General features: G+C 42.3%; 3 protein-coding genes and 1 pseudogene across 3 annotated transcripts; 1 reads left to right on the top strand and 3 right to left on the bottom strand.

The window, feature by feature from the left end:
• Positions 1-714: 714 nt before the first annotated feature.
• LOC133424144 (synapsin-3-like) lies at positions 715-195,338 on the bottom strand. The gene is made up of 13 exons (XM_061714594.1): positions 195,218-195,338; positions 173,060-173,515; positions 153,253-153,310; positions 132,466-132,557; positions 108,330-108,486; positions 106,416-106,505; positions 46,261-46,323; positions 34,394-34,536; positions 30,793-30,867; positions 27,023-27,125; positions 9,051-9,182; positions 2,893-3,101; positions 715-2,042 (listed from the first exon to the last, which is right to left on the bottom strand). Exons 2-13 carry the CDS (start codon positions 173,455-173,457, stop codon positions 1,919-1,921), a joined length of 1,644 nt encoding a protein of 547 aa, XP_061570578.1. The 5' UTR covers positions 173,458-173,515; positions 195,218-195,338; the 3' UTR covers positions 715-1,918.
• On the top strand, positions 91,044-104,773 carry LOC133423883 (metalloproteinase inhibitor 3). The gene is made up of 5 exons (XM_061714212.1): positions 91,044-91,332; positions 98,218-98,300; positions 99,729-99,840; positions 101,587-101,708; positions 104,014-104,773. The coding sequence occupies exons 1-5, from the start codon at positions 91,206-91,208 to the stop codon at positions 104,209-104,211; spliced, it is 642 nt and encodes a 213-aa protein (XP_061570196.1). The 5' UTR covers positions 91,044-91,205; the 3' UTR covers positions 104,212-104,773.
• A 14,324-nt stretch (positions 195,339-209,662) lies between the features above and the next one.
• Positions 209,663-226,645, bottom strand: LOC133424279 (protein mono-ADP-ribosyltransferase PARP12-like). The gene is made up of 11 exons (XM_061714780.1): positions 226,284-226,645; positions 224,415-224,550; positions 222,904-223,588; positions 222,691-222,817; positions 219,666-219,831; positions 217,113-217,233; positions 216,935-217,031; positions 216,226-216,298; positions 212,487-212,617; positions 210,808-210,959; positions 209,663-210,608 (listed from the first exon to the last, which is right to left on the bottom strand). Exons 1-11 carry the CDS (start codon positions 226,556-226,558, stop codon positions 209,815-209,817), a joined length of 2,757 nt encoding a protein of 918 aa, XP_061570764.1. The 5' UTR covers positions 226,559-226,645; the 3' UTR covers positions 209,663-209,814.
• Positions 226,646-231,885: 5,240 nt separating this feature from the next.
• LOC133424055 (protein mono-ADP-ribosyltransferase PARP12-like) lies at positions 231,886-247,939 on the bottom strand (annotated as a pseudogene).
• Positions 247,940-260,652: the final 12,713 nt, after the last annotated feature.

Raw genomic sequence — 260,652 nt, forward strand, 5'->3', positions numbered from 1 at the left:
TCTCTGGAACAGAACAACGTACCGAACCAATCCCAACGAGATCGGGCCGGTTTCACGTGATGATTCATTCAGAAGGGTCACTATTCGGAAGAAAAAAAAACCCACTCTGCCGACGTCACGCGTCTATCCAGTGGCGTCCAGAGGCCGTTTCCTCTGCGTCCCCCAATAGGAACCAGAACAACTACACGCATCGAACGCCAGGAAAATGTGGAGCCACGGTGCAAATTACAAGTTACAGGGAAATGGAAAAGATGGATTATTCTTACATGAACCGCTTTATTTCAGGCAGGTATGTCTGGTGCCTGTTCAGGACCGGTCACCCCCAACACCTTCACCTCTAGCAGACGTAATCGGTATTTGTGTCATCTTGTGATCTGAAATATCCTGCACTGCAAAAACTCAAAATCTTACCAGGAATATTTTCTTATTTCTAGTTAAAATGTCTCATTACACTTAAAACAAGAGTCATCACCAGATAAATAACTTGTTATTTGACAATTTTCACCTGTTTCAAGTACATTTTCACTTGAAATAAGTAGAAAAATCTGCCAGTGAGACAAGATTTATCTTCTCATTACAAGCAAAATCTACGTGAAACAGGTGAAAATTGTAGTTTTTTCCAGTGATGAGTCTTGTTTTAAGTGTAATGAAATTTTTTTTTACTAAAAATGAGACATTTTAACTAGAAATAAGAAAATAAGATTTAGAGTTTTTGCAGTGTGGATAACCTAAGAGCTATATCTGGGAAACTAAATAAAGAAAAGCCTCCGTAAAAGTGTGATAATGTGGAACAGTTATGATCATAAACTTCACGTTCAGCATTCCTAGAAAGTGTGACTACCGATAGAAGACGTCTGCTACCACTGCAGTGTTAAGAAACGAACAAAACAATAATGCGATTGACGATAAACTGCTGACATCACTCATAAAGGATGACGATGACAAATCCAGTGTTTTACGAGGAAACCTCTCCTGTCTCTGTCGATTTTTTCAAATGTTCACATCCTCACTAGGATTAGCTACGATACGAATCCCCCCCCACACGACAAATGCTTGATTTTACTGCTCTAAAAAAAGCACGACAAAGAAAAACAAGGTGAGTTTCAGGGAGAGATCTGAGCTGTGGTGGAAGACGACGGCTGTCAGCCGGTTTACCATTTGCACCTTGTAAAAATCACGAGCTCGAAGGTTTTGGAGAACTGTTGGACTCTTTTCCTGACCCAGATAGCTTGCTTTTTGTTACATGTTCTATTAAAAAGCACTTTGGTAATGTTAGGCCAAGCCAGAGGAGTCTCTACGTTGTAAACCAATAAGTGTCTACGGCGCACGGATGTCTGAGCAACGCGGCGGCTGGATGTGACGCTGGAAAAGTCGCTGGTGAACCGTGAGGAAACGTTTGAATGAAACCGTGTGGGATGGGGATATTGCTGTAGACGTCTGCAAACCATTTTGGAAGCTGCACCTCAATTAAAAACAAGAAAATAGGTGGAAATAAATGCAGAAATATTAACATGCAATTAGTTTCACCAATGAAGGGAATGCAGGGCGATTACATACGAAGCAGTACAAGCAAGAACATGAGGTTTTACTCTCATTATTTACCACTAAAAAGGCCAAACTGCCATCAGCTGATCTGAAATCAAAGATGGAGACAGGTGTACCACCCAGTAGAGGCTGCAAATATGTCAACTTGTAACATTTACTAAGTTAAATAGGCCTTTTTAGTGGTAAATTGATGGCTGATCTGAGGACAGCGGGTTGCACCAGGTGGTAAACCTCACAAACATGGAGAAGGAGAGAAAAGGAAACCAAAGAGCTGAGGTTTGGAGGGTAAAGGGGAGTCCACAACAGACTTTTTTCTTCGTTTGATATCATTGACCTGACGACAGACAGGGAGAGGAGGCTTCTGAGGAGGTTTCTAGTCGGAGAAGAGGCTGGCGAAGGACTGCCGGAGGCTGCGGATGGTCTCGGCTTTGGCCTCGTCGTCCGTCAGACTTCCTCGTAACGTCTCGGTGAAGGTGTTGGTCAGGGACTGGGATTTGCTGTGTGGGGCAGAGAACGGTAGTTGTCACCAGAGGTGGGTAGTAACGAGTTACATTTACTTGAGTAAGTTTTGGGAAATGTTGTACTTTTAGAAGTAGTTTTGAATCATTATTCTTTTTACTTTTACTTGAGTAGATTTGTGAAGAAGAAACTGTTACTCTTACTCCGCTACATTAGGCTACATTGAGCTGTTACTTTTCTTTTATCCCTTTTATCCACGTACGCGTCAATCTCATGACATCACTGGGTGATTCTTTGGCTTTGTGTTTGTTTTTGCATGTTTTGTCACATTTACACAGACTCAAACACACATGAGTTCATGGGCTTGTTCTAGTTCTGCCTGGTTAAAAAAGAAAAGTACAAGGCTTGACATTTTGTGCTACTTGTGCTTAATTTATTTTTTTATTCTGTTATTAATTTATTTATTTTATTATTTATTAAAGTACTTGAATTTACTTTAAGATTGTTTTAGTTTAAGCTATTTTTTATTTTTTATTCATTTTAATTTATTTTATTATTTTATTGATTTAATTTGCCTGAAGATGATTATTTTGTACTTTTGTCTGTTTGAATGGTTGTGTTAAAAACATTAATCAGACGTTACTCAACAGTTACTCAGTACTTGAGTAGTTTTTTTTTCACCAAGTACTTTTTTACTTTTACTCAAGTAATTATTTGGATGACTACTTTTTACTTCTACTTGAGTCATATTATTCTGAAGTAACAGCACTTTTACTTGAGTACAATTTTTGGCTCCTCTACCCAACTCTGGTTGTCACAGACAGAGAGGAAACCCTCATCAGTAGTTTACAGAGGAGAGACGATAGCCGGCCTCCCGTCTGGACTTACTTCAGCTGGGGCGACTGTTTCTGAGCTCCGGGCCCGGAGGCCGCGGGGATGGGCCCGGGCTGGAAGGCCTGGCTGGGAGAGGTGGTGGCGGACCGGGCTCTCTGGGGCGACCCCTGGGCCGACTGGGATGGCGAGGCGGAGCCGGAGCGGTGTCCTCCTGCGGGGAGATCAGGACACCCGTGTGAACTGTTGCACTGTGCTAACCTGTACTTTAAATGTCACGTTAAACGTAATGATGTGGAGTTATCTTACCTCGTCTGGGCTGAGAGGTCTGCATTTGGAGAGATACAGAGATAACGCATTACTTTACAGGAAAAATAACCAGCTTTAGTTCCTATGTTTACACTCCGACCAGAGAACTTAGTGCATCATTTATTACAGCTCAGCTGGTCAAATGTAGTGACATCTAGTGGCACAAACTGCAAACTGCAGCCAGCTGAATATTTCAGGCAAACCTTCACACGGCCCCATAAACCTCCTCTCATACGACATGAAGACACTTTTAGATTGAAACTGCTCAGGATTTAAGGAAATTAAACAACTATTTACAATCATTTCTAAAATACTTCAAACTTAGTAATGAATATAACATAATACAGCGCCAAATCTTGATCACTTATCCAGGTTTTGGTCGAGGGGGCAGCAGCCTAACGGAGAGACCCAGATGTCCCTCTAACCAGCCGACTCCTCCAGCTCCTCCAGGAGGACGCTGCGGCGTTCCCAACCACACCAGGATATGTAATCTCTCCTGCATGTGCTGGGTCGGCCTCAGGGCCTTCTCCCAGCCGCTCGAAACACCGTCCCAGGGATGATAAATTACTAATCCACCTATGGCAACGTCAACACCTGCCCTCCTCTTTCTGTCATATATATCCAGCCAATCACACGCAGAAAAGGGCAGGTCTTGGTGTGACCATAGTAGGATCTGTACCGTATTTTGCGGACCATTAGGCACACCAGATTATAAGGCGCAATATCAATGAATGGGTCTATTTTTACACATTTTTCATTTTCATTTTTCATTTTATTCTTTATTTCATTCAAAAAACAAAACAATTTAATACAAACACAAATACAAATGTTCCTAACTTATGAATGAAAAGGGAGCAGAAAGAAGAAGAATCTTCTGATCTGCCCCTTTAACAAATAACATAAATTAATAATAATTAAAAAACTAAAAACTAAAAAAAAAAATGTTATTTTAAAAATTAAAATAACATTAAATAAAATTGGGGTATGTCAATCAAACTCAACATTTTTCGTTATATTTCCTTAACATACAGGTTTTAATTGTTCTTTTAAATGTAATGTTTGATTTGGATTCTTTGTTTTCTTTGTTCAGATTGTTCCATAAATTGATTCCTTTCACAGAAACACAACGTTCCATCAATTTTGTCCTGCATCTTGGTTTTTTAAAAATCTCTGTTCCTTTTAAGTTATACTTGCTTTTTCTTTTTTCAAATCTTTTCTGAATGTTGATTGGTAAAGTTTTTTTATGAGCTTTAAACATAATTTGCAGAATACTATGGTCTACTAGTTCATGAAATTTCAACAAATTTAACTGAAGGAATAATGGATTTGTTGGATCTCTATATCGTTTTCTACTAATTATCCTTATGGCTCTTTTTTGCAGAATGAAAATTGATTTCACCGGTGTGACATTAGCCACACCGAGTTACAAGGCGCATGAAAAAACATATATAAAGCGAAACAAAACAGTCTGGTTAATCAAACTCATTCACAATAACTTAGAATATTGTTCAGCTCTAACTAAAACAGAAAAATAAACTCATTTTAAATCATTGGTCTTCACGAATCCACAAATAAAAAGTGGCGGAGGTGAGTGTACTACGTCCTATTCTCTCATTGGTTCGTAAAGTTAGCTTGGCTTCTAATTACAGTACGGTAACATGGACTAGATGTTGGATGATGGTTGCTGGCCAGCATGACAAAATTAGTTATCTAACGTTGTCTGACCAAGGGCAGACTTTAAAGGTATTGTGACATGAAAAACACATTTTTCTTGATTTTTTGTGTTTTGTTGGGTGTCTTGACATCAATTACACCCAAAAAACAACGAACTTTTAACATTCAGTGTATTGTGTGCTTTCTGGGATTTTCCGCATAACTATGCAAAAACGGCGCATCAGGTTTGGTGGCGGGCCGTGACGTCAGGGCCCGCTAAATCACCGCCCCCTCCACCCAGCTGCCTGCCTCCTCTCCTCTCCAGCGCGCCATAAAGGCTGATTTATGGTTCCGCGTTACACCGGCGACGCGCACCGTACGGCGTAGGCTCTGCGTCGATTTAACGCGGAACCATAAATGAGGCTTAACACGGAGCTGTTTAGAGCCCCCTCTGTTCTAATCACCGGAGGAAAACTGCTAAGAAGACCCGCGGCCACTGACTGGACTTAAGATAAGGCGACACTGCTGCTTGCATGCCTTTATTTTTATGATTGTTTGCTGTGGTTCTCCCTGCTGCTTTTCCGTGCATGCTTCGCCTGTCGCTCCCGGCTTAACTCTCCGACGCCGCTGTGAGCGTATGGCTGGAGGAGGAGGAGGAGGTTTGGAGGAGGAGCGGCGCAATGATTGACAGGAAAGGGGGAAAAGGAAGCATTTTTCAAGGCGCAAAAAAACACTGTCATAAAAAGCCAGGAATGGAGTACTGGAGTGAAGTTTTTCTTGTTACACCCTTTTAGACACATTTGAGGGATGTTGGCCAAGACTTTTAATAGTGTTAAAAGCATGTTAAAAATGATGTCACAATACCTTTAACGTGTCAGCTGAACGGTCCGACCATCAATCAAGTGGAGCGTTTCCGGCGCTTCCAAAGTCATAACCAGGACATTTTGACTGATTTTTGATGCAGTGTATCAACATAAAACTGGTTTGAGCAAGCACAACCAAATTATTACATAAAGGGCACCATATTATAGATTTATAAGAGAGTTCATAGGATTATATCGCACTGCCGATATTTGAGAAAAATCAAGGATTTCAAGTGCCTTATAGATGCTAACTAGATGCCCAAATCACCTCTGTTGGCTCCTCCTGAAGTGGAAGAGCAGCCGCTCTACTCCAAGTTCCTCTTAGAGGAGTCTAGCCCCCACGTGGAGGAAACTTCTTTCAGCTGCTCGTATCCTCCGTCTTATTCACTACACACACTTCATGACCACAGGTGAAGGTTGGATCATACGGGGTTGAAATATCAATTAACTATTTTCAATCAGTGTTCCTCAAAGGAAGGTTTTGAAGATTTCTGCGTGTTTCTCCATCTACAGGGCAGAACATCACTGAGGTGCAGGTCTGACCTGGACACCCACGACTTCTGATCTCTAAACCTGCGCTACATCAAGATCTGTTGTTCCTAAGTAGTTGATACGACGACATGAGCTGAAGATTACTGTGGAGAGCTTTTGTAAAGTGCTACACTGTATGTAAATCTCCCTTCGAGCTTATTTAGGCTTAAATGACGCCTTCTGTAAACCTCGTCAACATCGCTGGGCTCAGAGGCATCTGGCCTTGTAGGATTTTGGTCAGGACAATCACTGTTTCAGATCCGTTTGGGAGAAATGGGGGCTCTGGTCCAAAAACAAAGCAAACAGTCCAGAAGGCCCAGTTCTGTGATGGTACGGGAGTGTATCTAAGTTATTTACACATTTTTGTGATGGTGGCAGATTTTACAGCAACCTACTTCAAGACGTCTTATCCAGGGACAACCTATTTTTAAAGGAGCCGTCTGTAAGAAATGTCCAAAACTGGTACTGCAGTCACTTTCAAAATATTGTTGAGCGGCGTGTACCCTCCCCCTCCTCCCCCCGACCAGAGGTTGCCAGGTAGGCTGCAGAATGCAGCAGGAACGTAGGCTGCCATGGCTGCGATAATTAGAGCCGAGCTGGCAACCCGGATGCCGAAACAATACTGACTTGGTGATTGGGAGATAGGTGGAGGGTGGAGCTTCAGAAACAATACTGACTTGGTGATTGGGAGATAGGTGGAGGGTGGAGCTTCAGAAACAATACTGACTTGGTGATTGGGAGATGGGTGGAGGGTGGAGCTTCAGAAACAATACTGACTTGGTGATTGGGAGATAGGTGGAGGGTGGAGCTTCAGAAACAATACTGACTTGGTGATTGGGAGATGGGTGGAGGGTGGAGCTTCAGAAACAATACTGACTTGGTGATTGGGAGATAGGTGGAGGGTGGAGCTTCAGAAACAATACTGACTTGGTGATTGGGAGATAGGTGGAGGGTGGAGTTTCAGAAACAATACTGACTTGGTGATTGGGAGATAGGTGGAGGGTGGAGCTTCAGAAACAATACTGACTTGGTGATTGGGAGATAGGTGGAGGGTGGAGCTTCAGGCCAAAACAAAAAATGACAACATAAACATCAGTTGAGGGCTGCAACTCCTCTTTTTAAACTGGAATATCCTGGCTTGAGTGCTGTTGTCAGTGACATAAGTATTTGAAATTAACATGATTTTTAAATGTCTGTTGACATATCGGGGTCATTTTATGATTCGTTTTATTATTGCTCTTACATACAGCTCCTTTAAACAAGACACAACCAAACCACCTTCCGTGCACGTTACAAAGACATGACTGAGGAAGAAGAGGGAACTGGACCGATCACCTGCAGACCCGTCCAGGGTTTATCAGGCACTGTGAGGAAGTAAAAACTGACAACTCTGTATTTGTGCAATAAAAGTGAGAATAAATGTTGTTTGAGGGGTAGGATGAGGTGTTGTTGAACGTTAAAATGACTATCATAAGGGCCCATGGAGAATGCTCCGCCCCCTCTGTATTGAGACCCACGCTCCGCCACTGGAGGAGCTGATCATAGACTTCAGACAGAAAAAGACAGTCATTCAGCCTCTGTTCATCAATGGGGTCTGTGTGGAGACGGTTTCCAGCTTCCAGTTTCTGGGCGTGGAAATAGAGGACAACCTGACCTGGAGTGTCAACACCATCATCAAAAAGGCACAGCAGAGACTGTACTTTCAGAGAATTCTCAGAACCCATCATCTAAATCAACAACTGCTAGTGTCCTTTTATCGCTGCTCCATAGAGAGCATCCTCACTTATTGCATATGTGTGTGGTTCTCCGGCTGCACAGTGGCAAATTAGAAGGCACTCCAGAGGGTTGTCGGCTGCATATATATATATATATATATATATATATATATATATATATATATATATATATATATATATACAATTTTAACTAAAAACCAAGGACCAAAAGGTGTAGACTGAAGCCTAAGCTTATGACGCCTACCCTTTTCACAAAACAAAAGTTAGCTTTTATAGACTAGTGCACAGAGTTATTATCGTTCACGAAAACGAACGAAATAACGAAAACTAAAATTGAAAAAACAATTTTGTTAACTGAACTAAATAAAAACGAAAATTAGAAGACAAAAACGATAACTAACTGAAACTATATTGCGTGTTTAGAAAACAAACTAAAACGAACTGAAATTATAGATATAATTTCCTCCGTTTTCGTCCCTGTCAATATGAGAATATGATCAATTTATTCCGCTCTAGCCGTTTATCTCCAACTGGCAGCTACGGCACCTTAACGCCTCACGGTCCGTGACGTCAAAACTAAAACTAAAACTAAAACTAAAACTAATAAAAACTAAACTAAAACTAAGCATTTTTGAAAATATAAAAACTAATAAAAACTAGCAAACCCACACTAAAAACGAATTAAAACTAACTGAATTGAAGGAGAAAAAGTCAAAACGAAATAAAACTAAACTAAAATGAAAAATTCAAAACTATTATAACCCTGCTAGTGCATTTAGGATTAGAGAATTAAACAAAATACATAAATAAATCCATATGAGAAGTTGCCCGAGTATAAACAAAATAACTGTACACAAACATACAGCATATTCCACATGTCATTACTAAATATAATTCCATACAGTATATATATCAGCACATACCTACATATACATACATACACACACACACGCACACTGTATAGACATATATATATACATAAGCATATATACATACATACACATACACACATACATACACATGTCCATAGGTACATGCATATGTGTATTATAGCTTTGTTTTATATGTATTATCATTTTGTATTTATAGGTGTTTTTTCAACTGTAATAACGTGCTTATGTACCTTGACGGAGGAAGGCAGTGGCGTGGAAACTCCCAGCAGGACTTGTCCCATCTTGTTGATGACCAGTTCAGTGATCAGCTGCTTGTCCTCCTCCACGTGTTCCCCGATCAGAGGCATGGAGCTGTCCATCACCTGCAGACGGAGGAAAACAGTCAGCAGTTCAGCCGGAAACACTGCGGTACCCGTGTCCCGCCACCAGATGGCGGTCTAGTCCCCGCTACGAGCCTGAACCCGACCAGGGACTTCACACATAATGGACTCACTGGAGAGCAGCCAGAAGTGATGAGTCACTGTTTCTAGATCACATGTATGACTGTACTGTTTGTTGAGGCCGCGGGGGAAAAACTTTTACAACCCTCCGCTGGCCTTCGATCCAATTAACAGCCGGATGAGCCGGCCTGCTCCACATGTTCCCATCAGAAAGCCCCTCATCACACGTCTGTCTTAATAAAACCTCCAAACTCTAACATCCACTGCAGGAAACTTTATTTGGAGGCTGAAAATCTGAGAGTTTCTTTCCAATGATGGATGGCTTCTTTAAGGAAGTATTTAGCCTCTCGGTCTGATAATGAATCCCACGAACTGAAGAAGACAACCTGACCCTTTCCCTGTTTAGGTTTTTAGATCAACTGCAGGATAATATTTTAACACACGAATGTAATTACTCAACTGCTGTTTCTCAGTGCCATCCCCCCAGCGAGATTAAATAAATCCCTGAGTAAATATTATGATGCCGGGGCCGTGATTTGCAAGTGGAACAACAACAACAAGGGAGAAATCGTTCCCACCACTGGAGCCGGCGTGCACATGCATGCGCGCCAGCCGACCGCAGGTCACGCGGGCCCCGGGGACCCGCCGCCCTCCTCCCCGAGGACCAAAACAAACAGCAGCGGTGCGGCCGCCGGCGCTGCCGCTGGCTCCGGCGCAGATTCCCAGCGCGGCGGGTGAGTCCGCCGTACGTACCGCGCCCTGGCCGCAGGCTGTAAACCCAGCGCCGGGCCCGGCTGCGTGCGCTGCTGCTCTTTTATAGACTTAGCCAAACGGAGGCCAGCCGTGTGCTCTCGTTTCACGGCCCGGCCTCTCTCTGCGGGCTCCCAGCCACTTTCTAAACATCCGGAGGTCCATTGTTTGGTTAGAGTGCAACCACGTGACTGTAAATGGCACAAAAACATCTAATATTAAGTTGTTTTTGTACTGTGATGTGTGAGAACATAAAGATTTCTTCATCAGCATCCAGAAAAAGGAGAAAACAGCCCGGAGAGAGGACACGTTTGGCCCTAAATCGGGGTTGCTTTTGGCGCCTGCAGCTCAGCCGTGGCACAGCCGAGACCTCTGCGGAGCAGACGCTCGCTGAAGTTCACCGTCCGAGCCAGACTTGTGTTGTGTGAGCCAGATATGGCCCACGTTTCATGGGATTCAGCAAGTGTTGTGAGGGCCAGGTGTGGTCCAAATGGCTCCGTGTCCGGTGGATACTCTGGATCTGGGCCGAGTTTGGGCCGAGCACTCGTTCCAAGTTGGGAGCACATAAGAACAAAGTCCTGCATGTCAATCAACTGTTACTGCTGGTTATATTGATATTAAAATGTAACCGCCCACGTTGTTGCTCGTGGGAACCTCGGTGGAGAAACTATGAAATGGCTGCATGAATGGGGTCTTTCTTTCTCCCACTTGCAGCCGGTTGCCGTCTTCAAGCTTGGGTCATCCCAAAGAGGCATGGTAGGTCGAGCGTTCCTAGGGTTGCCAACCGTCTCTTGAAAAACGGAATCGTCCCGTATTTATAAACTAAAGTACGCGTCCCGTATTGAGCTGAAAAGGGACGCACTTTGTCCCGTATTACTGTGAGAGTCAAAAAATAGTCATAAAATGCCAATGGAGAATGGCATTGAGCTGTTCATCAGTTATTTTTTTTCTGTTTTACTACAACTGTAGCTACAGTCATGGCCTTTGAGGCACAAATATGTTTACAAGTTTACTACAGACTTTCTGGTTGCACCTTTGTTATTGCACTAAAAATGTGCACTATTACAGCATGGATGTTCTGCTTTCTTTCTATTGTTTTATATTAATTTATACAATTTTAAGTTAAGCAGGACGGGTTTCTGTTGAAGAAAGATACTTATTTTATTCAGTTCATTTTGTTATTTTGTATTGCTGGATAATCATTTGTTTTCCATGAGTTCATGGCATTCAGAAACATGCATCTAATTCAATTCAGGTTTGAGTCAAATAGTTAAAAAAATAGTTTCACTCACAAAAAAAGGGGCTAAAAAAATTCACCACACCAGGAAGGCCGGAGGCAATCGATGAGGTGTCCCTGATTTATTTTTCAGGGAGTTGGCAACCCTAAGGGTTCCTCGCAGCACCTCAGCACCGAGAGCTTTGCTCTTCAGGAACAGATCTCTGACGTTGTCACCGCTGACACCACAGCGTCCACATCTCAACCAATAAAACGACACAAATGTCCCGAAAATTCATGACAAATGCTTGATGAGATATCCGGCTATCTGCCCTTGTGACAGACATGCTGACTTTCTGCAAGTCATGCCGCGTGCTCGGCTGAAATGTTTTGGAAAGGAGCCCGAGATAAGGTCTCTGCGCGCACAGAGAAACCCAAACAAAGTTGAACCTGTAAGAAGATACTAAACAAATCTGGAAAAAAAGCAGCTTGTTTTGCCACCTGCACAGCCCTCCCTTTCTTTGTTTTCCAGATCTTTGAGGGCTCTCAGACTGTTTGGGTTCACGCTGTTCTAGACAGAGCTAGCTGTTAAAGCCCTTCCTTTACAGCCTGTACCAGCTGCTTCCCGGCGGCGTGGAGGGGTGTGGCACCATGTTTTGGTCAGTTGAGTCATCTCCACATGGGACTGAGCCGAGGCCTGGCCAGCGCTCGCCGAGCTCCACTTCAAACGGCGTGTGGTGGGATCCACCCTGCTGATTTATTAGGATCCAGAGTCCTCCAGCAGAAGACTGGAGCTGCTGCCGCTCTTTTTTCAACGCTGCAGAACAAAAGTGTTGCTCTGCACTTCAACTGAGCAGCGCCGCCTGTCAACACGACGTCAACACGCTGTGGGAAAGTCACATCATTGTCCTCGTTGAACGTTCACCATGCAGACTGTACAATGATGGGCAGAGCGGGACAGTTTCCTGAGAAAACAGCTTTGGCTCTCAGATAACGGCAGCTCTACTCCTTCCTGCTGAAAAAACTCGCCGTTGACACATTGATGTTTCGAATACTGTAAATGCGACGTTCCATTGTCATGAAATCATTAAGTCTTGCAAAAAAGTCACGTTGCAGTTTCATGCTCTCTTGCAATGCAGTGTTGCAATGTTTTAAAGAATAAGTTGCCTGTAAAATATTAATCTACCAAGATGTAACAGGATCTTATTTAATCAAGGTCACGTTTATTAAGCAAGTCACAAATATATTGTGTGTCTACATGTAAAATGTACACAGCATTCACAAACTATTCAGATTCTCTTCCTTTCTTCACTTTTGTTGAATTGCAGTCTTATGCTACAATCATTTAGATTATTTTTCCCCACATTAATCTAAACTCAGTACTCCATGATGAAGACATTTTACCAAATGTATTAAAACACCAAAACCTGAAACATGAGCCGAAGTATTCAGACCCTTCAGTCCACCTTGATCTTGATTGGACAAAGGCACACACAGGTGACGATGCATATCAGAGCAGAACCAGCCATGAGGTCAAAGGAGCTGCCTGCAGAGTTCTGACACAGGATTGTTGCAAAGCACAGACCCGAGGAAGACGAGACCACAAGTCTGCATGGAAGCATCAAAAGAGCAAAGTAGCTCCCATAATTCTCAAAATAAAGTTACAAGATTTTAAACCCTCAAAATCAGTTAAAAATCTGGGCGAGATTTTTGACTCTGAGCTCACTTTTATTCCACATATTAAAAACATCTCTTGTCATTTAGATTATTGTAACGCCCTGCTCTCTGGTCTTCACAAAAAGAACATGCATAACCTACAATTATTACAGAACTCAGCCGCACGCTTGCTGACGAGGACCAGAGGGCAGGAGCACATTACACCTGTTTTAAAATCGCTGCATTGGCTCCCCGTGCGCTTCAGGATCGATTTTAAGGTTCTTTTACTACTTTTTAAGTGTCTTAATGGTCTTGGGCCTTCTTATTTGTCTGCACTACTTTTACCCTATCGACCCTCATGGACCCTAAGGTCCTCCGGTGCCTTTTAACCATACCAAAAGTTAGAACCAGGACACACGGGGAGGCGGCATTCAGTTATTAGGGGGGGAGGGCAGGGCATTAATACGTTTTATGTTTGTTTTATGTAAAGCACTTTGTGCTGCATTTTATGCATGAAAGGTGCTCTAGAAATAAAGTTTGATTTGATTTGATAGACACGACCAGGAACATCCAGGACTCTACCAAGACCTGGTCGCCCAGTGAAACTGAGCAAACGGGAGAGATGGGCCTTAGTAAGAGATCACCAAGAACCCAAAGCTCACTCCGACTGAGCTCCAGGGATCCTGTGTGGAAACGGGAGAAAGTTCCAGTAAGGACAACCTTCACTGCAGCCCTCCACTGATCTGGGCTTTACGGCAGAGTGGCTAGACAAAGAAAACCCCTCCTCAGTTTGCAAAAAAAAAAAAAAAACCTGGACTCTCAGACTGTGAGAAACAAGTTTCTGTGGTTTGATGAAACCAAGAAGAAAAGTTTGGCTTCAGTTCTAAACTTCATGTCTGGAGGAAGCGGGCCACAGCTTATTGCCTGCTTTATACAATCCCCATGGTGAAACATAGTGGTGGGAGCATCATGCTGTGGGGTGTTTGGCAGCAGATACACAGAGACTGGAAAGGAAGGAAATATAGCACTCAGGACCTCAGACTGGGTCAAAGGTTCACCACCCAACATGAAGATGACCATAACCGCACAGCCAGGACCGCAAAGAGTTGGCTTTGGGACGACTCTGAATGTCTGGAGCGATCCAACCAGAGCGTGGACTTGAAGCCTATTAAACATCTCTGCAGAGACCTGAAAATGGCTGTCCACCAACGGTTTCTGAGCTTTAGGATATGCAAACAGAAAATCAGAGGCACCGAAGATCTCCCAAACTCGTGTAAACTCGTTGCACCGCAGCCCAAAAATGATTGAGGCGGCCAAAATTGAAGAAGCTAAGTCCTGAGTTCAAGGCCTTGAATGCTTCTGCCAACGGGAACTCTCACTTTTTCCTATTTAATAAATGTCCTGAAACCTCTAAAAGTCTACTTTCACTTTCCCTTCATTATGGGGTGGTAAGTATGGAGAGATGTGGAAAAAAGTAAATAAATTACACGACTGAAGCATCAGGCTGCAACGTAACAAAAGGGAAAAGATTTAAGGGGGTCTGAATTGTTCCAAAATATGTACACTTTTATATCTACACATACCTCTACAGAACTTTATGACCAGTCTAAGTCACTGATCTGACGGTATTGGATATGATTTAAAACAAATAAATACATTTAAAAAACTGGCCAGGATGTAGCGCGATGCTATTGATAAGGAGTGAACAGCAACAGGTTCTGACAGATGAAATGGATAGGAATTATCCAGTCTGACAGCGAATGATCAAATATATTCCGTCAGGTGCGACAATGTATTAAGGCCACTTGAAAAAAGAAAAAGTCATACCCATTCTCTCGTCCAAAATGATCTCTCTTGAAATAGATCTGATAGATCTCGGTGGGAATCACCGGTACTGCTTTAAACTGGTTCAGGACAGGTCCCATCTCGAGGACAGGAGGTACTTTGGTAAAAGTGGTAGCTGTGTCTCAGATTAAATGGCTATGACCGGCGAGGTTCCCCAGGGGTCAATCCTGGGACCCCTGTTGTTCAATATGTACATGTTTCCATTAGGCCAGTTAATACTCAGCTATAACGTGTCCTACCACAACTATGCAGATGACACACAGATCTATGTGTCACTGACAGTAGGAGAACACATGGCCTGTAAATTAATTGTGTCACTGCCTGAAAGAGATCAGTGTTGATGCAAAACATCCTCCAGTTAAACTCAGACGGAACTGAGATCCTTGTCTGTGGTCCACAGAAACAAAGAGAAAGTGTTATCAGTCACCTTGCGACTCTCTCTCTAGAACCTAATAATCAGGTTAGAACTCTAGAGGTAATATTGGACTCAGATCTGAACTTTAACAGCTACATTTAGCTACATTAAATCAGCAGCTTTTTACCATCTAAAAAACATTGCTAGAATTAAAGGAATAGTGTATAAACCAGATTTAGAAAGACTAATCCGTGCGTTGTGTCCAGCAGGTTAGAGTACCGTAGCGGCCTGCTCACTGGGCTATAAAGGAGCTGTAAAACAGCTGCAGTCCGTCCAGAACGCTGCTGCTCTAGTCCGGACTAGAACCAGAAATACAACCATATTAGTCCAGTCCTCAGGTCTCTGCACTGGCTCCCTGCCGCTCAGAGAATAGACTGTAAAACAGCTTTGCTTGTGTACAAGTTTCTTCATGGCTAAGCGCCAAAGCACATCTTTGATATGTGAGAGCCACATGAACCAACTCGTATTTGCCTTCTTGTGATTTTATGTATAGCTGTAAATCACTTGCCTTGTTTTTGAATTGTGCTGAAGCAATAAACTTGCCTTTATCAATGTTCATAAACTAAAGCCAACTGCTTAAATCTCTCAACGTCATGTACCGCTGCAGCCTGTCATGTCAGTGATTTGTTAACACGTTGTCCTGCACCTGGTGCTTCTTCACTTAATAAGTGACATCAGACCAGTGCACATCAGGTTATATTATAACATAATACTATATACTATATCTGACCTGTTTGATCTGCTGCCTTCAGGATGACGCTACAGAGTCATCAGGTCAAAAACTAACAGACTAAAAAACAACTTTTTCCCTAAAGCCATAACCGCCCTGAACAAAATGTGAATGCCTTCATGTGCAATTACTGTTTTTACCGTGCAATACTTCTATATTATATATATTATAATATTCCACCACATGTGTAACTATATGTTATTATCTGTAAATAGGATCTCAGGTCTTGATTTCACTATTCAACCTTTTTTATATTTTTATATTATTTATATTTCTTATTGTTTGCACTGTCTTGCACTGGAGAGGTGATGCTGCTTTCAATCTCACTGTACCGAGGTATCCATCCATCCATCCATCCATCGTCCGCCGCTTATCCGTTCCCGGGTCGCGGGGGCAGCAGCCTCAACAGTGATGCCCAGACTTCCTTCACCCCAGACACTTCCTCCAGCTCTTCCTCCAGCTCTTCCTCCAGCACTTCCGAGGGGAGTCCGAGGCGTTCCCAGGCCAGCCGAGAGACATAGTCTCTCCAGCGTGTCCTGGGTCTTACCCGGGGTCTCCTCCCGGTGGGACATGCCTGGAACACCTCCCTAGGGAGGAGGGACATGCCTGGAACACCTCCCTAGGGAGGAGGGACATGCCTGGAACACCTCCCTAGGGAGGCGTCCAGGAGGATCCGGTACAGATGCCCAAGCCACCTCAGCTGACTCCTCTCAACGTGAAGGAGCAGCGGCTCGACTCCGAGCTCCTCCCGGGTGACCGAACTCCTCACCCTATCTCTAAGGGAGCGTCCAGCCACCCTGCGGAGGAAACTCATCTCGGCCGCTTGTATCCGCGATCTTGCCCTTTCGGTCACTACCCAAAGTTCATGACCATAGGTGAGGGTAGGGGCGTAGATTGACCGGTAAATCGAGAGCTTCTCCTTTCGACTCAGCTCCTTCTTCACCACGACGGTCCGGTACATCAACCGCATAACTGTGGACGCTGCACCGATCCGTCTGTCAATCTCACGCTCCATCGTTCCCTCCCTTGTGAACAAGATCCCGAGATACTTGAACTCCTCCACCTGAGGCAGGACTTCTCCACCCACCCGGAGAAGGCACGCCACCCTTTCCCGGTGGAGAACCATGGCCTCGGTTTTGGAGGTGCTGATTCTCATCCCTGCCGCGCCGCACTCGGCCTCAAACCGCCCCAGCACATGCTGAAGGTCCCGGTCTGATGAAGCCAACAGGACAACATCATCTGCAAAAAGCAGAGATGAAATCCTGTGGTTCCCAAACCGGATCCCCTCCGGCCCCTGGCTGCGCCTAGAAATCCTGTCCATAAAAATTATGAACAGGACCGGTGACAAAGGGCAGCCCTGCCGGAGTCCAACATGCACCGGGAACAAGTCTGACTTACTGCCGGCAATGTGAACCAAACTCCTGCTCCGATCATACAGAGACCGGACAGCCCTTAATAGAGGGCCCCGGACTCCATACTGTACCGAGGTATATTGACAATAAAGTATTCTATTCTTTTTTTTTTTTTAATTGATCTTTTTATAAGAAACAACATACACTTAAAACATGGAAACGTGTAGTCAAACAGACGCATTATACATTGTCTCTTTTTTTTTTTTTTTTTTTAAACACACAAAACCTAACAAAGGAACAGAGTCTCTGTAGCGTTAAAAAATAAATAAACAGATGAGCAAGAAATGAAACTGGAAATAAATAAAACATAAAAAAAAACAAATTAAGGAGATGAAAAGAAAATTAAGGGGGGGGGGGTCAGTCGGTGGGTAGAGTCTTCAACGCGGTAAAGTGGTCTATGAACGATTGCCATTTGCGAATGAATTTAGCTGAGTTGCCTTTTACCGAGTATCTCACCTTCTCCAATTTAAGAAAAAACATAACATCACTAAGCCAAATAGAAATAGACGGGGACCTGGGGGATTTCCATAAAAGTAAAATACGACGTCTTGCTAAAAGGGATGTGAAAGCCAATACTTCTGACTGTGTGTGGCTGATATGTGAGGAGTCAACAGAGAGTCCGAATATTGCTAAGAGAGGGGCCATAACAACTTTTTTACCCAGAACTTTAGACATGATCACAGAATAATCACTCCAAAATTTCTGTAACCTAGGACAGGAGAAAAACATATGACTTAAATTGCAGGGAGAACCCTGGCATCTGTCGCATAAGTCTGCAACATTCGGATATATTTCCGACAATCGGGATTTTGATAGGTGGGCTCTATGCAGCACCTTAAATTGAATAAGTTCTAGTCTAGCGCAAGGCGTGCTAGATCGTATGCTACGGATAGCTTTATCCCACAGCTCCCCTGTGAAGTCAAGGCCCAACTCTCGTCCCCAACCCTCCCGAGCTTTATCTACAGAATGATCATCAAATGTCATACACAGTGCATATATCTTAGATATCAGAGACTTTTGACTGAGTTTCATAGTTAGAAGATCATCCCACGGTTGGTTCGCAGGAAGGGAAGGGAAGCATGGAAACAAAGCAGAGGCGCAGTGTCGAAGCTGGAAGTAGCGAAACAAATGGGAGGCAGGCAAATTGAACTTTGACCTCAGATCTGAGAATGTGGAAAAGATACCATCCTTATATAGATCCCTGAAGTGCTTAATGCCCCGGTTGTACCAAATCATAAAAGTGGTGTCTATTAGTGATGGAGGGAACAGATGATTCTTAGTAACAGGTGTATAGATGGATGGAGAAGCAAATTTAAAGTGGCGCCTAAACTGTGACCAAATCTTAAGGGAGGAAAGCACCACAGGGCTATTTGTAAACTTAGAGGGATTCAATGGTAAAGAGGAGGAGAGTAGGGCCGTTACAGAGGATGAAGAGAGTGACTGAGCCTCCAATCTGCACCATAATAACTCAGGAGACTGAAGCCAATAAATTAGTTTGTGAATATGCGCTGACCAATAGTAAAGCATAAAGTTTGGTAGTGCTAGACCCCCATTAAATTTAAATTTTTGGAGAAGCGAATACCTCACTCTGGGTGTCTTACCGGCCCATAAAAAGTTGGAAACAATTTGGTCAAGTGATTTAAAAAAAGATTTTGGTAGAAATAAAGGAGTGCATTGGAACAAAAAAAGAAATTTAGGCAATACAGTCATTTTCACTGTGTTAATTCTTCCTATCAGCGACAGTGGTAGGGAGTTCCACCTATGTAAGTCCGCCTTCACTTGAGTTACCAGTGAGGAAAAATTAGCGGTGAAAAGAGAGGGCAGAGTGCGGGTCACATTAATCCCTAAGTATCTAAAGCCCGACGGGCTGAGTTTAAAGGGGATATCAGATTGTTTGAGTTGTAAAGCAGAGGAGTTTATGGGGAAGCATTCACACTTGTTAAGATTGACCTTATAGCCGGAGAAGGATCCATAATTCTTCAACAGAGATAATATTGGTGCAATGCTGGTTAAAGGGTCAGATACATATAAAAGGAGGTCGTCTGCATAAAGTGACAATTTGAGTTCCACATTGGACCTAGAGACTCCGCGAAATAGAGGAAGAGTTCTTAGAGCAATTGAGAGTGGTTCGACGGATAGAGCGAATAGCAAAGGGGAGAGAGGGCAGCCCTGTCTCGTGCCACGTGATAATGTAAAATAAGTGGAGTAGTTGTCATTGGTGTGAATGCTGGCCTGAGGGGAAGTGTAAAGAAGTCTAATCCACGATATAAACCTGTGTCCAAATCCGAATTTATGAAGTGTTGCAAAAAGATAGTTAAATTCGACACGATCAAACGCTTTTTCAGCATCAATTGCGATAACAACTTCAGGGAGTGGAGAAGAATCTTTAGAGAGAATCACATTAAGAAGTGTACGAACATTATAAAAGAGCTGGCGTCCCTTGATGAAACCATTCTGCTCCTCAGATATGATGCTAGGAAGGATCTTATCGAGACGAATTGCTAGTGCTTTGGCTAAAATTTTGACATCCACATTCAGTAAAGACAAGGGCCTGTAAGAAGTGCATGATTCAGGGTCCTTGTCCTTCTTCAAAAGGAGGGCAATGGACGCCTGCATTAAAGAGGGAGGCAATGAGCCATGATCAAGGGACTCATTGTACATTGAAAGTAAAAGGGGGGCTAATTTGTCTTTGAATTTTTTGAAAAACTCAGCTCCGAACCCATCGGGACCAGGGGCCTTGTTGCTTTGCGTAGCTTCAATGGCGGCAGCAATTTCTTGCAAGCTGAAAGGAGCATCGAGGCCATTAGCCACATCCAAATTAATAGTAGGGACAGTGATATTATCAAGAAAGGAGGTCATTTCTGCTGTGTCAAGTGGAGATTCTGACTCATAGAGAGAGGAGTAGTATGACTTAAAAATTGTGTTGATGGCGATTGGATCGGTGGTAAGTGTGCCATTAGAATCTCTAATGCTGGGAATCAGTCTCGACGTTGCTTGCCTTTTTAATTGGTGAGCCAATAACCTGCTTGGTTTATCGCCGTGTTCATAATAGTTGGCATGAGCGCGTAATAGGAGCCGTTCAGAATCGGCTGTCGCTATAAGATCGAATTTTGACTGCAAATCAAGCCGTTGTTTCAGTAAACTCGGACTTGGGTTGACTGAGTTTAGTCTGTCTGTGTCCTGAATTTTAGATGTGAGCTCCTGTAATTTAGCCCTGCGGATTTTACTGGCGTATGCTGAATAAGAGATAATCTGTCCTCGCAAATATGCTTTGAGTGATTCCCATACTAGCGAAAAACTGGTAGAGTCTGTTTTGTTTAATGCAATGAAATCATCTATTGAAGCAGATATAGAAACATTAAATGCATCGTCGGATAAAAGCAATGGATTAAACCTCCAGGGAGAAGAAAAACGGGGGCGCTCAGACCATGTTATATTCAAAGTTAGAGGGGCGTGATCCGAAATAACAATTGGGTGGTATACGACAGAAGTAACTTTGGGGAGAAGAGAGCCATCAACAAAAAAATAGTCGATACGTGAATATGACTGATGTACTTGAGAAAAAAAAGAGAATTCCTTATCTCCAGGATGTGAGAACCTCCACGGATCAACAAGCCCGTTCTTGACTGTAAAATCGGTAATAGATTTTGACATAGAGGATTGAGTCAAAGTACGAGGATTCGAATGGTCCAAAGAAGGATTAATAACACAATTCAGATCACCGCCCAGTATTGTAATATGCGTATTTAAGAAAGGGAGGTTGCCAAACAGCCTATCCGTAAAATTGGGGTCATCAAAATTAGGGGCATATATATTCACCAACAATACAGGGTTACAGTATAGAGTGCCCGCAACAATAAGATATCTACCATTCTTATCAGATATTGTCCTGGAGACGGAGAAATTGACTCTTTTGTTGATCAAAATTGCTACTCCTCTAGACCTAGAATCAAAATTTGAATGAAAAATATCACCCACCCAAGCTCGTTTGAGTCTGAAATGATCTTTATTTCGCAAATGAGTTTCCTGAAGGAAAGCTATGTCAGTGTCCAAGCGTTTCAAATGTGAAAGAATCTTTGATCGCTTAATTGGATTATTCACACCTTTAACATTCCAGCTAGTGAATGTAATGTTTGATCCAGTATCAGGCTTGTGCAGATTACGATCGCTCATAGGCATTCTCTGAGAGAAAATAAGACCGACTCACCCACCACCAGAGGAGATATAAGGAAAAAAGGTAAAAGGGAAAACCAAAACAAACAAAACTCAGGAGTATATACATACCTACAGAGACAAAAAGCCAACATCCCATAACCCCCGCCCACCCACCCAACGCACATTAGATGATCCCATCCCCAAACGATGGAAACAGCCGTGCTGGCTTCAAAGGAAGCCATTCTCGAAAGGAGATGCTTTCGACTGTAAAGCTAGATACAAAAACGAAAACAAAATGAGCTCCTGCAGAGTTAAAACCTTAAAAAAAAAAAATTAAATAAAATATGAGGCATATGAAACCAACAATCTGAGCCATTCTGACGAACGCTGTCTTGTCAGGGTAACAACAAACGTTAATTAAATTAAGGAGATCTTTGGCCTATAGAACAATGATATATACATATATGTACTCGCACACCCACACAGACACGCACACACATGCACACAATTTAAGCAAAGACAGGGGTGTGTGTATATTTTCTAATCAAGTCATCATACCAGAGAAATGATTAGGCCTTCAATTTTAAACGGTGTTGTTCCCATTGATAGTTAGAAGAGAGAAAGAAGAAAAAAAAAATAAAAAAAAATAAATAAATAAAAAAAAATAAAATTAAAAAAAAAAAAAAAAAAAAAAAAAAAACGACATAAAGTCCCATTTTCTGAATTGACTCAGTCACTCAACCCGGGCCAGAGTCCCGCATGGAGGCATATGAAACCAACAATCTGAGCCATTCTGACGATCGCTGTCTTGTCAGGGTAACAACAAACGTTAATTAAAATTAAGGAGATCTTTGGCCTATAGAACAATGATATATACATATATGCACTCGCACACTCACACAGACACGCACACACATGCACACAATTTAAGCAAAGACAGGGGAGTGTGCATATTTTCTAATCAAGGCATCATACCAGAGAAATGATTAGGCCTTCAATTTTAAACGGTGTTGTTCCCATTGATAGTAAGAAGAGAAAGAAAAAAAAAAAAAAAAAAAAATTATTAAAAAAAAATAAAAATAAAAAAAAATAAATAAATAAATAAAAAATTAAAAAAAAATAAAAAATAAATAAAAAAAATTACGACATAAAGTCCCATTTTCTGAATTGACTCAGTCACTCACCCCGGGCCAGAGTCCCGCATGGACAGCAAGCTGGATAAATCGTCCCAGAAAATTAGCTGGTAGTCACTTTTTTTATTTTCCTGATGAATGCCAGGGCTTCATCTGGCGACGTGAAGTCACGCTGCTGGCCATCATGGGTTACACGCAGCCGGGCTGGATACAGCAATCCATACCGGACTCCTTCAATCTCCCGCAGCTGACGGCGCACGTCATTAAAGGCAGCGCGCGCCCGCGCTGTCTTGGCTGTGTGATCCGGGAACACGGAGATGCTCATACCCCGGACTTTTATCCGCTGCCGCTCTCTCGCCTTTCTCAGGATGTCAGCGCAGTCGGTGTAATAATGGAGCCTTGCCACTATTGCGCGGGGCCGCTCCCCGGTCTTCGGTCTCGGCATGAGGGTGCGGTGGGCTCGGTCCACCACCGGCTCCGCGTCGAGGGCGAAGGCTTCCGCCAGGAGCCTGGAAACGCCGGCTGCAGATGAAGAGTCAGGATCCTCCTCCGGGACGCCAATAATCCGCAGGTTCTGCCGACGAGACCTTGACTCCAAATCCTCGCATCTGTCCTCCAGCCTCACATATTCTTTCGACAAGTGATCAACTTTTTTCTGGAGAGCAACGATGTCATCTGAGCAGCTTGAGAGCGAGAGCTCGATCCCAGCGACCGTGGCTGCGAGACCCGCGACGTCCGCCTTCATGGAGGAAATACTGCCAGAAAGATCAGCTTTAAGGGAAAGCAGCTCGGACTTAATGGACGTTAAATTCTCGTTCAGTGCTTGCTGAAGCTCTGACCTAAATACAGCCGCAACATCATTGCGAAGAGCGGAGAGAAGTTCGGTTTTAAGCCGGCTGAACTCCGCAGCTGGAACCTGCGCAGCGCAGGTGCTCTCCGGAGGAGGGGAATCACCGCGGGGCGAGGAGACGGCATGAGCAGCAGGCCGCGGGTTAGCTGGAGGGTTATTCCCCGCTTTGAAGGACTTTGGAGGCATTTCCGTGGTAAGTCGTCGAAGTAACCGCGTTGAAAATAGGTTGGTTAAAACCAAAGCCGTGGGAGTGATACAAAAAGTGCCAATAAATGCTGAATTAAAATTAACTCTGCAGGAGCTCCGCTAATTACGTCTCACCCCATGTAAAGCTAAGCCGGAAGCCAAAAAAAAGTATTCTATTCTATAGATTGGTATGTATCGCATCATTATGGTTAATTCATAATTTTTTATCAATTTTGGCTAATATGTATATTGAATTCTTTAATCTGAACTGCCATGAGCGTCATGTTTGGTGAGATGTGGGTGCATGCCACACCGTGTCACTCCTTTAACAGACGTAAATAGTTAACGACGGCCTGCGAGCAGCTCGTTCCTCTTCTTGGGGGAGACGTGTCACGGCGGCGGTCTTGGATGAAAGCAAATTCCCAGCATGGCAGAGTGACACGTCTTCGTCAGAGAGGAGGATGTGTTGGGCTGCTGGGCTTCCAGATATTTCCTTAGATAGTTTGCATTGATTTTAAATACTTAACTTCTTCCCTGCTTACCTCACCCAGCTTGGAGATAAGAGGGAAGCGTGATCTCATGCGCTGAGCCTAAAAATGGGTATGACAGGCGCCCCAGACAGGCCTGTTTCCTCAGATTTCAAGACACAGGATTTGTTCTAAAAACAAAACTGATTGCTCATGATCCAGTTATTTGCCTCCTGCTTCTATCTAGGGACAAATAACTCCTGATACTAAAGGAAAAAACACCTTTTCATGCCATATCACCTTCGTACATGGTACAACGGTGAGAAAAAGTATGTGAGCCCTTTAAAATGTACTGTTTTTCTGCATTCATTTGTCATAAAAAGAGATCTGATCTTCATCCAAGTCCCAATACCTGGCAATTTTTCTTCCAGCATGTGAATGTTTAAACGCTGCGTTCCCCAAAGACAATAACATATAATTGTGTGTTATCAGTAAACGCAACATATATGCAAATAAAGAACTTTGAACTTGAACTTGTTCAGATCTGCAGATCATATCTGGAATTTGAAATGTTCAGATTATGTTTCAGCTTCAGATGTTTAGGTCCAATTATTATGTAATAATCCTCCTTCTCTTTTCACCGGCGGGTGGCACGCACATTTAAAATACTCGACGAGATGACAACTTCACACTATATTACCCACAATGCAGTGCACACACTAGCACAACAACGGGCACCAGCTCCATGGAAACGGCGGCCCGAGCCCGGTGCATCTTTACATGACCAGTGAAGAGAGAGACGTTGCAGACGCAGCGTCAGCGAGACGTCAGATGATGATCCGCTTATTATCTGTGGGAATTTTACACATCGTCTCCCAAAGAGTCCCACGGTAGAAATCTAACCTTTCTATGCAAATTATGTCCACCTGCGCTGAGAAAACAAGTCCGTCAACTTCGTCAACTTCAAATTTGAAACGTAGAGGGGTTTGATTTCCCAGCAACAGGGAGACAAACTGATAATGGACCACATTGTTGGAGCCTCTGAGTAAAGTTGAAAAGCCACCAGGGCAATACATGATTGTATACAGTGAACGGTTTTAGGATAGGGGGGTGTTTCATTCATACTCACCTAAAAATATTGAAATGAACTGAATTTGAACTAGTTCAAAATGAAAATGGTGAACTATGAATGTGAACTATTCATTTTTAAACTATGTGAACTGAACTTTGAACTAGTATGAACTTGTACAACTGCAATCTGAGCATTTAGACATTTGTTCAGTGACATCCGACCAATTTGCGGCCTGTGGCCTTAAAGGGGACCTATTATGAAAAACAGGTTTTCTCTTGCTTTAACATATATAAAGTGGTCTCCCCTCAGCCTGCCAACTCAGAGAAGCAGGAAAGCAACCAAATTCAAATTCAGATTCTGCTCCCGTCGTTACGTAACCAAAATGAGATTTACATAGGTTGGCTTCCGATGTGTGAAACCACGCCCACAACTAACTCCACCGGCCGGAGCTTCCACCATTTTTTGGTAGCGGTGTATCGCGTCATTCAGGCAGCCAATCAGCACAGAGACTCATTATCATAGCCCCGCCCACTCAGAATCCTGCATAGATAATGAGGTTAGAGACTGGGAAGATAAAGACATGGCTCAGAGGCTGAATTTCTAATTTATTTAGCAAAAACAATCAAAAGCTTGTTTTTAAGACATTCAAGGCCTGTTTAAAATAGGTATTAGATGCCATAATAGGTCCCCTTTAAAGCAGCACAATGTAACTTTTCCACCTTAATATAATATTTCATCATCATCATTGTGATGGTACATCAACTTCCAACAGGTTTAATGACACCTCCGTCATGGTCTGAGGGGTCTGTATCACCTTCACTGGCACTATGTAACTTTGAGGTGGATGGTAGGAACCCTTCCACACTACTGGTAAAGCACTACCGCTTTTGTCCAAAGGAGCCGCCAAACTCAAAAAAAGCTGAAAGTTACGTTGTGCTGCTTTAAGGTTAAACGTGGTCTAAATCGTGCAGCCAGGAGGTGGATTCCCCTCCCTGGTTTCTCTGGTGTGCCTATGTAAAATAACGGTGCTGCAGCTTCGTGCTGCCCACCTCCAAGGTGCAGCAACAATGAGAACATTTGAAATTAGTGCTGAAATTAATGCTGAGGCTGGATAATCTGTGACAACACAGGACCCCGCGGATCCCTGGGAAATCCTTGTTGTCCCCAACTAGAAGACTGAGCCCTGTCAGTATTTCAGAGTGTGTGCTAAATATAGACATTTATTTTTCACCAGTCTCCTCTAAAATATCTTTCAATACCTGTAGCAGCCTGCATGTGCTGGATAAGTCAACACCGAACAGCGCGGTGTAGCTCTGTGTTTCTGCAGCAGTGATGCAAACCTGCATCCAGACGGTGTTACAGCTCCACTCCTCCAACATCAAACCACACGTGTCGGCTTGAGTCCCGCCACGGCGGTCCCAGCCGTCTGCGACCTGCAGGACGATCCAGAGACCAAGCGCCAGCTCTGACGTCACGTACACACACTGCGCTGCGAGACAAACACCGACTCCTGTTTTCATTGCGCTGCCTGTGTTTGGTCTACGGGCTCATCTCTCTTTCAAGGATCTGCTCATCGTGTTTCATCACGTCGGGTCGCACCCATCCCCCCGCCGGTTCTGACCACAGCTTTCACCTGCTGATGATATCAGCGGAGAAAAAGATGGAAGTGAAGATGATGTTGGCTCTAAACTGGTTTGGCAGGCCTTCTAGGAACTCCTGGGAGTGCTGGATAGTCATGACAAGTGAGCGTCCCCTCTGTCCTCCTGCCTCTCCCCCAGCAGGTGTGACCTCTGGAAAAGAGCTGATGGGTTTGTTTTTTCAATAAAAACATGAACAGCAAAGCTCATTTCAGCTGATATCTGAAAGCAGACTGACCTCGATGATATAGTCGTTGCCGTCTTTTCCGTGGACGGCCTTCACAGCGCACATGTCCAGGCCCCCGAACATCTCAGCGCAGGAGTCCACCCACATACGATACCTGGAACCCAGACACATACATGAGCGGCGAAAAACACGCTTAACACAAGATTTTTACCTGAAAACAATTCTCACCCCAAAGAAAAGTCAGGAATCTGTGAAAAAATGTCAATAAAAAGAGAATGCATGGCTTTGCAGATGTTATAAACCAATATTTAATTCTTAACAGAACACTGACAACAAGTGAGACTTTTCACATTTCATGAGCAATAGTAGCTCAATCTGAATGTAACTGCTGCAGCATGGCTGAGGAGAGGTAAGCAGTACTGAAACCAAACCCCTAGTCCAGGGGTCGGCAGCCCAAAATGTTGAAAGAGCCATATTGACCGAAAACAAAAAAACGAATATGTCTAGAGCCACAAACAATGAAAAGTCTTGTATAAGCCTTAGAATGAAGGCAACACATGCTGCATGTTTCTATATTAGTTATAACTGGGTCCTCTACTGCAAATGTAGCATGTTCATGTCTTTCTACATGACTCTTATTGTTATCGCTTCTTGCTACAGAGCAAACATTCAGGCAACGAATGCAAATGATTCGCTCCAAGAAATGTTGAATCGTCTACGGAAGAAGATCAGGCCATGCAGGAGAAAACTTATTTGAGATCGGAAGATTTTTTCTTATTTTGCACTTCGAGAAAAAAGTCAAAATGTTGAGAAAAAAGTCAAAATTTTGTGAATAAAGTTGAAATGTTGAGAAAAAGGCAAAATTTCGACTTTATTCTTGAAATTGTATTTCAACATTAATCTCGAAATTTCAACTTTTTTCTCATCATTTCTACTTTTTTCTCGACATTTGTACTTTTTTCTCAAAATTGTACTTCAACATTAATCTCAACATTTCGACTTTTTTCTCGAAATTTTGACTTTTTTATCGACATTTAAACTTTTTTCTCTAAGTGCACAATGAAAAAAAATCTTCCCCTCTCAAATATTTTTTCTCCTGCATGGCCCACTCTTCCGTTAACAGAAATTTAATATTTATTCTACACATTTTTACAGCATTGGAAAACGTTAATAATGTTTGTGTCATGTTAGTCCTCCTACAGAAACCATATTAAAACAAAAACTATATTTCCCTCCCCCATCGATTTCCATTTTCAAAGATTTTTGAAGAAGCTCCAGGGGCCACTAGGGCGGCGCTAAAGAGCCGCATGCGGCTCTAGAGCCGCGGGTTGCCGACGCCTGGTCTAGAGGGACGTCCTGCAACCAATTAGGTCAACTGGCAGCAGATCAGTGGCATAAACAGACAAAGAGAGTCCCTCAGAAGGAGAAATGGGCAGAAAAACTGTCAAAACTCGTTCACAGAAATTGTGAAACAATTTCATAATATGTTCTTCATCATAAAATTGCAAAGACTTTGCATCATCTGCAACGCATCTGAGGAACTGTAATCTCCCTGGAAAGGCGACAGGGCTGAACCCCGAGACGGAGGCCTGTGATCTTCAGGCCCTCCCACATGAAACACAGCAACGACACCGTCATGAAGATGATCGCTGTGTTGCTCAGGAGCACTCTGGAAGGATTTGAACGCACCGTCTTCAAATGCAGGTTTAAGTTCGTGATCCAGGAACGATCCCACCTTTTCTGGGTCAAAGGTCATTCAAAATCGAAGAAAGTGGAAAAAAGGTCATTTTTAAAAATCTTTTTATCTCCACTGCAATGTATATACTGTCCATATTTTGTAATTATATATATCTTTTACTTTTTTATCTTTTTACCCCCTTCCCCGCATGCGTGTGTGTGTGTGTGTATATATATGTTAAGTGTAGTGCTGCTAACACGTGAGTTTCCCCATTGAGGGAGCAATAAAGGACTATCTTATCTTATCTTATCTCTTTTGGTCAGAAAGATCTCTGAAGCTACATCCCGCTAAAGAGGAATGGGTTCAGAAGCCTGGATTACTGTTTACAGACTGGCATCTTGCACTATGGAAAGGGAATAAAGCAATTGGTAAAGGTTTACAGGTTTAGAGGTATAAAGCTGCTTTCGTCAAGGAAAATTATGACTAAATATTGTCGACAACGAACCTTTATCACCTGAGGAAAAGGAGACGAGACGCAACGAAAATGCTGGTCATGTGACGATAATTAAATATATAATGCAATATCGTAGACGAATAAAAACGAGACTGAAATGTAGATTACAAAATAAAAACTTGGCTAAAATGTGTCTTCATTTTCGTTGACCAAAACAAGACGAAATGTTCTAACAAAGATCCTTAATGTCCATGTTTTCAGTAGTTTCTCTGGTTTAACATCCATGTTTTCAGTAGTTTCCTCTGGTTTAATGTGCATGTTTTCAGTAGTTTCTCTGGTTTAGTTCTACTGGGTGACGTTAGTCCTCAATCCCAGTCGCTGCAGCGGGGAATCAGATCCAGAAGATGCAGCTGCAGAGTTAGAGGCTGATGCCGTTAACGCAGAGCTCTAGGTTCACGTCAATTAAAACAAAGTTACATAGAGAAACGCGGGGATCTGCTCTGGGGCTGGGAGAAGAAGAAGAACCATCTTTGGATACACTTTCCTACATAGACGTGGAAAAGAAAACCCAATGTGTCGTCGAAAAAGAAAAAGATGGGGAGAAATATGGAAAAATAAATATTGTAAACTCAAATTAGAGTCTTCTGTATCTGGAATGAATGTATTCTTGAGTCTATAAGGTAACAATAATATAATCATAATGTTTGAATTATAAAATGAGTTTTGCTGAATACAATCTTTGACTAAAACTAGACTAAAATGGTCCTGGACAATTCTGACTAAAATAAGACTAAAAAGCTCAGACTTTTAGTCGACTGAAACTTGACACGACTAAAAGGAGAATGAACGTGACTAAAACTAATAAAAACTAAACTGATAGCTGGACCCAAAGACTAGACTAAAACTAAAATGGAAACAGGCTGACAGAAACTATGCTAGTCTGAGAGCAGCGCATGCACTGCAAAAACTCAAAATCTTAACAAGAATATTTCTCTTATTTCTAGTTAAAATGTCTAATTTTTAGTCAAAAAAATCTCATTACACTTAAAACAAGACTCATCACTGGAAAAAACAACAATTTTCACCTGTTTCAAGTAGATTTTCACTTGAAATAAGTAGAAAAATCTGCCAGTTTTTGCTTGTAATGAGAAGATTTTTCTACTTATTTCAAGTGAAAATTTACTTGAAACTGGTGAAAATTGTCAAATAACAAGTTATTGTTCTGGTAATAAGATTTTTTGACTAAAAATGAGACATTTTAACTAGAAATAAGACAAATATTCCTGGTAAGATTTAGAGTTTTTGCAGTGTGCTCAAATCCAAGACTATGGTTTTCAGGGAAGGCCTTGCATCACCACCTGTTACAAAAGGTTACAAAAGCATGGCGTCAGCAGAAGAATATCGGTGCTGAACCGGCCTGCTTGCAGCCCAGAACCTTCACAAGACTCTGGTCTAAATCAGATAAGAATGGGTCCATTTTCCTCGTCCAAAACTGCAGCGACTAGTGTCCTCGGGTCCCAGACGTAGATGGCCTGGTGTTTTCTACGTCCAAGTGGACGTTAGAGATGGCTTTATGAGATTTGCAAAGATGCGTTATGCTTTTGTTGACTTTTTACACAGTGTCACAACTTTTTTCTTTGTTTTTTGCACACCAGAATGAAAGGATTGAACCAGTTTGAGTGGGTTTACCTGTCCGTCATTGCGATCTGCTCCAACATGGCAGAACCCGTGTTCGCCTTCCAGTTGCCAGAAATAGATGTTCTCCTGAAAAAAGAAAAAAAAAAGAAAAAGTGAACCTTAGAGGAAAGGAATGGACCCACCTCCGGAGAGAGACCTGGACTGCTCCGCTGGGAGTCGGCCTCACAGAAAAACCCCTCGCCGGTTCATCAGCGGCGGGGACTGCCGTCCACACCTCCCAGCCCGTTTGTGTCAGAGCCATTTCAAACATGCCTGCAGGCTGAGGCCAGGGGAAAAACACCATGAGATAAAGCCGAGCCGTGCAGCTCAGATTCATGTGGAGAAACTGTTTCCATTCAGAGACGTGAAGGTGTGGAGGGTGTCGACTCTCTCTGCTTACTTCTGCAAGCTCAACTCATCTTACAGGGGGACTCCGACTTCCAAAATGGGAGTACAGTACTCGGGACCGGGTTAAACAAAACACACCCATGACAGAAATGGCCTGAAATCCAAAATGACAAACATCTGCGTTCGTTAACTGAACACATTCAGGCTGAAGCTCCGACAGAGATTCAGCCTTTGAGTGAAACAGAGGCTCATCAGCGGGATTGTAGGAGGTTAACCTGGTTGCAATGTTAACTTTGGGCCACTTTCAAGAGCCATGAAGGAACAGAACCTACAACAACACCGTGAAGATGATGGAAGGAGATCACCAGAAGAGACATGCTCAAAATATTGCAATTAAAAGAACTGATTCTACTTTTCTAAGTCTGCAGAAGGCTGTGGCTCGTGAGAGGAGTCGGCTGCAGAGCTCCAATCACACATTACTGCCACTTCCCAGCCAGTAAGGACACACCGGTGTTCTTTTTGTACCACTTAGTAGTACCTGGGAGCATAAATACATGTGCAGGCCACCACGGTTTGCTGTGATGAACCTAATAAAAAGTCAATGCCCTAAAGAAGTTGCTTGCATTTCTTTTCATTTTTGTCTGTGCTTCTGAGTGTGTGTGGTTGTTGCCAGCGCTGGGATGGTAACTTTTCCAGAGTTTTAGGCCTCTACTCCGAGCTGAACGGACGTCTGACACACGTGCAGGGCGGCGAAGAGCAACGCTCTCTCTTCTGAAAGTGTGAGCGCTCTAACCTGAATAACACACTGATGTGGATTCTCTGTCATCTGGAGACCAGCGATCTAAGGCCTTAATAAAAGACAAGTGGACTCGTTTTCATGGTGAACTGCTTCATAACGAACCTATTTGTGAGATTATTGTGAGATATCAGCAGCTACGAGGTGTATTTGAACAAATGATATCTAAATAAACTAAATTTTTAAATTAATTATTTAATGCCATCAAGGTTTTTCAAGTCCAAAAGGACAAACTTTGTTTTATGTGACACATATTTCACCAAATGTATAAATTCCAATCAGATATGACTGATTTTGGGCTGGTTGGTATCAGCTGACATGTTCTGCATTTTTTTTTTAATGAAAATTCCGTCAACAATTACAGTGTCAGGTTTTACATACTTCACAAAGCAATTATTCTCATATCAATGTCCTTATAGTCTAGTGGAGATGGTGGTGTCCTCTTTCTGTGCTCTATAATCTGTCCATTTTTCCCATTTTTCCTGAAATTGTGTCTCTTGTAATCGTAGTTTATGTCATTTTTTCCATTACAAACATTTCTTCTGCAGTGTTCAAGGAAGGGCTTTTTAATTGATGCAGTTCTCTTGAAACTTCTTAGCGACAGAATCACAAACGAACGATGTCCGTAGCATCGTCCAGTCAGAACAAAGAAGAGCTGAAGATACATTTCTACCACTGAGGAAAACAATCAAGAGGGCGAACGGATTTAGATCAGTCACAGAGACTTGTGACAACATTATAACACCTCATTCAGATCTGGGCTACAGGAAGTGCAGTGAGTTTTTGTTGCAGTGATGATTCTCACATGGGTCCGGTCTTTCACGTGATGTCAGTTTTCTGTGAGGCGACGTGGTTACTCAGCTGATTGACGGTGGAACTGGATCTTGCTTGGAAATGGTGTTCCTGCTAGAGCAGTGTTTGTCAACCCTGGTCCTCAAGGCCCACTGTCCTGCATGTTTTAGATGTTTCCCTGCACCAACACACCTGATTCTAATTAAAGGTCCTCATTAGCTTGTCACCAAGGTCTGCACAGCTCTGTTGATGACACAGGTACTTTTATCACGGTGTGCTGAAGCAGGGTAGCATCTAAAACATGCAGCACAGGGGCCCACGAGGACCAGGATTGAGAAACACTGTGCTAGAGTGTGGTCATTCATCTATGTGTAGCCATGAAACAACACTGGCGAGCTGTCACTCAAACACACCCGGCATGGACCCAAGCAGACCCCCCCGGACCCTGGATAGGAACAACCAGGTATAGTTTACGGATCAATGGATGGAAGTATCTGTCACACCGTGGTGGGGTTTTCTTGTATTGGATCTTTTTTGTCTTTTCATTTCCTGTTTTATTTTGAAAGAAGTAACTCTCCTCTTGTTTCAGGTCACTTGTCCTTCCCCATGTGTCACTGGTCTGATTGTCTTCCCTGATTGCTGATTGTGTTCACCTGCTCTTCATTAACCTCATGTGTTCTAATAGTCTGCGTCTCCCCTTGTCTTGTGCCAGTGTGTTCGTCTCTGTTCATGTGCGTTCACCCCTGCCGTCTTCACAGTTTTGGACCACAGTCATCGCCACAGTTAATGTCGGTTTCCTCCTAGTGAGATATTTTTTGTTGTAAGTTTTATATCTTATTTGAATTTTCTAGTTAAAGTTTGCATAGCCTTTTGTTTCTTCTGTGTGGAGTGATTTTAACTTTTGGCATTGATTAACCCTGCTTCTTCGTGAAGAAGCACGTCATAGATAATATTTTTATAGCCTGCTTTTTTTTTCTCTGCCTTGGAATTAAACCTGAATTACTATTAAAGACTCTTGATACCCTGTATTTGTGTCCTTGTATAAGCCTGGTTGTGACAGTATCCTTCCAGCCTCACAGCTGAGCTTTGAGCCTGAGTGCTGCGTGCATAGATTGTATCATGCTTCAACGTTTTAGAAGGTAATTGTTGCCTAATGACATCATAAAATGTTGGCCCTAATGAGACTGGACAGCTCACAATTAGTCCCATGATGCCAGAGGCCGGTCCATGACGTCCGACTCAGCAAAACTGCAGCATCTTTTTCATTAAGGTTACATGTTTTTACATGCACTCTCAGATGTGCAGGTGATGATGTTGGAACTATCGAATGCATGAATGAAATCTGAGCGTGTGCAGGAAGCTGTCATGTCTGCAGGTTGACAGCTCTGGCCCAGACTTTGGGAATCCCTAAAGAATAAACAGCAATTATTCCCCAGACAATAAGCCCGGCTCTGTTTGGGATGCAGGATCTTGACTGGAAATACTCCTCAGGTTGCCTCACCATGTTTATTTACCATCCAGCAAACGTTTATTGAATTTCTCACATGAAAACAGCCAAAGCAAACACCAGGACCGGCGCCGTGACACTTTTAGCAGCGTTGTACTTGTTAAACCCACAAGATTTCTGGCGTTGCAGTTCCACCGAACGTGGCACAGCGCCGGTGCGAGAAGTCTTACATGTAAGCCTTGTAGTTGTTGCCGATCTTCTGGATGCGGATGTCGTATTTGGACTGGACGTACGGCTCGGTGGTGGCGTAGGTGCCGGCCAGAGCCACCACGCTGGTGATGTCCTGGAAGTCCTGCTGGTTTTCCACTTTAATCTGTGGGAGAGAGACGCCACTCGTCAGTGAGATGCCACTTAGGCCACGTCTACACGTAGCCGGGTATTTACAAAAACAGATATTTCCCCCTCTACGTTTTCAAAAATATCCTCGTTTACACAAACCCGCATGAAAACGCTGTTAAGGTGCTATGAGCATCCAAACCTGCAGGGGGCAGTGTAACGAGAAGCATAAAGTCATGCAAGCCAATCGGAATCCTGGAAAAAAACATCAACAAATGACACGTGTGAAGACTGAATAATATGGTTCCGCGTTAAATCGACGGCGTAGCCTACGTACGGTGCGCGTCGCCGCGTACCCTACGCCGTAGGCTCTGCGTTGGTGTAACGCGGAACCATAAATCAGCCTTGACTGCCAGTTACTTCCAAGACTGAACGAGAGTCTTTCATTTGGAGTGACAGAGAAGTGGAGTTACTTTTAAGTGTGACTTTAGAATATAAAACACAAGAAAATATTGACGGTGGCCAAACAAATTGTAAACACAGGTCGCACAAATGATGCTGGTGACGTTTTTGTTGCATAATGTGACGTTCTGAGCCTAAATCTCCGTTTTCCTCCGTTTTCCTCCGTTTTCCTCCGTTTACAAGCAAACGTGAAAACAAAGTTTTTGAAAATCTCCACTTTGGCCGGAGTTTTCAGAAATGATCGTTTTTGGGGGCTTTGAGCTTCGTTTTCGTGTAAACGAACGGCCAAAACGCATGAAAACGCCTCCGTTTTTGCTCTGTGTAAACGGGGCCTTACTCCCACCAGAATCTCACACTCGTGCTCGGCCCCGGATCGGTGGCGGCTCCCCGCCGGGAACAAAGCCCCGCGGCGGCGGCTTTGAACCGCGTCACCGTCCTCACATCAGGCCGTAAACAGTAAACACAGACGGGAGGGAGATGACGCAACGGCAGCAGAACGGCACGCAACGCGTCATAAAACCAGAGCAGGCATTTCTCATCAGGCCATTTCATGACATAAGAATCAGGTAAATCTGTTTCCCACAAACTTTCCACGTGGAAAAAAAGGCAACGGAAGCAGCGAATGTTCAATTACACGATTAAAACAAATTGGTTTGGAGTCACTAAGGATGTTTTTTGTGCATTATTTTAGGAAGGAGCTTCTGCACGTAATAAGAGATGGAAAAACCCAATTACTGTCACAAACTTTTACTGGCATGAATGAATTGCTGTTTTCTTTCTGCAGACCAAACTTAGCCTGCACTTTATGGGCTCAAATTAGACTCAATAAGATCTGGAGCTGGAGTTGGTTTGAAATTAAACTGGGAAATAAATCTGTCAGGGAAATTCAAGCTTGTATTTGTATCGAACGAAAAAGTTCCATGGAGTTGAGTTTAATTTTCTCAGAATATACGAAGGATTTAAATACTTTAATTTCACCCTAACAAAGTTATTTAAGTGTGTTCTTTTTTTAAGTTTCTATTTTTAGGGCCTGCGGCAGAGTTAAATGGATTAAATCCGTCAGCTCTCTAATCCAACACTTGTGATGTCATGTAAAGATTTAAGGGGGAATCTCTGTACGCTGGGAGCAAAACCTGGCCACTTGTGATCCTTAAAAACAGACATGGCTGTGTCACGGAAATCTCTGCACAGCCTCAGGGAAACTTCTGGGAATCACTGACTAAAAAAGCAGTGCATCGTCCCGTAAGGTTGAAGTTCTCTCACACGAAGGTGAAACCACGGGTGAACGCCACACAGAAATGCCGCAATGACACAGATAAAGTAGGAACAGTCCAGTGGTCAGATTGATCCAAACTTGAACCTTTTTCAGGAAACCACAGAGGCTTCTTCTCCTGGAATTGGGAGGAGAGAGATCTTACTTGCTATTGGCGCTTAGTCCAAAAGTCGGAATCTGACGTGTTTGGGTGCATAAGTGCAGTGTTTGTGCATCTAAAAGTTAACATCAGTGCTGAAAGGTGTACTGTATATTCTCTAATGAGCAACAACAGCATTTTTTAGGGAAGGTTTTGCATCTCTCAGCAAGACCAACTTCATACTGACAATTCAACAATTGAAAACTATTTGCCAAATCATTAAAGGACACATACGGCAAAGAGGAGCAAAGACTGTTGAATCCTATTTCAGACAAGAATCCGTCTCTGATATGGTCTATTTCTGCATTTTAAACATTTGATGAGATTTTCTGTATTCTATTGGGAATAAAATACTGATTAATGAGATCGGCATATCGATGTATTCTGATTTTATTTGACTGCTGGGCTGGACCGCTCACACGACATCCCCTGTGGCTTTAAAACACACCTCAACAGGAATATTCTGAAAAGGTCTCTGCATGGAAAAGCAGGGGAAATGTTTGCATGGAAAATCTGCGAGGTGTTAGGAAATGATTATCCAGGTTGCTTTTTATTTTTTACAACAATTGAATACAAACAAATCCTAAACGCCCTCACAATTAAAGTCCAAACCGTCACCGAGGAACAGAGAAACCCGAGAACACTTTTAACGCATGCCGACACCAGAGAGCAAGCGACGGAGGAAATACTTTTAAAAAAACAGAGCAAGAGGGAAAAGGTCTCCAAAACTATAAAGGTTGGCTTCAATCTTTAAAGGAGGGTCACCGAACCCAGAACAGAAACGGCCCAGTTTCTTAAAAAGAACTTCAGAGTAAAATATAAACTAAAGTCAACACAGCACATGTTAGATAACTTAAATGAGATTAAATTCAATCTAATTTGGATTTGAAAAATGTCGTATTTCTCTTTTATCCCTTCAGTGTACTAACAAGATCTTAGTGTCCGGAAGAGGCCTGTTAAGTTACACGTGTGCTCGCATCTCTAGCTCATTACACAGGAGGGAGAGAAGAGTTTGGAGACCAAGAGGCAGCTGTTCTCCTCTATGGACTCCCGAAGACAGACCAAGGGAAGAAGCGGTGGGTTAAATTATTCCTCTGGGCTCTTTCTCAGCAGAAATAATGCTGGAAGAGCACGGCCAACGGGACATACTGGGGTTACGGTGGGTGTTGAGCTGAATCTCAGGAATGGGTCCCAACTACACTTCCCAGAATGCACCAGTAGCAGCAATCAGGCTGCTGGTCACCTGATCAGTCATTGTCACTGATTTTGAACACCTGAGAAAGACTGGGGGAAGCTCAGTTAGTCAAACAAAAAAACTTCAGAGGAAAGAAGATCCAAGTCCACTCATGGATTCAGTCCAAAGATGCCAATGGTTGGTGAAATGTTTTATTTGCTTTCATAGTTTGTGAAATGCTGCTTAATATGGTCAAGTTTATGTTTAACTGCTGTGTAGATTGTTTAATGAAAGCATTGCAGCTTTGACTTCATTGGTTTTGTGTTGAATGAGTTTGCAGATAATATTTAATTTTTCAGTAAGAAAATATTTCATTTTGAGTTTGAAAAATTTTAAGTATAGAATACAGAAGGATAATACAAAGGTGAAAATGTTACAATTCTGTTGAATGTTAAAACTTTACTAAAAATGTGGAAAGTTCATGAAATAGGATTTTTTTTTATTCCATTTAAAAGGTTTAAAAGGCTTAAAATGTGGGAAATTCATGAAATTAGATTTTCTTTATTCAATTTAAAAGGCTTAAAATATTGATTAATTTTGTTTAAGATATTTGATTCATTTAAATGTTTTAAGATGTTAACTTTTGTTTCTGTCTTTAAAGGTTTACAACCTATTGTGATGAAGTGACCAACCAACCTAAAGAAAAATAAAAGTTTGAGTTGGAAATTGGAATTGAGTTGTCCTTGCGTCCTTTGGAGGGAAAAAGAGGAGGATTTGACAGTGGGATGGACCTGCATCTTCTGCTATACACTTCTCCTCAACCTCAGTGGAAAGTGCCGTGAGTTGGTGAGGAGACTCTGCAAGGACCAAGGAAAAGATATTCATGCAACAGGAATCCGACCACACTCTCAGGATACCGTTATGCGGGCTTGCAGAGGGGAAGCTGCATCTGCTCCAGGGGAGCGACGACGCAAAGTCCCTCGTGTGCTCTCACAGTATTGTTTCATGCTCGAACTGGCAATTTAAAAACCAAAAAAAAGGAAAGAAAAACCCACATAAGTGAAATATAATTGCGCAGCTGGCCATGCACATTCACCCTCCTGTTCCCATAATTAGTTACAGTACATGAATCCAAATTAGCAGGAGTCTGAAAAAAGTGAGCACTGCTTTGAACGATGTGGCTGTAAGGAATTGTGGGTAATGCCATCTCCTCTTCTCTGGGCTGCATTTACACCAGATATGTTCCTCCCATGGGGCACAAATGGAATGGATTCTTTTTTAAGATATACAAGATGATGCAAGTAAGTTGCCAAAGAATAAATAAATGAAATGAAATAAAACTGGATGTGACCAGCAAGACCTACAGTTTAAAAACAGCCTTCAAATCAGCCATGTCAACTAAATGTTAATGACATGTCTGTGAAGCGTTTTCATCGAGGTAGAGAAACATCCGAACATCCTATTCAGCATCATTTTATTTTGGTTGTGTTCATGACGTTTTTTTGGGGGAGAGGGACTATGTTGCAGGTGAAGTTGCTTTCATCAACCAAAATTATGACTAAATATCATCGTCAACTAACCTTTATCACCTGAGGAAAACGAAAAGAGGTAGATGTAACGAAAATGCTGGTGATGTGACGATAACAAAAATTAAATGTGTAATGCAATATTGTAGACGAATAAAAACAAGACTAAAAATGTAGATTACAAAATAAAAACTATGCTAAAATGTGTCTTCATTTTCATTGACCAAAATGTTCTAATAAAGATCCTTAATATCCATTTTTTTAAGTTGTTTCCTCTGGTTTTGTCTTTAAACCAGTTTAGTCTTTAAAGCTTTGGATACACCTTTGTTACATAGACGTGGAAAAGAAAAAGATGGGGAGAAATGCAGAAAAATAAATATGTTGTAAACTTAAATAGAGTCTTCTGTATCTGGAATGAATGTATTCTTGAGTCTATAAGGTAACAATATAATATTAAGATAACATTGTTTGAATTGTAAAATGGGTTTGGATAAATACAATCTTTGACTAAAAAGAGACTAAAATGTCATCAGTTTTTGTCAACTAAAATGAGACACATGGGGAAAAAACAAGAGAGGAGACCACACACTTTTGCTCCCTAGTTCAATTCAATTTTATTTGTATAGTGTCTAATAGAACAAAAGTAGTCTCTAGACGCATTTTGCTCTTCTTCAGACAAAAATGGACAAAATATGCTCGAAACGTTACAACGTATTGATGTGCTAAATAAATCTGCACTAGGGAGAAAAACTGTGCGGTCTCCTCTCTTGTTTTTTCCTGGATCTATGCTTTGAGACCAGCACCTGTTGAGCTATTGGATGTGCGCAACCTATTTTACCCTTTGTTCCGACTAATATAAGATTAAAATGCTCAGACTTTTAGTTGACTGAAACTTGACACGACTAAAAGGAGAATGAACGTGACTAAAACTAATAAAAACTAAAATGATAGCTGGACCCAAAGATAGACTACAACTAAAATTGAAACAGCGTTGCTTTCGGTCGCTCCAAGGCTGGACCTGTAGAGGAGGCCACACCTACATGCATGCAATTGAATCCTCGGCCTGTGATTGGCTTTTTCCTTCCCGATGGCTCTCTTCAGGTTCACTGCAGATTTACCAGACCTGAGAGCAGAATTTCATGTTCTTTCATCAGATCTCCCTGGTCATCTTAATGTAGTGGACTGAGATGGGTTTATCCGCTGTGACGGGGCCAGTGAACACCTCCAGGCCTCTGTTCAGAAGTGTCCCAGATGGTTCTGCTAAAGCCGTCCTGCAGCTGCTGCGCGGCTCCATTAGGCCCACATTTAACAGTCCTGCTGCTGGAATGAGCCGTTTTCCAGAGTATCTTTGGGATTTCAAATTAGTTTCAGCTCTCAGCAGTTATCAATCTGCAGATACACTTATAAAACACAAGCGCTAAAACGCACCCATGCTGTTTGAGGTGGTGATTAAAAATCTGAGCGCTGAGATTCCTTGTCCTTGTGTTGACCTGCCGAGCTCACGACACGTTGGGTTATTAAGTTCATGACTGTGTTCTCCTCTGTTCAGTACGTTTAACGCCCAAGAAACCCGGAGCCACTTGACCCCAGGAAGCACAGGAGCCAATAAAATCCATCATTATGGAAATAAACATTTTAACTTTTCATATTGGTTCTGCATAATGTAATCAGATAAGATTTACCCAGAACCTAATACATTTAGGCCCTGTTTACACGTAGCAAAAACGGTGGTGTTTTCATGCGTTTTAGCCATTCGTTTACACGAAAACAAAGCTCAAAGTCACCAAAAAAAAAAAAAAAGTTGGCCAAAGTGGATCAGAGATCAAGCTCAGAAATGTTAATTATAGACCAATAATTACTTCAAGTTTCCATAAATCAACATTAGCAGCCTTTAGCTTCCAGTTGAACCAGAGTGTGAAAGGAGATCACAGTAACACTCTCAAACTAAGTAAATACTCTGTTTTATTTCTTTTAAACAAAACTTAAGAGTTTTATTATATTTGAAAGGGTAAGAAGGTTTGTTCCTGAATTTAAAAAAAAAAGCTGAGTGGAGATTTGCAAAACCTCCGTCTTCATGTTTGCTTGTAAACGGAGGGAAACGGACATTTAGGCTTCAGAACGTCACATAATGCGACAGAGACGTCACCAGCGTCATTTGTGCAGCCTGTGTTTACAATTTGTTTGGCCACCGTCAATATTTTCTTGTATTTTACCTGTTTTATATTCTAAAGTCACACTTAAAAGTAACTCCACTTCTCTGTCACTCCAAACGAAAGACTCTCGTTCATCTTGGAAGTAACTGGAAGTTACTCGTGTCATTTGTTGATGTTTTTTTCCAGGATTCTGATTGGCAAGCATGACTTTATCTTCTCGTTACACTGCCCCCTGCAGGTTTGGCTGCTCATAGCACCTTAACAGCATATTTATACGGGTTCGTGTAAATGATGGTATTTTTCAAAACGTAGAGGGGGAAATATCCGTTTTTGTGAATACCCGGCTATGTGGAAACGTGGCCTTAGGGAATGGAGTCAGCAGGTCAGCCTCCACTGCCCAAATGTTTCAACTTTAAACGGGTCATATGAAGGAAAAGCTAAAAATCTGCGTGTGAAATGTCAAAACCTGACAAAGTAGAACTGTTGTTTTTTCAAGGGGACGCCTAATCAGATGTGTAAAGTCCAGAGTACACTTATCTTCCCCGTCTCAAGCTCTCCTCAGTTTAAAATCATGCTGCATTAGTTGTACGGTCGAAAGCTTCAACACCAGTTTTAATTGCACCCTGCTGAAGAAGGGGAGGGGGAAGGCTGGCAGTTAATTTCAATTGTCCTCAAAAGTTAGGTCTTTGTTGAAACGTGGAGAAACTTCACTTGACGTGGATTCTTCTTGAAGTTTAGTTTTAGTTTAGTTTATTGTTTTGCACAGTTTTAAAAATATACAGGAAATATCAATTATAAATACTATAGGTGCAGGAAGAGGCAAAAAAACCCAATGGGCTTATTTGAAGCCTCCGCCGAAGTTATTAAAAGTTCATGTGTTATAAAGAACACAAGATTAACATACAAAAACAAAAAGTGTAACTACACAAAAGTGATGGCAAACTAATAATGCAATATATAAATAATAAAGAATAAAGACAAAAAAATAAGTGTGTGTGAGTGTGCATGGGATATTGTTTTTACAACTTATATTGACTTCTGAGCAAATAAGACGGTAGAAATGATCATGTCACTATGAGTGAAACACACAAAAAACAAAAAAACATGAATACATGGATATATGTACAACAATACATTGGGAAAACAGTTACAAAACAAGTTACAAAACTTGTTTAGTAACTGTTTAACAAAGTAAACACTCAGCACCAGCTTATTTCAGCCAGACTAAAGGCAAGGTCAGCGATTCTGCTTGATTTCCAACCAGGAACACGGTGTTTCCTCACGGTCTGCTAGTTTATCATCTAATAATTAATCAGTCCTGGTTCCGAGCCACAACAGACGCTGCTCCGGCCAATCGTGTGTTGCGTTTGTGTACATGAAGTAGCGGAGGTGCTTGAGACCAGGATGGGGCGTGTTTTCTCAGGTGGTACTGGAGGGAGGGCGGTGCGCACTCTGTGTTTTGTCGATGTTTCGCAGCAGCGAGGGCCAAGTTTGAACAGATTTAAGGTGGACAGGTTTGATCAAACAGCTTCCAGAGAGCATTTGCGTCTTTTCCGACTTCATAAATCACTGAAATCAACTCAGGGGTGACGTTATTCCCACTTCCACATGATTTCCGAGGTAAACACGGTAAAACCTCATCCTGAAAACCGAGTGCCTTAAATGGAGCTGAAGGGGACCCTTTAGGGCTGGGCGATATATATATCGAGATTTTAATATATATCGATATATTTTAAAACACGATATGGTACAAGACAATATCGTTTGTATCGATTAAAAAAAATATATATATTTTTTAATGATTTTGATATAGCCTATTTTGTGACAAATTGACTTGAATGTTTTATTTGTTATTTGCACAAATGTTTTTTTATTTGCACAACTGTCAACCTCAGTGGAAAAGTCTGCCTGTTACTGTCTACACTGTATTAATTGCACAGTGTATTTTAATTTAATTGTTATGCAGGAAAGGGATATTTGTTTTATTTTATTCAAGAAGCATTTTTATTCTATATATGCAGGCAGTTTATTTTTATTTCATTTGTTTTATACATTTTGATATTGTGCAGACCTCTGTTAATAAAGGAACCTGTGTGACATTTGGCACGAGGCTTTGTATTAAAACTGACTGTTTTTTTAAGGGTTTGCCTCAGAAAAAAATGAAGCTAACAGAGATGCTATGCTATAAAGCTTTGGGGGAAACCCCAATTATGGCACAGAAAAAATATCGATATATATCGAGTATCGCCATTCAGCTAGAAAATATTGAGATATGACTTTTGGTCCATATCGCCCAGCCCTAGGACCTTTGTAATATATTACTGGTATATTGATAAAAAAATGTGAAAGAGACTTAAAAAATTGTGACACCTTTAACATGAAGAGCACATTCTGACTAAAGTATCATTTATAACCAGCATGAATCCAGTGGAAATCGTTTGAATTTGAACCTCAGAATTGTATTTACCCATTAATTGAATCATGTGACACCTACTCAAACCTCAGGGGAAATAAACATTATAATTATTTTCTACTGACAAAGGAATGAACCAAAATAACATCTAAGCATCCATAAATTAAGAATGCCAGATCAGAGATCAAGCTCAGAAATGTTAATTATAGACCAATAATGAGTTTGAAGTTTCCATAAATCAACATTAGCAGCCTTTAGCTTCCAGTTGATCCAGAGTGTGAAAGGAGATCACAGTAAAACTCTCAAACTAACTTTTATACACAACTTAAGAGTTATATTACCTGTTATTTGAAAAGGTAAGAAGGTTTGTTCCTAAATTTCAAAATAAAAGCATTGCTTTCCTGATATGCTTCTTTGATCAATTCTGTAGATTTTCTTTTACAAAGTCCAAGTTGAATATTACGGATGTGTCATTTATCTGTGCAGTAGTTATGGAAACAGAACAAAATGAATATAGTCATTAGGCTCAATCACAAAAGCAGACAAAACAAGAGTGATCTAAACCCGGTGTATTCCCCTCCAGCTCTGAGAGGTCAAACGAGGTTCTGCTCAACAACGTCTCCCACTCCCTCGCGGGTCCTATGGGATATTCTATAGCACGTCTGGCTCCTGAACAGGAAACCAAACCCACCCAGACAGCCGGGCAGACGGTAAAAGATATAAAGACAGAGCCTGCCTGTGAATTTTCAGGAAAATTGGAATCTAGCTGTTAAATTTCACGTTGCTGCCATGAACTACATTTAATTAAATTTACGACATTAATCAATACTACAGATTGTTGGAGTAGACATCAGTAGATTATTTATTCTAAATACTAAACAATACTGCCTGTTGTTTTAGAGAGCAGCATAATAATATCAACGCTCACAATAAAAAAACACTCTGATTAAAACTGTGATTTGGCCCCTTGTGTCTGATTTCAGTGCATACAGTCAGAACCGGTCCGTGTGAACTGCAATACGGGGTTGTTTGGGTTCCAGCCTCCTGCCTGAACCTCCGTCTAGCCAAAGCTGCTGTGATACTATCATGTTTGATTTAGATGACTGGAGGCCAGACAGATCTCTGAGCCTGAGGTCTGATAGTAGAGGAGCAGATCTGAACATCCGAGCGGCCAGTCCAACGGCTCAGGCACAGTCTCCCAGTCAGCAGGTAGACAGTTAGAGACATCTGATTAATAGCATATTTGATTTAAAGGGGACCTCTGAGCCATGTCTTTATCATCCCATTCTCTAACCTCATTATCTATGCAGGATTCTGAGTGGGCGGGGCTATGATAATGAGGATCTGTGCTGATTGGCTGCCTGAATGATGCGATACACTGCTACGAAAAAATGGCAGAAGCTCCGGCCGGCGGAGTTGGCAGGGTGAGGGGAGACCACTTTATATATGTTAAAGCAAGAAAAAACGTGTTTTTCATAATAGGTCCCCTTTAAGTGATACTTATAAGTGGAAATAAAAAGAAAATGATGGGAAACAAGACTTAAGTGCCTTAAGAATTAAAAAGAAAAAAAACGCAAAAAGGAAAAACAAAAGAAAAATAAATTGTGGTGAAGTTGTAATCTCCTGACTAATCACAGGGGGCCGGCTCAATCTCCACTGACTTCCATGTTAAATACCAATATAAAGACTTAGTAAATTAACACATTTATAGCCTGGTTCAGGCTCCATAGCTGGATTTCTTTTGCACCACATCATGTAAAATTACTTCAAAAAACAACAAATGTATGTATTATTGGGGGGAGTGTCTTTTGTTGACACACCCAGGGGGTGGGGGTGGGCCAGATTCCTATCATGTAGCATCCGCTTGTCGGCAGACTTGGTCGATCAAATTTCTGCCTGTCATTGTAACATCAATATGATTTGTTGGCAATATTAGAAATTAAATATGGATTGACACATTTGATGTAAGGCAATGTTAGTTAATGTCATAAGTTAGTATTAGTTATGTTAAGCTAAAATGGCCAACTTGAGGTAACTGAACCGCGATGGGCGTGGCGACTTCCAGAGCTGTCTGTTGCGGTCATTTGCAACATGGTGTTGTTGGGTGGGACAGGAAAAGAGCCTTAAAAAACACTGGATAAACCAATGGGTTCTTCGAGGAGGGATTGTCCAGTTCTTCTAATGCTGCCTATAGTTATTAGAGGCTATACCAGCTTCATTCATGCTAAAAATAAATATGTTTATTTCTGCTGTAAAGCTGGAGATTTTAAAGGGGGGTCAACATGGATTAACTCCTCGTTGGAACCAGACCCTAGTGGTCCCATTCATACATGCCAAAGGACCATTATAAATGTCTGATTGGTCTCAATTGTATACGTTTATTTTAACTAAACTTGAAAACTAAACTAAACTAAACTTGTCATTCAAGGAAGTGCACACACTGGCACTCGCACACTGGTGTCAGTTTACCAGGATGTTAGCAAATGGGACACATGCAGGTTTCTGTCATATTATCTGTTTTCAATCCAAAAGTCAAAGTCAACTTATGTCACAAACAATCCGTTGGGAATAGTACGGTTTGGGGTAATATCAAGACAGTATAAATAAGTTAAGACACCCACCTTTCCCATTCCAGCATAAGCGTGCCCCATCTTGACAACCATAGGGAAGGACGGGGAAGACATCTGTAGACAGGAAGAACATCACATGCTGAGTTAAACGGGGAAAGGGAAAAATGTTACAGTTTTTCAGTTTAAATGAAAAGTAATCAACATCATTTGTTTCAGCCAATTCAAAATACCAAAAGCGTGCTGTAAACACAACTGTTGCACACTTGTTGGTCAAAAGTATGCTCGTAGACATCTACAGTAGAAATGACAAAACAGACATGTGTGCCTTGTAGCTCTTATTCATCTCCAAGGAATAATTTACCTCTTTGGTTAGCAGCTAATGCTAAGAACATGTGAGTTTATGTTTCTATGTAGCAGCCTCACACTGGAGCTGCTTCGTCGCTGTTGGCTTTGATACGTCCTTGTTGTTACTGTCGCTCTGTAATTACACCACTAAACACTAGGTGGCAGTGCTGAGTTTTTTTCATTTACTTCCACAGCATAAATCCCGCATATATGCTTCCAAGTGTGACTTATCAGAGCACCTTTGCTCAAAATTGTCTTAATTAATATGAACATCTTTCCACACACTCACATATGTGTAGAACTGGCAAAAAATGGTAAATGAACTGTATTTATATGGCTCATTTCTTTTCACGTTCACCCATCCACAAACATCCAAACAGCATCTGTTGGTATATTCAGAAATACAAAAATATTCTTTCCTATTAAGTCTCTGCAATGCTTTTTCTATCTTAAACAGTTGCAAATCAATGAACGTGTTGAATGTAATGTTCAACGTCTCGCCCACGGACACTTCAACGGATAGACTACAAGACCAGGAAAGCGATTAAACCACCGATTTTCAGGTTGCGAGGCGACTGCTCTACAATCAGAGCAGCAGCGGCACCCTAAAATTCTAATTTCAGCGTGTTGAAAGAACTATTTGAAGTAAAACTATGACGTAAAACTATGAAGTAAAAAGTTTACAGCTAATGCTAAAAGCTAATTTATTCAGTTTGACAGATAAGCTAATTTTATTAGATAATTTTTGGGGTATGAAGATATATAAAAAACACCTTATAGTCACATATGTGTTAAAAAATGCAACTTTAAAAGTATTTAAGAAAATTGGAACTATGAAGCAAGCTTTTCACAGCTAATGCTAATAGTTAAGTAGATAATAGATCCTTTTCTTATATGTTCATCTTATAACTTTTTACAAAAATCAATTTCAGGTGTGTCAGTATGTGCAATATTTTCCAGACATGTGAGATACTACATTGGAAGACCAATTAAAAGTGAACGTCAAACAATATTTAGCTAGAGATAAAAGCTAGCTTTGTCTGTTTTGTGGCCACAGCAGATGTATTTGAACTTTTTTGATGAAAATTATATGTTATCACCATGTAAAATATCTTTCCAAACATTCAAGTGTGAAAAAATGAAAAAAATAATAATCGAATGGTTAAATAGATAAAAATAAGTCGGAGATCAATATGCTGCAAGAAGAACATTCAAAATTGCTCTGGATGCTCCAAAATATCCAGGAAGGCAGACTAGTGGTAAACACCACATTGAGACACAACTGAAAAAGAACAACTTTTTCCTTTTCTTCAGATCTGGATATGCAGATGTTGTGTCCGGAGAGGTTCTGGCATCATGCCATCCCACTAAACCCAGAGCTGCCCGGCATGAGCAGGATTTGGAAGAATGCTGGTTGATTGCACAAAAGCGCAAGGTTCTGGGAAGGTGGGTGGAATACCACATCTCACTGGGTTGGGTTTGGATAAACCAGACGGACCGCAAACATGCCATTTCTCATAGTTTGTGGAACTGAAGTGGATTAAACGTCAACACATTACCTCAAACCTCCCTTATGGTTTAGACGCCTGTTGATATTGTAAATCTACTGATGTCATTATAAATGGGATTTAAGTTAAAGAGGGACTTTTCCAGTTTGAAAATCACATTCCCCACTTGTGTGTGAAATAACACTCCACCTGCTGTAACAGGTTACATAAGCTCTTAGCTCCAGTTTACAGCAAGTGACTGAAGAATAACATTAACTGATTATACAAAGAAAGGTTGTTACAGATTTACATTAACATTTCAAGGAGAGTTGTGCTAATATAATCACTGAACACCCATTTTTCTGCTCAAGGTGTAAATATCAAGACAAAGTATGTCAATCCTGAATTAATATTGTTATAAAATGTTATTTGATCTTTATCTGTATCATAAAATCAGACAACCAAAATGTGTTTAAGCTGATGACATTTTAAACTTGTTAAACCTTTACAGTGTTTTGGTGAAAAAAAGTAATTGAAGCCTTGGAGTTCACACCTGGTCACACCTCTTTTCCCAGCAGAAGCACCTTTTACATCGGATTCACCGTGTTTATTACCCCAAATTAGTGTCATGCCTGTCATGTTAACATGAACTGACTCGGGATCTGGCGTCGAGCTGGCCCCGTCAACAGACGCCTCCTTGGGTACGCTTAAACACGGGTCTGGTCCGATACACACAGGTTGACGCAGGATGGCGGGATTCTGGGTGGAACTTTTTGATAACGAGACCAGGAGGTCCGCTAGGTCCCTGCATGCCCAGTTAAACCTCTACGGATGATCCAGAATGTAGTAGCACGTCTGGTCATCAATCAACCCCACAGAGCTCATGTCACTCCACTGCTAATCTCTCTGCACTGGCTTCCAGTTGCAGCACGCATCAAGTTTAAAGCTCTGCTTCTGGCTACCAAACAATTACGCAAACGGCTCCTCAATACCTTCACTACTTGATTCAGACCTACAATCCCTCTCAACAGCTCCGCTCAGCCAGCGAAAGATGCCTGGTGCTTCCACCACCACGTGGCGTGAAATCAGTAGCCAGACTCTTCTCCTCCATTGTTCTCCGATGGTGGAACGACCTACCAAACTTTGTCCGATCTGCAGGTCTGGACCTACTTTTAAGAGCAAGCTAAAGACTCTGTTCCTTAAGGACCACTTCGGCATCTAGTAAGATGCATGCACTTACGTCAAGATGGTGTCTTCTTAGACGTAGCTTTCAGGTCTTTAACAAATTGGAGAGCCCAGGAAACAAGTTCTACGTAGTCAATGACCACAAGGAGGAAGACTGGACTGCCCATATTTCGATGCGTGCTACACCATTTGGGGGAGAAGTGCTCCACAGATCCCTCTGCTATTCAGGGCAGCATGGATCCGGCACCGACTCCATCCTTTGCACCAAGCGCTGCATCAGCCAGCTCCTCCCAATGTTGGGGAACTCAGCAAGGCCAACCAAACAGACAGCGGGGGTTGTCCGTTTCAGGCAATGGGAGGCATTATTTTACACATCCCAACGTGTTAAACATGAGTTATCCAGGAAAGTATCGGGGTCAGATCTAAAAATGCCTAGCAACTTCAAACCAATGCTTTCTGTTCCGGATGAGACCTGCACAACATTCAGGAGACATTTTTGATCATTCCTCTTTATAGAGCTGCCTCGGCTCGGACACATGCATCGTTAAGTTCTTGGCTTCGTCCGGGTCACCCCAACAGGCAGAGTTTTCTTTTTTTTCTGGAGCCATTCTGTGTTTCTCTGGTGGTTTTGCTCGGGGGACATTGTCCTGTTGCATCACACAACTCACACCCCGACATTATCCTGGAGGATATTTTGCTGAAATTGGAAATTCATTTCCCCCCTTGATAGCGATAACGGGTCCAGGCTATTGAGACACCCAGGCAATCCCAAACCATGATGCACGCTCCACCGTGCTTCACCGTGGTGGGTGGTCTTCTGATGCCGGCTAGCTGTGTCTTGTTTGAGTTAAATATTTTTCCTGAACAAATAGACTTTTGATTCTTCAGTGTCTTTGAACAATAAAGGCAACTTTAAATCACACCTCCGAACTATTATTATTAATTGGTTTTGAGCTGTGCCAGCTGGCTCCAATCCGCTCCAACTCTGTCCTCCAGCACTGTGCATGTTCGTATGTTTCATCTTAAACACACTGTGTGCATCTACTATTGTGAATTAGACCACCCCAGTCTGGCCTCAGGCAGGAGGGTCCCCCCTTATGATCCACGCAAGGGGTGTGCGAACCGTTTTTTTTTTTTTTTCCTACTTTCCCTTATAAATATCAACAGTCACGTTCCATTACATACCTAAATGTGTGCTAGTCTGTGCATATCAATACATATATGTGAAATGATGTGCTTGCTGATTGATGTCTCTGCGCAGCTGCGCGTCTGTTGTTCAATACAACTGCGTCAGACCAAGCGCAGACACAAGGTGCTCTGATCGAGACGTGTGGAGTTGGAACAAACTGTCACACAATGTCGAGAGAACGAGACAGATTCAGGAAATTTCCATCAGGAAAATGACCCGAACCGAAAAACCCCAAAATTTCGGGGCCCCCCCCCCCGCCATTTCACACAGGGCCTCGCAAATCTCCCAGACGGCTCTGGATCCAGGTCCTGGTTTCTTCCCTCCTAAAGGGGAGTTTTTCTTGCCACTGTTTGGCTTAAGGTTTTTCTCCCACAGGGGAGTTTTTACCTGCAATTGTTTATGTAATAATTACTCGGGGTCTCTGGAAAGCGCCTAGAGACAACTTTTGTTGTATTAGATGCTATTTAAATACAATTGAATTGAATTTAATTGAAAAGGATGAAAAAAGGCACATTTTAAGGTAAACATGCAGAAAACCAATAAATTCTAAAGTGTTCACATACTTTTTTTCTTGCTGCTGTATTCTCATTTCTCAAAAACACATAGCGTTGGGTGCTTAGCTCGCTTATTTGTGCAGAATCCTCCGGGGGAAGAGCGGAGCTAAATAAACACGGCATCAGAACAAGCACACGCCAAAGCCACATCATACAAGGACATATAAGATCAGACTTGCAAGGTGAAAGAAAATGCCAAAGTTGTTGCTATCACTCCATGCAAATCCTTCCTGAGCGTTGACAGGGCTGCATACCCTGCTACGGCAGTCAGTCTGTCAGACCTTGAACTGATGGAGTGGCTGGAGGGCGTAAGCGGCGCTCCTGCTGACAGGTTCTGACAGTACAGGCCCGGCAGACACGCTGCCAAGATAAAGAGGCTCTAATTGTCTCCATTATCACCTTACATGTGCCAGAACAGACACACGAGGCGAGGCTGGACAAAGAGTTCCCATCTTAATCCACCTTAGAGCGAACAAACCATTTCAGGAGGTGAAAAATTAGCAAAATGTCAAACATAACAATACAACTGACACGGAACTAACCGTGTCGCCTTGAACTCTGGAGTCTGACGTCAATGAGGGTTAAATTATTATCCATCAAATTTTCATTATATAATAGAGGCACTGTCTTAAGGAAGCTTCTGGTTTGAAAGTCTATGTCCAAAGCGACATGTTGGAGTCTACAATCGTGTGGAAAAGAAATGCAAAGGGAAAAGAAGACATATTGGATTTCAAAAGTGTCTCTTCTTGGTGTCCCTGGTTGTTCATCTTGGCCTGACAGATGTGCAGCTTTTACAGGCTGGATGAGGTGATGCTTCCTCAGGTGGAAATATAAAGACATAGACGGGCCAAGTACATGAATAAAAAACACACGTACTGGCCAATCTTCCTGAAAGACAAACTTGACTTCCACTCATGTGGATAAGAAGGTACAAGCTCTGGGTTGTTAATGTCAGGACATAATTAAAAAGACATCAACCGGGCCTTATGAGGTCTTGACATTATGTAAATACAGCGTCTGTGAAAAACAACACATGACATGTTACATTATTATTTCAGAAAACTTCAGTGCGTAGCATCCCTGTTGCCAAGGATAAACGGGAGTAATAGCTTTCCTTATGACATTTTCAGTTTAACACAAGTGAAAGATATTTCATCCACTCTTTTTAAAAACGTTGCTTTAATACATTGAGGCGTTTTTTTAATGCACCGCGGTTGTAACGCACCACCGCAACTCAGGTTGAGTTCAAGACTTTAACGGGCTGTGGTAACAGAATCATTTTTTTATTTTGAAGATATTGATTGTTGCATATCCCAGTTTCTAAAGGCTTTATGTTTTACTCCACAATAACCTGCTATGTAGAGAAGTTCATGACTGTATCAAAAATGACTCACATCGTCATTCCTCCTCCATCGTGTTTTCACTAAACATGACCCTGTTGCATTAAGGTCAAATATTTGTGATTCATCTTTAGTCATGTCTCTCTAAAGGACATTGCTCAGGAAGTCTTGGCTTGATCAGATGCATCACTGTAAAGTCAAATTAAGCTGTTATGTTTATCCATTTCGGATAAAAGGATATCTCCTGGCAATCCTTTCAAACAAACCATACTTGTGCAGTCTTGTTCCAGTGGTACTGTCATGTATTTGACATTTAACTAAGGCTTGTAGCGTCTTAAATGTCGCTCTCGGATTTATCTGTAGTTTCTCTAATAATTCCACAGTCTGACATTGTGGCAAACTTGCTGCAGCAGGACTTCTGAGCAAACACTGAGAACAATCGTGAATGACTTCCACTTGTGAAAAATCCTGCTCACTGCAGAATAATGGACCATGAAAGGGTTTGGAAATGACTTTATAATCGTTCCCAGACTCAACGGCAGCAAGCTTGCTTCTGTAAGTGCTCATATCTTTCCTCCTTGGCATTGTGTGAACATTAGGGCAGGGCCAAATGTCATTGTAGGGAATCCAAAGCTTCGGTAATAAATTACAACAAATAATCTAAGCTTTGTTTTCAGGGTGTCACCAAGGGAGTTTGGTCCATTCGCCCAACATTCAGCTAATGTGACATACGCACGCGACACCAAACAAGCGTTGTGAATAACAAACGTCAACGCAAATGAGTTACTGAGATATGTGAGAGCAGCCGAAAAGTGCAGGATAAAACGTAACCAGTCTTGTGTTCTTGTGTCTTGTTTTTAGCATCTTGTGTTCTTGTGTCTTGTTTTTTGCATCTTGTGTTCTTGTGTCTTGTTTTTTGTGTCTTGTGTTCTTGCATCTTGTGTCCTTGCATCTTGTGTTCTTGTGTCTTGTTTTTTGTGTCTTGTGTTCTTGCATCTTGTGTCCTTGCATCTTGTGTTCTTGTGTCTTGTTTTTGCTTCTTGTGTTCTTGCGTCTTGTTTTCTGGAATCTTGTTTTTTGCATCTTGTGTTCTTGCATCTTGTGTTCTTGTGTTCTTGTGTCTTGTGTCTTGTCTTCTTGTGTCTTGTGTTCTTGCATCTTGTGTTCTTGCATCTTGTGTTTTGTGTTCTTGCATCTTGTGTTCTTGCATCTTGTGTCTTGTGTTCTTGCATCTTGTGTCTTGTGTTCTTGCATCTTGTGTTTTGTGTCTTGTGTCTTGTGTTCTTGCATCTTGTGTCTTGTGTCTTGCATCTTGTGTTCTTGCATCTTGTGTTTTGTGTTCTTGCATCTTGTGTCTTGTGTCCTTGTGTCTTGTGTTCTTGCATCTTGTGTTTTGTGTTCTTGCATCTTGTGTCTTGTGTTCTTGTGCCTTGTGTCTTGCATCTTGTGTTCTTGCATCTTGTGTTTTGTGTTCTTGCATCTTGTGTCTTGTGTTCTTGTGCCTTGTGTCTTGCATCTTGTGTTCTTGCATCTTGTGTTTTGTGTTCTTGCATCTTGTGTTCTTGTCTTGTGTTCTTGCATCTTGTGTCTTGTGTTCTTGTGTCTTGTGTTCTTGTGTCTTGTGTCTTGTGTCTTGTGTTCTTGTGTTCTTGCATCTTGTGTTCTTGCATCTTGTTTTTTGCATCTTGTTTTTTGCGTCTTGTGTTCTTGTGTCTTGTGTTCTTGCATCTTGTGTCTTGTGTTCTTGTGTTCTTGCATCTTGTGTTCTTGCATCTTGTTTTTTGCATCTTGTTTTTTGCGTCTTGTGTTCTTGTGTCTTGTGTTCTTGCATCTTGTGTCTTGTGTTCTTGTGTTCTTGTGTCTTGTGTTCTTTTGATCTTGTGTCTTGTGTTCTTGTGTCCTTGTGTTCTTGTGTCTTGTGTTCTTTTGATCTTGTGTCTTGTGTTCTTGTGTTCTTGTGTCTTGTGTTCTTGTGTCTTGTGTTCTTGTGTTCTTTTGATCTTGTGTCTTGTGTTCTTTTGATCTTGTGTCTTGTGTTCTTGTGTTCTTGTGTCTTGTGTTCTTTTGATCTTGTGTCTTGTGTTCTTTTGATCTTGTGTCTTGTGTTCTTTTGATCTTGTGTCTTGTGTTCTTTTGATCTTGTGTCTTGTGTTCTTTTGATCTTGTGTCTTGTGTTCTTTTGATCTTGTGTCTTGTGTTCTTGTGTCTTGTGTTCTTGTGTCTTGTGTTCTTTTGATCTTGTGTCTTGTGTTCTTTTGATCTTGTGTCTTGTGTTCTTTTGATCTTGTGTCTTGTGTTCTTGTGTTCTTGTGTCTTGTGTTCTTGTGTCTTGTGTTCTTGTGTCTTGTGTTCTTTTGATCTTGTGTCTTGTGTTCTTTTGATCTTGTGTCTTGTGTTCTTTTGATCTTGTGTCTTGTGTTCTTGTGTTCTTGTGTCTTGTGTTCTTGTGTCTTGTGTTCTTTTGATCTTGTGTCTTGTGTTCTTGTGTCTTGTGTTCTTGTGTCTTTGTGTCTTGTGTCTTGTGTCTTTGTGTCTTGTGTTTTTGTGTCTTGTGTTCTTGTGTCTTGCATCTCATGTTCTTGCGTCTTGTGTTCTTGCATCTTGTGTCTTGTGTTCATGCGTCTTGTGTCTTGTGTTCTTGCGTCTTGTGTTCTTGCATCTTGTGTCTTGTGTTCATGCGTCTTGTTTTCTTGCGTCTTGTGTTCTTCCATCTTGTTTTCTTGCGTCTTGTTTTCTTGCGTCTTGTGTTCTTTTGTTCTTGTGTCTTGTTTTCTTGCGTTTTGTGTTCTTTCGTTCTTGCGTCTTTCATTCTTGCGTCATGTGTTCTTGCATCTTGTGTTCTCGCACCGCCCGTTTTATCCATGATGCACCCAGCAGAGGCTTGTGTAGACTTGAGATGGCAAAGTATCCCAGAATGCATTTCACATCAACAAGGCCAAGTAATACAGTAGAGATGACAGGCGTAAAAAATGATACCTTTCTTTTTGTTTGACAGAATGCAGTTTTAATATGTTTTCATTAGAGAACATATAGGTATCATAACTTTATACTTGTGGTAAAGTTAAAAAGATAGAGTGTATTTTAAGATGTTTTCAGATTTATTTTCTTTTCCCTTCTACTGAGCTTATATCGCGGTTGGCAAACCCGGGCGTAACACCCTTTAAAAACACATCGTATAAAGTAATGGTTATAAAGACTGGAGAGGAAGGAGAAAGAGAGAAATGTGTTCTTGCGTCTCGTACTTACAAGTATGGACTTTTTTTTAACCTGAAGTTGAATTTATTTGCATTGAAAACAAGTGAAGGTCCAAATGACTTTTACAATGAATTTCCATTATTACCAAGGCTATGAAACTACGCAACAAAATCTAAACTAAAAACTGTGTATGTAGGGCAGATATGGAGTGAATGAGTAAAGTTTATAGTATGTTGTGTCTTTGCTTTTACTTGTGGATTGAAACAGACAGCCAGGATGCTTTACAGGTGGTCACTGGCCTTCAGCCAGACCGCCGAAGCCAACAAATGTGTTTCAGAACATCCCAGATTGTTTTTCCTTCCCTTTGTTTGTCTAAACCGTTAACAATTATCAGTGATTTAAAGGTTTGCATCTAAGTAAAGTGTTTCACATAACAAGATGACACCACACATCTGCGTACAACAGTAACATGTGCGTCACACGACATAAGATAACGTGCCTGAGGTTCAACAAGTGTCCGAGAAGAGCCCAGCTGATTGGAAGTGTGTTTGTCTGCTGGGAAGAGTTTTGGGTGGAAGGGGGCAGAACCCGCCCACTTCGTCTGGACTTGTTACTTCCAGTCATTCCCATCAGCATGGCAGTGACGGCGCAGAGGTAAATCCGACCACATCCTCCGCCCGCGCTGTAACCTGAGGTTCAGAGCCCTCACTATTGTTCTGGGGATGATTCACCCACCACAGAAATGTCACCTTTCACTAATATCCAAATATCTGAGGAAGCCCCGCAGATGGGACTGCGGTGTTCACAGAAGCATCCAGTGAACTTTAAAGAATCAACCGTGGAGCCGCTTTATCAAGCCAGACACATTACAGCAATTTTTCAGTTTTATGATTGTTTCCAGGATCTTACATTCATAAATATATGACTTTCTGTGGCAGGTCTTTGGCAGATTTATTGTTTCACTTACAGTAAAACATTCCGATCTTAAAATAGGAGCCGGACATATTTTGACACTGAAAAGCTATAAAAGCAACTCAAGCTAAGGAAAAAAAAGGTTGTAGGCGTTTGAAGTATTAGATAAATGCAAACTCAACTGAAAAACGTGACCTTTTTCACCCTCATTATTGAACAAAAATGAGGCCACAAAAATACATTTAGAAAGAGTAGGCAAGAATGGAGCAAAACTGCTCCAAATCCACACAAAAACAACCACAACAAGTTACTAAAGATGAACCTACAAGCTGTGGAATCATGGGGGTACTTAGTAATGCCCGCATGCTCTTTTTGGGGCTTAATTTTCTGAAATAAAATTATAGCCTGTGGTTCCTCTGCGGCTGTATTTGCCCTTTACAAAGACACAATATGATCCAATTATTTTCACATTTTTTACACACACAAACACACAGTTTATAGTATTTCGTGTCTCAAAGAAAAACAAAACAGGGTTAAAAGCGGGATCCCCCACTTTTCCAGCGTTGTATTTGCAGCATTAATGAACAGTTTTAAGCTGGATCTGTAAGAAAAGACTTGTGGCTCGAGCTTTTCCCTTCAGACATAAAAGAGTTCATTTTATGGGAATAGTCGTTAGGTTACAGTAATTGATATTCTTAACGAGACTGTTCAACAAACCAAGTTTCCACTATTTAAAAAACCTCGGCCAACATCAGCCACCGTGAGCTCCAAGATGCGGTCGTTCTCCTCTGATCCGAGCCGCATTCGCACCCTTCACTCTTTTGTTCCAAGCATCTGTAAAAGGCATCCAGTGTGGTAAAAGATGTTAAGAAGTCTCATGTTAAAAAAGCTAATTATACAGTTCATTAGTCCAGGTTTTTTTTTTTTTTTTTTTTTTTTAACACACAGGCAACCCCATTTTTCTTTAAATGTGGCAGACAATCAAGATCTGGCATACATTGAAAATAGTTCAGGGAAACCCATCCGCCCATCCGCCCCTCCCTCTGGCAGTACGTGCAAAGCGGTGTTGTGTGCGAATAAAGCCAGGGGTTTCGCTCAGGTCAGTGTCTGAAGGGAATCGTGCTTCCATGTGACATTCCAGCACTGAAAACTTCATCTGTGGGGCATCTGTATCTGGAGAGCAGAGCTGCATCCACTGGGAACACGGTAAAAGGTCTTGTGAACTCAGACGACGGTTGTCAAAACACCCAAAAATTAGCTAGGAGATGAAGAAAGAAACAACCATTTATTGACAATGGTTAGCACACTCTCTTTTTAATACTATATTTTTCTATTTGTGTGTGAAAAAACTGTAAAAATCATTTGATAGTAGTTCTGAGTATCGGGAAAACACAATTTCAGACAAAAAACATAATTTTCTGTTAAACAAAACTGAGGCTAAGGAAATAAGTCCCCTCATGACTCAGAAGCTTGTAATGTCCTTTAGTTTTGGTCTCTTCTTTTAGCATTTCTGGGGCTTTCGCCTCCATACAGCTCTCTTAAGGTCTTATGGTCCCAATACAGCACTTTAAACCAGGTTGAGGACAGGACTTTGACAGTCCTAACCTTTGATCAACTGACTTTTTAGTAGGGTTGTCCTGATCAGGATTTTTTAACTCCCGATCCGATCCCGATCACTTGAGTTTGAGTATCTGCCGATCCCGATTTTTCCCAATCGGATCACTTTTTTTGGCTCCCGATACATTTCCGATACTTTTTCCCGATCAGATACATTTTGCCAATGAATTAAAAAAAAAAAAGAGGACTAAAACTAAATTATCCCTAGTTTCTTTTATTGTCCATTGGAGAACAACATGGACATATATTTCAACAAAGCTTATCAGCTCTGGGGCCACAAAATGTAAAAAATGAAATTGTAAACTAAAACAAAAAGTGCAGAATAGTGCAATAACAAAAATAAATACATTTAACTTCAAAAGAGGTAGTTGAATGACATCCAGTCAAACTCAAAAAACACAAGAAAATTAAAATACTTTTTGGCTTAACCTTAGTGCAACATTCTGAATGGCATGAAATGAATAGCAGCAGCTTAATGCAACATGAACATATATAAAACGATTTAACATATATTAAAAACATTAATAACTAGGTATGTCCCGATACTTTTTTGGCCGATACCGATGTTTTGAAAATGCCGTGATCGGGCCGTTTTTATGTCTCAGATCATTGTCTGACTGCATGAGATGATTTTGACCTAACCCATAAAGGGGAATTTATACTATTCCATCAAATTGCTGAAGTGAACGTGAACGCCCAGGTGCACCTCACGCAACAGAGCTGTGATCAATTCATTGTCCTGCATAATGTTTCTCTTAGTCCCGTCTGCCTTCAAAAGGCGTTCAGATCACCTCCTCTTTTTCTTTTGTTTACGATGCAAAATTTGCAATAAATCATTGGCTGTTCCACATCAATCAGCTCCAAGTCCAACATCTTCTCTCACAGAAAAGTGAAGCTGGAAGACAAATGGTCAACTGGGTTTAATACGACTTCATGAAAGATCTTTTCAAAACTGAACATCTGCTTGGGTTTGGGTGGTGAACGTGGCAAATGGCCTCAACGCAGAACTTCAAAACGAACACAACAGCGTCGATGTGACTGCATCTTCTTCAGTTCATTGTGTACAGCGTAACTAAATTCCTAAACATAACCTTTACCGCTTTCCATAACTTTAAGATGACCTCAGCTTCATCTTTTTATAAAAAATCTAAAGAGAAAATCATTCTTAGCACGCTTAGCACGAGCTACGCCAAGCTAAATTAGCTAGCCTGGTAATAGAGGCAAAAGCATATTGATGACATCAGAGAGGGTTTGTCTCGTTGTTTTCATAGTTTATACCCTACACATTCCTCTTAAAAAACAAATCTTGGTACAATAAATGGTGAGATGTTAAAATGGATTTCTAAAGTGTTTAAGTTTTCACTTAAATCCAAAGACCTGCTAATGGAGGGTATGCATTGGCGTCACTTCCCCACTGGACCAGCCCCCTTACTCTCACTGAGTGGCAAAAACAGCTGCAACTAGTGGAGAAGACGGGATAACAGCTGATTATCAGCTTAAATTAAAGGCAGTTGGACGTGACCCGTACAGTTACCAAGAACCAGTGGTCCATGGACATTAATATTTGGTACAGTTACCAAGAACCAGTAGTCCATGGACATTAATATTTGGTACAGTTACCAAGAACCAGTGGTCCATGGACATTAATATTTGGTACAGTTACCAAGAACCAGTGGTCCATGGACATTAATATTTGGTACAGTTACCAAGAACCAGTGGTCCATGGACATTAATATTTGGTACAGTTACCAAGAACCAGTGGTCCATGGACATTAATATTTGGTACAGTTACCAAGAACCAGTGGTCCATGGACATGAATATTTAGCCACGAATCGAGTTTCCTGATATTTATATGTACTTAATTTCTACGCCAGGGAAATACACGAAGCAAAGCTTGAAGGCTTACAAAAGTCTGGACGCTTGGTCCTACTTCAAGGCAAGATTTGTTTGGCAAAATTAAAGTGATGAGGACACCGAACTTTATGATTTGACCGTTTAACGTTAGCTACCAAAAAATCCAACATTACCTGATACAAAATGGGAACCACAAATCCACGTTTCGGTGCCTGGAATCCAGTTGTTTCTGTGAATTGCCGCGATACATTTGCCTCTCTTAAGCTTATTTTTTGGCAGTCTGTAAAACGATAACTCCGATTTCTTGCTAAATCTTTGAGTACAGTCGATCGGACAACAGCTCTTTCCCATTTTAGATGTTTTCCAGTTGCTCAAACTGAAAGTTTACGCTGCCACTCAGTCTTTCTGCCACTCAGTCTTTCTGCCACTCAGTCTTTCTGCCACTCAGTCTTTCTGACACTCAGTCTTTCTGACACTCAGTCTTTCTGACACTCAGTCTTTCTGACACTCAGTCTTTCTGACACTCAGTCTTTCTGACACTCAGTCTTTCTGCCACTCAGTCTTTCTGACACTCAGTCTTTCTGACACTCAGTCTTTCTGACACTCAGTCTTTCTGACACTCAGTGGGCTTAACCCGCTGAGAAGTCGCATCTGTGACATCATGCGCATTCCCTCTATAGGAATACTTTACCCTTCTCCTCACGGGTTACTTTAATTTTGATACTACATTATTTCAAAAACACTTCCTTGTTGCTGAGTTTATACTCATTCTATAAGAGGTGTCACTTTGAAGAAGGAATCTTGAAAATAGGCCTAGGAAGGAAGGTGTTACCCTTACGTTACACCTCATCCTCAACCCAAACAAGCACCCCAGAAATGTCATTTTGTCTCATGAAGACCAGGCTTTTGTCTAATAGTCCTGACGAGGTCAGCAATAATACCAAAAACATGTCCTAATGAGGTAACAAAAATGAGAACATGCACACACAAAGTCCAATAACAAGCTTGTAGTGAGCATCGCAGTGCTTTAGTTGCCGAGCAACAGGAGCTAAACCTCTTGTCGGGAGCGTGCAGAGTATAAAGCGAAACACATGGTGCATCCATCCTGCATTTATGATCTCTTAATATTTATTATGACCACTCCAAACCTGCCACATGAAGGGGAAAAACATGAGGCACGATGGTTTGGGCAGACGGTGAGAGCAGGGGGGACCCCGACCCAGAATCCTTTTCATGAATCCGCCCACACTGGGACCAAAGACGGCCCGCCCACATCAAACCCTGGCTGCGGATTAAGAAAGCCTCAAAAGACCAGTAAATGTTTATTATGAAAATCCCGTCGAAGCTACTCCCTGAACTGGTACACCTGACAAGACTGGATTCAGCCGTTATCTGTTTACTCCCGTCTTCAGTCTCCATGCTGAACTAAAATAGACACATTCGACTCTACCATCATTTTTAGTGGAAAAAAGTGGAATTAGTTTCCTAATATAATAAAAGCATGCCCCAAAACATCTTCACTGCAAAAAAAATCTTAACAAGAATATTTGTCTTTTTTTCTAGTTCTATTTCTAGTTAAAATATCTCACCTGTTTTTCACCTGTTTCAAGTAGATTTTCGATTAAAATAAATAGAAAAATCTGCCAGTGGAACAAGATTTTTTTGCTTGTAATGAGAAGATAAATCTTGTCCCACTGGCAGATTTTTCTACTTATCTCAAGTGAAAATTTACTTGAAACAGGTGAAAATTGTCAAATAACAAGTTATTTTTCTGGTAATGACTCTTGTTTTAAGTGTAATGAGATTTGTTGACTAAAAATGAGACATTCTAACTAGAAATTGTCAGGGTTTGACATTCCCCCCAGCCTTTCAGTTTCTGTTTTGCCCCGCCTGTGTCCCATCTGCCCTGATTGTCTGCACTTGTGTCTCGTCGTGTCTCGTTATCCCCTGAGTATATCTGGTCTTGTCATTCCCTTGTTCCCTGTCGGTCCGTACTGTTTTGTCCTCCATTTTTCCTGCCACGTTTTTCCTCCTCAAGTTTTTGATCCCTGTTTAGTTTCTTTTGATCCTGCCAAGCAGCGCTTTGTTTTTGCCTTTTCGGGAATAAATCCTTGGTTTTTGCAACTCCTGCCTCCTGCTCTCCTGCGTTTGGGTCCACACCACACACCAGACGTGAAAGAAATAAGACAAATATTCCTGGTAAGATTTAGAGTTTTTGCAGTGTCCTAGCCCTTTCATTGGAATAAAATACTAAGTCACGCCAACAAAAAGCCCTTAGTTGGTATAAAATGGATTCCAGACGATAACCATTCAAAATCAAATATTACACATCCCCAAACTCCGAGCCCATGGGGGCGGATCGTGGAACTACTGGTCATGCGTATGAGCCGTACAGTAGCGCCTGTATCTGCCCCTGTAACAGACATTTACAAGTTGTCATAGTAACCCCACGGGCGAACATCCGGCCCTCAAAGTGCTGCGAATGCCATTGTGTTAAGTGCATCCAGTTAGAGCTGTCTAATGTGGCATGGTAATGATTGTTGTGGAATTTGAGCTCATCTGGTTCCCATTAGCGTCCGTCCTGGTGTATTTCCATAAGGCAGGCAGCTGTCTGGAAAACACAGCGTACTGTAGCGCCGAGGATGGAAGTTTCCAGGGTGGATGCGTCCTATAGCAACACCGAGGTGTTGACGGAGAAGTGACTAAGGGATGAGATGAGATGGCCGGTGACATCCTCCGGTGGTCAAGACACCTGCTTCGTCATCACAACCTGTTTTGTGTCTGGGAGCGCGAGAAAAGGAAAGTGTTTTTCACTTTCTCTAAAAGACTTGTTAGTTGTGGGGTTAGGAATTGTTTAAAGTTCACAAAACACCCTGTGAACAACAGGATTCTGAAAAGTGTGTGATGGCTTTCAGACACCGTAAAGCCAGAGATGGGATCATCAAAGCAACACCCCTATGGCAGTGGAGGTGTGATAAACTCAAGATCACACGTTTGTGTTTTGTCTGATTGGTGGCAGTCACCATGGTGGCACCGTCATCAACACATTTATCAGCCGGGCTGCAACGGTAGGGCAGTGTTTTACTCTGTAATGAATGTATCCACCCTGTTTATAGGCTGCCATTAAGTGTGGGACAGATATCAATGGTTCTTTTAAACAATGTTTCCTGGGCTGCAGACTTTTTAACAACCCCGAACATTGTCATCATGACATTGTGATGCAACAACAGAGCGTCGTCAGTCAATTCAATTTCAATTCAATTCAATTTTATTCATATAGCATCTATTACATTACAATAAAACTACTATTACAATAAAAGTATATAAGCTATTATTCAATGCAAAGGTAATGGACACATATATAGAAGCAGAATAAGCAAACAAAGAAGAATGTACACATGTATGCGTGTAGGTGTGTGTGCCTGTGTGTGTGTGTGTGTGCCTGTGTGTGGTTGTGTACCGGTATGAACATATGCATGTATAGTATGTAGGATTTGATGTATAGACACAATACACATGCATGAGATGAAATGACAACCTAAATTGGTTTTGTCAGTTTCTTTAGCATCTTTTCACTTTTTTGTTTTCAGAGCTATCATTATCATTATCATTACAGTTATTATTATTATTTTGTGTTGTCTCATGATACTTCATTTTGTTCTTTTTGCATATTCTATTATGTTAAAAGGTGGGCAAGATAAGCTTTATGCTTCAAGCCCAGACCTTTTCGGTCAAAATAGTCACCATGTTGACCAAAGAAAAACCTGTAAATGTTTATTATCTTGTTTATTGATTTACATGCTTATAATTGACCGAAATAAAGATGAACTTAACTTAACTAAATTACAACAGTTGTCTCTAGGACCTTTCCAGAGACCAGAACAGGACCCCCGAGCAATTATCACATAAACATAACATAAACAATGGCAGGTAAAAACTCCCCTAGGGGGAGAAAAAAGTGGGAGCCAAACAGTGGCAACAAAAAACTCTCTTTTACAAGAGATCCGATCACAGCGACAATGAATCCTTGAAGAAACCTGCATAGTGACAGTTACTTATCATTTCCCCTCAGGGATGAATAAATGTTGTCATTCTCATGTCTGAACAGCTCCCGACAGGAAACGTGGTTCATACATTTCATCTGTCTTCAGAATGATGATATTTGCTCAGGACAAACGTAGTATCTGTTCACATGCATGCAAACTAGTAAATGTTACACGAGAACTCGAATAATTATGACGACTGTGTGGTGAGAAACACCTGTTGCAGCTTCTGAGAAGTTGTTTTAGACACATACGTCACACATAACATCCCATATTCCAGAAAAAATGGGAAAAGGCTAAAAGACTGATGAAATCATTATATCTAAAGATTTGTCTCATATTTAAATAGCCTTTGGTATTATACATCCATCCTTTTATCTAAAACTTGCAATTAATCTAGAAAAAAAAGCTGGTAGAGCTGTGATATAATGTTATCCATGAGTGAGGTTATTTTAAATAAATGATCAATATAAATGGTCAACGAGAGATTTTCTTTTCAATAACTGGCATAAAAGCTGTTCCCAAATCAGACAGGACGATTAATGAGCTACAGTATGGTTGGCCGAGCAACGTCAGTCTATTCACATGATATGATAAAAGCATTTAAATGGAAAAAAAAACTTCCGGGAATCAAATGATTCCTGGAATCCGGAGGAAAGTCTAGAGCCGGATTTCTCCCCCCCAGTATTTCCAGTATTAGACTTTTCCACTTCGTCCCGTCTGCTAGACTCGTTCAAAGGCCGTTCCCTTGCAAGAAATGACTGCTACAAAACAGAAGCCTCATGTCAAACTTCTCCTTCAGCTTCAGCATCTCCGGGCTCGGAGGCGCCTGGATTAGACCATCACGCAGCTGATATGTGGCTGTATTTAGAGAAAAATTGATATTCCAGATCTTTATTTTTTTCAGGAAATGGGAGTTACAGTATGTTCTCCTGAGCACAAGATGAAAAGTCCAAACGTTGTGGTGATATGCAGCCGTATCGGTGCTCTCGGCAAAGGTCATCTGCACTTCTGCAGCATTTCTGCAGAAAATGCCACTTTTAGAGCAACATATTCAGGTAACAGAGGCTGAGGAAAAGACAGTACCGGGTGTCGGACCGGCCCTGCAATCCTGGCCTGCCCCCAACAGAGAATGAAGAAATGCAACAATGGCGGCGTTATTGCTCACCTTGAGATGTGATTGCAAAGAGAAAATAAGAAGTTAAATGCTTCACTGCTTCATCTCCTCAATACCAGAACATTTTAGTCTAGGACTGGCACCTTCAGAAGTCTGTCAGTCTCAGCTTTATGTGTCACAGTCCTGTAAAACGCAACTTAAATAAATTGAATAGTGTCTGAAATGAAATAAAGTATATTTAACATCAAATGCATTTCTGTTTATTTACTTGCATCATTTCCCCTTTTTTCTCATTTTGTATTTTGTGCTTTTTATTACCTCTTTTCTTCTCATTTTATTTCATTTTATTTGTTATTTAAGCGTACTCTTAAATTAAATACTTTCTGAAAACCGCAAATGAGATGTGTACCTGCAGTACTCTACTGTCCTTAGTTTTCAGTAACTTGTGCTTTTTATTATTTTACCTTCTTTTCTCATATGTGTATTTCATTATATTTGTTATTTACAGTACTGTCTATAATTATGTCTTGTTGCTTTGTCGCTTCTGCTTTTTATTATCTTACCTTCTTTTCTCATAATTATGACATATGACATAATTATAGACATTATAATTATGTCTTGTCGCTTTTAATGTTGATGTAAAGCGCTTTGAATTACCTTGTGTTGAATTGTGCTATACAAATGAACTTGCCTTGCCTTTTGTGTTCATAGTTTGTCACATACAGATTCATGAACACATCTGCACATATAAAACCTCTTTCAATGTCTCAGAAAGGGATATGATATGCTGTACATGGTTTTTACGGATGGTTAACCATCATTTCTTAACAATAAAAAAAGTCCAATCAATTCATCTGAAATAAACACTGATTCATTTGAGCGTCGGCCCTGAGTACGAGCAGACCGAGCTCCAGTTGCGAGCTCCTCTGTGTTTGTGCTGTAATAGGGACCTGGGCCGGCCTTATTAGTGATAATCAATTCACTAACCTACATTCCTTCTTCAGAAGAGAAAGGACAGACGGGCCTCGGGTGAGCCGGTCCTGCTAAAGCCATCAACGCCGTGCCACATTCCTCGCAGTCTAAGAGGAAACGAGAAGTTTCTTTCCCATTTTCCGAGCCCTCCTCAAGCATCGGGTCTCGGAAAAGCAGAAATGAGGTAGCTGTGTACGGTTTTGGATTCCCTGTCCCATGATCCATGCAGTGAATGGAACCATTCAGTCAATCTTTTCAGCTCCGTGGCTGCTGGCAAAAACAATCACCGATCCCAACCTGCACCTGTGACCAAGATGACCGACGACTGCAAACCGGCAAAATATTGACTCAGGAGTTCAGGGGTTCTTTTAGCTCTACTTCCCCATGTGTGCCTACATTAAGTGAGGTCAGAGGTCACTGTGGTGCTCTGCTGGTGGTTGTTGCCGTCCATCAGCCCCACTCAGCTGCTTTTACCATTGTCTCATCACAAGGTTTCCAAGCAAAGGTCTTTTCTTTGAGTAATTCCTTCCTGCATCGTGTCCTGTTCCCACAGAAGAAAGATTAAACGAAGGAAGCAGGGCTTCTCTAAATACACCGTTTTAGGGCAACATTTGGGATATAAAGCAGATGTTTAGTGTCTAGATTTTTCAGAGTGGATGGAACGTTGCTTTAACTACATTTACGCTGGGCTCAATGTTGCGGTTTTACGCAACATTGTGAAGCAGATTACCGCCCGCCCGCCAAACCATGAATCAAATCCCTCAAAGCTGGTGTCAAGTTATTGTCAAATACCACAACAATCAATCTGTTAAACTAATCAAAATGACTCAACTTTAAACTATCTGAGGTTGACCCAAGCTAAAAAAAAAAGGTGCTGCCCGTCAGTGTTGTGCAAGTTCATACTTCTCATGAACTAGTTCAAAGTTCAGTTCACATAGTTTAAAAATGAACAGTTCACGTTCATAATTCACCATTTTCACTTTAAAACTAGTTCAAATTCAGTTCATTTCAATATTTTTAGGTGAGAAGTAAGAATGAACCGCCCCCCTATCCTAAAACTGTTCACTGTACAATCATGTATTGTCCTAGTGGCTTTTCAACTTTACTCAGAGACTGTAAATCTCCAACAATGTAGTCCATTATCAGTTTGTCTCCCTGTTGCAGGTAAATCAACCCCCTGAAGGTGCAGCAGTGACTGGGGTCGTTTGGGGCTGTTGGGTCTCCTAGGTCTTTCCTGATCACTTTTTTTGAGGACTTGCAGATATTTTCTCACACTGGACGGATGCGTTTCAAATGTGAAGTTGACGAGGCAGACGCTCGGACTTGTTTTCTCAGCGCAGGTGGACATCATTTGCACAGAAAGGTTAGATTTTCACCGTCGGACTCTTTAGGAGACGATGTGTAAAATTCCTGCAGATAATGATAAGGATCATCATCTGACGGCTTGCTGACGCTGCAACGTCTCTCTTCACTGGTCATGTAAAGACTGCACCGGGCTCAGGCCACCGTTGCCATGGAGATGGTGCCCGTTGTTATGCTGGTGTGCACTGCATTGTGGGTAATGTAGTGTGAAGTTGTTGTCTCGTCAAGTATTTTAAATGTGCCGCCCGCTGCTGAAATGTATCCCGTAATAATTGGACTTAAACAGTGAAGCTGAAACTCACATAATCTGAACAGTTCAAATTCCAGTTCGTGATCTGCAGATCTGAAAAAGTTCCCGTTCAAGTTCTTTATTTGCAAATATGTTGCATTCAGTTCAACGTTCTCACGGAAATGAACGTATCCAATGAACGCGTTCATTTGAACTCGTTCATGCACAACACTGCTGCCCGTACAGATACAGCGGGCCTCTTTCCCATAATAAACTCCTTAATTTAGGTGTATGAAGAAAAATCTAAGCTACATGAAAAGCTATTTGTTTACAGGAACTGTAGGAATAAACGCTGTAAAGGATTTAGTTTTTTCTTGTTCGCTTCATAGTATATGTTCAGATACTGATGTGATACCAGTTTGAGAATTTGAGATGACACAGACTCACTGCTTTGTTTGGAGCCACTTACGTATGAAAGTATGTCATTGACATGTTCAGATTTGGAGGACGTTATGACATCACAGACCCATAGAAGAGTAAAATTATCCAGTTTCTACATCATATCTTGATCCCCTTTCACAACTTGCTGTATTTGTTGTACAGCTGAAATAAGTAACATAACCGCCACTCAAACCCAGACCAACGAATGTCCTGTTCTGTATTATGGAGCTAGAACAGTCTCATAATTGACAAATGCACAGGACAAGTTTTACAAATGCACAGACCGATTTGCAAATACACACACAGTTTCACACGTGCACAGAACAATTCACACGTGCGTAGGACAAGATATACAAATGTATTTTTGATGCACACACAAATATAACCTGATTTACAAATGTTTTTTTGTCTGTGAGCTGCGCTGGATTTGTGTGTGAGTTTTGAGACTCTCCTGACGTGACTCGATCCAGAAATACGTTTTTTTTTTAACACGGAAGGATCTGCAACCAATCAGATGTCTTCCTTTGTTCCAGCCAATCATAAGAGCAGACCTACGTGGGGGACGCAGAGCAGTGGATAAAACACGACTTACTCTAAACCAATCAGATTAAAGGGGCGGATACACCTGCTGTTTGAATTGCGTTAGCGCTGTTCACATAGAAAAGTGATTAATATTTCGAGTTGGTGGAGTAAAGATAAATAAACAGCAACGGGAGATAAAAGATAAATAAACAGGATGGAGATCAGATCACTGTTCTGCTTTTCTTGTGATCTTGGTAAAGAAAACAGCGCGATCGGAGATGGTTTGTCGGGCTGTTCAACCAGAGCCGTTATCAGTCGACTGATACCGACTTTACTCCAGATATTTCGGTAAATTAATCTCCTGACGACATGCGCTGCTGCTCCACCTGGCCGCTGCTGCTCGTCCCCGTCAGGTAGCGCAGCCAGCTCTCTGCATCTGTCTAGTTCTGAGCTGAATCAGCGGGACAGTAATACGTTGTGAACCCAAACGGAGCAAATATAAAAATCTCCGCTGTTTCTCATCATCAGTTGCTGCATCGGCAGGACTTGGAGTAGAGTCTCCTGACGGCTCTAGTTGAACAGCCCCACAAACCATCTCATATCGCACTGTTTTATTTACCGGGATCACAAGAAAAGCAGAACAATGATCTCCTCTCCATCCTGTTTATTTATATTTTATCTCCCGTTGCTGTTTATTTATCTTTACTCCACCAACTCGAAATATTAACCACTTTTCTATGTGAACAGCGCTAACGCAATTCAAACAGCAGGTGTATCCGCCCCTTTAATCTGATTGGTTTAGAGTAAGTCGTGTTTTATCCACTGCTCTGCGTCCCCCACGTGGGGTGCGCTCTTATGATTGGCTGGAACAAAGGAAGACATCTGATTGGTTGCAGATCCTTCCGTGTTAAAAAAAAACGTATTTGTGGATCGAGTCACGTCAGGAGAGTCTCAAAACTCACACACAAATCCAGCGCAACTCACAGACAAAAAAACATTTGTAAATCAGGTTATATTTGTGTGTGCATCAAAAATACATTTGTATATCTTGTCCTACGCACGTGTGAATTGTTCTGTGCACGTGTGAAACTGTGTGTGTATTTGCAAATCGGTCTGTGCATTTGTAAAACTTGTCCTGTGCATTTGTCAATTATGAGACTGTTCTAGCTCCATACTGTATCTCTGAGGTTTTTTAACACAAACACCCCAAACATGTGTCATTTAAAAAAAATGATAATAATTTTTTCCCTCTTGAACCCGACGGACCTTGGTCTGGAAGACCCTTTACAGCAACTTCGGGTCTCAAACTGTTAAATGTAGAAGTTCCTCTTGATTTTTGCTTGAACTACTCATGTAGCCTACAGTATGTGTTGTTGTCGGTGTTTAAACTTGTCTCCCGTTGTTTGTTTTGCTCTGTAATTACACCACCAAATGCTAAGTGGTGGTGTGGGTTTCCTTTTCCGATACGTAGCTCTGACATTAAACGGCGCAAATAAAGCACATCATACACGTATTAGTTGGAGCTGCTAAATATTGAGCAGCAGTCATTTTCACTAAAAATAGCATCAAGCTAACTTTCTACTCAGCCTCAAAATGAAAAGTAGAAATGTGAGGATGAAAAAAAACTATTAGTGTGAGAATGCTGACTTGTTGCGGTGCCTGTCGACCCGACATGCAGGAACATTTGAGAGATACGAGTCAGGGAGCGGTGTAGCTTGTAGCGTAGGGCTCCCCGCTACGGGCTAGATACACCATCAGCTCAACCTTTAAGCATAAACCAAGGTTTGCATTTAGAAATATGTAAAATTCAACCAAATATATAAGTAAAAGAGGAGGAACGAACATTCTGACAGCATGGAGCACACAGATCTACTGTCATAAACAGGAGAGACAGACTGTGAAGCCTTGAAATTACACGTGTCACACTCGAGGTCATTTAACGTTTTGTGGCATTGGTCTTTGTGTGTGTCTTTGGGGCAGCATGGTGGCTTGGTGGTTATGACTGTTGCCTCACAGGTTCCCGGTTCGACTCCCTGGCCTGGCGGGGATCTTTATGTTTGGAGTTTGCATGTTCTCCCCGTGCTTGCGTGGGTTCCTTCCGGGTACTCCGGCTTCCTCTCACAGTCCAAAAACATGTATTCTAGGTTAATTGATGATTATAAATTCCTGTAGGTGTGAGTGTGAGTGTGTCTGGTTGTTTGGATATATGTGGCCCTGCGATGGACTGGTGACCTGTCCAGGGTGTAACCCCTGTCTCTCACCTGCAATGAGCTGGGATAGGATCCAGCAGACCCCCGTGACCCTACAAAGGATATACCGGGCGGGTATACATGATGGATGGATGGATGGATGGATGGATGGATGGATGGATGGATGGATGGATGGATGGATGGATGGACCGATGTGTCTTTGTACATTCAAATGAAGAAGAGGACGTGACCCCGGTCAGACGGTATGTTTTTCTTGCGTGCACATCACGTTGGAAGTACCGACGGGATGATCCACCAAGAAGTTGGCGTTTGCACATCAGCTACAAATCATTACATGTCTACACTTCAAAGAAAATTGCCAATGGATCACAAAGTCATCTCCAAAATATCCCCAACGGCTGAGAAATATCTAAGCATGTCAAATATATGAACCTGTCGTGGAATCCCTTTAAGGCTGCAGCCGATTGGAGAGCAAGGCCAAATCATTTTCAACCAAATCAAACCTTTCTGTATCCCAGGTCCTCTGCTGCCTGTACAAAGTCATAGCTTCGACCATGTTCTTTGACTTTTCTTTTCTTCTGTCACTTTCTGAACAGACCATAGCACAAACAGCTTGGTTTGCTGTTTATTCCCCCGGTCCAACTTCAAATAAACAACCAGTGTTTTGCCCGTGGTCATTTGTTTTGTTGACCAAAGCGGTTCGGAGAGCAGTTTGGTGACTGAAGCGCCGTCAAGATCGTGCCTGTGACCCCGGACTTCAGGATGAATGAACCACAAGTGCTCAGCCTAAACAGACTGCTTCACCATCACTAGCACCTTCTCTCGTTATGAAAACACACTCAAGTGGAAGTGATGGGGCAATTTAGGAAAACAAGAAAAAAGGTTAAGACTGAGATTTCAGCAAATAAATGAATAAACTGGCAGCATTTTCTTGTAGGTTGGTAAATGAAGTAAACTTGTAATACTGCTTGGTGTTGCACAACTATGTCATTGTAACATATTTCTATATTCACAATAATTAATGTACCTAGAGGAGTGGGGTGGGGGATCTGCTGCCCCCACCTGGTGTGGAGTGGAGTTACACACAGTAGTTGTGTTCAAGTGTCAAATGTGTTGTCAAGATAATCGTTTTTCCAGGTCTGGGACTTTGTGGCAAGAAAAAAAAGCATAACATCATTGGAGCTTACTTTAGTCCAGAGAGAGGATTACCGTTTCACTGGACTGGACAAGGTCTCAGGAGAATTAGGATTCATCTGCAGACTCGGTGACGCGGCAACAGTCATGCGCCAGGTGGCAGGTGCAAACGCCGTCGCTGGATTCTGGCTTTCTTCATTCGTTTTCAGACATGAATAAAGGTTAAAGTTGACATTGCTGACTCAGAGGTCTGAAGAGAAAAATCAGGATGTAAAACAAATCTCCTGTTCTGGGTTTCTGATTAGAAGCAGAAAAAGCAGGGGATGCATGAAGCGGGTGGAGTCTTGACAGCGAAGGGAGGAATGGCAGAATGCATACCGGGGTTCAGCCCGAATGTCAGCGCTGCCGCTGGTTTCAATTAAGAAATTGTACACGGCAGGCGGAGGATGGGAACCTTCAAGAGGGAAGATGTTGTGGAACAGCTGGATGAAGGGAAGCTGGTCTGTGCTAACATGGCGAGTGCGAGCAGCAGAACCGGGTTGTACAGTACGTACGCTGCAGGGTGAACACATGAACTGGGGACTGATTTACATTTACATGCAAATGGAATGTAAACATGCCTTTACATATATATATATTAAAGGGGACCTATTATGAAAAACAGGTTTTCTCTTGCTTTAACATTTATAAAGTGGTCTCCCCTCAGCCTGCCAACTCAGAGAAGGAGGAAAGCAACCAAATTCTGCAGTGTCTGTACAGCCGCCCGGATGAGCCGTCCAGTGTGATGTGGATCTACGAGCCGTTCAGATTCTGCTCCCGTCGTTACGTTACGACGGGAGCCCACAACTAACTCCGCCGGCCGGAGCTTCCGCCATTTTTTCGTAGCGGTGTATCGCGTCATTCAGGCAGCCAATCAGCACAGAGCCTCATTATCATAGCCCCGCCCACTCAGAATCCTGCATAGATAATGAGGTTAGAGAATGGGAAGATAAAGACATGGCTCAGAGACTGAATTTCTAATTTATTTAGCAAAAACAATCAAAAGCTTGTTTTTAAGACATTTAAGGCCTGTTTAAAATAGGTATTAGATGCCATAATAGGTCCCCTTTAATAAGGTTACACATTATGTAATTAACAGTCTCCATTTGTATTTATATGAAAAAGCAGATTTCTGTTAGCAGGGGTCTGAGGTAAAACCAGGAAAGGTGGAATATTAACGGGGGCTTCCTGCGTCTCTCCATCACATTGACCTGGACGTGGTTAACAAGCAAAGAAGACAAACAACAAAGGAGCTCAGATAGATCAGATCCAGGTCTAGAAAGGGTAGGGTATGAAAATGATCCAAAGGGCCTCCCAGTTCAAGGGGCTGCACCCACGATTGGTCATCAAACTGCCTTTGCGCAACTGGTTAGCGCCATAACTAATCAGAGCAGTGAACAAGGTGACATACTGAGAGCGACGGAAACGAATCAAAAGGAGACTGTTGAGCAGAAGAGTAAACTGAACTTTTGCCGTAGCCTGTCGGCGAAACAGCTAAGGATCTACCTTGCTATGAAAGGTTTTAGGTGCAGTGTTCTGCTTAATTTTTGGAGAAAATGTCATAATCTTTAACTGTCGATACCAAAGCCGATTCAAACGGCCCCTTATCCTCATCTCCGGCCATCTACAGTGTTTACAATGTTACTAACTGTACAAGGAAAGACCTGCAAGGCAGATTTTTATTATTGCTAGCAATACATTTAGATTTCTGGGCTACTGAGTCCCTAAACCAGGGTCATGTTTTGACTCGGTGTGAGTTCCTGAAAACTCTTGTTGTGGGGCCATTTCTGAAAATGGAGACATCCACCAACACTCAAAGCCCAGCGAAGACACGCCTGAACGCCACTGAATCATCACTTTAGGGAAATTCAAGTGAAATAAGGAAATATACAAACTGACTAATATATTATCTGTGTTGATTCTCCTTTGCAAAGGAAACAAAACCACTCAGCACCCAATCTCTGTCAAGAAAGTGGAAACTTTTGATGAAGACTTGGGTCGCGCAATGTGTCAAAAGGTCTGTGGAAGACACCACATGCCGGTTTCCAGCTTCCCAGACTATTAATAAAATGTTTTGAACATGATTTGGTCAGATTTGCACATGAATGAAGTTTAAAGGCTCCTTTTTGAACCACATCTCTAAACTTTGTTCACTGCAGCTGGTTTTACAGGGCGGAGTCAGCCATCACACTCTTTCCCACCTTCTCTCATCCTTCCTCATTGAATGACTGTTGATTGAAGTGAAACTGATTGATTCAATATGTTGTTCGCACTTCTGGGGCCATCGCAGTTGTTCTGTCTTGGACCCTCATATATGAGTCATCACATAAACCCCCCCCCCCCCTCCCGCCACGTTACGATCGTCTGCCTGGCGTGGTCCAGGCAAAGTAAAAGGTATTGTCAGGTTTGGTTTAATGGCCATTTCAGACACCTAAATATTTTCTCTTAACCAGTAAAAATATTTAAAAGTTCTCTGCCACGTTATTTTTCTGGCTGCTTTGCAGGATCAAAGACGATTAAGATCAGTTTAAGGAAATGCATACAAGTCAGAACATTTTCTAAGTTCCCATACCGGAAATGATGATGGGTGCAACCAAACAACTCTCCAGTGCTGGCAACGGCCCGGTGGAGGTGGGTCTGTTTGTGCTGGGCCAACAAAACACACCAATGTTCAACATGAAATGACCAATTCATGGAGATCCGGAGAGGAGAAACTCAGCAGAGGCGTGATCTTCTATGACATGACTCAGATAAGGAGTTGAGCTCTCCCCGAAAGTCTGACAAAGACACTGTTATTTGACGCTATCTAAACACCCAATGTGAGTTTCCTAACAGCTAGAATAATAACATGCGTGATGTGACCCTGTTTCCATGCTGTGCATAAATGTTTGTGTAGACTCTCTTGTCTACTTAATAGGCAACTCCAGCTATAAAAGCAGATGCAGGATGACTGACCTCCTGCTGTGGTCTGCACGGCCCACCACGGCCAGCGGTGGACGGCAGGACCCACACCCTCCGCTCTCACCAGAGTCAGCTCCATCACTGCCCACAGAACGACTGACACGTCACGGGGAAGTGAAAACTCCCAACAACGGCTTCACTCAAAACAAATATTGTTGAATTATGTGGGATATCTCCAATGAGACTTTAATGATATTCCTCTGTGGATATGATGACTTAGTCATTTATCAGGCACAACATGTGCTACTGTCGTTAAGAGCAGTAAACAGCCCTGACCTGGCTGATGAAGTCCTTAAAAGGCAACATCACAGTCACTCTAATTGGTCACGTGATCATTGATCATGTTATTCTAAGTTCAGCTTTCTCTGGTAAAATGCAACACATCTCAATCCTCTTTAGTTCTTAAAATCCTTCAAAATAAATACACTGACACAAAACTGACATTATCAGCTCATAAAACTATTTGACAATAAGCAGGCAAATCTTCACGCTCAGCTCATAAACAGCAATATAGACTTTCACAACGACCAGTTTCTTCCAGATGAACCCAAACTCAATGACTGTTTTTACATGCAGTCAATAACCCTTTTCTAACCTGAATATTAGCAATAACCCGGTTTTGTACGGCCATGTAAACACCAATAACCCCTTTGAATAACCTGAATATGACCCCTGGGTTACTCCTTTTAAAACCCGAATATTGGGTCATGTAAACGCCTAACGGAATATCCCCATGAAACGGAACATGAATTTGTTTTCTGCGCATGTTCTTTTCACAAGGAATCTTGGTCTTTTGAGTCCAGGACGTACTTCTAAACATGGAGAAACGCAAGACCACGCCACACTTTTGGAGTGTGGATGGGTGGATAGATGGTAGAAAGTACCGGGATAGCGAGATTTACAAGAAGGTGAGCGAAAAGTTGCGCAAAGCAGGATTTGTTTTGAATTTGGATACAGGAAGAAGAAGCAGAAATTACGGTAATTGCGTCATGACGTTCTCCGTGCGTCGCTGGTTTGATCCAGATATCCCAAATGATTAATTACCATGTAAACAGAATATTCCGAATGTTTCAGTAACCAGAATATTAGCAATAACCCGAATTTTGACTGCATGTAAACGTAGTCTATGAACTCCAAACTCACCAATCAACCAAGCGTCCTGTGACAAAGTTTCTGTGTTTACTGATTCCTGAGGGCAACGTGAGGAGCTGCTGATCTGTCGGGCTGGGCAGCGATGTAAATACGAACTGCTGCAGCTGAAACGAGGTTGATCAGAACGGTTAGGAGGAACTAAACCTGGAGACATGTGGACCGTACGGTCCCAGCAGTAAGACTGGTATAATGCAGAGTCAGGTGAGAATTCCCTGTGGGTTTGTTACTATGGCAACATCTTTCATCTTACATATTAACTGTGTGCTTATTCAGAGCCTGCATCCTTCAAAGGCTTCATTTCCACTTTCCTCTAATTAACTACATGATAAAAACCCACTGATCCCAGGTCACAAGACAGAACAGGAGCTGATGTGGGGAAAAAAAAGTGGAGTGTATGTGAATGTATGGAGTTTGTAATGCAAATTATTTCCCCCCTGGGAGTATTAAAGTATTTTGATTGATTGCTTGATTGATTGATTGATTGATTGCTTGATTGATGGATGCCATGCTGGTAGGCTGCACATGAAGTTTCATTTCAGTGGTTTGGCTTTTGTGGTCTCTAAAGACAAACTTTCCTAGACCACGTCCTCTTAAAGGAACATCCTGTTGTCATAGCAACCCTAGGTCTATTGTTATTAAGAGCATCAACTTTTGTTATGGACTCAAATGACAAAATAAAAACAGAGTATGTGTGTGCAGTAGAATGGCAATTAATGTTAGCACTTTTTGCAATTAACCAGTTCAATTGCTATTTTAAGCCCGTGACTCCAAAGAGACGTTTCACTTGAGTGATGGAGTAGATAGCGTCTCTGTAGACAAAAAAAAGTGTTTTTTAACTTTGTGAGTGTACAGAAATTTAATAAAAATGACATTTCCTTCCATAGATGGAAACAAAGCTCCATCTTCAAAGGTCGGTCGTGTACTGACGGTAGTTTGCGTGACATTGGTAATCCAGTTGTACAGACTTTTAATCAGATGATCATTTTTATACACTTTCTGTACACTTAAAAGTTCAAATTACTTCCTGTTGGGACCCTATCTATTCTATCACTTCAGAGGAATTACTGTTTTAGTGTTGTGGCAGGGTGGAGTGGCTGCAGCTCCTCCACCCTGCCACAAGTGTCTTATCAGAAGCTTTGATGCCTCAGTGTTAACATTAGTTGCTGTTTTGCTGTAAATAAATACTCTGTTTTCGCTCTAAACTGCTTTGATTTATGACGTTTTGGTCCCCAGTCAAGGTTTACTGTCCTCCCAATCTAACACGGTTGTTTTAACTCCAGAACGTTCCCAGAAAGTCTCTAAAATGAGGCATATTCACTGTCAGTCGACCCATTATGAGAGAATAATTATGTACTCAAACCACTTTTAAATCACTTGTAGAAGAGGAAAAGATGTCAGTTCCTCTTTATATATGAACATCCTGCTGAACATAATGTTACATAAGCCATATTATGTAAACAATTATACAGTATGTCTTACATTTGTTGCCTGAATTAAGTGGTAATCTCTTTGGCCCAGAGGATCCATCTGTTTCTGGTTAAATGATACAGTAAATGATCATTGCTGAAGCATTTTTCTCCTCCCACAATGATGAAGAAATTACACAACTCCTAAAATAACAGATAAGTAAAAATAAAAGAACATCTAGTGGTTTATGAGGCTTTGACAAATATGAAATGAAAGGCAGGGTCTCATGATGATCTGATGTAATTTCTAAATTTAACTGTGTTTGTTTCCCTCCTCCCTCCCACAGCGTGACGTCAGCATCCTGTGATCCCCGCTGACCCCTCGGCCTCTGACCCGCCGCTGACTCACTCAAGCAACTCTTTCCCAAATTAACTTTTTTCTCCCGTCTCCTGTGCACACCTTCCCTCTGCTGCTGCTCAGGTTTCTGGGGAAACACTGCTTCTTTGTAGTTTTATGAACGGAAGAAACTGGTCCAGTTTTACGGGCTTGTCCAGATGAATTCCAGTCGGAACAGTTAATAGAGAACAGCGAGATGCTTGCTGGTTTCTAGAGAAACAATATCAGGAAGCAGACGGCTCGACTTTTGGGCCTTCCTTTAAGGAGTTGCAGGGTTCCTACACATTTTTCAAGGTAAAATTCAAGCACTTTTAATGCACTTTCAAGGGTCGTTTTCAAAATCTTCAAGCACCTTATCGCTGGGGTAAAATATCTACATAAATATATACACTCATAATTACTTTTTCCGCTTTTTATCACAATAATGTACATTGTATCGTGCTGTAAACATCTAGTTATGTTTTATCTTACTGATTTTATTTCTCCTTGCAATAACTAAACTATACAGTCTGATCCTAATTTTGTGAAAAACACAGAGTTATAATTTCAAGCACTTTCAAGCACTTTTCAGGCCTTGAAAACACAAAATTGAAATTCAAGCACTTTCAAGGATTTCAAGCACCCGTAGGAACCCTGGAGTTGTCAGATAAACAGGTTGTGTCTTCAGATTCATTTCTCAAAACTAATCCTTCAATCAAAATTTGGTACAAATTATATAAATTACATCTTGATTTATCATTGACCGGGTCTTTGTACGTTTTGACTGTATAGAAATGTAATTCTCGTCAGTTGTGTGAAATAAGACCTGGAAATAGGCATTGTGGCATAGAATTGTCAAATTGGTTTAATTCGCTGTACAAATTGTTACAGATTACTTTTGTAATCCTGTATTTGACCCGGTCTTTGAACGTTTTGACCGTATAGAAACGTAATTCTTGTCATTTGAAGAATGAGATGTACCTTCTGTCTTGGCGCTTTTAATGTTGATGTAAAGCACTTTGAATTACCTTGTGTTGAATTGTGCTATACAAATAAACTTGCCTTGCCTTGTCTATTATTTCCACTGTTGGGATGGGAGTAAGAATTAGTAGCAAGGCAAATATAGTCCACTTTAACTGTTTTTTATTATCAACCCACCAGTCAAGTTGCATGTAGCAAACGCTTGTTTAAAATATCTCTTTGCGCATTTATGTTCGTGAGGTAAAGCTGATTTTGACACAACAAAACTTGAAGCCATATCAACAGATAACTGGTGGGTTTCCATTAGGGTCTGGGGTCAAGCGTAGGAACCTGAAATATTAAAACGGTCGCCCTCCTCCATGGTCTTTTAATCAGTTGTGTCCCCTTTACAGTGATGGACCCGGTAGGATTCACTGACTTGATACACCACCACTCCGTACCACTATGTGGCAGTAAGGAACTTTCACTGTTTGCTGCATGGTTGCAGCATCTCTGTTTTCTGTTTGCATGACATTGTGATGGTGGTGATAAACGTGAAGAGACGATTCTTACTCAGAGACATCAAGACATCTGGACAACATCACCTCCTGCCTACAGCATATCTAACTTGCACAAGTCAACAGTGGCTGCTTTGAAGTACCGGAGCCAAGGAAAGCATAAGTTCCCAAAAATTCTTGCTCCGTGACACGGCTCGTAATGGAGACGGAGGCCACGTTTGAGGCCTCGTGAAACTACACCAGACTACCACAAAAGAAACCGGCCTAAGCTTTCAAATATGGATGCCTTTAAAAAGATGCAATATACTTCTCAAATATGGAGGCTACATAGACAGGAAAGAGCAGGAGCAAATAAAATCTCTAGAATTGCCACAGCTTTAAAGGGGACCTATTATGGCATCTAATACATATTTTAAACAGGCCTTGAATGTCTTAAAAACAAGCTTTTGATTGTTTTTGCTAAATAAATTAGAAATTCAGCCTCTGAGCCATGTCTTTATCTTCCCATTTTCTAACCTCATTATCTATGCAGGATTCTGAGTGGGCGGGGCTATGATAATGAGGCTCTGTGCTGATTGGCTGCCTGAATGACGCGATACACCACTACGGAAAAATGTCGGAAGCTCCGGCCGGTGGAGTTAGTTGTGGGCGTGGTTTCACGCATCATAGGCCAACCGATGTATATCGCTCCCGTCGTTATGTAACAAAGGGAGCAGAATCTTATTGGCTCGTAGATCCACATCACACTGGACGGCTCATCCGGGCGGCTGTACAGACACTGCAGAATTTGGTTGCTTTCCTCCTTCTCTGAGTTGGCAGGCTGAGGGGAGACCAATTTATATATGTTAAAGCAAGAAAAAACCTGTTTTTCATAATAGGTCCCTAAGAGAAACACCAGTTAATCAAACACCAGTGTCAAAATATGGTAACAATCTCTGATGCTACAATAGGGAAGTAGCCTTTTAGCAAAGCAAAGCTAATTATATATATATAGTCATCTCTACCTTTTACATCTATGACCTACTTTTAGGTCACCTTTGCAGAGGGAAAAGACCATAAAGCAAAACCTAACGGAGATATTTTTTACCATACTCAGCATTGTACCCAGGCGAGGCATTCCGTCAACCTGAAGGAATCCCGGAAAGCTATTTCTATGCTGTCACACGCCTGTGTTTATGGTTAGGTCTGGTGTCTCATTGTCTCATGCTGTAATACAACATAGTCATTTTGTGGGGTTTCCTGACCGCACACACACCAAATATGTACAATAGAGTACAGCAGGGGACCCTGCGTCTGAGCAGCAACTGCTGTGGTTGCGTTTGGCTCGCCTAAGTGGTAAGTTACTGACCGTTCATCAAATTTTATTGCAGGGGGAGTCCCGTTGTGAGTGGGACCACTGTTCAGGGCTATGTTTGTGTTTCCTCTTCTGATATCTCAACTCCACAACGGATGACAGACGCTCTAGCGTTGGAAATCAGTGAGCATCAGTAGAATTGTTCAGTGAAATGAAGTGGCCTTGATATCACTTCTTATATAGCCAAGAGGGTGAGGACGAGAACAATAGGCCTGTATCTAACCGTAGTGACAGTTCTCAGATATCACGCTTTGAGCTCATTTCCAACAATACTGAAAGACTTAAGATAACAGCAACAGTGATAAAAGTTCTATCCCATTTCAAATGAATTTTGAAAACCCTTGTGACTTGTGACACAATAAGGCCCTACTTGGTCCATACAGCTTTTTCAGACTTTCCCCGGAAACATCAGGGTCAAACAAGCCTTTCCTCCCTCAAGACTACTCTAAGGAAAGAAAGCTCAAAGTCTTAGTTGTCATTCTGATTTGGTATTCAAATGACTGAGTTAATGCAAAGTTCAGTCAAATATTTTTATAGTAACTGTCTGAACACAAACTGATAAACCACCTCACTGACATTTATGACCATGGTAGTTCAGCTTTACAAAAGAGAACTATTTAACATCTTTAAGAATATTGTTTTTGGTATGAGGTAAAGAAAATTACTTTTTTGATGTTTTGATGAAATTATTTGTTTCACTTCCACTTGAAGGAAGGTCAGCTTACTTTTAAGAAGTATTGTCTATCTGTGGCGGTCGCCCAGCCCTGCTATCATCAAAAATCACCCAAAGCAGCTTTAGACCCCCGTCCTGATGGGACAACTACATAAACTGTGACTGGGGGGCATGTTGGCACACTTTGTACCATATCTACCACACAACCTATTTGTGTCATCATTAATGGGGTTTCGTGATCTGACTTTAACCCAGGATATATAAATTTCCTGGCCTTTTGGGATTTGTTTTTTTTTTTGTTTCTGTTTAAAGTTGCTGTTTAGGCACAAAAATCACAGGGTTTGATTTAGGAATATGCCATGATTTGAGTAAAAAACAAAAACAAACACTCTTTAACCAATTAAACTACTTATAAACTACTCCTAGACTGCATTTCTCCCCTCTGCAGTATGTGCTGGGTTACCACGGCGATGAATCCCACAACAATTGCTACTGTGTCATAGAGTCTATTTCAGATGTTGAGGTGCTCTATTAAAGTCTGTCAGACTTCTCCGCATGCTGGAAACCTGATCTTCAGCGTTGGACCACCAACAGCCCAAAGGGGCCGGCTCCAACACATCGATGGCTCAGAAAGGATTCCTGTTCAAAAAGCATCAAACTCTCACCAGCGTACCAAGAGTCAAAATCACTCCACATCAGTTTGTTGATTTTTTTTACAAAGTATTCCATAACTGAACTGACATTCAACCTCAAAAATACAAAATACTGTCCAGGATTTCGGCAGCACGTTCCAGCACCACCCTCTTGACAAAATATAGTTGCTCTCAGCGCCAACCAACTATGATGGCTACGACCAAATGCCAAACTTGAGGCTTTGAGTTTGGCATTGGGCAGCTCACAAACCAGTAGTTGACGTCATGGCGGCTGTGTCCATCTCTTGAGGTGGATTTTAACCAAATCCAAATGGTACTTGAACGTCCAAGAAGCTAAAAAAACATAATGTTCAGCCTTGGGTCTTGTGCCGCTCGGCTGAGGTCGGAGATACAGAGCAGATGGGAGGTTTTAGAAATCACGCAAGACAAGTGCTCAGCTGCATTCACTCAGATGCTGTTATGGCGACGTACTGTATTTCTACAGGGTTGTGTCATTCAGGGGCCTTTTAAGGCTTTGGAAGTGGCGATTTACCCCAATAGTTGGAAACCAACAAAAGTCATAATGAGAGTAGATGATGGTCAAGTCGGGAAAAAATCTTGAAATTCTCGAATTATAATTAGGGCCCGAGCACTTACAGTACGAAGGCCCTATTGTATCTGTAGAAAGTTTTTTCCTTGTTTTTTTTTTTTTTTCCATCGAAATGAGGGCCTTTTTTCCCCCTAAACGTGCCCCGAAAGTCACCAAATTTTGCATGCAAGCCAGGCCTGGCGAAAAATTTGATATTTAATGGTTTGCATTAATGGGCCTGGCCTAATGGCTCAACAGCGCCCCCTAGAAAACTTTGTGCCTCAAGCCCCACAATACGGTTTGACGTACATGCACGAAAATCGGTACACACCTGTATCATGTCGCAACTTAAAGAAAAGTCTCTTGGCGCCATGGCCGAAACCGAACAGTTACCATTTTGAAGTCGGCCATTTTGAATTAATCATGTAATTTTGGCGCAATTTATGCCATTCCTTCGGCAGTTGATGTGGCCCGAACCGTAACGTGCACCCAGGTGTGTTATACATCAAAATGTGCGTCTCAATCCTGCGACGATGCTCATTACTTTTCTCAGTCAAAAGCGTTACTGTGGTGACGATAGACGCCAAAAAGCACGCCCCCCTTCATCTGATTGTTCCATATTTCATAGTTCCTACTTTCTGCCATAACTTTTGAATGGTTTGACATAGAGACTCGTGGGTGGTGTCATCGGACTCGGTATTGAGTACTTGACCTTCATTGGCATGAATTAGCCCCGCCCCTTCTTCTGATTGGTCGATATCTGATAGTTCCTACTTTCTGCCATAACTTTTGAATGGTTTAACATAGAGTCATCCACTAAATGTCCAGGCCTGAAGAATCTACATGCAAGTCATACAAGCTTCAACTGCAGCACGCCTGAATGTGCACATGGGTGCGAGGGCCCGTTCATCGCTGCTTGCAGCTTTAATTTTTATTGACGTCCTTATAATAACCACGTCACAAAGCACAGACCTGGACAGTATTGCAACATGTGGCATTTACACTAACTGTCCGAGTATCCGACACCCAACAAACTGGGAACGGACTCATTACTAAAATAATCCCAAACCTTTATGAGAGCCACTCAACTTTATGGGGCGAGGAAATATCCAGTTTATGCTTGCTTCCTGTGGCACGACTTCCACAGCCAGCCTCCCTCCCGGCATGGCTTTAACATCTCTGTCCCATTTAACTGGGATGACATGTGGGCTGTGCAACAGGGGCCTGTGAGTCAGGCCTGGCCGCTCTACCTCGGTGACCGTTGCTCCCGGCGGTGCTATCTTTTCAAATTTCGGCTCTTCCTGTGTCCCTTTAGCCGCTTGTCAGTAGGATGAATGGTATTTCCTCTGAGTCACCGCTCCGCTCTCTTTTGTCAACCCAGAAGTACACGGGGCTTAAAGACCTCCGCTACACAATGGTGACCAGCGAGCCTCGATTCAAGCCTTTTTCTATAATTGGACTTTTTCAGATGAAATGCACTGCTGTGCTCTGCGTGATGCTTACAGTTTGTTGGCCTAGTTTAGCAGCATCATTTCCACAGGGTCTTTTTTTTTCCTTTTTTTTTTGCAGTTGCGTGTTTCAAGTCAAAGTGACAAGCTATGAGAGACACACATACCCAGACCCATAACCCATTTCTGACAGTGAAGTAAAAGTAGAGCACGCAGTTTTTCAAAGATGACCCATGATTTTAGTGTTTTACCTTTAAAAACACAAAACACAGAGAACTTGCTGTTGGGCTCGAGCATCCAACATCATCCGTTTTACCGTCCACACCGTCCCACGAGGGAAAACTCGATCTAAAAGCACGCATTGATCCCACACACACATGGTCAGCTGCTCTCATCATTCAGCTCTTCCCTCAAAGGAAAAACTCTGTTTTATATGTTCTTTCACCTCACAAATCACTTTCTGACACTTGCCACAGACCGAGAAATCACCTCTGAGGAAGTGCATTTCCGTTTGTCTTTATACCGAATACACATACGAATCAATCAGCCAGAGTCGGAAACCTTGACTTTGCATATTTTTATGAATTTCCGATGACGAACCAGACGACAAGGTTGTGACTTTCTGTCCAGATTAGAGACGGCGTAAACAGACTGGATGGAAAAGGAAAGGCGGTGCAAGTTCAAGTTCATTTGTTGTTGTGTTTGGGCATCTCTGCACGGACCCGCCAAGAAAAAAACAAAATAAATGTGAGGCTGGATTTAAACAGTAGGTTTGAGTGCAGTTATAATCAGACATTTTTACCCTGTTAGCTTCACCTGAGACCATGTTTTCATTTGCTGATTTGTACCGTTAAGATGTTGCCGCACCAGCAGACATCTAGTCATAAGATGGAGTTTTTTTTGCAAAACATTGGTCTGAAATGAGTCCAAGAATTTGTTTATTGATCAACCTACTAGTTTAAGTTTATGCTGACAAAAAATAAAAACATAGTTATCACAAGGGAAACATTAGACTCTTTCCAAGTTTTCTAAATCATTAATGTGTGTCTCTGTGACACATTTACAAAAGCCAGTTTACTGATTCATTTCCGGGGACATTAATTTCTCAGTTCTTTGGGCATATTGGGGGGAAAAAAACTGCTTATTAACTTACAGTCAAATTAAATTTTTTTGTGCAAAAAAGGGGTAAAGGGGTCAAATGGTCAAAACAATATGTTTTTCAAAGTCAATATTCATAAGAGGGGTGGGGGGTGATGGTGTATTAATGCATAAAATATGGTTATCATTTCAAGAAAGTCAAGTTTGTCTCCATTCTGGTCTAAAACGCTGTACTTAGTGTTTGGTTACATTAAAAAATGTTAGTAAAAATGAAAGGATACACTGCAAAAACAGACCCTAATGTTCCTATATCTACTCAAATTGTATTATATTAAGCAGAAAAAAGTCTCTGTCAGTGGGGTAAGAAAAATGTACTCGACTAGAGTTCTTAAAAACTTTTTTTTACCGTCTTAGAAATGAGTTTTTGCAGTGTAGGCTCATTCTCTTTTCTCTGGGTTAAAAAGGTAACAATTGTATCTGGAAAAGACCAAAAATGTGGATGAGATACTTGACGCATCAAACGCATCAAACACCCAGGGAACCCCAGACCTTCTCCGATCTTTACAAGGGAGACGAGACATTCCCAAGCAGAAGATGAGGTGAAATTTCTCCAGGTTTGCTTCAAGATCTCCTTGATATAGGACTGAAGTCTAGAGGGAATGTGCATGACGTCACAGAATCGACTTCACAGCAGGTTTCACCCACTGAGTGTCAGAAAGACTGAGTGTCAGCGTAAACTTTCAGTTTGAGCACTCGGAAACATCTAAAATGGGAAAGAGCTGTTGTGTGATCGACTGCACTCATAGATTTAGCAAGAAATCCGAGTTATCGTTTTACAGACTGCCGAAAAATAAGCTTAAGAGAGACAAATGTATCGCTGCAATTCACAGAAACAACTGGATTCCAGGCACTGAAACGTGGATTTGCAGTTCCCATTTTGTACCAGGTAATGTTGGATATTTGGGTAGATAATGTTAAACGGTCAAATCATAAAGTTCGGTGTCCTCATCACTTTAATTTCACCAACAAATCCTGCCTTGAAGTCGGACCAAGCGTCAAGACTTTTGTAAGCCTTCAAGCTTTGGTTTGTGTATTTCCCCGGCGTAGAAATTAAGTACATATAAATATCAGGAAACTGGATTCGTGGCCAAATATTAATGTCCATGGACCACTGGTTCTTGGGGTAACTGTACCAAATATTAATGTCCATGGACCACTGGTTCTTGGGGTAACTGTACCAAATATTAATGTCCATGGACCACTGGTTCTTGGTAACTGTACCAAATATTAATGTCCATGGACCACTGGTTCTTGGGGTAACTGTACCAAATATTAATGTCCATGGACCACTGGTTCTTGGTAACTGTACCAAATATTAATGTCCATGGACCACTGGTTCTTGGTAACTGTACCAAATATTAACGTCCATGGACCACTGGTTCTTGGTAACTGTACCAAATATTAATGTCCATGGACCACTGGTTCTTGGTAACTGTACCAAATATTAACGTCCATGGACCACTGGTTCTTGGTAACTGTACCAAATATTAATGTCCATGGACCACTGGTTCTTGGTAACTGTACCAAATATTAACGTCCATGGACCACTGGTTCTTGGTAACTGTACCAAATATTAATGTCCATGGACCACTGGTTCTTGGTAACTGTACCAAATATTAATGTCCATGGACCACTGGTTCTTGGTAACTGTACCAAATATTAATGTCCATGGACCACTGGTTCTTGGGGTAACTGTACCAAATATTAATGTCCATGGACCACTGGTTCTTGGTAACTGTACCAAATATCAATGTCCATGGACCACTGGTTCTTGGGGTAACTGTACGGGTCACAGTCAAGTTCAACTGACGCTAATTTAGGCCGATAATCAGCTGTTATCCAGTCTTTTCCACTAGTTGCAGCCATTTTTGCTGATGTTTTGCCGCTCAGTCAATGCATACCCTCTATTCATACAGGAAACAACTATTCCAAGATGCTGCTAAAGGTAACTAAAAGCTATTTAGTCATGGGGGTACTTGCTATTGCCCACATGATCTTTTTCTTTTTGGCTTCACTTTTATTAAATAAATAATGACACAGTGAAGAAAGTTATATATCATTCACCTGAGGTTGTGTATGCCTACAACTAGGACTATCAGATCATATTTTTATTACACAAAAATCAAAGGGTTAATAAGAGGTGCTAACTTATCACATGACTCTGGATTCAATTGAAAGTTCCACTGAGAAGAAAAGACCCTTGATGCCGGTATTGCAGTTATTATGTTGCCCCAACTGAGTCACCCCTTTGACGTCCTGAAGGTGTAAACCGTCCTTTCTTTCCATGCCCTCATTTGGGCGTGCAACGTGTAAATCCAGAAGCAGCAGGGCTGAGGAATGTCACGAGAGAGCGCTGACGGAGGACCGAAACAACATCTGGGCGGGCATCGCCAGCTGTGTCACGTAGCTGGAGTCATCCAACCTGCTCGGGACCATCGTCACCCGTTTACACGCTCGTCTCCGTAGCACATCAACTAAACCAGGTATCAGTCATGATACAAGTACATAGAAGTCTTTCTTCTCCTGCTAACGGATAATTATAGTCTTATATCTCACTCCTCTTTTCCTGCTCAGGGGTCGTGTCCTTGGTTTATGAAAAGCACCTCGTGACAATATGTATTGTAATAGACGCTATATAAATAAAGCTGAACGGAATTGAATGCTCAGCTGCGCCGCTGATAAAACATGCTGATGATGATGGATGAGGTTCTGCAGATGGTTAACGTCCTGATGTTCTTATCTGCTGGCCCGAAGCCCGAGTGCGCTGAGACGTTACACCTGAAGCACAACCGCTGACGATCGCTGGCTCGGTTTCTCATTGGGAGTGAAAGGAGAGGAACATAGAGCGTGATGTGTCCTGGATGTGAGTCATGCGTGAAGAACCGAATGGAAACAGTGAAAACAGTTGGTCGGTATCATGTCCCTCTGAAACAACATGTCTCGCGTCTTGCTTGTATCAATATCTTCAAATTACCTAAGTAATTCAAATTACTTAATAGCCTCTGTATCAAATGTAAAAGAAAACTGTTCGTATTTGACTGATCCGTTTGAATTCAACTCTTAATTTACAGCATAAACTTAAAGCAGAAGCTTATCAGCGACTCTTTTAGCACTAAAGGAAGTGTTTATCTGGCCTTGCAGGCTTTTAAAACAGAGATAAGTGTTAATGAAAGTACATTAAGGGTCAGAGTTCCCCCAACCTGATTATTTCTGGTTGCTTACATAACTGTGAGCAACTCCCAACATAGCTCCCCCGGGCCGTCGGCAGATAGGCCGGCCTGGGCGGCGATAGCGCCGCTGCAGCCAGGGCCGCGGACACAGCCACGGCGGAGATAAAGCAGAAGGCTTTAACTGGCTGATTTCACCGGTCGTGCTTCAGCGGTAACGGCCGCCAGTCCTAATCACAGTGAAATGGAGCGCGCTTCACGTCAGCCACAGGTACTCAGTCGCTCTGATTTACGCTCAGGTATCTGATGGGCAACTCGTTAGGAAAAGAAACAAACACAAAGACGGCCTTTATTTGGTCGATTCAGCTGAAGTAGACAATTTTTATTCACTCTGTTTGAAGTTAAAGGAAGAAAATGGGCCATAACTAAGGTTAGCTAAGGTTTCGAGTTGAACTTAAACCCCTACATGACGCAAGAAAGTCACACGCCCCCTTGAAGATTTCACTCACGCTCCAACAATCTAACTTCTGGACTGATGCCAATGCAGAGCGGAGAAAAGTTGCAGTTTCATGACAGCTGTATGGAGGAAATAGTTTTGTGTAGCACATCAGCTGAAAATATATCAAGCAATATAGAAAATAATGTAGAATTAGTGATGTAGAAAGTCCGTCTGGACTTGTTTTCTTACTTTAATCCGAAAATGTCATGTGAGTGAGCACTTTTACCCATTTTTTCCTGAATATTTTAATTATATGGCAGTGATTTATAATTTACTGCAAGTCAACTCAGCGTGATGACAGTTTAAAATGAAAAAATAAAAATAAAAACAGATTTTCATTTTGGAGTCTTAGCACATAAAAAAACCCGCTGTAATTGAACATGTGTAACAGATTTTATTTGCATTTGTGTATTTTCACAAGGAAGTTTGAAAAGTGAAGCATAAAAAAAAAGGAGGTTGGACGAGTAAATGCTCCACGCACTGCAAGTGTTTTGCAAGGGGAGAAGAAGCGCTTGTGAAATGACCATAATAACTGTATATTGGCAACTTATTAGCTTTCTGAAATAGCTGGAATTTATCCAATATTGCAAAACTTTGGTGAATTAAGGGAATGTCAAGTGCACAAATTTAATTTAATATTTACTTTAGAATAACTTTAAAGTCATGTTTACTAGTATCATAGGTTAGCATGAGCTCAGCTAGACTAAAATGAGTGGATTTTATCACCTTCATCCGTGGGCTATTCCAGCATGGCAGGATTAACAGGAACATTATCTTTAAAATATGACTGATTATTATATGTTTGATCTTAATTCACAATTTAGAGGTCAAGTTCATTGAAAGTGTTAAATAGCTAAAGCAAGGACAGAGAGCTTAGCTTTTTGACACCACAGACTGCTCTGCAGCCGTCGCTCAAAGATGTAAAAAATAAATAATTTGGTAATTAAATATAATCTAAAAAGATGAGGTTCATTTTTTTAAAATCAGGATGTAAATATACTTATTTTTGAGGTACCATGGAGGTCATTATGAATCCACTCACTTTGGGCATCGGCTCCTATTGGTTATTCAAGGAACCATCCATTTTTGTGTTTCAGCTTTCGTTTCAAATCAAAAATAAAAGGAAAACTGGAGTTTTTCCTTTGACAAAGACAATGTATAATGTAAACAGTTGGTGAGGAAGTGTGGTCCTGATGCGATATGCTTAGAAATTGAATATAGAAAAAAAAAAAAAAAAAAAAAGAAACTGTATATAGGCTGCAATCCGAACAGAGTTCCATCCATCCATCATTCAACTCCCCAAATCCCTCTCACTTAACTATAAGATGAACGGATAAACGCATTGTTTAGTGTCAAAATAACACTTATATGGGTTTACTTCATAGCTTATAGACTGGCTGTTAATTTTTTTTTTATATATATCTATTTATTTCACAAAAGAAAGACGATCAGATACATTCTTAATGACGGTAGGTCTCACAATTTTCTTTTGTGCACATGTGCCTACTCCCGCCTACAAATAAATAAATAAAATAAACTGTAAAGAAAAAAATAATAAAAATAATAAGTAAGTTAATAAAAATATGGAAAATAACATCAGTAAATAACAATAGGGGCATCAAAACTCAAATACCTACAAATACATAAGATACATAAAATAAATGACAGCAATAAAACAGCATTCAGCGCAGAATGATGTTCTCTAAACCAGAGAATATTGGGAACCAAAATTCTTGAAAAAGTCTGGAAATTGTATTTTTCCAAGGTTAGTTTTTCTAAGGGTAGAAATGCTGTGAGTTGATCTACTAAAGTCTTATAAGATGGCTGTTAATTTGATTTATACTTTTCCATTATAGTACCAGCCTTACTGACTTAGTATTTTTGCTACTTGACAACCATTTCCCCCCTAAAAAAAACAACACATTTTTTCAACTCTGTGAATCAGCTTTTACCCATTAATATTTGTTGTATGAGCAACGGCTGTTCTGTTGTCTTTTATGTGAACTCCGTCTGGGAACAGGAGCGAAAACACGCTCGAAGTTCCATTACCTCGTCCGCCGCGGCTCCGCGTGGGATCGCGGCATCCTGATTGGCCGGCGGGAGCGCGAGCGGCGGTGACGCGGGGAGGGGGGCGTGTCGGCGCGGGGATATATAAAGGGCTGCGCTGCTGCCCACAACCAGACAGACGCTCCAGCGGGAGAAAAGAGAGGACGCGGCGAAGAGACGCAGAGAAGAGTTAAAACATAAACAAACGAGTTTATTCTGAGCTCCCCACGACCACTTCAGGAGCAGCGCATCCCGTCGGACTCCCGAGCATTAGTTCCAGCAGCAGAAAAGAGTGTGAAAGTTGGGAGCATGCAGTCCGTGTTCAGACACCTGATCAGCGCGCTGCTGCTCTGCAGCCTGCAGGTGAACCAGCTGGCCGAGGGCTGCTCCTGCGCGCTCACGCACCCGCAGGACGCCTTCTGCAACTCTGAAATAGGTGAGGGGTACTTTTATTTTATTCTATTTTACTGAAAAGCCATAAACATGTATAGCAGAGAGGGCAAAAACTGGGATAAGAGCAGTCAGAGACAGAACTGTATGCGCAGATGTAGTTAATTTCTGCCTTTCTTATGATTCAAAATAAACCTTAACTGTATTTTAACATTGTTGTCACTGTGAGTCTTTTTTTTTTAAACACAAGTTGATTCTTAAAGTGTTGACTGCAACTAAACTTCAGTCTTCACTTTTCCACCATCACACCAGTTAACCCCAGTTAAATTACTCCTGTGTGTAGAGGAGTTGTGTCCATTCACATCAGAGATGTAGTTTTTGACTTGTTTGCATGTTCATTTTATTTGTGTGTTTGTACCGAGTCACCAGAAAGAACACACTCAGGTTACATGTTTTGAATCCTGCTTATTTATCTGTACAGTGTGGTATTTTAAGCCTGTGCTTCTCCAACAGCAGTGTTGGTGGTGGGTGGGGGGGCAGTAGGTGGGGGGTTATGGCTTGTTTTACTACCTGGATATACTTTCTCCTGAGTGCCCAGAATAATATGAACCGTGAGATCTAACTTGGACCCAGAGCTGGCCTGTGTTTCTGGATAACGCTCCCAGAGACCTGAGGATTATGTGATCTGCCCTGCAGGGAGCAGAGGGGCGTTTTGGGGTGGGGAGTTGTCCGGGGTAACTGAGGTGACTCGGATGGGGCAATATGTTACATGATGGTTTTTTTTTGTTGTTTTCTTTTTAGTGCAACTGATATTTTGTTGTGATATCATTGCACAACTCCCACAAGGCACTGCAACATCCTGACAACATAAACAAACAATCAAAGTCTTGAGTGCAAACTAATGTGAGCACTGTGCACGGTGCAGCAGCCTTGGGTGGGTTTGCTCTCAGGTCTGGTTTTGACTCGCTTAACAGTTTAGTTAAAGTTTTTCTAAGTTAAAATAAACTGTTGTGTATGATTGCTGAGCTTTGACATCTTTGGATGGTCTCCAGTTGCTGTGCCTGCTTGTATCTGCTAGCCTTATTTTAACAGACTAGTTTCAACAAAAGTTGTCCAAAATGTTTGAATTGCTGATGAATGAATGCTGGTTTCAAAAAAACAAACAAAAAAAGCTTGATCTCAGATGTGATTCTGCAGTTTTGAGTAGGAGCCACTACTTAAACCCCGCCCCCACCCCATTGCGATTGGTTCGGTACATTCTTAATTGGAGGAAATGGCTGTGAATGACAGACCCGTTTTGGAGAGGGGGGGAATGTTTGTGAATTAAATAGGTGCGGTTTTCCTCTACGTAGGAATGGAACTGCGTTCTTCTGCTTTGTGCCTTTCAACAGAAAGAAAAACTTCATTATAAGGGCAGGCTGTGTCCTCAAAATGTGATTATTCTTCAAGACCGTTATTGTGTCACGATGACACAACGAGCCTTTTCATGTTTCTCGGGCTGCGCTAAATATAACTGCAAAGGAGGTTTCTCTGCACAGATCTGAAGGATGCAATCAGTGTATCTTTGTAGGCGTACGTCAGCTTGTTTGGTAGCGGCGTGGGCAGCAACTCGGATGATGGGTTGATTTTTGTCCTTTATCGCTGCTTGGAAAGGGACGAGGTGGATGTTCAGCCAGCAGGACTTCCCAAGATCCCACATTTTGAAATGGGAAACAAATACGGTTGCGTAACCGCTGATCACCGGAGGGGGGGGCGGGTGCATCTCCAGCCAAGTGACCCATTTGGAGAAAGTGAAAATGCAGCTTCCTCCAACACTCGTGGGATGCCTTTCACGGGCCTTCGGAACGTCAGATGTGTCATGGTGTTGGCACCCCCCGATCATTTTATGAGCACCACAAATCCCTTTTCCAAGGTCCTGGCTTGGTTCGAAGTACACGCTGAATATTGGCACTCCTCAGTCATCTTTGGGGAAACACTTGTGGAAAAACTGGCAGGATGCACTGAAAGGTCACACGGCCAGTGTCACTTATTAATCTGTGCCGTCGGCAACAAAAACATCCCCGTCCAATCTTTAACCGAAGTCCTTTTCTACCACTTGAAACTGAAGTCTTTGTTGTTATTTTCTGTCTTCATCTGCCAACGTGGTTCAAACATAAAGGTTCAAGGTTGAAAACTGTAATGCGATGAGGGAGAAACCCTGTAATTCTCACCGTTAAACATCAAAGGCAAAAAGCTTCTCAATTTAAGGCCTTCAGTGGAGTTCAAAGCCTCTCGCTCTTGTTTTCTTGGCCCTGACCCACGAGCAGCCACCGGTGCCGCTCTGGATGAGTCACAATTAAGATAAAGGCTTTCAAATCCGGTTACTGGAGCCCGTCTCTTTTCACTTCCACGTCAAACCAAAATATTTAAGAGGATGAAGGTTGTTTTTGAACAAATGGTCATAGTTCACTGTTTGGTCTTGTGCTCGGTGATGCTTTTTTTTGGGCGGTGGGGGGGTGAATGTTAGTTGTTCAGATCCGTTCGAACACGCGCCGTCAGTTGTCCGCCTTGCATACCTGAGCACCGCGCAGAGACCTGGCTGCTGTTTGGGACGATCCCATTGGCTGCTGCTGCGCGGCCCTTTCCCCAGGGGGAATTAGCTGCGCCTCTTTCCTCACATCCCTCCCATCGCGAGATTAGAGGCCTGGCAACAAGCTCCGTCCTTGAAATGTAATAATTATGTCTTCATGCTTGGCTTGAGATGCGGCATCGGCCCGCTGCAAAGACTGACTCCCACCCTGCTGTGAGGAACGTGGCCGCGCATCGACAAGCAAGTGCAGGACAGCGGATCTGGAGCAGACCGTGGCCCAGGGCTTTGTGTTGACATTATTCTGGTACCAGTACTCCCTCTGCCTCCCATTAATGAGTTATGTAGTGTTCGGTTAAACAGCTACTCCCCTTGACAGCCACTTCACACCTCTTCATTTGCGGGTCAGCAGGTGACAGATGATATCTCCGGCCAAGCCCGCACTCCCATTATGTAAGCCTGCATGAGATATCCCCAGTTTTCCCTGAAAGCGCGCTAAAATATGATGTGACTTCAGCGGGGCTGGATTCCACGCATGTTTGGGATGTTTGTCCCCTGAGCCGCCGTATCCAATCCAAGCCCTCCCTTCTCTGACCACACAGTTTCTCGGGACTTCATTAATTCAAAATAGACTTTTATATTGAGAAGCTCTCGGTTGCATAAGAGACAGCTACACACCTGTAAAGTAAAGACGGGAGACAGCCGGTGAGCTCATTTAGAGACGGGCTTTACGTTAAACCAATATACATCAATAATCACGGGTGCCTAGGTCCACCTGATGACCCCAAATGAGTCTCACCCACTAATGTGCGAGCATCAATTTATCTGAGGATGCCTCTTTAATTTCTCTATCGTCGTCCTCGTGTCGGACAACACTTCTGGATAGTCCAAGCACGTAAAGACGATCAATCTCAAGTCATTGCTAATCAAGAGTGCATCATGTGTCCTTCAACGATGTCTCGGGTCAGTGACGATCTTTCAGTGACCAACCACTACCTGCAGTGTTTCTACCTTAAGTGCATTGCACTTGTTGGGTTTAGTACTCCAACAGAAGAGTGGGAAGCCAAAAAGTGCTGGCTTTTGGCCTCTGCTGCTGTTACCACAGCAACGGTCCAAGCACTGTCTTTAAAGCATTTGTATTAGCCCTATTTTAAGTACTACAGTTTTAAAAGGGAAAAAAAGAAGCAGCGTAAACACTGGTGTACTTGCAGGAAACTGTTTGTTGTGGCACAAACAGGCCATCATAGTAGAAGTGATGGGAAAAACACTGCACAAGCATCCGTTTGTGTTTAATGAGCAGGTTCTTCTGCTGCAGGAGCTTCCATCTGAGTGGTACAGCACAGATTGGGTTTTAGTGTTCAGTTTTGATGGCAGTGTGTTTTCCTGAGAATTCCTTGTCCTCCCACTTGCCTCCTGAAGCTTGGACAACTTTCCGCATAATAAATCAGTCAACCAGCCCATGCCTCAGTGTCTCTTCATTTTGAGGAGAGACACACACGCACAAACGTAATCCTGTTCTTGTCATGCCAACAGTTTATCCAGATTGTATGTAGGCTGAGCTAAATGTTTCACTACATTACATGCTCACCTTAAGATCTGGCATTTGCATTCAAGCTTGTGTAATCTCCTGCTGCAGGCGAGAGATGCATTCACTTACTTTCTGTATTTCTGCCAGACACATGTTACTTCTCCTCATGAGAAAACTCCCACTCGTTAAGATGTGCGAGCTCCCCTGCAAAGGTTCTTCTGCATTGCTGTGGTGGCATTTCACCAGTTTGGCAAAGTACAAGAGAGATTGTTTTGTTTGTCTTTTTTATTTCTAGTATTTGCTGGCGGACAATTTGGCCTGACTTGGTTAACCACTTGGTAATAAACTGTTTCATCCCAATGGACCTGTTGATCTTTGGCAAAACCACAACAGAATTCTTACTCAGTTACTTCAAAATCACTTTTGTAAACAAACCTTTTATGCACAACTGCTGCTTCTTCTTTTGAAGTGTTTGCATATTTTTGAGCAAATATGATTTAGTGGTTTTATTTTTTGTTTTTTAAATGGCCATATCAGGAAAAAAAAACGTTAGCCTAGCTAGCCTCATTAGCGACGCAGACTGTCGGCTAGTTGTTTACATTTGCTAGCTCACAGTTCCCAAATAAAATGCGACTTCGACACCTCGAGTCAATCGAGAAGATGGATGCAGTGAAAGAACGTGCTGTAAATAGTTTTTATTAACGTCCACAGCCATGTCGGCTCGTACAAAAACTTGACCGGTTGAGGGTAGTTGTAAAGGTGCATGAATTGTGCGACGCTAGCCTACATTACGTCCACGTCTAGAAGACATAAAACAAGTTTACGTGTTAAACTGGAACCGTACGTGGAAATTGACAGATGGCTTCTCACAAATTTGCATGTATAAAAAAATACCGTAAGACTCAAAAGGCTGTATTTTTCCAATATTTTGTCATAACCATCACTAGTAGTAAAAAATAATAATACAAAATTGCTAATTCCATTTTCTTACCTGATGTAGATTTAGGATCTTATTTTGTTTTGAAAGGTCCCATCTGTTGAATCTGATTTTTACCTGATTTCTGGTTATTAGGACTAAAATTAACTGTTTATAGCAACGTAATTTATGTGTTGCAGACATGTACATTTATATGCAGCTAAAAAGAGTTATAAAGATGGAATGAACTCTGATAATGAGGCCTTCTGCCCATGATTTCCAGTTGAACCGTAGTCCTGTAAATCACATCATGCAACTATGTCAAATAAACACTTGTTCTGGAGGCTTCTTGGCATGTGCAGCCCTGCAGTTGCACGGATGTAACAGCTGCAGGCAGAGGAGGTCGGGAGGTCACGGCAGGGGAGCGACACAAATCCTTCATGTTCAGAGGAGCTCCGCAGGGCACATATCCCCCCCCTGGGTGGTGACACCATCGCTGGCCACTTAGTGGCCGCCGGCCAACAAGAGGGGTATTATCTGGATGTACTGCAGTTAAATCAGCTGACCCGAGCTTCTCTCAACCTGAACGTGTGTGCGTCTCCAGAGGGCTGCTTCTGAGGTCAGGACGGAGTAAGAAAATAGGCTTTTTTGGAGATGTGCATTTAACTTAGTCAAACGTATCCTGTTAGCTCCGCAAATTCCCGTGTAATTACGTCCAGGTTCAGCTGTAATTGCGGCAGCAGATGTCTGTCAAACGGTATTTCGCTGCGTTTAGCAGAGGCCCGACGTGAAGCGGCGTTTCTGGGATCGCATTAAAAGAGCGGACAGATTAACAGATCAGACAAAGTTGGAGGGAAAGTTCAGAAAGCCGAGGGCGGGCAGGGAGGGGCTGCATGTGGATCCTGTAATGACTGGTGTTTACTTTGGTTGTGTGCTCGGCCTGTGACAACACGGCGCTGGCAGGTGGAAACCATCACCTGGGAGGTGCTGCTTGAGGATTCCTGAATGTTGACCTTTAGTTGAGTTGATCCTTGATAGCCTGACGCGCTCCACAAACAGACTTCTGTATTATATACTTCTCTCTCCAATTGAAAAGAATGGAAAAACTAGCTTTTTTTTCCCCCCTTCGAATCTCTAAGGAATGTGAGCCCCTAAAGAATGTGGGAAGGAAATTCCAGCACGAGGAGATAACAAACGTGTCCAGTGTTGGTTGTGTCTGCGGCTGTTTGGCTTTGGGCAGCAGGTGAACTTCAGAGGGCTGAAAGCTCATGCAGGACCCGCAGCCCCGGCCCGGTCCCAATCATAAGGCCCTCGTACTGCACGCTCCCGGTTCCCTGCTCCTTCACAATGAGCCGCCTCGCTTCAGCATCAGTGAAAGCAAACGCATTAAAGCCGTCGCCAAGTTTTTTTTTTGTTTGTTTTCACCTCCATGACATTAATGAGGGTTCTGAAGACTGATAAGATCTTTATTTAGTCTCTAATGCAGAGCGGGGAAGTGGGGGGGGTATTTTAAATCCATAAAAATCTCACTGGAGTCACAGTCTCAACACATAAATAAGTCTCAGATGTCTGTTCTTCTTCTTACTAAATACAGCCGTGTAGGGGAAGAAAAAACCCTCATGTTTTTTATTATTTTGTAAATGTGTCCTCCTGCTCTTTGCTCCATTTTCTGTTTTCCCATCCAAAGTCGCTTTAGTCTTTTAGTTTTTTCCTCCCGTTGGCCCTTGTTGGCAAACAACGCCGCAGTGCATAAAATCGGATAAACGGCTTAACCGCGGTGCCAACTTGGTTCTGAAATGGCAGTTTGCTAATGCCTCCTACTGGCTGCGGCAGGGCGGTTGTGATGGACTGGAAAGGAAAGTTGAAACTTGTGTCCTAACAGGAATGTCCTTGTCCTTTTTTCTTTTTTTCCTCTTCACAGTGATTCGAGCAAAAGTGGTGGGCAAGAAGCTCCTGAGAGATGGTCCCTTTGGAACAATGCGCTACACAGTCAAGCAGATGAAGGTGAGAGCATCCGTTTCCTGCCCAAGTGCTCCTGAGCAAGACATCTGTATCCCTGCTAGTGGACTTGGAAATGTTTTTTTATTGAGAACTCGATGAGAAGATGGGCTGAGAGTTGAACACGAAGCCAGAAAAATCTCCCCGCAACTCGCTGTAAATGGTAGTTTCCATTGCGTTTGCTCTGAATATGAAGTGAGATCTGTTCCAACTGATGCACGCCATGTATCCCACAATGCATCATGGAAAGTAGTGTTCATTCAAACACTTCTAACTTCCAGGTTGGATCCCATGAGAAACTGAGTTGTTGCAGTTCCTCAAATGACCACTAGAGGGTACATGTCAAAATGGAAATAAAACATATTTACAGCCTGGTTCAAAGCAGTTTTGGTCCCAATATTTTCATGTACCATGCCAGAAAAGCTTATACAAACCATACATTGTATTTCTGATATGATTAACAGTCTGCTCGGTGCAGGCTGGGAGTTGTGCAACACTAGAATATGCAAAGGCAGAGAAGCCTTTGCATATTCGTTGGAGGTGGCAGATAAAGTCAGGCTTTCCAACGCCGTTGGTGACACGACAAATGTGGACGTCAGTTGTTGCCGAGCAGATGTTTTGCAGCAGGTGGACTAATGAGAACAGCGATGAACTCGTATCAACGTATATACAATATGCTGGCTCATCTTCTACGGAAAAGTGCAGCTTGTTGATCGTGTTCTCCGTCTAAGTGACTGCAGAAACTCCACCCCCTCAGGAACGCAGTCGGAGCTGCAGTGGCCTGGAAGCCTGTTCCTCACCTCCTCTACGTCGTTGCATAACCCTGCAAATTTCTGACAGATGCTGACGTGGGCCTGATGCTCAGACGGGAGCCAGGCTGGGGGATTAGCGGGCTTACGGGCATTACGGCTCAACCAAACTCCTCGGCCGAGTGCAAACACCTCCTCGGAGTCCTGCGCCGCATCTGTACAATCCCACGTTGTTACCGGGCGCTTAAAGTGGCCTGCTATCGCCGTGGGGACCGACATGTGACCTCCTGAACCTGCTCAGTTATTTATATGCTCCACCTACAGTTGGTTTGTGTTGCTAAAGAAAGGGGGAAAAATAGTTTCCACCGAATTTAAACAAATCCTTTGAGACGAATGCCTTTGGCTTCCTCGGAGCGCCGGGGTTTCTGGCTGAAGTAACGAGTTTGTTCTGCTTTTCTGAGAGCGCCGCGTCTAAACAGGGATTTCCTGTTGTTCCCAGACAAATAAATTACACAGGAAAAAAACACAGCGATCCTCAAAGGGAGCGCTCTCGGGCTCTGTACCTGGCAAACGCCAGCGCAGCGGGGGAGAATCGCACAAGATAACCACGGCGTTGATGGAGACCCGCTTGCTGCTGCTGCCTTGATGTCTTTTTTAAAAACGCATTTCACTCTTTTCGTTGCAGATGTACAAAGGTTTCGACAAAGTCCAGCACGTGCAGCACATTTACACGGACGCCTCCGAGAGTCTGTGCGGCGTCAAGTTCGACATCAACAAGTACCAGTACCTGATCACAGGTGAGCCGTCGCCCTTCCAACTCTTTCGGTCAATAAGATCCACTTCCAGAAGTCAGAGTCGGCATTGGAAGCCTCTGTGACCTAAGATACTCGTCTCCTCTCCAAGGACTTCATTTGTCCTGTGACACAAACTTTCCTACTATTTATAACCCGCCGTCGGCCGCAGAGCGCGAGGGCCGAGCGAGGGGGGGGCTTTTAAAGTTTTTTGTGAACTCATTTCCCTCAGCTTTCCCTCAGAAACGGCCGTTTTCTCTCGTGTAATTAACAGCTCGCAGGAAGCGACTGCAGTGTTTTATGGGTTGCTATTTCCAAACGAGGTCCAGTTTACTTTGGACCCCGCGGAGCCCCGGTGTACATAACTGTCGCTTGGTCCCGACCTGTAAATACTGTAACTGCACCACACGGTTCAAGTGCAGAGCCGGCGTTGCCAGGCAGCGTTTGCTCCGTTTACTGTGTTCGGGGCACAAGTGACATCATCAGTGTCTCTCTCTGCTCGCGGGGCGTCTATAATAAGTCCCGTCTAGGAGCTGGGGGCCGCGTCACGAGCCCCCGAGATCGGGCTTCTAGGTGCCCCCGACTGATTAGTATATTTAGGAGTGTGCCATACTGGTAATCCTGACTGCAGGGGGCCGGGGAGGTATGGGGGGGTATAGTGGTGCTTGCCAAGCAGGAAGAGCATATTTGTGAGCTGTCAGTCCCTCGTGATGACAGAGCCGTGAAGGGGGACGAATGGTGACAAATTGTGATGTTGTGCTGCGGCGGTGCACCTGTCTCAGGAGGCGGCGCACTGCGAACGGCCCCCCCGGCTAAAAATAAAAGTCTGATGACCTTCTGAATATTCAGGAATGGGGCCGGCTTGAAATGGGGTCACGCGACGAGGTTGCATTGGCGTCTGTTGCGTCACCAGAAGGATGAATTTAGCCAAATAAGGAAGACACTTGCATTTTAGTAGGTGTTGGTGGGCGTAGTGGGTATGTTGGATGCTAAAGTCGAGGTAGGGGGGGGTTTCCTCCTCCGGCTTTCCAAGCCACAACTTCAGGGAGCGTTCCAGTTGAAACTTCCAACTAGGAAGTCGGAAACTTCACTCACAAGTGGAGCGTACTTTCAGCGACGATCCACAGGTTTTAGAATTTCGAAACTGAGGCCCCGTTTACACGTAGCAGAAGTGGTGTTTTCATGCATTTTGGCCGTTCCTTTACACGAAAACGAAGCCCAAAGTCACCAAAAACTATCATTCCTGAAAACCCACAGTGGAGATTTTCAAAAACTCTGCCTTCACGTTTGCTTGGAAACGGAGGGAAACGGACATTTAGGCTTCAGAACTTCACATTATGCGACAGAAACGTCACAAGCGTCATGTGTGCCACCTGTGTTTACAATTTGTTTAGCCACGTGTCATTTGTTGATGGTTTTTTCCAGGATTCTGATTGGCTAGCATGACTTTATGCTTCTCGTTACACTGCCCCCTGTAGGTCTGGCATGCTCATAGCACCTTAACAGAGTATTTATGCGGGTTCGTGTAAATGAAGAGATTTTGAAACCAATCTGATGTAAATCATGGTATTTTTCAAAACATAGAGGGGGAAATATCAGTTTTTGTACGGCTATGTGTAAACGTGGCCTGAGAAAGGACAAACAGGTCACACATTTACCCGGGTCATTAGTGCATTTCTCAGTTAGGAACGTGGCACCTCTCTCCCGGTTACTCACTGATTTACCCACTGTCTTGCTTTCCGGCCTCCACAGGGCGCGTGTATGACGGCAAGGTTTACACGGGACTCTGCAACTTCAACGAGCGGTGGGAGCAGCTCTCTCTGGCGCAGAAGAAAGGCATCAACCACCGCTACCAGCTGGGCTGCAAGTGCAGGGTGAGTGGGAACGCAGCTCGCGGGACGAGAGCCGAGACGGGAAAATAAATCCGCCGTTCATCAGCTTTGCAACAAAAACTAACCTTGAAGCCGCTCGTATTAAACCCATACGGGTCAATCATTACTAAAAAAGGACTCACTGAAGTATTTAGAGCTTCTCTGCGAGTGAAAGGTCAAATTTTTTCAGGCCCATTAATTTTACTGTTTGACGTCAAGAAACCAACAAGAAAAAGTTTTTTTTTTTCATCAAGATTGAATTCCCAGCTCTTTTTTTTAGGGTGTAATTTCCACTAATATGCATCATGGATGTTGAATGGAGACAGAAACGGGAGGGAAAGACAGGTTTTACTACTGTCACTGGGAATTATTAAGTCACGGCTCTGGAGGAAGCCCAAGTCTTCGTTCCCAGATTCATGTGACTGGAGCACGCAGCTCCGCTGGCGTGCAGCTGCTGGCCCGCCTCGCCAATGCTCGGGCCGTACGGCCGCGTCCCGGACATCTGCGAACGCACTCGCCCTCCGCCAGTATGTGGATTAGCAGCGAGAGGCATTTGTTCCCAGCGCGGGGCCAGCGCTTGTAAACTGCGTCGGGAGTTTACAGGCCAGAGAAAAGCCATCCATCAGCCGGGGCTCCAGAATGAAGCGGGCAAAAACATCACCGCGCTTATTAATCACACTCTGCCTTCCCCGCATTCCCTCACAAACGATGATTTACTGCCAGGGAAAGCAGGGAGCGTGTCGTACCAGCCAGAAAATTATTCTACACAGATCATTAGACTCTCTCCAAGCAGGAAGTTATGTGAAACATCTCTGAACTGTGAAGGACGGACTCTCCGCAGCCAAAGTGGGAAGTGCGCGTTCCGATGCGCCGATTGAATTCGCCCGTGCATTTATATCCAAATAAGAGCAGCTCTTTGCAGCCTGAAAACGTGGTTTTGTTTCCACTAAATATCGGTCTCTCTGTTCGTCGCCTCCTCGGAACGGTGACGCCGTCTTCCTCACACTAGATGCCGTCTATTCACCCGCAAAGCGGCCTTTTGTGCAGACACCTGGAAATGCAACGCTCCAATAGGGCTGATTTCAATCCTTTGACATTTCATGGTACTTAGTTGTTTATGAAGTCGCCCCTTTTTTTGACTCACGAAGCTGCTGCTGTAAATAAGTCTGTTTTTGTGTCACAAAAACTGCTATCAGTGAAAACACATTTCTCGAGAAGCGCAGATGTTTCATCATATAATTCTAACTCGGCATCTACAGATGACTCGCCGTCGTGTACTGAAGGCTTGAAGGTGAAAAAGTGAACAAAATAATGATAAGCAACATTAAATGAAGCGATTTAATCGTGTTAAATATGCTTTCTTGCTTTATTGATTAAAACCAGACAAGAAGATTGACGCTGTCGCACATTTATGCCAACTACATTACTAGATCTTGGAGCTGTTCAAACTTCTCATTCTCAGAGCCTCAGCCTGTACAAATAGTTTTGACGTTTTTAATCCAATTATAGCGTCTCACCAGTACAGAAGAGTATTAGGGCCAGGCAGGAGAAAAATAAAAATATTTTAGGAGGAGGAATTTTTTTTATTTTTCATTATGCACTTCGAGAAAAAAGGCGAAATGTCGAGAGAAAAAGGTCAAAATTTCATGAATTTTCATGAAATGTTGAGAAAAAAGGCAAAATTTTGACTTTATTCTTGAAATTGTATTTAAACATTAGTCCCAACATTTCGACTTTTTTCTCGACATTTCAACTTATTTCTCAAAGTGCACGATAAAAAAAAATCTTCTCCTCTCAAATATTTTTTCTCCTGCATGGCCCTAATACTCTTCGTATGCCAGAGCTCCTGCCAGTTGAGTTTTTCCTAGTGATGCACCGATTGTTCGGTAACCGAAATTGTTCGGCCGAAAATGTCAAAAAAAACACTTTCGGTGTTCGGTGGAATAAGTGGGGGAAAAAACGAACAATTAATAACGGCGTTGTAAAATAAGGACATAGACTGGCCGCTCCGTCCCGTAACGGTGCGCACTACATAAATCGTTGGCCAACCAAAAACATGTTCAATAAATATTTTCTACCTTGTAATTTTGTAAAAGATTTTTTTCTTTGAAAAGCATGCCTAAATCAAATGTATTTGATTTATGCAATGGTGAAATGGCAAAATAAATGAAAAACTGCTGAAGAACCATGTTCGGTATTCGGCCAAGTGTTTATTATTATTTTCGGTTTCGGCCACAAATTTTCATTTCGTGCATCACTAGTTTTTCCCTTTTCTTCTTCGTTAACGCGTCTGTTTCCGTCCCCGCAGATCAAGCCCTGCCACCACCTGCCCTGCTTCGTGACCTCCAAGAACGAGTGCCTATGGACGGACATGCTGTCCCACTTCGGCTACCCGGGCTACCAGTCCCGGCACTACTCCTGCATCCAGCAGAAGGAGGGCTACTGCAGCTGGTACCGGGGCGTCTCCTTCCGGGACAAAACCACCATCAACGCCACGGACCCCTGAACCCCAGCGCCCCCCCCCGCCCCGACCCCGCTCCGGACTCCGTCCCGTACCCTGATCACTTCCCAGATCCTCGGCAAGAGGAAAAGAGTAAATGTATTATAGTGCCTGTTCGTAGCACTTCTGAGTTTCTGTTTTTTTGTTTTCTCCCCCACGACTCTACAATCAACAGTCCTGGGATCCAACTTCTTCTGGCCCAGTAGTGTTAAAAAAGAAGGATAAAGACAGGGCCATTATGAAGTACACAATGATAATAAACCTCGATTGGGATCTTCAAAATCAAAAAGCTGATCTCCAAAAAATTACTTTGTACGATACTGTCACTGGTTTCTATTTGCAGCCAGTTTTTTTTTTTCTTTTTTTAAGGATTGTCGAAATAAGCGTCTTGAGTTATTTGGATGAAATTCAATTAGTGAGAAAAAAAAGATCCAAAATGAAGGTAAACCGGAGATGCTGCATATCCTTCCTGCACGGCGAGCAATAGTGCCGACGCAACTTCGGTGTGTAAAATCTGTAATTGGTGTCTTTCTTTCTGCTTCCAAACACGTGAAAACGTATCCTGCCACATCGAGACATTGATTCATGTTCACATCTCTTTGTGACAATGATAGCGTCCCTGAGTTTGTAGTGCGACTCATTTTGCAGTTGCATTGCAGACAGCGCCCTGCCCCCCCACCGTTGTGCACTCTATCTCAAATTTAAAAAGAAAAAAGAGGTTAAAAGCAACGCAGTGCCAACGCAGGGAGGAGCTCATTACTTGCCGAGATTGTGATGTGTTATTTTTTTTGCTGTATATAAACATAAGCTACAGAAATGAACTGAACCGATTCAGCCGAAACCTCTGTAATAATCTTATTTATGTTTATTAGACTACACATTAACAATGTGGCATGTGTGCGTAAAAACAAGGCAGAAACATATAAAGTAGGCCGTTGTAGCGAGCAGAGCAGCAAGGGCAAAGCGTCTGCTCGCTCAATAGTACGGTACTTTTGTAGTGTTTTAATCATAGTTCCCTTCACTGGTACTCAACAACTCAAGACAGTATAAACAGAGGTTTCAAAGAGTGAGATATTTTTTTGAAATGTATATTCAATCTTTTGTATTTAACTATTTTAAATGGACAGTATTCTATTATATATATAAATATATATAAATCAAAGTAACATATTGTCACTAAATCCATTCTTCGCCTGCTCCCATCACGGGTTTTTCTTATCTTTTACCTTTACCTTCAGTCCATTCCAGGAGCAGACGCAGACCGGCCGCAACCAGAGCTTCGTCACTTCGGTTAAAACCTCCAATCTCATCCGTTACACGTTACAAGTTTTCGCTTAACAGTGTCAGATTTTTCATCATCATGTTGTAGCATCGTCTCATTTTGGCTTTTTTCTTAAAGTCAGATAAGTAAATTTATGCCACTCTTCTGTAGGTGCGTGAAATATGACGCTAAAAGCAGCAGTTGCTTAATGTGTATGTGTTGCTGTCAGCTAATGTACTTATCAGGAAAACAATTGGTTTTAAACTGAGTAGTAACATTTGATCTGAGGTTTCAAAGAGAAAAGTAATTTATTTTCTTTATTTTTTTGTTTTTTTCCCTCTCTTATGCTTCATGCATTTTTTGTATTTGGAGTATATATTTTTTGTTTTTAAGTTTAAGAAAAAAAAAAAAACCTCATTCAAATTCAAACACTAAAAAAAAAAAAAAAAAAGTCCCCGCTCCTTCATCACCTCATTTTGAAGGCAGCTTTTGGACTTTTATCATTCTTCTTAAGTCAGAGTTAAAGACGAAAACATGTATTGTATTAAGTTTGGCCCGGTTAAATCAAAATTACAAAAACAAACATTTAAAAATGTAGGTTTTTGTCTTGGTGACAATGAGGTTTGTCCTCCAGTTGTGGCTTTTCTGTGTCCTTCTCTCTGTGGTTCATGTTCGTGTAAACTATATTGTCTTTTTTTGTCGTTTCGGCGTTAAACAAACAAAAAAAGGAAAAAAATCAAATCAAGAAAGCTGTGTACAGTCTGTGTGGTAACACTGATTACTGAATTGTGTGGCTGGGAGTTATTTCCTTCTTGGGGGTTATAGAAATGTTTGACTTCTGTGTTTTATATTTTTATAATAAAGATTTTAATGAAAAATGGGCCAACAATGTGGTTGGGTGTGTTTTTTAATACTTTTGATTGATTGTTGGAGTATCTGCAACACTCACCATCTGCGTGTGGTTGGGGTGGAAGGTTTGCTCATTCAAGGGGAATTTCTCGGGGCCGAGGGAATGGTAGAGCTTAATCATCTGGGAAAACTGCAGGAAACGGAAGAGAGGGAAAGAAAGGAGATGTTATCTAGGCAGTGGAAGGCAGGCGAGGTGAGATGAGAGCCACACCTGCGTCTGAACACATACAACCGCGTGACGCCTGGCTGATGCATGATGTTGAAATCCACGTTATTTGGGGGTGGGGCTAATTATTTTGATGAATACCTGTCAAGTCTCCCGTTTTGGCCGGGAAACTACCGTATTTCCCCCCTCTTTCCCGCCATCCTCCCGTATTAGTATTTTCCCTATACATTTTTCCATTTTCTAATATGATTTTTAAACAGCAAACAGAGGTTAGTGGCAACAACGGCAACAAACTCTGAACAATAAATCAGAGATGGGTGGATGTAACCAGAGAGAAGCCATTTCTTCCCACAAAAAAGCCTTTGTGTAAATATCTCTAAAAATGGGAAACTGAATTTACTTTCCTAAAGAGGAGCAGGACAGGGCTCAGTTACCCTTTGTGAAAGATTTATAACTGCTTTTAGTGTCTCTCACTGGGGAAGGAATACCAGAGAGCCACATGAGTGAAAACGACAAAAGAAAATGTAAATATTTCACTTGAATACAATCAATCTGTATATAAACTGAACATATTTAAAAGAAATACATGTGCTTGAATTCACTTTTTGTGTTTTTATTTAGGCTGCATTATAGAAATTACATACATAGGAATGTCCACAGCATTTCAGTGTCAACAAAGGTACTGTAGACTTATTGGATTCTGAGCACATAATTAGGGCCCGAGCACTGACAATGCGAAGGCCCTATTGTATCTGTAGGAGTTTTTTTTTTTCGATGAAATGAGGGCCTCTTTGCCCCCCTAAACGTTCCCCAAAAGTCACCAAATTTTGCATGCAAGCCAGGCCTGGTGATAAATGTGATATTTAATGTGGGCATTTAATTAAAAAAATATGATATTTATTGGTTTGCATTAATGGGCGTGGCCTAATGGCTCAACAGCACCCCCTAGAAAACTTCATGCCTCAAACCAAGGTTTGACGTAAATGCACGAAAATCGGTACACACCTGTATCATGTTGCAACTTAAAGAAAAGTCTCTTGGAGCCATGGCCGAAACCGAACAGGAAGTCGGCCATTTTGAATTAATCGTGTAATTTTGGCGCAATTTATGCCATTTCTTTGGCCGTTAATGCAGCCTGAACCGCTAAAAAGCCCTTTATCTGATTGGTCCATATTTGATAGTTCCTACTTTCTGCCATAACTTTTTGAATGGTTTGACACAGAGTCATGGGTGGTGTCATCGAACTCGGTTTTGAGTCCTTGAACATAATTGGTGAAAATTGGCCCCGCCCCTTCTTCTGATTGGTCGATATTTGATAGTTCCTATTTTCTGCCATAACTTTTGAATGGTTTGACATGAAGAGTCATGGTGGTGTCATCGGACTTAGTTTTGAGTCCTTGACCTTTATTGGTGAAAATTGCACGCGCGAGGGCCCGTTCATCGCTGCTTGCAGCTTTAATTGTAGTTTGTAAGTGGTTGACAGGTAGTTATTTTAGATTTCTCGTAAATCTGTCTTATAATGTAAGATACTGGACCTCGGTTGGCGGAAAATTTCCCATATTTTTAAATCCAAAACTTGACAGGTATGCACCTGAATCCACATGCTTTCCAGTGCGGTTTCTAGTCGGTACGTAGTTTCATTAACGTCCTGCTCCAGACGCAGGTGCTCCAGCTCCACTTAACAGTCCGGATAAATCAGACGGTGGCAGCTGTCGGGGGGGGGGACGTTCACGACTCCCTCGTGGGGGTTAAAATCGAGTAATGAGAGTTGTTAAAGAGTTGGCTTACCACCCAAGGTTTGCTGCAGAAGTTGTAGATGGAGAAGAGAGAGTTGATGCTGGGGACGCCCCCGAAGTGCAGGCCGATGACGAGGTTCCTGAAGTCCTCCCCGGGGACCATGCTGTAGGCGTGCTGGCGGATCAGGACGAAGTCTGGCTTGAAGGACCTGCAGAAACACCACCGTAGACATGTGCAAAGCTCACGTTAACAAGCTGCAGCATCACGGGAGACTGTTAACCTGTTGTGAGTTCTGTTGTGTGTGTGAAGTCAATGCCACGGTGTTGAGCCGCATTTTGTAATAACGGTGCATTTTGTAATAAACGTCCAAAATGTAATAACTTTTTCATTTCATTTTGTAATAAAGCCGCATTTTGTAATAAACAGCCTCATTTTGTAATAAATTTTGTTATTGCATTTTGAGAAGATTATTATAAAATGCACTTGCAACTTTTTTATTTTCTAGAAATTGTAATAACATGGTGCATTATGTAATAATACCTATTATTGTTGTTTGTTTAACAATTAATTTATACAAGAGTGACTTTTGTTGTTTTTTATGCAATTTCCCTTAGAGCTATGTAGCCCAATAAATCTATGTATAAAACTCCAAATATAACTTTAGTTGCCTATTTGAAGTTTGGAATTATAGGCCAATAACAAACAAATAAACTATGCTTTAGAATTGTTATTACATAATGCACCATGTTATTACATTTTCTAGAGAATAAAAAAGTTGCAAGTGCATTTTGTAATAATCTTCTTAAAATGTAATAACGTATTACATAATGCGGCAAAATTTATTACAAAATGCGTTGGGGTAGTTTATTACAAAATGTGGCAGTTTATCAAAAAATGCGGCTCTATTACAAAATGAAATGACAAAGTTATTACATCACACGGCAGAATCTGATGCACAGACTGAGACTGTTAATTGAGCTGCCATGATGGACATAATGTGACACCCAGAAGACTACACCAAACGGTTTGATGATTGCTTGGAGCTGAATGTCAGTGAAAGCATATCTGCATCCTCCATGATCAGAACTTAATGCCTATTGAACACACACTCATTTTTGAACACAGCTCATTTAGTGACTGAAATGCCTCAACTGCCACTGAAAGTATTAAAAAGAGCTTTTGTACTTCCTATCTGTGGTGCTTGGATCCAAACATGTCACAGATAATTCCTTAAGACTCACTCAGACTCAGGAAATGATGCCTACTTCAAGAAAAAAGATCAACAAATCAAAACATGTCTCTTTTAAAGTAACGGAGTGAGAGATGAGACGTGACCTTGCTGTGAAGACGCAGACGAGGAATGGATAATTAATCACAATCTCGCTTGTCTTTTCCTTTCCAAGGACTTGAGGAAAACAAACACGGCTGACAAGGAAGCACAAAACATCACATGGCCAGTCCTGGAGTCATCATCTGCATCCATTCTGGGACGTACGCGACAGGCTTTGCTTAAGAAATATAAATGATGGACTTTATTAGGGCCCGAGCACTTACAGTGTGAAGGCCCTATTGTATCTGTAGGAATTTGTTCTCTTTTTTTTGAATGAGGGCCTTTTTGCCCCCCTAAACGTACTCCAAAAGTCACCAAATTTTGCACGCAATGGCTCAACAGCGCCCCCTAGAAAACTTTGTGCCTCAAGCCCTACAATACGGTTTGACGTACATGCACGAAAATCGGTACACACCTGTATCATGTCGCAACTTAAGGAAAAGTCTCTTGGCGCCATGGCCGAAACCGAACAGGAAGTCAGCCATTTTGAATTAATCGTGTAATTTTGGCGCAATTTATGCCATTCCTTCGGCAATTAATGCAGCCCGAAACGTAACGTGCACCCAGGTGTGTTATACATCAAAATGTGTGTCTCAATCCTGCGACAATGCGCATTACTTTTCTCAGTCAAAAGCATTACCGTGGCGACGCTAGATGCCAAAAGGCGTGCCCCCCCCCCCTTCATCTGATTGGTCCATATTTGATAGTTCCTACTTTCTGCCATAACTTTTGAATGGTTTGACATAGAGAGTCGAGGGTGGTGTCATCGGACTCGATTTTGAGTCCTTGAACATAATTGGTGCAAATTAGCCCCGCCCCTTCTTCTGATTGGTCCATATTTGATAGTTCCTATTTTCTGCCATAACTTTTGATTGGTTTGATAGAGAGAGTCGTGGGTGGTGTCATCTGACTTAGTTGTGAGTCCTTGAACATAATTTGTTGAAAATTGCACGCACCAGGGCCCATTCATCGCTGCTTGCAGCTTTAATCTTCCTTTTATTTTTATTACCCGGCTGACATTATAAAAAAAACAAACTAAAAAACAATTATCTATTGCATTTGTACTAATGGATCATCCTAAATGGTGCGTAAATTTGAGCATCTTCTCATTGTGACTGAGAGCATATTAACATGCAGACTTATGCACTCGTCCTCCACGCTGACATGAATCTCCAGTTTTCAATTACAGCTAGTGATTTTTCAATTAAAAACCCAACAATCACCTTTCTGTTCAGAAGCAGCTTAGGTAGACCGTCTCCCCAGCGTTCACAGCTCTGTGAGCACATTAACGCTCCCTGAATCCGGCCCTCGTCTCCACAGGCAGGGGCTCCGTCATTCAGCGACTGAGTGGGGATGAGCGGGTAATCGTTTTGGACCATACATCCAATTAGGACTGCCTAATCCCTCCTTTGTAAAGCGTCCCTGGAGCAAAGCCAGGTGGACCATCATGGACCTGTAAGGCTACCTTTAACCAGGTCACACTTTACATCATTAGCAAAGGGAACTGGAGTTGCTTGTCAGCATGTTTTAGCTTCTAATCTAGTTTTAATTCCAGCCCAGTTCAGATTCCTGCCTCTTTTTTTTTACCATCTTGCATTTAAACAGATTATATAGTATCTGCAAACTGAGAACAACTCACTATCTTGGTCTTACAGTAAAATGTTAAAATATCCACAGAATTAAACTTATACATACTGATTTTGCTCAAATGTAGGCTTGTGTTGAAAAAAATCGATTTTTTCCAATTCGAAATCGATTCTCATATTAATTCCTAAAAATGTTTTCGTATGTCTAAAGATCGTTTTTTTTCAGTATTACATTTTCACCGGTGAACTTCCCAGTAGTCACGTCATTTAATTCACACATGCACTTTTGAGCTGTTGCAATTTCTTTCTTTTTTGCACTTTAAATGGATATTGAAAGGCATATTTGAGTTATTTATGCCTTAGTTAATTATTTCATACAAATAACTTTTGAATTTTTTTTTTTTATGCCCAAAAAAGGAATGTTTTTTGGACACCAGAATAACTAGTGCAATGTTTTTTTTGTGTTCCAACCAACTGCTGGGCTGGTTTGAAAAGGGGCGTAATCAACTCCTGTCAACACGGTGTCAACCAGAGCTTTAAAGATCAGGCTTCAAAACCACTTTTTAGGCATTTATAAGTAACGTCTTAGAATATATGAAGAGAACATCAACAGGATGCAGAACTAAATGTAAAAGTAACCGGCAAAAAAAAACATATTTAACGTGTCTATTCCAACCATTGTGTTTTCTAGCCCTCACCATTTCCACTTAAAGGGGACCTATTATGAAAAACACGTTTTTTCTTGTTTTAACATATATAAAGGGGTCTCCCCTCACCCTGCCAACACAGAAAAGATGATATCCCATGAAAATCTGCAAGGTCTGCTCCCCCCCGCCTTACAGAGTCCCCCAGTGTCATGTGGTTTCTACGGGCCGTTTCGATTTGTGCATTTTCTTTACGTCACCAAAATGCAAACCACGCCCTCGGTCTCCTCCGCTGCTGAAACCACGCCCACTACCAGCTCTGCCGGCCGGAGCGTCCACCATTGTTTACAAGCGGTGACTGTTTCCACAGCGAGGGAGAGTAGAAATTAGGTTTTGCATCGACATTTACCCTCATAAAAGGATCAGATCCCACAGCACGGACCCGGCAACTGCACACGAGTCAGCGGTAAGTTCCTTTTTTTTATGTCATTTATATTTGTATGATCTTTGCATGGGCTAAGTATTTAGCTTAGCTCCGGAGCCCCGGCGCCGCATACGGACCGGACCGTCGAGGAACCCGGGGGCTCTGGGGGAGCCGGCCCCCCGGAGTCAGTACCGTAATACATTTTTCTTCTGTGTTTTCAGATCTTTCAAGCACCTGGAGCTGTTCACATTCAGAAGACGCGCGGTCCTTCCTTGAGCCAGCAATAGTGCATACATTTTATTTATATATTTTAACAATAAAGTTGCCATTTGTGAAAATTCAGTGTTGTGATTTCTTTACAGTTAACAGGATTCATTTGTCCTGTAACATAAGAAGTGAAATGATGAGGAATTGGAGTAAATAACTGTGGTGTAACTGTTTAGAATTAAATTCAATCTTCCTGTGTGAATTAGTGTAAAGACGAGGTGACTAAAGGCTGATTTATGGTTCCGCGTTACACCAACGCAGAGCCTACGGCGTAGGGTACGCGTTGATTTAACGCAGAACCGTGGACACGCTTTGCTACGCAGCAGCTGCTATTCTCCCCGGAGCAACGCTTTGTTCCCTCCCCTCCTACACGTCATTCAAGCAGCCAATCAGCGCAGAGCCTCATTATCATAGCCCCCCCTCCCCTTAGAATGGAGCACAGAAAAAGGGGTTAGAAGCGGTAAAACTATAGACACGGCCCACAGGCTGAATTTCTGATTTATGTAGAAAAAACAAGCTTTAGATTGTTTTTAAGACATTCAAGGCCTGTTTAAAATATACATTAAATGCCATGATATGTCCCCTTTAAACCTTACCGAAGGTAGTTTTCTACACAGCAGTCACAGCAGAAATGAGCAGCATCTAAAAATATAAGTAGTTTTGTTTTCTAATGACCTCATAAATATTTGTGATACCAAATAGCAGCTCCATGAAGCTCCTAGTGTACTGGCCTGTATGCAACGGGTGAAGGAGAGTGAGGCGCAGAGCAAAGAAGGGTAAAGAAAGAGATATCTTCACTTTCTTTAAACAGAAACCTCAGATTGATGGGTCACTTTAACTCCCCATAAAGCTGAAGGAAGCTGCTCAACTGGATGTTGATGTTCTGTGGGTTCGTCACTCATTTAAACACAGATACACGCATGAAGTACAGGGAGGAAGTTTGCGGACTGGAATGACCAAAAGGCCACCCGACAGGCTCTCGGCCCTCGAGTGTTGCTTTTGTTAGACGGCATGGGCCGAGCTGGCACGGAGGCTGAGGAGTGTTCTGGTTTCTGCGACAAGAGTGACTACAAGCTGAGTGGCAGTGGACCAACAGCTCCTCCCTGCTGTTTATACTGGAAGGAGCCATTTGTTGAGACTTCAGAACCAAACCCAATGGATTCCTGGTGAATAAATCATGCATTTATGGGCTTTCTTCCTTCTAACAATGTTGCTTTGTAACATTTCTAACTAGATGCACAAAACTCCCTATTAAACATCTTGTGTAACAGCTGAAAACCTTATCTCTTGCATACCTCTAGACCTTTTCAACCAAAGTGGTTCCAGTGCTAGTCCGCCAACTGCTAGGAAAGCATCGACTCGGTGCCAAGAAAATTGGTGCTACTCTGGCGCCAAAATCTCGCTGGACCAGATACAAAAACCACTACATCATGGGCAGGGTTTGTGGTTATTTTAACCAACGAAAACAATGCGACCACCGTACTTAAACAATCTCTGTGAGTTCAGTTTAGTTCAGTTAGAAGAGCAAAGACCAGAACCATGGGATCTAAACTGAAGCAGCAGTGGAGTGAAGAGAAAATAAATGGTCTCATGCTCTGGTCGTTAGCTGAGGTACAAGTAAAGTTTGACGGGGCTACAAGGATGTCGAAGGCAGAAAGTTGCATGAGGTCAATTCCAGACTCCAAACAAGACTTTTACGCACGATCAACCTCCACACATATTGAAATTAGTTTTCCGTTGTTTTGAGGAATTTTGCGCTCATTTTACGGATTTCCTGCTTCCGCTTAGTGAATTCATAAATTTGAGGGTCCTGGATCTCCAGTGCTGTGCAGCCAGTGAAGAAGCAAACCGGTTCTTTGTTGAACCTGTTTGGAACTGGATCTAGCACCAGCACCAGCACAGGGACCGGTTTTGAGTTAGGCGAAAAGAAGAAGAGTAGGTGAGTCAATCTCCATCGACTCCCAAGTTGAAATGTCTTAGCTTAGCAGGAGAAACAAACGTATTTAAAGCCTTATACAAAAAACAATTTTAGTCTCCATTGATAGACTTCAGACCCTCGATGACTGTAAAAGGGGTGAAGTCTTTGTGTCACACTGGTTAAAAGTATATTAGGCAACAAAGTTCTATATAATTAGGGGTGTGGTCTTTTGATTGACGTCAGGCGTAGCTAAAGGCTAGCTGTCATCACTTTGCTACGTGACTTCAAACTGATGGGCAGCACCACAGTGGTGTTTGTCTAGTTCTTCTTACCACCCTGTATTATTAATCCCTTATATACTTATACGAGTCCTTAAAAAACTGTACATTTAAAGGTTTTTGCCAAGAAAAACCCTCTTAGCTTCCAAAAGCCCTGACCATGACTCGTCACTTTTCTTCATCTCGCTAAGCTACACTAAAAGTAGATCCAGCACCGGCGATGGGAGTCCATTGGACTCAGACGATACTTCCCAAATTAAAACCACCATCCTCTCAACCTAAACTGAAGTTGATATTTAACATGAAAAAAAAAATTCTGTCATTTCAAATCCACTTAATTGTAGCTTAACATGTCTGAGTACGACATTAAGGCTCTGCAACAAGAGCTAAGGTTTTTGGTGCCTGGCTTGGGTGAAATTGTGCAATCTTTTACACAAAACAATGAAGTGTTTGCACTCTTCGACCTTTCTTTAGTCTGGTTTTGGAGGTGTTGCTCTGGAGATTGAAAGAACAAAAGCACAGCCAAAGCAACGACGGAAGATTTTGTTATAAAAATGCATTTCATGGACATCTGAACATTGTTGATTTTTATAGTAAAAACAGACTCTCAGCTTCACAGATGTATCTGGTTTAGTTTAGTCAGGTGTTTAAGTGTTATGTCTCATGCTGCACAGTCACAATAGAGCTATAAATAAGGAAAGCGAGACTCTTATCTGTGCTTACTCTTTATTGTGATCTCCTCACTCCAGCTAGAGCGGTTTCTGTTGTTCTGCATGTTATGACAGATCAAACTTTGGCGATGCCTCATTACCAAGCAAAAGCCAGAAGCTGAAGACATTCAGGACGACGGGACAGCTTTGACTGTGCTAGTGCTGTGTGACTTCATTTGAACTCGTTCTGCCGAAGCGCGGCTGCCCGTGAGTCACGGATGGACACGAACGCTGCACATTTATGCTTTCCAGTTCGAGCTGCTCAGGACAAGGGGCAACACTTCACGTCCGATATGCTAATGTTCCCTCTAAATGGGTTGTAACTGTTCCAATAAAGGCTGATAAGTGCTGCTGATGGCGGACAGCGAGGTTATAATGTAGATTAGGAAGGATTAATAGTAAATCATGAACCCAGTGGAGGATTTAGTAATAAAGTCGTAAGTGTTTATAAACCAGGGTGGGTTTCAGTTGACAGTACAGCTTGCCTTTATTTGTTGACATGATAAACACTTACAGAACATCCAAAGCCAAATGTTTGGGAACATCACCAGTGATTGTATTACCACAGATTATACAGCCGCAAAAAAAAACAACTTTTCTCAGCAATTGATTAGGGCCAAAAACAGGACATTGTGTGACTCTACAGTGTATGTGGTTGATGTGAACAGATACAGATGTCTGTCAATGGGAGGAAAAGGTTTCAGCTATGCCCCTGGAGAAGCAACTGATCCAATCTGGGAAGGGTGGAAAGGCATTTCCAAACAATGTGGAGAACAAATGTGGAACATCTGACCGTAAGAAAGATTAATTTGAGATGCTTGTCTATCTCCCCAAAAGTGGACCACCCAACAAATTTACCCAGAGGTCTGAAATTGTTCAGGAGAAAAAAAATGCAAGAGCTTCATCTTAAGGCCGACTAGATAATCGGCCGTCGGACTCCATCGGACTCCGTCAGACGCCATTTGGACGCCGTCGGACACCGTCAGGCAGTCGGGCGAGGTCAGTGACTCGAGTCAGATTGGTGTATCCCGTCGGCGTTCATTTTGGCCGATTTGACATGTAGAATCGGCCACTAGCCATCGGCCTCTATGACCAATCTGATTGGTGGAGAGCTAGCCCTTGACTAGTGAATCAGAGTTAACCAGAAATGATGATGGTAATCATACTAGATAAACAGTGATAGCACGGATAGCACAGTCAGAGCTAGTCGTTAACTAAACAATGTTAATTTTAGTACTTGTACCTCTAGTTTAAAGCGACACTACGTAACTTTTCCACCTTAATATAATATTTCCAGAGTCATTGTGATGGAACATCAACTTCCAACAGGTTTAATGACACCTCTGTCATGGTCTGAGGGGTCTGTATCGCCTTCACTGGCACTATGTAACTTTGAGGAGCATGGTAGGAACCCTTCCACACTACTGGTAAAGCACAACCGCTTTTGTCCAAAGGAGCCGCCAAACTCAACAAAAGCTGAAAGTTACGTTGTGCTGCTTTAAGTCCAACTTTTCTTTCTTCTGCCACTGACTGTAACTTTTTTTCTCCTCTTCACTCTTCATATGTTTATTATGTAAAGCAATTGCCTTGCTGCTGAAATGTGCTATACAAATAAACTTTCTTGCCTTTCCTTGCCTAAAAGACCACACCCCTAATAATGGATACATTTGTAGCTTTATGTCATCTTACGTGATGAGGTACAAAAAAGTATAATCATATTTGACTTGTTTTGGGAGCCGGCCCCCTGTGGTCATTTGAGGACCTGCATATTACATCACAGTTGTCAGATTAACAAACCATTTCTGGCCCGTTGGCCTCGATTCACCTCTCCAACAGTTTCACAGCCATTCACCTTGAATCGTGTGTCACATGGGGAATGGTTAAACAATGTACAGAAGACTACTGACCCTCGCTAACACACCCAGGTGGATCAGGGATTTTACACTAAACTTCACCGACTCAAAAGTACTAATGTCCCAACAACACCTATTAAGCCAGAAACTCCCAACCGCTCAGTTAAATGTGAAGAAGCCTGTCAGACGAGAGGCGAAACGTGTACAAAAGCCAAGAAATGAAGTTCAGTGGCATTTACATTCAAACATTTAGGACTTTTAGAAAGATGTACAGTACACTCTATCATAACATCGGTTTGGATTGTGTTTGATTGTATTATATTTTCATTATTAGTATCGTATTTTCAATCCTTCTTGACTTCTATCAGAAGTGAAGACACTGACTGATGACAGCGGGTTCTGTTCAAAACTCTACACTAGAGCGATCCATCATTTCTGGTTGTTCTTTCCTTTTCTTTCTGCGCAACATCCCAGATTAGCACCGCCTGCAGTTATGGGGACGTAGTATTTTTTTGACCGACTCGGGGAGACGGAATCCGACTTTCATTCTGACTGCTTTTCTGCCGACGATCGGCCGTTGCATTGCTATGTCCCGGCCTTTACATCCTACAAGCTTGTTGAGCGCATTGAATGTCAAAGGCCACGACAACACAATTATATATATATTTTTTTTTAAATAACCTTTTCTGTCTAAAAGGAAAATGGAAGAACAACTGAGGTTTGCAAAACTGCATCTAAACAAACCACAGGACTGTCCTGTGGACAGATGGCAGAGAAGTGGAGTTGTTAATGCCCAGCGTTACGTTTGGTGAAAACCGAACACAGCATTTCAGCAGCAACATGTCACATCTACTGTCAAGCACGGTGGTGGAAGAATGATGAGCTGTAGCACAAACATACGGTTGGTTTACAGCCACAAACAGCCGAAAAAGAAGTAGATGTTTTTTCCTTAAATGTGTGGAGCAAAAAATGTACAATTCCTGATATAGGAGGCAACATAGTTTTGTAGATTATTAATTTTTTATAGATAGATATGTTGATTTTATAGTATCCCTTTTAACTTGACGGTGAAGAAAGATAGAATATAAAGTGTGAATAATCATTTAAAGTGAGAGCAACCCAAATAGTTGCTGTCAAGTATAACTGATGTAACTATTTCACAATAAACTGAACACCAGTTCCAGCGGGATGTTTATTATCAGCATTCACTGAGCAGGAAGCTATTCATACTTGGGACAATGTGCTACCATCGGGTATCCAGATCCATTTATCACACAGAATCTCTGACCTTCTAATAGGCTCCAAAGGGATTTCTCAATTGTGGGGAACATTTGCCCTCATAACAGCCCTGTGTTCAGCTCAAAAGCTGGTGAAGGCCTTATCCACCCTCATCGGTCTGTCTCTCATTGATAAGCCTAATCGGGGTAGAACTCTGCGGGAATGCCACAAATGTCAAACACTACATACCAAGGATCAGCTCAGCCCTCGTACACAATGGTGCATTGTGCCACGCTGGCTCTCCGTCAACACGGGGAAATGCACCTCAGAGACAAACGTCTGTGCTTTCCTGTTTACAAGGACACATGCCAGGGCTGCAGTTTATTTACGTGGCCAAACAGAAAAACTGAGGTCTTATTTTTCTTTTACAAGATAAAATAAAACTTGAAAAACAATTGAAAAAAAAGAATAAAATCAGGAAAAAAGGAGTTGGTCTGTTTCTATTTAAAGTCTAAAAATGTTCTACCAAAACCTCAAACTCTTAAAGTAGCTATGATTGATGCCCACCCATCCACCCATCCACCCATCCATCCATCCATCCATCCATCCATCCATCCATCCACCTAACCATCCATCCATCCATAATTTATCCATCATCCATCCATCCATCCATCCATCTGTCTGTCTATCCACCCAACCATCCATCCATCCATCCATCCAACCATCCATCCATCATCCATCCACCCATCCATCCATCATCCATCCATGCATCCACCCAGATCCATCCATCCATCCACCCATCCATCCATCCATCCATCCACCCATCCATCCATCATCCATCCATGCATCCATCCATCCATCCATCATCCATCCATCATCCATCCACCCATCCATCCATCATCCATCCATGCATCCACCCAGATCCATCCATCCATCCACCCATCCATCCATCCATCCATCCACCCATCCATCCATCCATCATCCATCCATGCATCCACCCAGATCCATCCATCCATCCACCCATCCATCCATCCATCCATCCACCCATCCATCCATCCATCCATCCACCCATCCATCCATCATCCATCCAGATCCATCCATCCATCCATCCATCCATCCATCCATCCATCCAGATCCATCCATCCATCCATCCATCCATCCAGATCCATCCATCCATCCATCCCTCCATCCATCCAACAGCAGTGATGCATCACTGCTACTACAGATGGACACCAACTTACTCTACAATAATATCCAAACCTAGAATTGTCTAAAACTGAAACTATTATCCACAAGTACCAATTAAGTTCAGTAAAAAATGCAGAACTTATGAGCAAATTGAATTATAAACGAGCCTTTGGAACAGAGGCTGTTCATGAGTAGAGAACTGACTGTGCTATTAAACATTATAGAGGGCAACATGGAGACAAACAATGCTTGAATAGATGTTGATACAAACTGTCTGCCTGGACTATGGTGGGAGGTCTCTGTACACGCAGTCTAAAGATAGTCTTAGACCTTTACAACTAAAAAAAGTCGGAGGGTCTGCTTGTTCCTCCCACTGGATACAACACATATATTACTGTAGTTTCTTTAGGGAAAAAAACGCCATTCAAAAACTGCTCCATTTTTCTAAAGAGCCTCCAAGTCATTGTTTGATGGAGTGACATAAGGGTGGGTTAAAATACCAGGTTAGGTTTTGGCAGCAAAAAATACTTGGTTATGGTTCGGAAAAGTTCATAGTGCTTTTTCCCTGTTTCAAAGTATTTACCAAATGTTTGAAAGCTCACAACCAGCAGCCGGCTGCAGGGGCCACATTTGGCTCATCGAGGGTCTCGTTGTTTGTTTCCACTCCGACATTAACTCATTTGAAATGTGGTTTCAGTGGCGACATAACAAATGAAGATGAATTCAGTCAAACAGATTCAGTCAGCATGAATTTCTTATCAGGATTATAGATTGGGAAATAGCTTTGTGATTTGTGGTAACTGAACGAAGGTGGCCGTGTTTTCTGTCGGCTTCTAGACCGGCTCACACTGATTATCTGCAAAAATGGTGCTGTGGAGTTCAAGGAAATCCAGACTTGAAAAGCTCTCTTTAGGAAACTTATAGATTATGTCACAAAGGGTTTATCCAGGTCCAATTATACAGGTACAAGATTTATCTTGAAGGTCTAAATCTTGAAAGTAGACTGGGTTTTTAAAGTCCCAAACAGGAACTGGGGGCTGGTTCCACATACTGTATGAGGCGCTGAAGGCCTTCAAATGTATCCTGGATTTAACAGAAACCAGAGAAGGGAAGCTAAGATTGAAGAAATCTGATGCTTCCTGCTAATCCGAATCAAAACTCCTGGTAAACATTTTTCTTTATTTTTATAAACGCGATGAAGGAGGAAGAAAGCAGTTCTAGAAACTTGTTTTATGTGTGATTGAGTGCAAGTTGCAAAAGTTATACAACTCTCCTGGAGGCCTTTCATGGAAGTTATGATTGATAGAGGTCTTTAGGGGATCTTGAATCTGTACGATATGTAATTCTTGTATTTTCAGGGAGGAAAACAAAAACATATTGGAAATCCAAAGCAAGGGTGTAACTTAAAGACATCTACCAGCAAAACAAATAAGTGACCGTGTAGTTGCTTAAGAGTGATTTGGAGATGAGTCCCATGAGAGGCAAGGATAATGAGGACGTAATGAGGAAAGGAGCAGCAAGAGTAATATAGCCCAGAATGACCTTTGACAGGGAGGGAAATGAGCGTTGTAAGGAGTTTGAGTGAATTAGAGGGGCCATTTGTATTGAAGGCTTTAATACAAAAGCAGAGATGGTGGAGCGGACCTCACGTTGGCTGCATGCTTTCATTACTGTCAAAGGAAAGCACCCTCGGGGCTCCTAAAGCCATGGCTGAACTCAGCATGTTTGTGAGCTGGATTTATTTGCTCGGTAACAAGATGAACCTGTCTGAAGTATTAGGTGCTGCTCCAGGCGGTTAGTTCCTTCCCTGATTAAAACGGACTTTCAAGGGGAAGGGGAGTGGGGGGGTTTTGCTTGTGAGAACGGTCTCTGTGTGGTCTCAGCAGTAAATTGTCACCTGAGCTAATAAAATGAGAGTTGTCTTGTGTGCTGAAGCATTTGGGAAAGTAAGTGGAGCTGGTCCTGTCTGGCTGAGACCAGTAGCTTCCAGAGGAGAAAATTAAAAAGGAAAAGAAAAAGAGAAATCAGACGAGGACCTGCTAACGGTATCTGGCAACTTCCCTCCATAGATAAACATCTGTGGGGTTCAGGGTTGAGACTCCGTCTGATCTAAGCTACAATACAAGCAGAATAAGACCGGATTTAAGCATGAATAACAGGACTTTCATATCATCTAAAGCTGCACATGTACAAAAATGTTGACCATGGACGAGATTGGCCCCGACAATTCCAGCCTCACAGGTTTGACCCCGGACCACCTGCTAATGGCAACCCCCCTTTGCTTTTTTGAGTTATTTTCCTCCAGGGTCGAATATGTTTCTCATGGTCTTTTTCATTGTGAGTTTGGATTCAACCTGGCGTCAGTTTAAATCCAAGCCGAGTCGACCTGGCTGGAGGAGCAGGCTGTTCGGACTTCTGCCAGGGTGCCGTCCAACAGTTACTCCAAGTAACAGCTGTCCACCTGTTAGTCCAAGTAGAGGCCATACACTGGTTAGCCCAGGTAGCAGCCGTCCACCAGTTAGCCCAGGTAGCAGCCGTCTGCAGGTTAGCCCAGGTAGCAGCCATCTGCAGGTTAGCCCAGGTAGCAGCCATCTGCAGGTTAGCCCAGGTAGCAGCCATCTGCAGGTTAGCCCAGGTAGCAGCCATCTGCAGGTTAGCCCAGGTAGCAGCCGTCCACTGGTTAGCCCAGGTAGCAGCCGCTACCGATTAGCCCAGGTAGCAGCCGTCTGCAGGTTAGCCCAGGTAGCAGCCATCTGCAGGTTAGCCCAGGTAGCAGCCATCTGCAGGTTAGCCCAGGTAGCAGCCGTCCACTGGTTGGCCCAGGTAGCAGCCGCCACTGGTTAGCCCATGTAGCAGCCGTCCACCGGTTAGTCCATGTAGCAGCCGTCCACCAGTTAGCCCAGGTAGGAGCCATCTGCAGGTTAGTCCAGGTAGCAGCCATCTGCAGGTTAGCCCAGGTAGCAGCCGTCCACCGGTTAGCCCATGTAGCAGCCGTCCACCGGTTGGCCCAGGTAGCAGCCGCCACTGGTTAGCCCAAGTAGCAGCCGTTCACCGGTTAGTCCAGGTAGCAGCTGTCCACCAGTTAGTCCAGGTAGCAGTTGTCCACCGGTTAGCCCAGGTAGCAGTCGTCCACCGGTTAGTCCAGGTAGCAGTCGTCCACCCGTTAGTCCAGGTAGCAGCCGTCTGCAGGTTAGTCCAGGTAGCAGCCGTCCACCGGTTAGCCCAGGTAGCAGCCGTCCACCGGTTAGCCCAGGTAGCAGCCGTCCACCGGTTAGTCCAAGTAGCAGTAGCAGCCGTCCACTGGTTAGTCCAGGTAGCAGCCGTCCACCGGTTAGTCCAGGTAGCAGCCGTCCACCGGTTAGTCCAAGTAGCAGCCGTCCACCGGTTAGTCCAGGTAGCAGCCGTCCACCGGTTAGTCCAGGTAGCAGCCGTCCACCGGTTAGTCCAGGTAGCAGCCGTCCACCGGTTAGTCCAAGTAGCAGCCGTCCACCGGTTAGTCCAAGTAGCAGTAGCAGCCGTCCACCGGTTAGCCCAGGTAGCAGCCGTCCACCGGCTAGTCCAGGTAGCAGCCGTCCACCGGTTAGTCCAGGTAGCAGCCGTCCACCGGCTAGTCCAGGTAGCAGCCGTCCACCGGTTACCCCAGGTAGCAGCCGTCCACCGGTTAGTCCAGGTAGCAGCCGTCCACCGGCTAGTCCAGGTAGCAGCCGTCCACCGGTTACCCCAGGTAGCAGCCGTCCACCGGTTAGCCCAGGTAGGAGCTGTCCACCGGTTAGTCCAGGTAGGAGCCGTCCACCGGTTAGTCCAAGTAACAGCTGTCCACCAGTTAGCCCAGGTACCAGCCATCCAACGGTTAGTCCAAGTAGAAGTCGTCCACTGGTTCAAGTAGCAGCCATCTGCAGGTTAGTCCAGGTAGCAGTCCTCCACCGGTTAGCTCAGGTAGCAGCCGTCCACCGGTTAGTCCAGGTAGCAGTCTTCCACCAGTTAGTCCAGGTAGCAGCCGTCCGCAAGTTAGCCCAGGTAGCAGTCGTCCACTGGTTAGTCCAGGTAGCAGCCGTCCGCAAGTTAGTCCAGGTAGCAGCCGTCCACCGGTTAGTCCAGGTAGCAGCCGTCCTCCGGTTAGTCCAGGTAGCAGCCGTCCACCAGTTAGCCCAGGTAGCAGCCGTCCACCAGTTAGTCCAGGTAGCAGCCGTCCACCAGTTAGCCCAGGTAGCAGCCGTCCACCAGTTAGCCCAGGTAGCAGCCGTCCACCAGTTAGCCCAGGTAGCAGCCGTCCACCAGTTAGCCCAGGTAGCAGCCGTCCACCGGTTAGTCCAGGTAGCAGCCGTCCACCGGTTAGTCCAGGTAGCAGCCGTCCACCGGTTAGTCCAAGTAGCAGTAGCAGCCGTCCACCGGTTAGCCCAGGTAGCAGCCGTCCACCGGCTAGTCCAGGTAGCAGCCGTCCACCGGTTAGTCCAGGTAGCAGCCATCCACCGGCTAGTCCAGGTAGCAGCCGTCCACCGGTTACCCCAGGTAGCAGCCGTCCACCGGTTAGCCCAGGTAGCAGCCGTCCACTGGTTAGTCCAGGTAGCAGCCGTCCACCAGTTAGCCCAAGTAGCTGCCGTCCACCGGTTATCCCAGGTAGCAGCCGTCCACCGGTTAGTCCATGTAGCAGCCATCTGCAGGTTAGCCCATGTAGCAGCCGTCCACCGGTTAGTCCATGTAGCAGCCGTGTACGGTTAGTCCATGTAGCAGCCGCCCACCGGTTAGCCCAGGTAGCAACCGTCCACCGGTTAGCCCAGGTAGCAGCCGTCCACCGGTTAGTCCATGTAGAAGCCTTATGCCTTGGGCAAACTATTATTACAATTAACAGCACTACAAAATGTATACTCCTTAGAATAACAAAAACTATACTCTGTTAAGTCTTTATTCACAGCTCATAAGCCAAGATAGTGTTGAGCACTAAGCAATGACAGCTAGTCATTAACTAAACAATGTTAACTCTAGTTTAAATCCAACTTTTCTTTCCTCTGCCACTGCACTGTAACTTTTTTCTCCTCTTCACTTTTCATATGTTTATTATGTAAAGCAATTGCCTTGCTGCTGAAATGTGCTATACAAATAAACTTGCTTGCCTTTCCTTGCCTAAAAGACCACACCCCTAATAATGGATACATTTCTAGCTTTATGTCATCTTACGTGATGAGGTACAAAAAATTATACTAATATTTGACGTGTTTTGGGAGCCGGCCCCTTGTGGTCATTTGAGGACCTGCATATTACATCACAGTTGTCAGATTAACAGACCATTTGTGGCCCGTTGGCCTCAATTCACCTCTCCAACAGTTTCACAGCCATTCACCTTGAATCGTGTGTCACATGGTGAATGGTTAAACAATGTACAGGTGACTACTGACCCTCGCTAACACGGCCAGGTGGATCAGGGATTTTACGCTAGACTTCAGCGACTCAAAAATACTAATGTCCCAACAACACTTTTTAAGCCAGAAACTTCAAACCACTCAGTTAAAAGTGAAGAAGCCTGTCAGATGAGAGGCCAAACATCTACAAAAGCCAATAAAGGAAGTTCAGTGGCGTTTATATTCAAACATTTAGGAATTTTAGAAAGATGTAGGTCTGAAAATGATCGAAAAGGGCCTCCCCACCCAAGAGGCAGCACCAACAATTGCTTTTCAAACTGCCTTTGCACGCAGTTGGTTAGCGCTACGACCAATCAGAGCAATGAACAAGAAGAAAACAAGTCAACGGGTGAGTCTGTTGTGCAGAAGAGCAAATTAACTTTCGCTATAGCCTGTTGGAAAAACACCAAATACCTCTACCTTGCAAAGGAATGAGTCTTTAACTGTTGAAGCAAAATCTGACTAATAATCAGCTGCAGCCATGTTCGCCGTTAACATCCAGATTACCGCGTCATGCTCTGTTGACATCCTGTTAAACCAGCCTGGAGACTCTTCAAAGACACTGATTTGATTGGATCTCTAAGACTACTGGTTATAGCTAATGACCTCCAATGAATGGCAGCTTGACGTACCTGCAAAGCGCTTCGTCCGGATTCCTAGGTTAATAAACAACCCGGACCAAATTGAAAACTACTTTCAGGATTCCCTTAAAATCTCCACTTTTTAAAATACACATATTACATTTCTTCTGCAGCTGGTACGAGGTTGTAGGACCTAATGGGTTAATAGCAGTCATAATGGTCATTACATTATCGTCAGTGGGGTCCATATGCAGGACTTAATAAAAAGCGCAGTTCCACTAGGCTGAATGAAGTTTTCGTCCGTATTTGTGAGGCTGCCATTGCTCTCGGGGGCACAATAACCTCCACCGCAGCAGCTTTAATTAGGCCTCCTAAGAGCAGTAAAGTGGCCGATGCTCGCCGGGATTGAACTTCAATCTTACATGACAGAAAGAGCTCCACTTTACAATCGTCACGTCATATTTAACGTTTTCATTTACATTTAAAGGATCTCAGAACCGCCGTTAAGTGAGTTCACCAGTAACACCAACAGCTGAAACACCAATGTTTATCACCACTAATTAATCATCTGAAATATTTTATTATTTGAAGCACAGAAAACACTCCATCAGTATGGGAGGAGAGAGAAAGGGAGGGAGAGAGAGACACGTCGGTCAGCGGGCTTCATACTTTGGCTGCTGCCATCCGTTCTGAAGCCAAACCAGTACCCATTCGAGCAGATTGCGGGAGGTTCTGGCACGGACCCCAGAGAAACCAAAGGGCTGACTACAGAAGTTCAGCCTGGAACAACTTTTCCCAACACCGGTTCCTCATCTTGTGGCAGTTCCTCTCAGCTCTCCTCTGCTCTGCAGCACATGCCACGTTGCAATATGTCGACGCCAGGTTTCGACCACGGATATCTGGACAGTTGTTCGGCGGAGACGAGTCCTGACTGGGCCCGTTGACGATACTCTAACTCTGCTCTTTGCCAATAATTAAACATCAATAAGGAAAAAAAACACTTTGAACAGTGATCTGTAAATGTTTTAATCCTCTTATGAACGGACTTAAAGCAACACAAAGGAACTTTTTAGCTCAGAGGGTCTCGGTAAGCGTGGAGGTCAAGCCACTTTTATGAGACTAAGACATTAAGACATTTCTTTTCCTCACCTCTTCCGTCCTTATATTTGCTAAATCTCTAAATCACCTCTGCTACAATGTTGACTGAAGGTCTGTCAACTAATTTCCCTTTACAACCATCGTTGACCCTCGTAATCGACTTGCAGCGCATTAGAGTGATGCGAAAGACAGAAGGCAGCAAGGACTATACGACACTAAAATCTTCCAATAATCCACCCATGGAGAGTTGGCATGATCTCCCTAAAATGGAATAAGCAGGTGAAGATAATGGGTGGGTGGAAGTTATGCTTTGGCATTAGTTAAAAATGCCAGAAACATTTGTTTGCATGCCATCATGGACAATCCCACCCACCCCCTAAATGGTGAACTGATGAGGATGAGGAACCTTCAGCCACAGACTTGTCGCCCCCCGCCAGAGCACCAAGCGTTTTGGGCAGTCATTTGTGGCTGTGGCCATTAGGCTCCACAACCAAGCGTTGCCAACGGACCACCGCAGACAAGGGCGAGGGATCTGAGGACCTGTGTTTTTGCACACTTGCACTTTTTGCACACTACTTGCTCTTGGACATGTACTGGACTTTTATTCTCTTAAACTGTTTTTATTACCAACTAATCTACTCTGCTTTTTAACTTAACTCTTTTTAACTTATTTTAACTCTTCTTAAACTGTTCTGTTGCTGGCTGACAAACCGAATCTCCCTATGGGGACAATAAAGGTTTTCATTCAATTCAATTAATTTAGATCATTCTCTCGAAACTTGAGTGGGAAACATCTCCACAGCTGTTGAATTAAAATGAAGGAGGACATCAACGGACCAGGGTGAAATCTGAAACAGAATTTTATATGATGCACTTCTCCTCTGTCCGTTCTCTTCTACTCCAGCTCTTTTAATGAGGTTGTTGTTGTTGTTGTTGTTATTAACCTGTGTTGTAATTCCTTCTTCTCAGCAGGTGCTCCTGGTCTGATGTTGCCCTCCGCTCCTCTTTCCTTTCCTCTCAAACCCGAAACCGCTTCGAGGCAGATGCCCCCCGAGTCTGGCTCTGCCAGAGTTTTCTCCCTGCTAAAGGGGAGTTCTTCCTTCCCACAGTCGCCTGGTGCTTGCTCAGGACTGGATTGTATCAAAGAAAGGTTTTGAAGCAATCTGTGGATTTCCTTAGGTTGGAAATAATTATTATATTGTTATCTTTATCGGCTTTGTTTTAATTGGACTAATCTGGAAAGAGTTGAATAAGAGTGTGTTCTTGAAGTAACATGAGTCGAGATCTTTCGTGCCATTTCTCAGCACCAAGTATGCCGAGACTTGATCTCTTGATGAGTGTGGGTGAGGAGAACGTACTGTGACGGACAGCTCGGCTTTTGTGCTACTGGAACGGCGGCATTGTTGGGGTCAAGTGACTTGACTCCACCCCCACCTAAAACCACTATTTCTCAACGTAATCTTACAGCAACTAATTTTTTCTAATGCAGACGTGTGAAGAGAGAGAGAGAGAATTTGGATGGTAACTCTGGACATGAAACCGCAGACGTGCTCCAAGGCCTGCGGCTCCGAGGAGCCAGCAGAGGAAAGCCGTCTTACAGACGGAGGTCAGGGGTCGCGTCAGGCAGGAGACACGTGGGAAAGCAGGAGCCCGCTTTGAATAATCCGCAGAAAAAGGCCTGCGCGTGCGGTCCGTGCATTCCGTGCACGATCCCGCACGGACACAAGGAAGGACGCAATCACACAGCTGAATCTGCACTGAGGAAGTTCGTGTTTCGACATTCCTCTGGCTGAAAATGAAACACGCTGCTGTCATTGAATAAATAAGACCTCAACCCCGCACAGGTTTCAAAGGAGTTTCAGTCCATTTCTGTTCTCCGTGGAGAGAAAACATAACAGCCCGAGGAAACAAAGGAACTTTGAGAAATCCGGACTCGTGACTGTCGTGTTTCAGGACCAGGACGCAACATTAGTCATCACCCAGCGAGACGGGTTTCTTCAAACAACCATTGTTCTATTAGTAGACGAGCTCAGAAACGCCGAGAGTGAGTTGAATGATTTGGCAGTGAACGTAGGTGTTGGTGAGCAAGGCAGCAGTCACGCCATCTGGAACCGATTCGGCCTCTGTCATTACAGCAATATCACCCAAACTGTTCAACCTACACAAAAGCTTCAGTGTCAGCCCCCGACAACAGGTTGCACTGTAACACCGGCCCGCATTAATGCTCCTCCACCCCCAATCCTTCTCGCTCCAATTGCACGGCGCGGTCACGCCATTTTCCAGTAACCGTGCGGAGCAGAGCCCAACAATCACAGATTAGCTGATTATTCCTCAAGACGGCTCGAATGAGTGCCGGGGGGTTGCTGACACTGAATAGTACGCACATGCACAAATATTTACGCAACACTGTGTACTGGCATGGGTACAATTATGTCCCTCACCGGGATTTGTCTAATTTAATTTTTAATTTTTTTTTAAAGGGCTTTATTTGAATGCGCTGCTGGGGATTATCCGCAGCACACAGGCCGGAGGACAGGAAACTTTCCATTCTGGGATGCACAGCCATGCAGATGTGGAGCTGACACAACGGGACAACAGGAGGAAGAGTTTGCAGCCAAAACCAAATTACAGTCCACCGTCCAGGACCTGCGATTTTCCAGCCACAGGAAGGCAATAAAGTTACACAGTTACTTTGTCAGTTCCAAGTGCTGACAGCCCCAAACATGGTGGACAGAAATGTTCAAATGTTCTGGAGAAGAAATCTGGACATACATCTGATGTCACGAACCTACAGAAGAGCACAACCTGATGCAGCCCAGCGTATAGAGATTTCTCCAGGATCTCCAAATCTCATTGTGAGACATACATTCACTGGCCTCTTTATCAGGTACACCTGTCCAACTGCTCGTTAATGCACATTTCAAGTCAACCAATCACATGGCAGCAGCTCAATGCATTTAGGCATGTAGCCATGGTCAAGATGATCTGCTGCAGTTCAAACCAGCATCAGAATGGGGAAGAAAGGGGATGGTTGTTGGTGCCAGATGGGCTGGTCTGAGTATTTCAGAAACTGCTGATCTACTGGGATTTTCATGCACAACCATCTCTAGGGTTTACAGAGAACGGTCCCAAAAAGAGAAAATATGCCTTGTTGATGCCAGAGGTCAGAGGAGAAAAGCCGGACTGGTTGGAGCTGATAGAAAGGTAACAATAACTCAATTAACCACTCGTTACAACCAAGGTTTGCAGAAGAGCATCTTAACACGTGGAACCTTGAGGTGGATGGGCTACAGCAGCAGAACCACACCGGGTCACTCCTGTCAGCTAAGAACAGGAAACTGAGGCTACAATTCGCACAGACTCACAAAAACTGGACAACAGAAGAAGGAAAAACGTTGCCTGGTCTGATGAGTCTCCATTTCTGCCGCGACATTCGGATGGTCGGGTCAGAATTTGTCATCAACAACATGAAATCATGGATCCATCCTGCCTTGTATCAATGGTTCAGGCTGGTAGTGGTGGTGTAATGGTGGGGGGGATATCTTCCTGGCACATTTTGGGCCCATTTGTACCAGTTCAACATCGTGTCAACACCACAGCCTACCTGAGTATTGCTGCCGACCATGTCCATCCCTTTATGACTAGTTTACCATCTCCTGATGCTAGTTCCAGCAGGATAACATGTCATAAAGAATCATCTCAGACGGGTTTCTTGAACATAACAATGAGTTCACTAGTCAAATGTCCCCCACAGTCTCCAGATCTCAGTCCAACAGAGCACATTTGGGATGTGGTGGAAGGGAGATTAGCATCATGGATGTGCAGCCGACAAATCTGCAGCAACTACGTGATGCTGTCATGTCAATATGGACCAAATTCTCTGAGGAATGTTTCCAGAACCTTGTTGAATCCATGCCACGAAGGATTGAGGAAATAGAAGAGAAAAGGGGATCCAACCCGGTACTGTACCTAATAAAGTGGCCGTTGAGTGTATAAATGTAATGCAAAGGATAAAAATATGAGTTTATGAAGTTTTTATTCATAATTTTTACAAAGCTGCCCAACGTGTTTGGAACCCGAGTTGAAGAAAACTCACAGAAGGTTAAATACTTTGGCAGTGCAGTTAAAAGGAGGGACCAGGTAAGCAGTTTTCACGTCCGACCGAACTCACGCACTGAACCAGAGAAGAATTAACGAGGAGCTGATGCCGTCACCCTCCAACTCTGAGAGGGAAGATGATCCTAGTCCGCTGCAGCTTTTATAGCTGAAAGATTTACAGGAGGTGTCTTTAACTGCTGAAGTAGCAAGGGTGCGTTGCATTTACCTTGAAAGTCGGATGTTGGAAACGGTACACAAGTTGCACCGAGTTGACCTCGGTCACATTGAAAAACTGGAGAATGAACTTTTTTTTCAAACTTGGAATGAGCTGTCATCCGTTGCCACACAAGAGAACGGTTCCCAGTATTTAGCTCATATAAACCACATAACAGTGGAGATTTACATCTGTGTCTTATTTAATGTGACTAAAATGAGACAGAACTGTCACTAACAGTGAAATTAGCTGAGCGTTTACTTTATTAAGATAGAAGCCATGCTGGATTCTGAAGTCATGTAATGTGAAGCTTTTGACTTTAAGAGCCTTTGGGGGGCATTTCAGTTCAAACTTCCAACTAGGAACTAAGAAATAGAGCGCAGCATTACAAACTTGACCTGACAGAAACAGCTAGTCCCCCTCACCTCGCCCAACTGGAGCCCAGGTACAAGACTCTGGGGGGGACTGTAGTTGAAGTCCCGCCTGCTGCTGTGTCAGATGTAAGCTGTATAATAATTTATAATAATTGAGGTTTTACCTTAAAAACTCATTTTGAAAAACTTCAGTACTAGAAAAATGGGAATACTGTGTAAGACGGAAAACAAAAATGGAATGCAAGTCATCTAAACCCGTATTTTGTCCACAAAATAACAAAAAACATATCAGATTTGTAAAAGTGAACAGTTTTACCCTTGAAACAAAAATGTAAACTCAGTTTGAATTTGATATCTCAAATAGTTTGGGCCATTCAGCACCACTTGGACTGGTGATATATATATAAAAAAAAACTCCATGAGGAAGATTTTGAAACTAATTTGGATAACTGGCTATAGCTCAGCGATATGATTGCGTATAAAAAGAGTATCTTAGAATCTTAAAGAGCCAGAAAAAAGAGTCCAGAGATGCCAATCTGGGATAAATCAGTCAAACAATTTCAAAATGATTTTGAAGAAATCCAGGGGCTGATAGGGTCCCACAGGCGTCACTTCATTAAAAACAGACAAGAAAAACACGGATGGCTTCATAACACCTCAAGGGTTCACATGCACTAATCGATTTATCTTATGCACAGCCTTCGTTTATCTATTTATTTTAGTGGTCAGCAAATGAGACGACTGTTCAAATCTCAACTCCTGATTGTGTACGATGCATCTTACAACATTTTACAAGATGGAGTAACAGTGATTGTGATAGCTGGAGCTACCGGTGGACGAGGATGTAACGCTCTGAAACAAACATTTTGGGGTTTTCCACTCGTATCAATCACATTTCAGTCTTTACTGATGTGAGTCCATGTTTTGATAGAGCCATGCTCAACACCGCAAAGAGGACATAATGGACACCTCTGACTCAAAAGACAGGAGCTTATCCCCGAGCGTCTCACCTGACCACTTTGCTGCCGTTTTTGTTGACCTGCATGTCCACCATACACCCCGAGTTGACGTAGGAGGCCAGGTTGACGTCTGAGAACTCCGCCTGGTAGATACAAGAGCAAAAAGACTCATTTAGATGGTTCCTTTTTGTTTTACAACAACATACAGTATGAGGTCAAAGTTGAGGAGAGAAGGTTTACTGATTTAGTGTTATAACTTTTTTTCCTGACAGAAATAAAGTTATGAAAAACACATTTATGTGCAAAAGTTGAAAACTTGACATAACTTTTTTCACCATGCCATTATTTATCTAGCAAATAAAAGCCAAAAATAAACATGGGCAACTCTAAGTACCCCTTTCCATAGGTTTTAAGAGCTGCAGGCTGGTGCATCAGCCCTGATGAATTGATCATCAGCAGGTGCACAGACCTCTGAAAAAGTAGATACTGGATGTCTGGAACATTCAGATGTGTATTAACACAAGGCCAAAAGGAAAAGACATAAGCATTGGTCTTAGAGAAGCAAATGGATTCACATCAATCTACAAATGGTTGTGAAATGACTTCTATGCAATTTGGAGTTTTAGGTTTTACACTGAGAAACATTAGTATGAGGTCAAAATAAACAAAATAAGAAAAAAACAACATCATGGGGGTAGCTAGTATTGACTAGCACACAAAATAACCTGAAGTTGTTGTGGGCATTTTATAGATACAGAAGAGTATTAGGGCCAGGCAGGAGAAAAAATATTTGAGAAGGGAAGATTTTTTTTATTGTGCACTTCGAGAAAAAAGTCGAAACGTCAAGAAAAAAGTCGAAATGTCGAGATGAATATTGAAATACAATTTCAAGAATAAAGTCGAAATTTCTAGAATAAAGTCGAAATTTCGTGAATAAAGTCGAAATTGCGCCTTTTTTCTCAACATTTCAACTTTATTCACGAAATGTTTACTTTTTTCTCGACATTTCAACTTTTTTCTCGACATTTCTATGGTTTTCTCGAAGTGCATTATGAAAAAAGAAATCTCCTGCCTGGCCCTAATACTCTTCCATATATAGAAGCATTCTCACCTGATAATAATCATTTTATCAAGGACTGATGATTAGCAGAACATAGCTGCAACTTGCTCTCTTAAATCCCACAGAAACTGTTTAGGGTACTTGGTATGGCCCACAATTTATTTTTTTGTTCTTTGGCTTCAGTTTTTTTTTTCATTATTTAATTAATTTCGTGTTGAGGATAAAGGAAGTTGATGATGAAGTTATATCTTGTTGTTTGTGATTGTATTTGCCAACTGGACCCAAACAGTCAGCTGATTTTTATTATGCTTTCACAAACACACACACAAACACACAAGGGAGTATATGACATGCACAACTGTCTAAAGGGAAAGAAAATGTCGTTCTTGTTTAATTTGTTTGATTTCTGAAAGTCACGCAAAGCAGTTTCCACAAGTTTAATTTGACATTTTCTTCCCTGAGAGTAAACATCTTGACAGGAATAATGTCTAGTAACACAAATACAGTACTACAAACAGTTCTTTCATTGCTTCTGCACGGAGGAGAGTAAAAGACAAGCGATGGAGGGACTGAGCGAGCTGGTCAGAGAAGCCAAATTGAGTTATCTCCAGTCTGTGGCCTCCAGGACAGAGAGCGCCTTGTGAGCGGCTGTAGCCTGGCTACCAGATGCCTCAGTCAAACTCCCAGAGATACTCAAAAGAGGGGACTTCTGGGAATGAATGCTCTGGATTACGAGTGAAAAACATCAGGGCCATATTCTAGAAATCTCCTGACGTTACAGCTATGTTTTGTTTTGTTTTGTGAGCTAAAAAGGTTTTGTACGAGAGAGAAAATCACTAGTCCAGAGCATACCGTTGAACACCAATACCATGAAGACCACAGGCCTCCAAGTTTCCAGCAGTCACCATAGCCGAGCTTGTCTGGAGACCACAGCCTCTTAGCGCTAATGTGATGTCTGTGTACAAGTCCCAACACAAGTCACACTGCTTGTGATATTTTATTTTGAAAACTGACCAAATTCTAACAATAATGTTAGAATGTAAAGACATTCTGGATCCAAATGTTCTGCCCATCATCAGAAAGCTCGGCCTAAGGCCCCGTTTACACGTAGCAAAAACGGTGGCGTTTTCATGCGTTTTGGCCGTTCCTTTCACACGAAAACAAAGCTCAAAGTCACCAAAAACCATCATGTCTGAAAACTCCGGTCAAAGTGGAGATTTGCAAAAACTCCGTCTTCACGTTTGCTTGTAAACAGAGGGAAACGGACATTTAGGCTTCAGAACGTCACATTATGCGACAGAAACTTCACCAGCGTCACCAGGTCATGTGTGCGACCTGTGTTTACAATTTGTTTGGCCACGTGTCATTTGTTGATGTTTTTTTCCAGGATTCTGATTGGCTAGCATGACTTTATGCTTCTCGTTACACTGCCCCCTGTAGGTTCGGCATGCTTATAGCACCTTAACAGCGTATTTATGCGGGTTCGTGTAAATGATGGTATTTTTAAAAACGTAGAGGGGGAAATATCCGTTTTTGTAAATACCCGGCTATGTGTAAACGTGGCCTAAGTCACAGGTCACGGGTCCTCCAACAGGATAACGACCCAAACACCCAAGAATGGCAGAGAACAAAGCATCTGACTTTCCTGAAGTGGCCTTTGTGAGTTTAAACATTAAGACTAAGATTACAGCAGGTTCTGGGAAAGTACCAAGGTAACAACATCGGACAGACGTCTAACGTGGCCTTGTAGATGTGAAACTCATCTCCTTACAGGCTGGAGCCTGAAACTGATACCGCCCAATTCTCTGTTAGGTGATGAAGACCCACAAGTGATTAGAAAGAATAGCATCATATTTAAATTCTTTTAAGTCACTGCCTTCTGTGAGCACTGATCCAAATCCTACTGAACATCTGTGGAAAAAGCTCAAACGTGCAGTTGGGACGAGAAGAATCCCGTCAAACCTGGGAGAGCTGGAGCAGTGTGGTCATGAGTGGACCGAGACACGTGTCCACAGGTGAAGAAGTCTCACTGAGCGTTACAGAAATCACACGACTGCAGTGATTCCCTCATTAAGCTGTGCAACAAAACAGGAAGTTGAAATTCCCATAATCCTTCAACAGGCCAGTTTCAAAAGGTTGTATTTTTATTCTTCTAAACAGTTCAAAAGCAAATTATTATTCATTATATCAGTCACCCATGTGGGTTTTGCTTTCTTTAAGGAAAGGATACTAACAAATATGTCGACGTGTGTCCATGGTCACAGGACCTGGGTACCGCGCCGTCTCCACGAACTCCTTAGTGCACTAAAGTACTCAAGAGCCGAGTATGAGGCAGTCTGAAAGCTTGGGCAAAAGTAGGCCACGCAACAGAAAGGTAATCCTAAACACGTCAGCAAATCTACTACAGACTGGGAGAAAAGGAAAAAATTATCCAGTTAAAAGTCCAGGTTTCAGCGTCACTGAAACGCCGTGGCAGGAAGTGAGAGTCACTCAGGAAACACCCACCAACCTCATCGGGCTGAAGCAAGGCATGCGGGCGATGAACACGCACAGCTTGACAGCTCCGTGGATCATCTTTGCAGCTCGGTTGTTCTTCCCGGGATCTCCTGGAGTCCCTCTTCCAGCTTGGATGTCACAGCTATAGCTCCCACTGACATCACCGTTACCCTCACCTCTCACATCTGTTCTATCTCTTCTTTCAATCCATGGTGTTTCTCCAACTTCTCGTCTTCTGTCTTGATGTTTCTCCTGGAGTTTGTCGACCTCTGCAACGTCTGCTTGGTGAGCCATCACCAGTTTAGTCATCTGGATTTGGAAACCCCACAAGATGTGTGTCCCTTCACTCTCTTATGGGGGTATCCAGCTCATTCATACAGATGTTCTTGTATACTACTCCAACGACCCCCCCCCCCAGTCTGGGGGTCTGGTCTGAAGCAGTAGACCCTTATAGATCTTCTATCACTCTGGAGCTCAGGTCTCTGTTCTTGTGAATCTATCAGGCCGGTCTTTTCCACTAGTAGGAATTCTAAGGTGATATAAACTTAGTTTGGTAGATTATTTCTTTGTTGTAGCAATGCTTCTACAGGGTTCCAACTCTTTCCCTGAAATTATTTTCCAGGACTTTTCCAGGACATTTTAATCCAACACTTTAATTAAGGGTGCTTCTCTTCCCTGTGGTCTCTCTGAGTATCTCACTCTGTTGTAACTACTTTTATTGGAAATTAATGAGGTTAAGTCGACATGAAATGTCATTAATCTATCTAAGAGAGGGACTTGTGGCCGTGGGAGAAAAAAACCTCACATCGCGGACCAATACTAACTACGCTTTTCAACTTTCAGTCGCTAGTTTTGTCCCTAAGCATTTCTACCTTAACGGCGTCTGAAAATTTGCTAAATCTAGCTACAGTCAACCGGAAGCTCTGGGCTCTAAGCAGAAGAGGCGACCTGATTGGCTGGTAGCGTCACATGGGGCGCTGTGCCAGCTAGAAGCAGAGAAGCGCTGAGCCTTCTCCTCCATGACGCAGCCTGAATGTTGCCCTGATCAGGTGACAACAGATGTACATACGCAGAACCTTTAACCATTTACATTCGCTAAGAAGGCAGGGGAGGATCATTTTCCAGGACATTTTACCTTTTTTTCCTCATTTTCCATGTTTTCCAGGACGCGTGGGAACCCTGTTCTTGGCAGTGAATCTTATACCGTTGGAAAGCCTGTTTATTTCCCTTTTAAACGGTGCCACAGCAGTGTGACCAGGCTGGAGACCAACATGAGGAGGAGGTGCCCGGCTGCTGTGGCCCTGTACGCTTTTTCCACACGCTACTGAGGCTCCTGTCTGTCAAATGGATGAATACGTGTTGTTTCTTCAAACTTCAATCATCCAATCCACCAAACAGCTCTTTCTGCGCCCTCCTGATCCACTGATACTGCAGCGCTCTCCTCAGGAGCCGGCAGCAGAGCTGACAGTCTGCAGGCCGTTTGGTTGGTTGGTGGAGTCTCACGGAGAAAAGGGCGATGGAAGGGAGTTGTTGGTACGTGTTGACCACAAAGCCACGAAAAAATGTTGTACCGTGGTGCAGATTTTCCCAGGAGTTGCAGAGTAGTGGAGCTGTGTGCACGGCGGACAGAACTGACCTCCAACACAACACTCAGAATTAAGAGACAGAACAAACACGCTGCAGAGAAACAAAACCGCCAGACCACGTAAACCGCAGGATATCTGGCACCTGCACCTTCTTCTCTGTTGCAGCTCGCCCCCCTCTGCTCATTCAGAACTGAAACCAGAACTTTCTGCTGACACGGAGAAAGATACTTCATGCATCCCAGTCCATAACTAAAAAAAAACTGTTTATGGAGCTCCGGAGAGCTGTAACGGTTGATTGGCGCCACAAGTGCGGAAAAGACGGGAGGGGGTCCCGGCAGAGCTCTGCTAGTCCTCTTTCAGCTTTAGCACAGTTACTTTTGGTAGAAACACCTGTACTGATTATGTTTCAAGAAGAATTTGATTGCAATTTGTGTAATTTAATATCAATTATGTCACCATATGCTTAGCCAGTCAAGCTAAAATACGTAGCTGTGACGTGTTCCAGGTTTGCTCCGCACGAGTACGAGTGGAAAAGAGGCTTCAAAACCCACCCTTCAGAAAACCCATGGGTACGTCACAGAGGGTTTTGTTCAGTTCTTCTTACAGTCGAAGCGTATCTGAAAGTCCCATGGAAGGATCAATTTTTTGTCTCAAGTGACGACCAACTGAAAAACTTTGAGATAAAAGACTCCTGTCCATTTGTCTGGGACATGTCAGACAAAGAGCAGAACTGACTAATTTAATGTGGTCTATCCGAATGCTTCAAAAAATGCTAAAGTGGGCCCGAAACACAAACCAGCAGCTCCTCTTACATGATTAACAGAACCATGTTGAGTCTGAACAACCCAGAGCATTCAATTAAATAACAACATCATTTCTGTTCCATGTATCAATAATGCAAAAAATGACCACAATCCATTAGAGCACTCTTTCAGGAATGCAGCAAATTTCAAAAAAGAGATATAAGGAAAGGAACGACAACAAAATCAAGGAAATGCTGTCCGACTGGGCCGATAAGATAAGATTCATGCCACTAATCCAGTCATATGAATTGAAATAGTTGAATGTGCTGTGACAGAGGAGTTTAACACACTGAAGTCAAATAAAATAGAATAATAAAGACATCAATGTGCATCATGGTGGTGGTAGCGGGGGACGAGACAGTTCTCCGTGGAGCGACAGCTGTTGAGAGCAGCTGCTGCAGGAACAGGTGCTGAACCCCGCGGCCCTCGCTCTGGAAGTGGGTCAGCACGTCCAGGCTGCTGAAGCTACAGGTAGTTCCTCATCATCAGACTCTGTCTCAGTCTCTCAGCAGGGAAGGAATCTGGACACACTCTGATATGTTCTGATCCTGCAGGTCTGGAACCGGTTTAGGAATCAGACGCAGGAATGAAGACCCGGGAGACGGCAGCAGCCGAGGCTTCTGATGTTCTGAGGAATTTTGTTTACCACAAATGAGGCACGTTCCCAAGCATTGGTCCAACGGTATCATATGGTCGGTCTTGATGGACACATCTCTTATAACTCTTAAATAAATGGGTTTGGCCCCTGAAAGCAGGATATTTGTCCGTGGTTCAAATTTACAGGCTACTATGTCATCACAAACAGTTTCTCCATCTTCATCTTCACCCAGTTCCACATCTCGGTACATTTTTTGCACATCAGAAGTGGATTACACAAAACTGAAGCGCCGACTTCCGAGGAGGTACCATGCCGAAACGGGAGGGTGGGGAAGAGTTGAGCTTCTGACTCCACCCCTTTAAACCAGCTGCTACAAAAATGGTGGAAAGGAGAGCGATTTTATAGCATCAAGAACGTCATAGATACGCCAGGTTACTGGAGAGGAGAATACGGCCGATAGTTGAACCTCAGATTCAGGAGGAACAATGCGGTTTTCGTCCCGGCCGTGGAACACTGGACCAGCTCTACACCCTCCGCAGGGTGCTCGAGGGTTCATGGGAATTTGCCCAACCAGTCTACATGTGTTTTGTGGATCTGGAGAAGGCATTTGACCGTGTCCCTCGTGCCATTCTGTGGGGGGTGCTGAGTGAGTATGGGGTCCGGGGCCCTCTACTAAGGGCTGTCCGGTCTCTGTATGATCGAAGCAGGAGTCTGGTTCTCATTGCCGGCAGTAAGTCAGACTTGTTCCCGGTGCATGTTGGACTCCGGCAGGGCTGCCCTTTGTCACCGGTCCTGTTCATAATTTTTATGGACAGGATTTCTAGGCGCAGCCAGGGGCAGGAGGGGATCCGGTTTGGATTTCATCTCTGCTTTTTGCGGATGATGTTGTCCTGTTGGCTTCATCGGACCGGGACCTTCAGCATGTGCTGGGGCGGTTTGAGGCCGAGTGCGTCGCGGCAGGGATGAGAATCAGCACCTCCAAGACCGAGGCCATGGTTCTCCACCAGGAAAGGGTGGCATGCCTTCTCCGGGTGGGTGGAGAAGTCCTGCCTCAGGTGGAGGAGTTCAAGTATCTCGGGGTCTTGTTCCCGAGTGAGGGAACGATGGAGCGTGAGATTGACAGAGGGATCGGTGCAGCTTCCGCAGTTATGCGGTCGATGTACTGGACCGTCGTGGTGAAGAAGGAGCTGAGTCGAAAGGCGAAGCTCTCGATTTACCGGTCAATCTACGCACCTACTCTCACCTATGGTCATGAACTTTGGGTAGTGACCGAAAGGACGAGATCGCGGATACAAGCGGCCGAGATGAGTTTCCTCCGCAGGGTGGCTGGACGCTCCCTTAGAGATAGGGTGAGGAGTTCGGTCACCCGGGAGGAGCTCGGAGTCAAGCCGCTGCTCCTTCACATTGAGAGGAGTCAGCTGAGGTGGCTAGGGCATCTGTATCGGATCCTCCTGGACGCCTCCCTAGGGAGGTGTTCCAGGCATGTCCCTCCTCCCTAGGGAGGTGTTCCAGGCATGTCCCTCCTCCTCCCTAGGGAGGTGTTCCAGGCATGTCCCTCCGGGAGGAGACCCCGGGGGAAGACCCAGGACACGCTGGAGAGACTATGTCTCTCGGCTGGCCTGGGAACGCCTCCGACTCCCCTCGGAAGAGTTGGAGGAAGTTTCTGGGGTGAGGGAAGTCTGGGCATCCCTGCTGAGGCTGCTGCCCCCGCGACCCGGGAACGGATAAGCGGAAGAAAATGGATGGATGGATGGAAGAACGTCACAAAAATGTTCAAGTTTTCCTCAAAAGAGAAGAAATTGCTGAACGCCTCAAAGCTCTCTAGAGATGGTTTAATTAACACTAATAGTATGTTGTTAAGAGCCTGTGTCAAGGTCGGGCAGCAATATTGCCAGAATCTCTTTGCACCAGGAGGGTTGTGTCACATGAAAGCATGACACCTGACATCTTTGTGAATAAACACAAACTGGCTCTAAAAACTGCTGCGTGTAACAACTAAATTCATCTGAAAACCAGAGGAAACAGTTCTGCTGCTGAAGTCACATGACTGCACAGAAAGACATCAGTATTGTTTCCTTTAGCAGTCATTCTAAGATTATTTTTCCCTTTCCGATCAACTCCCATGAGATCAAGCAGAAATCCTCTGAAGGATGTTTTTTCATTCGGAGTGAAACTCTCCACACATGCTCAGCACATGCCTGATCGCACATGGCACCCAGCTAATCAAAGAAACAAGTTTCTGACTGGAGGGTTGATGGATTAAACCCTGGACTGCCTTGATAAATAAATAATTACATGTTAGAGCAAGAACCTCTTTGTAGCTGGTTTGTGTCTTTGTGACGTGCTTGTCAGGATTGTAAAACTTTGTGAAGCCTCTCTTCTGACGGCAGGGATGGTCGGGATCACAGCTGCATCTACGCTCTGATAGCAAGACACATCAAATAATGTAAATCATTAAAGATGGTCCAATCACAGAGGGTGTGTCACCTTCCATGGAGCTGGATATTTCCTTTAAGAGTTGGTAGAAGGGAACGCTACGTAAGAGTATCAGGGCCGTGCAGGAGAAAAAATATTTGAGAGGGGAAGATTTTTTTTTATTGTGCACTTCGAGAAAAAAGTCAAAATGTTGAGAAAAAAAAAGTCGAAATGTCGAGATTAATGTTGAAATACAATTTCGAGAAAAAAGTCGAAATGTTGAGAATAAAGTGGAAATACAATTTCCAGAAAAAAGTAAAAATGTCGAGAATGTTGAAATACAATTTCAAGAATAAAGTCGAAAGTTTGCCTTTTTTCTCAACATTTCAACTTTATTCACGAAATTTTTACTTTTTTCTCGACATTTCGACTTTTTTCTCAACATTGACTTTTTTCTCGAAATTATACTTCAACATCAATCTCGACATTTCATCAGTTTCTCGACATTTCGACTTTTTTCTCGAAGGGCTTAATGAAAAAAAAATCTTCCTCTTCAAAAATATTATTTTTATTTTTCTCCTGCCTGGCCCTAATACTCTTCCCTATTAAAGGTTTGTGATAAAAGGTTTGTGAATTCAGAAGTCAAGAACACTGTTTAAGTTTCCAATGCAGAAGACGACGTAGGATGATGAAGAACAAAACCCAGTCATCAGCTGTCACTGCATGTGGAGCTGGGCTCAAACAGGGGAGAGGTTCAAATAAAAAGGGAATAAACAGGATTAGAAATTCTGTGAAGCACAAAAACGGTTGAGCGATAAGGAGCACAACAAACGGACTGGCAAGTTGAGCAGTAGTGGCGGGAAACTCGTTTCGCTTTACTGACTCAAATTTAAATGAGTCAGTCACCTGGCGTGGGCCACACAGGCTCCACCCTCTCCCAGTTTACCACAGATTCATTTGATTCATACGCTAAAACCACTGATTTGAAACCGGAAAATTATCCATTTCATTGACAGAAAATGAAAGATCAACGTTTTTAATTTTTTCATTTACCATGATAAATGAATTAATCATGGTAAACGATACAAAGGAAAAATTGCAAAATAACATTGAATTAGGTTTAAACAGTGCAACATTAATTAGAAGTTTGCCTTCAGGGATTATTCAATTATTTTGAATTGAACTGAACTTAATTAGGATCAAATAGGTAAGTAGTGTAGATTAGCTACAGTAATTTTACCCTCTCCTCTTCCAAATGCGGCCTACTTACTTATTTATTTAATATATCTATAAAAATACAGTTAAAATAGCAGTTACACAATAGTGACATGGTCTGGTATCTTTGCAGTTAGGAGGGACGAGTCAGTGAGCGAGTTAATAAAGACGAGGACTCATGACTAACTAGTCACTAAAATGACTTAGGACTTGTGCGTCGCTCTTGTGCCGATGCAATAAATAGATGGGCTGATGAGACACAGGTGAGGACAATCAGGGACGATGACAAGAGGTTGCAGCAGGGAAGTACAGCAAGAAGGTGTCAAGGAAGTCCAGTCTGACCAAAAGCAGAAACCCTGAAAGAAGCACTAACACGTGCAGTTCCTTACATGACCACCGGGAGGCTTTCACATCAATTACCTTGGTACACTTTATTCCTGGTCTTTCTTATTCTTTTTTTTAGTTTTTAATGACCACAGTACTCCAGTCTGTGGTCTCAAACCGCTAGCTATCATCACTTTAGTTACTTTGCACTTTCAGTGAATTTAATTTTTGAATTCTCAATAAAGACCTAATTGAGCATAATCATTCTTACTTTAAAGATTATCTGGTGTTTTGTGCTGTTATTTGTACCAACAGAAGGTGCAGTCGGCTCTGGCGCGGCCTTGAAGACTCCAGGGCCAACAAGTGGCTCAACCTTGAAGCTAACAAGAGCCGCGTTTCCATGACACAAAGAGAAGCGAAACTCCTAAGTATCTCTGCTGGTGCTGCTGTATGGACATAACTCTCCTCGTGCCCTCTCTATATATCGTCCTGATAGATTTCTCTTCAAAACAATGAAAAAGAAAATCTCACCGTTGAAGAAAATGGACATAAACATCTTTAGTCTTTGACAAATTATTGCGATTGCTGTGGCCGCTGTTCAGGAAATAGTCAGATGATGAAGGAAGCGGATGCAAAGCCCTTACGTAATGTACAATGATTAAGTTAGCATAAATACATTGTATGAATGAGGCCAAACACAGCTGGAAACTAGACGTTGATAACTTTAGACCGACCGGCTACGTCACATCCAGCCAAAGCTGCCAGAGACGTGGAAATGCATAAGAAGACTTTCCATTACCCTTTTGTGATAAACTCAATTATTGACACGTCTTTAAAAAAATACCACCTCGTGTAGCGTAAAAAGGAGTTTTTTGAATTAGAGCCATTTCCATTGCAGGTCTTCCTTGGCGATATTTTGGTTTTACACAAATCTCGGCGTGATTGAAACGTGACTAGGAGCTACGTTGAAGCCTGGAAGAAGAGCCCCGGCTGGAGCTACTGTAGGTGTAGCAGGCCCAGCCAGATGGCTGGAAACGGCTCCAGCCCAGTCACCTTCATGCACGGTCACGCTGCGCTCGCCCCAGTACTGGGTCCAAGGCAACGGCTCGCCAGGCACTGATTGCTTGAGTTTCACTCTCTTGAGAATGTTTGTATAAACAGCTTAAAATCTAAAACCTTTTCCACCAATTTTCAGAAAATTCGCTTTATACATATCCCCATGTTTTGATAATCTTGATGCATGAATCCCAACTTCAACTGAATATGTTTTTACATGCAAATAAAGAAGAGAACTGATCAGAAACATGTCCCTCCACCCGGCGCAGTGGGCCAACTAGACTCGGCAGGAGTGAGCTGACTCAGACAAATGTCAGTGTAACAAAAAGCTTCTTTTTTTTCTGCCATGACAAGAGAAAGAAACACCTCTTTTATTTATTGTTTTGCACTCTCAGTGAAAGAGCAGTGGCTGAGTAAATGCTATAATCTTATTTAAAAGACAACCAGGCGCCACTCGCAGTCTACGAGCTTGGCTCCGGTTCTCATCGCGACTCATACTCGTCCCCCGAAGAAACATCTGCCTTCTCAGCAGGACGCGTCTTGCCAAAACACACTCCCAGAATGCAAAAATGCACAAAGACACTCCCATGCAGATGTAAAATTTTTCAAGCACCTTATTGCTTTTAAACCAATCCCATCCCAAACGCAGATGCCCGCGTTGACTCTCGCCGCGACCAGATTAAACGAGACCGTGAGCAACATTTTTGGAAAGGCCTTCCGGGCCGTCTCCGACCGGCTGGTTAACGGCCACAGTCCTCGGGATGTAATATACGTGCAACGGCCCACAAGCCAGGGCCGCAGGCTTTCCACAGCGCCATGGTTACCATCGCGCTGACGCATTCAGAGACGGGAGCAGCTCTTGCCCTGGGAAAGGAAAACAGGAAGTGATGCGTGGAACAACAACCGCCTCCAGAGCCGATTCTTATCTGCTGAATTAGGAGAGGTTTTCCGATGACCTGCCTGTCAGTGCTGAGTTTTTGACAGTTTGGGTTTATAATTAAGCTCAACTGCGACTAAAGCTGCCCTCTACAAATGTGATGGGATGTCAAAACTTTCTAATTGTGCACTGTTTTTGTTCCTTTTCATGCCAACTCAAATATGTTCTAGCCGTGAGGACGCCAAGTGATGAAGGGTTTAGTTTGATGAATCGTTCTTTTATGTCATACTTTTTCAGTAGACACGATTTAAAGCATGAAAAAGTACAAGATTATACAAGATACAAGATTAATGTTATTTTGCCTCTAAATTTCCAACATATTCTCCAATGGATCCAGGTCAGGTCAGACTAGTATCTGTATTTACTTGATCCTCAGCCTTGTCTTTGAATATCAGCATAACTTTCCACAGAGGACGGGATTTTAAACTCTTTGTATAAATATCTTGAGGGGAATCAAGCTAAAGAGATAAAATGTGAATTATCTCGGGTTCATGAAGTCTGAAAAGAAATAAAATTGTTCTTTTAGCATCGTTTCCTTTTTCAGAAATTATTGGAAACACTTTGTTGACATTGTGCTGTATGCGTAGTGTGAATACTTTCGTTGGCCAAGCCTCTTACGTGACTGTAACATTGTGGTCGGTGGAATCTTTAGAACGACTGAAAGCAATTTACAGGCAATGCCTTTATCCTGGAGTGTTTTCTGTGTTCTGCCCCGACCACTAAGTCATGTAAACCTTTGAATGATACAATAAACATCATTTTGAGCAGCGCATCTAGAATCCTTGCAAGTATCTTTAGATTTGGTCCGTCCTCAGGCGGTGCAGAAGCCTTTTGTTTAGTCATGAGAGACGTTGTAAACAGGTTCTTCCTTGGGCGAAAACAGCTTCAAAGGCCTGCCCGCACTTTCTCCCGACTGTGATTTGTAACAACTGCAAATAGAGACGGGATCATTTTTCAGAGGAAAAAATAGCTGTTATCTGAAATTCCTCCCCTGAAAACTTGGAAAAATACGATTTTCAGCGTACTTGATGTGACAGCTGAAGTGTCACAGACGAGGGCTCTAGCCGTATCAGTCTAAATGTAAGACAGAAAAGCAGCTGAGGTGTCAGAAGGACTGACATTTTTGATAACGTACCATTAAATGTAAATATACCAGTGCGGGAATGTTATTTTGTTAAGATTATATAGATCAGCTATCAAACAAAGCTGTCTAATCTTCCACTTAGGTCCATGAAGTCCTGAAGAGGATAAGGGAATCTGCCCAACTGGTCCTCAGGTGCTTTACAGATTTGAAAAAGCAGTTCAACTATGTCCCTTGAAGTATTCTTTGGACAGTGCACCAGAACTGTGGGGTCCTGGATCTGTTGCTAAGGGCATGAAGCGTGAACTTTTAGTCAAATATATTCCACGTGGGAACGGCACTCTGCCAGCGCTGCCATTTAGCATTTCGTTGTGTTCATAACTTTGATGCACAGAATTTCTAGTTTAGTCACAGTTTAATAATCGGGTCCAGTGTCAGCGTCTCAGCGTCTCATCTTTGCTATTTTTTTTATTTTTTTTTTAATTTTCAGATGATGTAGTCCTTTTCGCAGCATGTGAAGCTACAGGGATGAGATTCAAGGTTTCTTCACTCCTAAATGGGAGTTTTTCTTGCCACTGTTTGGCTTAAAGGAGCTTGAGGCTCCTTTTAAGAAATGAGACTCTCTAGCGCCACCCTTCACCACGACGGCTGTTGGGGGTACTGCAGCCAACAGTGAAGCCGGCAGGGAGAACGGGGAGAACGTGCATGCAGCGTCATGTGACGTCACATCCACAGCCCAGCGCGGAAAATTCGGGCCCAGAATTGCAGCACATTTTGCAGCACACAGCCTGTTCAAGGCAACGGAGAGATACACTAGAGGGCTCATTCTTTTTGGTTTGGAACGCTTCATCTGACATTATTACTAGAAAACTTAAAACGTATACACATTTTTTTCATAAATCCTGCCTCAATCCTGCCTCATGCTGCTTTAACGTTGTTCTCCCACTAGGGGACTTTTTTTACCTGCCATTGTTTATGTTATGTTTATGTAATAATTAGGGCTGTCAAAGTTAACGTGTTAGTAACACGTTAACTTAATGTCCTCTTAACGCCAACAATTTTTTTTAACGCACAATTAACATGCAGGATTAAAAAAAAAAAACGCGCATTATATAATTTCTGGCCCTCGACTGCACCCGTAGTTTGAGGAAAAGTAAAAACTTTTGCCAGATGGTTCGCTGGACAGGACTAAAGTTATTTGCATGTCGATTTGAAATGAATTACCATCGAAGTACGTCGAGTCTCAAAGTACCAGAGAGCGATTAATGGATGGATGGATGGATGGATGGATGGATGGATGGATGGATGGATGGATGGATGGATGGATGGATGGATGGATGGATGGATGGATGGATGGATGGATGGATGGATGGATGGAATCTATTGTAAATTTCTGGTTTTATTTTCTTAATTTCAAGACCTGGAAAGGGACAAATCATTTTCTAAAATATGCTCTCTGCCATAAAACCAAATTGAAAGAGGGAGTACTCACTTTTTCACGGGACTACAGGTATAATATTGAGAAAGAGCAAAAAGTTCAGATAATTCAGTAGCTGAGCAACAAGAAGACAAATGAGTCCAGATCAGGTTGCCGTACATTTAAATTTTTACGTACCACACTTATTATTGAAGATAAAAACAATCTGCAGTTAAAATCCTTTTGTCCCAAGCTCGGATCGTGTTGTTTCTCTTCTTAGGAATATCAGCAGTTTCTCTGTCACAAAGTACTTCTCTTATTGCTTTACCGAATTAGTTCCTAACATGAGAATCTTGACAAGCCGAGGTCTAGAAGTAAAGATCTAGGCAGAAAATAAGTGCATTTACAGAGTTTTAAACAAGGGAGGACAAAGTCCAGTTATTTTATTCTGCACGTGGGAAAAAATACAGTATTTGAATGGTTGATATGTTTAAATGTCTTGTCAAGCTCGGCTGAATCCCATACTGATACAATTGAGAAGTCCGAAGTACAGTGGTTCATTCATATGTATCGCAGAGAATTATTGCTACTAATCTCTACCACCTTGTCCCATAGTAAAATAATCCATTCACACACTAAATGCTTAAATTCAAGACAGATGCTGAGTGCTGTGGAGCAACAAGGGCCGTGAGGGCAACTGGATAAGTCCAATGGCTGCGGCCAGCAACAAAGTACGTTATCTGTTCAGAGCCAGCTCACCCTAGATGCCTTATGCTACAGGCAAAGACGGCCAAAAAAGAGAGGAAAAAAAAGAAGTGTACAGATAACACACAGCCAATTGCTTGTGAGCTGGCAGGCCTGCAGCAGAACAGTGGATAGTGCTGAGGTCATACGCCTGGTGAGCAGATGTTGCCCCACAAGACAGACCAGCAACCCCAGAGAACTGCCCCCGCGCTCTTTCACCACCAACACACATGCTCAGTTCTGTTTCACTTGTCGCCATGTAAATGGGTGTGTTTATGACTTGCAGGGTGTAAAGCAGCAGCTTCTGTGGCGGTATTTTGTTGGCTGTCACAAAATCTTGAGCTCATTCTTCAGTTTTGTTGCAACACACTATAATAATAATAATAATAATTTTTAAAATGGCAATAATTTTCAATGTCAGGCCCTTGGTTCGGCCCCGTCAAGGTTCTGCACATCAAAGACGCCTCAAAGTACTAGAAGAATTGTAGGCAACGCCTAATCCCTTGAAAGCACTTGATGTCATCCCATAAGCTCCACAGATCTGAGGAACAAATCGCTCCCGACAATGAACTCGCCCACTCCTAGGGTCTGAACATAAAGCAACAGGCGTGTGTGGAGATGGAGGATAAAAAAGTCAGCATGTTTGAATTAGGAGAAGATGACGACCATCGCTTAACTTGTTGTTCTGTAATAATCTTTATTTGTCATTATATATGCTATATAATAGTGGTAGGGAAAAAAATCGATATTGCAATATATTTTTGCGCTCTCTGTCGCAATAAATAATCGATGAACTGACGGCAAATATCAATATTTTATTACAAAACACATAATGGATTTACGCGGTTGTCGCCGCACTATTGTTCATGCACTTCAATTTGTCCAGCTGTACAGTGTTTACATTTACAAGCCTAGGAAGCAGTGAGGTATTATGCAAAATTAAATTGCTTACTGACTTTTCAGTATTAGAAACAAAGCAGTGCACTGTCCTGGTTTATATAAAACATGTTGTTAATGTTCATGCACTTTAATCTGTCCAGCTGTAAAGTGTTTACATTTACAAGATTAGGAGGCAGTGATGCACTTTCTTCTTTCTTTGCACGTTGTATGAAGTTTTGGCATTGAATAAATGCATAACTACAGACGTTTTCCTTTTTATGGGTATTTTTTCTTTTTCAGTTACATATATCGTGATGGAATTTCTTACAATATATCGAATATCGTAGATATCGTTTATCGTGATATTATCGTTATCGTGGGCCACATATCGCCACAGTATTGAATCGTGAGTTACCCGTATCGTCCCACCCCTACTACATAACACATTGAAATTAGTCCTCTGCTTTTAACCCATCACTAGTCACACCAGGAGCAGTGGTGCTGCCATTTTTCCAGGGCCGGAGGGCAGGGGGGGGTTTGCTCAGGGGCCCATAATGGTTCACCTCAGTTGCCAACCCGGGGACTTGAACCTGGCTCCACTGTGTCATCATTTATTCAACACATATCATCTGAGCAACACTAAGTACCCCTTTACTCCTTCCACAGGATCGTGAGGTTCAGTTGCAGCTCATCATCAGCCCTTGATGTGTTGATCATTAACAGGTGTGCAGACCTCCTTAAAAACACGTGTTGGCAGTTTACTGGTTTGCAGCGTTCAGGTGTGTCCAAAATAAAAGATATAGGCACTTCTGCTCGGCACTATGCTACATAACACACTGAAATTCCTTCTGGAAAGGGTTATACACCCATTTCCAACAATTTGGACATTATTCACAAGCAGTGAGCACTCGTGACAGTTCCCAATCTGCCCAGGAGCGAATGTCCAAGCAAATTTTGCCAATATTTTAGTTGTTTTAATAATAATAATTTATCAATATGACATGATTCCCCCATCTGCACTTTCAAAAGCACATCTTTGGTGATCTACTGTGTTGACCAATGGTTTCACCACCTCAGGCTTCCACTTCATGTGACTTTAAAGTGGGTCATGTAAGAAGAAAGGATTAATCCACAATCACGGCCATTCAACTCCACGAAGGTGGCTGGAAGGTAGAGGTGGCTAAGCCGCTCTGCTTTTCTTCTTCTCTTTCATAGAGATTGATATCAGGCTTCCCCCCTTTCCAGCATCACATGCTGTGCTGGGCCTGTGCTTGGGTATAGAGATGGTACCTTATATGGCAGCGAGCAAGCCAGAGAAGATTTATGATGGTTGGGAGCTCGCGAACGAGAGCTTAGCCAGCATTAACGTGACAGATGGCAAATAGCATATGACTGCTGAATCAAATAAGACATATGAGACATATTTCCCTCATCCTAATTCTCCCAGCGAGCTCCACAAATCCCCCATGAAAGGTCTGACTGCCTGAAGCAATTAGCACCTGACTTTTTTATTGTCATCTCAGAGGGATTTCAGGGGAAGAGTGGGGAGTCCAGGCAAGATCTCAGTAACTTACCCATGGCTGAGTTTGGACGGCTCGTGTCCCCACCTCTGATTCTCCGTTTAAGGGGCCTAATCAAAACCTCTCCAGTCGTTGAGAGGTTCAACAACTCTGACGCCGCAAAGTTTACAAAAAGAAAACTTGGATTATGTAGAAACACTCTTGAGTCCCTTCAGCTCACACCCTGTACCCAGACAAAAGATGTGACCACAACAGTGAAGAGTTGAGCAAACAGGCTATAAAATCAACGGCCCAGCTTTTCGTGGTTCCTTTGTCTTTTCCCCATTAAGCCACAGCTGATTTACAAAGACAGCTTCAGTCTCAACAAGGGCTTGCACTTGTATGACTGAACACTCCTTTGAGGTAAATGGGGAACTGTTGACACACAGTAAGCACGGTATGTCTAGACATATAAACGGAGCTCAACCATGACCGTACCGTGTGAAATACCCCTCCAAACATGTATTGAATTAAAGTTGTCATCTTCAAAAAGAACAGTCCAAATGCCTCCACACTTAATTTACCTGAAGTAAATGAGAACATGGATGCTTTTCAATGGTGTCAATTAAACGCCAAATATATTGTGAATCGAAAAAAACCCAAAAACAAAGAAATCAAAATCAAACTGAAAGTGTAATCCTCTTTCTTCGTTACATATTTTTGTTGTCCTCCTTCTACGTCTGCTTCAAATGTGCCGCGTTTCTTTACTAATTGGTCTAACTCAGGGATTGTCAACCGGTGGTCCGCGGCCCTCTGGTGTTCCGTGGCGGTATTGCAGGTGGTCCGTGAAATTGTAAATGGAAAACAATAATAATTTAAAAAATATATATTTATTCTTTAGACTCAATTTATTTTCCATTTACTATTAATTTTTGTGAATAATTTACCCATCCAAATTATGTCAAATGAGTGAGAGTGAACTTTGTAATATTATAAGCCCTATTGGCTTCCTATTGTTCATTTTTCATTGACTGTTTTTTTTTATAGCAAAAGGTGCAAATACAAATAGACACTGATGCAAATAAATAGCCTATATAGGCCCATACTCTTATTTAAAAGCAAGGTGCAAAATAAAACAAACATCCCCAAAAGCAGTTGGTCCCAGAGTTGCTTCTTGGTTGTAATGGTGGTCCCTGGGACAAAACCAGTTGAAAACCTCTGCTCTAACTAACCAGAAGAATGCCAACAAGAAAAGGCGTGTAAAACCACCTAGCGTTGCGGAGTCAAACGCACCTCACTCAATAATTCGATTCTCTTCTCACGCATGTTGACTTGGATTTCCCGGAAACTCCTCGATTGTTGCCAATAGCTTGATTTAGATGTGCATGTAACCGTGCTGAGTGCTTTCCACCAGTGCTCGATCAGAACCTGATTTTCAGAGGGTCAACGCCTTGGGCTGTTTGTTTTGAGTTGTTCCTGGGCAGTTCTTGCTTTGTAATGGGTAGCATGAGCTCGGTGATGGAGCCTACCACCATCAGCCCACCGTTCCCAAGAGGCAGGGTTATGCTCGGTCTGCAGTGATGTTTGGATCAGGTCAGGTCCCTGGGTTTAGTACCCAGTACTAAGTCATTTTGTGTTGTAGCAGATCATGTAATGACACTCCCGACGGTAATTATTGGGGTCGCGGGCAACCAAGGAACTAAGGAAATTCCACATTTTCACAACTGAAGCACCAAAAACAATAAATTACTGTGATAATATGTGCGCTTAAGGACCCAATCACACTTGTAGTTCAGTACTTTTGGTTCAGACCAAAGCAGAAAATTATACTTTAAGTTCAGTTAATTGGTAGAAAGTCCTGGTTTGTTTGATAATTGCATCAGGCTTTGAACACTGGACAGAATGAAACATACAACAAAGGAATATGTTGAAAATGTGTGTGGACAGATTGTTTGGTCTGTTTGGAGACTCAACTTTCAAAGTTTCTCGGCTGCAGAGCAGAGCAGTCTCCCCAGACATTGATTTTATCAAACCAAACAGGTCAAATGAGAAAGTATTCTTAGTATTTATCAAAAGAGATTCTTATGTTTAGACTAATAACTCTTTTCTTTGGACAACTCCTTAGACCAAACTAACTGCACACATGAAAGCATCAGTGGTGCTGCCGCTTGTTGACTTTGGATGAGGAGAAGTTTAGCACTGCCATACTGAACCGTTGTTTATTGGTTTGGGATGGCGTCAGCGAGGGACGAACCGAAGATTAGACACGGCTGTCATCAAGCATTTTTGCAGCGGTTCCGTGTAAGTAAATCATCTCCCATAATGTACATGGTAACACGCAACTGAGGGCGGTATCGGTCTTGTCTAATTCTTGGCAAGAAAATACATACATTTATTCCCGTAGGGTCAAAATTACTGCTTTAGAAATGGATGACAAGAAGTGGCTTAGGAAATACAAAGTTTTTCTGTCCACAGCCCATTTCTCCATCGTCACTTCACGTTTCATTTCATAGGGACACTCATCCAAATAAGAGTTTTTAACATGGATCCTGAAGTCTTTCATGATCGCAAAAATATTTTTGTTTAATGAGGTAGTCATGGCAATCATTTTAGCTATCAATAAATCAGAGGCTAACCAAAAACATTGACAAAAGCAAATGTTATAACTCTTAAATTATTGATCAAATTATTATTATTGGACACAAAATCTTCAGGAAATATGCGGTACCTGCTCCACACGGATCTCGTACTCTCCATTCAGCTTCTTCCCCCTGAAATATTTCGCCCTGTAAGTAAACATAAGAAAACAGCCATTGAAAAAACAAAAACTTTTTTTATATACACTTAAAGCAGCACAATGTAACTTTCAGCTTTTGTTAAGTTTGGCGGCTCCTTTGGAGAAAAGCCGTAGTGCTTTACCAGAAAGAACATTACGTTTCCCATGAGCACCAGCGCGTACTGCCGGAAAACTTCTGTCCCGTCGCGTGCATTTGTTTTGATAGTGAATGAAGACGGGACGCTTTTCTGTTTCACCAAGTGAACAGACGGAACACAAAAAAAAAGATGTTAAACTGAAAGGAACTGGAATTTACCGGGATACCTTAAACAAGGAAGCCAGGGAGCGGTATATGGAGAAAATAATGATTATTAACGGTTTAGATCCATATGAAATCCCTACTAAAGAATGGAGCTCCTCGTCGGAGCTGTACTCTTTAGAAGGATTTACTGCCGCAGTTCTGCAGAACCCACGTCTCCGGCTACCTTGTTTAGGAGTGTTTGGCAGCTGCTTTGGTAAATGTTTGACTCGTCATGTGTTTCAATAAATTAGTATAATAGTACAACATACAGTACATGTTTTGTATTACTCTTACTTTTTTCTTTTTTGACTGCTATATTATGCTGAAGAGGCTCAGAGGCGTGAGCAATATTTTTGTTTTCCTCGTGAGATTATTTTTTTCCTCTGCAGCAACAAATAGAGTTAATATTTTTTCCTCAACAAACTAGTTTTATCTGAAGATTGGGGTTAATCGCACCGGAGAGAGCTGGCCAGCAACTGCGTTTAGCTGGAGAAGTGGGGAATAAAACCCGTGTTTTGATCCGACCTCGGTCTGTGTGAGTGTTTGTTTGTGATAAATTGTGGAAGATTATGTTTGGTCGTTACAGCCGCGATCCAACCGAGCCGACGACTCTTTTACTCTTTTAATCTGTTATCTCAGATAATTGGCCGGCCTCCGTGGTTCTGCCTCCAAGCAGGAAAGCGGTGAAAAGTTAAACCATTAGGATCTTTTCCCCACGTCTGTTGTGTGGAGCTGCTGCAGCCACAACGCAGCAACGGGTTACCAGCTTCTGCGGAGCTGCGCTCCACGCCCCGCCCATTTTTGTCTCAACTACGAACCGGGAAGGAGGGGGAAGTGACGTATGCCGTAAAGCAGTCAAAGCCGTAAAAATGTGTAGTTTTTTAGTGTGGGTTCCTACCCTGCACCTCAAAGTTACATAGTGCCAGTGAAGGCGATACAGACCCCTCAGACCATGACAGAGGTTCATTAAACCTGTTGGAAGTTGATGTTCCATCACAATGACTCACAATGATATTAAGGTGGAAAAGTTACGTAGTGCTGCTTTAAAAGGAACATTTTATTCAGGTGGTACTTCAATATGTGGATCCCGTTGGGCAGCACAGAGCACATGCTGCACAAATTCCTCACCGTCAAAACAACCTTAAAATATCCTTGTGTTTATTTCATTGAAGGCGTGCTGAAATTTCAACAGACCCTCCAAAATACCAAGCAAGGAGAATAATGACTCACATTTTCCAGCGATTACACAATCTGACCTTTCAGGACTTCGATTAAACAGAGTCCCGTGGCAAAGAGGGCCTACTTAAATACCATAAAGGAAACTCACTGATTGAGGGACTTCCTTTCTTTTCTTCTTTTCTTACATTCTGCTGTATGTGACAGCAGTTTTTCATCACTGCTATATCTAATTAACAAAACAATTGCATACCTTCATGTTAACTCTTTACTATAGAGATTAAAGTCAATGACATAGAATATACAGAAATCATTCTCCACTGATGCACTTGTTTACTTTTCTCACCAGCAGACATGATGGTTTTAAGATGTAGTAAAACTGACATTGTTACATTTTTTTGCTTGGCTACTTCATGCCAATGCTGCTCAATCTAACTTGGGTTTTTTTTCCCCCTGGGTTAACTGTGCACAAAAAAAAGTTATTATAACCAGTGGGGTTTATTATTCTGTAGCATAGGCCTCTATCCAAATCTCACATATATAAAGTAGTGAACAAAAGTGAGTCAAGGCGTTGGCCGTGTTTTCTACTAAATGACATCATCGGCACAATAGCACCACCAGTATTTTAATTGCGATTTGCCCCATTTGCTGTTCTGGTTACAATGGTCCTCACCCATTTCTCATCTGCCCTTCTGTGTTTACAACCCCAATATGTCCTTCTTTGGTTGCTAGTCCATCTCTGTTTTTTCTGCCTGTTCTTAAGCCTTTTCTTTAGCTCCTCATGTCATCTGTTGGTTTATGTTCTTGGATTTTCATTTCTGGTTTTTAGAGATCCTGCTCTGGCAGCACCTTTGGTTAAAAATAAAGGACTTTTTGTTTATGCAGTAACTCCTACCACCAATTCTTACAACCTGGATGTTTACGTCAGCCCATATTATGGTTATTTACCTTCACCACTTCCACAGGCACAATCATGCTGAATGGTTGTGTGAAGATAATTATAAGCTTCGTAGTTCAACTCCTATCTTCTGATTCCAGCTGTGTGGATGCTTATGTCAAGATGGGAGTGTTTTCCAAAGATAAAAACATAGTCCTGACAAAGAACAAACTTTCTGCCAGTTTTCCAAAAAAGGTGGCTATTTAGAAGTTAGAGGACGTACGATATCACCAACACACGATCAAGGCATGAACAGTTCAATTCCTATTGTATAAATGAGCATGCTGATTTCTTTCCTGTGTGTTCTTGATCTTGTCGTACCTGTCCAGGTAACTCAAGACGCTAACAATATTAAGAAATTCCCTTCATTTTTTGGCAGCACCAGCATGAAGCCAGTTCGGCATTGAGACATGGGGAACATGTTCAACGGTTTGATAAATGAATATGATGCAGAAACAAATCCCAAGACATTGTCGTCGTTTTGAAACCAAGTTATAGGTGCACTACTGCTACCCAGTGAACTGGTCATGTGTTTTTAAATGTTGGAGGTTTGTCTAGCAGAAATTCATCGTATTGCCACTGTCTTCATGGGTTACTGTTGCAGGACCTCTGCCATCTTTGTGACATCTGCAAGTTCCATATGGAAAATGTTTAGTGCCATTTCAAGATAAGGCACTGTCATCATGTCAAGTCAGCTTCATCCACCGACAATCAATGGATTAGCTGAAGCTGTTCACAATGAGAAAGCTAATGACTTCAAGAGAAGTACTGTAATTCATCAAAAATGCTTTGATATGTGCCTTCATATGTTTTGCATCTGTTATGTTGAACATGCTCAAGAGCAGCTAAAACACATTTTGATCGACAGCATCCAGAACTTAAACGCTTGGGGATTAAAACATTTCCCTGTGGTTTTCCAGCACTATCCCGAGAAGAGGAAGTTTGGTGGGTTAACATTAAAATCTTGGAAAAAAATGTTCAGTGCTTCACGCCGCTTCTACGTCCTCATGGGGGTTGCAGCTTGCTAAGTATTACCTCCATACTTTTGGGGGGTAAATGCATCTTTGCACAAGCTCTATAACCAGCAGTAATTAAGCCTCTTAAACAACCTAGACATGGACACCTCACAAGTGACTAACTACAGGCTAATATTAAACCTCCCAACACATTTCAACAACTGAACCAATTTTACTTAGTTAACTGTTTTCATATCTTCCACTCAGTTTTCCATCCATATCACAGGACACAGGACTGTAAAATGATTTATTTCAACACAGATAATGGCAGTGCCTCTGTATTAGTTTTACTGGATCTCAGGTCTGACTTTAACACAACATATTACTCAACAGACTAGAAAACCGAGTGGTTGTCTGCCACAGCGCTAACAAGGTTTAAAATCCCATTTAAAAGATTGCTCTTATTTTATAACAATAGCAAACAAAACTGGCATGTGGAGTCCCTCTTGGTTCTATTGTGGGGCTTCTTATGTTCTACATCTGCATGATCCCACTGGCTCACGAAACGCAACGCAACAAAACATGTTACCATAGTTATGCAGATGACATTCAAGTGTATATATCCATATTAAAAGAAAAATATAAATATATACTTTTTTTTTTTAAATCAAGGGTTTTTCTCAATTTTCCCAAATCCTGCTCCAAAGCACATACTTTTGCATTCACCCCTCATATCTTCCAATCGTCTGTTGACATTATTATCCACGTATTTGTTGCACTGCTTTTCAGACAGTGAACACTGGGACAGGTTCTAGTCGCTTTTCCGTCCTTCATGTGTAGCGTAGACGGGGAGCCGGACAGATGGACATTTTACCTTCTGAAAAACTTGGAGATTTCTTAAAATCACTTATTTTATATGTTTATTAGTAGGAGTAACTTAAAAATTAATGAGGAAAACTGAAAATGAATGGCACCAATGGTGTTTTTTCCCCCCTTTTCAGTCTCAAGAGCACCTTTTACAATTTTAGTATTGTTTTTTTTTTCTTTACAGGCTCTGTGCTCAATGAGTTTCAACAACAAACTCTGACCTTTTGCAAGCGCGGGGCAGTTAACAATCTGTCCCAGGCTTCGGGCTGGATGTGTTCAGAGCGGACTATCTAGGCTACATGCTAGAGGCAATTCGGTTACTGGGACAAGCTGTTTGGGATTTTGAGTGCCCTTTGAATCTACTGGCACATAAACCCATTTCAATTTTCAAGCTACTCACGAACCAAAACCCCTCCCTTCATTTTCTGACTATCCTTTACATGTCCAGTTCCTTTCGTGTTTCATCTTATTAGATCTATCATATTAGGTCTGTTCATTAATCTTCATTACCGTTTCCGACGGATATCTTGTACTTAACATCTCTCAGATGTTTGACTTGAAAGTATTTGGTCCCTATGAGCATCATTTTCTGCAATTTTGGAATCCACGAATCTTCAGCATGACTGACCTACATACTAAAGAGTCGGTGCACCCTGCGACTTTGTCACAAAGTATTAATCAGGCTTCACTGGCTAAAAATGACTGGTATGTGTTTCAAGGTATTATAAAACACGTCATCGCTTACAGTGATCAATGACCAGGAGATCCATATGAAAACATTCAGCTCTGCAAAGAGGTTTGTGCTCTCCCTCTCTTAATCAGGCCCACATCCACAACATAAACACCACCAAGCTGAATTCCTTTTCCTTTCACCAAGTGAACACGCTTTTACATTCCACTAACAAGAAGCACATGAGTCATGTATGTGGATACACCTAGCTTTCCCTTCAGGGCTTTCTTTTCCCATTATCACTGATTCCCTTAGTGTGAGCTCCAAGAAAACTGATCTTGCACTAAATACGGATGTATTTAAAAAGATTTCCCATGATGAATGCACATTTTTCTGTGTTTTTAAAGGTTTATGAAAAACTCCACAATCAGTGGCTCCATAATCAATAAATGGTCATTCATAGGTCTTAACCCTTCCATTCAATAATATGTTTTTTTAAATTCCCAATGGGATATTATATCTTTTTCTACTTCCTTCAGCTATTCGTTTAATGGTTCACCACAGGACATCTTATAAAACCTGGAAAAACACATTTTTTGGGCCATGTATTTATTATAACAGTCACCTTCAGCCTAAAGACGGCTGGGTTGACTGTAACAGACCCCCATGACTCTGAATATGAATAACCAAATATCAATAATCGATTGATGTATCTTTTCAAGTTTATTCGATGAACTTGATACACCTAAAAGATGTGGAGGAATCACATAGTCCATCTGGTAAAGTGTGTTCATTAATCACTCTCAACTTTGAATACGCAGAGCTGGGGGTTTATAGTAAATGTATTTCTTTGCCTTCGTATTTTCTTTATATTGACGGTTAAAATGCCTACAGGTAAATGAAGAATCTACAAAAAAACTTAAATCTCAAAACTTACAATAACTACATAACAAATAGGACATTTTCTTCGGGCCAGATCTTTGTTATTCATATGCCAACAGATGATATCCGCTGTTATGCCTTCATGGTGAATATAAATGTCTTTACCTCACATCCTTCAAGCTCACAAGTTTTTAAACGATCATTTTCAAAATTCAGTAGTTTATTCAAGTAATTTAAATGAGACACTTTATGAAAAGAAACTTTCTGGGCAAGAGAGTGGGTGACTGAAGGTCAAAAACTCAGATGTAACGCATCGTTGACTATTTGTTTGGGGCTGTCTGAAAAAATATGACGTTCACTGAGCCATTCAGACCAGCAGGGTACCGTGACATCACAGACCCAGACCCTATGGTGTAATATACGTGCCTAAACCATGAGCAGGTAGAGTAACTCTCCGAGTGCAAACAAAGTAACTGGACTCAGACCCCGTCCACACGTAGCCGGGTATTTTTAAAAACGAATATTTCCCCCCTCCGTTTATAAAAAAATTTGCATCCACACATAACCGAAGATCTGCGTTTTCGACCACATTCATAACCTGTAGATCATCTGCGGCTCCCGGGAAGCTGCACCTCCGCGGGCTCCGCGGCGGCTCCGCGTAACCTACGGTGTAGGCTCTGTGTCGGTGTAACGCAGTAAGCGGTGGTCAAGACCAGAGACCATTTATTTAATAGCTTGGAGAACAGATGCTGGATCATCTGTAGTAAACAAAAGGCGCACGTCAGAGCAGATTTGTTGTTGTTTTGACGCATAATGTGACGTTCGAAAACGCAAAACTCCGGTTGTGTGTGTCTACACGCATCTACATAAACGGAGTTTTCAAAAATCTTCACTTTGCCCGGAGTTTTTTTAAAGCTTCGTTTATTTGCGTTTTCATGTGGATGACAGGTCCAAACGTAGGAAAATATCTCCGGTTTAGCAGATATCCGCAGATATCCGGCTACGTGTGGACGGGGTCTAAGTGATGACGTCTCTGAGAGTTCTAACCAGAGCTAACACAGTTCTTCCTATCAGGCATTCTACCTCAGGAAAAGAATGATAAAGGTGTTTCATTGTCTGATTTTTTAAAAATATTGCCTCATTTATTAAGAAGCGAAATTCATGAGAAACATTTGTTGCTTTGGAGGTTTCCCATGATGCAGCACTGGCTTATGCGCCGGGACTCCAGCCAGCTCCAGCCCAATCTAACCCGTTTGTACACATGGATGCTCGGATCTGACCACGACTTTGTATCATAATATAAAGTTTCCCTAATCTGTTACATTACTTCCTTTAACCCGCGACAACGCTTTGAAATGTTGGTCTGCTACTGTTTGCACTAGAGTTCATGAACTTCTTCCCTCCTCTCAGACAGATTAACAGATCCCACGAGAGAATGTTCAGCTTCTTTTCACAAGTGTGTGGGCTTCCTGCTTCGGCTGTAGACATAACATCAGGTTAAAACCCTCTTCACATGACTCAGGCCAACCGGAGGGAGCCGGTGTGCTCTACTCCTCACGTACAACAAGATGTAAACACTTTTCCAGCGCAAGACTGAACTGAGTAATGAGATTCTCATATCACTCACAACACAGAGCAAACAGACTGACAGCTACTTGGCGTATCGGCTTACGTGAAGGTTCTGAAAGAGAGGGAGCGAGAGAGAGGGAGACATGGAAATAGAAAAGGGGGAATAGTTGCTGGTTGTGGTGATGCTCTGAGTGCTGTGTACCGCTATTGTGCATCAGTCATTGCTGGACGCCAAGGCTGTCAAGGCAGAGCAGGGTTTCCCCAGAGACCCCAGCCTCTCTGATGGAATGGTCAGGAGGAGATTCAGCCCCAGGGAGCAAAGGATGGACAGACGGACACCCTCACAGTCAGGGCTCTCCAGGGAGGCTGGAGCAGGGGTGATTCTGGTACTGGAGGGCTGCTCAACTGCATGTTTTAGATGTCTCCTTCCTTCAACACACCTGACTCAAATGAATGGTTCATAACCAGCGTGTCACAGATGTCTTGACAAGTCTGTTAAAGACTTAGGGCCAATCCCAATACACCCCCTACTTTCTACCACTAGCCCTCACTCACTACCACTAGTCCTCACCCACTACCACTAGCCCTAAAAATGAAGCCACAGATTTTAGGGCCCTTGTAATCTTCCCAGGGCCCTGTCCCAATACTCCCACTACCCCTACTTTTCAGCACTACCTCTAAATTTTGCTTGCTACGTCACTGCGTGGTTTACGTTCGGGTACGTAAGCGACTGCGTAGTTACGTTTGCACATACGTCACACCATATCAGGAAGCCCAGAGCTAAAAGCAAGTTTTAATTTCAGCTGTAGCGCTGTTAATATGCCACTTTATTAAGTTTTAATATTTTTTCAGGCGTAAAAGTAACCGTTAAGATCCCCAACCTGGGCTCAGTTTATCCAAATAACACCTGTTAAGAAATTTGACCGGACGTTTTCGGGGGATATCTAGAGCCGCCGGGTCGGGAGCTGATTTATGGTTCTGTGTTAAATTGACGGCGTAGGGTACAGCGTACGGCACGCGTCGCCGTGTAACCTACGCCGTAGGCTCTGCGTTGGTGTAACGCGGAACCATAAATCAGCCTTTATTCTGGCGAGATCTGAAAAACGAGCAAGCGAGTGATTATATACATTCACTGAGTGAATATTATGAAAGTAAAATATATATTTCTCGCTAGAAATGTAATCAAAACGCATTTTTATGCACAAACTAACTCAAAATATTGATTTTATTCACTAAAAAATAAGAAATGTCTGCCATGTTTTTTCATTTGATTCAGTCCACAAATGACGACGAAAAGCATTCTGGGAAATTTTTCTAGCCATCGGTCAGCTAGTGTGCATCTGAAAACCCTCGCTCTGTAGGGCTAGATTCATACCCCCTACCCCTCGATATGTGCATTCCCCCTAGATGAAAAGAGGAATTGGGACACCACTACCCTCACGGGAATGCGAAAAATTTAGGGGTAGTGCTGAAAAGTAGGGGTAGGGGGAGTATTGGGACTGGGCCTTAGTCATGTGTATCAGGATGGGCTGAAACAGGGAAATATTTAAAACATGCAGGGCAGCAGCCCTCGAGGACTATGTTGTGAGGCTCATGCACGGCCCAGAAGCCGGAAGAAGATGCAAATTTGGTCCCTGTCTAGAGGATATTCAAACTCAAATTCAATTCAAAATCAAAATACTTGATTTATCTCCCAAGGGAAATTAATTGTGGCAGCAGTAATGATTTAAGTCTCTTCAAAGAAGCATTGTAGAGGGTTATTGCTGTGGGCAAGAAGGATCTCCTTTAGTGGCCTGTGTTGCAACACGTGTGAAAAAGCCTTGGACTGAAGACACTCTTCATTTTATAAAGTATCTTTCTTCGCACAATAAGGTCCAGAGGCTCCAGAGTCTCCAGAACAGAGGCAGCCTTTTTTATCAGTTTCTTTAAGTCACCTGCTCCGATGCCGCTCCGCCTACGGATGTGACTGAACGCTCCACCACAGACTTATAGGAGATATACAACATCTTGCTGCAAACCCTAAAGGACCTGCACTTCCTCTAGAAGTCTGCTCCATCCTTTCTTATAAACAGCATCAGTGTTGCTTCTCCAGTCCAGTCTGTTGTCCAGGTGAATACCAAGGTATTTATACTCACTAAGCACCTCCACTTGTTTTCCCAGTCGACTTAACCATGGCTCTCTTAAAATCCACAATCATCTCCTTTGTCCTGATCACAATTAAGATGAGATGATTGTTCCCACACCATTCTACAAAACGGTCAAGCAGTTCTTGTCCATCACTGATACACTGCAGAGTCATCTGAGTATTTCTGTAGATGACATGACTATGACTTGTACTGGAAGCGTGAATAGGAGTGGTGAGAGTACAGTCCCCTGTGGTGCTCCTGTCCTGCTGGCCACCTGGTCAGAAGCACAACCATTCAGTCTCACACCTGGTGGTCTGTTTGTCAGGTAGCCAGTAATCCAGGTGATTGTGGAGACGTCCACTTGTGTCTTCTGGAGTTCCTTATGTACTAATATGCAGGATGGCTGGTGTTAAATGCACTGGAGGATTGAAAGAACATGATCCTCACAGTACTGCTTTGTCCAAATGACTGTGGATTTGTTCAAGCGGGTGCAAGATGCCATCTTAAACTCCAATTCCATGACGATGAGCAAACTACTGCAGAAAACTGCCACCATGAGCAGCACTATTCTAGAGGAAGAATGCAGCTTGGTTTAGGAAGCCATATTGACCCTGGGTCAAAGGCATCAGTCAAGGCCAAGTATGGGTCAAAGAAAGCTGCAGATGAGGGTCATGTTTGGGCCAAGGATGTTTAACCATCTGGTTTCCATATGTGTCATGGTTTCCCAGTTGGGGATAGTTTTTTTTACATGATCACTCACTTTCCTGTCATTCCAGATCCTGCCACCCTCATCAGCCAGACAATCCACTCATTCCCCTCACCTGTGCTTCCAATCCCCACCCATCTCCACACCTGGTTTCCACGATCATCGGTTCCCCTTTATATACTGGCCCATTTCCACATGCCAGCTGCCAGATTGTCTAGTGTTCATGCCTAGCTTTCCAGCGTTCCTAAGTCTGTCTGTTTCTGCCTGCCTGCCTGCCACTTTGCTTGATTCCCGGTTTTTGGATTTTTGCCTGCCCCTTTGGATTTGTCTGCCTGTCTGCCCGTTTTTTTACTCCTGCCTACGTTTGACCTGATTAAAGCCTATTGGACTCTGATACTCTGTTTGGTGTTGTGCTTTTGGGTTCTCTGTCTTTTGAGCTGTGACAATATGAGGTAAAAGGTTCAGTTATGTGCTGCCTCTAGATTCAGAATATTCATCTGTTGAGTTTCAGACCTTTCTGTGTAATCCAGTTGACACTCCAAGTATGAAGTCAATGAAGAGAGTTTGATATTATTCTTCTACTGTCATAAAAAACAAACTGTATTTTTGTGGCTGTGAGTAGCTAGCATGAAAAAGAACACAATCTTATAACGTATCTGTGAGTAAACTTCTGCTCACCAATGTGGTTTCAATGTGCAATGTGGTTACAGAAATGGCCAGCGTCTCTTTAATTCCCAACCTCACCAAAGAACCTGAATCCTCTGATTGGTCGGTCCATTGGACAACAGTTTGCTCAGGCAGATCAGCCTTTTTTCTTTGAGGGTGAATTAAACTCAGCAGAGGTTATGAATCTGTCTTGAAGGGCTTTGAAACCAAACTACTACAATTACATACTAATTCTGTGATGTTGTAGCTTAACAACTTTTAGGGTTGCTTACTACATACTGTTACAGTGATTACTGCACACTGATTTATGCACGACTGATGTCATCAAGTGCAGGAAGAAAAGCCTGCACTACAAATGAGGCTTCTCGGGCAGTTCAGGTAAGTAAACTTTGATCAAGATTTGGTCTCCAGACGGGCATTTAAGTTTTTTGCACAGTAAGTTTAGAAGCCAACAGATACCTAGATAAACCTGTGCAAGGACGGGGGATCAAACCAGCGATCTTCCCTTCAGAAAATGACCTACTCCACAGACTGAGCTATGGCCGCCCTCAGCTTACATGTGATGTGTATCTACCACTGACCTGGAGCAAAGATGTGCTTTGGCTGCCTATCGCAGCGTCCCGTCAGATAAAATGCTTCTGCTGACTGTTGCAACTTGGGTTAAACTGGCAACCGCAGATGGGATAAGATCAATGTTGATTCATGGAGATGCATGAAAAGTACACCGTGTCTGTTTAAACAGCGACTTCTGGAAGACTCTTGGACACATGCAGCTTAGATAGAAATAAATAAATCAAAACAAGATCAAATCTGAAGTCCCTACGGGGACATAAAAAAAGTCCGATATCTGGGCTTTGTGGTTAAAGTTCTTATTTTTGCTTTGTCAAGTGAGAAACGCTGGATTGTGGATCAAGAGAAGGCCTTAGTTCTCGAAGATCAAATTTGAAACTTTCCAAAAGCCACGCCAAAGCAGCAGCCAAGTGTTTGGCTTTTTATGCCTTTGACATACGCCTGGGAGTTGAGCAATAACTTCCAGCTGGTTCCTTATTCCCTTTAAAGATGCCTCTGAGGCTGAGTGATACTTTTAGTGATATACTTCAATTATCAGAGTGAGAGGACTTTTAGCTTTTTCCTTTAAGAAAATAAGATCAAATCTTGACGTTAAAGTTTTAAACCGTGACCTCAGGGTGCCATGTTTCACCGCAACAACATCACACGTTCCCTCAACGCTGATGACAATTTGTCAATTATATTTAGCAAATAAACCATCAGATAAAGTGTTGGTCCTGAGATAAAAAGCACATAAAAGTGCATAATCTGGTGTAGAGTTATGGGTTTTTCCAGTTGCTCTACAGAGTTATACATCTATTGAAAATCCTCTTCCAAAACTGATATGTACTTTCCCAACAACACACTGGTGCCTCTATTTTTTTACATTTTGGCAAACTACGCCATGAATTTGATGCACAATCCTTTCCAATGTGAGGCGACAGAAAAACACCACTGATACCCACTACTACAGTATATCTTCTTCTTCATTCAGCTTCTTCCTTTTGGTATTGCGACCTGTGTCCATCGTCCCCTGTCACACAAACCACAAGCCCTATTTCCTGCCTTGCACCTCCTTTTCTGGTACATTTTCACTATATCTCCTCCTTACCTGTCTAAATATCTCAATTTAGTCTCAATTTATCTCCAAGCTGTCTAACCCTCGCTGTTCCTCTGATCTGCTAGTTCGTATCCACCCTCATCACTTTGAGAAACAAAACACGTGCACACACAGATCTTCAACTCAGTTCCAGCTCTGCTTCCTGTCTCTTGGTCAGTGCTTCTATCTCTAAGCCATCTAGAAGGTTTAGATGGTTTAACACCTTTTAAGCCTTTCCCTTTGCTCTGGCTGTGACTCCTCCGCACACTTATCGACCCACGTTCACTAATCCTCCACTCTTTTCCACACCTTCACTTGCTGAGACACAGCTGAGACCTATTCAAACTCCTGATCTTCCTCCCTCTTCTCTCTAGCCCATATCTCCACCTCTCCAGCTTTTCTGGGACCTGCTCCTGACTCTTACTGAAGATCACAATGTCATCAGCAAACATTGTAATCTATGGAGATTCCTATTTTACCTCATCTGTTAAACTATCACCATAGCAACCAAGACGTGGTTCCAGGTCAATCCTTGATGCAGTCCAACCTTCACCTGAGGTCCTTGTTTTTCCTCCTGCACGCCTCACTGCTGTCATGCTCCCCTCATACGTGCATGTCCTACATCAGCATTCTCAAAGCAAACAGCATCTGTTGTGCTCTTTCTTGACATGAAACAACACTGCTGCTCATAATTTGTAACCACTTTTCTTAACCCAGTTTATACAATTTTTATACTTTTATCGTGGTCCACTCCTGAACTATAACTATTTTCACAAGTAGTTTTCCTCATTTTCCTTATCACCAAGAAGTTGTTCACAAATCTTGTACTCCACTATTGTCTCTCCTACACCCTTTCATACCTCATCAGAACTAGTCTTTCCATTCTTTATTCTCTTAAAAGCTGCTCTCACTTCATCTTTACCGATTCTCTGCACTTCTTGTTCTGCTGTTGCTGGACCTCCTCAGGTGACCAACCTACTCGTTTCATCTCACGCTCCTCATTCATAATCACATTTCCATTGCTATCCTTAATAATCTTATTTCCAGCACATCTCAGTTTCTCTGTCTCACCACACCCACGTCTATATAAGCCCTGAAAGAAGAATTATCACAAAAACTGAAACAGTTAAAGCTTTCCGAATGTAGTGAATCAGATGGTGGAGTTGTTGCATTGGACTGTACCATATTTCACAGGTGTGCCTGATAATCTGGGATCGTTGCAGAGGCCGCAGGAAACACAATACTGCCTTGAGTGAGAGTATGTCTTAAGACATCATTACGCTGAGCAAAGCTCAGTATCTCAATGAGAACAGACATAAAAGAAATAAGGCCGATGTAAATAATAAAATCCACATAAGGAATCCCTTTCTTCGGTTGGGGCCATCGTGTAAACAGTTTTGATAAAAGCAGTTTTTAGGTTCATGTTTCAACATGACGAGAGCATCAGTGCCTGGTAAGCTGCGGGTCTAGTAAAAAGTGACGCATGTGGGAATAAAAGGGTTTGAGAGTATATGTTGGGGTGTCTGAAGTTGCCACCCACTCAAAACCCTTGAGCTAACCCAACTATGACTGGAACTGCTGCAGTGAGGAAGCATAGGATTTGCAGGGTACTGTGACATGGACGCGGATCAGAGTAAAGTTACGGACCTTATCTCCACCTCGATTTACATATTGCTGGATGGTTACTATGTTTATGGAAACAAAGCTTCTGATTTTGACCCCCTGTACTTTTAAGAAGGTGGGATAAAGGTGTAAAATCATCCATCCATCCATTTTCTATACCCGCTATATCCTTTGCAGGGTCATGGGGGTCTACTGGAGCCTATCCCAGCTAATTTCAGGCGAGAGGCAGGGGTTACACCCTGGACAGGTCACCAGTCCATCGCAGGGCCACATAGATACACAGACAACCAGACACATTCACACCTATGGGCAATTTATAATCATCAGTTAACCTACTACGCATGTTTTTGGACTGTGGGAGGAAGCCGGAGTAACCGGAGGGAACCCACGCAAGCACGGGAGAACATGCAAACTCCACACAGAAAGACCCTGCTGGGCCTGGGAGTCAAACTAGGAACCTTCTTGCTGTGAGGCAACAGTGCTAACCACCAAGCCACCGTGCTGCCCCCCGTGTAAAATCAACTTCTTAAAAGTGTGCACCTCGCAGAGGAACAGGAGGGTGGAGATGAGTCACGCCCCTGACTCTCTCTGTGGCATCTGTCTGGCATTTTCCCCAAAGCATGTTACAAACACTTCACCAGCCCATCAGGACATTGCGTTCGCTCCTAAACGAGCGATTTAATACAGCTCCGTTAGAAGCAGTGCTGTGGTATGTGCAGTCATAAAGCGACGCTACTCACTACAGAAGTCGACGGGCTCCGTGTGACTCACCAAGCCTTGATTTATGGCTAATGTGACAGCTGACAGCGAAGTGAAAGGCAGCCAAGACAATTAACAAAACAAAAAAGATTCAAAACGGCTCCGGCTCTGTTTTGTATACACGAGGGCAGAGGCTACGAACACGTAATCGCCACAGTCACTCACAGCTACGGAAACTTTAACACAGCTTTTGGACAAGTAAACGGACAGTTGGCTGGGATCATCTAGTATTTGAGGAAAAACATCTACACATATGCAATATTTTGGCAAAAAAAATGAGAAAATGATATAATTAATGGCTTAAGTGGTGGTTTGGAGTAAAAGTGGTCCTGACGTGCTGATGTCGTTCCCTCATCATTGTGTGTCTGATAAATGATGAGGGTAACTGTCACAAAGAGTCACTGATGTCTTCACAAAATTAAAAACCTCATTAATTTCCAAGTTAGACTGACTTAAGAAACAAAAACTTTTTAAAAGAACAGCATATATATTGGTAGGAGAAAAAAAGGCTTGGATCTGACTGGGTTACATTCATTAATTTGATCCATCTCAGAGGGTTCTGGCCCGTTTTTGTGGCGAATGTCAGCTGGAACTCAACTCTGCCAGTTCTTATAAAATGTTATGTCGCCATCTGCTGCTCCAAAGTCTTTATTCCTACACTGAGAGGGAATCCTCTGCCAGCTCCTAACTGGCCTACGGCGCCACCCGGTGGTTGATGAGGAAACGGCAACAGTCAAATGGGAAAAAAAAGAATCTGATATGAGTGAAATATTTGTTAAGGAATCTAATAACGTGGCACCTTCAAAAGTCCCTCAAACAAATTAAATTTTCCAAGAGAGATCCTCACCGTATCCACCCTGATGGAAGCCAGCACAAACATTAGATACTACTCTCTTTGAGGCTTTATCCTCCAAGTTAATTTGAGAGAAAAATTCCCAACATTCATTATGTATAGTTCATTATGTAATTTGATAGAACTGATGAAATGTAATTATCCATCGTTTATAACAAATCATTCCCCAGAATGAAATCTGAACTGGCGAAACATCTGTCCATCAACGGTTACTCTTCCTCTTCCCTTCTGCTTTGACAAATTCAAAGAAGAACCTAGCATTATTGATGTGTAGCGGTTCGTGGGTTTTCAGGTAAAAACAGAACCACATCACGACTGTTTTGTTTGGAAAACAGAAAAAAAAGCAATTAATCTACCGAGGGGAAACATCAAGATTATCAACACAGAAGTCATAAAACTCCTCAAAAAAAGTGTTTTTTTGTGAGCTTCTAAGCTCTCGTGAACTTCTAAGCTGTAAATAAACATCTAACAGCATAATTATTCTTATTTTAAAGATAATATGGCTTACTGTGCTGTTAATTGTAATAAGGAACCTCAGGGGAATGATAAGGGAGTTGAGGCTGAGCTAAGCACCCAGAGGCAGCAACCTTTCCCCCGGTTGAAGGCTACTACCCAGGTCACCAGAGAACCATCCTGAAGGCAACTCATTGGCTGCTACATCTTGCAGCAACGGGCTCAGCGGGATCCTTCAGGCGCTCCACCTTCCCACCAGACACTTCCAGGACCTTTTCAGGTTGATCAACCAAACCCCTAACCAACGTCTCACCGGGCAACCCGCCAGTCCAGCTGGAACGTCCGAGTGAGCTCAGTCAAAGAAACTATTAGCTAACGGTCATTAACATTGCAGGTGAGCATGAGCTAAGTTAAGCTAAAACAGCTAGCTTGCAGTGACTAAGGTAAGTTTGGCGTGTTACCAACAGAAACCAGGCTTGTTTTAACACCCTCTTTCCTCATTTTGGTTTAACCCAGGGGTCTGCAACCCAAAATGTTGAAAGAGCCATGTTGGACCAAAAACACAAAAAACAAATATGTCTGGAGCCGCAAAAAATGAAAAGTCTTGTATAAGCTTTAGAATGAAGGCAACACATGCTGCATATATCTATATATTAGTTATAACTGGGGAAAGATTTTTTTTTCATTATGCACTTCGAGAAAAAAGTCAAAATGTTGAGAAAAAAGTCGAAATGTCAAGAAAAAAGTAAAAATGTCGAGAAAAAAGTTGAAATGTCGAGAAAAAACTCAAAATGTCGAGAAAAAAGTCAAATGTTGAGAAAAAAGTCGAAATGTCGAAGAAAGGAAAAAAAGAAGAAAATAAGAAAAAAAGGAGAAAAAAAAAGGAAAAAAGGTCAAACCTTTTTGAAAAAGCTCCAGGGAGCCACTAGGGCGGCGCTAAAGAGCTGCATGCGGCTCTGGAGCCGCGCGTTGTCGACCCCTGGTTTAACCACAGTTGGGCAGAGATATCTGTCAACACTCAGAAGACTTATGGCTGATGTCACAGAAGATTTGTCCAGTTCTTTTTATACAGTCTGTGGAATCAGCTCCAAATAGGGACAATTCAAAGTTTGATATAAACAGAATGTATTGCAGAGCCGCAGCACCATATTGCAATACATTACACATGTATTTTTCCCCCCATTACTTCGTCTCCTGGTCTGCAGAGTGCAAAACCAATCAAAGACTCGTCAAAAGTACTTTCTTTCTCTTTATTCCAGTAAATAAGTTGTTTTAGGGGAATAAAACCCCTGCTATCCTCACAGAAGTGAGAATAGGCTTTTTATAGAGGCTGAATGAGCGTGAACGCCTCGGAGGGGGGATGATCCCCTGACGGCTCATTTCACAAACACCAGGGTGTAAAGACGAATGGTCTCCTGAGGGATTTGAGCCAGCCGGCTTACAGAAAAGAGGCCACCCAGCTTTTACGGAAAATTGAGGGGCAATCTTGAGAGCGTTTGACACATAAATGAGCGGCGCACTTTAATCTAGTGATCAATTTCAGACCCTGACCTGATCCTCAGACAGAGGTCACTTCTGAACATAATGATCCCTGCTAACTCTGGAAATGAATTCAAAGAGCTAGGGGACCAATAATGAGGTCATAGTGCCAGCAAATATCACGTGACAGAATAGCAACTCATTAAATAGAAGAATGGTTATAGATTCATTCAGACAAACCAGATAAAGCAGCTTCTGCACGTCTTGACTGAAGCCCTGGTGATTGATTACGCCGCAGTCTGGAGCAAAAGGGAGAAGACACCAGCCACTAACGTTTGTGCGTGCTGCCAATGATCTGATTTCTTCTCATTAGACCTAATTCACTACTCTGTCATCTTGACGACAAAGCTTTGGCATGTCTGCGAAAGCGAAGGATGCACCTCGTTAGCGACGTAATGTCTCACTCCTTTCCATTAAACCTAAGAAACAAAGAGTGAGGACAAGATCACGATCCAGCCGCACAGTGTCCTCACATGATTGTAAATTGTGACTCCTCGTAAACCTACTGTCATTAGAAAACTGTTTACAGATCAGCATCACCTGGCTAATTTTAGCTACTGTTGTAGACAGGGTTGAGCTGAAGCCAGAGGCTGCTGGCCTAAATAATAAAGCTTCAGAATTCAAACATTCAAATTAAATGACAGGAACATTAACAATTCGTGGTGAAAATGTTGTTTCAAATGAAAAATAATGTTTACTCAAACTTCCCTCTTAAGTGAATAGAATGCCGCATTTTATCCAACAGCTACCACTTTGTTTCCACCCTTGTCACCTCCACCCTCAGGGGGGGGCAGATTCTAAGTCAGGCGGAGGAGACCCGAGGTAAAGCACTTTTTCCATCATGGGTGAAAAAGTAGAGGTGGAGGAAAAGAAGCGGCCTGCTCACTCCTCAAGTACGGAGGAGACTTGAGCTCGGTTTAGGAACTGGTAGAGGGAGCAATGCCAGGGACTGACTTAGGCCATTTTCCATGTAGCAAAAACGGTGGCGTTTTCATGCGTTTTGGCCGTTCGTTTACATTAAAACGAAGCTCAAAGTCATTTCTGAAAACTCCGGCCAAAGTGGAGATTTGCAAAAACTCCGTCTTCACGTTTGCTTGTAAACGGAGGGAAACGGACATTTAGGCTTCAGAACGTCACATTATGCAACAGAAACATCACCAGCGTCATGTGTGCGACCTGTGTTTACAATTTGTTTGGCCACCGTCAATATTTTCTTGTATTTTACCTGTTTTATATTCTAACGTCACAACGTAATGTAACTTAACATAATGTAACTTAACATATCGTAAAGTAACTGGAAGTTACTCGTGTCATTTGTTGATGTTTTTTTCCAGGATTCTGATTGGCTAGCATGACTTTATCTTCTCGTTACACTGCCCCCTGTAGGTTTGGCTGCTCATAGCAGCTTAACAGATATTTATGCAGGTTTGTGTAAATGATGGTATTTTTCAAAACGTAAAGGGGGAAATATCCGTTTTTTTTTGTAAATACTCGACTATGTGTAAACGTGGCCTTAGGTAGTCAGTAGGAGCACTGGGTGATACATTTTTTTTTTTATAGAAGTAGAGGTGGCGAAGGATTTTTAAATGAATATATGATCAATTTATTGGCCATCCTTTGCAAATTCTAGCCCAGTTTAGCTGCTTCCACATACCGTATTGCGAGTGTTGCAATATATTGTCAAGTACATCTTCCCAAAATCAGAATCATATTTTCACTTTCGAGAAAAATACCAAAAAAAGAGGTGCACAGTTATCTTGTTACACTAAGCTTGTTGGCATCTCCTCTCTGCAGATTTTATTCTGCTTGCTGCAGCAGAACCGAGGAGATAGGAGAGAGATCTAGTGAGAGCGACACTTCCAAAACAGGAAGACAGACAGAACTGGGGGAACTTTTACAAAGTCACAAACACATACCTTCCACCGGTGTTCATTAACTGTCGAGCTGCACGCTGATCTGAGAAAGTCAGAGCGCTATTTTTGGTTCAAATATCAGCAAACACATGAACACATCCCAGTTTCCACTCACCAGTCTGTATGCTGATCATCAATAACCAGCAGGATCTTGGGCTTGCGTACGACGGGCTTGGCGGGCTGACCGCCCCCTGCGGGGACGCCCTCGGCTGCTGCAGCTGCAGCTGACTTAGCGTGTGCAGCGGCGGCGACATTCTGGGCCATCTGGGCGCTCTTCACCACGCTGGAGAAGGAGCTGAGGAAGCTCCCCGCACCGGCAGCCGAGCCCGGCCCCGGCGCTGGAGCCGGGGTCTGGATGGGGATGCTGGGCGGCTGGCGCCTCTCTGTGGCCGGGGAGGCGGGGGAGGACGTGGACGAACCCGGAGGGGCCGGTCTCTGCATGTCCATCATGTAACCGTTGGGGAGGTTGGCCACGAAGCTGCTGTCTGAAAGACGCCGGCGAAGGTAGTTCATAACGCTGGGCTGGTGGGTCTGTCAGGCCGAGGAAGGTGACGGGGGAGCGCCTGAAGTCCTACAGAGCAGACAAAACCAGTGTTAAAAATGATGACCAAACTACAACTGAACATGAAGTCAAAGGAAAATCAACATTTCTAATTTGCATCTTGAAATGCTGTATTTGAAGGAATATTTGATTGTTAGGAAGCATCGTCTGCCTTTGACTGTTTCCCCTACCCAATAACCACTCAAAGTAACACGTAATCACATCTGGCAAACGTCTGCGTATCATTTCAGCACTAAATCGTCTCCCAAACCAATAGCAAAATATTGGGATTGGGTGATTGATTGTTGGTTGATCCACCATCAATCGTCAACCTTGACCAAAAATCAACCTTTTTGACCATAATTCAACATTGATTTTGATTTTTATTTCGGTCCATTTGGATACAACATAATACAACATAAAAATAGTCCAATATTTTAAATGGCACCGAAAAGGTATAGGCTGAAGCCAAGGCTTATTATGCAAACATTGAAAAGGAATGGATATATTGGACAAGTAACAGAGGTATCTAGACAAGAAGCAAAGACAAAAAAAACATTGATTTAACATCTCTTGCTATCTGGGAAGGCTCCGGTGGACCTCGTAGCAGAAGCATCTAAGGCCCAGTCCCAATTCTACCCCAACGTTACGTGTGTTCAGTTGAACAGTTGGTGGTTCCCACTTCATTTTTAGATGAAGGGTAAGAATCACACAGCCCACCACACTACCTCTAAAAATGCTTGTATCATCTCTACTGCTGATTTGCACAACTATATATATATATAATCATGGCCGACACCCTCATGAGTCAGTAGTGTTATGAAATGGTGGTTGGTCAGATCCAAATATAGGAGAGCAGGAGTTCCCAAAAGCAGTGATTTATTTAATCAAACAAAAACACTGCTTAGCAGGATGGCAAAAACCCAGAACATGAATCAAAAACTACAAAAACCTTGGAAGACTTGGAAAACACGGAGGGAGGAAACAGTACGGACCAGCAGAGAGTAAGGGAAAGACAAGACCAGATATACACAAGGGTTAACGAGACACAGGTGCAGACAATCAGGGCCGATGGGAAACAGGAAATTCAAACTAGAACTGAAACACAAAGACACAGGCTTCAAAATAAAACAGGAAACTACCAAAACCATTACAATATGAAGCCAGCCGAGCAGTTTTGCACAAACTGAGCCACCAGCTTTCTTTGACATCACTGACTTATAGAAATAAACGTACTACAACTGAAATTACAATATTTTACATGAGCATTTTGGAAACTTTTATCATTGATCATGTGTATCAAGCTGTCGCCAACATTCATGGACGATAGGTCGTAGGGTTAGAGAGAGGATTAGGCCTAAGAGAGCCACGTATGGAACGATGGAGGGAAAAATCAGAGGGTGACTGTGCAAGACGCCTAACAAGAGGACATCTCTGACATCATCATAAAAACAACATTCTGCAGTTAAATCGACTTTAGGTACATTACTCGATGGGAATGAGTGTAAACCGTTGTTAGGGAGCAAAACAGTGACAAGTGATGGAGTTTTGAGTCGGAACAGAATCGATGATAACGCAGCATAATGGATTTAGCATTAGCCCAGAGGGGAAGCAGTGACATCAGACTAAATTACTATTTCCAGATTCCCCAGAACTGGATCCGTAGGGAACACCCGGTCAGCCGTGGGCGTGAACTCTGCTCACACTACAGTAGTGACAGCAGATTATCTGACATTTAAACCTGAAATCTATGTCATGAATAATACATTGATTTATTTTTTATTTACTCTTTTTGATTTAACACAGTTAAAATGACATTAGTCCGCCTGTAAGGTCCCACACTGAGACCAGTACTTGCCCTAAGGGGTTAAAAGTACACCACGATGCTTGAAACATATATTCAGTTCTAACCTACAGTAAAACTGTATACAGTAGATTTCCGTTTCCTGGGGGTCCATATTGGGCTGACAAAAAAGGCCCAGCAAAGACTGTACAATATCAAGGACAAACTCCTGGGGTCTTTCTACAAGTGTTCCATAGAGAGCTTACTGACATATTGTATCTGTGTGTGGTTTACCAGTACCACGGTGGCTCAAAGGAAGGCTCTACAAAGGATTGTGAAAAAATCACGGGCTGCCCTCTCCCCTCACTGGAGGACTTGCACAACCACCGCTGCATTAAAAAGGCAAAACATATCACAAAGGACATTTTTCACCCTGGACACTCTCTGTTTGCACTGCTGCCCTCAGGTAGATGGTACCGAGCAATAACAACAAGAAAAACCAGATTCAGAGACAGTTTTCATCCTACAGCTGCGACAAAACTCAATCTGCTCAAAAACAAACTGTAACTGATATGAGGGATTGTGTCCTGGTGTAGGCTATGGTTAATTATCTACTGATTTCTAATCAGTTATTTGTTTTATTTTATGTTGAGTGTAAATGTTAGTTATAAACTATAGTATTTAACTATTTATTTTTTAGCACTGACCGATGGCACTCTTAATTTCGTTGTTATATAACAATGACAATAAAGATCTAATCTAATCTGATTTTAGTCATTTTATACCCGCAGCCACCATCAAGGAATAAAGCTAAGGTTTATTTAAAGGAGCATGAGGCTCCTTTTAAAGGTATTGTAACATCATTTTTAACATGCTTTTAACACTATTAAAAGTCTTGGCCAACATCCCTCAAATGTGTCTAAAAGAGTGTAACAAGAAAAACTTCACTCTAGTACTCTTTTCCTGGCTTTTTATTACAGTGTTTTTTTGCGCCGTGAAAAATGCTTCCTTTCCCCCCTTTCCTGTCAATCATTGCTCCGCTCCTCCTCCAAACCTCCTCCTCCTCCAGCCATACGCTCACAGCGGCGTCGGAGAGTTAAGCCGGGAGCGACAGGCGAAGCATGCACGGAAAAGCAGGAGGGCGAACCACAGCAAACAATCATAAAAATAAAGGCATGCAAGCAGCACTGTCCCCTTATCTTAAGTCCAGTCAGTGGCCGCGGGTCTTCTTAGCAGTTTTCCTCCGGTGATTAGAACAAAAGAGCCTCTAAACAGCTCCGTGTTAAGCCTCATTTATGGTTCCGCGTTAAATCGACGCAGAGCCTACGCCGTAGGGTTCAGCGTATGGTGCGCGTCGCCGCGTAACCCTACGCCGTAGGCTCTGCGTCGGTGTAACGCGGAACCATAAATCAGCCTTTATGGTGCGCTGGAGAGGAGAGGAGGCAGGGAGCTGGGTGGAGGGGGTGGTGATTTAGCGGGCCCTGACGTCACGGCCCGCCACCAAACCAGGTGCGCCGTTTTTGCACAGTTATGCGGAAAATCCCAGAAAGCACACAATACACTGAATGTTAAAAGTTTGTTGTTTGTTGGGTGTAATTGATGTCAAGACACCCAACAAAACACAAAAAATCAAGAAAAATGTGTTTTTCATGTCACAATCCCTTTAAGAAATGAGACTCTCTAGCGCCACCCTTCGCCACGACGGCTGTTGGGGGTACTGCAGCCAACAGTGAAGCCGGCACGGGAGAACGGGGAGAACGCACATGCAGCGTCATGTGACGTCACATCCGCAGGACAGCGCGGGAAATTTGGGCCCGAATTGCAGCACATTTTGCAGCACACAGCCTGTTCAAGGCAAAGGAGAGATACACTAGAGGAATCATTCTTTTTGATTTGGAACGCTTCATCTGACATTATTACTAGAAAACTTAAAACGTATACACATTTTTTTCATAAATCCTGCCTCAATCCTGCCTCATGCTCCTTTAACTCAAGAATACTCCCATAACCTTGAACTTATGGCCGACCCGCAGAGCTAAGTAGTATCACCTCTTATCAGCAGATCTGCTTGTTGGCTACTGATCTTGTTAGGTTGGTTTGACCGTAATGAAACTACCTGACCACATCTCCATTCACAGAAGAGTGAACTGTGACAGAAATGCTCCCCTCCACTGGCACTATTCCTGAATTGGCGCTGATTTGCAGATCGAAGTTAATCAGATCTAAATATCTTCCATCTATGCCCTTTCCCTCTAATACTCAACAAGAGATATCCACGTGAGTTCAGGGGAAGCTCTGGATAATATCTGCACAAGTCCAGGGAGCCCGTAAGTACAGGCAGCAGAACAACAGGTTTGGGAAGCACTAAAGAAACGTCCAAGAAGTGTTCAGCTGTGATTTTTACAGCTCAAACATGCGTGAGCGTATCTGCCAGAATCCCGCGGCGAATAATTTATTGATAGTGAAGTGATGACACGAAGTTGGGTGAGATCCACAGCTAATTTCTCTGAAGCAGATAGTGTGTAAAGACAAAAACAAGGACGCTGTTATATAACGTGTGGGATCCAGTGTTGCAGGGAGGAGAAACTCAAATGGATCAGCCATAAAACTGCAGCCAATCTGGCATGCTAACGGGGGAAAGAAACCTGTAAACCTGATTAAAACTAGGCCGCTCTCGTAGTAGATGGAGCTTGGATGAGATTAAATATAATATGTATGGTGTTTTGGTAGCTCGTGGAGGAGGAGGAGGGTCTAAGGAGAAGAGGAGGAAAGGGATGTAGGGCAATGTTCAATCATCTTGACAAGTTAATGTGGTTAGGCAATTACCATCAGGAAGTCCTGGAGCAGAGTGAAAGTTGGAGCTTCTGCCTGATTTTCTGCAGGATAGAGACTGAACTGAACCCCTGACATCTGAGCTCCGGTCTACGCCGTCTTCTTACTGGGCCGTCAAACTGCACAGAAACGGCCTCACGTCTGAAGTCCAACGTTGTTTCAGCAGGAACTGATCAGTATCAACTCTGTAGCTCTAACTGTAGAGTTTCAGACATCAGACTGATTTAATTTTATTAAAAATTTAATTAATTGAATTAAATGTGTCTGATAAACAGGAAGCTGAGGAAATTGTTATCCAATAGGCTTTAATCTTACAAATCAACCAAACATCACAGCGACCTTTGAAGGTTTTTTTAATGCTTGTGCATACATATACATTTTTATATATATATATATATATATATATATATATATATATATATATATATATATATAGACACCTAAAATGTTTTATATACCTAAAACATAAAATATGTTAACTGCACTTTTCATGATTTCCTGGTTCGACTCAACAGGTTAGAATGTTAGTTCTTGTTTGCATAAAAATTGCTTCTGAGATGTTTTACAACCTGAAGGAAAATTAAAAACCTTGCTTTATAGATACGTTTCTAACTTTTCACAACCTGCTGAAGAATATAGCGGCCCAGTCCCAATACACCCACTACCCCTGCTTTTCAGCACTACCCCTAAATTTTGCACGTTCCCGTGAGGGTAGTGGTGTCCCAATTCCTCTTTGCATGTAGGGGGAGTGCGGAAAACGAGGGTAGTTTATATGAATCTAGTCCTACAAAGCAAGGGATTTCAGATGCTGACTCGCCGACCTAGGGCCAGAAAAATTGCCCAGAATGCTTTACGTCATCATTTGCAGACTGAATAAAAAAAAAACAGGCAGACATTTCTTATTTTTTAGTGAATAAAATCAATATTTGAGTTTGAGACATATTAACAGTGCTACAGCTGAAATTTAAACAGCTTTTAGCTCTCAGCTTCCTGATATGGTGTGACGTATGCGCAAACGTAACTACGCAGTCACTCATGTACCCGAACGTAAACCACGCTGTGACGTAGCAAGTGGTGTCCCAGTCCCTAGGGAAGATTACAAAGGCCATACTCATTTTTAGGGCTAGTGGTAGAAAGTATGGGGGGGATTGGGATTGGCCCAGCAACTCCTCTCAAAAATAGTCTTTGCTCCTCCCAGGACACAGTTCCAGAAATGTCTTGTTAAGAGCAGACATTAAAGGCAGGGTGAGTGATTTCTGGACGACATCACCTTCATGAACACTCCCAAGCTCCATGAGCAAAGTGTATATTCACTGAATATGAGGAAAGGGGAAAGGGGATCCAGGTTACAAATTGTGTAGAAATCACTTACCCTACCTTTAACAGACATTTTTGCTGACCCTAATTTCATCTTCAAATAAACTACTAACTACATTTTTTCTTTATTTTGCTACTAAAAGATGTATAACACCACTGGACACATAAATTAACTGTAAGTCTAACATTCCCCCTCTACAGTTAATGAATGTTGGTCTTTATCAGGTTTGAGTGACTCTTCAGTTTGTAATGTCCGCAGCATGCTCACCCCCCGGTGGCTGCTTTTATCTTGCGGCTCTCTGTGAAGCAGATCGTGTAACGGAGGATTACCACGACTTCTGTTGCTGCCTACTGCAGCTGAAGGCTGAGTAAAGCAGTGAGACAGGATGAAAACAGCGCAGTCACGAAGCTCCACACCACAACGAATTAAAGGAAACCAAAATACTTCACCGAGCTGAAAAGGACTGATGAGCAATCATCCTCTCAGGATATGACAAAGCATTTGCTAGCGTTTAATATTACACAGGAATGTTTATCTCTTGGAAATGCAAAATAGGGATTATTCAAGCTGTGAAAATGGGTCACAAATATCGAGCGTAATTCTTTTCCCTAAAGGCTGAGTAAGGAACGGTAAAGCAGCTCTGAGTCGGCGCTCCGCAAACACGTGGATTCTGCTCTCTTGGAGGAATATGGAGGTTCCCTCCGGCTACGGGGCTGAACGCTGGGCTCCATCGTCACCAGAGACTCGGCCTGAGTTTCAACTGTTTCCCACCTGAGTCATTGTTACTACGAGAAGTAAATGCAGTAACTGCAGCAGATGTTTGAACATTGTTGAACTGGTGAAGTGAATCTCTTATTACGCCTCAAAAGTTTTGCGTAAAGTCTATTTTTCACTGCCTTGCTCTATTTCAGCCTCCAGATCACATGACCCCCCCCATCTAGAGTTGCATTTACACGATTCAGGATTACTTTGTTATATCTCTATAGTGGCTGTGCATGTGTGTGTGCATGTGTGTGTGCATGTGGAACCGAAGGAACCTTTTTCACCTTCTTTAAAGGGGACCTATTCTGAAAAACAGGTTTTTTCTTGCTTTAACATATATCAAGTGGTCTCCCATCAGCCTGCCAACTCAGAGAAGGAGGAAAGCAACCAAATTCTGCAGTGTCTGTACAGCCGCCCGGATGAGCCGTCCAGTGTGATGTGGATCTACGAGCCGTTCAGATTCTGCTCCCGTCGTTACGTAACCAAAATGCAAACCACGCCCACAACTATAAAACCGTGTAACTGCATGCAAGCGTCCGACTATCGTAGCACTGCGTGACATTGGACGCTCTCTGTCCATCTCCCTCCAGCAGCTGCCACTTTATTGAGGTTTTTGTAGTGAAATGAGGAGGAATCATAGAGATAACTTCTCATTTCATCTAACTGGATCAGCCGTTCCTCATCCATGACTGTTTCCTACAGCGCTTTCAACCGGCTTTCAACGCGAGCGGCAGGAAGAAAATATAAGCAGGACGTCCGACAAATGTTCAGCTCAAAACAGCGCGCAGCGCTGCGGCCAGTTAGGACAGTCCAATAGAAAATAAAGCAATGGAATTGAGTTTGTTGCTAACGCTCACTCGCATCACATGCATGACACGGTGTAAAGGGTGATTTATGGTTCCACGTTACACCAACGCAGAGCCTATGCCGTAGGCTACGGCATAGGATCTGCGTCGATTTAACGCAGAACCATAATTCAGGCTTAACTCCGCCGGCCGGAGCTTCCACCATTTTTTCGTAGCGGTGTATGGCGTCATTCAGGCAGCCAATCAGCACAGAGCCTCATTATCATAGCCCCGCCCACTCAGAATCCCTCATAGATAATGAGGTTAAAAACGGTAAAGATAAAGACATGGCCCAGAGGCTGAATTTTTAATTTATTTAGCAAAAACAATCAAAAGCTTGTTTTAAGACATTCAACGCCTGTTTAAAATAGACATTAAATGCCATAATAGGTCCCTTTTAAAAGGGGCCTTCAGTTTTGTTTTAAGATAATAGTTTTATAATGAACTTGTGTAGTCTGGACACAACCCGAGTCTACTTCACTCTCTCTTCAGACTTATATAACTAATATGCCAGGAAGTCGAGGCATATTAAAGCCAGTTGAAGTGTAAAATGTTCTCCCCACATGAGTGTGGCGGCTGCAGCACTTGTCACAGCAGCGTGCAGTTAAAGGCTGTCAAAGTAACACATTTCTGGTGCTTGTGGGTGTTTTTCATGCCTTTGGAATAATGTAACCACTGTAAAACAGTCAGAGATTAGCATTTCATTGCTCGGATTCCTTCTTTTTGCAGTCAGAGCTGTCTCTGCTCAACCACAGCGGTTTGCAATGCACCTGTGCTTTACCAGCTGACTGGAGCACACACAACTTACTCGTTCCTAAAATAATGGTGCTTTTGACAAGACGACATAGATCTCTGGAATGACTTTAGAAAGCTGGCACTAAAGCACAAAGCCTTCTTCACTAATGAAACTTGCTCAACGCTGCAGGCACCGACCCCAGCTCCTGAAAAGTTCCTGCAGTTAAGATGTGACTATTAGGAACTGGCTGCTGAAATGCTGAAAATCACTGTCTCTGCACCACTGGCACATTCTCACTTTCTTAACACCCCATAAGCTGCTTTCTGCCTGTGCCTGAAGCTGCTAAATCTGAAAAGCCTCTCGCTTTTGGCTCTTTCTGGATTTCATCCACAGTGAGGAGGAATCCACGGGAACCATGTGCTCTGTAACGGATCACCTGGTTGCAAAAAATCTTGAAAATAAAAAGTGTGGGACCTCTAAAATGTAGACTGAAACAAAATATAATGATTTGTAAACCTTGTAAACCCTTTTTTGTAATATGCAGAAACTAAGGAAATGCACCGCAAGTTAAGAAAAAAAAAGCAGCAACAAAACTGAAAAGAGCTGATATGAGATGTTTACCACTGTGAAGCAATCCCCTCTTCTCCATATACGTCTGCTTTTGTGATAAATGCTGTTTGGCATCGTCTTGCTGGAAGACGCAAAGCCTTTCAGAAATTAAGTGGGTGCAGATGTTTCTATACAGCCATTTTTCAACACTGACGTTTCCTTCCCAGATGTGCAAGCTGCCCATTCCAAAGCACCTGAGCACTCCCATACAATCAGAGATACAGATGTTAACAAGACAGGTGAACCATTTCCTCCCCAGAGGACGTAGTGACCAGGATTTTCGAAAATAAGACTTCCGATTTCAATTGGTCTAAGCACAGGATGCTGCTCCACGTCGCTTCGGTTATGGAGAATGCACTTCAGCCTGCAGATGAGGGCTGCACTTCTGGCCCTTGGTTAGATATGGGGTTTTTATTTAGATGTCAGAGCATGAACTCTTTGTTCTTTGTAGTTTCTGAAAGTATTCCTCCACCCATCAGATTATTTTTAATGCAGTGTCATCTGGTGGGTTGGACATCCTGCCATTAATACACAACAGTAGTAATCTAATCTAGAAAAACACAAATTTTAAGTTTTACAGCATCACTCTGGGAAGGCCTTCTCCTAATCTTACAAACCTGATTAAAATGCTGTTTAAACAACAAATCCTGATCAAAAATAACCCCAAGGTTTCTCAAAGTCGTACTGGAGGGCAGTGCTAAATCGGCTAATCTGTCTCTAAGGTGTGTGGGACCAAAAACAGTGTTTAGAAACAAAAGGTCAGTGGACATCCAGTCCTTAGTGTCCTTAATACGTGCCTGAAGTTTGCCTGAGTTTTTTGTTACACCTGGCTTCATAGACAAATATAGCCGTGTGTCATCAGCATATCAATGAAAATTGATACTGTATGTTGCTAGTCACAAATCTATGTATAATTAGGGCTATAGTCTTTTGATTGACAGTTGAGTAGCAGCTACACTTAGCTAGATTTAGCTACTGGGTGCTTAGCGTTGTTTTAACTTCTCAGTTGGGAATAAATCCTCAATAGATTATTGCAATTTTTATTTTGAGATAATATGGATTGCTGTGCCGTTAACTCTCCTACGTACCAACGGGTCTCTGAAGTGGGGATTGCCTGAAAGGGTCAGGGGGTGAAACCTACTGTAGTAAAGCAGCCTGAAACAGTTATCTTCAGTCCCAACTGAAGGCTGCCAGCCAGGGCTTACTGGAGGAAACCAGCTCGTCTGCCTCTAACTCACCGAGTTCTACCTCACGCAGCAACTGGCTTCTCCAGTCAAGCAACTTTTGCCTGGGATCGTTTCAAGGTCCTTCCAACCTGCTAACCGGACCAACAACATACAAAACGCATACTGCAATTGCTGTGAAAATAAATATATTAGACATCAGCTGGGACAGCAGTTGCTCGGCCTGCTGCTCCCAGGGCCAAAGCCCCTGGGCTAGGGCTGCAACGATTCGTCGACAAAAATCGATAATCAAAATTGTCCACAATGAATTCCATTGTCGACAATTGTCACCAGACGTGTTTTTCCAATGGAGTGAGGCGTCTCACTTCAATACAATTTCTGCCGAGAGTCGGACATGCACGATAGCGTCTCAGCGCAGCTGCGGGTAATAAAACTTCAAAAGTTTGGGAGCATTTAGCCTCGATACGGCGAATAAAAAGATGACTTGCAAGGTTTGCAAAGCCGACATTGCTTTTCACGGGAGCACGTCGGTAATGCATTTGAAGAGAAAGCACGTCGGAGTGCTGAACGAAACGGACTTGCCTTGGTAAGATATTAAGCCTATTTTCATTTGTTAAATTAATTCGTTTCATTCGTTAACTTTGTTTATTTCATGTTATTTATTAGTATTATTTGAGTCACTCACAGCCTACTCTCGTTGCTATAACCTCAATTATAATTGATGCTGCACGAAAGGCTGAAAAAGCTTGTGTGATGACAATGATGGATTTGCATCTTTCAGTCAGGTGCCTATGAACTGTCAATTATCCATCAAACTCCACAATGATCATGTTAACATTAAATCAGATAGATTTGTCTGGACATTTCTCTTGCGGGGCAGGAGAAGACACTAAATCAATGCATCTCTATTATTGTGCGCCGTGCGGGCATGAATTCTCAGAGTTTTGCGGATGCGGGCGGGAGCAGGATGAAGAAAACAGTCCTGCTATAGCAGGATGAGGCTCTAGTAACATCTTTCTTGTGTTTATTATCATTTGCCACAAAATTAAAGCAACCTCATACTAAATTTGAAAAAAATTACTAATTATCCGATTAGTCGACTAATCGTTTGAATAGTCGGTGATTAGTCGACTATTAAAATAGTCTTTAGTTGCAGCCCTACTCTGGGCTTGCTCGACTCCCGGGTGACTCCAACTATCGGCCCACAAACATCAGGCCGAGTGACAGCAGAGAAGAATACTGCTTGTCTTAGTTGATGCTCAAGATTCATCCATTTTATACCGTTTTGGTAACTGAAATGAGGGTATATGGACAGCTTATTGACTGATCTGAACAGCTAACTTCCAGTGACCGAACTATTGCAGCCATGTTCCCGCTGGCTTCCAGGATTGTCTTTTCCAACATGGGGTTTGTCCATTTCTTCTAATGAAGCCTATAGTGAGTCCTTGGTGTGAGAAAAATGAACTGTACCTTTGATAGAACAAGATGTAGTACACGACATGCCGCACCGCCCACACTGTTGGCAAGACACTAGATCTTTATATTCCCATGTGGTCAGAATAGCAATAGTAGTGGCTTTAAAGAGCCGATTGAGGCTCACAATATATAAGAAAGTGCAAGACTGTGGCTAAAATGGAAAGCAAATGAAAAGCCTTCAGAAGAAATGTTAACAGGGGCCTTTAACCTCTAACAGCAAACAGGCTGAGCATTAATCGGAGGCTTTGCTCGGTAATAATGGGGAAGAGCATGATAATACCACACTACACACTGAGACCCCGGTTGATACACTGTAAGCATGTTGCTATATTTAAAGAGTCTTGTAATAGATGGAGACCCAGCACAAGGAGTGCTGGGGCTCCATCGTGTTCCTTTATTTTTCACATACCAACTGTGAATCTGTCAAATCTAGCACATAATTTCAATGGTTTCTCTGATAATTAGCACAGCAGAGCCTGATGGTACTGTTGACTGAGTAGTGCAGCAGACTCGTGTCCATGCCGGTAAGCAGTGATAGTGGAGCTCAGATAAGAGCACATGACACGGAGGAGATATGGTGAACAGAAGGACGTTATCTCAGGATGAGGAAGGAAGTGGCAGAAGCCGACCCTGAGGTGTACTGGAGGATTATTAATAAACACGTGGGACTCACTGCCACATGGATTATCACGCAAGTTACTATCTAGGAGTTTCATAGAAAGACTTCCTTGGAGCTGTTGTCATGGTTACCACCAATTATATCTATATTCATGTATCCCAATCAGCCAGTTTCGGTCCGTTTTGTCAAATGACCTTAATGGAAAAAGATGTGACACAGATATTCATGCTCCCGGAGAATGATGTAAGGTCCTCTGCCGTTCCTGAAACCCAAACGGCTCAACATTTCAAAACCAGGCAGAAAACATGACAAAAATATCTCAATCTAAAGGGCACACTGCCATGAACATTCACATTCTGTGATCTTTTTACATTTCCTTGACCTCTTCTGTTGCCCAAACCTGCCTCTGGGCTCGAATGAATCAATGAAATCATCGCAGCGTTTTTGGCTCCAGCTCACTGCTTTCATCTGCCTTCAGCTGGGTTACAGTGGGTTTGAAAAAGCTAAAGTTCCCTTTGTTCAACTTTAGGTCAGGTCTAATATCTTTTGGCCAACCACCATATTAGGTATGCCCGTTCAATTGTTCGTTGACATAAATATGTAATCAGCCAATCACATGGCAGCAGATTAGTGCTTATAGCGATGTAGACACAAGAAAGATAATAAAGTTCAAGCTGAGCGTCAGAGTGAAGGAAAATATATTGACATTACCTTAAATGTGGCATGGTTGCTGTTTCAGGGCAGGCTTGTCTGAGTATCTTAACAAATTACTGATCTACTTGGACTGTGACAAACTCTCAAAGTCTCAAGGTTTTACAGAGAATGGGAAAAAGGGAAAATATGAGGAGGCTTCACTGAGTCAAATGATACAGCAAGACAGAAAACCGTGTCTGAACACGCATTATGTCAAACATTAAAAAAGACCACGCTGCGTGCCACTCTAGTATCCACGTCAGATAAGTTTAGGAAACTGAGGCTTCAGTCCAAGCGACTCAATAAAGCTGGACATTGCAAGATTGGGAAAACATTGGTCTGATAAGTCTTGAACAGAGTTTGACCTATAAAAATAAGCTGCCTTGTAACAAGAATACAAGCTGGCGGTGGTAGATTCCGGCATTTATACACAACCCACGCTTAACCGAGCTAGCGACTGCCCCGGGCCTCCTCCTTCTGGAAGTGACGACACCGCGAAAGCCAGAATATCAACTCAGTAGGAGAAGAAGACCAACAACAAAGAACTAACTGGAAGAACTTCAACGCAAAAGTGTGTGTGGCGCTACCTAGCATCACAGAGTCGAACGCACCTCACTCAATAATCGACTGTCTTCTCGTGCAATATACTTGGATTTCTCTGAACCTCCAGTTTAATCCTTAGCTAGATTTGTTGCTAATAGCTTGATTTAGATGTGCGTGTAACCACACTGAGTGACTCCTGTCAGTCAAATATCAAGTGGTAACATGCTAGTTAACAACAGTTAACAACACTAATGCGCTCCACATCAGTGTAGCATTGTCATACCCAACAAGGCTGAAAGCTAAGATTAAAATTCTTCACCTAACAGCAGTATGACCTCTACCAAAGACATTGCTTCTGTCTGTCAATGAGAGTAAGGTCATTTTCTTCTACAGGTACATATTAGCAATGAATGAGAAAATGTTATCATCATAAATCACTTTTGTGTAATGCTGTTTACTCTGGATTTAGACTGTAACAATAAAACAGCACATGTGCAGTAGCTCTGCAGTCGCAGTGTCACAGTGTTTCCCCAACCCTGGTCCTCGGGGCTCACTGTCTGCATGTTTTAGATGTCTCCTTGCAGCAACACACCTGATTCTAATTAACGGTCCTCACCAGCTTGTCATCAAGGTCTGGACAGCTCTGTTGTTGACACAGCTCCTTGTATGATGGTGTGCTGAAGCAGGGAAACATCTAAGACATGCAGCAGGACAGCATGCCCTGTGGACCAGGGTTGGGAAACACTGGCCTAGCACATACGCCTCATTTCTCCCTTAATCCACCATGTATGACAATCACCTGTCAAAGCAATTCACCTCTCCACTGAAGAGGACTGGTAGCTGAATTGACTGACGGATGAAGACAACGCTCTTCCAGCCAAGCCACCCTCTAGGTTGGCATACATTATTCTGGACTGCCCAGACCTCCAACTGGAACTTGCTCTAACAAATGTACCCAAAGGCCACGTCAGTTAGCTGAGCGTCAATTAGCTGAGTGTCAGCTCATCGAGATTCCCACTGGTGCTCGATTGGGAGCTCTGCCAGTCCTCGTTTCAGTTACGGCAGCACTGTATTCAAACACCATTTGGGTCGTGACAACAGAAATGAAGATGGACAGATTTGATCAAACTGGGTGCAAAGAAAGGTTAGTTAGCATCAAAGGTTAACATGAACTAAGCCAAGCACAAATACTTTCCTGGTAACTGAGTTCAGGTGGGCGGCTCCCGTATGGCCTCCTGGCTTGCTCGTCTACCTCTTTTACCTTTTGGGGGGATTAACCCAGGATTGGGCGACTCTCCCTTGGAACGATAGAAACGTCCACAGAAGAGATTTTCAGGTTTCAAACTTAATCTATCGAGACATTTTGGGAGACATCACAGGGGTTAGTCCAGTTCCTCCAACAGTCTGTGGGGACATGACAGATCCAACTCCAGACTCCTGATCTTTATCTTCACCACAAATCCAAATCCTGCTGGATTTCTTGTATTAGTACTGTAGTCTAAAGTCCTTTTACACATCAGCAGGGATATTGTAAATTATTAAGTGAGAAATTAGTTCAAATTAACTTAGATGAACAATACAGTACTTTATCTGATGTGTCACAACAACATTTATTACCACAATTACCCTCTTGCTGGTATTTTCTTCAGAAAATGAAACTCCCATTTCTAACTGACTATGGCAGTACAAATCTGCAGCACTGGCAAAACCTAATGAACCTAATTCAAGTTAATTAAGCAATTACAGCACTATCAGGGCACTATTAAGGGAATCTTTAAAACAAAAGGGAAAGACAGAGAAACAACCGCAGCTTTTAACTCTGGAGCTTGTGTTTCCTAAAAGAGAAATGGCCCAAAGAAAACCAGAAAGTCACAGCAACGACAGACAATGTTGTAAAATTCATTGTCCTTGATGACCTACACTGAAAATGTTGGATTTCACTGTAACTAAACATTTGGAGCAGCGGTATAGTTGAATTATTAGCTGGTGTACCAGAAAACTGGTTGCAGAGCAGTATTTCGTACGAGCCCATATCTAAAGGTCAGGTATCAGAATCTGTATCTGAAAAGAAAAGAACAGTATTGTAACATGGCAACACAATGGATTGCGTCCATAGTGTTGTCTCTACAGATGCATCAACTGTAGTTTGTCTTACAACCTGGTTTTTATTACTTAGTGTATAATTCTATTATTTAATTTTTTATACCACATAAGAAAAACAAAGCAATATATGTATTTCCAATATTGGGTGTAGACTTTTGATTGACAGTTGTCTCTGCCAATAGCTAGCCATTATCTCTTCCTCGTCAATCACTGTCATGCTTCAAACTAGCAAAGCCTTTGGTAGGCTTTACTAACCCAGTGTCAACTAAACATGGTGAACATTTCCGATTTCACAACTGAAACAACATTTGCCACGGGATACTCCGCTGGAAGCGTTTGGCAGCAACTCTGCAGATCCTCCAGTGTGGATCAGCAAAGGTAGCTGGTAGCTGCTGCTAACTTTGATAAGGTCGGCATGTTCCAGCCTGCCTCCTGTTTGCCAAATTATAACATGGTACCAAACAAATTATAAGAGAGGCCTCAAAACCGCTCTTCACAAACCTTTGGCTGACATGACAGATTGTTTTTGGATTTAATTCTGTGGTTCACTCGCAATTAAATATTTCCGCACTAACGTGTTGCTCCAGCTGAATGTTTCCGTTGCTTTGATGATGAATGCACAACTGTGCACAAAATGGACTGGAATGGAATCGGTAACAGGCGAGGTTGATCTGCTGGTTACCAGTCAGGTCGGACACCCTGAAAGTCTGTAAATTCCACTTCCTGGCTGATCAATCAGTGCTTCTCTAGTTGCCTCACAGCAAGAAGTTCCCTGGTTCGAGTTTCCATGGTCTCCCCATGCGTGTGTGGGTTTTCTGAGAGCCTTCTCCCAAAGTGTTTGTCTAGTGGCCTTGCGATGGACGGGTGATGTCTCCAGGGTGTACCCATCAATTTGCCCGAAGAGAGCTGAGATAGACTCCAACAGATCCCTGCAACCCTGAGTAGGAGTACCCAGGTATCAATAGTGGATATAGGGATGGAACTGGAACATGTCTAGTCACAAGAGCTGACCAGGACAGGAATCCAAATATACGATAGGTGGTTCTGGCCAATAGTAGGCACGGGAGACCAAGAGAGTACATTTAGTAAAAGTCATTTAAAGAATTTTAAACTGACTTCTTTATGTCAGAACTAATTTGTGCTGCTTTAAACGACCTGACTGGCTGGATCCACCTGCATCCAGCAACTTTTAATAGCAAGGAGAATAACTTTTACAGTTTGCAAATTCTTCTAACTCTATCTGAATCATAAAATAGCACCTGATCGGTTGAGGTTTTAACAGACAGTAAGGTGAGAGTTAGTTAGGTAGGTAGTTCTTCATGATTGGGTTTGTGTTCCTGCGCTACATCTGCACCATGGTCAGTTTCACAAGGCTCAATTAGTAACATTATTTACAATATTGTAACAAGAAGAGACTTTCCAGCCTGCCACATTTGAGACACTGTCTGCAGAGCCCAGGCTGCACTGTGCAGACACTTATTTCCCTCGGGACTCCAATCTGCCCTTTTACTGGCCTGGACAGTTTTATTGTTTTATATTATTAAGTGACCTTTCTCAGATTTCAGGCCAAGTTTAACAGTAGTTCAACGATGAGTGACACAACTGAAATGTCAGACATCTCGAACGTCCTGCACATCGCAGCTTCGTCAATGGCGTGGTGCTGCTGCAGGAGGTTGTGAGGAAGCCTGCTGTTTATCTTAATGAGTAGAGCTGGGTATCTTCACTGACCTCCCGATACGATACGATTCCGATACACTAGGTCCCAAGACGATACGATTTCCGATACGATACGATTCGATATCGATATGCTGGTTACAATAAGGGAATAACATGATCCTAACATGAAGCAGCCTGCTCACTCCTCAAGTAAGGAGGAGACTTGAGCTCAGTGCAGGGCCTCCCGGGGTTGGTAGATGGAGCAATGCCCAGGACTGACTTAGGTAGGAGCACTGGGTGATAAAATGGGGGAAAAAAATCGGGATTAAAAAAAAAAAAAAAAAAAAAAAAAAACTTTTTTTTTTTTTTTTTAATCGATACTTGGATTTATGTATCGATAATCGTTCCTACACATGCATATCGATAAAATATCGATATATCGATATTTTTAACCCACCCCTATTAATGAGCCGTGGGAAACTTGGAAAATACCATATCTGTAGACACTATTAGGTTTGAGCCGTTGATTTCAGAGCAACCAAAATATGAGTATTATTGTGCCTCTTCTGCTTCACTCCGACTTCACAAGCAGTTTCAAACAACAAACCGTTATACAGGACTGTCTCAGAAAATTAGAATATTGTGATAAAGTTCTTTACTTTCTGTAATGCAATTTCAAAAAAACAAAAATGTCATACATTCTGGATTCATTACAAATCAACTGAAATATTGCAAGCCTTTTATTATTTTAATATTGTTGATTATGGTTTACAGTTTAAGATTAAGATTCCCAGAATATTCAAATTTTTTGAGATAGGATATTTGAGTTTTCTTAAAGGAGCATGAGGCTCCTTTTAAGAAATGAGACTCTCTAGCGCCACCCTTCACCACGATGGCCGTCGGGGGTACTGCAGCCAACAGCGAAGCCGGCACGGGAGAACGGGGAGAACGCACATGCAGAGTCATGTGACGTCACATCCGCAGCCCAGCGCGGGAAATTTGGGCCCGAATTGCAGCACATTTTGCAGCACACAGCCTGTTCAAGGCAAAGGAGAGATACACTAGAGGAAACATTCTTTTTGGTTTGGAACGCTTCATCTGACATTATTACTAGAAAACTTAAGATGTATACGGATTTTTTTCATAAATCTTGCCACAATCCGGCCTCAAGCTCCTTTAAGCTGTAAGCCATGATCAGCAATATTAAAATAATAAAAGGCTCGCAATATTTCAGTTGATTTGTAATGAATCCAGAATGTATGACATTTTTGTTTTTGTATTGCATTACAGAAAATCACAATATTCTAATTTTCTGAGACAGTCCTGTATGTGCCAAGAAAATAGAGACATATTCATGGTTCTACAACATGAAAACCACAAAGTTCAAAAAGAGACATGAAAAAAAGGTTTAGAAGTTCTATTTGGGTGTTTGAGAGAAAATCACTGATTTAGCAACCTGTGCCGATTTGCCAGAGCAGAGTCGAGTTTCCTCATCTCTACCTAGATTCACGTGTTTATGTATTTCAAAAGTTGCAAACCCTGCAGATCGTTATGGAGCCAAGATATTGACCCCCTAAAACCAGGAGCACTGAATAAAGCTGAAAAGATGTGGCTGAAAAGCAACATTTTGTGCACAAACACTTCATTGAGACCTCTTAAGATTTCGTTAACTTTTGAAAAAGTGGGCATAATGTGTGATTTTATCTGAAAACTGGCGGCTTGTGCCATAAAAGCCGGCAGCTGGAGAGAGAGAGAGAGAGAGAGAGAGTCCCTGGCGGCGTGTGGACCTGGTGGGCTGCAGTGCCAGCATGAGATCACAACAGAGTCTGCTGCAGTGTGGCTGCTGAGGCGGCGTGTCACAGCCGAGTCACCACAGTGACCTCGCAGCGCTTCTCGCTGCAGACGCCACATTGGGTCACACGCACACCCTGTTGGCGCCGGACCACTGAAGCGTTTCGACAAGTTCATTACAGAAAGCCTCTGATTAAAAACTGAGAACTTTTCAAATGAGACATGACGACGTCTTGTCATTTCCTGAAGCAATTTTTCAGTCAATTAATTGATTAATTCAGCAGAAAAACTCTCTCCATGACACTACAGCTGGTTCCAGAATTGTAGCCCGAGCACTGAGCAGAACCACCTACAGTAACTGACCAATCACATTTAATTCCCTCTTGGTACAAAAAAAGCCTATTTCACTGCCTAGCGATGGCTGTATAGCCGCTATTTGATTGGTTATCTGGTATTGGTTATCTGAAAAGTCTAATTGTCCTCAACTTCTAACAGAGGTAAACATTAAGCTTACATTAATCAACAAACAGTTTTCTTCCAGGCATTCACACACAAAAACTAATGAGTCATCACTTAATTTGAGGAGTCAGCGGTCCTTGAATCCATCCCAGGACGCTTTGGCATTCAGATAACAAAGAAAATGTAGCATGTGTCCCAGACCTCCTTCAAAAGGACAGACTGACTGAATCTGAATCCATCCTGGAACGTGTTTGAACTTGGGGCTTTTCCTCGTCTGAATGAGGTCTTATTGTCATAAAGTGATACGCAATCGTCACAAAAGGTTACTAGGACACCTGTTCTGATTCTGAAATACTTGCAGGATTCTTTGGAAACTAATCGTTTTGGAATCTGGGAGTATTTACGATCTACTAATGTCACATGGTTTTCAAAAACAGAATCACAATTCTTCAGCGCTGCACTAAAGGCTGGCAAAGGAAGCTAAGCAATGCTTCACAAGGCGGAGATGAGGTGAGATGAGTTGACCTGCCACGAGCACGAGCACGTTGACAATGGATGGTGGTATTTCATACATATCTACATATACAAGAAAGAACTTTTCAAAAATACAGCAGTTCCTTGACTAACCACTGGGGGCTGGCTCCAGAAGCGAGTGGACTTCCATTGACCCCCAGGTAAAAAGAGTTTTCATGAGTGTGAAATCAAACAACTGATACCAAAACCATTCCTTTAACCAGTCTGTAAATATGTTTATTTCTGCTATTAAGTCTATCATTTTAACATGGGAGTGAATGGCGACACTTCCAGGGCTTACATGACTGAACAGTGTGAGCCAGATGACGCCTCCAAAAAGAAATTACATTTCCCCTTTGATAACATTGAAATGTATATTTTTAAAATGAAAAAAAAAAAAAATAATAATTTATGTTTTTACATGCAATCAAAATATAACAGCCCTCTGTGAAAACTTAATCTGTATTCTTTTTATACATTGGTTAAAATGTACTAAGATGATGACTGTTGTTCGGATTTCATGAAATTGTTTAAAGGTTTTTTCTATAAGATTCTACACTGGTGGTTTTTCTCTATTTGCAGGATCAACTCCTGTTTTATGACTAGGCTGTTAAATAATGTTTCTTTAGGTGAAGACAATGAAGAGAAACATATGTTTTCACACTTATGGGTCTCATCCATTATCTGGGTTGACATCTTAACTAGGAAGTAATAAACAGGGATATACGGCAGATGGGGTTCACGTACAAACAATACCTGCCCTTTTAGTATAAATACGACTGGATCGATGACCACCGTGTGAATTTCTCTCCTACCCTCGTGGTTTGAAAAAGGCCAGAAAATATTGTGCAAGATATAATAAAGCTTGTCTTAACATTTGATTGTGTTTTCTTATGGTGCACCAGACAAACAAACATGCAGATCTTTCACTGTAACCATTTTTTTACTCCTTATTTTGCACCTTATTTATGCTGTGACACAGAGCAATAAAGTAAAAATCCAGTCCAGCAGTTATTCCAACCATCACTAAACCAGTTCCTCTGCAGGTAAATGATAGGTCGTTAGTGAAAATACCTGTGCTAAATGTACTGGCTCATCCACAGGTATTATGTTTTAATGAGCAAATATCAGCTTAATGTAAAGAAAATGATTTGACTAATGGTGTTTGAGACTGACCCCATTTCAAAATTGGTCTTAATTTAAGATTTGATTCAAAACTATTTTTGATTTTGTAAAAAAAAAAAAAACAACATTAAATGAAACGCCACCTCCATAGATGTTAATAGCCTTCCGGGAGCTTGTTTCTGCTGCCCCCTAGTGGTGAAAAATATGACGACGCTTTAAATTAACAGCATGTCTTGCAAGTTTTCCATCTTTCCTTCTTATTTTTCCTTTCATTAATGACAGATTACATTAGTGGATGAATAAATCTGCCCTGAAGCAGAGCTGGAAAGAGTCAAAAATGGTTAATTTTCGGGTTAAAGGAAGGGATTTGTCCCCCCGGCTCTCCCCCTGAGAGGGATCCCCTCATCCCCCTCCAGCCCCCGACAGCGGGCTGGAGGGGGATGAGGGGATCCCTCTCAGACCTGGAGGCAGACCTGGAGGCAGACCTGGACCAGCACAGACGGACAAAGGGCTGCCAGCTTCCCCCTCCGTCCACCAGCATCCTCCGTGTTTACAGAAACACGCTGCTGCGTAAATACTAAAGAAGAGCGTGTATGAGAGGCTGTCACTTCCTCCAGCAGAGCGACGCTGACAGGCTGCAGACAAAGACCGGACCGTTCCGCTAAATAACAATATTACTGTTTACCTGAGAAACGATGAACAAGTGCTGGATGACGACCTGTATCCTTCTTCTTCTTCTTCTTCTCCCTGTGCCTCCTCTCGGATGCTGCTTCTTCTTCTGCTGTCTCGGTCCTCCTCTCCTCCTCCTCCCAGCAGATCTCCCACCTCCACATCCCTCTCCTCCACAGGGCTGGGAGCGGGAGGGAGGAGGGCCGTTACCGCAGTAACGCCAGCGTTACCGCAGTAACGCTGCACGCAGCTGATTGGCTGAGCGGCCAATTAACAGTCTCCATGGAGGGATCCGGGGGATTCATTAATTAACATGTTGCCTTTTTTTTAATGACTACGAATACTACGACGGATTATTTGGGCCAAACTAAGAAAAAAATAATAATTGGAAATGACAAGAATAAAGTCGTAATATTATGAGAATAAAGTCGTAATATTATGAGAATAAAGTTGTAATATTATGAGAATAAAGTCGTAATAAATTACTAGAATAAAGTCGTAATATTACAAGAATAAAGTCGTAATAAATTACGAGAATAAAGTCGTAATATTATAAGAATAAAGTCGTAATATTATGTGAATAAAGTCGGAATATCATAAGAATAAAGTCGTAATATTATGTGAATAAAGTCGGAATATTATGTGAATAAAGTCAGAATATTATGTGAATAAAGTTGTAATATTATAAGAATAAAGTCGGAATATTACAAGAATAAAGTCGTAATAAATTACGAGAATAAAGTCGTAATATTACGAGAATAAAGTCGTAATATTATGAGAATAAAGTCGGGAAATTACAAGAATAAAGTCGTAATATTATAAGAATAAAGTCGGAATATTATAAGAATAAAGTCGGAATATTACAAGAATAAAGTCGTAATAAATTACGAGAATAAAGTCGTAATATTACGAGAATAAAGTCGTAATATTACAAGAATAAAGTCGTAATATTACGAGAATAAAGTTGTAATATTACGAGAATAAAGTGGTAATATTATGAGAATAAAGTTGTAATATTACGAGAATAAAGTTGTAATATTATCAGAATAAAGTTGTAATATTATGCGAATAAAGTCGTAATATTATAAGAATAAAGTCGGAATATTATGACCCGGTCTGACCTCACCACTCATTGCAATACATAAATTACCAATTCTAATTCTAATAATTATTCTTGGCATTATCATGATATATTGTTTCATTGCGTATTATTATATTAAGTTATGAAATCTCATGGGATGTTAAACTATAGTATTATTATATTATTATATATTATAGTATGGTGATATCATTTTGTTATATGTTATAATATTGTAAAAATGATTATGTTATATTAGGATATTACTATATTATTATGCCATATTTATATTATATTGTGCTGCACCACTCTATACGATAATTATTTATTTGTTTACTTATTTATTCTCGAATTAATATTCTTAATTTATTTATCTACTCTCATCATATTATTTACACGCACACACACACACACACACACACACACACACACACCTAGATACATATCATTGTAACTGATGTCGTCTTTTGTCGCTGTTTGTACTGTATGTTAATAAATAAAGTTGTAATATTACAAGAATAAAGTCGTAATATTACGAGAATAAAGTCGTAATATTACGAGAATCAAGTGGCAATATTATGAGAATAAAGTCGTAATATTACGAGAATAAAGTCATAAAATTACGAGAATAAAGACGTAATTTATGAGAATAAAGTCGTAATTTATGAGAACTAACAGGAAGAGCACATCCGTCTTTTGTGGAAGAGGAGCTGTCTGGTATAGTATAGTATACTATACTATAATATAGTAGTGGTGACTGCAAGGCTAGCGGTGGTTCCATCTGCTGCCATTCAAAGAGGTTTTGTTGTTTCTCAGGAAACAATGAGGATGATCATAAAGATTTTCCTCTTCCACAAAAGATGCCATTTCCTCCAAGTCTGCGTGGTTCCTTCTTCGAAATAGATGCAGTCGTTTGCACAATCGTTTTAAAGTCCTTATACTGATAATAATTCCATGCTGATGTGCCAAAAGATTAAGTATTTCTTTATTGGTGAAACTTCACATATAACTTCACAAGATGCTCAATATTCCTCATTTTAACACAGGGAGAATAACCTCTTCCTGTTAGAGTTCTCATGAATTACGACTTTATTCTTATAATATTATGACTTTATTCTCGTAATTTCCTTTTTTTTTTTGTCTTAGTTTGGCCCTAATACTCCATCGTAGAATACAACTCATTAATATGTTGCATATTCATTGTGGGCTTTAAATAAATATTATTTTACATTTACAAAACACCTTAATGCTGAAAGGTGGAAACATCAGTGGAAAACATTTAGGTATAAAGTGTAATTTATTTTCTAAGGTTATGCTTGTTAGGATTTTATGAAATTGTCAAAAGTATGAAGGTTTTTTCCTATAAGATTGTACACTGATGGTTGCTCTCAGTGCAGAACCACCTCCTGTTTTTATGACCAGACTGATTAGCTGAGTTCTTCTTTAGGTGAGGACGGTGAAGAGGAACGGATGTTTAAGATTGATTGGTCCCCTCCTGTTTTTCTCTGGGTTTTGTTTGTCGTAGATCTTTGCTGGGTTGGCATGTCGGATTAGAGATAGACAACAGAAAATATATGGCTGAAAGTGTGACATGTTTCACTGCAGTTGGCCTCCCATTTCAATAGATACGGTTCAACAGATTCTGCTCCTATAACGTACAAAACACCTCTCTTTTTCAGTATAAATATGACTGGATTGATGACCACAGTGTGCATTTTCTCTCCTACCTTTAAGGTTTGAGAGAAGTGCACCTCCGGCTGGAAAACATTGTGCATGATATAATAAAAGCTTGTATTAACATTTGATTCTGTTCACTGGTTTTCTTATGGTGCACCAGACAAACGAACATGAGGATCTTTCATGCTGTTGAAGGTCATTAGGTGTATCAGTGATGGACAGAAGCCTGGACACAGAGATGGACAACTTGTGGCATGGCATGGAAATAATTTAAGATTCAAGATTCTTTATTGTCATTGTTCATATTTCATGACAACAAATTACAGGTGCATAATTAGATTAGATTAGATTATTATTATTTCTCCCTCATTGGGGAAATTTGCTTTGTGCAGCAGCAGTACACTCAACACACACATGCAGGGAAAAGGGTAAAAAAGTTAAAAAAAAAAAATATAATTACCAAATATAAACAGTATATACATTGGAATGAAAAATAAACAGTAGTACAGTACTGGAAAGAAAGAAAAACAGTGCAAAAAGAGCAGGTAGTATGTTTATGAGGTAAACAGATATTGCACATCTTGTTGTTATTGTCCGTTGCTACTGTGAGCAGGCCTGGTTGTGGAGTAATCATCTCACACTATTGGAGGTGGTGGCGGAGGAGGAGTATAAAACCCTTGGTGGTGATCTGGACAACAGAGTGAACTGGAGAAGTTTTTTATTTGCTTCACTAATGTTTTGCAACGTACCTCCATCCATCCATTCATTAACATCAGCTTCAGGTCATGGTGGCAGCAGCCTACGCGAAGAGTCTCAGAGTCTCAGAGTCCTCCCCAAGCTGTTTTTGCTCTCTGCAGTGTGTCCTTGAGCTGTCTTGTGGTCTCCTTCTGGTTAGACACCCCTGTAACATGTCACTAGGTTTATTGGGGTTATTCTAACCCTTTGCCCAATACATCTCCATTGGCGCTGTTTAGATTGTGTGAGAAGAAGCTGCTGTGAGCGGTAAACTGAGTGATCGCCGCTCCCAACAGACCTCCGCCAGTTCTCCTTTCAGCTCTGGTAGGACTTGTTTCAGATATCGCCACAGAAAGCTCATTTAGGAAACACGGGCTGGTGAAGTTCTCCTGGGACCCGTCACTGGTCGGCCCGCCGATGCTGCAGCCTTCTAGCTATTGGTCTGCAGGCAGCGAGTCAAGCAGTGACGGGGCCCAGCGGACCTCTGCCCCGCTTTTTGAGTGTCACTGACTAGAGGCTCAGTCCATGAACTCGGAAGGACCTTGAACTAATTTGAACTAATCCAAGGCAAACATCACTCAGACGGAGGAGCCGGCCACCGGAAGAGGTGCAGAGACAGCTGCTCTAGGCTGCCTTGCTGACTTCTTTATTCGCAGCTCAGAAGTCACGCCAAGGCGAGCACTAAGTAGCTAAAGTGATGGCACCAGCAATCAGAGGACTCTGCCTGGAATTACGTATAATTTTCAGTCATTTTACCTGATGTGGTGCACAAAAGATTTGATGGAACAAATTGAATCCAAGGTCCTGAGGGTTCTCCCTGCTGCGTCCTTAAGATGGGATTCTGCTTCAATAGCCTTGAAATCTACACGTACAACTAACAAATTTAAATTTGATTTGCAGGTTGTAACACTTTTGAGTGTTTTTTGGGTTATGCAAAAAAAAAAAAAAGAATATACAGATTGCACGAGGTTGTGGAGATCACAATGTGCTCACTTTATTATGAAAAACAACCAGAAATGGTAACTTCAACTGTTGGCTTCTGTATCACACATCACAGCAAGCTCCAAACAACCCAAAAAACTGTGTTACTGAAGGAAGAAAAAGAATAATGCACAAAAGTAAAGCGTTCTCACAAAATGCTGCTCCGTACCGCGTGAGCCAGATGTAAGAGAGAGAGCTACGTGGCAGGCGCTGCCTGACGACATCACTCAGTTGCTAAGGTCTGCCAATCGTATGGCTGTTACAAGGTGCAGCCTACATCTTTCCAGATGTGGGTCTCCTCTATCGGGCTACTGCTCTAACGCACCTGGTTCAAACTGGTGGCCAATTGACAGACTTGTGGAGAGCTGGATTACGAGTGGACGGAGATCCGGTCATTTGAATCAGGTGAGTTGGTGCAGAGCAAGAGTTTAAAAAAAACATGCAGGATTGTTCATCGTTTCATATTCAAAAACATAGAAAACACAACCGATACGTTGACACCAGCATTACTTGTGCTCATGTAGCTCTTTTCTGCCGCCCCAAGCGGTCAATAAATCGGTTAACAAGGCTCGCTGCACAGGATGATTGTTTTCCAGACAGGCCGTAGAGAAAAAATTGCAGTCAATGATCAAGAGATCTGTCACGCACATTTGAGTGGAGGTAAATATTTGATAATGGAGCTCAGAAAGAGAAGTGGAACAAGCCGACTCGCAGCTGTCACTGATGTAACTCCCTGAAACAACACGATCCCTAAAGTATCGTATCCTGCAGAAGTGACGCCACCAAGCACTTCCAAAGTAGTGTTTTTTTTTAAGTATTCACTCATATCTTCTCTTAAAACAGTCTTCTGGCAAGACAAGACAGAGGGACACGGCTCTCTTCAGAGCTGGGGGAAGAACAAGTTTATCAAATTCAAGGATGACATTATAAATCTCCTGGTGGAGCTAGAGCCAATTCCACATTTATGACAGCAGTCGGTCGCCTTCTCCTCTCTTCTCTAGATACAAACACACTCACAGACGCTGCAAAACAGGGGCTGATTAATTCAGCTTTTACATTACCCTCCAGTGGTGCTCCCTCATCAGCATGATTAATAAATGAATGCATGAATCAACTGTTGTAGGTCCTGCAGATTCATGCAGCGCCCCGTCTCGGTTTTGCATCAGTAAACCGACACTGGCGTGTTTCTGTGAGGAAAGATAAAGAAAACAGACGGAGGCTGCATCGTTGAAGTGCAGCACGAATGCTGTCGTCCAGTCACAGCGAGACACATCTGCACACAGCGGCTGCCGCCATGAGAAGTGACATGAGGGTGAGGCCTCGTAGGGCTGCTGTCCAAGTGTGGCAGCAGACACAGCGTCGTTGGTGGGAAGGTTTAACAAGTCGCATTAGGATCACACTCGCCGCCGTCTCAGGCACCTCCTGCCCTTCACCTCTGAGCCCGATGCTTTTACTAGAAAAACATAAGAAAAATGCAAGTGGATGTAGTAAAAGATGAAGAGAAAAACAGCAGAAACCCTCCTGTCTTTGTGTATTTACTTCCACTGTGTACCATAATGGATTTTTTTTTTTTATTCATATGCACAACAATAAAACAGTAATTATATTAACAATACAAGGACAAATAATTGTGCAGGAGAGGAAAAGAAGCCCGAAGGGCTTATAAAAAATCCTCCCCCTCAATACAAAACCACAAAAACAAATCAATCAATAGAAAGAGAAAAGAAAGGAAAAATGAAAATGTAAAAGAAACAAAGAAAAACACAATAAACACACAAACAAAAAAGATGCAGTAGTTTATTCTACATAAAATATTCAATTTTAACAATTTTTACACTTTCAGGGCATTTTGTGTTGTTTTAAAATTTTTGAGAATACTACTTTGTCTTAGCTACTGGCATACACAAGGTTACTAGCATGTTAGATGATAAAGGTGGTGCCATGGAGCTAAAAGCTAATACCAGTTTGTTTAATCCTGGTCAGTGTCAACAGCTTAAAAAAGCTTCTGGAGCGAGAACTTCAGTCTGAAGAGGCAACATCGGGTTTTTTAAAGCTGACTCTAGCAAATTAAGCTGTATTGCAGTTCATCAAGCTGCCACTAGGGGCGGGCTCCAAAAGTGAGTCAATATAATGTCTATTGTTACAGCAGAAATTGACATTTTTAACAGCCTGGTTCAAACAAATGGTTCTGGTCTCTATAACTACATTTCACATCCAGTACAACTGGACAGGGGATTCATTTAAAATTTTGTAACCACTTCAGGTATAATTATATAGAGTAACAAATGTGTGCATAATTTTGTGCATAAATTAGTGCTGCAATGGACTCTGGGTTGGCCTGGGAAGGTCAAAGAGACGACGCTTAGCTAAGCAGTGAGCAGTCACTACATTCAACTACAGTTGAGGGTTGCTAGCCAAGGTCGCTTGCTGTGGTAGCAGCTGGCAACCTTCCAGTCTCAGTAACCGGACTGCGGCCTTCTACAGTAACCCAGACTTCCTGGGACCAAAGCCACACCAGGGTCCAGGCCAAGGACTCTTTAAGGGTCCTGAGCCAGCCGACTGAAGGTCCCTGGTTTGCTGTGGCCCCCGGAAGAGCTTGGTAAGCTTTGACACTTCCTCTCTGGCCGTACTCCTTTCAGATACCATCTTGATTACTGCTGGTAGACGATAGAATTGTTCTCTCTATTCAGCCATTGTTGGGTAGAGTCACTTCCTGCCACGCGGGCGTCAGTCAGAGCTTAGAAAAACAGACTTCAAAATCATTCTCACACAACCTGGATCCAACACAGCACTTCACTCAGGTTGAAGTCTTAAGTCCAGCTGACTGGGTTTGATTTCTACGGAAGCGTATTGCATTCACTTGGAAAAAAATGTAAAAGCCCTGTTTTTCACTATAATTTTTTTTCTATTTTTCTATTTTGTCCACCCTGTTTTTCGGTATATTTATTTTCAGTTTTATTGTGGTATTTTTTTCCCCACCGTGTCTTTCTGTGTTATCCCTTGGATACAAGATGATGCATATGAAATGCATTCAGGCTGGCTTTGTGGCGGCTCAAGATATGATCAGGAGACTGCTGGAAACATTGGATCCGCACGGTGTGCAGCTGAGGCGGCGTATGGGCGGAAAAAATTACCTTGAAAAGCAGAAGAAATTAGGACTATTCCTAAAAGCAGGGCGGAAAAGCTTTTAGCTTTTTTTTTCCAAGTGAATTCAATACGCTTCCGTAGATTTCTATTTTCAATTGCGTGACTCAAGTTTCCCAGACAAGGTTTGTGGCAAAGAAAGCTTTGTAGATATTTGCTCAAAAGGAGGTTTTCCATATTGTATTATTAATTATTGGATGTATAGACGTCATCACAACACTGACTTTTATGCTTTGGTCATCTCTCCTGGAGTTTCCTATGATTCCTGTGAAGTAGCATTAGCGTGCGTGCTACATGCAGCAGGTCTAGTGACTAAGCACAGATGAAGATTAGCCAAAGTCTTCAGATACTAGCATGGACTTTTAATAAGCAACTGTCCAACAGATGCTTCACTGATCTGTTGAGGGAACTCACAGAAACACGGCTGTTGACTGCCAGATCCAGATCTGACTCACTTCACCCGCCCCGGGGGCTTTTACCGCATTAATATTCTCCCATCTGCTGGAGCCAAACAGCAATGACTCAGCAGAAGCATAAACATCTCAGAACCCACACCGGGGACGGGGCCCAAAAATAAAGGGGGGGAAGGAGTCATATTTAATTCATAAACTTCAGCATCGCAGGAAAACCAGTTCATCCCAAAAGGCTGAGGCCTGGGAGCCGCCGGCAGCCTTTCCCCCGGAGCTTCTGCCCCGGAGCTTCTGCCCAGCTCGCTCGGCCGGCATCAGACGCAGCAGCCGCCGCAGGCCGCCCATCAGACAGGAAGTGGCTGCGTAGACTGGTTAATGTCAGTTAATATTTACTGCCACAAAGAGAGCCGTCTCCTCCTGCAGGGCACAGCTGCTTTTCCCATGAGGCCGCTCCGTCTCAACGTGCCGCACAGCAATAATGAATCTGGGGGAGCAAATAAATGGATTAAGTGGACCTGACAGCTAAAGGGCTCCGGTCTTTTTGTTATGTAATGACCTGTTGGACCTATTAGTCTGTTTGACAAAAGGAAATAAATGCTCTTTCAGTAATCAGCACCCCTAACCTCAATATATCCACCTGTATTGGATCTTCTCATGATGGTTTTCCTTTTACATCCTCAAATTATGTAACTATTTTATTGTAGAAAGACACAGGATAGAATAATTTTGGATCACAGCTGGGAATAGATTATGAAACAGCACTTTGGTGCGTGACCACCTGACTTTATCATCCATTATTCAACAAAAGCCAGGTTTAGTAAGAGTTCAGTAGGAGTCGGGATGCCGGGGCTGGTGTGTCGGGGTGTCACCTGTAGCGCCGCGTACCCGACATATACATATATACTCATCATGCAGATGGTGGATCAACACCAGGCCAAACCCATGCTACTCTTAAAGGGGACCTATTATGAAAAACAGGTTTTTCTTGCTTTAACATATATAAAGTGGTCTCCCCTCAGCCTGGCAACTCAGAGAAGGAGGAAAGCAACCAGATTCTGCAGTGTCTGTACAGCCGCCCGGATGAGCCGTCCAGTGTGATGTGGATCTACGAGCCGTTAAGATTCTGCTCGATTTACATCGGTTGGCCTCCGATGCGTGAAACCACGCCCACAACTAACTCCACCAGCCAGAGTTTCCGCCATTTTTCCGTAGCGGTGTATCGCGTCATTCAGGCAGCCAATCAGCACAGAGCCTCATTACCATAGCCCCGCCCACTCAGAATCCTGCATAGATAATGAGGTTAGAGAATGGGAAGATAAAGACATGGCTCAGAGGCTGAATTTCTAATTTATTTAGCAAAAACAATCAAGAGCTTGTTTTTAAGACATTCAAGGCCTGTTTAAAATAGGTATTAGATGCCATAATAGGTCCCCTTTAAGGGCAGGATCTGGCCAGGCCCCATGGGCACAGACCCGGCCACCAGGCATTGACCCATAAACCCCGGGTTGGGATTCCGGTAGTCCACCTTTGGAAAAAGAAGACTGGACTTGTTGTTTTCCCAAAACATTTGTGTGCTGTTGACCTGTCACCTCGGACCAGTTATCCCTAACCCTTGGGAGACCCTACCTGAGTCAATTGGATGACATAGGTCCTTGGATCATTCTGGTATGATAAGGTGGTGATTTCAGCAGAAGATAAAGGTTTGATTTTGTTTTTTTATTTTTTATAATATCATGCATACTAAAATTGTTGAAATAAAATAATTTAAATGATGTTTTTTTTCTAATGGGAGGAAACCGGAGCAACCCTAGGCAAAGACCCGTCCTTCAGCCGTCTTCTTCAATCAAGTAAAAAGAAAAAAGTCAGTTACTCTCAGTCGCTGTCATGACGTTTTTGAACTTCTCCACAACGAAGGTTCCTCTGGTCTCTGGTCTGGTCTGATCTTTAGATATTTGTTTTGTGCAGACGAGTCTTGTTGTGCAAATTGTCCTGTGGTTGAAGACGTTCCCTCCGTTTAGGGATTTCTGTTGTGTCCCGACGAGTTTGGGCTTCTCATTCTTATGTTGGCGGTTCAGAGGTGCCGGTTTTAAAAATCGTTTTGAAACGCCGCCAGAGAGAAGGGTTCTGTTGTACTTTGCTTGTGGGACCTCATTCTGGCAGCTGATTTGTCTGAGACGACATCAAGTCAGTTGTCAACAAGTTCCAGTATTGATCACTCAGAAACATCGTTGATGTCACTTTCTACCTGGGGCCCGTTTCACAAAGCAGGTTTAGTGAAAACTCTGAGTCTGTTAACCCTGAAATGAGGGAAACTCTGAGTTTTCCGTTTCACAAAGGGAGGTAACTCAAACCAGAGAAAGAGAGGTAACTCTAGCCCGTTTCACAAAGAGAGGTAACTTAAGCTCTCGGTCAGTTACCGTAGTAACAGACTCTCTGAATCTAACCTGGTCGGGACCAGGTTTATTTCAGCGAACCTGGAGTTTCTCTCTGTCTCCTCCCTCAGTGGCGTCAATTCAGCCAATGGGCCTTTACGCGATACGCATCCGTTTTCTGCACCACGGACAGTAAGCGGCAGAGTTAGAGAGCAGAAAAGGCGTAGCCTATCTGACAAACGCAACGTATTTTATTCACTATGTCAGTGCAACACAGGGACATCCCAGTTTACCTTCAAACAGTTAAAGTCCAAATGCAAAAAGGAGAGGGAGAGTAAAAAAAAGTCAAATATTTCCCTTAAACAGATGTATAAGAGGATTTATATCTTACTTTGAGATGAACTTGCATAATTAATCCATCAGTGGCTAACAGCCTCGTTAATATATTCTGGACCCATCACTTGCCTTCTTTCTTTTTTTTTATTGCGTGGTTGTCTGCTTCATTTTAATTTTTGTAAGTTAGTAACACTGCAGAGCGCACTTTTTTTTAACTTTATTTAAAACTTTATTTAAAAGTTCCAATTACAGTCAGAACATTGACCGTGGACAGTCAGGCATCAAGGAATTAAATAAACAAATACAGTATGAGACATAAAGTGGATGAAGTGCATAAGTCATTACATAAGTAACATAAATATAATAAAATAAATCAATTTAAATAAAAAGAAAGAAAATGGCAGGACATATATTATATCTGCAGAGCGCACTAAACGAGATTGATAGCGACCACTGTCGTCAGGGACGCTGGGACATTTCAAGATATGAGGGGGGGGTACAAGTGTTGGGATAGATAATACCTACTGAAATCCATCATGTTGTTCTGATATGCATTTGTAGTTATTTTATATGTATGAAGTAATAGAATACATCAATACAAATAGATACAGAGTAATTCCATAAATGTATTTAAAAAAAAAACATTTACATTCTCCCCTGAAGCCGAGGTGTGGCAGCTGCCGTACCCAATTGACGGCCCTGATCTAATTGACAATAAAATTTCCTTTTTTTTTTCAAAATATGCTCTCATACTCGCCATATGCACGTATTAACGCTTCTAACTCCAGTGGCGTGAAGTATGTGGATCTTCAGATGCAAACTAACGTTTCCTCAAAGGGATTTTGTAAATTGAAAAGATAAATAAAGTTAAAAAGAAAAAAAAGAAAATGTATGTCGCTCTTTTGTGTCGCTGGTTGCCATGGTGAATCCTTGTATCAGCGATCTACTGATGCTGGCTTTTTATTTCCCTCACGCTCGCGCTTAACTTCAGGTGAAACTACTTAGAGTTGAGTAAATTACCTCAAATCCGCTGTTCTGGAACCGAAAACTCAGAGTTTCCGATCTCAGAGTAGATCAACTAAGAGTTCAGGATTAAACTCAGTGTTTGTTGAACCTGCTTTGTGAAACGGACCCCTGGTGTATCTATCTGGTGTTTCTAACCGTGGTCTGGTCGTGTCGTGTCATTTCCTGCCGGTACGGAGCCACCCAAAGAGGACCAGTTGATCATATTCCATGAACTGTTTGAATGCTGCCGTTTCAACAGTTCTCCATCTTGTCGTGGCGGTTTTCTTCTTGACAAACTCAAATACAAACTCAAATTATAAATGAAATTTATTGCGGAAAGACACATGACAGCATGTTCTTGAATCACGACAGGGAACATATTATGAAGAAAACAGTCAACAGACAAGAAACTGATTAGTGTCAGATTACTGCAGGAGCCCTCTACAATCACGACTGCTGCCACAATGGATTTCTTTTTGAATTGAATTTGAAGTGGAAGAGTAAGCCACCACTCATTCATTAATACAACCTGTTTTCATATCTAGTCTCTGATTGTGGATGCTTTCTCCCCTTAAAGCAAACTCTTATTGACATTTGAAAGTCTGAATAAATTTACTAGCTCTCTCTAAAGGGCAGATTTTCTAGGCATTCAAGGTTGATTTACTAAAAACAACTGATAACACACAGAAGATGTAAATAAACCTTTTACATATAAAAGTATCAAAGTCATTAACAAAACTGTTTGAACAAGCAGTTAGAAGTGAGTTAACGATTTAGAGATGAGAGTGAGAGCGTCTCCAGAGTCAGAGCTAGTCTCTGAACCTACAACCGCGTAGCTCAGACTCACTGATTTAGCAGGAATGACGCCGGGTCGTAGTTTTATTTTCTGCTTATGTGATACGTTTGTGCAGCAGGTGAATTTAATGCTGTTATGACTGAGGACCAATGCGGCAGCGCTGGTGTTACAACGGCGTCAGAGCATGTCCGTGACGTCCAGCACCATAATACCGACATTGATGTTCGTTCAACCATTCTGATAGAAACCACACGTGTGTGTGTGTGTGTGTGTGTGTGTGTGTGTGTGTGTGTGTGTGTGTGTGTGTGTGTGTGTGTGTGTGTGTGTGTGTGTGTGGGTCTGTATTTCTATCCTAACTGAGACCTCGACCAGTAAAAAGACCTTCCATATTAGGACCTTTGGACAAGTTAGGACAAAAATCATGGTCCTAATAAGGACGACCACTGCAACAGATAGAGAATAGAATTTTAACATGCCTGGTGGTGAAATTGGTATGGAGCTAAAAAGGAGGTTTTTTTACTGGTGTGTGTGTAAGAGAGCGCCCCTTTCTGGTCACCTGATGTAATAGCAGGTGTGTGTGTGTGTGTGTGTGTGTGTGTGTGTGTGTGTGTGTGTGTGTGTGTGTGTGTGTGTGTGTGTGTGTGTGGTGGGTTGGGGGGGGGGGTTATTTTGACGCAGTCATCCCTGAGAGCTCCAACTCCACTGGGGGCGACGTTCCTGAGCCACACCTGAAGTGTTCAGGCAGACGAGAGAGAACTTCAGCACCACACTGAAGATCTCAAGTGGTTTAAATATTAGCCGGCAACTTCGACCGCTTTTCAAATTCACGTTAAAACGGGGGTTTACCGCCCTCTACAGGTCTGTGGGAGGTAGTGACCCCTTCTGAGTATTCGTCTCTAATGGTGAACGGCAACTTGACGTTAGCCAAAAGTGCAAACGTGAGTCTCGCCAGCCGTACTGATTCATTCTCCAAAGACGTGAAATGCGTCTGGCACGCCTCCTATTCACTGCAATTTCCATCAGTGAAGAAGGCACCAAACTGCTACGGGGAGGGTTGATGCATACAGGGACGGTCGAGAGCCTCTATTGTCTCTACGTCCATCGGATGCTTAGTTCCTCTGATTGGCTGAATGCCTGTTGAACGATTCTTTGTATTAAAGAGGAATCAAACGAGGGATGCTGGCCAAGCTGAACAGACTCCTCTTCAATACGGCAGAAAGACATCACCCATCTTTGTAGAGCCCAGTGGGACTCCGGGGTGATGATGCCTTCACGATTTTCAAAAAGCAAAGCAGCCATGTCTTTTGGCGCTGTTTTTCCTTTTTCTTTTTTTTTTCTTAGACGTACTTATTTCCACGCGGATGCTGGTTCCATTCCCATAAGAAAACCAACTAGTCGCGTGTCAGTGATGTGTCTTTGCCAGATCAGGATAAGAATTCATGATTCTGCCCCGACTCATTGACCATCACCGTTGCTTCGTATGTTATCAACCGTATACACGTCCGTACGGCCAAACGCTGCTGTAGGAACCTTTATTTGTTCACAAACGCACGCCGTTGGATGCTTTTTAATTAGCTTGTGTAGCTAATCAAATCTACAAAAGCATTGGCGTCTGGTGCGCTGTTTTTTCGATTGTCCCTTAAATACAACTTAGGCACAACAAAGACCGACCAGTCCAGACACGGGCTGCGTTGTGCCACGTGTCTGGACTGTGCTAAGTTGTTTAAATAAAAATAAAAAATAAAAAAAAGAGTGTTGCGTAAAAGCTTCTAAGTAAGACTCCTAGAAATACACTCATGTATGTTAGCTCGCTATACATTAGCTACCTAATGCTTTGATGCTATTTTTTAAAGACAATAACAGTATTAATGGCCCTTCCAAACCTCTCCTGTAGTAAGAAAATATCGTAGTTAAGCATTTGGTGAAGGTGGTGTGACTGAAACATGTGAATTAATATTTTTGAAGCCTGTGAATTGGTATGATTGAGAAACATTACCATGTAAATGTTCAAATTAAAGCGATATTTGCAATGTTCTTTAAGTTACTCGACGCCGTCTGCCTTTTCTTTATCGTTTGCCATTAAGATATGAGGCAAGAATCAGGCTTTTTCTTTGGTTCTGGTCTTCCAGAGAGGGATGGGGAGTGTTGGAATGACTGCCTCGCTGGGCTGGGTTGGTACAGGGGAGAGGCCGTGCTTGTCTGGTACGACAATGTGTGGGGTTGATACAGCGAATGAGCTGGTCTGGTCCTGGTCGGCACCGGTTTCAGTGATGCTGATGTGGACGCTGTGCTGCTTTGAAACACTGAAGGGTTTATTTTTATTGGGGTTGTGACCGGTTTCGGTGTTGGTTGTGGTGTAATTGTTGGTTGGTGCACCGATGTTGACGTGGATGCCGATGCTGTACTGCTTTGATACAGTGAAGCTGTGACTGGTTTCAGTGTTGGTGTAATTGTTGGTCGTTGCAGTGATGCTGATGTGGACGCTGTGCTGCTTTGAAACACTGAAGCGGCTGTTATTGGGGGTGCGACTGGTTTCAGTATTGGTTTTGGTGTAATTGTTGGTTGTCGCACCGGTGCTGATGCTGATGCACGACTGACTAAGTCGACCAGCGGGTGAGTGGTCCTGTACTGTATCAGGTACTCAGGATAGATCTGGAGCTTGTCAAACACAACATATATGGACGGGTTGGTGACGTTGTCCACGCAGCTGTCGTAGAAGGTTTTGTCTGCACCGTCTTTGGGAGGAGGCCGCCGGTAGTCCGAAGCACCTCTGGTGTAGCTCCCCACCAGCACCCGGGAGAGGAACATGTTTCTGATTATAGAGTCACCCGTGTAGTTGTGAGAGTATTTGGCGTCCCTGGCGAAGTAACTTCCTGGATTCAGAAATAAAAATTAAAGGGAAGAACTATTAACAAATGAACAAAAGCAGCGGACACCAAAACTTCACATCCCTCACAGCTGTAGTAGTAATAGTATTAAACATGTAAATGTTTTATTTCAACAGGCAGTTAGTATCTTGGGGGAAAGTACATTTTTCAATAACAGGTTTGAATAAGTATTTCTTCTAGTCACCTTGGCCATAAACCGTTCCATGAACCCCACAGATCCTCCAGTCAAAGTTGTCCTCGCAGATGTTTTCCAAGGCTTTAGAGTCCGTGCCATGAAAAAGTTGTTTTTCTGTCACATTGCGCCCACCGTTGTTGTTCTTCATCCGGTTCTTCTGCCTTGAAAACAAAGAAGATGATTCAATTCAATTCAATTTTATTTGTATAGCGTCTAATACAACAAATGTTGTCCTCCGTTCAGTGAGCTCTTCAGCCGTATAACTGGCTCAAAACGGTAAGGACGTCCATCATATTCAAAGTCGTCGTCCACAACCTCAGAATTTGACAAATATTCAGACATGTTTCAAATAACTAACAGTAAACTAACAGTAGTGAACTCCAGCTGTACACGGAGCTGTGTCTGGGATGCGCGCACAGAGATGACGTCATGAGTTCAAAGGTCTTGTTTACAAACTGATTTATTTATTACACAGACAGCGCCACAATGTTACAACAGGTCCTGGAAGGAGATCTAGTGATTCATAAAAGAAATGAAGAGTTTCGTGGCAATCATGTGTTATTTAGACGCTGGATCGTCTGTGTCCCGCGGTGCCCTCATGCGCTCCATTACACGGAGAAGCGGCTCGCAAAAAACCTCCTAATATCTTCCGAAGGACTCCAAATGACACCAAACTTTTCAGGGTGAGTATACAACCATAAAAAATGTCATAAATAAGGTCCAGGTTGTAAAAAACCGAACTTTCCCTTTAAGGGCTTCACATGACGCCTCTTCAAGAAAATACAACAAAACAATCCTTTCAGGTAAAGGTAGAGTGATTTATACGAGTTACAATGTTATTTCTACCGATTAAAAGTTTACAGGAATACATTATTTGTGTGAGATGAAATGTCAAATTTACAGTTTTATGTTTAGGATTTTGTTATTTTTTACATTTAAAAGAGCCAAAAGATTATATGAAAAACAAATGGGAGTTGGAGCTAAATATTATAATTGAGGATGGGGATTGGGAAACAATGTGCATCGGACGTCATAAAGGTATAAATAGTAACATGTGGAAGGAGTTTGATTGGAAGATGAAGACTAGGTTCTTTAAGACGCCCTCTGTGGTCTCTAAATTTGCAGGTAATCCAGGGGCAATTTTTGGAAGGGGTTAAAGAGTGAGATAGATAAAGTTATAGGAATTAATATACTATTCACCCCAAGTCAGTTTCTTTTCGATCTGACTCCTGACATGTACATAAAAGACCAAGAGCACTTGTTACATATCGTCTTGATCATTGCTTGGAAAATGTGACAATAAAGTGGTTGAATACACAGTGAAACAGAAGCTAAGGGAGGTGTGTGGAATGGAGGCTTTAACTGCTCAATTACTATTAAGGTCTGATGTTTTTGTGAGGAGATGGCCACCTATTGCAAGATACTTTTCCAACTGAGGAGAATCCGGGGTACGCGAAATGTCTTAACCGTCTATTTATTTATTATTTTTCATTAAATCAGTTTTATTCAACTTTCTAGGCCCCACTGGCCCCATTCTGTTATTGTCTTTAATGCTGACATATATAATTTGGGATGCTGTCAAGGAATGTCTGTGTCTTTCTTCAATAAAAATAAAGTAAAAAAAATAATAAAAGAGTTAAAGGGTAAAAGATCGTGTTTGACCTTGGACGTTTCTCGTGCATACGTACCACTGAAAGACTTCCCACAGAGCTTTGTTTTGAATCCTCTCAATACTTGTAATGTCAAATCCTTGCATAGTCGTACAGAAAAGGGCTTCAACCGCCTGAAACTCGTCTGAAGAGCGTTTGACTGAAACTCTCTGCAAAACAGAAACATCAAAGCAAGGTAATTTTCTGTCACAATGCAAAAATGTTCTTTCATTTTATTTTTCAATACACTTGGACACAGCAGAAATTTCAACATTTTCACATTCAACGTAAGTCATTGTCAATTTGAAACGACACTTCAGATAAATAACCACGAGACTTGATTTGATATTGGAAATATCAAATAAATATGTTTATTTCCGCTCTAAAGTTGGACATTTTAACATGAGAGTCAATGTAGATTGACTGGCTTTTGCAGCCAGCCCCCAGTGGTCGGTGGAGGAACTGCAGCGGATCTTAGTTCCACATGAGCCTCGTAGTGGAAGGATGGTTGGCGCTTGTTGGTACAGCATCAACTCACAATGTCTTGATTTTTCTATTTTATTAGCAGGTGAAAAACAACAAAGTGATGTACATTACTGCCACCTAGTGGTATGGAGGTAAACAGACTGAAAAGCAACATATTTACAAAAAACCCCACACAACACAAAGTAGAACATTAATAATAAACATTTATACCCAGGGAACATCTCCTATTCGTTCACCTCTCCTCGTTACACTTTCATCATTTGCCTCAGCTGTCTTTCCAAGGAGATGAGGAGTTACTCCTCTTACACACTAAGCTGACAGTTGTCACATTTATGAAGATTACAAAAATGTTCAAACAATGCTATTACTACTACTACTACTACTGCTACTACTACTACTACTACTACTACTACTGATACTAGTGCTGGTACTACTACTACTACTACTGGTGTCATTTACTACTACTGCTACTACTACTGATACTACTACTACTACCACTACTATTACAACTACTGATACTACTACTACTACTACCACCACCACTACTACTACTATTACTAACGGTGTCATTTACTATTACTACCACTACTACTGATACTACTACTACTACCACTACTATTACAACTACTGATACTACTACTAAGTTAAAATAAGTTACCGTGAAACACCAAATAAAGGCCCGGGCGTTTATTTGCTTAAATTGCTCAAATCAACAGGCGTTTATTAGAGACCTGTCTTTATTACACGTCATCCAAAAACGGGTGGAAGAACGATGCACTGACCGCAGACCGGCTGCAACGAGTGGTGGAACTATTGAACTTTGGGCACCGAGGAGTGTGTGATGCGTACATGTGCCACATCAGCACCGCAACCAAGGCCGAGCTGAAACGTGGCTGCAACATGACCGCGGTGGTCCTTCCTGGAGGTCTGATACAACTCTTCTCCCATTTCTCTGCACCACACGCTGGTGTCTGGCATGCTTGTGAAGTATCCAAGCTACCACTTTAGCCTGTAGGTTTTTTCTCCCTCCACCATGCAACCTCTGCACTTGCTGTTTTCTATAGCTGAATGAAATGAATATTTATTAAAAATGGTTATTTAGTTGGTGCAAACTATGATAACTATACATTGTTTGAATTTGTTGATGTTATAAAATGTATGAATATGTATTGTTTTTATTTATATCTAAATGTTAAACGGAATTAATTTTTATTTTTTCTTTATTTTCTATTTTCGTTTCTTTTTTTTATATGCTACCTCTTTAGGTTTGCTTTTAATTTTTTGTTTTTTGTTGTTTTGTACTGTGTATTTCGGAGCCCAGGACGAATAGCTGCAGTTTTACTGTAGCTAATGGGGATCCAAATAAAACTATAAAACTAAACTATAAACTAAATAGCTAGCTTTGTCTTAGAGTTTGGTTTTATTTTTTCCCCCCGACTCTTTCACTCTTGGCGAAAAGCTCTCTGTCCACAATAAGTTCAACTTGGTTTTATTAAGTTGTTTCAGCAAGATAATGCGCCCTACAAACTCATACGCTCTGCACCTTTTTTCTGTCACGTTTTTTAGAGGGACTTCGTCATAAATTAGTAGTCCCACATACTTACTGACAAAATAAAAAAATACTTTATAACCTGTGAATAACTGAATGCCCATTCCTTATATTTTGCAGATTGCAATTTTACAGTTCTCAGGAAAAATACTAGAACCCAAGACGAATCTCCTGTATGTCAAAACATTCTAATTTTGATTCTTATTGAACATAGAACTCTACATTTACATTTGTATCATAACAATCCTGTCTCTTGTTTTATCCCCATAAATCCCCATCGGTCGGACATCCCCCCTCGTGTTTCATCTCACGCCAGAGAGTGAACGCCGGGCCAATGTTTATTCTTGTCCGGGCATTTTTTATTTTTTTATTTATTTATTTTTTATTCTTGTCCGGGCATTTAGCTTGTTACTCTCCCGCTTTCTTTTTGTCGCCTCCTCCGATAAAACTTTGATTTTCTTCTGTTTTTTTGCTGCTTCGGCCATGATACCAGCTTCTGCTGAGCTCTGCGCTCCACGCCCCGCCCAGCTTTCGTCTCGACTACGAATTGGGAAGGAGGGGGAAGTGACGTATGCCGTAAAGCAGTCAAAGCCGTAAAAATGTGTAGTTTTTTAGTGTGGCAGGGTTCCTATCATGCTCCTCAAAGTTACATAGTGCCAGTGAAGGTGATACAGACCCCTCAGACCATGACAGAGGTTCATTAAACCTGTTGGAAGTTGATGTACCATCACAATGATGATGATGAAATATTATATTAAGGTGGAAAAGTTACATAGTGCTGCTTTAAATTGAACATCATGTTTCTTGTGAGGTGTTGCTGTCCATGGTGCTGGAATGCCTTTCTCTTTGATATAAGCCACTCAACTTCATAACACGTCATCAGTGAGGTCCCTATAAAATAAAATAAATAGTAGATTGTTTGTATTTAGGAAGGATATATGTGCATACGGTAGAATATTTTTTTGAAACCAGAAAAACAATGTTTGACCTTTACACCCGGCAGATAATTGGGACAATGTCATTGTTTCATTCCTCTGGCCACTATTACAGTAGTATCGATATAAGTCCTTTTTTCTACACGGACAGGATGGTCAGTCCCCCTCTGCAAACCAGTATTGACATTTTCAAACCCATAAAGAACAATAAACTAATGTCACTGTAAATGCCACTGTTCTCTATCAATCAGTTTCAAAGTTATTAACTACTGAAGCTAATGGAACCATTGGGTCTCCATGACAGTCATGGTTTTAGATACCAGCAACAAACTAACTGATTAAGAGTTGTTTATTGGACGTTAATCGTGCATTAATCTCATCTGAAAATGTTGCACTAATAAAGGTGAACCACGTACGTTTGGAGCAGAAAACGTTTGTATGCAGCGAACACAGCAACTCAATGATACACAGTATTGATAGTAAGTGACTCAAACCACAAACATCATTTCTTCCTTAAGGGAGATGAAGTTTCTGCCCACTAAAGTCTGAAATAAAGCGTGAAACAAAAGATCTATACACAACCATGTCTGTATTTATCCAGTAGGAAGAGACTTTGTAGTATATAAAGATATCAAAAACTGCCACAATTGATCAGTCCTTCCTTCCTTTCATTGGAGATGGAGGTACAAAACACATCACATCTGCTTGAAAAGGAAAAAAATATGGATGCGGTGAAGATGTGACGTGGATTTGGTAACTTCTAATAGTCCCACTAGCAAGGCCTTCAGGTGTGGTGTGTTCATTGTACCGAGAATCCTGTCTGAGGGATCTTGGTCTTGTCCCAATTGTCTGGAACGGGAGTAGAGTTGGTGTGAGGTCGTCTGCACGGAGAAAGGGTGAGTTACAGGTTAGTTAGCTGACTTTATTTAGAAGTAGAAAGTAATTCACCCCCCAACCAAGGACAAAACCAGCCTTCTCCCCCACTGACTTAAATTCAATGAAAGAAACTCTTGCATTGACAAATAATACACATTGTATGCTGGAGCACAATGGAAACCAAGATTTGTTGGTTGACTGTAAACAAGTAGATATACAGGACTGTCTCAGAAAATTAGAATATTTAGATTTTCTCTAATGCAATTAAAAATACAAAAATGTCATACATTCTGGATTCATTACAAATCAACTGAAATATTGCAAGCCTTTTATTATTTTAACATTGCTGATCATGGCTTACAGCTTAAGAAAACTCAAATATCCTATCTCAAAAAATTTGAATGTTCAGGGAATCTCAATCTTAAACTGTAAACAATAATCAGCAATAATACAATAATAAAAGGCTTGCAATATTTCAGTTGATTTGTAATGAATCCAGAATGTATGACATTTTTGTTTTTTTTAATTGCATTACAGAAAATACAGAACTTTATCACAATATTCTAATTTTCTGAGACAGTCCTGTAGTAAACAACCAGTAGAGCGTGTGTAAATAAAACAGCTGTCTTGGGAAATCCCACCTTGCTCTGATTTCTCGGACATTTACAATGGAGACGAACCGCGGGCGTCTTCTCACAACCCTCATGGTGCCGTAGCGCTTGTTCATCTGCATCATGTCTGAAGGAGGAAACATCATAATTGTAATCCGTGCAATATGTAAAAGAAAATAGAGATTCATCATTTCCAGGGTTTGTTTACCCTTAAAGCTGAGTGAATAGGCCTGCGAGCCAGCCATGAACTCCACAACATCATTGTCGTCGTTCAGGAACTTCTGCTCCAGCGTGGCGCTGTCCATGTCTGCAGGTTTGTGTCCATCACCCTGCAGCACAGGAGCAAGGGTCCATATTAGCGGGCGGACGTAATGTTAGGATCCATTAAACGTGTCAAGACAAGCACACAAGGGCCAAGTTTACACACACCTTTACCAAGCACAACAGTGTGCTGTTATCTAAAGATGGACCAGTGGTGACTTTCAACAAGTCTCTAATGGCACTTTTCCACTAATATCAACCAGCACCTACTCAGCTCTACTCGTCTCAACTTGGCCTGGTTTCTTTTCCATAACAATTCAGCATCTGGAGCAGAAGTAGGAGGTTGAAGTGAAGCTGCTGTGACGTATTTGATTGTGTGATCTAAACGAAGAAGACAACAACACTAAAGATGTAGAACCTGGAGGAGATGATAGATGTGCTGCTGGGTCTGTGGATTGTGTTTGATGTCAAGTTAAAAAATGAGAGTTAGAGAAACTTCAAGCAGCGACGCTTTTTAATTTTTGTCTGTTTGTCTCTGCGCTGCTGAAAAGTCAGCTGGAGCCGTGAGCAGCTATGAAGAGACAGAGCTCCTGGTAGATCTGGTCGTTCCTTATCTCCATCTAGACCCCTTTTTAATTTTCTCCTCAGCACCAGGTTTATGAACATCTGCACCTCAGAGTTGGATCACCAAACAGACTATTGCGCTGCCATTGCTGGTAGAATAAAATGAACAAGAAGCCGTCAGAGTCGCTCTTTCACTGATTTTCACCTCCTGACTCAGGCGTCTGACTCCAACCCCCCGACCAATCAGTGGCCTGTAGTGTGATGATGTCAGATACAGCCGACTCAGCAGCTTAGAACCACGGCAGAATAGTTACAGAAAAGTATCTACTCTGCACAGGTAGACACCTAGTGGAAAAGAACCAAACCGAGTGGAGTCGAGTCAAGTCGGGCTGAGTAGGTACTAGTGGAAAAGCGCCATAAGGTGCAGCACTGAAAAAAACCATGCTATTCCTGCGGGAGACACTCAACTGTCCTGGTGCCCCGAGTTGGGCGATAACTTGATCTGAAAACTCTGGCTTCCAGGTATTTGTTTGTTTGGTGAACATTCATCTCACTCTCACTCACAGACGACCCAACCCTTCCAGCGATGGAGCGATCTCATGCCAGAAACCTCAGCCACACCTTTAACTGTCTGACAAGCTGGCAAACACACTTCTTCTTTGTTTTCACAACAAGGAGTCCAACGTCGCTTTAAACATTGGTGGATATCATCAAAGTGGTCTAGAGATCCCAGCTGTTACTTCTACCTTCGTACGAGGGGGCTCATTTACAAATCCAGCAGCGAGCATGTGGTTAAAAAAAAAATAGAATTAAAATGGGAAGAACTGGTCTGTTTTAAGCTGGTGGAGCTTATTAAAACAATGATGTAATCGCACAGATTTCCTTCATCATTTGTTTTTTTCTCGATTGAGTGACTCCTGAGTCCCCACGCCTGCACCATGTGACCAGAAGATTTCAGGTAAAACTAGTTTGGCGACTTTACTGCTTTTTATAGAAACAAGTCAAATTAAAGCTGCAAGCAGCGATGAACGGGCCCTCGCGCGTGCAATTATGGTCAAGGACTCAAAACCGAGTGTCCGATGACACCACCCACGAGTCTTTATGTCAAACCATTCAAAAGTTATGGCAGAAAGTAGGAATTATCAAATATGGACCAATCAGATGAAGGGTGGGTGCGCTTTTTGGCATCTATCGTCGCTACGGTAACGCTTTTGACTGAGAAAAGTAATGCGCGTAGTCGCAGGATGGAGACGCACATTTTGATGTATAACACACCTGGGTGCACGTTACGGTTCGGGTGAAGAAATTGCATAAATTGCGCCAAAATGACACGATTAATTCAAAATGGCCGACTTCCTGTTTGGTTTCGGCCATGGCTCCAAGAGACTTTTCGTTAAGTTGCGACATGATACAGGTGTGTACCGATTTTCGTGCATGTACGTCAACCCGTATTGTGGGGCTTGAGGCACAAAGTTTTCTAGGGGGCGCTGTTGAGCCTTTAGGCCACGCCCATTAATACAAACCATTAAATATCAAATTTTTCCCCAGGCCTGGCTTGCGTGCAAAATTTGGTGACTTTTGGGGCACGTTTAGGGGGAAAAAAGGCCCTCATTTCGTCGGAAAAATAAAATTAAAAATAAAAACGAGAAAAAAAAAATTCCTACAGATACAATAGGGCCTTCGTCAGTGCTCGGGCCTTAATTAAAACATAAAAAAACATAACAACCCGAGTCATAATATTTAAATGCAACCTTCAAAACTGAGGACGGAGATCGTTTCTTCACCGCTCACTTAACTCAGACCGGCTTGTTTAAATGCAGTCAGGTTAAAGAATTGCAGCGGACTTTCCAACGGGAATATGACCTCACACAGAACATTTTCTCATGCATTCACACCGCAGAGATATCCGAGTATCTTAACTCCTCCAGTTACTCACATCCGCGGCGTACAGGTTCCAGTTTCCGTGCTCGTCCTCCCAGTACCAAAGCCACTCGGTGGTGAGGATGAAGTTGGGCTCAACCACGGAGCTCATGGTCGAGAGTCGGCGCACTTTCTTCTCACCACAGATCATGGCGTCAAAATACACGGGCGGGCTGCTGGTGCTAAAGATGAGAAACTGTTAATCCCAAGAAACCAAACCACCAAGATAAACCTTCAATTACATTTCGGTCTATTTAGCAGCAATTTATATGCAAAAATCTTAAAACCAGGCACGACTCAAATTTAGTGAATTGTTGTGGTCCAGTTTGAGCCAAGATGTAGTTAAAATCCCTGGAGTGAACCAATACTGTAGCTATGGCGTTGATTCGTTGTCTTCAGAACAATTTCATAGCCAGTGTGTCAACGTTTTTATATGTGTATCAACTTTCATCCAAATCTTAGAGCAATGGTTATCAAGTGCAATAAATACTGATGTTTTTTGGGGCTTTAGGAGTCTGTCCTGATGAATATTCAATTGAAAAAAGAGAGTATTGAAGAGTTTAATACAACTGGGATCCCTGCAGGGTTGCTAAGGAAACCTGGGGTTAAAAAGATTCCCTGGCAGCCCTACGTTAGCTCAATCTAACAAAGACATGGAAATTGATTTCAGGAAGAATGCCAAAACACCTGAACCTGTTAGGATTAAAGGACAATTTATCATGCTTTTATTGAATCTGTTTGAACCTTATGGTTGGGAAACCTGCCCATAAAAGAAAGGAGTTCACTCAAGCAGATCATTAAATGGTCGGCTGATTGGGGAAACACTGCTTGGCCTGGAGTCGCTGTACGCTAAACAGTTGCAGCAGCTCACCAGCTCCATTCCCAATGATGCCTCCCTTCCCTTATGGTGGATTCACACTGAAAGCATCAAAAATCGCCTGACACCTGCATCGCGCTGCTTGGTAGATTCACACTATAGCCTGCCGACGCCTGCAGTGGGCGGGGCTTTCAAGCTGTGCTGCAGAACTGGAAGGAACAAAGTGCATATAGTCTACACATATCTATATATAGCTGCACATCTTCAGTTTCCTATTTCACCATAGATCACACTTTGGGAAGCCTTCTTTATATTTCAGCGTTATTTCCGTGTAGATAAGAGTGAGTTTGATGCTCCTTAACCAGGTTGGTCCTGGATCAACAGCAACCATCATCGTTGGTCCCGGTGAAGCTGCAGTCTGTTTGTGGTGAACACTGACACACCGGGTCGGAGCGGATTTGTCATGATGTTTAAACTGTGTTTTGTGATTAATAAGCACGGGTTTTAATTATTTTGCGTTGGATCGATGTAGCAAATAAAATCGTTGGGACCATCCAGCTCCTCAACCATCAGATACGTGTTTCACGTGATCAGTTCAGGTAAAAACGGCAGTCAAATCAGCAAAAATGTCAGTTTACTGGATGAAATATATTAATTCCTGATAAAATAAGTTTGTTAGTGCACAGTTCTGCTACTGTACGCATGTGAATGAGTGTACGTGTGTGTACATGAAAGTACAATCAGCATTGAGGCTTCTCGCTTCAGGAATCCCGGTCTGTGATTGGACGCCGCCTCTGTGTCGCCGCTACTCATTTGCATAAAGTTGAGATTTTCAACTTCAAATTGATGCTCTGGATGCCTCATACGCGCTGCTTCCGACGCCTCCGACACCTCTTGCAGCAAGCTTTCATAGAAAATGAATGGCAGCCGGACGCCTAGGACGCCGGTGACGCTTTCAGTGCGAATCCAGGGTTAGTGAGTGAGTTCCAGCTACTGCCATCAGGACGCAGATTCATAGTCCCAGGAACTAGGACCACACGCTACAGGAACAGCTTCGTTCCTGCTGCTGTTTCTCTTTTAAACAAATCCTAACGCATTTTATTTATTGCTGAGGTCTATCCTGCTATTACCTTGTTTATGTCTATTTATCAGAAACCCTGACCTTGGTTCTACCTCTATTTATTGTTCTTTGCCCTGTGGGCAATATCTACTTTTATCCTGTTCAGTGAGCATTGTGAGAACCTGCCATGTCTGTCTTGTGCTGTCGTAAACCTGTTCTCTGTATTTGTCCTGTGTCAAATTAATGTCTGTAAAGATTGTGTGTGAGATGCCTTCTCCCATCTACTGCAAAACAAATGTACCTACGGGTACTAATAGAGTCAACTTGAACGTGAACTGGACGCCTTTTTTTGCTAGTCTGGTTGCTGCCCTGCTTACACCACATGTTTCGTTTCCCTAAGGCCTTGTGTTTGTCCGGCGGCATCCAGAGACAGATTCTTCCCCATCGCACTAATTTCCAGAGGAACCAGGCTAAGGCCCCGTTTACACGTAGCAAAAACGGTGGTGTTTTCATGCGTTTTGGCCGTTCGTTTACACAAAAACGAAGCTCAAAGTCACCAAAAACCATAATTTCTGAAAACTCCGACCAAAATGGAGATTTGCAAAAACTCAGTTTTCACGTTTGCTTGTAAACAGAAGGAAACGGACATTTAGGCTTCAGAACGTCACATTATGAGACAGAAACGTCACCAGCGTCATGTGTGCGACCTGTGTTTACAATTTGTTTGGCCACCGTCAATATTTTCTTGTATTTTACCTGTTTTATATTCTAACGTCACAGTTAAAAGTAACTCCACTTCTCTGTCACTCCAAACCAAAGACTCTCGTTCATCTTGGAAGTAACTGGAAGTTACTCGTGTCATTTGTTGATGTTTTTTTCCAGGATTCTGATTGGCTAGCATGACTTTATCTTCTCGTTACACTGCCCCCTGTAGGTTTGGCTGCTCATAGCACCTTAACAGCGTATTTATGCGGGTTCGTGTAAATTATGGTATTTTTCAAAACGGAGAGGGGGAAATATCTATTTTTGTAAATACCCGGCCTTGTGTAAACGTGGCCTAATTCTTTGTGTCAAAGAGGAAAAGACTTCAGATTTCCGGCTTGGCGTGAAAAAGCTGAATGGAGGTATAATCTCTGTCAAACCAGAAACTCCATCTGAAAGTACCTGTAAGAATTGAGGGGGTCACAGTAGTCCTTCTCAATCGTTTCATTTTCAGGCAAGGCGGTCCACCGATCCCCGTCCTGGACCTCCCATCTGTACGGCATCTTGTCATGGGCCTTAAAACATCGTTCTGGAAATACAATAATCACAAAACCAATTAGCCCTGATGAGCCAATCATTAAATAAGTTTCATCAGCTCCGCTGACAGCGACTCACCCATGTGTTTACAATGTCCTTTAATGAAGTACATGCATATCTCCGTTGGGGTTCTCTGAGGCTGCTGACTGTTTCCCCGGTAACCGCCTCTCCCTGTCCCTCTCCCTCTCCCAGGTTGGAGGTTTTTCCTCCTCTGTCTACCCCGACCACCTTCGCTGCTCGCGTCAGTATCATCGGCGGCAACGGAAATGTCACTGGTGGATGAATTGAGACCTTCACCCATCCCGCTGTACAGGTCTAACATATCGAGGTTGTCGAGGATGTCGCTGAGGGAAGCCGTGAGTTGCTGGTCTGTACGGTTCCCCATGTTCCCCCTCATTCCTCTGGCACGTCGGGCCCCGCCTCTCCCTCTCCCTCTGTTTGTAAATTGACTCGGACCTTCGCCGCTGTTTTCTGCAGAGTTATGCCGGCCGTGGTGGTTGCCCCTTTGGCCATGACCACGCCTGATGTCAGCCAACCTCAACACTTCTTTATTGGCATAAATCCCCCTCAAGGAGGGAATGAGCGCGACAGGCACCCCTCTATCGTGCAGGTTTTTTAGCGTCTGGGTCGCGTTAAAATCGTGGTTCTTGTGGCAGCCGCAGTCACGACTGACGAAGTTCTGACAGATATGAAGCCTTTTGCAGCCAGCGCCTTCGTTGCATCGGCCAAACTCTCCTTCTCCATTGTTGTAATTGTGACATATCTGGAAAAAAAAAGGGGTTAAAAAGAGTCAGTTCTGAAGTCGGACCTCAACTTTCACATGACTTCCTGGGGCCAGATTCACCAAAATGTTCTTAAGAACGACCTTAAGAAATGTCTTAAGATCTAAAATTAAGAAGTTCATAAGAAAGTTCTTAAGTGCAATTCTTCAATATTTTCTTAAGAACCGTCTTAAGAACTGTAATTTCTTACAAATTTCTTATTTTTATTCTTATTTTTCCTACTTAAGAACTTGTTAAAATATGTCATTGCATTGCATGCGCCAACAAACAACATTTATACAGGTATTTGCGTCTTAACCGTCAGTCACTCACTAAACATGGAGAAGGAGAAAAAGAGATGCAGGAACTTTTCAAGGTTATGGTGGATGAGATTAATGTGCGAAAAAAAATACTATTGGGGAAAATTAATAATAATTAACTACCACGCTAACTAACATGCTAACTAACAGTTAACAGGCTCTTTGTGTAATTAATTACAAAGTATATCCTCAAACTATGACCTTCTAGTCTAAACTTATCTAAAATGTGTGAAATTTTAAGACAGGTCAAGGTTTTCTTAAAGTTAAGAAAAAAGTCAAGAACAAATTTGAGAACTTTTATTTCAAGAATACCATTTATTCTTAAGTTTTTTCATAAGAAGAAACTTAAGAAGAAAGTTGAGAAAATACTTAAGAACTTTTTTAGAGAATATGACTTCTTCTCTTTTTTCTTCTTAAGACTGAACTTAAGAAAAAAATGACACTTAAGAAGATTTTTGTTCTTAAGAATGTTTTGTGAATCCGGCCCCAGGTCTGCTGCGTGACTTACAGAAGGCAGAAACATGTAGTCGCTCTGCAGGAGCAGCGTGCACAGCTCGGCCCTGTCCAGACCCTCCAGATCGTGCTTTCTCAGTACATTTCGATTGTGTCCAGAGTTCAGCTCGTGGGAGAAGCTGCAGATTCGTCTGTTATCAAAACAGCCACATCATTTAGTCACGGCTAAGGACTTAGTGAATTAATGAGTGAAGAAGAAAAACTTTATAGATAACAGATCATAGTTACGCCTTGGATTATGGGTTGGGGAGAAACAGACACGTTGCACATTGTAAAGATTGCATCATTAGACTTAAGCATATTGAACAGAACACCTAGGCACTAAGGGGGTTACAAGCCTGGATAAATGAGAGGGGCGGATTCAGGAAGGACATCTAAAAATAAAACTTAAACCAACTGAATAGGCAAACATGAAACTGGAAGTGTGGGCTGTGTATTATCTGTTAAGATAATAAAATGCGGGTCATTTAATTTCAATAAGTGTTCGTTCTGGATATGTACAATACATTTGACTAACATTTACATGTTCTGAAGTGGTTAAAGGCTTTTAAAGCACAAGGTCACGTGAAGCAGAATTAGCATGTAATCATTTTTCTTTTCCTACTGACTCATTACTCTGGCACTTTAGAACCAACTTGTTGTACATTTTTTCCTTTAATATTAGTTGCTCTTTTGTATTGCACCACAACAAATTCCTTGTGTGTGTTAAACTACTTGGCCATGAACTTCTTTCTGATTCTGAAAATGAACATGATCCCGTAGTTAGAGATAAAGTGCAAATTCACAATAACAACCAAGATAAAAAGACATTGTTTGACATTCCTAGTCCATTTCTGTTTAAATAACATTGCTACAGTGCAAATACAAATTGTCAATCTTTATAAAGTGTACTTCCTATTATTTTTCTTGGATGCTGACTATGCTAGCATTAAAGAGAGGTCACGAGGTTATAATGCCCTATAATGTACGTCTAATTATAAATAAGTATAAATAAATTATAATGAATAATTAGATATATATAATAATTACTATATATAAATTATATATAATTAATTATTAATAATAATTATTATTATTGGCAGCACGGTGGCTTAGTGGTTAGCACTGTTGCCTCACAGCAAGAAGGTCCCCGGTTCGACTCCCAGGCCCAGCAGGGGCCTTTCTGTGTGGAGTTTGCATGTTCTCCCCGTGCTTGCGTGGGTTTTCTCCGGGTACTCCGGCTTCCTCCCACAGTCCAAAAACATGCATATTAGGTTAATTGATGATTCTAAAATTGCCCGTAGGTGTGAGCGTGAGTGTGATTGTGAGCATGGTTTGTGTGTCTATATGTGGCCCTGCGATGGACTGGTGACCTGTCCAGGGTGTAACCCCTGCCTCTCACCTAAAATAAGCTGGGATAGGCTCCAGCAGACCCCCGTGACCCCGCAAGGGATAAAGCGGGTAAGATAATGAATGAATGAATGAATGAATTATTATTATTATAATTGACGTTTGGGTCAGAAACTCGCTAACAAGTCAAATTGAATTCCCTGATATTGCTTAATTTAAGTATAAAGCTAAATAAAAGCATCCCCTCGAATACACTGCAGAGCACTCCTGCTCCTGAACGCAACATTATATTTAGAAACAATCCCGGTGAGTTTTTCTAAGAGCCCTTGAACGCACCGCGCAAGGCCTTTTATACCAGATACATTATTAAATAATAAGCTACAGTACATTTGACAGTATCGCCGAAATAAACTTTGACATTAGGATTCTTTATTGAATAGCTTCAAATAAATATACAATACGAAGACAGTCATACTTTTTTAAGCCCTTTTAGGGGTTTGTTAAACTGCTTTTTCAATAATAATCATATATTTACCCTTGCTGACTGTAGTGACAGGCCCCGCTGAAGAGGAAGTTTTTGCACAGGTGTAATCCTGTACAAGTTCCATCCACACAGCCTTTAACTCTGCACAGCTTCACACTCGTCCTCGCCACCACTTTCTGCTCTCCACTTGCAAACGACAAGGCAAACTTCTGCTGGTTTCGGAGGATGTCGTTGGTTGAATCTCCAGGGAAGAGATTGTACCTAATATCGTCCACGTTCACTGCGCCCTGGTTGCCGCAGATGTACTTAAATATTCCTGCCTCCATCGCTGCCAGTCCCTTCCTGCTTGTCCTGCCACCTGAAAGCAGGACGAGACTTGCAGGTTTCTCTCTTTAAACCACGTTAGGTATCGTTTCTGCGGTTTGGAAAACGAAACTTAACCGTTTTCTTTTCCGGTTCATGGTGCTGTGACGCTGGTGTCCGCCTGGGGGGCGCCAAAACGTACAAAAACTCCCTCTCTCACTGCACACACAGACACACACACACATATATACTGGGGTTGGACCCCTTTTACTTTCAGAATTGCCTTAATCCTTCGTACGGCCCTAATGCCAAACTAAGACAAAAAAAATGGGAAATTACGAGAATAAAGTCATAATATAATGAGAATAAAGTCGTAAAATTACGAGAATAAAGTCGTAATGTTGCGAGAATAAAATCGTAATAGAATAAAGTCGTAATATTATGAGAATAAAGTCGTAATATTATGAGAATAAAGTCGTAATATTACGAGAATAAAGTCGTAAAATTACGAGAATAAAGTCGTAACATTACGAGAATAAAGTCGTAATGTTGCGAGAATAAAGTCGTAATATTACAAGAATAAAGTCGTAATGTTGCAAGAATAAAGTCGTAATATTATGAGAATATAATTTATGAGAACTCTAACAGGAAGAGCTTCTTCTCCCTGTGTTAAAATGAGGAATATTGAGCATCTTGTGAAGTTATATTTATATATTTATAATATATTACGACTTTATTCTCGTAATATTATGACTTTATTCTCGTAATTTTACGACTTTATTCTCGTAATATTATGACTTTATTCTCGTAATTTTACGACTTTATTCTCGTAATATTATGACTTTATTCTCGTAATTTTACGACTTTATTCTCGTAATTTTACGACTTTATTCTCGTAATATTATGACTTTATTCTCGTAATTTTACGACTTTATTCTCATTACATTATGACTTTATTCTCTTAATTTCCTTTTTTTGTTTTTTTGTTTGGCCCTAATACTCCGTCGTACCTTCGTGACATAGATTGAACAAGGTTGTGGAAACATTCCTCAGAGAGTTTGGTCCATTTTGACATGACAGCATCAAGCAGTTGCTGCAGATTTGTCGGCTGCACTTCCATGAGGTGAATCTCCCGTCCCATCGCATCCCAAAGGTGCTGTATGGGACTGAGATCTGGTGACTGTGTATCCATTTGAGTAGTGAACTCATTGTCATGTTCAACGAACCAGTCAGAGGTGATTCTTTATCAGAATCAGAATCGTCTTTATTGGCCAGGTTCGAACATTGTCCAACAAGGAATTTGACTCCTGTGACGGCCTGCCCCTCTCCCTCTTGATTGGCCATTCTGCTTCCTGGATGGAAGTTGTGGCAGGTCGTCAGCCCAATTGGCCTCACCTGTGTGTGTGTGTGTGTGTGTGTGGGAGCCAGGATATTTAGGGGCTCTATAGCCTTGCAGTTTTTGGCTTGCTTGATCTGGCTTGCTCTTGCTCTCTCTTGCTGCTCCCAGATTTGGGGCTTGGTTCTGGGTTTCCACCTGCAAATGGGGAACTAAGTATTTTTTCCTCCTGCATACAACACTTGCACTCAGCATACTTCATTCACCCACACACAGCATACATGACTGACGCTCTACATTTAAACCTACATATACTTTTGGTTTATTTTGATTTCATTTTTACTTTAATAAATTACATTTTTGAATTTGGTGACTCATGTGTGGACTCCCTCTTTGTCAATAACTGGTGTGTGACACTCCGGTTATTTTGCTTAAAATATCAAACAGTAAATAAACAAATGTGGCACTTATTGACATATATACAATTAAAGAACTGAACTGAAGGTGCAGCAGTATGAGGTAGAAAAAATTACAGCTCTGAATAAAATAACATATATACAATTATACAAAAAAGTGAGAGGTGCAGCAGAATGAGGCAGACAGATAATGAGGCATTATTGCCGGAACGTGCATTGTTACAGCATGTTACTGCTATTATTGTTATTATTGTTATTGCACGTGATTGGTTTCTCTGAGACTCTATTACTGTAATTGTGAGAGTTCATCAGAACAACAGCCTGGGGGAAGAAACTGTCCTTGTGTCTGGAGGTTTTAGCGTACAGAGCTCTGTAGCGCCGTCCAGAGGGGAGGAGTTGGAACAGTCTGTGTCCTGGGTGTGAGGGGTCAGCAGAGATTTGACCTGCCCGTTTCCTGGTCCTGGACCGGTACAGGTCCTGGATGAGGTTATGGATGAGGTGACACGTTATCCTGCTGGAAGTAGCATCAGAAGATGGTCCACTGTGGTCATAAAGGGATGGACATGGTCAGCAGCAATACCCAGGTAGGTTGAGGCGTTGACGAGATGCTCAGCTGGTACTAATGGGCCCAAAGTGTGCCAGGAAAATATCCCCCACACCATGACACCACCAGCCTGAACCGTTGATACAAGGCAAGATGGATTTATTCATGTTGTTGATGACAAATTCTGACCCAACCATCCGAGTGTCGCAGCAGAAATGGAGACTCATCAGACCAGCCAACGTTTTTCCATCTTCTGTTGTCCAGTTTTGGTGAGCCTGTGTGAATTGTAGCCTCAGTTTCCTGTTGTTAGCTGACAGGAGTCGCCCGGTGTGGTCTTCTGCTGCTGAGGCCCATCCACCTTAAGGTTCCACGTGTTGTGTGTTCTGAGATGCTGTTCTGCAAACCTCGGTTGTAACGAGTGGTTAATTGAGTTGCTGCTCCAAGCAGTCTGGCCTTTCTCCTCTGGCATCAACAAGATAAATGGATAAGTGGATGTGATATTTTATGACCCTTTTGTCTCTTTGTTATGTAAAGTACCGTTAAATGTACAAGTCTTTTACACAAAAGGAAATAAATGCTCTCTTGACCAAACTATATATAATATATAATATAATATATATAACTATATATAATATATTCACCTGTACTGGATCTTGTCATAGATTTGTTGTTATGGAGACAAACTCAAATAAGTTCAAATAATTAGACAAATTTATTTGGAAAATATATAGGATTGTGTAGTTTTATTACAGAACTGGCTTAAGAATTTATAAGATGATTCAGTACACAACCAAGTCACTCAGACAAAAAACAGATGATAAGCAGAAGAATGAACCATCGATGCTTCAATTATAGAACCTATTTTCAACTTTTAATCACTGATTGTGGACGCTTTCTGCTCTATAATTCAGTTCTTCTTGGTGCATGTGTGCATACTACGTGTCCCACAATGCTTTGCACCTACTGATGGTTCTTATCTGGCTGTTATGAATGAACGCGTCCACCGTGTCCTTAAAATCCACTACATATACATTCACTCTCTCTCACTAAAGTGCAGACTGTCTTAGCATTTGTTCCAGTAAGAAACACATTGTGCAATAATCAAACATTTACTGTAAAATAAACTTCATATACAAATTAAACTAATTCACAGCACAACTGTGAACACAAATCATCCTGGATTGTAGTACACAAAAATAAGTTTTGGAGTAAAATGAGTCGTTCCGCTGCGCTCTTCAGGCCTCTTTACATAAATATGAGGTACTGGTGGGGTCGGGGTGTGAGCGTAAAAGCCAGTATCATCATATATTCATGTACCTTCTGTGATTTGAATAGAAAACACAACAGGATGTGGACGTGTGCGTTATTAAGTTATTTGGAAGCCTAAAGTCTCGTGTCACGAGAAGCAGCGGCGCTGTCCTGCCTCGTTTCACTCCCAGGTCCGACCCGACTGCTGGTGTCCCTGATTCACCCCTGAGGCGTACAGCAGTCGATGGAGAGGGAACTACAGCTCCAACAACAACCACAAAGCCAGATAATGTGCATGTTCAAATGAAACTTCACTTCAAGTCTTTACTTCACTTTAGGAGAATAAAACAAGTCGTATTTGAGGAAGCAGAACGGTGACGACTGTGATGGTTTAACAGATAACTTTAACCATCTGCCTTGTTTATATTGTGTCAGTTTATAGTTTGTTTTTGCATGAAGGGTTTTTGTCACCCTTATAGATGATCGTATTTCACAACGATCTAATATCAGTTATGCAGCAACTGATGAATTATTTTCCTCAGTCTCAAGTTGCATGTCCACTTCCACAACATGATGTCAGCCAGCAGGAGTACCAACCTCATCCTGACCAGTCATACTTCATTATTGTGTGAAGATTCTCTCTCGTGAAGCCACTACGATACACAGATTTTGTGGCTCTGATTTATATACATTTTTTTTTTTTAAAGAATCTTGTTTCCTAACGTTCCTACCACTACCTTGTTTCCAGTAACATCGCATTATCGTGAAAAACGGTAAGCCATTATTAGAACACCAAGAGGTTGCCAAATCATCACAAGAATTCATGACTCTCATCATGTGATCTGACCGCTATCATCATAATAATGGCCATATTCATGTGAATATGGCACAATATCAGAGCCGAGATAACGCTCCTGTTGCAGCTTTTATTTGTCGCGTTACACGTTGCACGTTGCACGCTATTTAAGTTGTTAAAGTTTATGTTGTGGCGTTAAAAGGAGCCACAACAGCATTACCACCTGCTGTGCCGAGTCTCTTACACACGAAATGTGAGTTGATTCAGGCACAAAAAAAGGTCAACCAGCACACCATTGAAGTGATGTGCAAGTTGTACAAATTGAGCAAGTCCACTCGTATGTAAGTGGGAGTTTTTTTTTTGAAGGACAATAACAGTTTGAAATAAATCTGTTATGGTTCAACCAAAAAAAGTGCGTATCTTCTGCGTACCTCGGTATGTTTCAACCAAAAAAGGTGCGTATCTAAATCACTCCTCGATCCAGAAAATATTTTATGTAGGCATTAAACTTACGTAAGTGTAAAAGTTAGTGTGTCCATGAAACAAAAGGAACAAAAGGAAGGTAACATTGCAGAGTTGAGCCCGGTAGGATCCAACCTACCTAGTTTTCCAACCTACAATAATGTAAAGTAAGATAACTACAAGAAAACAAACTAGAATGGAGAGATAAACATTAACTAGTAAGGTATCGTATTTTCTGGACTATAAGCCGCACCTGCATATAAGCCGCTCTATTTAAAAAAAAAGATATGCAAGCCACAGATATTTATGTTGTTAGATTAGATATTTACTACATGTACAGAACTTTAAATGATGTACATGTTTGTACCTAAATAGATCCTTTTCTAACAGTGTCTTTTAACACGGCAGCAACTTTGCTGATTAAAACGGGACAGAACCAAGAGAAAATAACCAGTATTTATTTATCTATTAATCTGTTTGAAATCTGCTTCTACCTACTTCTATCTGCTAAAGAAGAAGTAGCGTATTCTTCTTTGCATTTATTTTGTTTTAGTTTTGATTCTAATTCCGGTTAGAGCACCCCGAGCGGTGGAAGAAAAATCCACAGAATAGCCGCACCTTTGTATATGCTGCATGGTTGAAAACCTATGAAAAAAGTAGCAGCTTATAGTCCAGAAAATACGGTAATTGATATTACACATGTTGTCTTATGTTTGTCAACACTTTCTGTGTTTATCTCCTGAGTGCTGTTAAGCTATGACACAGGAATCGGATGCTGATTTTGATTTTGATGCTGATGCTGATGCTGATGCTGATGCTGATGCTGATGCTGATGCTGATGCTGATGCTGATGCATGGCTGTCTGTGTACTGTATCAGGTACTCTGGATAGATCTGGGGCTTCTTAAATACAACATATATGGACGGGTCCATCTCGTTGTCCACGCAGCTGTCGTAGAAGTTTCTGTCTCCGCCATCCTTGGAAGGAGCTGACTGGTAGTAAGAAGAACCTCTGGTGTAGCTCCCCACCAGCACCCAGGAGAGGAACATGCTTCTGATATGAGTGTCCGCCGTGTAGTTGTGAGAGTATTTGGCGTCTCGGGCAAAGTAATTTCCTGGAAGTAAAAACGGATGGAAATATACTGTTTAGGAAGACATGCAACAAAGCAAATACTCCTGAAACATAAAGCGAAGCCACTTGAGCCTATCAAGTAAATCCTCACAAGCTACTGTGATGAAAATCAAAACAAAGTATAAGACTTTTTCCACATAAATGACAATTGTATAAGGTCACCTTTTCATTGAACCGGAGAATTATCGAAATTGGTGCTTCGAACTGCATAAACAGAGGTTTATGCAGTTGTTTTAACACAACGCCAAAGTGGAAAGACTTCAGCAATGGTGTTAGAGAGTCAGTTGTTGCTGCAATCTGACCAAAGCTGTAAGGCCATTTTTACACAATTTAGACTCCATCACTTGTTTGGAAACCATGAAAACATGGTAGGAAGGCTCACCTTTGCACAGTTGGATCTAAACACACCAAATGACAGCTTTAAAAGTGTTTTGCTGTGACACTGCCATTGAACTCTTTAGTGTTTCTTTAAACCTATGGTGTGTTCTCAGTGTCATGAGCTACAAATATCTTCTTGTTAAAAAAAATCCAACTCACATTTTGTCTTCAAATCACACAGCAGGTCTGAATAAGTATTATTTCTAGTCACCTCGGCCATAAACTGTTCCGTGAGTCCCACATTTCGTCCAGTCAAAGTTGTCAAGGCAGATGTCGTCCACGTGTTTGGAGTCCATGCCGTGAAAAAGCTGTTTTTCTGTCACAATGCCCCCACCGTTGATGATCTTCATCTGATTCTTCTGCCTTCAATAAGGAGTGATATATCAGAAAACTTAAAGGAATATTTTAAATAACTGGATTAATTAGTCCTTTGCTTTGCTATGCTATTGTTTACTTCCCATTTCCAAAACTGCTAGCCAGCTAACTGACATCTGGATATTATGTTGGGCTGGATGGAATGACCTGGAGCTATATGGGCACTCAGATGAGAAAATAATGAAAAGGGGAGAAAATATTCAGGGGATTTATTTCAGGGATTAATAAAGTATTTTTAAATTTGAATTGAAGTGAAGAGCTGAAGTGATGCATGAATATACTGTTTGTTCCACACAGCATTCACGTACAGATGGTTCTGAGACGGCAACCCAAAATGTTGAAAGAGCCATATTAGACCAAAAACACAAAAAACTAATATGTCTGGAGCCGCAAAAAATGAAAAGTCTTGTATAAGCCTTAGAATGAAGGCAAATGGCGAAAGGTGAAATGTTGAGAAAAAAGTCAAAATGTCGAGGAAATACTCGAATTTTCGAGAAAAAAGTCGAAATGTTGAGAAAAAAGTCGAAATGTCGAGAAAAAAGTCAAAATTTCGAGAAAAAAGTCGAAATGTCGAGATTAATATTGAAGAACAATTTCAAGAAAAAAGTTGAAATGTCGAGAAAAAAGTCGAAATGTCGAGATTAAAAAGAAATGGAAAAAGGAAGAAAAAAATAGAAAAAAAGGAAAAAAGGAGAAAAAAAGAAAAAAGAAGAAAAAAAGGAAAAAAAGATAAAAAAAAGAAAAAAAAAAGAAAAAAAAGGTCAAACTTTTTGAAAAAGCTCCAGGGAGCCACTAGGGCGGCTCTAGAGCCGCGGGTTGCAGACCCCTGGCCTAGCTCTTCCCATTATTCTGAGTAGCTTTTACCTTAGCTCCCCCTGATTCTGTAACCGCCATCTACCAAAGAGCTCTATCCTACACAGGTTGACATTAGGAATACAATATGTGTGTTCAACAAAACCTCCAATTTTCATTTGTAAATATTTGAATTTGTTCACTTGACTTAAAAAAAAGAAAGAAAAAAATGCAAGAATAAAATAGGTGCCAATTAAACAGTTCTGTGCTTGGTTTGAATGATTCAAACATACGTACAACTGATAGAGTTCCCACAGGGCTTTATTCTGAATCCTCCATATACTGGTAATATCAAAGCCTGGCATAGTTGAACAGAAAAGAGCTTCAGCCCTCTGAAATTCCTCTGAAGTCCTCTTGAGTGCGATTCTCTGTAAAACATGGAAACATCAAACACTTTCAGTTATAGTTACCAGAAAAAACTTAATTACTTTAATCACTTAGGGACAAGATATATTTTAGGGTGCACTTGCTAGGAAACAAAATCCCTTCTCATTTTGAGTCATGTTTCCCAATAACAATCTGCTTGTTTTGGCCTCGGCTTAGAGAACTGAAATGCTTATTAGTCAAATGCTTTGGTATAATAACAAAGCAGTACTGCGGTCCATGACTGAGTCTCTGACGTGTGCGTAGATCAATTTAGATTTTTCTCTGTTGGAGCAGTTAACTAATTATTCAAGCACTGCAGCAGAGAGTGAAAGAGGTGTGGCTCAAATCTGAAGATATCACCACGAATACACAGACGGGTGTTGTGTTTGTAGCTTAGCAACAATATAGCCAATGATGCTCTATTGTGGACTTTGAGAAGGCTTGTAAGCATGTACCTCATACTGTCCTGTAGGAACTGCTTCACGACAAGGCAAGGACAGGCAAGTTTATTAGTATAGCACGGTGGTCGGCAACCCGCGGCTCTAGAGCCGCATGCGGCTCTTTAGCGCCGCCCTGGTGGCTCCCTGGAGCTTTTTCAAAAATGTTTGACCTTTTTTTTCCTTTTTTTTCTTTTTCTTTTTTTCTTTTTTTCATTTTTTTCTCTTTTTTCGTTTTGTTTTCTTCTCTTTTTTTTCCTTTTTTCTCTTTTTTTCGTTTTTTTTCTCTTTTTTCTCTTCTTTTTTTTCTTTTTTTTCTTCTTTTTTCTTTTTTTCCCTTTTTTCAATTTTTTTCCTTTTTTTCTTCCTTTTTCCTTTCCTTTTTAATCTCGACATTTCGACTTTTTTCTCAACATTTCGACTTTTTTCTCGAGATTGTACTCAACATTAATCTCGACATTTCGACTTTTTTCTCAACATTTCGACTTTTTTCTCAACATTTTGACTTTTTTCTTAGACTTTTTTCTCGACATTTTGACTTTTTTCTCGACATTTTGACTTCTTTCTCAAGATTGTACTTCAACATTAATCTTGACATTTCAACTATTTTCTCAAAATTTTGACTTTTTTCTCGAAATTTCGACTTTTTTCTCGACATTTCGACTTTTTTCTCGAAGTGATTAATGAAAAAAATAAATCTTCCCCCAGTTATAGCAAATATAGTTACATGCAGTGTTGCCTTCATTCTAAAGGCTGATTTATGGTTCCGCGTTACACCAATGCAGAGCCTACGCCGTTCCCTACGGCGTCGATATACAAGACTTTAAATTTTTTGCGGCTCCAGACATATTTGTTTTTTGTGTTTTTGGTCCAATATGGCTCTTTCAACATTTTGGGTTTCCGACCCCTGGTATAGCACATTTCAACAACAAGGCAGTCATACGTAGAATAGGACAGATTGAGTCCATTGCTATGAGCCATTCAGTACCGGTACCTACATTTCTGAATCTGAGTCCATGGTCCTTAGTTGGAAAAGGGTAAATATCACGAGATGCAGTAGAAAAGAGCGGGAGCTCGACAGCTAGGTCGTTCACTGGTCGGGAAGAGCTCTTGATCCACCTGTCACTTTATGTTCTAACATTCAACTTCAGTCATGAGGTATGGGTAGTAAAGGAACGAGGTTGCCAGGACAATCTGCTAGTTTTTCTTTGCTTGGCTCGCCTAACTCAAAGGGATAGGGTGAGGCGGTCAGAGCAGAGCTGGGCATGTGTCTGTGGCATGTCCCACTGGGCAGTATTCACTGAAAGGTTTTTATCTTATGGATGTCCTAGGAAAACACTGGCATCTCCCTGGTAGAGCTAGAAGAAGTGGCTTGGGAATCCTGAAAAGGGTTGAAGTTCTGGCTGCCAATACCAGTTCTGGGCAATTTAGGTTTTCCTTCTAGCTGTCACACCTTCACGATCAGCCAATGTATGCAGACGTCTCAAAATCCCTCTACAACGCAGGTATGTGCTGAAATATCAATGTTTTTTTGTTGTTTTTCAATCTGGCCAGATATATATGTTATTCATAACAAGTTGGGCATATAAATAAGGTTAAATAACGTATTAGTAACTTGTATAGAACGTTTTAATAACGTATAGATGACCTATACCAATAAATGCCTAATGCCTAATGCCTAAATTCCTAACAACAGTCTAATTATTCATAGCACACGGCAGCATAGGCCGACAAACTAACCCTAACCTTCATCCCAAAAATATGTGAACGTGTGTCAAGGATCACATTAATTATATCAATGAATTTGCCGTACTATGATGTATGCCAGTTTGCTTCATCGTGCTCTTAACTAGAACAAAACCTTCCCGTTATTCATTCAACGTAGACCAACGTTTCCCCCAAAGTTTTCATACGTTTGTAATGCAACCCCCTTGAAAAATGTAAATGTTCAAGGCTGTGTGTATGATGGATGTGCTGACTGAAAAAAAGCAGTTTTGTGAAGTGTGGTGTGTTCATTATACCGAGAATCCTGTTTGGGGGATCTGGGTCTTGTCCCAGTTGTCTGGAACAGGAGCAGAACTCTGAGGTTTTCTGCAAGAAGAAAGGATTAGTTACAGATGAGTTATGTCACTTGATTTAGAATCAGAAGCTAATCCAACCGTCTATTTTCTCCACACTTCATGCTCATAAGGATTCAGTTTATATATAGTAAATAAAACTGACAATGTATTTCCCACATTCATTTGTGCTTGAAACAAAAACACATATTGGTATGACGGGTGGAAGTTGATAAAAAATAGATAAAGCTGATAGTAATACTGTTGTGGTAAAAAAGGTCTATCAATAACTCTATTTTATAGGTTTTAACCACCTGAGTGACTATCTGGGATAAACTGAGGGTGTTAAGTTAATAAGAATAAATTGACAGATGGTCCAAGTTCTGCAAATTTAACACATCATTTGCACGCAAAGACGTTCATCGGGATGCAGAAGGGACACTGAAAAACTGAAATTGCAGTTTCAACAAAACTAAACACTAAATGATTGTCACAATACGTCGTCGCCGCTATGTGTGACGGTATAGTCAAAACTCTCAAAGACCGAATATGACTCTGCACTTACTGCACTCATAATACTTCCATCAAATAAAATAAAATCAAACTTTATTTATAAAGCACCTTTCTTACATAAAATGCAACACAAAGTGATTTACATAAAACAAATACCAACATAAAACGTATTAATGCCCTTCCCCCCTCCCCCCTCCCCGCACACACACAGACAGACACAAGCACACCACATCACATGTACCAATATCAGAAATACTTGCCAGTAGTGTTGAAAGTAAAGCTTTAGTGAGTATTTTCATCTTATGTACCATCCAGCCAAGAAAACTGGGGCATGGTCTTAATGCAAGACTGGGGTTTCCAGAGGAGGCACAAATGTTACTAAAAGTGACACGAGCAACCGTACGAAGCATTTAAGGAGTGTTTCCGCGAAAAGTGTGTTCACACTCATAAAGTATCGTCCGCGTTAAGGCTCAACAGGTGGGGTTTCTGACATACCACAAACAACTGATCAAATGTCTTCCTGAAGTTCATTTTGTCTAGGCTTTTAATTAACTTTGCCATTTCTGTTATGTAATAAGACAATGTTTTTAGGTTATTGTTTACCCGACATGTTTTGGTGGGAAACCTTCATCAGAATGTCACATGATGGTGTTTGACTCGTCATTTATCAGCTGATGTTCATCAGGTAAACAATGACCTAAAATCCTTGTCTGAGATTTAAAAAAAACAGTGAAGTTAAATGTCTTCCTGCTCGCTACATAAACGAGCCGCCTACTTTGAAACTGTCCGACTCAAGCGGACGATTTCATTGGCCGGCACCAGTTGCATAGTTGCAACTTCATTGGCTGACACTCACGCTGAAGCGTAGTAAAGTTGAAAATTCCCCAACTTTGACTGAAGCAACGCCCACTTCACCACGAACGGAGCCACTAGACCCTAACCCCCCAAACCATTCCTGATTAACTGTGGCTGTTCCCCCTTAGGAAATTCCCGCAGACCACATGGAGACGACTCAGCTCAGCACACACAACAGTTTCTTAGACTCACACACAACTCGTCTCCAACTGTTTATTGTTGTCTGGGCATCATTTCCAGCTCTATGGAGGTCGTGGCCACCAGGGGGCTTCGGTTTAAACACAATCATGACAAGACTTCCTCTTTCTTTGTTTATTGTTAGTAAACTTGACAAGCAGTGCAATCTCAATGTGTGTGTGGCTGAGCTATATACGTCAGCGGGAGAGTGAGCACTCCCTGGACGGGCAATAACATGACCTGTGTGAGCATGATTACATGATCACATGATTACATGATCAAATGATCACATGATTACATGATCACATGATCACATGATCACATGATCACATGATCACATGATCACATGAGTCACTCCCAGTCATCATCAAGAGAACGCCACTGACAAGCTCATTAAATTTTACCATCTTCTCTATTATTGGCGTAGCTTTCTGGCACTTTTGGGGGGGAATTTCTCTATTTTCGATTCTTCTGCAGTTTGCAGTTTACTCACTCCCATTAGTCCATCTTTTTACTTTCACCCCTTAACGCTTCTTTCTTGAAAAGATCAATGCCAACTAGGTGTTGTGAATGACAAAAGTGTGGCTTCGGTTTTATCACCTCACTACTGTTTAAACCAAATCATTTCTAAACCTATCAAATCACATGACACATCCCTCCTTTTTCACCAATTTCTTCAGCTTATCTCCATTGGAACTCGTCTACTTTTCAGTTCATTTGCCTTTTTTTCACCTCTATCTTAAAAATGTGCCTTTATAATCCCGCTCTACATAAATTGAAGCAACAAAAAAGAAAGCAACCCAAAACTGTTTTGGTGATGGTAAACTGTGAGTTGAGTACAGAGTGCAGTGGGTGTGGACGGTCACCTGGCTCTCAGCGCCGGGACGTCTGCAGCGGAGACAAAGCGAGGACGTCGGCTCACAAGCCTCTTGGTGCCGTGGACCTTGTTAACCTGAATCATGTCTGAGGGGACAAGCATTGGTTGAAATCAATCCAATGATAATTGCAACCCATTGTAAAACAGACCGGTGTTTTCCATAGAGTTTGTTTACCCTGGAAACTGAGCGAATACGTCTGCGACCCGACCGTGAACTCCACCACATCCTTGTCGTTGTTCAGAAACTTCTGCTCCAGCGTCGCGCTGTCGATGTCTGCAGATCTACGTCCAGCACTCTGTAACACCATCGCTGTGAGGTCAGCGTTACTGGACCAAGTGTTGGGGACGCTTGAGAGCAGCGTGAACAATGACCAGCGACGCTCACTCCCAACAAATACATAAAACTAAGTGCTGATCCTTCTAGGAGCTGGAAACTTCTTGATGCAAGAACACATTGTTGCCTAAATCTGGAGGGTGGTGGCATTTAGCATCTGCTTTTCTTTAAAAAGAGATGTGAAGCTAAATATTTAGTCAAAATTCAGTTCCTCTGTTGCAGAACATGGTTGCATATTATTTAGGGCTGTCAAATTAGCGCGTTAATTGCGATTAATTAATTAGCGAATGTTCTTGCCAAGTGGATGTAAATAGCTAGGACTGATCTGTTGAAGTCTGTTAAAAAATAAATAAATTACTTTATAAATTTTGTTGTTATATTTCAATCTTTTGATCTGCCACAATAATGTAATGAATTCAAAGGAAAACACCTCGAGTTGAGGGCTTTTCTCTGCAATTTTTAGATGAGATTAAAAAAGAGATTAATTAATTCCAGATCTTAATTAATTAATCGCTCAATTTCTTTAATAGCTTGAAAGCACTATTATTATTATTATTATTATTATTATTATTATTATTATTATTATTATTATTATTATTATTATTATTATTACATAGTGTTATCCTGGTGTAAACTGTTGTTTTATTTGGGTTTATTTGTTCAGGTCCACTTTGGTCTTTGTTTTCCAGTGATCATTTGGACTTCAGTTTTGTATCTTTATATCCTCTTTTATCCTGAAAGTGCTTTCCTGTCTGAGTTCCTCGCTTGTGATCGATGACACTTGCTCTAATTACCCTTTTATGAGTCTTTACTATCCTCCAGGGGTTTACCCACTGTTTTCTCTTTTGTTGCCTGGTATTTTTGGTTTTCATGTTTTACCTATCCTCCACTTTCTTCCCACAGGTTTAACAACTATTCAAAAGTTATGGCAGAAAGTAGGAACTATCAAATATGGACCAATCACACGAAGGGGGGGCACGCTTTTTGGCGTCCAGCGTCGCCACGGTAACGCTTTTGACTGAGAAAAGTAATGCGTGGTGTCGCAGGATGGAGACGCACATTTTGATGTATAACACGCCTGGGTGCACGTTACGGTTCGGGACGCATTAATGGCCGAAGAAATGGCATAAATTGCGCCAAAATTACACGATTAATTCAAAATGGCCGACTTCCTGTTCGGTTTCGGCCATGGCGCCAAGAGACTTTTCTTTAAGTTGCGACATCATACAAGTGTGTACTGATTTTCGTGCATGTACGTCAAACCGTATTGTGGGGCTTGAGGCACAAAGTTTTCTAGGGGGCGCTGTTGAGCCAATAGGCCACATCCATTAATGCAAACCATGAAATATCACATTTTTCGCCCGGCCTGCCTTGCGTGCAAAATTTGGTGACTTTTGGGGCACGTTTAGGGGGAAAAAAAGGCCCTCATTTCATCGCAAAAATAACGAGAAGAACGATAACGAGAACATCTCCTACAGATACAATAGGGCCTTCTTGTGAAGTGTGTGAAGTGCTCGGGCCCTAATTATGATGTCTTTTAAATTGAGTGCGAGTATCATCATGATGCCAGTTACTCACGTCTGAGGCGTACAGTTTCCAGTTTCCATGCTCGTCTTCCCAGTACCAAAGCCACTCGGTGGTGAGGACGAAGTTTGACCCGACCACAGAGTTCAGGGTCGAGAGCCGCTGTACTTTGCTCGTTCCACGGGTCATTGTGTCAAAATGCACAGGTGGGCTGCTGGTGCTGAAGGTGACAAGATGAGGAACTTTGTTGCACAGAATCAGGATGGTGTTGAGCTAATTATTAACGCATTTGTGTCATCTTGTTTAGACTACTGCACCAGTTTATTTAACTTGCCTAAACAAAGAGGAACTGTTTGGTCTACAGCAGGTCCAAACTTCTGTTGCAGACTGCTGACTCGCTCTAATAGAAGTGCTCACATCACACCAATCCTAAAAACTCTTCACTGGCTCCCCGTCCCTTTTTAACATCAAAGTCTTGGTGCTGACATTTAGAGCTCTGCATGGTCAGGCTCCCTCCTATATTAGGGAGCTATTGTGCCCCTACACTCCATCTCCGAGTCCATTGGAACAAAACTTGCTTATGGTCCCTTGAGGAGATCGTTCCGTCCAGGCCGTCGCACCGACGCACTGGAATGATCTCCCGCCGTCTCTACGTTCTCTGGACTCCATCAACACTTTTAGGGACAGACTTAAAACCCTCCTGTTGGTGAGTTGGGAGTTTGATTTGTAGTCCTAAATGTCACAAGACCAAGATCATCATTCAGTGTGGCTACATGCTTCTCTAAATCAAGCTATTGGCAACAATCTAGCTAAGGATTAAACTGGAGTTTCCCAGAAATCCAAGTATTCATGCGCTAGAAGACAATCGATTATTGAGTGAGGCGCGTTTGACTCTGTGACGCTAGGTGGTGCCACATGCACTTTTGCGTTGGCGTTCTTCCGCTTAGTTCTGTTTTGTTCGTCTTCTTCTTTTCCCTACTGTGTTGATATTCTGGCTTTCGTGGTGATGTTACTTCCAGAAGGGGGGAGTCCAAGGGCGGTCGCTAGGGTTGGTATGCATGCCGGAATAACTCGGATTAGGACGCATTATCTGGCACTAAAACCTTGATCTCAAGAGCTTCAGTTTGGCCCGGCTAAGGTGTAAACATGGCTTTTAAAAATTCAATATCTGTTGGATTAAAGCAACAATTCAACTTTCTGTTAGTGCATGTAAACGTACTGATATCCCTTTTTCTACCAAACCGGTTCCAGGGCTGGTTCTGGGTCAGGCAGTGCGGGTGCTGGTTCACAACTCGTTCAACTTGCGAACGAACCAGCTGAGAATCGGTTTGCTTTTCCACAGCTCGGGGGGCTAAGGGGAGCCACGTCATTACGTCACTGCAAACATCAGTCATGTCGCTGCAAACGTCAGTTACGTCACTGCGTTTGCGTTTGGCGCGAAAGTTGAAGCAACAGCAACATCCATCCATCCATCCATTTTCCACCGCTTATCCGTTCCCGGGTTGCGGGGGCAGCAGTCCTAACAGAGATGCCCAGACTTCCCTCACCCCAGACACTTCCTTCAGCTCCTCCGGGGGGAGTCCGAGGCGTTCCCAGACCAGCCGAGAGACATAGTCTCTCCAGCGTGTCCTGGGTCTTCCCCGGGGTCTCCTCCCGGTGGGACATGCCTGGAACACCTCCCTAGGCAGGAGGGACATGCCTGGAACACCTCCCTAGGGAGGCGTCCAGGAGGATCCGGTACAGATGCCCAAGCCACCTCTGCTGACTCCTCTCAATGTGAAGGAACAGCGGCTCGACTCTTGAGCTCCTCCCGGGTGACCGAACTCCTCACCCTATCTCTAAGGGAGCGTCCAGCCACCCTGCGGAGGAAACTCATCTCGGCCGCTTGTATCCGCGATCTTGTCCTTTCGGTCACTACCCAAAGTTCATGACCATAGGTGAGGGTAGGTGCGTAGATTGACCGGTAAATCAGAGCTTCACCTTTCGGCTCAGCTCCCTCTTCACCACGACGGTTCAGTACATCGACCGCATAACTGCGGACTAGGGATGCAAATTATCGATTATTTCATTAATTGATAGTTGATAACCTTATCGATCGATCATCGATTAGTTGATAAGCTGCGTTTTTCCCCCATCTGAGATACAAACATAATTTTTTTTGCTTATATAAAATACAAAGGACATTTTAATGTATTCCTTAATCAAATATTTATTTGATACAAAAGTAACAAAAAGACATTTTTGTACCACAATGAATATAATCAGTACTAGAGTTGTAGAAAAAATCAGGGGGGATGGTGGATTTTATCATATGGGGACAGATAATTGGTGCTGATTACAAATAATATAATATATTACAAATAATAGCAGTGACCAAAACACCTGCAGAAATACTGCAGGAATGACATAGCAGCAGTTAAATGCAGCCTTCTGTAAGCTTTAAATATCCACTGGGCTTACATCAAATACATCAAAACACAACAATAAAAAACAGTTTTCTGAACTCATCAATATGACTCTGTCCTTCACAGGATAAGTAACATGGATCACTGCAAAAACTCACAATCTTAACAATAATATTTGTCTTATTTCTAGTTAAAATGTCTCATTTTAGTAAAAAAAAAATCTCATTACACTTAAAACAAGACTCATCACTGGAAAAAACAACAATTTTCACCTGTTTCAAGTAGATTTTCACTTAAAATAAGTAGAAAAATCTGCCACTGGAACAAGATTTTTTTTGTTTGTAATGAGAAGATAAATCTTGTCCCACTGGCAGATTTCTCTACTTATTTCAAGTGAAGATCTGCAGGTGAAAATTGTCAAATAAGTTATTTTTCTGGTGATGACTCTAAATGTTGAAATATCAGTAAAACCACATTCATTGATGAAATGACATAAGGGATGGAAAGGGGGGATGACAGTTTTACAGGGGGGATGATTTTGACCGTTTTTATTTCAGGGGGGGATGCCACCCCCCTCATCCCCCCTTAACTCGAGTACTGAATATAATATAAAGTGCACTTCAAGGCTATTAGTAGTAGCAGCAGCCATAATAGTGTCATTTGTGTCAAACAAATTTTAAGTTCTAGTTACGTTTTAAGTTAAAGAGTTTTGGCAGTGTTCAAAATAAAATGATGAGACCTGCTGTATTGGAGCACATTTTCTTTTAGTTAAAACTGTAGCGGGAACAGATGTTTAGAGAAACCTATGTATGTACCGGGTGAAGGCTGATTTATGGTTCCGCGTTACAACAACGCAGACGTTACGCCGTAGGCTACGGCGTGGCTCTGCGTCGATTTAAGGCGGAACCATAATTCAGGCGGGGAAAATATCGGAGAACAACCAGAAGAATATAGAGTGGATTAAAAATAAAAGTTAAGCACTGAGCTACATGTGTCTCCCGTCTGGGCCATTGCAGACTCATTGCCTGAGCAAGATGTTACTAAAACCAAACGTATCCGCTGTCTCTTTCTTGCGGCGCAACGCGTTGTGTCGCATTAAATGTGGTCCGGGCGTAATACCAGCTGGTGAAATTAAACGAAAAAAATAAATAAATAAATAGATTAATTGTAATCGTTAATTTTAATCGGGTAATTTCATAACGGCAATTAATCGAAAATCGATTAATTCTTAACATCCCTACTGCGGACGCTGCGCTGTATCCATATTAACACGTCGCTTATTTGAAAAGCTTGCCATCTCGCAGTCTTGCTATTGCCGTTGGTCTTAACAACTCCTCCCCCTCCGCTTAGGTAAGCGGTTCTTTCCTCTACTCCAGCAAAGAGCTACCTTGGAACCGGTCTTTCTGGCCCAGAGCCACTTCTTTGTCCGTGGGAACAGAAAGCCCTGGTTCAAACTCAGCACTGGCCCATAACCAGCCCTGGAACTGGTTTGGTGGAAAAGGGGCATGATTGTGTCTTACAGGATGCAATCTTCACAGATGTGCCTCGTATATGTCTCTTTACTCCAGTTATGCAACTACTCTTGACGTATTTAGGTTTATCTCTTTAGGCGAGACAGATCTGGGCTCCCTCTGGGTAAAGGGCTCAAGTAAAATTCACTCTAAATTCTTCCGGTTTGAGACTCCTTGAGAAGGTTGAGTTGGGGGGTAATCTCCTCCCAGCTGGAACCTCATCTGAAAGTACCTGTAAGAATTTTGTGGGTCACAGTAGTCCTTCTCAATTGTTTCGTTATCGTTGTCTCGTAAGGCGGTCCACCGACCACCGTCCTGGACCTCCCATCTGTACGGCATCTTGTCATGGGCCTTAAGACATTGATCTGAAAATACAAGAATCACAAAAACAATTAGACCCGATGTGATAAAAGCCAAATGAGGTTTTCATCAAGAATAATAGTAATAACAGCGACTCACCCATGTGTTTACAACAATCTGTAATGAAGTACATGCATATCTCCTTTGGGGTTTTTTGAGGCTGCTGATCATTCCCGCTGTTAGCGCCTTTCCCTTTGTTTGTGTTTGTAGATTGACTTGGACCTTTACCGCTCTTTGTTGCAGAGTTACGATGGTGGTTGCCCTTTTGGCCTTTACCACGCTTGCGATCAGCCAACTTCAACACTTCTTTATTTGCATAAATCCACCTCATGGAGGGAATGAGTGTGTTAGGCACTCCTTTATCTTGCAGGTTTTTGAACGGCTGAGGCGCATTAAAATCATGGTTTTTGTAGCAGCAGCAGTCACGACTGACGAAGTTCCGACAGATATGAAGCTTTTTGCAATCAGCGCCTTCGTTGCATTGGCCAAACTCTCCTTCACCATTGTTGTAAAGGTGACATATCTGGTAAAACGAGGACAGGACAAGAAGAAAAGGGATTAAAAAGAGTCAGTTCTGAAGTCGGACCTCAACTTTCACATGACTTCCTGGTCTGCTGCGTGACTTACAGAAGGCAGAAACGTGTGGTCGCTCTGCAGGATCAGCGTGCACAGCTCGGCCCTGTCCAGACCCTCCAGCTTGTGCTTGCTCAGTAAACTTTGATTGTGTCCAGAGTTCAACTCATGGGAGAAGCTGCAGACTCGTCTGTTTTCAAAACAGCCAAATCATTTAGTCAGTGGTGCAAAATGAATGGAAGATTCTTGATAAAATAAAATTACAAATCCTTTTTTAACTCTAAGTGTAAATCAACTGACAGGACACGGCCATTGTGACATGTAGACGGCATCGGGGTAACCAGTTTACACTTGAATAATTAGATAATTGCATAATTCCGTGTTAAGATTAAGTTTAGCTCTATTCGCTTCATTTCACTTCAATTTGTGGATTTGACTGAAGCAAAAGGACATATTACAGAATAAAGACACCACACGTGTGGACCCGTCCAGCCGGTTGGTGTTATCTCAGTGCCAGAGCCAAACCCAGATAAAGGGAAGGGTTGTGTCAGGACAGAGATCTAAAATTAGACTGAAACCAAACAGCCATGAAGCTGAAACAACACGCCCACAGGTCAGGTGTGTGTACGTTCATCTGAATGACTATAATCATATAATAATTCTGGACACTCAACGTGCATTTTATTAACATTTATATGTTCTGAAGTGCTAAGAAAGGGGATTTAAAAGACAAAAAAACGAATGTACCTTAATTACCGTTTAATTAGCATGTAGCTTACATGAGCTAAATATCAAACATCACTTCACAATAAAAGCCCCAGTAAAATTAAACTCTCTTGTCTTTGTGAATAACGTTATAACAACACAAATATAAATTGTTAATGTGTACAGTGCGTGTATTTAAGATTATAAACTCTATACAACAGTGCTAAGCTAATATAGCTGTTTGTGGTAGTTATGGTGTTAATATCAATTTAATTGCCATTTCTATTGCAATTCTATCTATCTATCTATCTATCTATCTATCTATCTATCTATCTATCTATCTATCTATCTATCTATCTATCTATCTATCTATCTATCTATCTATCTATCTATCTATCTATCTATCTATCTATCTATCTATCTAAGTCAATAAACTATGTCGTGATACATTCATGACATGCTTTTATTTTATTATAATGAATAAAAGAGCAGCCTCTTCTCAAACTGTTCATGTAAGTTTTTTTTTCAAGGTCATATATGGTTAAAAACACGGGTTTCCCCCGTCTCTCTCTATCTATTGCCTTATCTAGTCCCTTGATAAATAAAAGCTAGTCGCACCACAAAAACACCTTTGAAAGAAGCCGGAGCTTTCCCCAGAGTCCTTGAACGCACCGCAGAGGCCAATTTATATTCTAACCAGATAAAGAGACTATTGGCTCTTCGTGGAAAATAAATATATAAAACAAATATAAACAAAAACAAATATGTGGAAAACAAATATATAAAACATTCGTAATTTTTAAACAAAAAAAAACGTTCTTAAAATAATCAACAGCTACAATAAACATGTATTTACCGTTGTTGCCGAGCGTAGTGACAGGCCCCGCTGAAGAGGAAGTTTTTGCACAGGTGTAATCCTGTACACGTTTCTGCTGGACAGTCTTTAACTCTGCACAGCCTCAGACTCGTCCTCGCCACCACTTTCTGCTCTCCACTTGCACCCGACAAGGCAAACTTCTGCTGGTTTCGGAGGATGTGGTTGGTTGAATCTCCAGGGAAGAGATTGTACCTAATATCGTCAACATTCACTGCTCCCCTATTGCCGCAGATGTATTTAAATATTCCTGCCTCCATCGCTGTCTTCCTGCTTGTCCTGCCACCTGAAATCAGCTCCTGGCTTTGGAGTTTCTGTTTTCCAGGGGGTTGGGAGTGTCACATATTTTATCTGGAAAACGAAACTTAACTATTTCTATCCGGTTGCGATGCTGCTTTTGTCCACTTGGGGGCGCCAGAGTATCGCAAGAATTCACACAAGAGCTGCTCGACTCCTGAAGAGATAAAAAACTCGACAACTTTTATTCATTCACTTTCTTTAATTTGCTGGAGAAAAACAGATATAATATGACACAAACAGTTAAATTAAGCTTTGTAAAACATATTGGTCATTGCGTTATTGCTGACATTAAAAGCAAAACATCTCTGACAGCAGTTGTGTTTCTGTCTAGCCCATTTGATCAACCTTCTTAAATAAAATAAAAACCACACTGTGGTTGTCTTTTTTGTGATATGTTGCTCTTTTTGCCGTATGTTCACTCCACAACTCCTGTAAAATGTGTGAACATTTCAGATATTTACTCTTTACTCTTTATACTTTAATCATTTCCCAAAATGTAATTGACTATAAACTTTTTTTTTTACTTTCATTCTGATTATCACTTAAATAATAGTATTTAAAGAAGAAAACAAATTGTAAGTCAGAGATGACTGAGAGGTGCTACTTTTGTCATATCAAGACACTGTCGACGAGGTTATACAATTATGGTAACAGTTTGTTTACCACAAGAATAACTTCCCAGAATTGAGCATGAGTAACTGTAACCGTCAGACCGCACCAGGGAAACGTTACTATCGCACAATCTGCTTTTCACACCACAAACACTTACCGTGTGTAATCGTGTTAGCTGTTAGATATATATTTCATGTGATAGCATCAGTGTTGCTAACAAACATAAATACAATTAAATATAATTAAAACAAATCCAGTGCTTTTTTTTCCTCATTGCTTGAGCACAATGCATGATGGTACCATAGCCTGTATGAAAAGAACTGTACAAATCCTCTGTGACATCAGCCACAGGTTTGTAAAGAGTCTGTTTGGAGCTGATGTTGAAGTACCAAGGTATCAAGGTATCAAGGTATCAAGGTTCACTTTATTGTCATTCCAAAAGTCCAAGTACAAGTGGAACGAAACTTCGTTGCCACCGGCTCAAAGCAAGCAATAAAAACAATTAAAACACTAAAAACTCTAAACACTAAAAGATAAGGACACTAGGCTAAAAACTAAAAGGCTGCGTACTCAAAAGTGCATAAGGATATACAGAGATTAGAGAGGTTGGTGCAGGACTGTAGACAGTCATTGTTGAGGGTAGACAGGGAACGGGTTCTGTTTATTTAACTATGTCTTTGGGTCAAAATGACCTAATTCTCCTTCCTTCTTTCCTCCTGCTCTCTCCTTCCTTCTCCCTTCCTCTTTTCTCCCTTCTTTCCTTCCTTCCTTCTTTCATCCCTTCCTTCCTGCTTTCCTCCCTTCCTTCCTTCTTTTCTCCCTTCCTTCTTTCCTCCCTTCCCTCTTTTTTCCCTTCCTTCCTTCTTTTCTCCCCTCCTTCCTTATTTTCTCCCTTCCTTCTTCCTTCCTTCCTTCTTTCTTCCCTTCCTTCTTTTTTCCCTTCCTTGCTTCTTTTCTCCCTTCCTTCCTTCCTTCTATTCTCCCTTCCTTCCTTCTTCTTCCCTTCCTTCTTTTTTCCCTTCCTTCCTTATTTTCTCCCTTCCTTCCTTTTTTTCTCCCTTCCTTCCTTCCTTCCTTCCTTCCTTCCTTCCTTCCTTCCTTCCTTCCTTCCTTCCTTCCTTCCTTCCTTCCTTCTTTTCTCCCTTCCTTCTTTTCTCCCTTCCTTCCTTCTTTTCTCCCTTCCTTCTTCCTTCCTTCCTTCTATTCTCCCTTCCTTCCTTCCTTCCTTCCTTCTTTTCTCCCTTCCTTCTTTTCTCCCTTCCTTCTTTTCTCCCTTCCTTCCTTCCTTCCTTCCTTCCTTCTATTCTCCCTTCCTTCCTTCCTTCCTTCCTTCCTTCCTTCCTTCCTTCCTTCCTTCCTTCCTCCCTCCCTTCCTTCCTTCCTTCCTCCCTTCCTTCCTTCTTTTCTCCCTTCCTTCCTTCTTTCCTCACTTCATTGTTTCTTTTCTCCCTTCATTCCTTCCTTCTTTTCTCCCTTCCTTCCTTCCTTCCTTCCTTCCTTCCTTCCTTCTTTTCTCCCTTCCTTCTTTTCTCCCTTCCTTCCTTCCTTCCTTCCTTATTTTCTCCCTTCCTTCTTCCTTCCTTCCTTCTATTCCCCCTTCCTTCCTTCCTTCCTTCCTTCCTTCCTTCCTTCCTTCCTTCCTTCCTTCCTTCCTTCCTTCTTTTCTCCCTTCCTTCCTTCCTTCCTTCCTTCTTTTCTCCCTTCCTTCTTTTCTCCCTTCCTTCCTTCCTTCCTCCCTTCCTTCCTGCTTTCCTCCCTTCCTTCCTTCTTTTCTCCCTCCCTTCCTTCTTTTCTCCCTTCCTTCCTTCTTGTCTCCCTTCCTTCCTTCTATTATCCTTTCCTTCCTTCCTTCTTTCCTCCCTTCCTTCCTGCTTTCCTCCCTTCCTTCCTTCTTTTCTCCCTTCCTTCATTCCTTCCTTCTTTCCTCCCTTCCTTCCTGCTTTCCTCCCTTCCTTCCTTCTTTTCTTCATTCCTTCCTTCTTTTCTCCCTTCCTTCCTTCCTTCCTTCCTTCTATTCTCCCTTCCTTCCTTCTTTCCTCCCTTCCTTCTTTTCTCCCTTCCTTCCTTCCTTCCTTTCTTCTATTATCCCTTCCTTCCTTCCTTCTTTCCTCCCTTCCTTCCTGCTTTCCTCCCTTCCTTCCTTCTTTTCTCCCTTCCTTCTTCTCTCCTTCCTTCTTTTCTTCCTTCCTTCTTTCCTCCCTTCCTTCTTTTTTCCCTTCCTTCCTTCTTTGAAAGGGTGAACTTTCCGTGGTCAGGATGGGTGGGATCCACCAGGATTTTGTTTGCCCTTGATAGACAACGACTGTGTGCGATGTCCTGGATGGATGTGAGGGAAGTGCCGGTGACTCTGGCTGCAGCATCCACCGCTCTCTGCAGGGCTTTTCCATCGGCTGCCGTACAGCTTTCATGCCTTCATGCATTTGATCACAACTTTTTTACCCTTGTTGGACTATGGCAATCTGCTTTTTATGAACGCTCTTGTATCAGTGACGTCTGTACGCTGTAAAAACACATTTCTAAGACAGTAAAAAAGCTTTGTTTCAAGAAAACTATTTTAGAATAGTTGGTCATTTTTAGGAATTCTAGTCAAGAAAAGTTTTATGTTTTATGTGTGTTGACCAAATGTGCTCATTTCCAATTTTGCCTCAGATACGACATTTGAGATGAGATTTCCCATTACAAACGTTTGCCAACTCCTCTGATGGCGGCAAGAAGTCAGGTGGTGTACTTTGAGGCAAGTGCAGGTGTGCCGTGGGATTTTGTGACAACCTGTAGCGGCGCCAAAGCGGGGGGCAATGGGGCAAGGGGATAAGGGGGTTAGAGGTGGTCGTTTCAGGGCCTGTAGGGTCATAGAGCCCCGTTTCGTGTGATGGGTTCATGTATAATCATAAATAAATTGTTATAAAAATAAAATATGCAGTGTGTGCGTGAAGATATGGGCTATGTCTATGTGTGGGCTCCTATAGGCCAAACCTTGGCCTATAGGTTCAGGGTTGTTAATTATGTCACGGCTCAGACAGGACAGAGAACCCAAATGCACAACACCAGGCAGGATCAGAGTCCAAGAGGCTTTAATCTTTGTCAAAAGGCAGGCAGGGGTCAAACCGGGTAGTCAGGCAGATCAGGCAAACAAAACCAAAAACGGACAGGCAAAAATCCATACCCCAAGAATCAGGCAGGCTCAAAGACAGGCAGGCAGGCAGAAACAAAACAGGATATGCAGGCTGGAAAGCGAGGCAAAAACACACGACAATCTGGCAAACTAGAAGGTGGAAATGGGCTGGTATATGAGGGGACCTGCTGATGAGGGAAACCAGGTGTGGAGCTGGGCTGGGGAAGCACAGGTGAAGGGAATGAGTGGATCTCTGGCTGATTAGGGTGGCAGGATCTGGAAAAACAGGGGAGTGAGTTAAACAGAAAAAAAAAAACCTATCCTACACTGTGAAACTGTGACAGAACCCCCCCCTCAAGGGACAGATTCCAGATGTCCCAAAACCCCCCACCCCGGGCAGGAGGAGGGGTCCCGGAGGAGGGCCCCGGCCAACACATGGCCAAAGCTCCGGGGGCCGTCCTCGGTGCCAGGCAGACCGACGAGGCAGTTGGGGGGGGGTCGCCCTTGGGGCGTAACAGGCGGATCCGGGGGTCGGTCTGGGGGCTTGGCAGGCGGGTCAGGGGGTCGGTCAGGGGGCTTGGCAGGCTGGTCAGGGGGTCGGTCTGGGGGCTTGGCAGGCGGGTCAGGGGGTCGGTCTGGGGGCTTGGCAGGCGGGTCAGGGGGTCGGTCTGGGGGCTTGGCAGGCGGGTCAGGGGGTCGGTCTGGGGGCTTGGCAGGCGGGTCAGGGGGTCGGTCTGGGGGCTTGGCAGGCGGGTCAGGGGGTCGGTCTGGGGGCTTGGCAGGCGGGTCAGGGGGTCGGTCTGGGGGCTTGGCAGGCTGGTCAGGGGGTCGGTCTGGGGGCTTGGCAGGCTGGTCAGGGGGTCGGTCTGGGGGCTTGGCAGGCTGGTCAGGGGGTCGGTCTGGGGGCTTGGCAGGCTGGTCAGGGGGTCGGTCTGGGACTGCGGCAGGCGGGTCAGGGGGTCGGTCTGGGGCTGCGGCAGGCTGGTCAGGGGGTCGGTCTGGGGCTGCGGCAGGCTGGTCAGGGGGTCGGTCTGGGGCTGCGGCAGGCTGGTCAGGGGGTCGGTCTGGGGGCTTGGCAGACTGGTCAGGGGGTCGGTCTGGGACTGCGGCAGGCTGGTCAGAGGGTCGGTCTGGGACTGCGGCAGGCTGGTCAGAGGGTCGGTCTGGGACTGCGGCAGGCTGGTCAGGGGGTCGGTCAGGGGGTCGGTCTGGGACTGCGGCAGGCTGGTCAGGGGGGCGGTCAGGGGGTCGGTCTGGGACTGCGGCAGGCTCGTCAGGGGGTCGGTCTGGGACTGCGGCAGGCTGGTCAGGGGGTCGGTCTGGGACTGCGGCAGGCTGGTCAGGGGGTCGGTCAGGGGGTCGCTCTGGGACTGCGGCAGGCTGGTCAGGGGGTCGGTCTGGGACTGCGGCAGGCTGGTCAGGGGGTCGGTCTGGGATTGCGGCAGGCTGGTCAGGGGGTCGGTCTGGGACTGCGGCAGGCTGGTCCGGGGGTCGGTCTGGGACTGCGGCAGGCTGGTCCGGGGGTCGGTCTGGGACTGCGGCAGGCTGGTCCGGGGGTCGGTCTGGGACTGCGGCAGGCTGGTCCGGGGGTCGGTCTGGGACTGCGGCAGATCCATCCAGGATCGCCTCAGGAAGGGGAACAGAGACCACCTCCAGAACAGAGACCGGCGGGACCACCTCAGGAACCGAGGGCTGCGGGACCGCCTCAGGAACAAGAGTCGGGGCCGACAGGAGGCGGGGAGCCGGAGTCGGGGCCGACAGGAGTCGGGGCCGACAGGAGTCGGGGCCGACAGGAGTCGGGGAGCCGGAGCCGACAGGAGTCGGGGAGCCGGGGCCGACAGGAGTCGGGGAGCCGGGGCCGACAGGAGTCGGGGAGCCGGAGCCGACAGGAGTCGGGGAGCCGGGGCCAACAGGAGGCGGGGAGCCGGAGTCGGGGCCGACAGGAGGCGGGGAGCCGGAACAGGGGCCGACAGGAGGCGGGGAGCCGGAACAGGAGCAGACAGGATGCCGGAGGCCGGAACAGGAGCAGACAGGATGCCGGAGGCCGGAACAGGAGCAGACAGGATGCGGGGGGCCGGAACAGGAGCAGACAGGATGCGGGGGGCCGGAACAGGAGCAGACAGGATGCGGGGGGCCGGAACAGGAGCAGACAGGATGCGGGGGGCCGGAACAGGAGCAGACAGGATGCGGGGGGCCGGAACAGGAGCAGACAGGATGCGGGGGGCCGGAACAGGAGCCGGAGCAGGAGCTGGAGCTGGAACAGGAGCCGGAGCAGGAGCTGGAGCTGGAACAGGAGCTGGAACAGGAGCCGGAGCAGGAGCAGGAGCCGGAGCAGGAGCTGGAGCCGGAACAAGCTGGGGCTGGCGCTGACGCCGTCGTCGTTGCCTGCCCTGAAGGCTCCTGGGCCCACCCAGAGCCAGGCGTGTTCCCCAAAAGGGGTCCCAATACTCCTCCTCGGCCCAGCGCATGTTATCAGCCGATTCTCGGGGAGCAGGAACAAGCTGGGGCTGGGGCCGACGCCGTCGTTGTCTCCCCTGAGCCTGCAGGCCTCTGGGCCCACCCAGAGCCAGGCGTGTTCCCCAGAAAGGGGGAAGAGACTGGGGTGTGTCCGGGGCCACCTCGGGAACAGCAACAGGCTGGAACTGGGGGCATGTCTCTGTCCCCTTCACCGTACGGTGGTAGAACGCCACTTGGTCCCCATAAAAAAAATCCCACAAATCCTCTTCCTTACGTGGTAGGTCCATGTTGGCTGGGTTCAGTCTTGGCCAGATTGTACAGAGTCCAAGAGGCTTTAATCTTTGTCAAAAGGCAGGCAGGGGTCAAACCGGGTAGTCAGGCAGATCAGGCAAACAAAACCAAAAACGGACAGGCAAAAATCCATACCCCAAGAATCAGGCAGGCTCAAAGACAGGCAGGCAGGCAGAAACAAAACAGGATATGCAGGCTGGAAAGCGAGGCAAAAACACACGACAATCTGGCAAACTAGAAGGTGGAAATGGGCCGGTATATGAGGGGACCTGCTGATGAAGGAAACCAGGTGTGGAGCTGGGCTGGGGAAGCACAGGTGAAGGGAATGAGTGGATCTCTGGCTGATTAGGGTGGCAGGATCTGGAAAAACAGGGGAGTGAGTTAAACAGAAAAAAAAAAACCTATCCTACACTGTGAAACTGTGACAAATTAACCACAAAGAAAAATTATGTTTTTATTAATTTATCATATCTGTCACAGTTCTGTTATTTAGTTCTTGTTTTATTTTGAAACCCAGTGTCCTTGTGTTTCAGTTACTTCTTGAGTTCCCTGGTTCCCATCTGCCCCGATCGTTTGCACCTGTGTCTCGTCAACCCTTCTGTGTGTATCTTGTCTTTCCTTTACTTCCTGCTGGTCCATACTGTTTCTTCCTTCCATGTTTCAGGTCTGGTTTTTGGATTTTTATCATGTTAATGTTTTGGTTTTCTGCAATCCTGCTCAGCAGCACTTTTGGTTTTGGTCTCTGTTTTTGGAACTCCTGCCTACTGGTCTCCTGCATCTGGGTCCTACATCATATCCTCCTTGACAATATCACTACTTTGTACTAATTTCATAATAAAGAGGCAAACCCTACCTAAAAACAATTCTTAAAAAGAAAAACTCAAATAGAACTTCATATTTCCCTTATCACACAATTATTGGATTAAAAAAATCTGCGTGACCCGACAGGCACATGTTTCTCACTCATTTCTGAGGCAAACTATTTACAATAGCCCACGTTTCAATGCTGATACAGTTTTTACATTTATAATTTGTAGTTCTGGACAATAAACAGTTCAGCTCCTTTGTCGAAAGTTCTTTGTGCTTAATTTCTGCAATTTTTTTTGCTTTTTATGACTCGTTTTTTAATTTTGTGACTTGTCCAGTTTAAACGTGTTCTCTGATGAACCTTAATTTGATGAATTTATGAAATTACATTTTGAAACATTTTGTTTATAAATATTTAATGAATGATACAGTTGTCTGTCAAGTTTTATTTGGCATTTGTAAATAATTATACACATTTACAGTAATACAATATGAGTGATAACACCCGTTAAAAAGGCTTTTTGGCCAATAGGTGTGCCTTGAGATCTTTACTAGTCCTTTGGTTTGCCTTGGGCGGAACAAGTTTGGGAACCACTGGTTCAAACAAAACGTTACAATGCTACTTTACTATCGGCTCGTGATAAATTTCATAGTAAGCTTATTAGTAAGTTTTCCACATACTCCTGGTGCAAATAGGCTGCTAACTTCAGGCTAAAGTTAGCTTTTGTTTCACTAACGTCAATTCATTATGTGTGTGTTACTTTAGCACCATGTTTGCCATGTTTACATTCAGTGACAGTGTGGTCATCTCTTTGTGTGTTAATATTCTGTCAGCACGTAATTTAATATGTTAAACAGGTACAGAAACATAATAATTTGGCTGCTGCTCAGAATGAAAGATGAGAAATCTCTATTGCAGGGTCACTTAATAAGCCATGTATTATTGTTTAGCTTGTTTGATAGTTACAATTATCTATTTTCTTAACATGGGTAGTATTTTGACTATTTTTCATAGTATTTTGTATTGTATGATTATGCAATGTGGCAATGCGTTGAACATAAAGATCTGCTGCTTTTTCACAACTTCTTTTTTCTTTTCGGTGACTAAAACTGGACTAAAACTGTCACATATAGATGTGCACTGCAAAAACTCAAAATCTTACCAGAAATATTTGTCTTATTTTTAGTTAAAATGTCTCATTTTTAGTCATAAAATCGCATTACACTTAAAAAAAGAGTAATTACAAGAAAAATAACTTATTTGACAATTTTCACCTGTTTCAAGTAAATTTTCACTTGAAATAAGTAGAAAAATCTGCCAGTGGGACAAGATTTATCTTCTCATTACAAGCAAAAGAATCTTGTTCCACTGGCAGATTTTTCTACTTATTTCAAGTGAAAATCTACTTGAAACAGGTGAAAATTGGTGTTTTTTCCAGTGATGAGTCTTGTTTTAAGTGTAATGAGAATTTTTTTTGACAAAAAATGAGACATATTAACTAGAAACGAGACATATTCTTGTTAAGATTTTGAGTTTTTGCAGTGTGACTAAAATTTGACCAAAACTAATAATCATTTTAGTCCAAAAGACTAAGACTAAATCTAAGATAGTTGTCAAAAACAACACTGGTGCAAGCAGCATAGCTCTGGGAGCACTTGAAATTAGGATACTTTGACAAATGTAATAATAATGAATGTAAAGTACCATTAAGTAGCATCATAAGTTAACATAAGCCATGTCAGCCAAGTCCTGCACCATAAAAGGGTTGTCCAGTTCTTCTTATACACTACAAAGACCTTTTTCTTTTTCAACCACTGGCTCATAGGTGAAAGGAACCATATTTCTTTTAACTTTCAAAGGCTGATGCAATTTCCTGAGACATTACTGAATTGTCCGAGGCATATTTTGATAAAAATACCACAGAGATGGAGCACAAAAACTCTCTTTTTAACCATGTCATTACACTTGTGCCTTTCTCTGCCTGCAACTGCAGCATCATGTGAAGTTCAGAGCAGTTCTAATGACTTAAAACACCTAAATAAGTTCTCTCAAGCCCAGAAAAAGGCATTATCTGCCTCTCTTTGTTTATAATAAGATGCCGTCGCCTCCATCTTTGTTACCTGCTATTATCCTGTAAAACACGTGCATTTTATTATCGGAATATGTTTTATTGACCAGATTTACATGCACAAACTGTCACTTCACAAACTACAAACTACTAGCTACAACGACCAGTGTAAACCATTAGCGAAGCTAAGTACAAAGATATAAAAACAATAAAAAAAAGTTAATATTAACAGTTTAAACAAATCACAGTATTTTGCAAAACTATAGTCACGTGCTGATGTAAAAAAAAAAGAAAAAAGTTAATTCAGTATCAAGAACTCTTTTCACCTAATTTTTTGTGCACATAAAACCATAATATTAATAGTAATAAAGAGAAGAAAAAGACAATCATCTTCCCTCCTTTGTTCAAGTTAAACAGAACATCAGATGTGCAACATTTAACTTTTTTTTGGACTGTGCTGGTGTTTATTTCACAAAAGCGAGCGAGAAAAGTAAAGAAAAGTCATGCGGACAACACATAGTACCCCACGAGTCCATATTTGGTCGAGCCACTGTTTGCAGCTGTAAGTTGCAGTAATAATTTCCTGGATGACTATAGGAAACATGTCTCGCAGCGCTGTGGAGGAATGTTTCCTCCGTTCTTCTTTCCAGACTGACTCAGTTCGTCTACGTTTTGAGGCGTCCACTGATGCGCAGCGTTCCAGTCGGGCTGAGGTTTCAACTGTGGCTAACCTTGAGCCTCTTGTGTTTCAGTACACTTGCTGCTGTGCTTTGTGTCACTACCTGGTTCTAAGTGTCACACAGATGTCCTCAGACGTCTGATCAGTTCAGGGTCTGAACTTTAGGTACATTTGTTGAGACGTCCACATTGTGGGAAGACTGTCTCAAATACTTTCCACTTGTGCCTAAGCATAGATTTAACTCTAAATTGTTTGGAAATAGTTTGACAGCCCTCTCAAGTTTCAGGTGCGCAGACAACGGCTGATGTCTTTCCCTCTTGGCATAGTGTTAACCAGATGTGGGTAGAGTAGCCAAAAATTGTACTCAAGTAAAAGTACTGTAAAGTAAAGTTACTTCAGAGTAATATGACTCAAGTAGAAGTAAAAAGTAGTCATCCAAATAATTACTTGAGTAAAAGTAAAAAAGTATAAAAAAAAGTAATTAGTGAAAAAACTACTCAAGTACTGAGTAACTGTTGAGTAACGTCTGATTTATTTTTTTAACACAACCATTCAAACAGACAAAAGTACAAAATAATCCTCTTCAGGCAAATTAAATCAATAAAATAAATTAAAATTAATAAAAAAATAAAAAATAGCTTAAATTAAAATAATCTTAAAGTAAATTCAAGTACTTTAATAAATAATAAAATAATAACAGAATAAAAAAAATAAATTAGGCACAAGTAGCACAAAATTTCAAGCCTTTGTACTTTTCTTTTTTAACCAGGCAGAACTAGAACAAACATGAACTCATAGAAACTGTGTGTGTTTGAGTCTGTGTAAATGTGACAAAACATGCAAAAACAAACATTTTTCCCAAAGAATCACCCAGTGATGTCATGAGGTTGACGTGTACGTGGATAAAAGGGATAAAAGAAAAGTAATGAGCTCAACGTAGCCTAATGTAGCGGAGTAAGAGTAACAGTTTCTCCTTCACAAATCTACTCAAGTAAAAGTAAAAAGTATAGTGATTCTAAACTACTCCTAAAAGTACAACATTTCCCAAAACTTACTCAAGTAAATGTAACGGAGTGAATGTACCTCGTTACTACCACCTCTGGTGTTAACATACACCAGAATGAGCCTAAACTGCCAAAACGATTTCTTCTCCAGAGATCTGCAGGCCTGCTGATAATCTTTTCACCCAGGGCTGATGATCTGCAGCACCAGGCTGCAACTTGCCCCCTTAAATCCTGCTGACACTTTAAAGGAGGACTTACTTAGTGTTGCCTTTTTTTCCCTCCACATTTGGCTGTTTTTTTTGTTAAATAACTAATGGTACTTGGAAAGCTCCTAATACTACTACTACTGTCATTTAGCAGACGCTTTTATCCAAAGCGACTTACATATGAGAGAACAACACAAGTACAAAAATACTAAGAGCCACTAAAAGCTAATGATTTTTATTGTTATTACATGAAAAAATGACTAAAGGAGGAGGTACTTACTTTTTGCACAACTATTGTATCATGCACATGTGAAATAAGGTAACCACACATGGTTTAAAAGTATAAATAGTATTTAATCATCTTGCTTTTACAATGACTTCACAGTGATCTAGATTTAAAGCGTGGAGATTTAAGGTTTGATCAAAATAAGACTTACTTAGTGTTACCTTTTTTTTCCTTCCACATTTAGCTTGTTTTTTTTTGTTAAATAACTAATAGTACCTGAAAAAGTTCCTAATACTAAGAACCACTAAAAGTTAATGATTTGTATTGTTATTACATGAAAAAATTATTAACCCTTGTGCTGTCTTCTGGTCAAAGAAAGAGGAAGGGAAGAAGGGAGGAAAGAAGGAAGCAAGAAAAGAAGGAAGGAATGAAGAAAGAAAAGAAGGAAGGAAGGGAGAAATGAAGGAAGGAAGGGAGGAAGGGAGAAAAGAAGGAAGGAAGGGCGAAAAGAAGGAAGTAAGGGAGAAAAGAAGGAAGGAAGGAAGGAAAGAAGGGAGGAAAGAAGGAAGGAAGGGAGAAAAGAAGGAAGGAAATGAGAAAACAAGGAAAGAATGTACGAGGGGAGATAAGAAGGAAGGAAGAAGGAAGGAGAGAGCAGGAGGAAAGAAGGACAGGAGAATTAGGTCATTTTGACCCAAAGACAGTACAAGGGTTAAAGAAGGAGGTACTTACTAAATAAATTTAAAAAAATTATATATATTTCTATATTATAAAAATATACGGGGTATTAATAAAATAAATATATGATATATTAAAATATATATGATATATATTATAAATTAAAAATGCATATATATATATATATATATATATATATATATATATATATATATATATATATATATATATATATATATATATATATATATATATTATATATTATTTTGTATACTGTCTATTGCTGCTTTTACGGATGTTTTATTGTATTAATTGTATTTCTTGTTTTTATCCTGTAAGGTGACCTTGGGTGACGTGAAAGGCGCCTCGAAATAAAATAAATTATTATTATTATTATTATTATTATTATTATTATTATTATTATTATTATTATTATTATTATATATATTATAAATTAAAAATGCATATATATATATATATATATATATATATATATATATATATATATATATATATATATATATATATATATATATATATATATATATATGCCTTAGGTTTTTACCAACA

This window comes from Cololabis saira, chromosome 23 (genome assembly GCF_033807715.1).
Source record: "Cololabis saira isolate AMF1-May2022 chromosome 23, fColSai1.1, whole genome shotgun sequence".
NCBI classification, from domain to species: Eukaryota; Metazoa; Chordata; class Actinopteri; order Beloniformes; family Belonidae; genus Cololabis; species Cololabis saira.

What these genes read in the sequence shown, in the direction of transcription:
- LOC133423883 (XM_061714212.1), top strand. Translation starts at nt 91,206, where the DNA reads ATGCAGTCCGTGTTCAGACACCTGATCAGCGCGCTGCTGCTCTGCAGC. An exon ending in GTACCAGTACCTGATCACAG is followed by an intron (nt 99,841 to 101,586) that starts GTGAGCCGTCGC and finishes CGGCCTCCACAG; the next exon opens with GGCGCGTGTATGACGGCAAG. An exon ending in AGCTGGGCTGCAAGTGCAGG is followed by an intron (nt 101,709 to 104,013) that starts GTGAGTGGGAAC and finishes CCGTCCCCGCAG; the next exon opens with ATCAAGCCCTGCCACCACCT.
- LOC133424144 (XM_061714594.1), bottom strand. Translation starts at nt 173,457, where the DNA reads ATGAACTACCTTCGCCGGCGTCTTTCAGACAGCAGCTTCGTGGCCAAC. An exon ending in TCTGCAGCAAACCTTGGGTG is followed by an intron (nt 106,506 to 108,329) that starts GTAAGCCAACTC and finishes CGTTTCCTGCAG; the next exon opens with TTTTCCCAGATGATTAAGCT. An exon ending in AAACAGTCGCCCCAGCTGAA is followed by an intron (nt 2,043 to 2,892) that starts GTAAGTCCAGAC and finishes TGCCCCACACAG; the next exon opens with CAAATCCCAGTCCCTGACCA.
- LOC133424279 (XM_061714780.1), bottom strand. Translation starts at nt 226,558, where the DNA reads ATGGAGGCAGGAATATTTAAGTACATCTGCGGCAACCAGGGCGCAGTG. An exon ending in TGTCACTACAGTCAGCAAGG is followed by an intron (nt 224,551 to 226,283) that starts GTAAATATATGA and finishes TTTTGATAACAG; the next exon opens with ACGAATCTGCAGCTTCTCCC. An exon ending in CTATTCACTCAGCTTTAAGG is followed by an intron (nt 217,032 to 217,112) that starts GTAAACAAACCC and finishes TTCCTCCTTCAG; the next exon opens with ACATGATGCAGATGAACAAG.